The sequence below is a fragment of the Heteronotia binoei genome, chromosome 7, assembly GCF_032191835.1.
Source record: "Heteronotia binoei isolate CCM8104 ecotype False Entrance Well chromosome 7, APGP_CSIRO_Hbin_v1, whole genome shotgun sequence".
Taxonomy (NCBI): domain Eukaryota; kingdom Metazoa; phylum Chordata; class Lepidosauria; order Squamata; family Gekkonidae; genus Heteronotia; species Heteronotia binoei.
Window position 1 is genome coordinate 73347360 of NC_083229.1, and position 272206 is coordinate 73619565.

Below are 272206 nucleotides of genomic sequence, written 5' to 3' on the forward strand. Positions count from 1 at the left end.
AACTGAACTGAACTGAACAGATGGAATTCCACCCTCACACTGCTTGAGTGATTTTCTGAACAATGCAAACTCTTCTTTCAAAATCCCCTCCTAAGAGCCTCATGTAACATTTGGTGGGTGCTTTGGTCTCTCTTCACTCTTTGGCTCTGCAGTATTATGTAAGAAAGAAGACAACAGATAATCAGAATATATATTCTGCATATGAATGAGAAAATCCAGAAAGTGTCACTGTGCTGAAATTTCTTGAGTTTTTGGTGCAGTGTGGTTGCTCTCTCCTTATTGGACAGTTTTGCACTGGATGTGTTTTGTTAAATGGGAGAACAGCAAAGCCACATGTTATTTGCTAGCAACAAGAAGTTTTTTGGGACTGAAGAAAAAAGGAATAGGCTTAGCTGTTCCAGGATTAATTTCATTAATATAATTACTCTCAGCCCTTGCAAAATGTAAAAGTTGCGAAACTAAGCAATAGGGGAGCTTGTAGACCAATGAAGGGGGGAGAACCACTAACTATTGGCCAAGATGGCTACCTGAGAGTAAAAACATGCCCAGAACAAAACTGACCAATAAGGAGTGGGAGGAAGGAACTCAATGTGGGTGGGAGAGACTGGAAAAGGTTGAGAGGATTGTAAAATCTGAGGAAATCTTTATGTTTTTGAACTGTGTTTGGTTTGAAAATGAAGTGAAGAGCAGAACAGTCACAAAACCACTCTCAGATAACATGAAGAAACAGTGAATGCAAAGTGAACTGAGTGCTGAAGGGAGGAAAAACAATGTACAATGAGAAAATATGCACAGTGAAAGTGATGGGAATGTAGAATGGCAAAAGAAAACCTGATGGACATGCAGAGTGAAAGCAAGGCAAAATGCCAGTGCATGATAGGCCTGTGAATGTCTTCTCTGTTCCTATCCATCAATATGCCAGATAGTCTGTCCAATAAATTATATTGCAAATTCCTTATATGTCACTGGAGGCTAAGTAAATGCCATTGTGATAAACAAAAGGCATAAATATTACTCACTTGTGAAAAGATGCAGCGCATGCCTTTTAAATAATCCAAAGGGACCCGGGTCTCTTGATAATGCACATTATTTAGGTAGGAAACAGAATATTAACAGCAGTGACTATTATTAGAATCCAGATGTTTTACAGGTTAAGAAATGTGAAAGATTAGACCTGGAACCTTCTGCATGAGTTGAGATCTTGAGATGTCAGTTTCTCTGTGCTAGTTCTTAGTGGGACTTTTAGAAAAAACACCAAAACAATTTTACTGCTGCTTTTTTTGTAGCACCCCTAATATAGCCAGTCTTCCTGGAGCTAACAGTAGGCCCTGTACTAAGAGCCCTGTAAGCTCTTGGAAAATTGGCTACATAAGAGGGGCGTGGCCTAATATGTAAAGGAGTTCCTGCTACAAAAAAAGCCTTGGTTGCACCACTTCACACTGTTACCTTAGTAAGAAAGGCAATCCTTATTATTGAATGTCCAGAACAGCTGGTTCTTTGCACATGCACTGTTTATTCATCAGTGGCAATGGTAAATAGGCTTCCCAATCCCCAGGTCCCAGCAGGGGATCCCCTGGTTTTACAGGCTTCCCCCTGCCCCCAGCCAGCTGGTTGGTGGGGGAAGCCCCTCCCCCACAGCCACCACGTACCTCTAGATCGCTGGCAGGACCTGCAAACATGCCTGGTTTTAAAATGTGTGTGTTCCTTTAAATTGGAGCAGGAAGTACTTCATGGGGAAGGGTTAGCGACAGCAGACCTCATCAGAGTGCAGCCCCTCCGTTTGTTTTGCTTTCGTTTCAGACAAGTGTGAGTGTGTGTGTAAAAGAAAGCAGTATAGCCCCTGTACTTTCCAGATCTCATTGTGGAGGCATCAGAGACAGTTAAGCGTGTGTGTGTGTGTGTGTGAGAGAGAGAGAGAGAGTGGGGGGAGGGGAGGGAACTCTATTATTCCCTATGGAGACTTATTCTTATAGGAAATAATGGAGAATTGATTCGCGGGTATCTGGGGCTCTAGGGGGACTGTTTTTTGAGGTAGAGGCACCAAATTTGCAGCACAGCATTCGGTACCTCTCCTCAAAATACCCCCCACGTTTCAAAAAGATTGGACCAGGGGGTCCAATTCTATGAGCCCCAAAAGAAGGGGCCCCTATCTTCATTATTTCCTATGAAGGGAAGGGATTTAAAAGATGTGTGGTCCTTTTAAATGTGATGGCCAGAACTCCCTTGAAGTTCAATTATGCTTGTCACACCCTTGCTCCTGGCTCTGCCCCAATGTCTCCTGGCTCCACCGCCAAAGTTCCCAGATATTTCTTGCATTGGACTTGGTAATGGTAAATAATAATTTTAAAAATCATGTCAAAAATGCTTGACACTTTGTAAGGGAGGGCATGTCTCAGTAGTAGGGCATTGGCCTTGCATGCAGAAGGTTCCAGGTCTAATCTCTCACATTTCCAATAAAAAGGATCTTGGGAAGCAGGTAGGAGAAGCCTTTTTCTGCCTTTGATCCTGCAGATTCATAACCAGAGTACTGATTTTGGTGGGCCAGTGCTCTGGTTTGGCAACATCGTATGTTCACATTTTTTCAGATGGGAGCCATGTTGGTCTGCACTAAGACAGATGTGAGTCCGGTAGCACCTTAGAGTCCAACAAGAGTTTCAGAGCATGTTAGCACAGAATCATAGAGCTGAGTCATACATGCAACCTAATCCAGCCCCCTGCATCCCTGACAGGTGTTGGTCAAGCCGTTGCTTGAAGACTGCCAGGGAGGGGGAGTTCACCACCTCCATAGGCAGCTGATTCCCCTGCTGAACTACTCTTACTGTAAAAAAAAGTTTCCTAATATCCAGCCAGTACCTTTCCACCCATAATTTAAATCCTTTATTGCTAGTCCTATCCTTGCCTTTCAAATACTTAAAGAGAGCAATCTTGTCACCCCTGAACTTCCTCTTCTCCAGACTGAATATTCCCAGATCCCTCAGCCTTCCCTTGTAGGGCTTGGTCTCCAGGCCCCTGATCATCCTCATTGCTCTCTTCTAAACTACATCCTTTTTGAAGTGTGGTCTTCAGAACTGCACACAATACTCCAGGTGCAACCTGGCAAATGCAGTGTTCAGTTTGACTATGACATCTTAACATGTAGATGTTATGCTTCTTTTAATACACCCCAAGTGGTAGGCTCTCCTTTCTTGGAGGTTTTTAAACAGAGGCTAGATGGCTATCTGACAGCAATGAAGATCCTGTGAAGTTTGGGGGAGGTGTTGTGAGTTTCCTGCATTGTGCAGGGGGTTGGACTAGATGACCCTGGAGGTCCCTTCCAACTCTATGATTCTATGACAATTACTACTCTTTGAGTATGATTCTCCAAGTTCCCTATCCATCTAAGTATCCTAAGTTCAGTCCACAGTCTTCCAGTTTACCCATCAGAGCATCATGAGGAACCCTGTGGTTTCTAATATAGCTGCAGATGGATATACTAATATACCCTGAGAAGTAAGGTAGCACCACTTATTTCTTAACACACTGTCCCCCCCACACACACACACACACTGAGACAGATAAGAGCTACATACATGTAGTGCTACCACAGAAGACTAAAGCACTTTGAATTCTAAGTTGCTTTTCTGTTAGCTAAACTGCAGATCTGCAGACAGAATGGAATTTCCTTTTGTGTATGTGAAGATGTATGTGCAAATAAGAGTGCCGTATACTTCCCAATCCAATTAAAAGCCATTATACGGGAGCCGTATAAGGCTCCCCGTGTACTTCCAAATCAATATTCAGAAGTATACGGAAGTCCATAGAAAAGGTGGGAAAGGAGCTTCTGCAGCCTCACGGGAGCTGCTTGCCTCTTTTCCCACCTTTGGAAGCCTTTTCCCGCCTCTCCCATAGCCTCCCTGGGATCAAGGAGGGAGAGGAAGAGGAGCCCAAGCAGCCAATCCAAAGCATACATTTGCAAAATGCATTGCAAATGCATGCTTTGCAGGCCTGTTGTGTAGCTAATGGCTGGGCTAATCCCCCAGCCATCAGCAACATTGTTGTTCTTTTGTTTACTTGGGTATCCTGTTCTCTGGCCAATCAGAGCAGTAGTATTTTTTGAAACTGCTCTGTGTAGGGCCAGAGAACCTTTTTAAGGAGTCTGCCTGGCTGGACTCCATTCCATTGCTGCTGTGTTGGTGTGTGAGAGAGATTGTGCTGCGCTGGCCTTTGGCCTCAGCTGCTGCTGCTCTCTCTCAGCCTTGCCTGACCTGCCTAGAGAAGAGAAGACATCTAAGGTAAGACAGTCTTGGGGTTCTTGTTTTTATTTTAATTAGAATAAAAGTAAAAGGACTTTTTAAGACTCAGAGTCCCTTTACTTATCCAGATTTGGGAAGGTAGGTACTGGGTAGCTTATTTGGGGTTAGAGTTAGAGGGTTCTGCTGGGGGTGGGGGCCTGGGGTCGGGGGGGTTGCCAATTTGCCTATATCTTACTTTAGTGAGAGGACTTTTAAAAGTGCAGTGTCCTTTTACTTTTCCTGATTCAGGTGGCTTGGATTTCTTGAGGTTATGGTGAAAGGTTTTTTGGGGGGGAGGGGTTGGTAAAGTTCCTGTATTGTTAAAAGTCAAGATTTTTACTGTTTTAAAAGGATTCTGTGTTTGATTTGTTGCTGCTGTGTTGTGCTGCTGTTGTTCCTTTTCTCTTCTGGTTCTGGTTCTTAAGGGGGGGGGGCTGTATGGCCTAATTTTCATTGTTAAAAAGGTCACTTATTAACAGTTGAGTTTCTTGGCCTTTTCTCAGTGATTTGTTTGGATATGTTGTTGTTACTTTTGCATCCTGTCTTGTTGTCCCTTTTCCTGGTTCTGTTCTTTTTTTTGGGGGGGGGGGGGGGTGTTGACTGATTTGGCCTGAGGTTTTTTATTGTTAAAAAGGTCATGTCTGTGAGCCGCCCTGAGCCCGCCTTTGGCGGGGGAGGGCAGGATATAAGAATAAAACTTACTTACTTACTTACTTACTTACTTTACTTACTTACTTTTTTAACAGTTTAGTTTCTTGGCCTTTTCTCAGTGATTCGTTTGGATCTGTTGTTGTTGGTTTTGCATCCTGTCCTGTTGTCCCTTTTCCTAGTTCTGGTTTGGGGGGGGGGGGTGTTAAAAGTTAAGTTTCTTTCTATCACGTTTTGTTTTTTTTTTTCAAATTACCTCTGGTTGGTGTGAGGGGGTTGGTGTGTGGGCCTGTGTGGGGTGGGTCACTTTCATGTTTTTATAGAGTTATTTTTGGAGTCTGAGGGTGCTTTTGGTTTGGGTAGGGCCACTAAATAGGCTGCCCCACTAATAAGGGTGTTTTTAGGGACTGTGTCTTTTGAAATTAAAAAAAAAAAATCCAATTTAGGGCTTTATCTTCTTTCAAAATTCAACTAGGCCAGATAGGGCCAATTTAAAAAGATTTTAGGTTTCTCATAAAAGGCAGCGTGACTGCTAGGACACATCAGGCTCCCTTTTAAAGAGACTAGGGTTGCAGTGCATCTTGCTTTCAGCCACTGAAAGCTGGCGCATCCTTAGATTTCCATAGGGTAAACCACAGTTTCTCTCTAGTTATAGGGGACACCTGATTTCTAGTTTGCAAGAAAATAATAATAATAATACTTTTTATTTATATCCCGCCCTCCCTGCCGAAGCAGGCTCAGGGCGGCTCACAACAAATCCGGTTTATCCCAGGATCTAGTTAGGAGAAGTTTAACTAGGAGGATATAACAAGGATTGCCTTCATCTCAAGGTAGCCTTTAAAAAACTGTAGCCAGGTAGAGGCAGAATCGCCTAGTCTTCTAAACTTTACCAGACTACTACTACCCCAACCCCAAGGACAGGTTAGAGACCAAAAAAACAAACAAGTTTTGGTGGGAGGGTTTTTAAAAAGAAGTCAGGGCACCTGTTGGTTCAGGGTACAGTGCAGTGAGTTAAGTTTGTAAAAAAAATCCACTCTCAGTTCAGGTTGTGTGAGACTGGCCAAGGGTGACATGAGTGACAGGCAGCAGAAGAGGGGCCATGGGGGCAAGGCCAAGGAGAAGACTAGAGGGGTGGAGGGGAGGGGGAGGACCCAGTCCCCCCCACACCTGTGCATAGGGCCACTCCACAGCCACCTTCCAGCACTCTGACCTCTGGCTGGAGTGTGATGAAGAAGTCCCGCCTTGGGCCCTACTCGGTCTTTCACCAATCGTGGACTAGCGGGCAGGGGGGAGGAGTGGCATTATTTGTACGGGAGGCTTACTCCTTCAGGGCGCTCCCGGCCCCAAAGATTGAGGGTATTGAATGTGCCGGTCTGGCGTGGGAGGCTGGAGAGGGGTTGGTGATCTGGCTGGTGTACCGTACGCCTAATGCACCAGCCAGCGCCTTACCGTCCCTGCTCGAGGCGGCGACGGGCTGGGCGCTGGAGCACCCAAGGCTGATAATCCTGGGTGACTTCAACGTCCATGCTGATGACCCGTCCTCTAGTCAGGCGATGGACCTAGTGTCTTCCATGGTGACACTGGGACTCTCTCAACTCGTTGCAACCCCCACTCACCAGGCTGGACACATGCTGGACCTGATCTTTGCGGCCGGGGTTGCAGTGAGTGATATAACCGCAGACGCGGTGCCATGGTCGGATCACTTCACCCTTAAGGCCCGTGTAGATATGCCTCCCCAGACCTGTTTAGGCGAGGAGCCTATTATGGCTCGCCCGCGGAGCCAAATGGACCCGGAACGGTTCCAAATGGCCCTGCGGGACTCCTGGCCCCCTGGCGATTCTCTCGATGGCCTGGTTGAGACCTGGAATAGCCGGCTCTCTAGGGCCATCGAAGAGATCGCACCTCGACGCCCTCTACGACCTCGGACTAGGTTGGCCCCGTGGTATACCCCGGAATTACGCCAGCTGAAACAAGGTCTTAGACGGCTAGAGAGGCAATGGCGGCGTACCCGTGATGAAGCGACTAGAACATCTTATAGGAAGTTTATGAAGTCCTATGAGATGGCAATCAAGACCGCAAAGAAAACATACTTTGCGGCTAAGATTGCATCTGCAAATTCGCGCCCAGCTCAATTATTTAGAATAATTCGGAACCTTACTACATTGCCACAGGGCAACTCAAAGGCTAAAGAATTGGAGATAGGCTGTGAGGCTTTTGCAAAATTTTTTGCAGATAAGGTCCAATCGCTCCGCCACGACTGCCCTGCCAATTTAGATGCAGTAAGTGAATTCGAAGCCCAATGCATGTCTTCTGATTTAACTCTGGATTGCTTCGTCCTGCTCAGCTTGGAGGAAGTCAACAGAATACTTGGCACTGCACGATCCACTACTTGCGATCTGGACCCATGTCCCACCTGGCTAATTAAGGCCTGCCAGGAGGAACTAAGGTGTCCTATACAGGACATCGTAAATCGATCCCTTTCAGAGGGTATCTTTCCAACACCCCTGAAAGAAGCAGTGGTCCGCCCTCTCTTGAAAAAAGTTACATCAGACCCGGCCGAATTGGCACACTACCGACCGGTCTCAAATTTGCCCTTTTTGGGCAAAATTATTGAGAGGGCTGTGGCGTTGCAGTTACAGGATTTTTTGGAGGACGCTTCCACCCTGGACCCATGCCAGTCCGGCTTTCACCCGGGCCATGGGACAGAAACAGTCTTGGTCGCCCTCATGGATGACCTCCGGCGGCAACTGGACCGAGGCGGCTCGGCAGTATTGCTGCTGCTAGACCTGTCGGCTGCGTTCGACATGGTCGATCATCGGCTGCTGACCCGCCGCCTCGCCGACGCAGGAATTCGGGGGCTAGCCTTACAGTGGCTCTCCTCCTTCCTTGAAGGTCGGGGACAAAGGGTGGCAATTGGGGGGGAGCTGTCTCAGAGACACCCACTTCACTGTGGGGTGCCTCAGGGGGCAGTTCTCTCCCCGATGTTGTTTAACATCTACATGCGCCCCCTTGCCCAGATTGCACGGAGGTACGGGCTTGGTTGTCATCAATACGCTGATGATACCCAGCTCTATCTACTGATGGACGGCCGGACTGGCGATGTCCCTATAAATCTGGACCAGGCGTTACAAGCCGTGGCTGACTGGCTCAGGCTGAGTGGGCTGAAGTTGAATCCGGTGAAGACTGAGGTCCTTTGAGTGGGCCGGGGCGGACCAGGAGGAGAGATCACCCTACCGGCTTTTGACGGTGCGCCACTGATACCAGTGCGCAGGGTCAAGAGCCTGGGAGTGCTACTGGAATCCTCTTTATCAATGGAGGCCCAGATAGCTGCCACGGCTAGATCCGCCTTCTTCCATCTCAAGAGGGCGAGGCAGTTGGCTCCCTTCTTGAAACGCAGCGACCTAGCAACTGTGATCCACGCAACGGTCACCTCGAGACTAGACTACTGCAATGCCCTCTACATGGGGCTGCCCTGATGCCGAACACAGAAACTTCAGGTAGTGCAGAACGCGGCGGCCAGGCTGCTGCTGGGACTACCTTGGTGGGAACATGTGCAGCCTGGGCTGCGGGACCTGCACTGGCTGCCGGTTGTGTACCGTGTTCGCTATAAGGTGCTGGTTATTACCTTTAAAGCCCTATATGGCCAAGGACCTGCCTACCTTAGGGACCGCCTCTCCCCATATGTTCCCCAGAGAGCACTGAGATCTAGCTCCCAAAACCTCTTAAAAATCCCTGGGCCAAGAGAGGCTAGACTGAAGACAACCAGGGAGCAAGCCTTTTCAGCAATGGCCCCTCGATGGTGGAATCAACTTCCAGAGATGGTGCGAGCCCTGCGGGACCTGAACCAGTTCCACAGGGCTTGCAAAACCTCTCTGTTTCAGCTTGCCTTTGGGACAGAACCTGGTTAAACAGATCTGTAGCCATCCAGCCATCTTGTACATGATTGTGATCTATTGCACTTTATAGCACCGTTTTATCAATTTAATTAACTGTGTGATTGAATTTGTAACTGAATTATATTTTAAAATTGTTTGTTTTATACTGTATTTTACTTATATCACGGTGTTCCGTGTCTGTGAGCCGCCCTGAGCCCGCCATTGGTGAGGGAGGGCGGGATATAAAAATAAACTTATCTTATCTTATCTTATCTTATCGAGGCTGCTGCTGGGGCGCCCCCAGCAGAGGTGCCATTAGGTGCTGGCACTGAGCAGGGATCTGCTGCTTGGGCAGTCTCTTCTCCAGCTGATGTCACTCAGCCTCAGCAGCTGGAAGAGGGGCAGCAAGAACAGCCCTCCTTGGAGATGAGCTTTGGGGACAGTTTTCTGTCCAAAACAATCACCCCAAGGAGGGTGCAGAATGTCATGCAGGAGCTGGAGGAGAAGCTAGTTGAGGAGGACCAGCCCCCTTCTTCGGTTCCTTCGGGCACCAGCAGTCCTTCAGGAGATGGCCAGGAGGGGGAGGCTGCATGGGGTGGAGAGGGAAGAAATGGAGACACACGAGGTGCCTCCATCTCCGCCCACATCCCCCCGGCGGCCAGCCCCTCCTGATACTCTGAGACATGATGTGTCTGCCCCGAGCACCTCACAGGAGGTGGCTCCGGAGGTGGCTGGTCAGCTTGGGCATCCATACACCTCCAAAGTCTGGAAGCATTTCCGACTTATAGAGGATCCATGCTACGCACAGTGCCAGCTGTGCAGGGCCCGGATCAGTCGTGGGCAGGACCCTGCCCTCCTGACTCTGGGGGGGGGGATGCGGAACCACCCGCGGAAGCACCACCAGGCGGTGCTTCATAAGGGAGAAAAGCAGGCTGGTGCTGGGGTACCCAAGCGGCCAACACCACCCAGCCAAGAGGTCCATTCTACCGCAACTACCTTCAGAGCTCTCCAGGAGAGTTCCATGACAGGGCAGGGATGCCAGGCATCTCTGCCTGAGATGTTTGGTGGGGGTGGCACCTGTGTGCCAAGAGGGGGAATCAGGTATGGCAGGAGGTCGATTGCCTGGAACCTTGCCAGGTCGGTCACCCATGGGCTTCCATTTTCAGTGGTCGAGAATCCTGGGGTGCTTGGGTTGCTTGAGTACCTGGCACCCTGGTACAAAGTTCCTGCTAGAATCACCATTAGCGGGACCATTGTGCCATTTGTTTTCAGGGTGACCAGATCTGTGGTGAAGGAGCATTTGTTCCGTGCTGCCGGGGGGACTGTTCATTCCACCTCAGATATCTGGAGCTCCCAACATGCGTTCAAGGGGTATCTCTCCCTGACTGCACATTGGTGGCAACCCAGTGAGCTGCAGGGTGGGGGTGGCAGTAGCAGCAGGCAGGGTCAGGGCTGCCAGGCCGGCTATCGCTGGGCCTTGCTGCACGCCAAAGCAGTCGACACGCCGCACATTGCGGACACTCTCGGAGCCATTCTCTCACAGCAGTTAGAGGGCTGGGTAGGCAGCAGGGACGTCTCCACGGGCTTCGTGGTGACTGACAGTGGCTCCAACATCAAGGCAGCTGTCCAGCATCAGGGCCTAAAATGCCTTCCTTGCATGGCCCACCTTCTCCACCTTGTGGTTAAGGATGCATTAGGCCAGACGAAAAGCTAGGATCATCGGTATCTAGCCACGACCCATGAGTACCAACTTCTGCTCCAGAAGTGTCGGCACATCACGGGTCACTTCTCATGCAGCAATACAGATAATATCTGCTGCATGAGAAACAGACACTGACAGGCATGCCGGGGCACCGCCCGATCGGTGACGTCAGCACACGCTGGAACTCCACCTGTGTCATGGTGGAGCGCATGGTGGAGCAGAGAGCAGCCCTGGATGCCTTTGACTCTGAGATGAGGGTCTTTTGGGATGAGAACCATCTTACCCAAGACGATTGGGTGGTCATTTCTCAGACTGTGGAGGTTCTTGGGCCCTTCAAGACCCACACAGAAATGCTCTCGTCTGACACGGCAAGCATTGCACTGGTCGTTCCCATGGTCCACATGGCCTGTGAGGGGCTGGCCTCATTTCTAGTGCCAGCTCAAGGCCATGCAGACGTTCTTCCAGCAGTGCACGCCCTGGTTGTTAGGCTGCAGGAAGGGCTTGAGGCCCGCTTTCAGACTTCCACCCAGGATAAGGTCTACATGATGGCAACCATGTTAGACCAGCGCCTTAAGGGCACGATCGCCGAGCGGGCCAATGAGCTTGATCGCTGGCGAGACGAGCTCTCCCAGAAGGTCGAGCGCTGCAGAGTCAGGGCTGGCCCAGTGCTGGTAGTTGAGGAGGAGGGGGGTGGAAGCAGCTCATCTGCCACTTCCACTGCTGTTCATCCCCAACCTCCCTGGCTAGGCAATGTTTCCTACCAGACTCATGCCAAGATGACACTCATCGGGCAGCTTGTTGGCCCCTCTGAAAGCGGTAGGCCCCTGAGAGCGGAGACGGGTGCTGCGATGGTGTGGGACTATCTTTCAGAGCCCAACAAGTCGCAGGAAATGTCTCCTTTGGACTACTGGGTTGCGAAGGAGGGGGTCTGGTCAGCCCTCTCCTCCGTGGCCAAGGCGTTCCAATCACGCCCACAAGCGTGCAGAGCAAGCGCGTCTTTTCACATATGGGCGACATTGTCTGCCCACATTGCAATCGCCTACAACCCTGGACAGTTGAGCAGTTGGTCTTCCTGAAGGTCAACTTGCCTCTGTTCGGCTCCCTGAACGTATACTTTGAGAGTGAATGAAGTGAGCACCTATTTGTGCCTGCATCCTCTCTTAGCCCGCACTTGGAAGGTCATTGCAAAATGCTCTCCCACTAAACATAGACTAGAGTCCAAAGGTAGCCCAAAAACTCACTTACAAATTGATTGGCAGTGCACCCCCCCCACCCCTCATCCATCCCGAAACCAAAAATGAATGCTGGTTTAAAATCTGCAAAGCAATCCAAATTTCCCCAGTCCCCATCCACACATGCCTAATAATACTGAAAGGGCCACTGCAGCCCCCAACCGTAACTAACAGCACCCACAGGCCCAGTCAGGATAACCAAGGGGTTTTTTTCAGAGGCAGGAGGAAGAAAGAGGGAGGTGCCAGTGATGATGACAGGCAGCCAGCTGCCACACCAATGCTGAGGTCCCTCTAATGGGACAGTGATAGCTGGTGTGTTGCTGCTGAGCTGAGAGAGAAGGAATGGTTGCCTTCCTCTCACACAATCTGAGGCCCTCCCAGTGATCTTTCTCATTTGGGGTGCAACTCTGGCTCACCTCCTCGTGGTGCTCCCTGGGTAACGCAAAACAGCCTGGACCAGCCAACCATCCATCACTCACGGTAAGTCTAAATGCTTCTTGCTTTGTGTCAGATACAGAATGATGTGGAGCTCGGTGTAGTCCACCACTTCTCTTGTTTGAGAGTTGCGTTGTTTGGAGCAGGGCTGGAGAGCTGACATCTGTAGATTGTGTGTTCTGTGGCAGGGAAGCTGGCATCTGGGTGAGAGACCCAGAACCAGCATGCTTGTTGTGCTTGGCGAGCTCTCCCCGCATTGTTTGGGGCAGGGCTGAAGAGCTGGCATCTGTAGATTGCGTGTTCTGTGGCAGGGAAACTGGCATCTGGGTGAGAGACCCAGAACCAGCATGCCCGTTGTGCTTGGCCAGCTTTCCCAGCATTGCTTGGGGCAGGGCTGGAGAGCTGGCATTTGGGTTTGCTGCAGCCAGGTCTGCAGAGCAGACTTTGAGCAGATTGTGTTTTGTGTGGCAGTGACGTTGGCAACTGGGTTTATATTGGTTCCAGGCCAGCAGGGTTCATAGATGGATGTAGTGCATTTGGGTCCTATAGAGATTCTCTGGTGTGAAGTTAGGTTTGGCTTTGGGTGCCCCAGGAATTGGACCCCCTGGTCCAATTTTTTTTTTTTTTTTGGCCTTGTGGGTTTTGTGTGGGACAGTGCCCTGAAGCTGCACGGCAGTTTGGGGGGCTCTCTTCAAAACCCCCTGCTCCCCAGAGCTACTTTTCCCACGATAATTACAGTGGGGGAAGTGGCTTTAATTGGTTTTTTCTCACCATTGGGAACAGTGTTCCTTTTGGGGTGCCCACAGATGGGTGCAGTCTTTTTGGCCAGGGGGGTTGCATGGGGGGGAGTCTCTTGAAGCTGCCCTGCAGTTTTGGGGCCTGTCCTTCAAACCCTCCTCTGGCCAGAGCCACTTTTCCCACAGCAATTATAGTGGAGGAAGTGGCCAATTGGGCTTTCCCCAGCATTGGTGGCAATGGGCCTTTTGGGGAGCCCAAAGACAGAGACCCCCTGGTGCAGTCTTTTTGGGACTTGGGGGTTTTGTAGGGGAGAGTTCCCTGCAGTTTTGGGGGATCTCCCTCAAACCCCCTGCCCTTCAGTAGACTCTGATTATGCCCTATGTTGCCATTGATTTCAATGGCCTATAGGGTATAATGGTGGGATAGGTTCACCCTCTTTGGATGCCTCTGGAATGGGACCCCCTGGCCCAATCTTTTTGGAACTTGGGGTGTTCGTAGGGGAGAGTCTCTTGCATGTCCCCTGCAAATATGGGGGCTCTCCCCTCCAGGCGGCTTCCAATAAACCCTATTTTGCCATTGATTTCAATGGCCCATAGGGTATAATGGGGCCGTATATTCAGAAATAGCCATATATCTCCTGTATATACGGCTATTCCGAGTACCAGTATTCAGAAATATATGGTACTCCGAATATTTTGGCCCTGTATATTTCCGAATCTGATTAATTTCGATTTTTTTTTTTGCACACCCCTAGTAGATACCACTACCAACAATGACTGCATTGTGTGTATTTGTAAAGTCCTGTCATATCGCAACTGATTTATGGTGACCTCAGAGGGTTTTCAAGGCAAGTGATTAAGCAAAGGTGGTCTGCCATTGCCTTCCTCTGCAGTCTTCCTTGGAGGTTTCTCTTCAAAGTATCAACACAGCTTAGCTTCCCAAATCTAATGAGATTGGGGTATACCACACTCCAAGTCACTGTATTAGTCTATTGAAAAAAGCCTTCTACCTGGGTGAGCACTGGTTTAAAACTGATGAACAACTTATATGCCAGTGCAGACAGTGTCCCTCCATTCTGCATCAACATTCAGTGGATTCAACAGTAGCCTATGGAGAACACGACGCTATAATTGCAAAATGTGTATTTAATATATAAACCAAATGAATCATTGAAAACAATGCTGTCAGTTGAAGAAAATCAGTGGAACTAAAAGTCTAAAGCTAAATTCTGAATGAGCTATGGATCACTGAGAAAATCTCATGTTTCACAATTAATGTGTGAGTTCAAAGTTATGCCAATAAAGGTTTCTGGAATCTGGTGTGAGTTCAAAAGACTGGAAATGGAATATGATATTTTCTAATACAACAACTGGTCAAAATAATCCCAGTGACTCCAAAAACTGATAGAGCTGTATAAACTCATCCTTTTGACCCACATTCCATGAAAGAGAATAGATACCAGTAAAAACCTGTGACTTTTTAGATGGGGAGGAGGCAGCAAGAAAGAATCTGTGCCTGCTACACAACAATAGATCCAAATTAGAATAGATCCAAATACATTCAAATCTATTAATTTTCTACAGTCTACAAAATAGTGTCCTGCTTTCTGCCTAAACCCACAATTTCTCCAGCATTTGATTCATACTGCCAAATAATACTTCCTTTCTTTCCAATGAATAGCCACAGAGATGCAGATGAGGGCTTCATCACATATTATGGAACACCAATCCTTTTTTTTCAACAACTGTAAACTTAGTCAATACTGTGCTTCATATTGCCTTTGTGAAACATGCAGGGCAAGTTCACCACTAAGTCAGATGATTGGGGCCCAAAATTAGCATGAGCCCCATTGGAGAGGAGGTGATAGGTGTGGATAGCCCCTGTTCTTGGAGCTTTCCAGTTTCAATGGAGCTGGATGGCACAAGCAGAGAGGAATTACATACTCTGTCCCCCTCCACTTATGCTTCCACCACCTACAGCCTATGGGACCACATGGAAGCAAACATGCTGGGGGGGCATACATTCTTCTGTGCTGCACTCTTGTTTGGGGTGAGTGGAGCTGTAATCCATGTGTAATATGTTTGCTGTATTCACACTTATCATTTTAAGTGCATACATAAAACATATCGGATGTATCACCCAAAATATGATGTGTGAAAAGGACCTATGCAGATTGCTATGTTAAGAAAATAAAAGAAAGCTGACTGGGGAGCAATCTATCTCCTATTGAAGTGAAGAGCTCAGAACAGCACTCCATCTCATCAGCTCACTTGAGCAGTTGCACTGGTGTGCCCTGTCAAGGTACAGCCATCATGTACTTTGCATCTCCAGATCAACTGCATTAAAATGAATAAAAGGTAAAGGTGCAAGCACCAGTCACTTTCAACTCTGGGGTGACATTGCTTTCACAACGTTTTCACAGCAGACTTTTTACGGGGTGGTTTGCCATTGCCTTCCCAGTCATCTACACTTTTCCCCCAGCAAGCTGGGTATTCATTTTACCGACCTCAGAAGGATGGAAGGCTGAGTCAACCTGGAGCCGGCTATCTGAACCAGCTTCCATTGGGATCGAACTCAGGTCGTTAGCAGGCTCTGACTGTAGTACTGCAGCTTTACCACTCTGCGCTATGGGGCTCTTTAAAATGAATAGAGCTGGCTAAATATGTGCCAAAAGGAAACAATGCTGTTGGGATCCAGAATAAAAATGAGCAGAGAAAGCCAAACATAATAATGCCTTTAATAAACATAGCAGCTATTGGAATTAGATAGCACTAATTAATGCTGGAAAAGACTGCACCTTTTATTATTAAATCTGCTTCAAAAAGAGAGGAATATAAATGCTGGTAATATAAAATCTCCTTGTTTCACAGTGAGGGTTTTCTAATCAGACAGATGGACTTGTATTTACTAGTTAACTTTGCTGGAGTTTAGTAGCTGTATTTAAAACAGATTTTATCCTAGAGTGATATTAATTTGATAGGATCCCTGATCTGTAAACCATTGGTTATCTTGGTCTCTCCTGATAAGAAAAAAAAGTGCTGAGGATTTCCAGTTGGTGAGCACATTTGGGCAGAATCTTTCACACGTCACAAATTGCAGATGGGAGGCAGTGATCTCGAACATGCAGTCACATTGCGTGACCATCTGACACCTTCCATTTAGAAAAATAATACTTTCCTCACAGCATACGCTCCCTGCTGCAACCAGCACCAAAAATTATGCCTGGGAGAGCTGTTCTTCCTACACTAAGGTCTTAAATATTTCTTAGGCTGCTTTTAAAAGATTCATAGTGCAGCAGCACCTAGATCACATCTTCCTCGCCTTCTGAAAATCCTGAAATTCTCCCTGAGATGTTGTTAATCACCAAAATGGGTAAAAGAGGTTGGAGACCAACATTAAATTGCACATGGAGGGCAAGTAAAACAGTTTTGTCCTGTGTTGTTTGCATTAGTAATATTCTTATGAACAACTGGATGGTATTTTGCATTTCTAAGGACATCTATTGCTAGCAGCTACTGTGCTTCATACATGACAGTTGTCCCTACATGGATATACGTTCTATGTAAGAAATAGCTCATAACCTACACTTAGTGTGCTACACATGATGAAGTCATGTGTCTTTCTGAGACTTTGTACACACAGCAGGAAGCCTGGCATTTCCATAACATGTACAGTCTGCAAAATACACATATGTGTTCATCCCATATGACAAATATACACATGGATTTAACCCCACATAGATGACAGGTCTATGCCAGAAATTCAATATGTGTGAAGTGGCACTGACCTTAGAGTTAATAACTCCTGGTGAGGGTTGTGTTTGAGAGGAGAGAAGCCTCAGTAGGGTCTAATGCCATAAAGGCCTCCAAAGGAGCTATTTTTTCTGGTGGAACTAATTCCTGCAGTCTGGAGATCACCTGTAATTCTGGGATTTCTCCAGGCCTCATGTTGGTAACCCTAACTGCCATTAAGTGCTGGCATAAATAACCAAAACAAAACACTTAATTTCCAGCCTCACTCAGTACCCATCCATCAACCCATGAAAGGCTTGAGGGAGTGGACATTGCCAACAGCTATTTTGAAACCTGGGTTATGTTTTTGCAGCTGTCTGCAGAACTGATGTGCCCCAGCAGCCAAGCCAGTGAACCAGTTAATTTCAACAGAGTATCTTCCTTAAGGTGTCACAGAGAAACTTTCAGAGCTGGCTGTGGGCTCTAGTAGAATCAGCAGATGCAATATTCTAGGCTTGAATGTTTATGGTCCAGAGGAAGTAACTTAGACAGGTTTTTTTTAGCGGGGAGGGGGATCTGTCAAACATATAGTTGTTGCAAAGCACACTGTGTGTATTAAGTGCCATCAAGCTGCTTTCAATTTATGATGATGCTATCAGTTAAGGACCTCCAAAACATCCTATCATTAACAGCCTTGCTCAGGTCTTGCAGACTTCCTTTATTGAGTCAATGCAGCTCATCTTCGGCTTTCCTCTTTTCCTGCATTTTTGTCTTTTCCAGTGAGTCTTCTCATAACATGACCATATGATAGTCTCAGTTTACTCATTCTAGCTTCTAGGGAGAGTTCAGGCTTGATAGAATACTACTAGGGTGAACTGTCCCTTAGCAGACCAGCTTTGGGGCAAATTCAAATGACCAAAAGATTGAGACCCAAAAACTTTTTTTTTCCCAGAGAAATTAAGGAGTTTGGAAATAGGCATAGGTGCTCACTGGAAGAATTTTTCTCTAATAAATGGGCTTTGTGTCTTTTATAAGTGTATAAAAAACCTCAATGGCTGGAAACAACTGAGAGACCAAACCACATGAACATGTCCTCCAGCAGCGACAGTGCTATGCCATCTTCAGCCATCTTGCTACCTATAATTCTTTAAGCAAGTATTCTGATTCCCACCAGTGGCCTGTTGAGTGGATCTCTGCTGTGAATCTACTTATCTCTTATATTTAAAATACGTCTAGCAATTCTTCTACTGCCCCAAACTGTATTAGCAGCATTGTACCTGCTATAAACATGGCTGCTGCTTGGATCACAGAGGGTGAGAAATCTTTCCTTGCCTTCCATTTTTAAAAAGGAATCAGATATTGAAACCTCTGCTCGCCACTTAATTTAATGTGCTCAGGTACTCACTCAACCTCCCCCCATTGCCTGAGGATACCCCACTGACCTCCCATCGGGAACTCACCCAGGAGGCTAGTGAAGGAGGTGGCTGGCAACAGATAAGGGGTAGCAATTTAAGGTGGTCAGCAGTGGAGATGGCCATTGCAAGCTGCACAGCAGCAGCAGGGCTGCAGCCACAGGCAGCAGTGGCAGTACAGCATCTGGGCCCACCTCTGTACTGCCACTGCTGCCTGTTGCTGCAGCCCTGCTGCTGCTGTGTGGCTTGCAATGGCCATCTCCACTGCTGACCACCTTAAATTGCTACCCCTTATCTGTCGCTAGCCACCTCCTTCACTGGTCTCCTGGGTGAGTTCCTGATGGGAGGTCAGTGGGGTATCCTCAAGCAATGGGGGGAGGGTGGGTGAGTACCTGGGCTCTCCCAGATTGATGGGTGATGGAGAGAGGCTTTCCCTGTTGAAGTGACACCTGACCCCCGGGCCCTGGCTTTCTTGTGTGGTCTCTTTAAACTTTAAAGGGACTGCACAAGAAAGTCCAAAACAGCTAAGCAGCAGGGAGTGCTCCTAGCCATTCAACTGTTTTTATTGGTTTCTGCTGGAGCAGAAAATCAGGGTTTAAAGAGACTCAGAGTTTCTAAATCCTTGCTTTCTGCTCTGGCCAGGAACCGTAACAAATCCCACAAACTGCCTTAAAAGTTTGCAGTAGTCTGTGACTGTGGACCCATGACAGATGTGGTGTTCCAAATCATGAAGAGGGCAAAATCTTCATGGTACAGTTTGTGCCCATCCCTAGTGCTCAACATTTTTCGTATCTTGAGATTACTGCTTGTAATTTGATGCCAAATTGTAATATGGACAGAAGAGCGATTGCCCATCGCTGATTTAATGTTTTACTCCTTGGCTTCTTTTTTCACATTATAAGGTAATATTTCAATATGAGTTTGAGTGGCAGTTATATTTCAATAACTCTATCATAGCAGAAATTATTGCTGACATCAAATTTAACAATATGTAAGTTGTTCTATTGTTACTTTTTCACTTATGCTCAATAAAATTTGATTTACTCTCTGGTCAATATAGCTATTGGGCAATCCTGTGATTAAAGTTACTATCAGATCTGATTCCTTTTGTGTAAAGAGAGGTGTCATTTCAAAACAATTAATTAGAAATTTCTATGAGAAGGACAAGCATTAAATGTGCTCCCATCTAGACAGCATAGATGGCATATAGAACAATGGTGTGACAAGAAAAGGGCTTCTCTTTTGTTTCCTGGAATTCAGAAATTTCCACTGTTGAGAAAAAAAAGAAAGATCTTATAGACTGAAAATATATATATATATATTTTTTCAACAGCATTCCGTTTTTTCCATATATATATATATATATATAAGGAAAAAACGGAATGCTGTTGAAAATAGGAAAGCTTTCCATTTGGAAGAGAAAATCTGACTGATAATTGTAAAAGGAAATCTATTGCCCATGTAGTGTTCCATCATTTGCTTTTTCATTAAGATATACTTGGAATATTTCTTTTTCCACTTCTTCCTTTTTGTTCAGTATTCTGACAGTATTTGTAAAGGATTTTTTTAAAAAAATTAGTTTCAATTAGAATTGATTTTTTATGTATTGTATGAAAATTGGATATGATAGTTTTACATCAGTAGTTCTCAAGCTATGACGGGTCAGGAAGTCAAAAGTGGATTGCAGCTCTTACAGGCAGGACGTAAAGCCAGAAAGGAGAAGGAACAGGAACAGGGATCTCTTCTGCATGTTTGACTTCCTCCTGATTTTCTTGTGAGTTGATCCACAAGTAGTGGAATGGATTTAGGCAGGGTTCTTCTACACACCTGCCCTCCCTGTACATTTTCACAGCTGTGGAGTCAGTTTATTTTCTTTCACACCTGCTTTAAATAATTAGGATTGTCAAGGGAAGGTGCTGTTATCATTGACATCAGCAGCATTACAACAATCCCCTTTATTTTTTTAAAGACCCCAAAACATTGATATATTGATGTAGTGCTGCAATGACAGCTTAAACAGGTTCCCTGAATTCATTTCTTTTAAACTAAGTCTCTGGTACTTTCCCTCATGGAGATAAAAATTTTCCCTCAGATCTCTGCCAAAGAGGCTAGAAACTTATTTATTTATTAAATGTCTATATCACCTCTCACTGCCAGGTGATCTCAAGGTGGCTAACAACAGTTAAAGCATTAACAAATCTCAGTTCAAAACATAATGCAAATAAACTAAAAAACAGCCCACATAAATAAATCCAGCTAACTAAAAGCCGAGGAGAAGGTTCTATGGAATTTAGATCAAACCCACAGGGCCCACATAAAATCTGACTGACAATAGTAAAAGGAAATCTATTGCCCATGTTCCACCTGGGTAGGGCTGGTTCCACCTGGGTAGGGCCACTTCAAAGAAGGCCTTTGCTCTGGTGGATGCCAGTTGGATGTCTCAGGGGACAAGCACCACAAGCAGGTTTGGGGGGGGGGGGGACATCTTGGAAGATGTGGTCCACCAGATATGAAGGCCCCAGACCATTTAGGGCTTTAAAGACAATCACCAGCACCTTGAATTTGATCTTGAACTCAATCAGCAGCCTGTTTCAAAACAGGACAGATAGAATCTCTCCAAGGAGTACCTGTCAGCAATCTTGCTGCTGCATTCTGGGCTGCCTGTAGTTTTTGGAAAGCCTTCAGGGGCAGACCTACATAGAATACATTATAGTAGTCTAGACAGGAGGTGACTGTGATATAAAGCACTGTGGCTAAATTGGAGTGGGACTGATATGGAGACACTCAGTGGGTTTGGTGCAAATTTAAACAATGCCATTCTTGCCACTGTTGATACACACTTTTCCAGAGACAAGGGGGATGTATGCCAGACCCCTAAGCTCTTAACAGAGTCCACTAATGAAAGTCAAACCCCACCAAGAGCCAAAAGCTGAAGGATCTCCCAAAGGTCCAGACCTTCCCAGCCAGATAATCTCCATTTTAGATTAACTTCAACCAACTTTGTTTCAACCAACAAACCATGGCCTCAAGGCAACAAGCCAGATCTACCAGTCCGGAGTCCAGCTGCTTATCCAGCAGGAGGAAGGGCTGAGGGTCATCTTCATAGTAGTGGCAGCCAATGCTGAAACTTCCACTGAGCTCCAATAGAGGGCACATATATATTAAATAACAATGGGGAGAGCATTGTGCCTTGTGGGAATCCCACAAGAGAGTGCTTGGCAGAACACTCATCCCCAACCACTATCTTCCAGTGGCATCCCTGGAGAAACAAAATGAACTATGCTAAGGCAGTCTCATGAACCCCCAGTGAACCCAAGTGGTCAACTAGGATCCAATGATCAACTGTATCAAACGCTGCTGACAAGTCCAATAAAATCAGCAGCACGGATAATTGAATAATTGATGGTGGAAGTTGTCCATCAAGGGTACTATCACTGCCTGAGTTCCAAACCCAGACTTGAAGCCAGACTGGAAGAGGTTGAGTGCTGATGTCTCATCCAGGAACCCCAAAAGTGTTCTTCCACTGCCCTCTCAATCACCTTCCCAAGATAAGGAGGATTTGATACTGGGCAATAATTGGCTAGGTCCTCAGAATCCAAGGATGGTTTCTTGAAAAGTGGCCTAATTATGACCTCCTTCATCCTAAGGAAGCAACCCTGGGAGAAAGATTAATAATCTCTCCCAGGGAGGGCTCAATCACTTCACAGCAGGTTTTAACCAGCCATGAGGGGCAGGCCGTAGGCTTTACAGCTGACAAAATTCTGTCAACATGAGCAGATGAGAATTTGTTGAAGTGGTCCACAAAAGGACGTTGATGTAAACACAGAGCCTCCCACACACTTCTGAGAACAAAAATAGCAGAGAGATCATGGTGGAGCTTCAAGATTTTTTCTTTGAAGAAAGCTGCTAAATTATCACAGCTAAATATCAAAAGTCTTGTATTTTGGGATCTCACATTCAGGGAAGTCATGTTCCAAATGATCTAAACAAGAAGAGGAAGAGAGGGGATGCAGAAGGAGTCAGGGGGCAATCCTGTTGATGGCCTGACAGAGGCTGGCATTTCAAGCCTCAGTAAGCTCATCTGTGACACTGCTGGCTTGGCTGCAGAAGTCCTGCCAAGAATTCTCGAATCCAGCAGGATCCATAAGTCTCCACTGGCAAGCATGAATTCATGCAGCCCTTGCAGAGGGAGATAGTGAATCTCAAACAGACCTTCAGGAGGAAATGATCTGACCATGGCACTGACTCAGCATAGGCCAGGTTATCCAGGTTTACACCAGCACAGAAGATCAAATCCATTGTGTGGCCTGCTTCATGTGTGGGTCGAAACAACCCGGAAGAGGTCTAAAGTCGCCATGGCAGACATAAAATCCGAACTGAGAATGGTGTCTGCATGGATACTGAAATCCCCTAAAACCACCAGATAAGGGAAACATTCTTTTTTTTTTTAGCAGGAACACACAGGAACACAGTTCCAGCTGGCTTGGCATCAAGGGTGTGGCCTAATATCCAAATGATGTCCTGCTGGGCTCTTCTACAAAAAAAACCCTAGCAATACCCAGTCAGAAATCACCTCAGCCAGTTTCAGCAGGATATCTGCTGGTGTGCTGAGCAGACAGTAAACCAGCAGGATAGCCAGTTTCTCCCCACTACACCACACAAGGCCCACACATTCAATGCCAACTATTTTCAGGGCAGAGACACTCCAGAAGAAGAAACCATCTTGGGTAAGAATTGCAACTCCACCTCCCCATCTTCCAATTCAAGATCAGTGTAGGACTGGGAAACTGGGTGGAGTGAGTTCAGAGAGAGAGAAACTGTCTCACCCTCCCTCACCCAAGTCTTGGTCAGACAGGCCAGATCAAAATGCCATGCAGGATAATATCCCACAACAAATTGGTCTTATTATGTATTGACCTGGCATTGCACAACATCAAGAATGAAATGAAGTTGCTCCAGACACCAGCATACTGACATCCCTGAGGATGGGATAAAGATTAGAAGGACATTGAGCATAACCGTATCTCTGAATTCTTCTTATTACTACACTCCTCCCACTGCTATATCTTTCTACCCTCAAAAGGACAGAGATGCTTGAATCCCCAGCAGTGTTATAAGCTGAGGCTGTGATGTTAAAGCCTCAACCTCCATTCCAAAATAAAAACCAGACTGGGTGTAGTAGTTGATAATCTTCTGTTAAGCCAAGGAGCAGTATCAGTATGAGAAAATATTCCACAACAGCTAATTTGCAAAAAAGGAAAATTCACCTGTACACAATAAATAAGATAAATTAAATAAGAAAGTAGCCAATAATAACAATAACACCAATTACCTAACTAACAATACATAATACTGCTAACTAATCACAAATCAGAGGCAGTTGGCTGTAGGTCTGTCTGACAGAAGAATCAAACAATATACAACCACCCACAAACATTCAGGGAAAAAATTATGAAAGCTGGGAATTCAGAGAATCTGCTTACGGTATCGTTGCAACATTACATCCATATAGTGCTTTCACACACTTTAATGCACTTTTAATCCACATTCAATGCACTTTGCAACTGGATTTTACTGTGCGAAATGGCAAAATCCAAGTTGCTGAAGTGGATTGAAATGGCATTATTTCGTATGTATGAAAGCATTCTATATTTTAGGGCCTTAAAAAAAACTGAAACCATTCATCTTCCAGGGGGAGGAGTAGGAGTGGTTTGTTGATGATAATCTAATAATTGAAAAGTGGGCTGAAGGTGGGTATGACAAAGAAAACCAACAGAAACATTACATTAAAAAAAAGCGAACTCAAAATCAACTTCCAGAAAAAGATTTGGGTAAAAACTGGTTTTAAAAGAACCAGAAAGATCTTTGGGAATAACAAAAAACTGAAGTAAAATCTAAAGGCACAAAAATGCATGCATAGATCAGGGGATAAACTGGAGCAATATGGGTCCACAACTGAGAGGGGGACACCCATGTGGAAAAGCCCAGGGTGAACTGTGTAAAGAGGCTCTGGAAAGCTTCATAGACATTTGGGTTTGCCTCTGTATAATGTGAGAAATGGCCATGAAATGCACCTTGTTACTCAGGGATGCTGTGTATGTATACATACTAAACCTTTAAAATATATAACTGTGTTCACTATTAAATAATGTAAGATTCCTGCATTTTATGTCAGGGGTAGAGGGAGAGAAGTATGAAGTTATTTGGCAAGTGAGTCAATAACAGTACAGTAAATATGGAAATTGATCCAACTTCAAAATGTTTGATAAACCACTTGTTTCCATGCAGTGTTTTCCCATGATCCAGGTACTGACAGCAATCCTGTAGAAAGCATTTTTCTGTGTGATCGAACATCTGTGTCATTCTGAATCCCAGCAGATTTACTATTAGTAGCACTCACCTTTACTCACTTCTGAATTTACGCAGTTCTGAATGTAATTTTTCCCCAGCAATAAAATGCTTGCAAAGTATAAAACCAGTATGACATTTAGTGCTGTTAACTCTGTTACATTGTTGGACATTGTTATGCTATTGATTAACAGCTTACTCTCAGTAAAGTGCACCCTTAGATTTGGATTTATCATGTGGGAAACCATCTGATGACATGGAAAACTTGCCAACATGAGGCACTGTGCTGTGAGAATAACAAAGTAATTCAGAATGTATTTAGTGGCTTCCCATCTGGTTGGCCTAGTGGTAGTGATGGTAGCATCATGTCTTTCTGTGCTTGTTGGTATTAGGGCAATGGCAACAGCAGACCTGGGCTGCATTCAGATAGACATTTTTGCTTGACATAGGCACTTTCCCCAGGTGGGTTTAAAAAGCACGTTCAGACGGGCACAGCTGTCAGCCATTCCCCTCTCTCACTCACACTGGCAGAAGATAAGACAGGGTAAATAGCCACCAGGTGGAATGTTGTGGCAACATCCCCCTCCTCCCGAATCACACGTTGCTGCATGTCTGGATGCGGGGGAGTGCCAGCAAAATGGATTGGTGGTGTGAACCCACAATCCATTCCAGGCCAGGGAGGGGGGGTTCCCTTGCTCACCACTGTGGTGCACATATACACAGAAGCAAGGTGTTTTTAAAAGAAACAGATGACCCAACATGGTGGCATGCTACAATGGCGTGAATGTTCCACTGCACCCCTTGGGTTACTGTATGTGATCACAATTCTCCACTCCAGACTGAAAAACTTAGTCCCACCTCAAATGCGCCCAGAGCTGCCCATCTGTCCGCAGCCCTCGTTAGACAAGAAAGCCAATCGGCAGAGAGTGTTAACTGAAAATAAATCAGGCAACAGAGATGCTAAGGTTGCTACTGTTGTCTTCAAGAAGCCACAACTCATGAATTATCTGTAATCACCACTGTCTGGAGTTACTCAAACTGTTATCATGAGAACACTGTAAAGTGACTCAAAACAACACCTGTTGTGTCAACTTCAGCTAGTGTAAGCATTCTCAGCTACACCTAATGATTAAAGGTGGTTAACAACTGCAAAACAAACTTCACTATCTGACTACTACATAATTTCATCTTATCTCTTCCATCTTATCAAATAATTCTTCAGTTCACTTTTCCATCTTATCAGACAGTTCTTCAGATGCTTTGGTTCTATGTTCCATCTTCTCCCAACCCTAAGATTCTATTGTGGCGTAGTGGTTAAGAGCAATGGACTCTGATCTGGAGAACTGGGTTTGATTCCCCACTCCTCCACTGGGTGACCTTGTGCCAATCACAGTTCTCTCAGAACTCTGTCAAGCAGGGAAAAAATTATTGCCTATAAGTGGAATGCTTTTTCCTATTTGCCCCCCTAGTCGAAATAAGAGACAGACACAAGTATTGGGTTTAAACCGGGCCGCTTTATTAAACTCAATTAATCTGTGAACTCGGCAGGGGTAAGACCTATCCAGACAGGCCCCTGGGGTCACCCACGGACCCCGCCCTGTCAAAGGGCGAGCAACCCTGCCCCCAGCACAAACCCGCCATATTCGGGTTGTAACTGAGTGGCCAGGCCTCCAGCCTTTCTCCACCTGGGCTAGCATCGATCCCCCATGGAAAGATCCGCCGCAGGTGAGGCTCCCCGTGATCTGCATTCCCCGCACTGAGCCGTGTAGCCCATCTGCGGTTCATACAGACCACACGCACCAAAGGTGCTAGGCCATAGGTGCTCCCCTGAAACACTGTGGCCAACACCTCCCCGGCCAGCGACCAACTTATAATCCACCCCCAAAACCTAACACTCTAAGGCAGTACAAAGTAGGCGAAAAACAACTCCACATGGGCCAATTGTGCGGAGATGAAAAAATTCCTACTTGGCCCCCAACAAGGCGACCGGTTGAAACCTGTACTGCCAAGGGAGGGTGGGAGGGCAGAGAGCCGAGAAGACAGCCGCACTGAGTCGGGCGGGGCCAGGGCTTATATAGCCCTGGCGCCACGCCCCGCTCAAACCCCGGATGGGCTGGGGCTGTCAAAGCCTGCTCTCCTTCTTCCAGGCAGGCAAATGCGGCCCCCAGCCTGAACGCCGGCGATGCCGGCTTGGCTGGGAAGGGCCGAGCCTTGCCCCCCTAGTCGAAATAAGAGACAGACACAAGTATTGGGTTTAAACCGGGCCGCTTTATTAAACTCAATTAATCTGTGAACTCGGCAGGGGTAAGACCTATCCAGACAGGCCCCTGGGGTCACCCACGGACCCCGCCCTGTCAAAGGGCGAGCAACCCTGCCCCCAGCACAAACCCGCCATATTCGGGTTGTAACTGAGCGGCCAGGCCTCCAGCCTTTCTCCACCTGGGCTAGCATCGATCCCCCATGGAAAGATCCGCCGCAGGTGAGGCTCCCCGTGATCTGCATTCCCCGCACTGAGCCGTGTAGCCCATCTGCGGTTCATACAGACCACACGCACCAAAGGTGCTAGGCCATAGGTGCTCCCCTGAAACACTGTGGCCAACACCTCCCCGGCCACCGCCAATGCCAAGCCTCTGCTTAGGCATTAGCGCCCCAACGGGCGGCCCAGAGCCGACCGCAAACCCTGCCGAATCTCCTCCAAAAAGGCCCGGTTGCCCAAATCTGATAGATGGACCCCATCCGACCGATACCGGTCAGCATCATCGACCTGTATGGCCGGATGAGGGAGGAAAATTCCCAAGACATCTTCCATGGCTTTTGTAGTGCCCTATTAGCCCTGCGCCTAGCGCGCTCAATCCCTCCAGGGGAAATGTAAGGTCACCTCCAACTCCAGCCTGGCGATCAAGCTGACCATATTAGGACCAGCCAAAAGACAAGCCCTGGGGTCACCCCCGGACCCCGCCTTGTCCAAGGGTGAGCCACCCTGCCCCCAGCACAAGCCCGCCAGAGTCAGGTTGTTGCTGAGCGGCCAGGCCCAAGCCATTCACCACCTGCGCGTGCATCAATCCCCCATGGAAAGATCCGCTCGGTTAAGGCTTTCCCGTGATCTGCAGTCCCCCGCATTGAGCAGTGTAGCCCCTCTACGGTCCCTGCAGACCACCTGCACACTTGGTGCTAGGCCATGGGTGCTCCCCTGAGACCGACCAGGTGGATGACCAAGATGCGCGGAGGAGGTGCCCTCCTCTCTCCGCACGGCAATGGCCCAACACAGGCCCCGACGACCCAGCCGTTCTTCCAACTGCACCATCACTGACACCCAGCTGGGCGCCTGTTGGAGAGCACCCGGCACGATGGACCGCCCGAACACCTTGCTGCGTCCGCAGATGAGACCTCTCACTACGAGCCACAGCACCTGAAAAACAGAGAATTGTCAAAACAAATAATGACCGACCGGCGCCTACAACGCTGCCGTCTAGGTGACCAACGGTGCACCTTTCTTTTTCTTTTTAATAAAAGCTGCCAACCGCCACAGGCCAACCAATTTTTCACTTCACGGGCCTGGGGCGCCTGCCCCGCGGTATCACTCGTAAACTACATAGCCAACTCACTATACATAGCACCGAAAAATTGGAGGGCCAACAACAAGGCCGCATGATGCAGAGCGGCCCTGAAAGGGGGACTGCATAACCTGTGCCACGGAACCGGCCCACTATCCAGCGGTCACCCGGTGCCCTCAACTGCCAGAATTGGGAAGCTGCTCCGTCATATGCCCCTCGTCATATGCCCCTCTACTAGCGGGTATTCTCCGCAGACCCATGAACTGTACTACCAAAGGCCAACACCGCCAGTCGGCCCGAAATAATGCTCGACTCCATACCTCTCTCTTTCCAAAACAGGCAGATGCCTAATATGAGCTGGCGAGATCGGCCGACCAGCCTGCAGCGTCGCGGTTCAGTCCAAGCCGCTCTATCCTAAGCCCTCCTGGTACCAGGCATTAAAACCCATCGAATGGGCCAACCAGCTTCAGCCTCCCAAGCTACCATGGGTCCAGGGGCAATTAACTCATAGCGTCACCCAGACGCCACAAAGAAAGGCCATAAAAAAGGGGGGGGCACCTTCCATGCAAAATTAAGGTGACCCACCACCAGCTGCAATTGCGGTGTTTTCTTAGGGCAGCCAACCGGCGGTGTTTTCTTAGGGCAGCCGACCGGGCTTTAAGATCCGTTATTCCTGTTCCCGTCAGCCACACCCATTTGTGGGTATCCCACCCAATTCCTAAAAGGTAAACACCGAACTGGGCCCTACCGGCTTCACATGCGCACCCCGGCTTAATGGCTAAGTCCTGGAAGGAATGTAACCAAGCGCTGAAATGCAGCCCATCAGGAGGGTATGATCCATATGGAAGGGCGCTATCCCCTGGAATTCGCCCTCTAGCAAAAGACCCCATGAGCTCGAAAGCATTGTGATGCACTGGCAAGATACGAAATGCAGACTTAATGTCGCCTATCGCACTTTCAGCCCCACACCGAACAGCCATCCGCGAGGCGTGCCCCTGCAGAAAGCTGCTGGTGTTGCCTCTGTACCACGTGTCCGCTATCGGACCGATCCCCAATATTAGGCTTTGCCGGGGACATCAACCCCAGCCAAAGCTGTTGGCTGACGTGGTCGCAAGGTAACCCCGGGCTAACAGCGGCCGTCGTGCGGAAGGCCTCGCTGTAGTGCAGCCATGCCGCACCGCCGAATTCCGTATATGCCCCAGCGATGGCGCCCGCCTAAATTAAAACGCTGGGCAACCAGATTGCCCCTGACCTATCCACCCATAAGCGCTTTGGTTTTCTTCTTCTTTCCTGTCGAGCTCGTCTGTGAAGTAGGCTGGACACGTCTCCGACTCTCCCTGAAGGATTTAGACACGTATAACAGCCATTAAATGATCTCCCCACGGCCTCGAAGTATCGCCATATGGTAGTATGCGGAAAGGTATGCTGCCAATAGGATTCAAAGGTGAAACCACCCACCTCCTTGCCCACTCGGCCACGTCCCTTCCATTTTGCGTATATAGAGCTGCCTGCCACAAGGCAGGACCCCTTGTGGAGGGACGGCAACGTGGGGACTGCGGGCGCCAACGCCGGGACCACCCGTAGACCAAGCTCCTGGAATCCAGAGCTACCCAAGCCATACCCCTGTGGGGCGGAACTCTGCAGGCCCCACGCCCCATGGCAACCCAGAAACCACTGCACAGCGGGTGCTCCCGGCCTTCCTGCGTCCCAATCCCCGCTCCACGTACCCAGTGGGGGTACTGGAACAGGACCCCAGGGCCACCCAGGTGTCTGCTATAACAAAATCATACCACCTACGTCCAATGGCGTTCAAGACCCACCCGGAGTCTACTGCAACAAGATCTTACCACCAACCTCCAATGGCATTCGAGCCGGCATGGAGACAGTTGTACGTCGCCGGCTGCTCACCTGACGGACCCCTGCCCGGGTCGTCGTCTTGTTCCAGCTCCTGCATTGGCTCGTACCCCACTGCGCAACCCTGTAAGGCAGACAAACGAGCCAGCATCTCCGCCGCAAACGGTAGACACGCCGCCGCCCTGAAGCGCTGTGATGCCCCTCCCCTAAGGGAGCCCCATGGCGACCCTCTACTGCTCTAGTGCCACCCGCGGCCAATGATGGCTAGCCGTACCCGCTCCCTTTGGCCTGTCTCTTCCACAGAACAAGGCTGCTGACCCTACCCATGTAACAGGCGGGCCGGCTGCATGCCTATGGAGCCTCCCCGTCCCTTCTTAGGGGCCATGAGTACGACCTAATCCTGTCCACACACCACAGTGGCCCTAAGAATATGCCAATTTAAGACCCCGCCGACCACTAAGCCAGAGAAGGAGGGGTGAAGCGACATGAAGCAAAACCAGGCCCTATCTATGCCTGTCAGTACAATAAACCGGGGGTATGGACCATCTCAATTGTGGTTCCTAGGACAGCTGTAGAACAAATAAAGTCAGCACAATTAACCGGGGATATGGACCATCATAATTATGGTCCCTGGACAACTGTACAACCCAATACAGTCAGCACAATTAACCGGGGGGTATGGACCCTCTTAATTATGGTTCCTGGACAACTGTAAAACAATTACAGTCCTCACCACATGGAATAGGGGGGGGGGGGTGTTCTACCGCCCCGAAGCGCGGCGTCACCCATCCCATATGGGAGCCCCAATGGCAACCATCTACTGTTCTAATGCCTTCAATTGACCAATGATGACCAACTGGACTCGCCCCCCTTGTCCCTACTTCTCCGCTGTACCTGGCTGCACACCACACCCCCGAGACGGGTAGGCAGGCAGCTTACCCATGGACCCTCCTTAACCCGTCTTGAGTGCCATAGTGTTGCCCTTCCACCAAGCGGTACACACCACGGTGACCAAAATAGCCCACAAAGCACCCAAGTAGTCACTGAGTTAGCTAATGTGAGCCACCCAACCCTGAGAGGAAGGGTGGAGGCAAAATAAAGCAAAGCCCCCTGTGAGTCTCATGGGTCTACAGTATGGTATTGAGTCATGTACATGATCATTAAGATAACTGAAAACTGCCCAACCTGACTCTCTGTTGCTGTCTGGAACAATGCTTCCCATTCCACTCTTAAAATCTGGCCATGCCTGCTGCTGTTCCTTATCAGCGTATGTCTCATATTATTCTATCGTACTTGCAGAGCATAAATCCTCAGCACCTCATATGCTGAGTCTTGCAAGCTCTTACTTCATGGGATTAGAGGTAAGAAATACACAGTGCCGTCTGTGGTACCTCTAAGCAAAGTGTAGTGGAAAGTACTTGGGTTTTGCAATGAAAAATACTGTTTACTATTCCAGACCCATGCCTGCCCACGCTTTCTCTCCCTTCCCTGACAATCTTTCCATCTCAACGTGGGGTAGATGACTACCAAAATCTTGCAAGACTACCTCTCAAGTCCAGTCCAAGAATGCTTAGTATCCAGCCTTCTTCTACTACTGACAACCTCCAGGCCAAGGGCTAAGCTGCACATTATTACTTGTGACATGACTTTGGTAATCCTTCCTCGGTGTATTTAAGCTTTCATCAAATCCCACCAAATTCTCTCCTGCCACTGCATGGGTCAGCATCTACTGGCTAGTTAACAGGGGTTCAATAAAATGGGGGGGGGGTGCCCGGCGGCAGAAAAGTGCGGGAAAACCAAGCCCCATGCACTGCTCTGTATTCCCTTAGCCAAGGCGAGCTCCTACTCACACTGGCCTAAAGGGTAGGAGGGGGGGAGTGGGGGAAGATGTCAACTGCCCCTAAAGAACCCCCCCTGTGCCACTTATAGCCATCAAAATTAGCCCCACAAGCGGCCTCGTGCGGCAGCAAAATGGCCGCCGCGCGCGCTTTTCCGACCCCCTCAGGCTTAAAATGGCCGCCGCATGCGAACCCGCGCGCATATCACCCAGTCCTGAGGGACGAAAATCAGCTGTCCAGTGCTTGCAAGCCCAGTCCTGAGGGACGAAGATCAGCTGGCCAGCGCTTGCGCTGCACCCGCCGCTCGCGCTCCGCCGCCGCTGCCGCCCGGTCCTGAGGGACGAAAATCAGCTGGCCCGCGCTTGCTCTGCACCCGCCGCTCGCGCTCCGCTGCCGCCGCGTCAAACCACGGCAAACCGCAGCCGCATTCAGCTCCCTCAGTCGAGGCTCGCAAGGCCCGATCCCCTTGCGATCTACACGTGGCTCTCCAGACAGAGAGCCGAGAAGACAGCCGCACTGAGTCGGGCGGGGCCAGGGCTTATATAGCCCTGGCGCCACGCCACGCTCAAACCCCGGATGGGCTGGGGCTGTCAAAGCCTGCTCTCCTTCTTCCAGGCGGGCAAATGCGGCCCCCAGCCTGAACGCCGGCGATGCCGGCTTGGCTGGGAAGGGCCGAGCCCTGTCTGAGAGTTGTCAGAGAAGATCCTGTGGGTGAGGAGTACAGTCTTAGAAGCGTGTTTTTCAAAATGCATTGAATAACTAAAATAATAAGTAATTTAATGAAATCAAATCTGTGTTTTTTTCAAAGAAAACAAAAACATTGTACACATCTCTAGTTAAAAATCTCATGTTTCAGAAGGATTGGTTTGCCTCACTAACAGTAACGCACATAATGGCGGGGATATTTTTGAGCAGGAACGCACAGGAACACAGTCCCGGCTGGCTTGGTGTCAGGGGGTGTGTCCTAATATGTGTATGAGTTCCTGCTCTGTGTGAAACAAAGGTGACATAGTGGGGTGTGGCCTAATATGCAAATGAGTTCCTGCTGGGCTTTTCCTACAAAACAGCCCTGCATAATGGTATATTCAAGAGGTCACCATACTGCACAGTGTGTATGTGACTCCCAAACACCCCATTCATCCTCTCCACTTTTCTTTATTAGGAGAATTAAAAAAAAATACTTGTCAGTGATTATTTAGGGAAGGGCTATCCAGCTGCATCAGAGCTCTACAGAGAGTACAGGAAAGGCTGTTGTCCATGCTACAGATTTGCTAACTGATTTCATGGCCAAAGTAGTGAAAGATTTAGATGGGGAAGAAAGAACTGAAACTAATTTTACATATTTACATCCTTCCCAAAGGCTCTGAAAGACTTACATAAATGCTTTTTAAAAGACAAAGTAATTGCCTTCTTGCACTTGCCAGAAGCCCTCTTCCTCTGACGGGTTCCTACAAGGATCACCTTGTGACTGTAATGGTTCTGAAAGAGAGTGACTGCTGCAGTTCTCAGAAAATATCTCAAGAAGTCAAGCTGCCAAGGGAGGAAAAGTGGGGGCTAATCCTCAGTTCTCACATCCTCCTTTTGTGCCTCACATTGCCCTAGGCACACTTTGCCTCTACTGAAATTACTCTTGCTATATCATGTGACAGACCATCAAAAATACTCCACATATTTAACCAGTTAATGGTTCACTAAGTTGTGTGCCTTTCAAGGGCATAACCAGAAGCCCATGATTTGTTAGGCATCTCTCTGCTGACACTTCCTAACATAAAAAGTGACAGATGACAACTGGCTTTCTTGTTGGTTAGTTTACAGGTGTATGTGCATTGGTGGGGAGGCAATGTCCAGATGTTCTCTCCCTGACAGATATTTTCTATGGTAGGGATGTAATTCAGGTTGAAATGCCCTTGATGCTGGGTGAAACACCCTTTCCAGTTCCTGTAGCCATGAACATGTACATTCTTTTGTGGGCTTTTTCTTTACTGGATTTTGGTCACTGATTGTTCTTCTCATTGTCCCTTCAAGGAAGACCTTGTATCTGTCATCATGTTGTAATGTAAGGTAAGGCAAATCTATGCCCTAGATTCCAGTCCCTAGAGTGCCTTGGCTTAACTTCGTGTGCTAATGGGTTTTGGATCTCACTGCTTCAGCTCTTTTTCACTCTTCTCTCCTGTAATAAATGCTGGGAAATGCTCTGAAAGGGCCTTGTCATATATATATATTTGCATGTCAATAGATTAAACATATAAACAAAATTATTTTCAAAAGAAAGTACAAGTAGACAACAAATCAGACATGATTTTGGCATCTTAAAGACGTATAAAAGAGAAAGGAACAAATCCTAATAACATAGGTAAATATAATACATTAACCAAACATGGCAGACAAATATAAAAGGGAAAGGACCAAATCCTAATAAGAGAAATATAATGTGAACCAAACATGTATGGATAACATGCACTATAGCTGACCCTATGTGACATCAAATATGGGATACCGTAATTACTGTTTAGTGTAATAGCAACCATTTCTTCAAGCAAACTAAGGAGACTCTTCTCCAGTAGACCTTGGAAATTTATGAGATTCAAATTATATTGCTGAACATCCTCCATCTTCATAATAATACAGGTCTAAATTTAGATCCAAGTGTAAACTAAACTACTCCACTAAGCCCTCCTCACTATAATGTTACTTTCCCCAAACATACCTGGATGAAAACCCACATGCACATTTCCCTTCTTCTATGCTACTGAACAGACATGAATAAGCAGATCTGCAACACAAGAGAAAGGGTTGCCAACCTACAGTTGGGACCTGGTGATCTTCCAGAATTACCACTGATCTCCAGTTGCCCTCGAGAAAATGACTGCTTTTGAGGGGAAGCTCCATGGCGTGTACCCTGCTGAGATCCCTCCCCTCCCTAAACTTCACCATCCACAAGCTCCACCCTAAAAATTTCCCATCCCAGAATTGGTAACTGTAGTGAGAAACCTGCTTATTGTTGCCATGTATGCTCACAGCAGCATCTGTTGGGTTGCACATAGGTGCTGTCATATAGACTTTTTAGGAAGGTGTCAGGGACCAGTGGCCAGCCCTCCATCAGAGCTGGTGACACCACCTGGGCTGTCAGCCCCATCCTCACCACCAACCCCCCCCCCACACACAGCTGGAACAGAGAACAGCCCTGTCCTTGCTACAGGTCCCAGCTGTGGTGCTGACCCCACCTCTACAGGAACCTTCTCCTCTCCCAGGCAGCAACAACAGGAGCCTCCAACTTACCGCATCCACGGGAAGGCAGGACAGGAGCCCAGCAGGTGGTAGGGCCCCAGAAAGAGAGGGAGGCATCAGCATGCTCCATCAGGGTTGTGATTGCATCACTGGGGGAAGGAGGAGGATGCAAGAAAAGCTGGGCCCAGGAGCCTCCAAGGCATAATGGGGCTATAGGGACAGGTGATGGTGACTCCTGAGACCCAAGGGGGAGGGCATAGTCAGTACGGGTGGGTCAGGAGGCCAGGTGCAGCCCTTAAGTAAGGCTGGTCAGGCAACTGATTGGAGCAGACAGTGGCTGATGAATAGAGAGTTGGCAGAGTCAGAAGGAAAGCTGATGATAAAAGAGACCCAGTCAGGGAGGAAACAGGCTGGGGGTGCATATCTGGAACACCTCCTAGCTGGGAAGGACTGTAGCTATGAGAGGGCTCTCACCAGGCAATGTCCCTTCCCAAATTTGTCCAGTATGGCCAACTGACAATTTCAGTGTCTGGCTAGGGAGATCATTAGCATTTCTAAAGTGTTGTTGGGGTGAACAGTAGGTGTGAACTGACCATGTCATTGTCTCTGGCTAGAGACGTGGCTGCTGGGTCAAAACAAAACAACAGCAGCTTCTGCATTCCTTCACACAGTGGAGCTCAATTCCTCGGAAGTAAGCTCCACTGTGCTAAACTGCCTCCTGCCAGCACCGACCCCAAGAAAAAAGTCCTGTCTAAAGTGCTAAGAGTTAAGTTTGATCCCTCCTGCCAGCATACTGAGACTTGGGGAAGACTTGTGATGCTGGCTGGCAGTGTCAATCCAGGGGCGATGCTTGCATGTGACAGAAGGGCAAGTGAATGATCTGTCCATGGTAATCTATAGTTTGATTACATCCAAGTTACTGTAATGCACTGTACATGGGGCTGCTTTCAAAAACTATCTAGAGACTTTAACTTCAAAATGTGGCAGCCAGACTACTGTCTGAGGTGAGATGCAGGGATCATACCACCCCAAAGCTGAAAGATCTGCACTGGCTGTTTTTACCTTTCAAGGTCTAAATAACTTGGAACTAGGGTACCTGAAGGACTACTTCCTTCAGTATTGCCCAGTCTGCCAGTGAAGATCCTCCTCACATGCCCTGCTCTCTGTGCCCCTGCCTGCAGAGCTGAGGCAGGTGGTAAACTGACACCGGACTTTTTGCCTGTGGAAAGCCCTTGAGGCTTGCTTGGAACCTACACTCCTCTCTTTTATCCAGGCTTTCATCTAAGGTGTTGCTCTATTTACATCCGTCTCCTTTCAGCCTGAGAAAAATTTAAGACTCATTTTAGTTTGCTCTATATATTTCATACCCTGGCCAGGTTTTTAATGCTGGGTTTTAATTAATAATTTTAATAATTTTAATGTTTTATTTGTAAGCCCCTTTGAGAAAAATAGGATCAGTACTCTAATTTTAAAAAAAAAACCAGTAAGGGTGTATACAGTAAGCATATACTTATTTGTTAATGTCTAAGATGTATTTGCTTCTAAGAATTCAGAACATGGTTCATATGAAATGGTTAATTTCAGATTTTTATGACTAGTAGGTGCAGCTAATCTCCATTCTGAATCTATTCAGACAAAGCCAGGTCCAGTCCAATTCACCAGCCCAAAGCATAGTGGAAAGGAGGAGAGACAGCAAGAGGGTGACTTAATTCCCAGCTCACCTGGTGGGAGTAGGAACTGGGGAGGGAGAGTTTGGGGGAGGGGAAGGACCTCAATGATGAATAATGTCATAGAGTCTCCTCTCCAAAGCAGCAATTTTCTCCAGGTGAACTGCTGTCTGTAGTCTAGAGATCAGTTATAGTGTCAGGAAATCTTGGAAGCTGGCAACCCTATGCTGAATCCAGCATATGTTGCTAAAATCTAGGAAACCGAGTGCTTGACCTGAGTTTTCTGATTTGGTCTCATTTGAATATTGGCCACTGCAAGGTCAGCAAATGACCTAAGGCAGGGGTGTCAAACATGCAGCCTGGGGGCTGAATCAGTCTCCCAGAGGGCTCCTATCAGGCCCCCAAGCAATTGCCTGTCATATGCTTCCTTCTCCCTCTCTCTTGCTTCCTTCTGCATCACAGCTTGCTTTGCCAGGCTTGCTCAATTGCACAGGAGCTATAGAGCAAAAACTCAATTTTCTCCATTGGTTGAGGCTCCTCCCCCTCCTTGTCCCTTGGGGAGGGAGGGAAAGAGCCAGAACTTCCTTTGCCCAGTTCCCTGAATCCCATGGGAGAGATATAAAGAAAGCACCTTTAAGATCAGTGAGTGATAATGTTTTAAGCATATTTTATTTTAAGGTTTGTTCTTTTAAAAAAATCTTTAGTGGTGTTTGTCAGTATCATTTTAACAGTTTATATCTCTGCTACCTAAACTTAAATAGGAACACACATGGCCTGGACCAACAAGGTCTCATTTATGTCAGATCCAGCCCTCATGACAAATGAGTTCAACACCCCTGACCTAAGGCATGTGACAGACCTATCAGGTGAGCAGCAGGCTTTCTAGGGTTGCCAGCCTCCAAGTGGGGCCTGGAAATCTCCCACTATTACAACTGATCTCTAGCTGGCAAAGATCAGCTCCCCTAGAGAAAATGGCTGCTGCATTTTCCAACACAGACCTGGCAACCCTATTCAACTCATCTTGCTCTGCTCTATACATTGAACTGAGCATCATCCTCTCCAGACTAGGCTTGAAACTCCAGACCTCCTTTACATGATGTTCCTCAGAAGGCAACAAGAAATTCAGGCATGTAACCTAGCACTGGAGTCAAGAACTGCCTTAATACAAGCAGGCCTGATGCTGGGGTTCTGCCACCCCAGGCAGAGCCCCACTCCCCACCCATGGCCTGGGCAAGGTCAGTGTGGCAGCAGGCACATTCAGAGCTGGGTTCTGAGCGTGCTCACTGCCATGCCCCCCATGATCTTGCTGCCATGCCCCCCCATGACCTCGCTGAGTCTCAGGAAGCCTCAGCAAGATTGGGACAGCAGCAGGCATGCTCAAAGCAGGGCTTTGAGCGTGCTCGCTGCCACACACACCCTGACCTCGCCAAGCCTCAGCAAGATCAGGATGGCAGCAGGCGCATTCAGAGCTGGGCTCTGAAAGCACTCACTGCCATGCCCCTCCACACCTTTGCCCAGACTTCCCGAGTCGTGGGAAGACTGCATGGGGGAGGGGAGTAGCCGGGTGATGCCTGTGCAGAGTGGTCCTCAGAGCACTGCGCAGACTCTGCTGGCTTTCTCATTCCTTGGGTCTGTAATAGACCCGGGGAATGCAAAAGCCACGAGGCAGTGAGGAGAGGGGGTACCTCATGGCACCCCTAGGCCAGGTGGTGCCCTAAGCAGCCACCTACTTGGCCAACTCCCACGCACCGGCCCTGAATACAAGGGTCAGTCATTAGGCAGTCAAAGCTAACATATACTATTAGGGTTTGTAGAATCTTTCGGGCTCAAGTGCCGTGTTCTACTGGAGAAAGTTTTCCTTCCAGACGTTTCGTTCTCAGCTGCGGAGAACATCCTCAGTGGCGTTGCAGCCGGAGCAGGCGCTCAGACCTTCACTCAATGCACAGCAGCCAAGAAGGTCTGAGCGCCTGCTCCGGCTGCAACGCCACTGAGGATGTTCTCCGCAGCTGAGAACGAAACGTCTGGAAGGAAAACTTTCTCCAGTAGAACACGACACTTGATCCCGAAAGATTCTACAAACCCTAATGATGTTACCAGCCGTGAAAACCTGAAATCTTTGCTAACATATACTGTTAACTGTTTACAGGATGAGTAAGGGAAAGGGTGAAAATAAGGACAACTGTCTGGCTTAGCAACAAACTTGAAAAGTGATGGTAGTCTGGAAAAGAAGCAAACAATATGGGGTGCTAAGTCTGCCTCCAAAAAAAATGGGGGGACAAAGAATACTAAAATTTATATACAGAACCTAAATATAGAACATATAAACAAATTTATATACAGAACCTATAACACATCTCAGTCACAGCTATTTACAAAGAATCATAGATGCAGCAAAGTATTTTTGATCTGGCTTTCTTAAAAAGTGTTCTTTATCTTTTTGTACAGAAGAACACAAAAAAAGTCAAGGATACATGTCCTGCAATTTGGAAACTCATGGCATAGTGAAACATTAAAAGGAATACGGCTCAGTGGACTGAAACGGTCTGAAAGAGTGGAATTCAACCCTCAACGCGCTTCAGCACTCTGCACCATACCAGCTTTCTTTTACCATTACTCAGAATTGCCAGTGTATCAAAGTTAAAAGAAAACTATAGCCTCATTACTGAGCCACCATTAGCAGCAACATAGATTGCAAGAAGAATGCACTGTGCACAGAATGAAATGCAAGCTTTCAGAGTTGTTGCTAATGGAATCACTGAGTTTGGCACTGTAAATATCACCCTTGTTAAAAGCAGACACCCTAGTAAGGAAAAAACTAGAGAAGAAAGCTTTTCGTCTTCAATAATAATAATTAAGATAACTAATAAATTTCACATTGGCTGGTATTCTTGTGTCTGTGTCATTATTGCACTTTGACCTTTATAGAGTCTATCCCAATTCAAACTGCTATGTTTTATTCCTATGAAAGTTAGTAGAGCCTAAAGACATTTCAGCTTTAGCTACAGTGCCACAAAGAGAACACAGCACTAAAACTTGGATCCACTCCTTGCAACCAGAAATCAACATGCCGGCCCTGCCCTTTTTGTCAAGAAAATCCACCACCACCATGGCTGACCTTACTGCCAGCTAATGCTGACGCAGACCTGAGCTTCCTTCAATGGCTTGGATAGGTCTAACTTGAAGGTCTTAAAATGCTATGCAAGAAAGCCTGACAGAAACCTGTCATCTCCTTATCTTTATGCTGTCCCTGTCATAACCAAATATTTCAATACTGATAACAGGCATCGGTACCTGACAGTGAAAGTGCAATACAGTTGGGATGGCTGAAGCAGTAAATGCATCTGAAGTTCACACATCCCTGTCTCTGATTATTTATTTTTTTGAGAAAATGTAAGAAAATAAAGGGAAATCCTGTAAACAGCCATACTGGCCCAAGCAAAATCCAGAACAAGCAACAAACTCCATATAATATCTTTTATTAAGGCCAACAAATATGGCACAAAAATGACACTAATGTTTTGTTTCATTTTGGTTGACCCTAATAAAAGGGTACTAAAAAGAAGAATGAGCCAGTCAGTCACAACCCTCCACCCCGCCTCCATTTCTATGTTGAGCTCAAAATAATAGCCTTTCAGACACAGATAACGTATTGCTTCTTAGCCCATCCATCTTTACAGCGAGAGACTTAATAATTTTCACCTTTCAAAACATTTAATGGCATAAAATAATGAAACAAAAACATAGACAGGATCCAAAATGGGCAAAACCAAGTAAAAAATTACATTGGCCAGAAAGGTAGTCAAGGCAACACCACAGAAAAACCAATCAGATATTCATTGCCCTTACTCAAAATTATAATAGCCCCTATGCAAGAGAAGCCCAGGGCAAATAGGAGCATTGAGCCAGATTCACTGGAGACAAGAGCAGAGCCAATTGAAATAATTTATCCTTTTGGTGAGCTGCCTGAAGAAGGAAACTCCAAAAAGAGGACAGAAGTGCAGTCCATTTGCAGCAACACCTGTTTTGGGAAGCAGTCATATGTATTTTGGAATTTCTTGGACTTTGTGTAGCTCTGCAAATAAAGAGAGAACATTATACAATTTTTTTGTAAAAGAGAATTTTGGGAATACTATTGAATATTGTTTAGTATAAAAATTTGTTTTGGTATTACATGCATTAGTAAAAACCCTCACAGAGTGTTCTATATTTATTTGCCTCACCTAAAGGTTGGCAGCAGTAGTTTCCCAGGAGGAAATGGTTGATTAGGAGGGTGGAATCTATGGAATTGTACCCATCTGAGATCCTACCCCTCCCCAAACCCTACCCTCTCCAGCTTCATGGCTGTCATGGGTGGGTGCTGCTGAACAGGAGCAAGCAGCCAGGCCTAGTTAAGTCATGCCAGTCAAGTGGCATCAAGTCACACAGAAGGTGCTGCCAGGCCTAGGGTAGCCAACCTCCAGGTGGAGCCCGAAGATCTCCTGGGATCACAACTGAACTCCAACAGAGATCTCTCTCCCTGGAGAAGATAACTGCTTTGGAGGGTGGACTCTATGACATTATATTTAGCTGAGGGCATCATTGGTTGCCCAACAACAGCCTCTGGCTAGCAGCTTCCTCAGTGGATAGAAGGGGGGGAGGGAGATGAAAGAGGCAGCCACCATAACCTTTGAGGAAACACTTTGTGAGGCCACAGTAGAGCGGCAGCCCATTCCAAGCTGGTTGATGGAAAGACACAGAGAAGTGTCAGAGGTAAGACTGGTTTGGCAGTGTATTGAATGTCCCTGGGCCTGCAATAGGTGGGGGATAAGGGAGTCAGCCAATAGGAACCCAGATGTAGTGACTGACTCATGATGGGCCAGTGGTTTGTTGAGTGCACCCATCAGCCAATAGGAGAGCTTTATTTGGCCACCACCATACGGGAATTATTACCTGTGATGATGATATGCAGCATACAGTCTAAGTGCATACAAGTGTGCACATGAAGAACTCTCTCTACAGTTGGAAAACCAAAGTATATGCATAATCTCTATTCATACTTACAAGTGAACACACACATTAGGAATGGGATATTGTTTATTTACAACATTTATACCCCATCTTTCTGTCCTGGGCTACCAAGGTGGACAACAGATTAAAACACATATAGTAAAAGATTAATCTTTAAATTTGGTGTACTGGTTAAGTGTGTGGATTCTTTTCTGGGAGAACCGGTTTGATTTCTTACTCCTCCACTTGCAGCTGCTGAAATGGCCTTGGGTCAGTCATAGATCTCTCAGAGTTGTCCTTGAAAGGGCAGCTTCTGTGAGAGCTCTCTCAACCCCACCCACCTCACAAGGTGTCTGTTGTGAGAGAAGAAGATAAAGAAGATTGTAAGCTGCTTTGAGACTCTGATTCAGAGAGAAGGGTGGAGTATAAACCTACAGTCTTCTTCTTAAAAACTACTGAAATCAAACAAAAACACATTATTAAAACAGTTAAAACAAAGATGCAATATACATATAGAACAATACAATACACACACAGAAAAACAATAATAAAGACATAGGGCAGAAAGGAGGGAATCACCAAAGGATCACCAGAAGAAACAAAAAAAGTATTCACCTGCTGGTGAAAGACAGAAATAGAAGGTGATAGGTGAGTCTCTCTGGGAAGAGAGTTCTGAAATTTTAGTGTCACAGACATGAATGCCTTCTCCTGGGTTGCAGCCTTCTAATCTCTGAAGGCAGTGGCACATGAAGAAGGGCCTCAGAAGATGACCATAAAGCTTGGTTAGGCTAGTAAGGAAGTAGGCTGTATATGCTAGTTCTAAATCATACAGGCATTCAAAATTCAACACCAGCACATTGAATTTTGCCCGGAAACACACTGGGAGCCATTGTAGACTGGACTGATATGGTCCCTATTACCCATACTGGTCAACATCCTGGCTACAGCATTCTGCACCAATCTGAAGTTTTCAAACAAATTTCAAGGACAACCCCATGTACAGGTCATTGCAGTAATCTAACTTAGATGTGACGAGGGCATGCACCACAGTGGCCAGATCTTTTCTGTCCAGGAAAGGCCACAGCTGGGTAAACCAGTCAAAGGCATTCCTGGCCATTGCCACCTCCTGCTCATCCAGCAGTAGGCATGGGTCCATGAGCATCCACAGACCACAAACCTTCTCCTTTAAGGGACATGCAACTTCATCTAGAACAGGTATGTCCTACTCTCCATCCCATGTGTGTTCTTTGTATCTGTTATAAATAATTCTCCAGGCATGGTAGCAATTCTGACCATCCTGATTCATTGGGGGCTCAATTGGATTGTACGGCACAAGACTTTGGCCCATCAAACTATCAGTCAAGAGTATTTGCGTGCCATTGGTTGAGTCTGCTCCTCTCCAGCCAGCAAAGCTGATTCTGTCAGTAAAATACAACCAACCTTAGTTCTGGCAGTTACTGTGGGAACACACTATTGGCCCATCACATGTCAATCGCCTATTTCTGGCCTCCCATTAGCTGACTCCCTTGCCTCTACCTCCTGCAGGCTCAGGAATGTGAAATAAACTGCCAGAAGCAGTTTTGCCCCAGAGAGAGACATTTCTTAGCTCTTCTCTGTCAACTGGCCTCAGAAAGGGCTGCAAAACTCCTGCGGCCTCATGAAAGGCCCTATCAAAAGCCCACACAGATGGCCTCCCAGTACACATAGCCTCTGAAAACCACTGCAATAGCCAGGGAGCCTGGCACCACCTCCCTCTTTCCCTTCTCCCCTCAGCCTTTCCCCAAGATGGTTGCCTGAGAAGGAGATAGGGAAACCTCACAGTGTTGTTGTTCAGATCAAAGGGGGGAGAGAAATGAAAAGAATGATGTCAGCTGCTTTGGTCCCCCCCCCCACCCCACATACACACTGTGAAGAAAGACTGTCCTTTTCCGTAGAGGCTGCAGGGTTGCCAACTCCAGGTTAGGAACTTCCAGATGGCAGAGATCACCTCCCCTTGAGGTGGGGGGGAATTAATGCCTTCACTTGTGTGGGTGGGAACACAGCAAGGCTTGCGGGGGGGGGGGCACTCGCCCAGAGGCCTTTAGAGGTACCTTTCCAGGTTGGTGGGAAATTCCTGAGAGAGAGGCCTTTCCTCCTGGGGAACCACTGTTGCCAACCTCCAGGTTAGGGCTGGAGTTCACGCAGAATTACAACTGCTATCCAGTTCTTGCTGTGAAAGCTGACTGGGTGATTTTGGACCAATCACAGACTTGCTGCCTAACCGGCCTCACAGGTTGTTGTTCAGATCACACAGGAGGCAAGGAGAATGATGTATGCTTTGGTCCCCCCGCCCCCTTGAAGAAGGACTGTCATTTTTATATGTAGAGGCTGCAGGGAGGGGGAAGGCGATGGAAACTTGAAGTCAGAGGGTCAGGTAAAGGGAAGGAGATAGGGTTGTCAACTCCATGTTAGGAAATTCCTGGATATTTAAGGGGTGAGACCTGGAGAGGGTGGGGTTTGAAAGGGGGTGGGACCTCAGACAAGTACAATGCCATAGAATCCAAACCAACAATTTCCTCCTGGGGAACCATTGTTGCCAATCTCCAGGTGAGGGCTGGAGATCACTCAATTACAATTTCTATCCAAGTGGCAGAGATAAGTTACCCTTGAGGTAGAGGGAGGAGTCAATGCCTTCACTTGGTTGGGTGGGTGGGTTGGAAGATAGCAAGGGTGGGGGGCACTCACCCATAGGCCTTTAGTGGTACCTTTCCAGGTTGGTGGGAAATTCCTAGAGATTATGTGGAGGAGTTTGAGGAAGACATACGAGTTAGGGCTTCAGAGTGGTGTCTGCCCAGACACAGGTTCTTGCTGTGAAAGCTGACTGGGTGATTTTGGACCAGTCACAGACTTGCAGCTTAACCTGCCTCACAAGTTGTTGTTCAGATCAAAGAGGGGAGAGGAGAATGATGTAAGCTGCTTTGGTCTCCCCCATACTGTGAAGAAAGGCTGTCCTTTTCCTATATAGAAGCTGCAGGGAGGGGGAAGACAATGGAAACCTGAAGTCAGAGGGGCAGATATAGGGATGGCTTCCCCTGGGGGTTGGCTACCCTATGCCTAGCTGCTTGTTACTGTGCAGTAGCAGCCACCCTATGGCAGCCAATGTGGCATAGGAGTTAGGGCTTCAGAGTGGAATCTGCCAGACCCAGGTTCTTGCTGTGGAAGGTGACTGGGTGATTTTGGACCAGTCACAGACTTGCAGCCTAACCTGCCTCACAGGTTGTTGTTCAGATCACACAGGAGGAGAGGAGAATGATGTATGCTTTGGTCCCCCTGCCCCAGTGAAGAAAGACTGTCATTTTTCTATGTAGAGGTTGTAGGGAAGTGGAAGGCGATGGAAACTTGAAGTCAGAGGCACAGGTAAAGGGAAGGAGATAGGGTTGCCAACTCCATGTTAGGAAACTCCTGAATATTTATGGGGTGGGGCCTGGAAAGAGTAGGGTTTGAGGAGGAATAGGACCTCAGACAAGTACAATGCCATTTCCTCCTGGAAACCACTGGAGATCACTCAGATTTACAATTGCTCTCTAGATGGCAGAGATCAGCTACCCTTAAGGTGGGGGTGTCAGTGCCTTCACTTGGGTGTGTGGGAAGACAGCAAGAGTGGCGGGCACTCGCCCAGAGCCTCTTTCTGGAGCCCATTGTATTTTTCTTCACAACAGGCCTTACTCCTAGTGTGATTATTATGTTCGAAATAAGTTTCTACTTTCAAAAGACAGGATAAAATAGGTTAACCTATGGAAGGAAAAAGAACGTTGTGTTACTGAAATTGCTGTGGTTTCCTCTTTTATCACCATAAATGTTTTAAATTGTATTTTATTGTTTTAAACTTCAATTGTATTGTCTGAATTTGCTTGTTAGCAGCCCTGAGTCTGCTTGTGGAGAGGGTGGGAGAAAAGTTGAAAGTAATAAATCAATAAATTAGCAAAGGCAGCCCAGAGATAGAGCTATTTTGGAGCGGGGTTCTCTCACCAATAATACAGAGGCCCAGTATCAGAAAGAATACTCCAGATTTAAAATAGTTTAAAATGTTTACTTAGAAAGATACGTAGTAATACAATCACACATAAGCAACCAAAATATACACAATCAAGAGGCTAGGAAAATAGGAGTAAGGAATAGAGACTTTCAGGGATGGTTACTGAGGTAATATTACCTGTCCAGATGTGCAGAGGTCCATGTAGAAATTGAAGATGGGGATGTGCATGGCCAGTGTGACATGTCAAAGAGGCCCATTACTTAGAGGAACAGGGGTACAACCTATCCTGGTGCACACAGATTGCACACCAGAGACAAGTTTGCTGTCATGTTTTATACTGTTTGGAGGGTTATTCTGAATAGATTTCCAGTTTAAAACCAAAGGAGAGAATGTGTTCCTGATGGCTGTCAGGAATGGCCGTAATGGTTTAATATTTGAGATTTATTTTACCTCACTAATCTGAGGCAGGAGGCAGGAGAGAGGAAGTTTGTGCAAAGGATTTGCACATTAGCATAGGACAACACAATAGGTACCAGGAAGGGGTACTGGAGACAAGAGATGCTTAGGCAGCAGTTGCCAGTCAAGGTTTAATATAGATATGCAGGTAGTGTACCTGGATAGAACCCATAGCCTTCTTACACTCCATTGTAGGGGCAGGGGGAGGCAGGAGACTGGAACTAGCCCTGAGGATGCTGTTTTGCAACCTTATGCAGAGACCCTTTAGACAAGCCTGGCAAGGTTTCTGGCCTAAGCAGAGTGTTTTTACTTGGCCTATTTTGTAGGATCTCTGGTTCAGGTACAAGTATGGGGACGCTATTAGGTATTGGAGTGCTTCCACAATCAGGCAGCACCTTTCGGCAACAGCTGTGTTCCATGCACTTTTAAGAAAATAGTGTTGTCAAGAAAGGTAAGGGCTTGGACAGCACTACTGAGCATTGCACATACCAGATCAAAAGAGAAGGGGTTCTCCTTTATGCTAGAGATTCATCCCATGACTCAGAAATAGAACAGCTAAGCTTAGCAGCATGCTTGTTGAACTGAGACAAATGGGATGAGCAGGTCAGTCTGACGAGCTAATCAGTACTCTTCTGATTATGTTTCACGGACATATGCCACATACTGAAAAAAGTTTATGGATGGGTGCCAAGACAGAGAGAGACCAAGGATGTCCTGTCCTTTCTGGACTATTGAACAGCATCTTTAAAAGTACACACACACCACTGCTCAAATCTTATTTCTATTTTCCTCTACATATTGAGTTTTGTAGACAATCATCCAATGCATCTCAGTTCCTCAGGCCATATGAGAAAGAGCACCGTTTTTTACCACTAGGCTTCTGATCTTTTTCCTCTGTGAGCTCAAAGCTTCACAATGTTGTCACTGGGGAGGAGAGCAGTAGTACATTTTTTTGCTCTTGTGTTTCATTTCTGCTTTAGATTTTTTTCCCCAAAGACAGTGGGGAGTATCCAGCTACTCCACTCAGCAAAGTTGGATGCTTTCTCCAACCTAAAGAGCCTTCCTCCAATTTAAGTGGCTGTTCTGTTGGAGGAAGAGCTACAAGTTGAAGGAAGGTACTTTTTGTGGAAAGAAGGCTTCAAAATTCGCTAAGCTAAGTGGCTGGATACACCCCAGTAACTATTGTTTCATTCTTCTCCTAGAGAACAGAAAAAACAGTTTCGCATTGCATCACGTTTTACAACAGAAGATGCAAAATACATTCTGTTTCTCAATAGGGCTGTGCTAGAGGAGGTGAAACAGCAATGACATGGAGGACTTTGAATACAAATATTAAAGTTCCTACCTGTTTTACAGGTGGCTTTAGACCTGCTCCCGCATTGCCTGGGAGGCCTTATGTTATATCCCCAAATGTGACAGCATCCCCAAACATGACAGTGGTTGTGGTACATGTTGGCACCAACAATGTGGGGAAATGCCATGTGGTCCTGGAGGAAAAATTTAGGCTGCTAGGCAGGAGACTCAAGGCCAGGACCTCCAAGGAAGCATTCTCAGAAGTGCTATCTGTTCCACACACAGTGCCAGTTAGACAGGCACAAATCAGAAGTCTCAATGCGTGGATGAAATGATGGTGTAGGGAGGAAGAGTTTTTTGGAACAAGCAGGACCTGCACAAAGGAGATGTTCTGCGCTTGTCCCAAAAAGGAACCAGACTGCTGGCACTTTTTAAAAAAGTGACAGAGCAGTTTTTAAACTAAATCCTGGGGGAAAGCCAACAGGAGATTAAAAGTCTATTGTTTGGGATGACTCATCTCTAAGAGATCAAGGGGTAGCTGTGACTGTTCTAGAGGGAATGGATTAGGACTGACCACTGAGAGGGTGAAAACAATATTGACTGCATGACAAGGTCTAGAGACCACAGGAAAAAAATTGCAGGCCTAATGTATCTGGGGAATTGTAGATATTTATATGCAAATGTATGAGGTAAAATGGGAAAACTGGAATGCTTAGCGTCAAAGGAGAATAGACATTGTTGGAATTTTAGAAACTTGGTAGGATGAAGGTAATCAGTGGGATACAATGATTCCTGGTTATAAATTATATTGGAAGGAGGGAAGGTGGAGTGGCTCTATATCTCAGAAAGGCAGGGCTGTTTTTTGGAACAGGGCTCTTCTTACAGGGCCTACTGTAAGCTCCAGGAGGATTGGCTACATCAGGGGTATGTGGCCTAATATGCAAAGGAGTTCCTGCTACAAAAAAAAGCCCTGCAGAAAAGGTACATACATTCCAGTAAAATTGAGAAACCTAAAGAAATAGATTTGCTTACAGAAAATCTATGGAAGGCAATAGTGGGCCCAAAAAGAAGTTTGTTATCACCTACCAGATCAAAGCTTAGAGCAGGGGTAGAAGAAGAAGAGAAGAGATTTGATCTATACCCCACCCTTCACTACCCAAAGGAATACAACTGGGTTATTCCCCCCTGGATGGAGGAAATAACATAGATCAACTAAAATTAGGCAAAGCTCCTGGACCAAATGTGAATTCCTGAGGCAGTGAAAGCTGACCCAGAATGGTGGGCCCCTCCACTAGCTGCTCTTTTCACCTTGGTAAATAAGACCAGCCTGATGCCAGCAGCCTGGACTAATGCAATAATAGTTCCCATCTAAAAAAGGGCTGTCATCTCAATCCCTCTAATTTTAGACCAATTAATCTTTTATCTGCTATTGGAGAACTATATGCAAAATTTTTGCAAATTAAGCTTTGTGTGTGGATGCTATCTAGAAAAATTTTGGGACCAGAACAGGTTGGTTTCTACCAGGGGAAGTCAGCTTTAGACCACTGTTTAATCCTCGCTCATTCGATCAATAAGTACACGAGAAGGAAAGGGTCTAAATTGTATATAGCCTTTTTGGACTTTAAAGGGGCTTTTGATTCGGTTTCAAGGGAACTTCTCTGGGTAGAGGGCATGTCTTTAGATAAGAGGTTATTGTTTCTTATCAAAAGACTCCACACCTCCACGTCCTGTCAAGTCAGGTGTTCTTCATCTGGGAGGCTCTTCCCAAGATCCACATAAGGAAAGGAGTTAAGCAGGGGTGCATTTTAGCCCTTTTAGTCTTTCTTTTAAAGTCCTTATTTTAGTCCCAGAATGATAGATAAAGATCAGTACCTTCAACATTAGTTATCCAAGTAGACACCGTTCTGATGTTAATTCAGATGTTAAGTAGAACAAAGAATCATTGGATCCTGGTGAGTTTAAGTCAACTGAATGACCCCGGGGGTTCTCTGTAGACGTTGGAATGCAATTCGTTGCTGGAGACTCTTCAAAGCCTCAAAGGAGCCCCTCTGGAACTCCTTTTCAGCCAAAGTAAATCTCCTCAGAATTTTTCAAGCATGTCTTGGACTAATCTCTGACTGAGAAAAGTAGGCAGTAGGCGTTGGGATCGCCTTTTCTACCCCAGTCTGCTCCCCTTGTGAGAAGCAGTTCAGCTCTCCATTTCCCAACCCCAGAAGTCCAAAATCAAAGGTTCTGGTCTTTCCTTTTTCCCAAAAATCATATAAGTGGACTATTAGTGACAGTGTTCCCTCTAAACTGAGTTAGCATGAGGTAGCTCACAGATTTTTAGCCTCCACCTCACACATTTTGGTCTTAGTTCAGGAAGGATGATCCCAGAGCACAATAATTTATTCAGTAGCTCACAACTTTAATACCAGTAGCTTAAAACCTAGAAGTTTTGTTCACAAGGCTCTGCAGCTTAGAGGGAACATTGATTAGTGGTAACAAACTTGAACAGGTTAAGCTCTTCAAATACCTGGGTGTCTATTTTCAATCCAACTACTTGGATGCTACTTGGACCCACCATCGCAGAATGGCTATTAATGTAGCTAAAGTTAGTGCTGCAGCTATATTTCACTTATATTTCTCTGACAGTGCTCTTAAGGCCTTTAATGCTAAAACTCGAGCACAATTATTGTATGGGGTACCTCTCTGGATTTATGCAGTTGACATTTCAGTTGAATGTGTCCACTCTACCTTTTTGTGAAAGATCATGGGGGTACCTATGTGTGTTCCTTATGCCGTTTTATGTTTGGAGTGCAGTTAGAATCTGTTGGCTGCTAAGGCATGGGTTCACACTATTAAATTCTGGTTACAACTCCACTTCAACTCTGATCCACTAAGTTTTCTGTGCCAGCTTTCTGAATCTGATAATTCTAGCTGGCTATCTTACATTGAAGCTAAAATAAGTTCCCTGAATCTATCTTTAGACTCCTTATCCTTGCTTTCTGAGTCTGAGGCTTTTTTAGAAATAAAATCTAGTCTACTGAGCTCAGAACTACAAACTCTTTATAGTCTTGCCAACAGAACCTGTTCTCCCTAAACTTAGGGATTGTTCCAAATGCAAATATTCTAGCTGTGTACCTCTACCAGCTTCTAGTTCCAAATTTGCACAGAGCCTTTTCCTTGGCTAGATTCAGTGCCCTTCCATCAGCCATTTTATTTTGCAGATGCCAAGGGGCTCCCTATTCAAGTAGGTGCTGTCCCTGTAAAAAGGATTGTGTTGAGACTGTTGCCCATGTTCTTCTCCAATGTCCTCTCTATTTGGTATCCTGCTAGGATCTTTTATACCCCACATTGGCCCAAATTTTAGAGACCTCTGATGATTTTAAGGTGCTTTTCTTGCTAGATAATTCTGATCTGGGAATAACAGAATTAGTAGCAAAGTTTTTTTTTTTTATAGAGCTATGATTACTAGTCCTGATAAGTAATACTTTGTATCATGTTCTACTATGTTGCTACTTTGTTTTTATTTTGTAATACTAGTTTTATTCTGTATGGATTATGTATTCTTTTAATATGTAATCTGGCCAACCCTCTATTTTATATTCTTATACATGCCAATAAAGGCTGTCTTGTGTGTGTGTTTTAGCTTGGAGAAATGCCAACTGGGGGGGGGGGCATGACAGAGGTTTGCAAATTTATGCATGGAATAGAGAAGATAGAGAAAGAAGTACTTTTCTCCCTTTCTCCCAATGCAAGAACTCATGGGCACTCAATGAAATTAATGAGCAGTAGGCTTAGAACAGATAAAAGGAAATATTCCTTCACCTAAAAAGTAATTAACATGTGGAATTCACTGCCACAAGAAGTGGTGGTGGCTACAAGCATAAGCAGCTTCAAGAGGGGATTGGATAAACATGGAGCAGAGGTCTATAGTTATATATTAGTCACAATGTATAGATGGAACACCTGGGCTTTTTTTTTAGCTGCAACAGGAACACAGTTCCAGCTGGCTTGGTACCAGGGGGTGTGGCCTAACATGCTAATGAATTCCTGATGGGCTTTTTCTACAATGGTGGCATCAAGGGGTGTGGCCTAATATGCAAATGAGTTCCTGCTTGGCTTTTTCTACCAAAAAAGCCCTGTGGAACACTATGTATGGGGTAGTGATGTTCTGTATTCTTGGTGCTTGTGGGGCAACAGTGGGGAGGGCTTCTGGAGTTGTGGCTTTGTTGGTGGACCTCCTGATGGCACCTGGGTTTTGGCCACTGTGTGACACAGAGTGTTGGACTGGATGGTCCATTAGCCTGATTCAGTACAGCTTCTGCTATGTTCTTATATCAGGCAAATGGCCTCTACTCCTTCAGGGGATATGATCTGTTTGCATTGGTTGTGACACTGGTGAGGACACCAATGACTACCATGAACCAAGAGGCATGGTTCATTTCAGCTGTCACCATATCTCTGTTTGTACTTCCTATTGGGGTCAAGGATACATGTAAAAAGATGATGCAGGAAGTTTGGTATTGAAAGACTTCATCATTTATCACATGAATAGATGGGAATGAGAGGCTGCTTTGGAAATAAAGGAGAAAGGGGGTTAGATAAAAATATGGAGCAGAGGTTCATCAGTGGCTATTAGCCACAGTGTGTGTGTGTGTATACACATATACATATATATATATATATATATACACACACACACACACACATATATATATATAAGAACATAAGAGAAGCCATGTTGGATCAGGCCAAAGGCCCATCCAGTCCAACTCTCTCTCTCTCTCTCTCTCTCTATATATATATATATATAGGCCACTGTGTGACACAGAGTGTTGGACTGGATGGGCCATTGGCCTGATCCAACATGGCTTCTCTTATGTTCTTTTGTAGAATGTATAGTTTGTGACAATGTTGCTTACAATACCAGAAAAAAAATACTATCACTTATACTATGAGATAGATGGGAGTAATCTCCCCATAATATGCTCATGACTCATCCAGTCATTAGCAGCAAGTGCCAGTTGTTTCCAGGCAAACTGGCCGGGAAGCAATTGTAAACTGCAAAGCAGAAGGTTCTCTCTCTCCTCCACACCCCCTTTCACACACCCCACAAAGGGCATAGTACTGATGTGTGTGAGCTGGGAGCTACTGTCTTTTTAGTAATCTTATAGACCTTTGTAGAATTATTTGTAAGCATTTTTCCATGCATGTACCTGCCTCCTATGGATCTTTTGAGGTGAATTTACTCTGGGTATTAAGAGAAAGAATTCAGATGCGTAAGTGTTACGTAAGACTTTCAAAAACATATTAACGTAGCTGCAATGCCAACTTACAGTTAACACTCCACCCATGCACAACTTTCACAAGGTTCAGTGTCTATATATGTTAATAATTTTTGAAAGCATTTTTAGTAACTTCAGAGTGACTTACTCTTGTTGAAGAGTTAATGATTACAGTTCCCTCCTCCTGCACACAGGCATCATCCATTCACTCAATACTTTCAAAGAATCAGCAGGACCCAGGTACCTTCTTTAAAAAGAGCCATCCTGCCATTCTGGGAGGTTTTGCCTTTTCTCTTCCTTCACTGCAGAGAATGTGGACCACTGGTCTGATCCAGCAGACCTCTTCCAATTTTATTTTGTTCTAAGGAAGATATATATAAGGAAGTAAACTGAGATTCTGTCTCTAATACAAAGCACAGTTAATAGCTGCATTCGTATGTGACAAAAAAAATCCTTGTTCGCTCATGAAAAGCACTACCACAAAATCCTGACTTGAGCACTCCCTTCTCCCTTTCTGTATGCTTAGTGCAGAAATGGAAGACTTCCTGATCTTTCCTGGTGTTCAGTTTGCTTTGATGTCTGAATTGGGCAAGGTGACAAACTGAGTTGTACTGCCATCATTACAAACAAGCATTTTAAACCAGGATTAATTAATTAGAATCCAGGTTTGGAGGCAAGAGAACAAACCAGTATGTATTTTCATCTGTTTGTCATGACAGATTGCAATTTATTCCACTTCAGGAATTCTTCAATCTCTGCATGAATTACAAGGGGAGTAGTGAGGGAATACATGTCCTAGGCACATAATGGGGCCACTTCTGCATGGCATTATTCTACATGTGGCTATATATAGTTCAGGACTTTCCCACTTAGCCTACAGGGTGACTTAACCTACAGGGACAGAAAGGGAGAAAGTAATGCCTCTCTGGTAAATTAAAGTCCTTATCCAACATATCTTGCCTCCCATTTCCTAAAGCCAGTCTATACAAGCATGGTGCTGCACTCGCACTGCTTGGGTACAAATAGCTACCCTTTGTTGATGGCCACACTTGTGAATTTGGACTAGCACTATATCCTAAGATATGTGCACATTCCACAGAAGAAAATGTATATTCAATTCAATGAGAACAACTTCTAAACAATGTAAGATTAGGTATGGGTAGCAATGATAATTTAATCAATATTGTATGTATTGTCTTTGCAGGAAAGATAGAAAAGACGAGCATCCTAAGAAATTCTGAGCTGCAGCCTTTCCTTTTTCATTCTTGTTGTCTTGCTTTGTGTCACTAGCTTTAGCTGATCTGACATCCCCTACACAAAAGGCTGTCCCTTCTGTTCTGTCTATCTTAGATGGTATCAAGAAGAGAGTGAAAAGCAGCACAGCTGGTGAGACAGTGATCCCAAAAATATACAAAGGCGTACCGGAGAGAATAGTCATCAACATAAAGTGAACAAGCACCCAGACTATTGATTACATGCTGCTCACAGAACACTGGGCATTTCTGCCAACTTCTTTCCACTCATACGCTGAGCTACAGACAGCATGTTGTACTTTGCATCATCAGTTTTGATGAATAATGCACTGATAAACATTGTAGCCAATATTCTGTTAGAGCTGAGAAGCCAGATGTCATCTGGACCTCCAATAGTTTTAACCCTGGGCCACAGACAGACACTGAAATAAACACTAGACTGAATCACAGAATGGGCAATTCCTAAATGCAAGTTTATGTACAATATTAGTGTAAACTAGAAAGCATATGGGAAATTTAAAGCTCTTGCAATTTTTTTCTCCACTATAAATAGGTAAAGTGATACAAAGATGCTTCATAAACACATATTTGCATGATCTGGTTGTTCCTGACCTCATTATTAGCTCCACATATTTGACAAACCAGGAGCACATTTGAAGCGATTAGGAGAGCTAATGTCTAAGGGAAGAAACCAGTGAGCCCAAGCATTGGATACACATCACAGACTTGCAGTTCCCAAGAAAGGCAATGTAAAAGACCTTCGCCTAGCTTCTTACCATCACAACATCTCTGAAGAACAGAAGATATCTGTGTAACTCCCATGAAACAACGACAAAAATATTAAAAGGTAAAGGTAGTTCCCTGTGCAAGCACTAGTCATTTCTGACTCTGGGGTGATGTTGCATCACAACGTTTTCACAGCAGACTTTTTTACAGGGTGGTTTGCCATTGCCTTCCCAGTCATCTACACTTCCCCCCCAGCAAGCTGCGTACTCATTTTACAGACCTTAGAAGGATGGAAGGCTGAGTCAACCTCGAGCTGGCTACCTGAACCCAGCTTCTGCCAGGATCGAACTCAGGTCATGAGCAGAGCTTAGGACTGCAGTACTGCAGTTTTACCACTCAGCGCCATGGGACTCTTTACCAAAATGTACTTCCTGCCAAAATGAGCAAAATTTGATTCTTGCACCCTAATCCAATTGTTTAAATACTGCACACTGCAAAAAACACAACACATGACAAGCATTCCACATTTATAAAAATTGATCTAAAACTATAGTAAAAGTGGAGGTAAATTTTGTGAAGATTTAAAAATAACCCAGCAACCTTTACTTAGAATTAGTTGGCTCAACAATGTCCTGAAAACTTACCTCACAGGCTCAGCTTGTACTAGTTTTTTCTTTTTTTAAAAGAGATATTATTGTGAAATTTGTGCAAAAGTAAAAAATTGCACAGTTGTATGCAAATTATCAGAGTACATGGCTTGAAACAAATATGAAAAAATTAGGGACTAGAAACATGCCCAGGGTATGTAATATTTTAATGCATTTGAATTTTCTTGTTCCAGTGAAAGGGGAAATTGCGAAGGCTGATGGCATCCTGGGTACTTAGCTGCCCTATAAAATGTTTGAATTTTTGCCACAGTAGCCTCCCCTTCTTTTACTCATGCTCCCCCACTTTTGGACTATGCTTCTATTCCTATATCTCCACCTACCCTCTTAACTTTAAAGATAGTATTCATGTCTCAGCTTTTGCCAGTCCTTCCATCAAGGAGCTCAGGTTATTCATGGTTCTTCTGTCCTGTTTTATCCCCACAACAACCCTGCAAGGTAGGTTCTGCTGAGAGAGGGTGACTGGCTCAAGGCTACCCATGAGTTTCATGTCTGAAGAGGGATTTGAATAGCGATCTCCCTAATCATTGTCCAGCTACTATACTACATTGGCTTTTACAATAGGTACAAAGATGGATAAGTTCCAGGCTACCTAAGTCAAACAATTTGATCTGCAGTTTTACCCCTCTCCTGCTTCCCAACTGATAGAATTGGCAACAGGTAATGGTGTCAGTTTGCAAGACCTGAGCAAGGCTGTTCTCAATAGGATGGTTTGAAGGTCATTAATTTATAGGGTTGCCATAAGTTGTAAGCAACTTGACAGCACTTAATGTGCACACACAGAAACAAACAGTGCTGTACCCCATACAGCAGGAGACAGCACTATGGATAAAACCTTTAAGTATGTTCCAATTTCTGGTCTTATGAAGACTGTAGTCCTTTTCACATGCTGATTTACCTACTTGAGAGAACAGGAATAGTTTACCGCAGGGCTTTTTTTGCAAGAAAAGCCCAGCAGGGACTCATTTAAATATTAGGCTACACCCCCTGATGCCAAGCCAGCCGGAACTGTGCTCCTGTGCGTTCTTGCTCCAAAAAAGCCCTCGCTCACAGTTATATCCACAGCAGAATTAACAAGAGTTCTGAAATGCCAGAGCCAATTGGTTCTAAAAAGACAGTTATCAACCAACAGATCAGGGACTATGCTTTTGAAATAGGACCTTAGGAGGAAAGCAGTCCCTAGGTAGATTGAAATGAAGTTTTGGTGGTTTGAAAGAATGGACACTTGAGAATTACTGTTCAGTTCTTATTTTCTGTTTGTTGGAATAATGAAGGAATAAAACATCCCAGCATTCTAAGCTCAGAGATTCTGTAGCAAACTGGAATTCTAAATATTGTTCAAGAAGGGCTTCTTAAATACAAAATGCCAATTTAGTCTTCATGAAAATATGACCTCCCCCCATCCCCCATAATACTGCCAAGAGCAATGAACGCTGCTTAGCAAGTAGAGTACATGGAATTTAAAGAAAACTAGATGTTTGCTTAAAACCATTATATTTTGCAGATAAAATATGTAGGGTAGAGATAACTGTCATGAAGGATACTTTCACTCTATGTTTTTATGCTTGATCAAATAGCCTAAAACTACAACCCAGCACCAACATGCCCATTCAGTTCAATGGGTGGTGCTGCTCTGGCCATACTGGGAGAAGTACAATATGGCAACAAATGCCTAACACTTTCTTTGGCCCATAAAGAAAAAATGAGGTGCAGAAAGTCACATGTAAGCTGCTTTTCACAGCTCCCCTGTCTTCAAGACAGTTCTTTGAGCAAGGAGCAAATGAACTCTGTAGTTCTGTTTGCTGATGGGAAACTAAGGCATAATGAATTAGGGATACACAACAGAATAGCTATTCCACCCTGTAAATGGTCAGCGGAACAAGTGAGCTCCTTATATCACAGAATGGGGATGGTTTTCACAGGTACTGATGAGTTAGGACTTATGGCCTTTACAAACTAATTGCTTTCCTAAATTTAGAAGAAAAAAATTCAGACAAGGGAAATGGGAAATTCAGAGGAAAAGAGCATGGGCAAGTGAAATGGGACCTGAAGCTCAGGGTGCATGATCTAGCCAGTATTTTATCATGAAGCAAGCAAGTTTAATATGTAAAACTCAAAAGTAGGCTTGCTCTCAACTTTTTGGAAAAGGGGGAACCTCCTCCTCATTTGGCTCCTATTCGTAGTGTTCTATTGGTGCTGATTGCCATGCCTTGCTTAAACAGTATTCTAAAATATATTTCTCAACATGAAACTAACAAAGGGAAAGCACTGAGTAACTCAAGGTTCATAACATTGCTTCTAAATTTGATTAGTTAAAAGGCCAATAAAAGAAAAGCAAGAGACCAGCACCCTTTAAAATGATACAAAACAATTAGGAAGAAACTGGCATGGACCAGGGAATGGCTAGGGACAAAATGGTAGATCAAAAATACTTACATAAATAAGAAGTAAGCTGTGAAGAGATACAGAGGCAGTGACTATAGTGGAATTTCAATTACCCTGACACTGATGGGTAAAGCAGCAGTAGAGTCATTAGAAACTGGATGCATGTTCCTAAATGTAATATAGGGCAATTTCTGCTGTTTGAAGAGCAATCAACAAGACCAGGGGCTATGCTGGACTTAGTCCAAGAAAATGAAAGTAAGTGAAATGAATAGCATGACGCTAATAAACCCTTAGGGCTATGTTATCATAATATCACCAGATTGGAAACACTTCCAAGAATATTTGTGTGTGAATGGTTATCAAAGTACAATACTACCAATGGAATGAGTTGGAAAAAGTTGATTGGAATCAACTGTTTGTGGACTGTAATGGAGAAAGTGTGCATTAGTTAACAAATTGAAAGAATGATATTTCTATTTTCTTTTGCTTTAATCAAAAGCTGGAATGATAACAGAAAAAGAAACTGGTCCTAGAAAGGCGCAATAAAGGTATCAAAACATTTTCCTTACTCAAAAGGACAAATACCCTAGAGGAAAGGGAGATTTGGCAGAGAAATCAGCAAGAGAAACATTATTGGAATATCAGCAAAGCACAATATGCACTGAGCAATTCTATAAAAACTGAAGCCTAGTTCCTTAAGTATCTGCATGTAATGTAACCAACACAGTTAGAAAAGGGAGAAGAGATGGACAAAGAGCAAAAATGAAATAGATATGTGTGATAAAAACAGAACAAAATAATCAAGTTTCCTATTACATTTTAAATACTAAATGTTTATGTGTTTGTGGATTAAAGCCCAGTTCAGATGCAATGCAGAAACTGAAAGCACTCTCCTTGTTTGCCTTTTCCAATTGAGCTAATTGCCACACCACTCAGAATCAGTGGATTGGATACAGCACAATTTTTTTTGCTTGTGTAGAGCTCTTACGAAAGTAGAAACGCAAGAACAAGCCAATGGTATCTTCTTGCACTAAGTTATCCCCAGTTGTGTTTTCACTTGCTCAAGTTCTTGAGAAACCAGTCTTTAAGAGGAATGTTGCAGAAGATCTTGCACAAGTGAAACTGTGTTAAGTCCATTTGTGTTTCCACTTGTGCATCACTGGATCCAAGCCAATGGTTCCACTGAGCTTGATCAATGAATACTTTCTTGTCATTAAAATGTTTTAGGGTTGAGCCATCAAGACTGGACAGCCATGAGGTTGGAACCAACCAGTTTTCCACTGGTAAAAAAGTGAAGAAGGAGGTCCCCGTTGACCACCAAAAAGGCAATGTTTAGGATCATGACATCAGCATGGACAAAAAGCCATCTGGGCAGGGGGTTATAGTAAGGAGGAGAACTGGCTAAGATGACTACTTTCACACTTCCACAACCAAACTATTAGTTAACCTTGATTTTGTTAAGTTCTATATAACTATTCAGTAGATAAAATACTTGACAATTCTTATCTGCTTTATCATCACAACAGCCCTAAGGCATAGCTTAACATTAGGAGATAGCAACTTATTATAATTTACTTGTTTATGTATATATATTTACTACATTTGTATATTGCCTTTCTGCCATTGCATTTAAGGTAGTTTACTATTCCAAATAATTTTCTACATAGTATAATACACATAACCCCAAAGGGAAAAGGAACAGAAAGGGAAGGGGAAAAGAAAACAAGCAAAGTCAGGAACCAGTTTTTAGCTATCTTATAAAGTGGTCTAATAACTGGGGAAAGTGGTTGCTCAAGAGACAGTTCTGTGGGAGGAGGAACCAAATGGCAGTTGGTTGCAGCCTGCTTAGGGAGCTGGCCTCTCTCTCTCACTTCTTCCTCTGTCCTGGCTGATCAAGGACTTGAATGGCTAACAGGCATTCTGCTCTGACTAAACACCTGTCAGCTATTCACTGGTATGGAGTGATTGGTCAGGTTCAATTTAAGTAACATGTTTTCAAAAGAACAAATGTTTTCAGTTGTCATACAGAATATCCACAGCAGAATGTGTCACTCTTGGGATTTTTATGTGATGTGTAAGAATTTGTAAGAATGTGTTAAGAATACATTCAAAAGACAATTACCATCTCCAGGAGACAGTGCTTTGATCAGATCCTGAAAATGGTGACAACAGTATCTCCAGTACTCCATTCAGAGGTAAACCATCTCTTCCTTTTTCAGTACTCATGTCAGAAGTATATGTTCTCAATCAAAGCAAGATTTATGAAGGATAATTTAATACCACCTAGGTTTGCCAATCCCCAGGTGGGAGCAGGGGATCACCTGGTTTGGAGGCCCTTCCCCTATACCAGGGTCATCAGAAAGTAGGGAGTGGAAAATGTCTGCTGAGCACTCCATTATTCCCTATGGAGACAGATTCCCACAGAGTATAATGGAGAATTGATCTGTGGGTATCTGGAAGTCTGGGGGGGGGCTGTTTTTTGTGGTAGAGGAATCAAATTTGCACATAGCATCGATGCCTCTCCTCAAAACAGCCTCCAAGTTTCAAAAGGATTGGACCAGGGGGTCCAATTCTGAGTCCCAAAGTAAGGTGCCCCTATCCTTCATTATTTTCAATGGAGGGAAGGTGTGCAGCCCCTTTAAATGTGCAGGTGTGCAGCCCCTTTAAATGTGATGGCCAGAACTTTCTTTGGAGTTCAGTTATGCTTGTCACAACCTTGCTCCAAGCTCCATTCCAATATCTCCTGGCTCCACCCCCAAAGTCCCCAGATATTTCTTGAATTGAACCTGGCAACCCTATCAATTGAACATTATAGCTTCAAAAGAAAATGCCCAAATTTGATTAGATTTGTTTAGAGTCACCTTGTTTAACAACCCAAACTGTACTAATACTGGAATGCTGATGCCATATTTTCTCACCATATTTACCTGAAACTTTTCAGCAAAAACAAAACATTAATGGTATTGCTATGGTAATTAGAATGGCAAATTCATTTACGGATAGGACAGAAAACTGTTATCTATCCTACTATAATTTTTGCAAGATCCTCCACATGTAATCTCCCTACAGATTAAGCTACATAATCCTATCAAAATAGCAAAAAGCAAGGGTAAACAGCAAAATGACTAAAAACCAGATCACTCAGATTACTCAAGAAAATAAGAAAACAAGCATGAATCCACTATACTCAATGCTGGCTGTAGATATAATAATCCTTGATAACCCAGATTTTTGAGTTATCCCTACTTTCCCTACACTCCCCACTTTCTGATGACCCTGATATAGGGGAAGGGCCTCCAAACCAGGGGATCCCCTGCTCCCACCTGGGGATTGGCAACCCTAGGTGGTATTAGTGATTGTCAACCTGAAGAAAAACCTTTTATGATCTTGATTGTGGATGGTATAAAAACTTTATTTAAAAAAAATAAAAATCCTTTTGATATCCAATTCCAAAAAAATACCTGAGGCCAAAATTGGGGGAAGATTCTGTGCTGCTTTGTATGTTTAGGTCTTGGCCACTAAAAGGAAAAAAAAGAGTGCCTATTAAACTCTCTTCCACAGAGGAAGGAAAGATAGTGTCTTCTGGTAGACAGGGTGTGATGTGGAAAAAACTTTGTTGCCACTTCAGGAGGAAGGTGTGTACTTGCTGCCAAATTCAGCACACACACTAGGCAGAAGAGGAAAAGCAAAGCATGCTTGACTAACCAGTAGATCATACCCCCTCAGGAATGTGTTGTCTAGTTGGCAGGCCCGTAATGCTCTGCTGAATATTAGGAAGGAGATTCTGTCCTGTTATAGATGTAGATGTACAATTTCCACAGCCTTCCTCCCAGCCTGCTTCTCTAAGCAGTCATGGTAAGATTTAAACCTTGCCAGTAAAATCTGGCTCTGGATTTTTCTCACAATTTACAAATGCTTGATATTCCAATAGTTAGAAGAGCTGACCTCATAACTTGGATTCAACTCTTAAATGTTCCTTAGAGCTAAATAATAAATCTCTGTTTGATAAATAAGGTCTGATTCTGACATTATATTCCCAGATTTCTATCAGGGCCTGAACACAGCTTCATCTCCAGAAAATTACATGGGCAATTAATTCTGATGTAATGTTTCTGTGTGTATGTGCTTGAAGGATCATCCCATGAACACCAAATGTTACACTGGAAGAGGCCTCAGGTCTCTCTTATTTATGGAGCAATAAAATTCTTTCGATTTTCATTGCATTTAATGGTGGAGAGACAATGAAGATGCATTCTTTCCCATTGGACTTTAATGATAGAGGTACCACAACCTACTTTTCAAATTTGCTTAATTATCTAGAGTCAAAACTCTTCCTTCTCAACTAAACATAATCATTTATTCATGGTAGTCCTTTAGTTGTGCATTGTGAACACAGATCTAATAAACGCTTTGGAAATACCTTGCTGAAAGAACAGTGTTGCTTTACTTCAAGCATCCATGCTACACTGACCTGCAGAAATTATAGATTATTCTAATGATAAAGATAATTTTTAATATTTATAATTCAAATCACAAAAGACCTCTAGCCTTTTACAGATATTAAGATCTATGTAACTTAAGGGATCACTAACACCATTGGCTGGATAAATTCATAATAGCCAAATACTATGATTCATTATATTATTATTATTATTATTATTATTATTATTATTATTATTATTATTATTATTATTATTATTATTAATGAATTGCCACAGTCAAAAATTAGATTGGTAGCGGTGTTCTGCAATTCAAGATCTAGCCAACTTTTTCATTTTTGCAGAAGCATCTTCATGGAATTCTTGCTGTTCCTAGCAACATTTTCTTCTGGAGCTGAGTTGATGTTATTTGTCCAATGCCCAAAATGCCCAGGTGTTTCTTGAGACTTCTAGGCACTGCTCCAAGGGCTGCAGTGACAACTGGGATGATGGTAACCTTCTTCTCCCATAGGTGCCCTAAGTCTATTTGTAGGTCTTTGTGGTGTTCTCCTGTACGTTCTTTTCTATTTGGCTATCTCCTGGGATTGCAGTGTCAATTATCCAAACCCTATTTCTCATTTTTTCCACTACAATTGTGGTATCAGGGGTCTTATGCTCCAGGCGCTTATGTATTTGCAATAGGACGTTGCAAAAAATCTTTATTTCATCATTCTCCATGATATCGCCTGGTTTGTGTTCCCATTAATTTTTGGCAGATAGTAAACCATACTTCTTGCAAAGATTCCAATGCAACATAACTGCAACTCTATCATGATGTTCTTTATAATCAGTTTGGGCAGTTTTACTTCAGGCACTGACCATGTGGTTGACCGTTTCATCCTTGGTCTTGCAAAGTCAATATTTGCTGTTATAACTGGCCATGTAAGACAGAGTCACCAGAACTAAGCATTAATGCAACTCTTGTCACCCTCCTTCTCGTGATCTGCCTAATTCACAGAATCAGCATTGCTGTCAGATGGCTATCTAGCCTCTGCTTTAAAACCTCAAAAGGCAGAGAGCCCACCACCTCCCGAGGAAGCCTATTCTACTGAGGAACCATTCTAACAGTCAAAAAATCCTTCCTAATGTTTAGCTGGAAGCTCTTTTGATTTAATTTTAACCCTTCTGGGGTCACAAAAAACAATTCTGCACCATACTCGATATGACAGCGCTTCAAGTACTTGAAGATGGTGATCATCTCACTCTCAGTCATCTCCTCTCCAGGCTACACATACACAGTTCCTTCAGCCTTTCCTCACAGGACTTGGTCTCCAGACCCCTCACCATCTTGTTTTTTTAGAGGAAGGCAGAGAGAATTGGAGGGAGCTGTGGATCAAAATGCACCCACACAGCAACTGGTGGGGAATCAATTACTTGATCCAATGAAAGCAGAAGCTTGGGGGCAGAGCAGCAGCGACTGCAAAATCGGTACTAACAAGAGCAGAGCAAAGCAATACCATCACTTTACATGATCTGGACACTATATTTCTGTTGATATAGCCCAAAACTGAATTTGCTTTTTTACACTTTCCATGCAAAAAAGGGAAGACTTCCCACCACCATATAGACAAAGGATTTCTTTTCAGCTTGACTCATCTTATGGCTGGCCTTTCATGTCTCGGATTGCAATTCTGTGCTCCATGGAACTGCTACTGCATTTCCCTCCCCTGCCTGGTCAGTCTCAGCTCCTGAAGCAGCTTCTTTGCTGCTGAGGACAACCCCCTTTCCCTCACTTGTCTTCAAGACACGGTCACATGTCTCCTCTTTTTTAAGATTTATTCTCCTTTTAGGTAGGCAGTTTATTAGGGAAAATTTGTGAGTGTGTTATTTACTGCATTGCTTTTTCCATTCTGTAATTTTAATCACCTCTCGGCTTGACTTCACGAACGAAGATTTAAGAAGGGTGCAGTAGTCCATGTCTCCTGCAGGCTCGCTGGTGGCTGACAAGACCAATGCGGGACAGGCAGATCCGGCCACAGTGGCTGCAGGGAAAAGTCTGATTTGGGGTTGGTGCTGTAGCAGTGCGATTCTTCCTCAATCTCCTTTTGTCCTCAAGACCAGCTATGCGTGCATTCTCAAAGGAAGAGACAGCCTGGTGGATGGTGTGCCGCCATGCTTTGTGATCTGAGGCTAGGTCAGACCACTGGTGATGGTTGATGCGACAGGTGCCAAGGGATTTCTTCAAGGAGTCCTTGTACCTCTTCTTTGGTGCCCCTCTATTTCGATGGCCGGTGGAAAGTTCGCCATACAGAGCAATCTTGGGAAGGCGGTGGTTTTCCATCCTAGAAATATGCCCTGCCCAGTGCAGCTGCATCTTCAACAGCAGTGCCTCGATGCTTGTAACCTCCGCCCGCTTGAGGACTTCAGTGTTGGTCACAAAGTCACTCCAGTGGATGTTGAGGATGGTGCGAAGGCAGCGCTGATGAAAGCGCTCAAGGAGTCGCAGGTGATGACGGTATAAAACCCACGATTCGGAGCCGTAGATGAGGGTTGTCATCACAACCGCTTTGTAAACATTGATCTTTGTGCCTTTTTTCAGATGCTTGTTGCTCCACACTCTTTTGTGCAGTCGGCCAAATGCACGGTTTGCCTTTGCCAGCCTGTTGTCAATCTCCTTGTCGATCTTGGCATCTGAGGAGATGATGCACCCGAGGTAGCTGAACTGCTGGACTGTCTTCAGAACTGATTCACCCACAGTGATGCAGGGAGGGTGATAATCTTCCTGGGGTGCAGGCTGGTGGAGAACTTCTTTCTTCTTCAGACTAACTTCTAGGCCGAATAGCTTGGCAGCCTCTGCAAAGCAGGACGTCATATGCTGCAGAGCTGATACCGAGTGGGAGACGAGTGCAGCATCATCAGCAAACAGTAACTCTCGGATAAATTTTAATTTTAATCACCACTTTTTCTATATTGTATATATTAATGTGATCCTTTTTTTTCCTTTATAAAATGCCCCTCCCCTTTTAGAAATATTTTTTAATCTGAATTGTTTTTTTAATCTGAATTGGAACAGGCTAAGATCTCAAGTATATAGGTGCCCAAAAATACACACATTTGTTCCATGTGAGTAGGGGGATGCCTTTTCACATTTATGGCCCTAATACATGTATATCAATTTGGGTAACACCATGGAATGCCTTTCCTGCATCAATTTGCCTGGCACCTACTCTTAAGTTTTAAACACTTCACAATCATTAGTATCATATGGTTCCTTATGGTTGGCTAGAAATTTTACTGGTTATTAAATCTTCTTGTAGTTGATGTTTTTGGCCTTTGATCCTCTGTATTACTGCTTGCTTATTGCTGTTGGTTTCCACTGATATTATTTTGTATTTGCTTTATCTCTCTTGTCAACTACCTTGGAAATTTTCTCAAGATTTAGCCTAGAAGTAATTCAAATAAATAAGCAAGTATAGAAAAGAGTAGCTAATGGCATGTGAGAAGGAAGTGGGGAAATTCTATACTCCTTACCTATATGCCGCTTTTGAGAATTAAATATGAGCACCAATCCCCCCTTTTATTGAGTGGTGCAGATTATATGTAGTTTGAGTCTAATTATTTCACATATACATAATACAAAATATATGCAGTGATATTTGTATTAGACCTACCTTTGTTGATGCAGGACATAAGCTATCAAATTTCACAGAACTTTTCACCATGCAAGATAGAAAACAGTTACCGTAAGTGTCAGCCTACATGATTGTCAAACTCACCTGATGCTTCTATTGGCTGGAAGATACCATTTATGACTGCAGTTACAGATGGTAGAAAACCATCTGAACACTCCCCATATAAAACACATTATTTACATACAAAACCACCATGCCACTCAGAAGTATTTCAGCAACAAATACATCACACAAGCCTGCTAAGCACATTGTTATGTTCTGATTCTTACAAAGTATAACATACACAACTGAAGATACTAATGTGAGATTCTCAGTTTTTGTCTGTCCTATTTACAGAACTTTCTGAAGTAACTGGAAATACATTCTGTTTCTTAACCTATGCAAGCAACTCAGCATTAATTGGTCAATCATGCTGAATTCTACTTTACGTATGGCTGTCAAGCTCTTTGTGACCTCACCAAACAAAATGCTATGTATTGTCTGAGTGGAGAAATGGATATAGAAATGGGAGAAAGCTCTTTCAGAGTTTTACAGCCTTCTGGCAAGGTTCATGCCACTTTGAAGAACCAACCAACCAAAACAAACTAACAAAAAATAAGTCAGTTGCTGGGGGAGATGTGTGGTGATAACTGAATAGATATAGCATTATACTCCACTGGGATGAGTGGGATGTACATATGGTTATTTATGGAAGGCTGGAAATGTATTACCCGAAGCCATGTCGCCATCATTTGCAGAAGCCTTGAGGCTGGTTACAGGTTTTCACTCCTGCCAGCTGCTGAGCCAAGTTATTTATGCTTTGAAGTACTGCATAACCAATTTCTATGGCAGGTTGGAGCTCCAATGCTCCTTAGCAGGGCATTATTGTAAAAGGTGGAGTTAGCTTTCATTGCACCCACAAAATCATGAAACCCTGTGAAAATGACAGGCTTGCAGTAACAATCCAAATTTCCATGAAGCTTAATACACAAACAGCTTTAAAAATGTGTGTCTGTGGTTGGAGGGAGGAGGGGAAAGGAAGATCATGCATATCTGAACTGTATTATGCAATATGAGAAAAAAAAATTAAAGAATTGGGTGCAATGGTAGCAACAGTATCTAAGCCAAATTTCTGCTTGGATTGCACAGCTTCAGAGGCAGAAATCCGCTCTCAGATACATTCTGTGTTATTTTTGAGTGGAAGCCTCTAGAAAATCAGTCTAGGAATGAGTTAAACTATGAAAGTCTGTAATCCTGTTGTCCATCTTTTAGCATTCTAACATATGAGGTAAACATGGTGCAATGACAGTAATAAAACTAATTAAAATATATGAGTTTTGCTGTTGTTTCAAAACAAGAGCTGCCTGCCTGCATTACATCACAGAATTTGCTACCAGTTTTACAACTTCAGAGTAAACTATGTATTTGTTCTAAGTAGCAAGCTCAGAGGAGAGGTTTAAAAGACTTTGCATTGTTCATAGAGTCTCTCAAGCATACTGAGGGTGGAATTCCATCTGTTCATTCCAGTTCAGTTCAGTGAACTGGTTCACTTTCAGTGGTTCACTGGACTGTGACACTTTGCAGAAATTACACTAAATTAGAAAAGAAACTTTACATTATCGTTTAAGGGGCTGCATGGCAAGATAACCAAAAAATACCATCGCCTTGTTTTTTCTTTCCTCATGGTAAAGACAATTTAGCATGGGACATTGACGATTAAATAAATACACTTTTGTTTACATCTTTACTCCCCAATGTTTCTATATAGTATATGGGAAAAAACCATTGAAATTAATAGGAATTACTCCTATGAAATATGTTTAGAAGCTGATTATAATTTTGATTTGAAGTTATACAGACATACATGTACAGTGCAGGTAAGGTTGCATTTTTTTAAAAAAAGGCACTGAAGTGTTGATATATTGATATACAGTTGTATTGATAAGTTTAGCAAATTCTTTTAATTCCTAGCTTTCATTTAAAAATAAAATAAGTCTGTAGCCCAGTGATTCCCAAAGCGGGCAGTACTGCCCCCCCAATGGGAGTGAGATTACCTAGGAGGCACTGAAAGGCAAGGGAGCATCAAGGGGGTGCTGGAGGTGGGCCTCTTTGACTGTATTGTTCATTTATTTACAGTTGACCAAGCTATGGCACCATGTTGACAAATGAGACACCAAGTTTCTGCCTCTGTCATAGTGCTGAAATCTGGTGGAAACTATCAGAATTTTTAGTGGAACATGGTTTTAGTATGGCCATCCAACTTCTTTCCAAGCAAAGAAATTGACTCCAGATTACTAAATGTGGTGATTTAAGGCTCCTGCTAAGTGACATTAAACCAGACACTGGGAAACTGGTATCACTTAATCATGCCTATTCATTGCATTAAGAATTTACTGAACAGTGAAGTAGTTACTAAATGTTACTAAGATTCTTGTTAAATGACTATCAGACTTTGAAAAGCTGGTACCACTGGATCAAATCCTTCAGCCTTGTTGAATAAATTAAACTAAAACGTTTTAATTGGATTGTGAATAGATATGCACTTAATTGTTACTGTTTTGAATTTTATCATTATTTATCTTCCTTAGTGGGTCATACAAACACTGTTCTGAATAATGCTTTTTATAGAATGGGGTAGTGGGCACTGGATATGAGCTTCTGGAACAAAGGGAGCAATGGCCTGAAAGGTTTGGGAACCACTGCTGGAGTCCATTCTCTCATGAAGATATAAGGAAAAGTTTTACCCCAAGTGCTATTGGTTGCCCAAAAGAGGAACTGACTCCTGTTTTTGTTGGGGGAAAAACCAAAGAGCAATGCAGTTTTGACTGGCTTGGCATCAGGGGTGTGTGGCCTAACATGCAAATGAGTTCCTGCTAGGTTTTTTTTTTTTTTTTTTAAGAAAAAGCTGTGTGTGAAATGATGGTGATGTCAGGGGTGTGTGAGTTCCTGCTGGGCTTTTCCTACAAAAAAAAAGCCCTGACAAAAAGACAAAACTTTCAAGAGGGAAGTAACTAGCAATATTGACTATCAATATTTACAGGGATTTTTCACTTAGAGAACTCTCAGAAATAACCAATCTGTTGCTTAACTAAGAGAGGTTGTTTTAATGAAAGAGGATAAAGTAATGCAAACATACAGTAATGCAAACATACAGAGGATAAATGCACAATTGAAGAAAACGCACAAGATGAGAGAAAATAGTTGGGAGAGGGAATTAAAACAGGGATTTGGGGAAAATATATTTACCATTCAGAGGTCCAGAAGTCCATGGAGCAGAGTCTGTGAGGATGGAAAGTGATCCAAACAAAATTGGGGGTGAACTGCCATTAGACGCCAAGACAGACACACCTTGATGGAGCTGTGTATGCCTAGTTATAGGGCACGTGCTACCCGGAGGAATGGTGATGATATTGCCCCTTGAGGCAATGTACAGATGGGATTAAAGATAAAGGCAACTCTGGGGTAACGTCATTTCCAACTCTGGGGTTACGTCGCATCACAACATTTTCATGACAGACTTTTTTACAGGATGGTTTGCTATTGCCTTCCCCAGTCATCTACATTTCCCCCCCAGCAAGCTAGGAACTCATTTTACTAACCTCAGAAGGATGGAAACCTTGAGCCTGCTACCTGAACCTGGCTTCCACCAGGATCGAACTCAGGTCATGTACAGACAGCTTGGACTGCAATTTTACCACTCTGCACCATGAGGCTCCTTACTGATCAGATTAGCTGGGAGTAAAACAATGTGTTGGGACTATTCTGAATGGTGTTCCCAGGAATGGACAAGGAAACAGGTGATGGTTAGGAGGATCTTCTAATGAAAAACAAAGCTTGAGTTGAAACTCTGATTGCTTCCCCCAGATGATTCAGGGTGCTAATGGTTGGCTAATTAAACTAATCAAAACATAAATATTGCTTGATGGCCCCTCTTTTGTGTTTAGGGGTCCCAACCCTCCCGCCCTGGCGGGGGACCCCAGGTTTTCCAGCCTCTTCCCCCGCTCCCCCAAAAAATGGAAGCGGGGGGAGGGGGAAACAGCGCCAAGGAGCGTGGCAAGCCCCCCCCTTCTCGGAGCGGGCGACGCCGCTGCGCGGCTGCCGCCTCTTCTCCGTAGCTGCTCCTCTGAGATGGGCTCAGCCTGAGCCCATCTCGGAGGAGCAGCTACGGAGAAGAGGCAGCAGCGCAGCGGCATCGCCCGTTCCGCCTCTGATGTTAAAATCAGAGAAGGGGAGGCTGCAGGCAGGCCAGGAGCATGGCGAGCCGCGAATCTGGGTCCTTTTAGGATCCAGACTCGCGGCTCGCCACGCTCCTGGCTTGCCTTCACCCTCCTTGTCACCCGCTCTGTCTGTGCCACCTCGCTACTCACTGCTTGCAGGCAGGCAGGCAGGGAGAGGCCGAGTAGGGCCGCGGGGGTGACGGGACGATGCAGCCTCTGCTGCTGCTTTCCCGACCAGGCGCGCAAAGGTGCCCGGCGGCCCAGAGGAGGAGGAGGGCCTTGCGCGGCCTGCTGCCGCTGGGGCGCCAGCCCGTGCCTACTGCTGGGATGCTCCGCCGGGCCCTGGGGGGGTGGAGAGGAGCAGCAGGCGGCGGCTGGGTCGGGAGGCGGCAGGGGCTTGGAAGAGGCGCTTTGCGCGGGGCTGCTTTGCCACGCCTTCGAGCCTGTGGGCCTGGTGACTCCTCGCGCAGTGAAGGGGGCTCCCTCCCTCCCAAGAAACAGCTGGCCGTATTCAGGCGGGGGAAGGTGATGGCAACCGCTTTGGCATACTTGGCATACCTCCCAATGTCAAGCATGGTGGTAATTGATTGTTTGAGGGTCCTGCATAATCTGGTCTGTGCATTGTCATGGAGGATCCGTTCCTCTTAGTTTGTTATTGGTGTTCAATTATGCTTGCCACAGCCTTGATCTTGGCTCCACCTCTAATGTCTCCTGGCTCCACCCCCAAAGTCCCCAGATATTTCTTGAATTGGACTTGGCAACCCTATTTGTGTTGGATGGAAAACCTGTCTATATTAGGGGATTCTTTAGTAAGGAAAAGCAGTGGGTAAAAGGAAGGTGATGGGAGGCTGACAAGTTTAACGATCCAGGTAAATAGTGTTAGCTCTGGGGTGAGGCAAATTCATTGTTTTAGCACCTGCAAAATTTAGGGCGAAGGGAGGGGTAGCAGCATGATCAGTCCAGGATTTTATATCTTCTCAATCATGTATTTGAGGCCTGCCATCCTGGCATCCATCTTTTGGGCATGTAGTCCAAAATGCCTGGAGTATGAACTCCTGGAGTGCTATAAATGAAGGGTGCTTATTTCCAAACTTACCCCTCAGCAAGTAAGCATGGTTTGACTGCTCACAAAAGGTCATATCTTAGGCTTCCCAATCCCCAGGTCCCAGCGGATCCGGTTTTACAGGCTTCCCCTCCCCCCGACCCCAGCCAGCTAGCCGGTGGGGGAAGCTCCACCCTCACAGCCACCATGTAGCTCTAGATCTCTGTCAGGACCTGCAAACAGGTCCAGTTTTAAAATGTGTGTGTGGATGTGCCCTTAAATTGGAGCAGGAAGTACTTCATGAGGAAGGATCAGCAACAGCAGACCTCATCAGAGCACAGCCTCTCCATTTGTTTTGCTTTCATTTCAGAGCAAGTGAGTGTGTGTGTAAAAGAGAGTAACGTAGCCCCTATACTTTCTAGACCTCATTGTGGAGGCACCAGAGACAGTTAAGTGTGTGTGTGTGAGAGAGAGAGAGGTCTTTGTAGAGCCAGTAAGAGGGTGTGTGACTCTGCTTGTTTTGCATTGTTTTCAGAGTCTTTGTATAGGAACCTGTTTATGTAGGGTTGCCACTTCCCAGGTAGGGGCAGGGGATCACCTGATTTAGAGGCCCTCCCCCACTTCAGGGTCATCAGAAAGCGGGGGGAGGGAACTATTATTCCCTATGGAGACTTATTCTCATAGGAAATAATGGAGAATTGATCCACGGGTATCTGGGGCTCTGAGGGGGCTGTTGTTTGAAGTAGAGGCACCAAATTTTCAGCATAGCATCCAGTGTCTCTCCCCAAAATACCCCCCGGGTTTCAAAAAGATTGGACCAGGGGGTCCAATTCTATGAGCCCCAAAAGAAGGTGTCCCTATCTTTCATTATTTCCAATGGAAGGAAGGCATTTTAAAAAGGTGTGCGATCCCTTTAAGTGTGATGGCCAGAACTCCCTTGAAGTTCAATTATGCTTGTCACACCCTTGCTCCTGGCTCGGCCCCCAATGGTTCCTGGCTCCACCCCCAGATATTTCTTGAATTGGACTTGGCAACCCTTTCTTATCTCCACAAGTGAAAGAGCTCAAAATTTACTTTTTTAAAACAAAAAATGAAAGCCCGGAATTCAGAGAACCTGCTAAACCCACCATTACAATTGTATACCAATATATTGATATTATAGTGCCTTTTTAAAGAAAATTAAAGCATTTCTCTTTAAGGTGTGGGGAGGAGAGATAGTCGTTAGATGATGGTGACAAGTATGCTGGAGATGGATGGGAGTGCGTGTGGCAAAGAAAACTAACAGAAATATTATACACAAGGAAAAAGGTAACTCAAAATCAGCTTCCAGAAAAAGATTGGGATAAAAGTGGTCTCAGAAGGACCGGGGTGTGGGGGGAGAGGAAGGGGAGGGGAATCCAAACCAAAACCAAAAATGAAGCAAAGACTAAAGGCACCGGGCTTTGAATTCAGCAGGAGCTCACAGGCATGTAGCTCCTGAACCTTTTTGATGGTTTCTCCTCCTCCTCCCCACCTTGTCCACTGAACAGTAGGTGCAGCTGTATAACAATCCCTGGATGAGCTCCACCACTTACTTCTACATAACAACAAAAAGCAACAAAATGTGTGCAAAAATCAGGAGATAAATCAAAGTACCATGAGGCCAGAAATAACAGGGAGGGGCGATTTATAGAAAAGACTCAAGCTTCGGATCTCCCCACCCTTAAACTTCCTCATAAGAATTCCCAGTACCATTTTCACTTCACATAATGTTATGAAGAAGTTAGCTAGAAGTCATGAAAGCTCATATTGAAATAAACGTTGTTAACTAGACTTTAGTTTTATAACCTTTTAGACACTTACAAGGTCTGTCCTGTAGGTTTTCCTATTTTGTTAGCCAGTAAGACTTTACCAAGACACAGAGGGTTATAAATATTTTATATAAATACATTTGTGTTTCTGCAAATTAAAATATTTCTACTCAAATTAATTAGAATGTGAACAGTTTTACATCTATATTGTGATTGCATATTGTTACTATTCTAACATTGCTAAAACTGTACTAGCTATATATTCCTCATAATTGTATCTTAGCTCCTTAATACTTTTCTTACCTGGTAGTCTTTCAATACTGTTTTCAACTGTACAAGAAGCTTTGATTTTGCAATACTATGTTTGTTCATCTTTTATATTTTTGAAATTTGAGAAATAAATAATTACAAATACATATGTGCAGTGAGAGGGAAGGTATAGAAATAAATCATTATATAAATACATATGTGCAGTGAGAGGTAAAGCCTGATCTTGTCAGATCCTGGAAACTAAGAGTCAGTACTTAGAAAAGAGACATGGAAGATTCTGCAGAGGAAGATTATGATGAATCCCCGTTTTTCATTTACCTTGAAAACCCCTTGCTGGGATTGCTGCAAGTTGATTGTGGTTTGACAGCACTTTGCACATGCACAAATATTATATGAGCATGATAGTGCAGCCATTTTAAAGTACACTGAAAGGGTGGGTCCAAGGTGGGGGTACAATCTCAAAACAGTCCTTATTCATACTTCTAGTATGAAATTAAACTGGTTTTCCATTCTGGCTTTTAATGCAAACTACATAGGGCTTTCAACAAAGAGGTACGAAGTGAAGTCTGGCTTTCACTTTATTATGGAACTTCAGGCTGTTTATATCTCTGTGGTCAGGACCTGGCAGTATGATTATTTGTAGGAAACTCATCATTGCCTGCTCAGCTTGCTTGAAGGGCAGAAATAAAGTGCAGCTTGACCAGATTTAAGTGTGCAGTACAGATAATATATTTTTTAATGTAGAATGGGAAAAAATAATATGTGATAGCTGTATATGAAGACTGGAGAGTGGCTCTATAATCTCTTGCTTTAAAAATATTGTCCCAAATATTTTATTCCCTTCTGAAAGTAGCATGTTTCTAAAGCAGGGTTGTGATCACGTGACTAATAAGAACTGCCTTCATATGACCAGGCAGGGAACCTTTTAAGAATTGGAGATTACATAATATAGTGCAGTGCAATTGGTCAGCATAAAACAACCAATAAACAGTGCAATAGTACTAGGGTTACAGATTTAGGAACAGTGAATAACAAACTAAGGCACACTATAAACAATACAAGAAATAGACTACAAAGTGTAAGACAACCTATAAAAGCAGATATAATTATAATAATCATTGCAATGGGCCATAGCTCTATTCTATTATAAAGGTGCCCTCCTGGACTGTTCCATTCTGCTACAGTTCAGTCTTTTTTAAAAAATGCCCTCTTTAACATTACTGTTTAGTGCATTTTGTGGAATGACAGAAATGTGAGATCCTTCCTGACCTCAGGTATGCTGTTCCACGGTGAGAGCCACCAAAAAACCCAAAACAAAACATGTGAACAGGCAGCTGCCAATCTTACCCATCTGTACTGCGGCACTTTTAGGATGTTTTCCTTGGATGAGCAAAGCTGTGCAGCAGAACACAGCAGGAGAGATAGTTATAGAAATCATAGAGTTGGAAGGTACCTCCAGGGTCATCTAGTTCAACCCCCTGCACAATGCAGGAAATTTACAAATACCTCCCCCACACGCCCCATGCTTCGTGCACAAAAGATGGCAAAAAACCTCCAAGATTCCTGGCCTGGAGAAAATTGCTTCCTGACACCAAAGTTGTGATCAGCATTTCCCTGGGTGTGTAAGAAGGGGCCATGAGAACTAAGCAACTGCTGCAACCCTTCCTGCCCTCCCTCTCATGATCTACCTAAGTTCACAGAATTAGCATTGCTTTCAGATGGCCATCTAGCCTCTGTTTAAAAACCTCCAAAGAAAGAGAGCCCACCACCACCTCTCAAGGAGTCCTTTTCCACTGAGGTACCACTCTAACTCTCAGGATGTTCTTCCTAATGTTTAGTTGGTCCTACATAGATCCACCCTTAAAGACATCTCAGAAACTCCAAGTGTAGTCCAAGTGTAACCCCAAGTGTAAACTGGGTATGTAGTGCTGCAGACCAGTTACTGTCATGCATGTTACACCCATTCTACAGGCACCCCATTGGTTATCGATCTGTTACTGAGTTCAATTCAGTGTTCTGGTTATCACCTACAAAACCCCTAATGGCCTAGCAACCATAATATAATAATAATTAATATATAGTTCATAGTAACTAGCAACCTTGAGTTTGAAATTAGAAAGGGAGAAGGACAAATTATCTTCAAGGGGGAGAAGATAGTACTATTTCCCATGGCTCCAATAACTGCAAGACTCTTCGTAGGGATAGCTTTACTACGAAGAATACATTAGTTTAACTGTCACTTTAATTATACCGCTTCCATCACCTAATGTTGGGTATTGTAGTTTGGGAAATGTATTGATAATTCTCTAACTTGTATTTGTCCATGTAGATAAATCCAAGTGGGCAGCCAGGCTGATCTGAAGCAGTAGAACAAAACAGGAGTCAAATAGCACCTTTAAGACCAACAAAGTCTTATTCAAAACGTAAGCTTTCGTGTGCTAAAAGCACACTTCTTCAGACGAGGGGATAAGGTACTGAATCCCGCTTAGGTATTTGCCCAGGTAATGAGAGGGGAAGGTGGAACCTGAGCAGAAAGCAGGTAGGCAGAGGAAGGATATTTAACCCCTTTCTTTGCCTATGGATTCTAACATGTAACTACCGCCCAGAGCCACCACCACCACCCAGTCCGCTCCCATACTTACTTCCATGGGAGCATTTGCAGGAGATAATTGGTGTACTGAACGTTAAGCCTCCCCCCAACCTACCAATTTTTCTTTGCATGTGAAAGTTCTCCACATCTGGTTTGGAACTCAGTGTTTTGGTATGAAGTTCTGCCTAGAGGAGGCAGTGATGGCCACAGAAAGATAACAACAAAAAGTGAGTGGGTGGAAAATGTCTTTATATTCTGGTAAATGCCTATATTTTTTGCATATTTTAAAATACTTTAATGCAGGGACACCCAAACTCTTATTTAATGAAAGCTGCTATTGAATAATGAAAAATATCCTGAGCTGCTACTCCTCAACAACATTCTACCAAATTTTCTTCTGTCTTAGAAAGAGAACATGGATTAGGATCAGAATGAGGAATCAAGCTATTAGTTAAGCAGCACAGAGGAAAATCCCATGAAATAATGGTGGCGATCACACACACTAAATAATGCACTTTCAATCCACTTTCCAACTGGATTTTTTCAGTCCACACAATAAAATTCAGTTGGAAAGTGTATTGAAAATGCATTATTTGGCATGTGTGATTGCAGCCAATAGCTTTAAAATCCTAGTTATTTTCATGATTTTTGCTACTTGGCAGCAACCAGCAAGTTACTCATAGATCATGAACTACCTGTTGGAATTCCCTGCTTTAATGCGTCTTAGCTCTGGCTCACACATACAGGAGAGGGCTATGGCTCAGTGGTAAAGCACTTGCTTTACAAGCAGATGGTCACAGGTTCAGTTCCCAGAATCTTCAATTAAAAGATCGGCAGGAGGTGATATGAAAGACCTCTGCCTGATATGCTGGAGAGCAGCTGCCAGTCTGTGTAGACAATACTGTCTTTGATAGACCAAGAGTTGTAGATTTAGTATAAGGCAGCTTCATGAGAATTGAGACTGAAGCAGCAGAATGCGGAGATATTACTGTAGAATGGACTTCAACCTCATGATGAAAACTTCCTGCAAGCAGAAAAACAGCAGAACAACCAAAGAGAGGCATAGAATTTTTCTTAAATTGGGATTATGGTTTGAGTGTTGTTACCAACCTCAAGGTGAGTCCTGGTGTTTTCCCAGTATTACATCTGATCTCTATCCTGTTACCCAAATCACTATACACACAGTGGTGTTGTAACCTTTTGCTAGCACAGAGCAAATGGGTATTTTGGAGCATCCTGTTGCTAGCACAGAGTAAATGGGTATTTTGGAGAATGGAATATATATTTGAGATCCAAAACAATAAGTGATGTGCAGATCCCAGTTAGTTATCCCCAGGAGTGAGGGTCCCAGGGGCATCAAGCATATAGAGATCAGTTCACCTAGAGAAAATGGCAGCTTTGAAGGAGGGACTACTCTATGGCATCATATTCCAGTTTAACTCCATCTCCAAGCACCACCCCCAGATCTTCAGGAATTTCCCAATGCAGAGTTGGCAACCCTTGGGGGGGTATACAAAGGAACAATCAAAGTTGCAACCCATGATCTGAACTGGTGCTGTTTATTCCAGCATCTCAGGGCTCTGCCATCTTATTCTGTACATACATGGTATGTGGCCATACTTTTAAAACCAGAGACAATGTCTTGTGAAGACAAGGGAGAAGAAATCAAAGCAGAGTAAGAAATCATTTCATCATGTTTTGGGATTGTCCCAGACTTGGTGATTTTTGATCAAAGGCTACAGACCAGTTTTAGAAAATGTTTCAAAATATTCCCAAACCCAAATTATTTTGGGATGTTGGGACAATGTCCTATGGGACTGGAATAGATTATAATTGTTCGTAGCAGCTGCCAATAAGTGCAATTCTACATTATGGTTACAGAAGTAATCTCTCTCAAGGGAACCTGGTTTACAAAATGAAAAGAATTTACAAAAAGAAGAAGGATTATTGCCATAATAAAACTGATCCCTAAATTATGGCACTGTGCCAAAACTCCTTCTCATGCAAATTGAAAATGTGTATGAGAAGGTTTGCATGAATATATATTGCTTCTATGAGTCAAGGATTATGGAACTATATGGATTTCATGATAAAAATCTCATACTAAAAATCAATTCATGTTCTTAGATATAGAATGGTAATGTTCCCCTATACAACTATTACATATTTGTCAAATCTTGTAAGCAGTGAAGTCAGTATGTTGGTAACATAATAGTGTCACCCAAATCATACCTCATCACCAACAATCTAAAAGAAACATACCATGTCACATGGCAAGCTGCATTTATAACTATGGGAAATTTTGAACTGAAGATGCAGAAGGCAGTAAACAGTGGCCTTTTTTATTTTTTGGCAGAGGGAGATGAGCACAGCTGCCCCACGGATCTGTGCTGGAATTGGAGCTATTTAATATTGGGTGTGAATAACAAGGAAGTAAACTTTGCAGATGATACCAAATTGCCCAAGATGATGAAAATACTAGTGAATTCTAAGGAGTTGCAAAAGAACTTCTCCAGACTAGGTGAATAGGTGAATATTTGCTGTAAGTGCAAAGTACACTGGAACCAAAATCCCTAATTTTACACATATTCTAATAGGGTCCTAACTGGCAGTGATGAACCAAGAAAGAGATTTTGGGAATGTGAATGTTTTCTCACTAGAAACATTGACACAATGTATAATGGCAATTTATAGAAGCAAATGTATTTCAAGAAAGGAAATTTCCCAACCCAGAAAGAGATTAAGAAGAAAACTGTCAATATAGGAATGCCTGTATACAAGTCCCTGGTGTGACCACATTTTGAATACAATGGCCCAGGGCTTTTTTTTTTTTTTTGGTAGCAGGAACTCCTTTGCATATTGGGCCACACACCCCTGATGTAGCCAATCCTCCAAGAGCTTACAGGGCTCTTAGTACAGTGCCTACTGTAAGCTCCAGGAGGATTGGCTACATCAGGGGTATGTGGCCTAATATGCAAAGGAGTTCCTGCTACAAAAACCCCTTGCAAATAGCCCATTATGCTTTGATAGCTTGTTCCAGAGAATCCAAGCAGTCAAGCCTTTAAGCTTGACTTCGGATTTGTGTGTCTGCTGTATGCACCATTCTTTTATCTCCAGTGTATTTATTCAGTACTTTGTGTATATATTCTGCATCTAAAACCAAAATCCACATTTTTTTCTTAATTGGTCTGGAAATGTCACTTTTGACATGTGCGGGGTGGAGAGTCCAAAGTTTTTTTTTTTTTAATTTATGCAACTGCCCCATTGCTGCTGTGCTGCACCTTCTGATTAACCACCTTCCATTTAAATCAAATCCTCCTTGTTCAGTTCCGTTTAAATCAAATCCTCCTTGTTCAGTTCTGTTAATGAAACTAAGTAGAGCAGCTGCTAAACTCTTCCACGTGCACCTGCTGATGTGACCTTGAGTCAGTCATAAGTTCTCACAGAGCTGTTCCTCTCAAGAGCAATTTCTGTTAGAACTCTCTCAGCATCACCTACCTCACAGGGTGTCTTTAAAGCATTCCTTGCCGATGATGTTTTTCTCCAGTGATCCAAGATTAGCAAAAAATCCTCATCTCACTAGACTAAGCACACTTGTTAAAAAAAAATTAAAAGATGAAAAATCTAAGAAATAGTAGAACTCATACAGCAATGAAGGGGAGAGAACCACTAACATTTTGCTATAAGATGGCTACCAAAAAGCAGTGTTCCCTCTAAGTCGAGTTAGTGAGCTCACAGTTTTTTAGCCTCTGGTTCACATATTGTTGTCTCAGCTTAGGAAAAAATGGTCCCCAAACAAACTATCTTATGCTCACAACTTTAATGCCAGTAGCTCACAAAGTAGAATTTTTGCTCACAAGACTCCACAGCTTAGAGGAAAGTAAATAGAGATTGAATCTTCTACTTCAAGAAACATGCTCAACAAGAAAGTGACCAATAAGGATCGAGAGGAATGCCCTCAATGTGGGTGGAAGAGGGGCAGAGGAGAAAAATCTAATGAAATCTGTATGCTTTTGAATTACCATTGGCTTGGGTGCGAAGCAAGGGGGGAAATCACCACAAAACCACTCTCAAAAGACCAGAGTGCTGAAGGGAGGAAGAACAATGCAGAATGAAAACACTCAGCTGATATGCATGATAAAACCAATGGGAATGCAGAACGACAAAGAAAACCCGACAGATATGCACAGCGGAAGTGAGGCAAAACACCAGTGTGTAATAGGCCAATGTTTAGTTTTGGTCACTGCATTTCTAAAAATATACTGAAAAGTTGGGGTAACAGGCAGAGAAAAGGCAGCCAAAATGATCACACTTTTTTCCCTAAGTGTCAAAGCTAAAGTACTTGAGGCTTTTTTAGAACAAAAAGTGACTGAGAGGTGATACAATAAAGAACAACAAAACAACAAAATCATTCATGATGCAGAAAAATGATTAGGAAAACACTTTTCTCCCTTTCCCACAATAATAGGGTCACCCTATGAAACTTGCTGGCATTAAAGACACCTTGTTGACATGTGGAATTCACTATCATGAGGTATAGTGATGTCCAGTGATTTAGATGGCTTTAAAAGGAGATTGGTGTAACACAAACTGCCAACGAAGATTGTCAAATGCCTTCTCAGCATCTAAGCAAATTAAAGCCAATTGCTTCTCTGGATGACTTTCATAATATTCTAAGATATTGCAAACTGTTGTGACATTATCTTTCAAGTATCTTTTCGGCAAAAATCCCGCTTGATCATGATGTATTGTAGATTGCAAAACTTTCTTCAAACGTGCCAATATTGCAGGGGAAATTTTATAATCCACATTTAAAAGGGAGATTGGAAAGTAATTTTTAATATCTTTCAAATCATTATCTTCTTTCGGAATCAAAGATATCGTAGCTTCTTGCCATGAGTTTGGAATTTGACCTTCTTCCTGTAGCTTTTCAATGAGGTGTTTAAATGGCAGAAGTAAAGATTCTTCATAGGCTTTATAGAACTCTGCCGGAAGTCCATCTGGTCCTGGTGATTTGCCATTATTTTGGGCATTTAATGCCTCTCCAAGCTCTCTTTTCGAAATAGGCTCATTCAAAAAATTTTGTTGTACTTCTGTGAATTTATTAAGATTATTTTGTTTTACATATTCTTCTAAGTTTGTTTTATTGACTTGCTTATCTTCATATAATTTTTTATAAAATTGTTCTACAATTTGTCGTATTTCTTGTTTTTGAGATTTCTCTTTGTTATTCTCATCTCTCAGTGTTGTAATTATTCTTTTAGCCTTCTCTTTTCTCATCCTATAGGCCAATCACCTTCCAGGTTTATTGGCATGCTCAAAAAGTTTTGTTTAGCATACCTTAATTTGATCTCCACCTCTTCCATAAGAATCAAATTCATTTTGTGTTGCATTTCTTTAATCTTTTTTTGAAATTCATACTTTGTTGGATGCTTTTTAAGATTCTTCTCAGCTTCTCAGCAACTGAAAAGTATGGAATGTGGGGAAAATGTTTTGAGAATAATAGAAGCAATATACTTCTCACAAAACGCTAGGGTGACAGTGAATGGAGAACTAACAGAAACAATTAATACAAAAAGGTACAAGACAAGGCTATCCACTGTCACCTTTGCTCTTCATTCTATCCTTAGAGGTATTGAACAATCAAATAAGAGAAGATACAGGCATAAAGGGTGCGGTCATAAAAAACGAACAATATAAACTTAAAGCATTTGCTGATTATTTAGTTTTTATATTAGAACAACTAATGGACTCTATAGACTGTCTCATAAACAAGATCAAACAATTTGGTTGTTGGGCAGGATTAAAGATTAATTATTACAAAACAAAATTTTTGACTAAGAATATGACAGCAGAACAAATCCAGGTCTTTCAGCAAAAATCAGGATTTCTTCAGGAAAAAGAATTAAATTTCTAGGTGTGGTGATTTTAAATAGATGTAGCAATTTAAAAGCAGACAATTATGATAAATTACTTAAAGAAATCCAAAAAGATCTGGAAAAATGGCATGACTTGAACGTATCTTTAATGAGAAGAATCTCTCTCTCGGCTTGGCTTCGCGAACGAAGATTTAAGAAGGGTGCAATAGTCCACGTCTGCTGCAGGCTCGCTGGTGGCTGACAAGACCAATGCGGGACAGGCAGGTCCGGCCACAGTGGCTGCAGGGAAAAATGAGAAGAATAGCTCTAATAAAAATGAACATTTTACCAAGGCTATTATTTTTCTTTCAAACAATTCCAATATTTCTAAACAGTGGATTTTTTCAAGAGCTTAAGGTGGTTGTCAAATATGTGTGGCAAGGCCAAAAATCCAGAATTAAATTAAAGACTTTGCAGGATTCCAAATTAAGAGCAGATATGAGTCTGCCAGACTGGCAATTATACTATAAAGCATCTGTACTTTTCTGAATAAGAGATTGGATGTTGTTGAAGGATAAGAGACAATTGTTGTTAGAAGGTCATGATTTGACTATGGGATGGCATGCATACTTGTGGTATCAAAGACTTGAAGGTCACTCTTATTTTAAGAATCATTGGTTATGGAAATCTTTATACCATACTTGCTCATGGTTAAAGCCTAAAATCTATTCAAAAGTTTCAAGATGGGTTTTGCCAGTAGAAGCATTTATTCGCCCAAATCTTTTAACAGCAAACCAGAATTACAGGTATGATGATTTGTTGGGAAAAGACAATCAACTAAAAACTAAAGAAGAGCTAGAAAACATGGACATTAAAATGAACTGGTGGATGAGAATGCAAGTTGAATCCAGATATGCTAAAGATAAGGTGATAGGTTTCACTAGTGGACAACATTTATTTGATAAAATCCTTTTAGGACCACAGGAAAAGTTAATTTCCAAACTATATGCATATCTACTTCAAATGAAGGCACAAGATGAAGTTGTAAAGGACTGCATGGTTCAATGGGCGAAAAATTTTGGCTACAACATTACACTAGAACAGTGGGAAAGATTGTGGAAATTCAATGTTAAACTAACCAGGTCAGTGACTTTTAAAGAAAACCTCTATAAAATGTTTTATAGATGGTACTTGACCCCACAGAAGCTGTGCAAGATCTACACTAACATGACTAATAAATGTTGGAAGTACACCAAACAAATTGGTACTTTTTACCATATGTGGTGAACGTGTGAGATGATGAAAGACTACTGGAAAATGGTACACGAAATGTTACAGAAGATTATGAAAACTCAGATACATTTCAAACCAGAACTGTTTTTATTGAACATATTTCCAGAGGACTATTCTAAAGAAATGAGCCACATGTTGGCACATTTTAACATTGCAGCTAGAATCCTTTCGTCGCAGAGATGGAAATCTCAGAAAATTCCCTCAAAAAATGGATTTGGTGGGAAAAGTTTTGGAGACTGCAGAGCTTGACTTTTTATCTCAATTGATGGCTGGGAAATCTAAAAAAGAAGCGAGAAAAAATTGGATGAAACTCTATGTTTGGTTGGACACTCAAGACTCTTAAGATTCTCTGGTGTGATCTGATTTCTTTTTGTTTTTTCCTGTGTTTATATTGTAACCATTGGCAAGTGAGGGCTGTTGACAGGAGGCCCTGCTTGAGTGCTTGGGGCCATGACATCTGACTGGCTACTGCTGGAAATATGGACCACTGGTCTGATTCAGCATGGTTGCTCATATATCATTACAGGAGTCTGAAAATCAGCTTGCAATATGGCACAGAGGGCAAATTGTTGAAGAGACAAAAAGGGGGGGAAATCTACAGTGCGAGCCTGTTGTTGAGTCTAGAAACCAGTTTGGATCCCAGCCACATACAATGAATTTGCACCATGGTTTCCAATAGAACATCATTTTGAGTGCTGTGTATTCTGACCCATCTTCATGAAAGAAGATAGTCTGGTATCTTATACAAAATATGATACCCTAAATATCAGTTTTTATTTTGAAGGCAACTCTTAAATGCATAATTTTGGAAAGATACTTGAAAGGATATGGAAAGTAAGTATCTGGTGAAATCTCACAAACCACATGACAAGTCTTTCAGGGCATCTGCTCCCATGAATTCAAGTTACTACTTGTTATATTTTCACTGTCAATTTAATTTTCACAGAGGATTTTTTTTTTTTTTGCAAACTCAAATATTTGATGCAGCATAAATTATGCAAATATGCAAACATATGGAAATGTGATGTGTACAGTTTATTCTGTTTCAGAATTTGTACTTTTTAATGACTTTTATTGAGGTAGATGTCTTGACTTCTTCTTCAGCGACTGCTAATAATTCTAGTCAAATGGATTCTTGAATGATGCCTTGAAATATCTTCACATTGAGAAATCCATCATTCACTCAGACCTTCATTCTTCCCAAGCAAACAGAACGGAGGAAAGAGCTTTGGATGTTAAAACAGCTTCTTTAGCTAACGTCAGTGCACCTGGAAATGTCAGCTAACCAGGAGTGTAACAGGAGTGTAACAGAATAATTCATTCCATTGGTTTTGCACTAAAAAAAAGAAAGAAAGAAAGAAAAGGGCTGATAACAGTAATCAGTCTAAGTTGTGATTAATAGCTAATGTGAGCTGCTGCCATTTGATTTCCTTTCTCCTGCTCTGACTTCTCTTTAACATTCAGGTAACTGTCAAAAATGGGCCTAGCCATTATAGATGACAAGGGGTAAATGCCTTCATGTTGTCCTCCAAAGGTTAAAGTTTACCAACCTCAGTTGGAAGCCACAATCTCCAATAACCATTAATCCACTAAACTCCAGTAGGAGTGAACATATTTATTGCTGTAGTCACTAAAGGGTGAAATAAAGATTAGTTTTTAGTTAGGAACGCAAAGCTTTTTAGATCAATACAGACCCACTGCTGGAATCAATCTAAAGTTTGAAATTTTTAGGTAAAGATTTACAAGGCTCTCTCTTGTACAGTTAATATTCCAAAACTGCAAGGGCAGGGGGAGGGAGGGGAGGGGTACTCTCTGCTACATTACATAGTAATCAAACTGAGTAAACACCAGTCACTTCATAAACTGACCCCAGCTAGGCACATAGCAAATGAGTGTACAGTGATAAAAACATCCATAATGTGGATTGTAAAATCACCAATAAACAGGTAAAATGCATACATAGACTAACATTATAAAAAAAAATAGTAGCTATATTTGCCTATTTGAAAACATAATCAATACACATTAATAATGAAGTTGTTGTTGCATTTCTTTATTACTGTGCATATTAAGCATTTCAATTATTTCTACTTAGTTTGATAGATTAATGTATACCATTTTATGCAAGCCTTTGAAAAGGATATAAGGATTGTTTTTCGAAACAGAAGCTACTGTTTAGATGAAAGAACAAGTGGACTGGAAATACACAGCTTGTTATACCCCTCTGCTGTTCATATTTGATGCATGTATACAATTTATTATGCAATTTCTTCAGATCTGACAAAGTAATTGTCTGGCAAACCATACAAAAGGTCTGAAGGTGGTAAAGGAAAATGACTTAATAGATCAGTGTCTCTAAATGATGTTACTGCATATTATGTATGTGTAAAGAAAATACCTAGCAGTTTGTAAGTTACTACATGGTTATATTGTGAGATTTCCAATGATAAATACATTTTCATCAATATAATTCAGGCAAAAATAAGTTGATATTTCAAATTACGTTTCCCAAAATGATTTGGATAACCCTTGTACCTTTAACCTGGTTATGAATCAAGCATACACATTTAGTGTTTAGTGTGTCTGCATGAAGGAGAGAAAAGAAAGAGATCTTGACAGGGTAGCAGGCTGCATCTTCCATTCTGTTGTTAGCATCCATACCTATTATAGACAGCTTCTTATACCACATAGAATTCAGTCATTGTTTCCACTCCACAATAATGATTAAAACTAAGGTACATGTTATAAGCAACTTAAATCACACTTGCATCACACAAAATAAGATCCTAGCAACAATGAGTAAAAAGAAAATGTCTCTACCAAGGACACAACTTTCCTCTGTGATTTTTAAAATGTTAGCCAATTTGTGCAGTTACTTCATATGGTGATGGGAGAAGGTGGTCTGTAGGAAGGAGACAGAGATATGGATATCCTCATTCCCCTTTCAACCTTCATCCCATCCCGAGAGATGCTGGCTGTGGGGATAGGAAATTATACCCTTCTCTGACACTGGTGCTGTGCAATGCCAGGTCTATCAACAATAAGATCTCTGTTCTCCAGGATTATCTGGTGGAACAGGCGGTGGACCTGGCTTTCGTGACCGAGACCTGGGTGTGGGACGGTGAAACTGTTGCCTTGCGGCAGCTGCCCCCCCCCCTCACCAAGGGTTGCCAAGTCCAATTCAAGAAATATCTGGGGACTTTGGGGGTGGAGCCAGGAAATTTTGGGATGGGGTCAGGAGACAATAGGGGTGGAGTCATGAGCAAGGTTGGAACAGATACAATTGAACTCCAAAAGGAGTTTTGGTCATCACATTGAAAGGGGCTGCACACCTTTTCAATGCCTTCCCTCCACTAGAAATAATGAAGGATAGGGGCACCTTCTTTGGGGGCTCATAGAATTGCCCCCCCGGTCCAATCCTTTTGAAACTTGGAGGGTGTTTTGAGGAAAGGCATCAGATGCTATGCTACAAATTTGGAGCCTCTAGCTCAAAGAACATCCCCCCAGAGCCCCAGATACCCATGGATCAATTCCCCATTATTCCCTATGGGAATCGTTCTCCATAGGGAATAATAGAGTGCCCAGTAGACATTTCCCCCCCCCCGCCCCGCCCTGCTTTCTAAAGTGAGGGGAGGGCCTCCAAACCAGGGAATCCCCTGCCCCCTCCCTTTCTCACACACACACACTTACTGGGTCTGGTTCCTCCACAACTTTACATGCTCTGAAAATTAAAGCAAAACAAAGGAGAGTCTGTGCTCTGACGAAACTGCTGCTGACCCTTCCCCATGAAGCACTTCCTGTTTCCTGCTTCCTGCTCAACTTTAAAGGCACACATTTTAAAAACGGACCTATTTGCAGGTTTCTAAACCTGCCGGAGCTCTAAAAAAACATAGTGACTGTGGGGGCAGAGCTTTCCCCCGCTGGCCAGCTGGCTGGAGGCGGGGGGAAGCCTGTAAAACGGGGGGATCCCCTGCTGGGATCTGGGGATTGGGAAGCCTACCTCCCCCAGGCTTTTTGGTCCTCCATCAGTCCCGGACTAATGAGCAGTGGGGTGTGGAGTGACTTATCACTTTCTCCTTCAGGGCACTCCCTGAGACACAGATTGCTGGAATTGAATGTGTGGGCCTGGTGTGGGATGCTGATGTACCATCCACCTAATGCACCAGCCAGTGCCCTGCTTGGCCTGATGGTGGCTATATCCGCCTGGGTTCTGGGAGACTTCAATGTCCATGCTGAGGATGTGACCTCCTCTCAGGATAAGGATGTAGTGTCCTCCATGGCGGCACTAGGGCTCTCCCAATATAAGTTCCCACATATCAAGCAGGTCACACGCTAGATCTTATATTTGTCTCGGGGATTGGAGTGGACTGTATTACCTTGGATGTGGTGCCATGGTCAGACCACTTTGTCCTGAAGGCCGAGTTATGCAAACCTAACCCTCCCTGTTTAGGTGGCAAGCAGATTTATGCTCGCCCGCAGAGCCAAATGGACCTAAATAGGTTCCAGGAGGCTCTGCGGGATCCAATTTCCCCTGGCGGCCCATTGGATAAGCTGGTGGAAGCCTGGCATAGCCTTTCTAAAGCTATTGATGTGGTTGCTCCCCGGTGCCCTCTCTCCCCCCCCCCCCGTACCAACTTGGCTCCTTGATATTCCTCAGATGAAACGGGAGCTGAGACTACTAGAGAGTGTGTGGCAGAAGGCCTGAGACGAAGCTACAAGAACATCTTATAGGTCATTTATGAAGACCTATGAGATGGTGATGAAGGCAGCAAAGAGTTCTATGCTGCCTCCATAGCTTCTGCAAAATGGCGCCCAGCTCAGTTATTTAGATTAATTTGGTCTGTAGTGTATCACTAGGATGCCATTACGATGTAACGCAATGACGTTAGATCAGACACCCGCGGCCCTGGGCAGAGGCGACTGGGCGGTCCCCAGGCGACTCCGCACAGAGCGCGAAACACCCCGCCAATCACCAGCTGTGGCGGGAAGTTTAACTGGCCAGGATTGGGCTGGCCAGCCAGAAGGTTGTTCCGGGGATTGTATATAAGCGGGACCCGGCCCACGTGTTCCCTCTCTTGTAACGTGCCTCCATTAAAGCATGTTGCCCTACCAACGTCTCCTGTCTCAGTACGTTACAGTGGCGATGAGGATGGGATTCTAGCCACGTCGGCTACATTGGAGACAGGGCAACCCACGGGCCACGACCGCCGCCACAGCCACCATGGCTACCCAGAGCGGTACCACCGGTCACATTGAGCCGTTCAACCCCGCGAATCCCGAGGGCTGGGAGTCCTACGCGGAACGGGTTGAATGCTACTTGAGAGCCAACCGAGGACAGCATGAAGAGGGACGTTCTCCTGAGCATCTGCGGGGCGGCCACGTTCGAGATCGCCAAGGGTCTCTCGGCCCCCGCAAGACTCACCGAGAAGTCCTTCAAGGAGATCGTCAGGCTCCTCACTGGCCACTTCCTTCCCCAACCATCTCAGGTGGCCCGCCGGTTCCTTTTCCACCAGCGGGACCAAGCCACAGGAGAATCGGCCGCCGACTATCTGGCGGCCCTACGCCAGATCGCGGGAAACTGCAACTTTCCTCGGCTGGAAGAGACCCTGTCCGATCGGTTCAAGTGGGGCCTTCGCGACTAGACGCTCCAACAGAGGCTCTTCGCAAAGGAAGAGCTCACCCTTCAGAGCACCTTCAGCGAAGCTGTGGCGTTCGAGAGAACCTCGAGGACTTCCCCCAAGGCGAGGGCCGACACGGTCCATCACGAGGAGCTGGACCCCGACCGTCAGGACGAAGGAGAAGCGTTCCAGCTGCGCCGCCCAGCAGGGGCAACCAACCGCGCGCCACAACGGCCCTGAGCGGCAGAACGACCACCAGCGATGGAGAGACCACCGGCCACCAAGTGCGCCAGCTGCGGCGACCCCCCACGACAGAAGGGACTGCCCGTACCGGACCTGGGACTGCCGGAGCTGCGGAAAGACCGGCCAAATTGCAAGGGCTTGCCGAGCCAAGCCCAACCGCCGGAGGCCGACCATGCACCACGAGTCGGCGGAGTTCCACTCCACGGCCTCCACAACCCTACAGGTACTGAACTTGCCCCTCACTACCCCCGACAAGATCAAAATGGCGGTCCTCATCGAAGGGAACCCCTGCCGAATGGAGGTGGACTCGGGTTCCTCCATTTCCATTATAGCAGAGGAGACCCTGAGGAAACTGTGCCCCCGCCAGCGGCTTCAAATAAGGCAGGCGGACTTCATACTGCGGGACTTTCAGAAGAACCCAGTGCAAATCGTGGGGTGGGCCCGGGTGCAAGTTGAAAGGGGGTCCTTCTGCGGCCCGCTGGACATCCTGGTGGTAAAGCGCCAGCTTACCACCCTGCTAGGACTGCCGTGGTTCAAACCCTTGGGGATCCGCTTGGAGGGGGTGGGGCAAACCCTAACACCCAGGGGATTCAGGGAGGTATGCCAAGAGTTCCCTGACATGTTTGATGGTTCCCTGGGGAGCTACAAAGGACCGGCCATCTCCCTACCGCTCGACCCGACGGTCAGGCCAATCCGGCTCAAGGCTAGGCGGGTCCCGTTCGCCTTGAAACCAAAAATAGAGGCCGAACTACACCGCCTCACTGCCCAAGGGGTCCTGGAACCGGTGGACTACGCCACATGGGAGACCCCCCTCGTAACCCCGATCAAGCCAAACGGGGAGGTGCGGATTTGTGCCGACTATAAGTGCACAATAAATAAGGCACTACAAGACAACCCCTACCCCGTGCCGGTGGTGAGCCACGTCTTGGCAGCCCTAGCGGGGTCTAAGATCTTCGGGAAGCTGGATCTGGCACAAGCCTACCAATAGCTCCCGGTAGATGCTAAAACGGCAGAGGCCCAAACTATTGTGACACACAGGGGGGCCTTCCGAGTGCGGAGGCTACAGTTTGGGGTTAGCGTTGCTCCGGGGATCTTCCAAAGTATAACGGACGCTCTCCTTAAAGGGATCCCCGGAGTCCAACCGTTCTTCGATGATGTTTTAATCGCCACCCCGGACCCCGAAGAATTCGGCAACCGCCTAAGAGAAGTGCTCCGCCGGTTCCAGGCAGCGGGGCTCAAGGTCAAGAGGGAAAAATGCTTGCTGGGGGTACCACGGGTGGAGTTCCTGGGATTCGCCGTAGACGCAGAGGGAATCCACCCAATGGAGGAAAAGACCCGTGCCATGGTGCAAGCCCCGGCCCCCACCTGCAAAGCGGAGCTACAAAGCTTCTTGGGGGTGCTCATTTTTTACCACTCGTTCCTCCCCCACAAGGCAGCCCTGGCTGAATCCCTACATCAGCTGCTGAACAAACAAGCCCCTTGGGTTTGGGGCAAACGACAAGCCGCCGCGTTTCAGGCGGTCAAGGACATCCTGGTGTCCAATGCGGTGCTCCACCATTTTGACGAGGGCCTCCCGGTCATCCTGGCTTGCGATGCGTCGCCTGATGGAGTGGGCGCAGTCTTGGGGCACCAACTCCTGGATGGGAGGGAGGTACCGGTGGCGTACTACTCCCGTACACTCACACCGGCCGAGCGCAATTACGCGCAGATAGATAAGGAGGCTCTGGCAATCGTGGCGGGGGTCCACAAGTTTCATGACTATCTGTATGGGCGGAGGTTCACAATAGCCACGGACCACAAGCCACACTTAGGTCTGCTGGCCCCAGACCGCCAAACCCCCCAAATACTTTCACAGCGCGTGTTGAGGTGGAACCAATTCCTCAACTCTTACATGTACACACTAGTCCACCGGGCCGGCAAGGCTATGGGCCACGCGGACGCGCTCAGCCGTTTGCCACTACCTGACACAGAACCAGCCCCAGCCCCAGCACACCTGGTCATGTTGGTCGAATCCCTCCCGGAGCAGCCCCTCTACGCCGCAGAGTTTGCAAAGGCTACCGGGAAGAACAAAACACTGGCAAGGGTTCTCGACTGGGTGGTGAGGGGGTGGCCGGAAGGAAACATGGGGGAAGAGTTTAGGCCCTACAAAATGAGGAGAGAGGAGCTAGCGGCCCACAAAGGGTGCATCTTATGGGGTAGCAGGGTGGTGGTCCCCCCCCCCCCCCGCTACAGAAGCGAGTTCTGGAGTCGCTTCACAAGACCCACCCCGGCATAGTCCGGATGAAGGCTCTAGCCAGGAGCTACGTCTGGTGGCCGGGGATGGATGAGGAGATCGAGAACTGGGTGCGAAGGTGCAGTGTGTGTCAGGAGTCACGCCCCGAGCCACCCAGTGCCCCAGTTACCCGATGGGAAACCACTAGGAAGCCTTGGTCCAGGCTCCACCTAGACTTCGTGGGGCCCTTCCAGGGACAGACTTTCCTGATCATTGTGGACGCCTACACCAAATGGCTGGAGGTCATTCCAGTAGTGTCCACGTCCGCAGCCGCCACAATCCGGGCACTGCGCAGGGCCCTTAGTACCCACAGCATTCCAGACACTATTGTCTCGGATAATGGGGCGGCCTTCACCTCGGGGGATTTTCAGGCATTCCTACAGAGGTACCTGATCAAGCACATAAGGTCAGCCCCCTTCCACCCAGCCACCAACGGACAGGCAGAGCGCATGGTCCGAACAACCAAGGAAGCCCTGGGTCGGATAGTGCAGGGCAACTGGGACCACAGACTAGCCGCCTTCCTGTTTGACAACAGGGTAACCCCAAACCCAGTCATGGGAGTCAGCCCGGCAGAGCTCCTCATGGGGCGCAAACTCATTACGAGGCTCGACAGGTTACACCCCGACCGAGCCTCTGACCTCTGAGGGTCCCCTGAGATCAGGGACGCAGCCAGGGGTTTCTTCGCGGGGGACCCCGTGTTCACCCGCAACTACGCCCAGGGACCCATGTGGCTGGCGGGTAGGGTGCGCCATGTAATTGGGACCCGCCATTACGAGGTATCCACAGAGGGGGGCCAGACCCTTCTGCGGCACATTGACCAACTGCGCCGCCGCACCTTACCGGAAGCGCCAATGGACGTGGAGGAAGCTGTACCCGGGGGAGAGCTGGCTAGGGGTCTGCCGGAGACTACAGTGCCGGCACTGACCCCGCACACTTGCGAACAATCAGGACCGGCAGAGCCCGAGCGACCCCCAGAGATCGACCTCCAGCCCGCAACAGCATCACTTCCCGGAGAGACTCCCGCCGCCGAAGCAGTGCCTACACCACAAGCCGCCCCTAGACGATCCACCCGGGAGCGCCGGCCACCCACCTACCTAAGGGACTATGTACAGAGACTAGGGGGGGAGGGGTGTAGTGTATCACTAGGATGCCATTACGATGTAACGCAATGACGTTAGATCAGACACCCGCGGCCCTGGGCAGAAGCGACTACCTTGCCCAGGCGACTCCGCACAGAGCGCGAAACACCCCGCCAATCACCAGCTGTGGCGGGAAGTTTAACTGGCCAGGATTGGGCTGGCCAGCCAGAAGGTTGTTCCGGGGATTGTATATAAGCGGGACCCGGCCCGCGTGTTCCCTCTCTTGTAACGTGCCTCCATTAAAGCATGTTGCCCTACCAACATCTCCTGTCTCAGTACGTTACATGGTCCTTAACAACTTTGCCTCGTGGTATGTCAAACGTTAGGGAATTGGATATAGGCTGTGTGGGTTTCGTGGATTATTTTGCAGATAAAGTCTTGTTGTTCTGCCACAACCTTTCAGCCACAATTGATACAATAATGGAACTGAAAGCCCCTTGCCTGTCTTCAGGTCCGGTTTTGGGTCATTTCAGCCTGTTCTCCCAGGATGAAATTGATAAGACCCTGGCTGCTGTGAAACCCACCACTTGCCCCCTTGATCCTTGTCCGTCATGGCTGGTCAAAGCTTGTGGTGACGGCATACGAACTGCCCTGAGGGAGATCATCAACTTGTTCCTCTCAACAGGGGCATTCCTAGGGGCCTTGAAAGAGGCAGTGGTCCGTCCTCTCCTGAAGAAACCATCTTTGGACCCTACGGTCCTAGCAAACTACCACCCAGTCTTGAACTTGCCATTCCTGGGCAAGGTAGTGGAGAGGGTGGTGGCAACACAGCTTCAGGCTTTCATGGAGGGTGCTGATGTCCTGGATCCCTTCCAGTCCAGCTTCCACCCTGCCCATGGGACGGAGACAGTGTTGGCCGCTTTGGTGGATGATCTCTGGAGGCATCTGGATTGAGGCAGTTTGGCACTGCTGATTTTTCTTGATCTGTCAGCAAAGTTTGATATGAAGTGTTGGCCCACCGTCTCGCCGACACAGGAATACGGGGGCTGGCCCTACAATGACTGATCTCCTTTCTCCAAGGTCGGGGACAGAGGGTGGTGCTTGAGGGCTAACTATCCCAGTGGCACCCATTACAATGTGATGTGCTGCAGGGAACAATTCTTCTCCGAGTGTTATTCAACATCTACATGTGCCCCCTTGCACAGATTTTCTGGAGGTATGGGCTGGGGTGTCATCAATATGCAGATATCACCCAGCTCTATCTGCTGATGGATGGCCACCTGGATTCGGCCCCAGAGGAACTCTGTAGGGCATTGCAAGCTGTGACTGGTTGGTTGCAGCAGAGCCGGCTGAAATTGAATCCATTGAAGACAGAGGTCCTGTGCCTAGGTTACAGGGGGCTGGGATCAGAGATCAGGCTCCCATCTGTCATGGGTGCTGGGGACCCTGCAGAAGAAGCTGAGCCTGCAGAAGAAACTGTGCCCCTGCCATCTGCACCAGTGCCCCTGCCACCTGCTGGAGAAGATCCAAGCCCCCCTGCCTTGCCCTCTCGGGTGGCTCGGGTGCGTGACCGCCTTCGTCAGGACCTCAGGGATCAGAGGAGGGCAGCACGCTCACGAGCAAGACACTCCCTGAGCCCTGAGTTTTGAAAGGATTCTGGCCCTTCTGGAGTGAGAATGCTTGAGTCTCAGCAGGATCCTGGCTGCCTCTCTGAGCCAGCAATTAGTCCAAATGGGCAACAGCCAGCAGAGGGCTATATAGCTGTGGGCTTTGGGAGGAGGCTTTGTGGAAGCAACTAGTCACTTACCTGACGTTCTAGCAGCCACTTTGGCTTTTGACTTTGGCTTCTGGACTCCCTGACTTTGGCTTTGACTTCTGGACCCCCTGACTTCGGCTTCTGAACCTCTGACCTGCGATACCTGGACTGTGATTCGGTTTTGGTGCCTTGGACCCTCTTTGCTCACCAGCTACAGACCTTGGACTGCCCCTGGACTTTGCCTAATTCGGCCTCAGCCCGTGACACCATCCTTTGATGGGGCTCCATTGAAGCCCACATCGAGGGTGAAGAGCTTGGGGGTATTCCTGGATGCCTCTCTGACTATGGAGGCCCAGGTTACCACCACTGCCAAATTGGCCTTTTTCCGGGCAGTTCAGGCAGTTGGTCCCATATCTCACCCCCCACAACCTGGCCACAGTAATCCATGTGATGGTCACTTCCAGGCTAAATTATTGTAACTCTCTCTACATGGGGGCTGCCCTTGACCCTCCTCCAGAAACTCCAGCTGGTGCAGAACGCTGCTGCACAGATGTTGACATCATCGCCTATACAGGCACGGATCCATCCTGTGCTGCATGAACTGCACTGGCTACCCATTGAGTACCAGATCCAGTTCAAGGTATTGGTATTTACATTTAAAGACTTATATGGTCAGGGGCCAGCATACCTTCGGGACCGCCTCTCCCTGTATGATCCCTGTAGGTCTTTACGATCAGCAACCCAACAACTTCTGGTGATACCCAGCCCCAGAGATGTCCATCTGCCCTCAACAAGGGCCAGGGCCTTTTTGACCCTGGCCCCTGCCTGAGCTCTCCTGGAGATCCTGACCCTGCAGGATCTGCTTCAACTCTGCAGGGCCTGTAAAACAGAGCTCTTTCGTCAGGCTTTCAGCTGAAACAGTGGACGTCACTTGTTACCGGCCTCTACCCTTTATTCCATCCCAGTGCTCTAAGACCTGCTGGACCTGGACAATAGACCTTGTCTGTGAGGCAGAATTTGCCATTTTAGTACCTGTTGTTTAGATTTTATATATTTTAAATTGATTTCTTACTGTTGATTGTTTTTATGATGTAACCTGCCCTGAGCCTGTTCTATGAGAAGGCAGACTAAAAAGCAAAATGAATAAATAAATAAACCTTATGACTACTCTGCTACTCCCTTATCCCTACACTGCTATTAAGCAGCACTCATCCAGTTCTCATAGAGCAATTTGTGCAATACCCTTACCCATGAGTTTTAACAAATTTTAGTTCAAACTCCAATCTCTCTCTTTCATTAAAAATTTCCCTTCAGAAATAACAAACTCTAGAAATAGCAACAATTCTTAATAGTGTTATAGTGACAGTATTTTAAAAATAAATTCAGGTGGGCAACTGTGTTAGTCTGAAGCAGTAGAACAAAATTTGAGTCCAGTGGCATCTTTAAGACCAACAAAGTTTTATTCAACGTATGAGCTTTCATGTGCATGCATGACAAAACAGAAAGGCCATCTATACCTAGGGTTGCCAGCTCTGGGTTCTGAAATACGCTGAAGGGAGGGATCTCAGAAGGGTATCATGCAATACAGGCAACCCTCCAAATCAACCATTTTCTCCAGGGGCACTGATCTTGATCATCTGGACGGTAGCAACCCTACCCATGCCACAGAAACTGGACTTCTGTTCCATAACAGAATCACAACGTATTAGCTCCTAGGAAAAACTGGGGATTTAACACTGCAATTGTGCCACAAGTGATTGGAGTGGAACCACTCAATGTACTGTTATGTCCCAAAGATGAATTGGGAGTGTTCATTCCTAAGCTCAGATTCACCAGTTTGACTGCTATCCTGTGCATAGTTCAGCTATTTTACATACCACTGAATCTATCTAATCCTGTGCTGATCTGTGTGATTTTGCAGGTTTAATAATCTTGTTAGAAAGACAGCTCAGATGAGTGTTATTTCAAATAATAATAGCACAGTTATTTATTTAAATTATGGTAAAACTAAAAAGGAAACTTTCCAGAATAGGAATCTTCTTCCCTATCTCTATCCTTGTGTCATGTTTTCAAGAAAGGGTAGGCCAGATTTACTACATGTAAATTTAGCTACCTCACAGCAAGATTGCTTCTGTTACTGTTGTCCCCTTACTATATACAACACAACCACCCGCAACCACACACCATTTATACCCTACATGGTTATAGTTAGAATTTGTTCCAGTTACAATCTTCTTCCTCAATTTCCAACCCTTTGCCATCTCTCATTTAAACATAATATTAAATTTTCTGGGAGAGCTCTGTCAGCCCCACCTACCTCACAGGGTGTTTGTTGTGGGGGAGGAAGGTAAAAGATTGTAAGCCGATCTGAGATTCAGAGTGAAGGGTGGGGTATAAATCCAATATCATCTTCTTAATATCAAGAAGGTAGAAAGGGATTAAAAGTGTTACTTTATTTGTATGCTGCTTTTCTGCCTCCTAGAGATACCCAAAGCAGCTAACAATAAGAAAACCATAAAATCCAAGCAACACAAGTATCAAAATATCATAAAGCAAATAGTGCCAGTTACTAACAAGTTTCAGTTGCATAATAACTTCTTGAATAAGGCCATTTTGAGTAAGGGAATCTTTAATCACTTTGCGTCCAGAATCGCATCTGCGACCTCGCGCCCAGCACAATTGTTTAGTATAATTCGGTCATTAACAGAACTGCCGCAGGGCAAACAAAACATTAGAGAATTGGAAATAGGCTGTGAGGCTTGTGCGAGCTTTTTCGCAGATAAGGTCTCGTCGCTCCGACACGACTTACCCGCCATAATTAATACAGTAGAGGAACTTGGGGCACCGAGCACGTCTTCTGGTCCAATTCTGGACTCTTTCAGTCCACTCAGTCTGGAGGAAGTCGACAGGATTCTTGCAGCTGTGCGCCCTACGACCTGTAGGTTGGACTCTTGCCCGTCTTGGCTTATAAAGGCTAGCCAAACGTGGCTGCGTGAACCACTACAGGGCATTACCAACAGGTCCCTGATTGAAGGGATCTCTCCCACACCTCTTAAAGAGGCAGTGGTCCGCTCCCTCTTAAAAAAACCATCAGCAGACCCGGCCATATTGGCGAACTATTGGCCGGTGTCAAACCTTCCCTTTTTGGGTAAGGTCATAGAGCGGGCGGTGGCAACTCAGCTGCAGGGATTCCTGGAGGACACTTCCGCACTGGATCCATTCCAGTCCGGCTTCCGGCCAGGTCACGGGACGGAGACAGTTCTGGTCACTCTCATAGATGACCTCATGCGACATCTGGATCAGGGCGGCTCTGCGGTGCTGTTGTTATTAGATCTGTCAGCCGCTTTTGACACGGTTGACCATCAGCTACTGACTAGCCACCTTGCCGATGTGGGGATTCAGGGATCTGCCTTACAGTGGCTGACCTCCTTTCTCCAAGATCAGGGACAAAGGGTGGTGATAGGGGAGGAAGCATCCCTGAGGCACTCTCTTAGTTGTGGCGTGCCACAGGGAGTGGTCCTATCCCCGATGCGATTTAATATCTATATGCGCCCCCTTGCCCAGATTGTCAGGAGGTACGGACTGGGTTGCCATCAATATGCGGATGACACCCAGCTCTATCTATTGATGGGTGGCCAGTCTGACTGTACCCTGGAAAATCTAGACCTGGCGCTACAAGCCGTTGCTTCTTGGCTCAGACTGAGTCGGCTGAAATTGAATCCGACGAAGATGGAGGTTCTCTACCTGGGTCGAGGCGGTCCGGGGGGAGAGATCCAGCTGCTGGCCCTTGATGGGGTACCACTAATACTGGCCCCTAAGGTCAAGAGCTTAGGCGTGCTTCTTGAGTCCTCCCTTACAATGGAGGCCCAGGTAGCAGCCATTGTTAGATCTGACTTTTTTCATCTTTGGCAGGCGCGGCAGCTGGCCCCTTACCTGGAGTGCAACGACTTAGTGACGGTAATCCATGCTACGGTCACCTCAAGAATAGATCACTGTAATGCTCTCTACATGGGGCTACCCTCGATGCTAACCCGGAGACTACAACTAGTGCAGAATGCTGCGGCACGGCTGTTAATGGGGCTGCCGTGATGGGAGCACATTCAGCCAGTGCTGAGGGAGCTGCACTGGTTGCCTGTTGTGTTCCGAGTTCACTTCAAGGTGTTGGTATTAACCTTCAAAGCCCTTTATGGTCAGGGACCTGCCTATCTACGGGACCGCCTTTCCCCATATATCCCCCAGAGAGCACTGCGATCAGGGACAAAAAAATCTGTTGTCTGCCCCTGGCCCAAAAGAAGCCAGGCTGTGTGTGACGAGATCTAGGGCTTTTTTGGTGGCAGCACCAGAACTTTGGAACACCCTTCCAGAAGCCATAAGGGCCCTGCGGGATTTGTCTGCGTTCCGCAGGGCCTGTAAGACCGAACTGTTTAAACAGGCCTTTGCTGTTTGACTGAAAAAGGGCTGCCACTGGACATCTTATAAAATGCTGGCGATCACAGTCGAGAATTCAATACCGCCTATACTGTACTGAAACAGCGCTATAGAATGGTTTTAAAATTGATATAAGTAAATTATGGTTTTATATGTTTTATTGGATTGATTGTATTTTATGATGTTGTAAGCCGCCCTGAGTCTGCTTGCGGAGAGGGCGGGATATAAATTGAAAGTAATAAATAATCTATTCAGATAGGTGCCAATTACCTTATAAGTCAGCAAGTTCTACAGCTGGGAGGCAGCAATCCAGAAGCCCTCTCTCAAATTTCCACCAGTCTAACCTCAGATCATACAAGTTCCCATGGGAAGGCCTCATCCATTCACCTAAAAGTTCTGGCTTAAGAAAACCATCAAATTAATAGAACAGCCCAGTCTCATGAGATCTCAGAAGCTAAGCAGGTTTGGTTCTGGCTAGTATTTGGATGGGAGATCTCCATGGCATACCAGGGTCATGGCATGACAATAGGCAATGGCAATCCACCTCCAATGTTCTCCTGCCTTGTAAACCATACAAGGTTGCTGTAATTCAGCTGAGACTTGACTGTAGAAAAAAACTTAGTACTAGTGTGCCATAATGATGATAGTTAGTTAATTCAAAAGACTACTGTTCTTCTTTAGAATGTCACAATCAACTCAAAATTAATTCTGTTTTTCACTGTCCTCCATTTTTAAGCAATGGGAGCATTTGGGTGCAAACACTAATATTAGATAGAAGATTGTATTGTCATAGGTATTGTCATAACCAGGCCTTGGATTCAGCAGGAGCTCACAGGAGCACAGCTCCTGAACCTTTCTGAGAGTTCCACTTCCTCCTTCCCACCTTGTCCATTGAATAGTAGGTGCAGCTGCAAAACAATCCCTGGATGAACTCCACCACCTATTTTTCTACAAAATGACCCCAGGTCATAACCCAACACTTTTAAATCAGTCCTGCAACACAAACACAGGCAAATACAGCTCACTGGGGCTTTTATTTTGAGCAAGAATGTACAGGAATACAGTTCTGGCTGGCTTGGTGTCAGGGGTGTGGACTAATATGCAAATGAGTTCCTACTGGGCTTTTTCCACAAAAAGCCCTATCTGAAACAATGGTGATGCCAGGAGGTGTGGTCTAATATGCAAATGAGTTCCAGCTGGGCTTTTTCTACAAAAAAGGCCTGGCAGCTCACCAACTACATATTGAATTTGTAACTTATTAGATGTTTAACAGCTCTTCTATTTGTTGTTGTTTTGCATGCTCCAGCAGTCACCCAAAACTAGACACTTTCTTGAGTTTCAGATAGACTGCCATACTTGACTGATGGTCGGGTTTTGTTTTAATAGGTTTACAGTTCAGTTCTAAACAGAGTTACACCCTTTAAACCCATTGACTTCACTGGACTGAGAAAGACACAATTCTGTTTAAGATGGCATTCTAAAAGTTGCTCAGACCTATTTTAAATGGAGGACGACGATGATGAAGAGATGATTGGATTTATATCCCGTCCTTTACTTGGAGTCTTAGAGTGGCTTACAATCTCCTTTCCCTTCCTCTCCTCACAACAGACACTCAATGAGGTCGTTGGGGCTGAGAGAGCTCTTTTGAGAACTGCTCTTGAGAGAGCAGCTCTTTCAAGAACTGTGGCTGACCCAAGATCACTCAGCAGGTGTACGTGGAGGAATGGGGAAGCAAACCCAGTTCTCTCAGATTGCATGCACTTAACCATCACACCAAGCTGGTAGGACATTAATAAATGTTCTTCTGAGATACCCTGATTTATTAATGTTATTTCAACCAAAATTTTGGAAAGAGCTACTAAACATTTTCCATCTCAAGACCAAAACTATAACAAAGACAAAAATGTCATCTCCAAATAGAAAAGATTTAAGGTCCACTGTTGAATTAGTAATTCTACCTGGTCTTATTGTGGGGTTCTTCTGAGCTGTCCAGTTTCTGATAAAAAAAAAAAGTATTGGTCAAACTGGATCCAATATATCATTTCAGTGTTTCATCCTATTAAACTCCTGTAACTGCTGGGTCCTTCTGTGACCCCGCCCAGGGTTGGGGAGGAAGAGCGAGCATATGCAGAAAGCTGGGAAGTGGCTAACTGTCCACAGGTCTTCCCCAAGGAGCATAAGAATGCCAATTAACTCAGAATTCACTTTTTTTGTGAGCAGCAATCACATGCAAGAGAGTTGCACCAATACCTGTCCCAACTGCCTGACTCCCTATGCTTCCATGTATCATCAAAGTCTCACGTCTCATGTGTCCTTTCCATGTGTCCTCTCTATGACCACCCTTAAATCCTGACCTAAGAATTGCCATTGGCCTGGGAATCAGAGGAGAAGCCTTTCCACTGTGGGCAGTGGAAAGTGGGATGCCTTCCCCGATTTGGGCAGCTGCTGATCTAATTATTCAGCCACACCCCAACTGATGACCTTCAGACTACACCCTTGCTACAGGTGTACCAACAGGGCTGAGCCCTCACCCCTTCCCCCTACTCCCAGGGTCTCTTCCCTCGTCATACATGACATTCTTTATGTTTTATAAGTAAGTATATGTACTCCCTAAATAGTAAATGGGTATCAGTTAGTGCCAATGACAGCTAGGTTTGCTTTGGAACTGTGTTTGTAATGTGAAATACAACACAGAAATGACCAGTTCATCACATGGAAGCTCACAGCTGCCATTGGACGATAATTATTTTCAGTCTCTCCTGACCTAAATCTGATTTCAACTGATGATTGGAACTTGAAAGGTTCTATAAACCATTATCAATTGCCTAAGGCATCCAGTTCCTGACAGTTTCTGTATGTAATTTAGCTTTTTTAAAAAAAGAAAATCCCAAGAAATTGGAGTACTTCACCAGTTTGTTTTTTTTAAAGACAGCTCCCTCTCTGCTGGTGTAATTGCCCAGAGTAGCAAGAACAATAGAAAACCTTCAACAATGCAGAGATTATACCCTTTCTGTAATATTTACTAAGGGGTAAAAATTGATTGGTCAGAATAAGATCACATTGAGCAAGCCACCTTCATACTAATCTGAAATTCACTTAATGGGCTTCAAATATATAGATCACCCTTACATATCTAGTAACTCTGTGGCTATTCCCCTTAACAATATAAGAAAAGCCATAATGGATCAGGCTGATGGCCCATTCAGTCCAACACTCTGTGTCACACAGTGACCAAAACCCAGGTGCCATCAAGAGGTCCATCAGCAAGGCCTGAACTCCAGAAGCCCTCCCATTGTTGCCCCACAAGCACCAAGAATACATAACATCACTGGCCCAGACATAGGGTTCCATTTAAGGAAAGGAAAGGTCCCCTGTGCAAGTACCAGTCATTTCCAACTCTGGGGTGACGTTGCTTTCACGTTTTCACGGCAGACTTTTTATGGGGTGGTTTGCCATTGCCTTCCCCAGTCGTCTACACTTTTCCCCCAGCAAGCTGGGTGCCTACATTTTACCTACATCGGAAGGATGGAAGGCTGAGTCAACCTCGAGCTGGCTACCTGAAAACCCAGCTTCCACTGGGGATCGAACTCAGGTCATGAGCAGAGCTTAGGACTGCAGTTCTGCACCTTTAACACTCTGCACCACGGGGCTCTTTTAAACATTGTGGCTAATAGCCACCAATGGACCTCTGCTCCATGTTTATCCAATCCTCTCTTGAAGCTGTTTGTGCTTGTGGCCACCACCATTTCTTGTGGCAGTGAATTTCACCTTTTCACTACTCTTCAGTTGAAGTACTTCTGTTCTAACCTAACTGCTCATTAACTTGGTTGAGTGCCTATGAGTACTTGTATTGTGAGAAAGGGAGAAAAGTACTTCTTTCTCTGCCTTCTCTATCTGATGCACAAATTTGTAAATCCCTATCATGTCACCCCCTCAACTGTCATTTCTCCAAGCTAAAGAGCCCTAACTTCTTTAATCTTCCATCATAGGTAGGTGTTCCACCCCATTAATCATTTTAGTTGCCCTTTTCTGCACTTTTCCCACTGATGTAATCTCCTTTTTGAGGTGTGGTGACCTGAACTGTACATAATATTCCAAATGAGGCCACACTATAGATTTACAAAGGAGCATTATAATAATGGCTGATTTGTTTTCAACCCCCTTCCTAATAACCCCCAGCATAGCATTTGCATTTTTTATTGCAGTCGCACGCTGAGTCAACATTTAACTACCATGACTCTCTCCTGGTCAATTACTGCCAGTTTGGACCCATCAATGTACATTTATAGTTGGGATTTTTTACACCCATGTACATTATTTTGCACTTGCCCATGTTGAACCTCGTCTGCCACGTTGATGCCTAGTCGCCCAGCCTCAACAGGTCCTTCTGCAATGCCTCCCAGTCCTCCCTGTTTCTCACTGCCCTGAATAACTTAGTGTCATACATAGACATAGCCACTTCACTATTTACTCCCAACTCCAAATAATTAATGAACAAAAACACCAGATGTAATATCTCACTGCTTATCACCTTCCACTGTGAAAACTTCCCATTTATGCTCATTCTCTGTTTCCTGTTAATTAACCAGTTTTTAATCCACAAGAGGACTTGTCTTCTTATCCCATGACTGCTGAGTTTACTTAGCAGCCTTTGATGAGGAAGTTTATCAAAAGCTTTCTGGAAATCTAGGTAAACAACATCTATGGGTCACCCTTATCTACGTTTGCTCACCCCCTAAAAAGAACGAGACAAGATCTTCTCATATAGAATCCATGCTTTTATTCATCAATGTGCCTGCTAATTCTGTCTTTAGCAGTGGATTTCACCAACTTACCTGATATCAAACATTAGACTGACCTCTTCTACTGCTTTGTTAATGTTAGTTTTTAAAAACTCTTTAGTTCACTTTTTTGATCCATTATTTCATTTACTGTAATTCTTCCCATGTTTCTTTTAGCTCATGTTTGCATATTTTCTTTCCCCCCTTTGTTTCATGTTTTTGTTTCTGTTGTTTTGTTTTTAATTTAGACTGTGAGCCTGTGGGAACAGACCTTTTTACTCTTATCTATGTATAATGCCCAACACTGTTACAGACATTAAACGATGTTGTGTTTCATCATTCAGCTTTGGACTTGAAAAAAAAGGAGGGAAGTCTGAGATACTTATAAGTGAGTACTATGGATACTGACTACATTTGGGCATCATAATAACTACAGTTTGATTAAACTCTAGTGTACTATGCTATTCTGTGGTAGGATGCCAACAAACAATGGTTTGCTAGTGGATGCTGAAACAGCATTTGCCTATTTTGTTCATGCAGTTAGTACAGTGGACTAATTTTTAAAATTACATCTGAATTACAAAATTCTACTTTTTCAGTAGCATTGCTCCCTTTGCCTCCACAATACAGATTCAGTCGCACAGAGAAGCACAAGAACCTTGCTCTCCAAGCAGCACAAGACTGTTATGACCCTCTGACTCTTTTTCCATGATCCTTTCTTTTTGGTGATGATTGTAAAATCATGTCTCTCTCAAGGGGAAACTTAAAAGGTAGAGGAGTTTTCTCAATCACATGCTTTTTTGTGTTTAAAACAATTTTATTAGTTTGCAATATATTGTTATAGTAATCTTTAAGAAGAATTAAAAATAATACAGAATAAAAACAAAACATCGCTTTTCTCCCCTTCTCCTCCCCTACCCTTTTCTTGACTCCCGCCAGTGTTTACTTAACATTAAAAAAAAGTAACTTAGCAAATCAAGAATCTCCATTTTAAAACCTTATAACAATACGGAAGAAATAAAAACAAAAAATAAGAAAAAGTTAACGCTATAAGTTCATCTTTTATCAAAAATCACTAAATGTCCCCTTACTGACCATTGTTTTTCAACGTAATTTTGAAATTTCTCCCATTCCTTCCTAAACTTCTCCAAATCATAGTCTTTTAAGATTCTTGTAAGTTTGTCCATTTCACTTCATGACATAACTTTTAAAATCCAATCCAATTTTTCTGGTATTTTATCTTGCTTCCATAACTGCACATACAATGTCCTTGCAGCTGAAAGCAGATACCACACCATTGTTGTATCTTTTTCGGAAAACTTTCCATTTGTAATCTCAACAAAAAAGAGTCTGGAGGCCTCTTGATGTCATAACCTAAAATTTTTGACATTTCTTTCTGAATCATTTGCCAATTTTTTTTTTTTTTGCTTTATCCCAAGTCCACCACATATGGTAGAAAGATCCTTCACGTTTTTTTACATTTCCAACAACTTTCTGACACCTGATTATTCATTTTTGCCAGTTTCTTAGGTGTCAGGTACCATCTATACAGCATTTTAAAACAGTTTTCTTTAATGTTATAACATGTCGATATCTTCATAGAGTCCTTCCATAAATTCTTCCAAGATTCCATTTGTATTTCTTTGTTGGAATTGATTGCCCATTTTATCATTTGAGATTTAACTACTTCATCTTCTGTAGACCACTTCAATAGTAATTTATAAATCCTTGAAATCAACTTTTCGTTATTGCCCAACAGCATTTTTTCCAATTCTGTTTGTTCCTGTCTTATACCTTCATTTTTAATGTCCTACTCCTCCAAGCTCTTAATTTGTTGTAATTGAAACCAATTATATTTATATTGTAATTCTTCAGCTGATTTTAGTTCCACCTTTCCTCCATGTATTTTTAATAGTTGATTATATGTTAACCACATCCCTTCACTTGTTTCTGAAGATAATTTTATTACTTCAGTTGGCACAATCCATAGCGGCTTCCTCTCATCACCATATTTTTTATATTTTGACCAAGTACTTAGCAAATTTCTTCTTATATAATGGTGTGAGAAAAAACTATCCATCTTATTTTTCCCATATAACATATAAGCAAGCCAACCAAAAATATTTCCATGGCCTTCTAAAACCAACAGTTTCTTATTTAATAATGTCATCCATTCTTTAATGCATACCAAACACACTGCATCATGATACAATTTTAAATCCGTTAATTGAAAACCTCCCCTTTCTTTTGCATCGGTTAAAATTTTCATTTTAATCCTTGGTTTTCTTCCAGCCCATACAAATTCTGAAACTTTTCTTTGCCATTTGGTAAATTGTTTATTGTCCTTCACAATTGGAATTGTTTGAAATAAAAGCATGATTCTTGGTAGAACATTCATTTTAATTGCAGTGATTCTGCCCAGCATAGACAAGTTCAATTTATTCCATTTTATCAAATCTTCATCAATTTTCCGCCAAAGCTTTTCATAATTTTTTTATACAAATCTATATTTTTCATGGTAACTTCCACACCTAAATATTTTACTTCTGAAGTGACCTCACACTCTGTTGCACTTTGCAGTTCCTCCTGTTGACTCTTTGTTATATTTTTGAACAAAATTTTCGATTTTTCTTTATTTATATAAAAGCCTGCCAGTTCTCCATACTCCTGTATTTTACGAAGCTGCAATGGTGTCACAGATAAGGGATTTTCATTGATAAACATCACGTCATCAGCAAACGCTCTGTATTTATAAGAAAAACCTTTCAATTTCAACCCCTCTATCTCTTTGTTGTCTTGTATTTGCCTAAGCAAAATCTCTAATGTCATTATAAATATCAATGGGGATGGAGGGCAACCTTGCCTTGTTCCTTTACCAACAATCATTTTCTCCATCAAATCCACATTTATACAGAGTCTTGCTTGTTGTTCAGTATATATCGCCTTAACCATTCTTATAAAGTCTTCTCCTAATTCCAATTTCCATCACTGCAAACATAAAATCCCAGTTCAGATTGTCAAAGGCATCTGCAAAAAATAGTGCCACTTCTTTTTCAGGATGCTTCTCATAATATTCAACAATATCTATAACAGTTCTGATATTATCTCTAATTTGTCTCCTGGGAAGAAATCCTGCTTGTTCTTCTTTGATAAAATTATTTAAATGCTGTTTGAGTCGTTCTGCTAGTATCCTAGCATATATTTTGTAGTAATTGTTAAGTAATGAAATTGGTCTATAATTTTTTACATTTGTTGTATCTCTATCTTCTTTTGGTATCAACTAAATTGTAGCTTCTGTCCATGTATTTGTATCATCCCATCAATCCTTATAATATTCATCAACTTCTGAAATTTCGGTACTAATGTCTCTGCGAGGACTTTATAAAATTTTGCTGTAAAACCATCTGGACCTGGTGCCTTTCCCATTTTCATTGAATTTATAGCTGCTTCAACTTCAATTTTTTCAATTGGTTCATTTAATACCTTTTCCATATTTTCTGTTAAGGGATTTACTTGAATTTTCTGTAAATATGCATCTATTTTTCTTTTCTCCACCTTTTGAGCTTGAAATAACTTAGCATAATATTTATAAAATTCCCTTTTAATTCCTGCTTGGTCAACAATTTCTTTACCTCCCGATACAATTTTGTTCACAAATATATTTCCCCTTTTTTTTTTCATTTGCCAAGCCAGGTATTTTCCAGGCTTATTTGCTCCTTCAAAAAATTTCTGTTGGAGTCTCTTAAGGTTCTATTCTACCTCTTTATTTAACAGATGTCTCAATTAAGTTCTGCAATATTGTAATTTCCCTTATTATTTTCTTTTTCCCCAGTCTTTTTTTTAAGCTCCTTTTCTTTTCCCCCAATCTCTTTTTGAATGTCCAACGTTCATTTCTCTTTGGCCCTTTTATCTTTATTATTCATTGTAATTAAAATACCTCTCATTACTGTTTTATATGCATCTAACACAGTTTGAAATTGAATGTCCTCCTTTTCATTTATTTGGAAGAAGGCTTTAGTTTCTTTTTCTAGAGACACCACTGTCTCGGTTTTCTGTAGCAAATCTTCATTTATTCTCCATCTCCTATTCTTTTTCACACACTGGATTGTGATCATTCCCAACTTTAGGAAGAATCTCTATTTTTTTCATAAGTCCAAGATCTTTTGTCATCCATAACATATCAATTCTTGAGAAAGAGTTATGCCTAGCTGAAAAAAAGGTGTAATCATGAACGTTAGGATTAAATTTCCTCCATATGTCTTCCAAACTTTCTTGTTTCACTAAATCAAAGAATGACTTTGGTAACTTCCCCTCCTTATTTTTTTTCCCCTGATCTGTCCAGATCACTAAAGATTGTTCCATTAAAGTCCCCCATTACCATTATTTGTTCATAAGTCACTTGGTCTAATTGTTGCACAATATCTTTATAAAAGGAGTCCTTCGGCCCATTTGGGGCATACAATCCCAACAATGTCTTTTTATCATTCATTGTCACTTCCACAGCTAAATATCTCCCTTCATTGTCCTTAAAAATCAATTTTGGGTCCAATTCCTGTTTAACATAAAAAATCACTCCCCTTTTTTCCTCCTTAGCCAAAGAAAAAAATTCCTTACCCAATTGTTTATTCCATAAAAATTTGTAATCCAATTGTTTAATATGTACTTCTTGTAAGCAAATTGTGTTACATTTTTGTTTCTTGATCCAATGAAATGTAGTCTTTCTTTTTTTGCAGTGAATTTAGTCCATTTACATTCCAAAATATTAATTTATAATCCATAACGATTCTTCTTTTATTCTGTATCCCCAATCCCGCATTTTCTTCAAAAAAATCTCATTTCCTGCACATTTGTAATTGTAATCCTCTTTCCTCCATATTCAAAACTTAGATCTTCAGGCAGTATCCATCTGTATCACACTTCATTCTCCCGCAGCTTGTCAGTTAATTTTTTTGTACAATCTTCTGTCATTTATAACCTTTCTTGGCAGCTCTTTCATGATTCTTACTCTGCTTCCATCAATTTCCAATGATTTTTCAAATTGTTTTTTTAAGATCTTTCCCACCATGTCTCTTGAAATAAATTTTACTACCACATCTCTTGGTAAGTTGTTTTTCTTGGCAAACGATGAATTGACCCTGTATATGTAATCATAAAGATAACTAGATTCATCAGGTTCTATTTCCAAGAACTCAGCAATAGTGCTTATTATATATGTCTTTAAGTCATCTCCTTCGTTCTCAGGTACTCCTCTTAGACGTATCTGGTTTTCCATTAACTTACAGTCTTGCAGAACTACTTTCTCCTGCAATTGATTAATCATGGAATCTTGATCCTTCACCTTATTCTCAACCACATGTACTTTATTTAGTGTTGCTTGTGAGTCCTTTCGGAGATCCTCAATTTCTTTTTTAATTTCTGACTTCACCATTTCTGCACTTGTTTCAATATCTTTTTTTAATTGCTTTTTATTGTCCATTATTAGATATTTCATCACTTTGATCAGTCTTGCCTCCATAGCATCCAATTGATCTTGTATTTTAGGCATTATACCTTCCTCAAGTGAACTAGTCCTTGCGCGTGTCTGTTTTGGTGCCAGCTTGTGATCAGACATTACTGCCACTACCAAAATAGGCTCTTAAATTGATCTCACCAAAATCAAATTAAACCATAGGATCTTATAGATTAGGAGATGCCCTTTCCAATAAGCCCAAAATTGCCGTTCTCAGGGCTTCCTAACTCAAGATATAATTTTTTAAAGTTTTAAAAATGCACAAAATGGCATCCAGATTTTTCAGACCCTTTTGAAAGTTTTTTTTTCCTTTTCACCCAAAAGCCACCAAAATCAGTTCCAATATTATAATCTATTTCACTTTGTAATCTTGATATCTGCCGGCTCCACTAATTTTCAAAGTCTTATTCTCTTTTCTTGAATGTTTAAATTTTTTGACCTTCCTTTAATGGCCACCGCAATTTCTCTATGGTTTTCAAATCCTAGTGAAGGCCAGGAGGTTTAAAAGTTCCCTTCTTCTAATGGCTCCTCCCTGCTTTTCTTGCCACAAAGTCACGTTTCAATGGTTGAGAGATCTCGCGATGCTTGTATGACGCCACTTCCTGTAACGTCTTCCAGTTCAACAACTCAGTGACGATGGGGGTTTTTTGCAGAAACCGCAAGTATTCCAAACAAAAGTTGTTTTTCGTCTTTTAACTTTGCTTCTTAAATGCCAAAAGTTCCGAAATTACCCCCTTCTCTTCTTTACAACTTTAGAGTAATATAGTTAAGTCCAAATATTAATCTTTATCTCATATAAAATTGATTTTAGTCCCAGAATGATAGATAAAGATCTTCTTACCTTGCAGCCCAATATATCCTTGTTCACACCGTTCTTATCAATGATAAATGTTTAGATGTTAGAATAGTCCAAAGAATGCTTGAAACATGATGAATTTAAGTCAAATTAATGACCACGGATGTCCTCTGTAGATGCTGGAATGCAATTCTTCGCCGGGGACCCTTCAAAGCCCATAAGGAACCCCACTGGATTCCTCATAAGCCAAAATAAATCCCCTCAGAATTTTCCTGAGCACATCTTGGCCTTTTACCTCACTGAGAAAAGTAGGCGGCAGGCATTCAGGTCATCTTCTCTACCCAGAACAGAGGCTCCAGTCCGCTCCTCTTTTTGAGAAGCATCTCAACTCGTCATGTTCCAACTCCGGAAGTCCCTCAATCACATGCTTTTAATCAGTCTACTAACATACCCAATATTGTTGTACAAACTATAGTTAGTCACTATTCATCTACTGCCATGTCTTCCTTCTCATAAAGAGAATTCCCCCATCAAACCTCAGAGAAGGCTTGACTTGCTTAAGAGTTACTGCTGCTCATCATCAAGAGAGCCAGTTTGGTATAGTGATTAAGTGTGTGTGCTCTAATCTGGGAGAACTGGGTTTGATTCCCCACTCCTGCACATGCAACTGCTGGAGTAACCTTGTGTCAGTCATAACTCTGTCAGAGCTGTTTTCTCAATAGCAATTTTTGTCAGAGCTCTCAATCTCACCCACCTCACAGGGTGTCTGTTGTGGGGAGGAAAAGGGAAAGGAGATTGTAAGCCACTCTGAGACTCCTTCGAGTAATGAAGAGTGGGGTATAAATCCAATTTCCTCCTCCTCCTCTTCTGTCAGTGGGTTGTGTAAATAGAGGCACTTTGCCAGCAGCAAGGCAACACAAGAGATGATTGGTGACAGGCAAAGAGCCAAATGTATTTAAAAGCAAGCTGTGATCTGCTATGCACATTTGGTAAACCAAACAGGGCTTCTGCATCAAGCCGTGCTTTAGCAAACCATGGTTTGTTGCAATGTCTGACCAGAACCCCTGTATCACTTTGTGACATTCCTGACACAAAAATTACCATAGGTGTCAAAACCAAAATGCCTGTTTTTTAAATGGATTTTCATGTCTTGTTCAATCAGAAGAATTTAACATGTTGCAGTGTCATTGGTGCAAAAGCCAGAAAGAAATGCATTTTTATTGTGACAACTAGATGTTGTCACAATAAATGTGACTTTCCAAATATTTTCTAAGATAATGGGGACAAGAGGCACTTATAAGTGTGGACTGAAAGGCAAGAGGGAACTTTAATCTTTCCTTATCCACTGATTTTCTCCTGCAAATACCTACATAAAATTTGTCTTCAAACTGAGTTTATTTCCTATTTTAAAGCCCTACTAAGAGAAAAAAATCAATTTAAAACAGCTGTGGGGGATACTCGCAGGAGATCATCAGTAGGCATGAGAAGTGTTAAACATTCCCCTTTCCCACCTGTTTTCCCAAGCAAATGCCCTTCTGACTGCATGTGGAGGATTCATGGACTTGAGAGTCCAGTGTTTCCCTTGTAAACATCTTATGTTTACCATTACTTTAAAGCATCTTAATCCTATTATTTCTGTTCAGAGTATATTTTACAATGATGAGGTTGCAAAGAACTCACAATGCAAGTATGGAGGCCAGGCTAATGAAACTTCACTTGCCAATAGATATTTGCAAATGTTTCTTTTGGGAATACAGCTATCATGCAATGATTGATCTATTATGAAATGCATAAAACAGTAAATGTATTCCCCACCCTCTGTCATCCTCACAATCAGTGCAGTGCAGTCCATAGGGAATGTTCACATGGTGGACATCCAACTGCAGAATACAGAAGAACCTAGCTCATCCTTACACTCTGCATAGTTGTCAGTCCACCTTGAGCCCTGGTAGCTCTCTACCCAAAGAAATGCTAGTGTGCTTCAGTCCAGATGACATCCTAAAGTGTTTTTATCTTGCCTCTTTTGTTTATGTTGTGATTTAACTTTCATTAGTAAGGGACAAAATCTTATCAGGTGGCAAAGGAACATTCATAGCATGACTCACAACCTATTCAGGATTAGCCCACAAGAACATACACTGTTCTAAGTGCATTTGTTGAACATACTTTTTTGTACCTCCAGAAAAGTAAAGTGGCATGAAATACAGAAGAGATAAAGGATAAGTCACTGCTGCTTCTCTCTCCTGGTCCCCTTAACCAGATCCTTTTTTCAGAGAAAAGTTCTTCTGAGATCAAGGGGAATCACTTTGACAGAACAGTTCATAGGACTGCAGCACAATTCTCTTGCCCCCATGCTTACATCTGCCTAATTCTTGTTCACTGCTTCCTGTATCATCCTATAGACAAGTCCCTTGTTTTGGGATTATTTGCCTAGCAATGAATTAGGGACAACCCCTTTACCAGATTCCACAGGTTACCTTCAAAAAGCAATTCATCTTTTTACTACTGTTTCTCCTCTTCAAACTCAGTTCACAAAGATAATTTCCACAGTTTTTGCTATGACTTGGCTTCTTAACCACATCAGTTTCTTCTCCACCTTACATACAGTACTGTTTGCCAGTCACTGCTCTGTCGATTTCCTCACAACTTTTCTGGGGGATTTTAAGGCCACCTTTCCCCCAATGTTTCTGGAAAGGATTGCCTGAAGTGTTTTCTGTATTCTGTAGTTTTCTGCACTTTCAAAGATTGCACCCATATCCAAGGCCCACTTTCCAGTAGCCACCTTCTTTCCCCCCTGAGCAGCTGCTGTTTCTTCTGGCAGTGCCCACAGTTTAAAAAAAACACTTTGTGACATCAATATACTGATGAAGTAAACAACCACAAAATGATGGTTTGAGTGAGAATGGGGTCTTGTCTTATGGTAGAATTATATGCTTAACCATTAAAGTTCCTTTTTTCCCTTTAATGTGCTGACTGCTAACAGACAGCTCAAGCTGATCAGCCACAGGGGAATTAGAGACTTATTGGGGGGAAGGGGGTGTCTCAGCTCCACATGTCTCTCAATAACACACAAATATAGGCCCTGATCCGCTGGGTTGGATAGAGGGGGTGAATAAGACAGGAGCCTAGCTATTGGAACCCAACACATTTCCCCAGATGGGGATTAGGGACTTGGAAAGGGAGACAAGAGGATTTGTAAGTGCATGTGTATGTGTGTAAGACAGAGAAGCATGGAACCCCTCTACACTTTTAAAAGGCACCCAGTAAGCCTACACAAGTTTGCTTGGACTTTTTTTTTAAGGGGGTAGGCTGGGTTGTTTAATGTAGCGTCAGGTCTAGAAAAGTCACAGCACTTTTGCCCTAGAAACAACTTGTGCTATCCTGCTGTGTTGATATAGCATGTGCATAAAGGAAAAAGGGGGCAGTACACCACCACCTGCGCAGTGACAAAAGCACTGATGGAACTAAAATGCAATCCTTCACTGGATGCAATCTACAGGGGTCAACTCAAAAACAACAGAGAGCAGAGCACTGGAAAACAACCACTCTGGAAGCAACTTTTGAGAGTGCTTCTGCTGCAAATGCAGCAGCAACAGAGAAAATAGAGAACAAGCATTTACTGCAGTAGTAGCCAAAGTGGCCAAGCCGAAGGAACCTGCAAAAAGAGATATAAGATCCCTCCCCTTATTTTACCTTGCAAGAGTATCAACTGTAGCTCAGATGATGTTCATCATGTGAAAAACCTTTCCAGTTATGACTCAGCCTGTAAACATCTTGTGTCACTTTAGGGAAAGTTGGTCATGTTGTTCCTCTACCTTCACAATTCATGTTGTATAAAACTGCTTGATGTGATTATTTCAGGTGCAGACTGTAAGAAGCTGATACAGAATCTTGTTTGGCCAAAGTAGTATTTTTGTTGTGTTATGTATTGAATTTTCTCCCTTAACATGTCCTGAGTACAAATAGAGTAAAAATATTCTCCCAGGCCTTAATCTCACAAATGGGATCTCAAAGATCTCCATAGCCTTGGATCACATGGCCAAAGTACAGCCTTATGAACTTTTACACCAGCCAGTCCTCACAAGCCCTGCTGATCATGCCCTCCACTGCCCTGATATACATTTTCTTAGTGAAATTTTATGCTTTCTCTCAGTGGTGCATCAGTCCCTTGGAATACATTGCCAGAGTCTGGAAAGCAATCTTAGTAGCTGATTTCAAAAGTGCCTGTAAAAGTGCCTTTACTTAAGATTTTTTAAAAGTTTACAGTAATTTTTTTTTAAAAAATCTGGATAAAAGACCTTCGGGATGCCTGTATTAATTTATTGTACTAGGTTTTAAGCTGTTTATTTCTATTAAAATTGTTACAGGTTGCCTTGAACATAAGATTAGGTGAGGTATAAAGTGTCATGTTCAATGACAATTGGGTCAGAGTGTCAGATGGTTGTAATGTATTGAGGTGTCCACTCATATCCAGTCATTCTTTGCATTACATTACACCCTCTGTAGTACACCATTATAATCTGAACTGCATATTCATTTTCTACCTTGTTCAAATGTGTATCCAATGTGCCTACTTTGGCATTTTGCTTGCTGTAACTTTTTATAAGATGTGCAAGAGGAAGACTTTGGCAGCAGAACTGTTATCTGGTAGCCATGGCAACGTCTGGCTTTGGCCAGATGACCTTGAGTGTCCAGAGAAGACTCTCTATGTTATGCATCTAACCCTGGGAACCTTAATGGACAGGAACTGGCTTTGGCTTGCATGCTTTTTTGCTTGGTATATTATTGGTTCTGTTTGTAAGTTACTCTAGTCTCGGCAATGGCCTCGTGGCATGAAGGTCCATTGCTCTGTATTGATCTCCAGTAAACTGCAGACCATTTTCACATGTGCTGAGTTAACTGGGATCAGTAACTGGCAAAAACATACCCATATAAATAAGCTCAATACCAATCATTATGTTTTTAGTTAGCATAAGATATTCTCTAAGGAAGCAAGCTGCAGTAACATACAACACAGCCATCTACAGTGGTAACTTCTGTAAGATGAGAATATGCCTAGTGTATCTATACATCTGAGCAAGGCAATCTAGACCTGGATGAGTAGCTAGACAGGTCTGACAACTACAAATACAAGGTCATGGGATGGAGGGAGAAATCAAAATATGAAATTCAATGGATATACAATTGAAATATATCTAAATCATGTGCTCTTATCAAACCTAAACTTATCAATGTTGCCATAAACATCAGAAAAAATTGTACTTTTTTGGTATATTGATGAAATCTGAAAGTGGAAAATTTGTAATTATATTCAAAAATATTTATCAATATACCCAGTTAGATGGAGCTCCAAGTTGCTACACCCAAAACAGGGATAAAAGTTCAAAACAAAAACTGTCAACACTGTAACAGAATAAAGTTCGATTCCACCTTTAAGACCAACAAAGTTTTTATTCAAGGTAAAAGCTTTTGTGTGCATGCATGCTTCTTCAGATACAATAAAATGGAAATTACCAATCCATACATATAGGTAGAGTGTGAGCAATAAATTAGCATGCAGCATAATGAAGATGTCTGACAGATTCAAGAACTAAACGGGAATAAGAAGTTTCATTTATATAGTTACCAACTGTTTGGGGGAAACATAGCGAAGGAAACAAATATGACAAAATTAGAGATTGATGGGCATCTGTATCCTTAATCGTGGAATGCTGAGACTCTGTCATCACACTCCATCCATCTCCTCTCAAGCATAGAGGCGACCTTACAGTATCTTCTTGGAAATGAGGTGGCTGTGTAGAGTTATCTTCCCTGTCCCAGTTAATGTTGAAGGTTTCCAGCCCTTTCACGTTTCATCCTTGATCCCATGTGTCTTTTCAAACATTAATCAGCTATACTTTACTGTTGACAAGATCAGAGGAATCTAAGTCAAGTGGGTCAGAAACTGATTTGTAGAAAGCAGTTACCCATCGACCAAATCACAGGAATAGCATGCTTGGTAGACTAAAGTTCAGACCAAATATCTCAACACTGTCTACAGCATTCCAGAATCAACTCTTAAGATTGCTGCTTGTTCAGTAATCCAATCTGACGAATTATTATTTTTGAATCTTGGATCCAAGAGATCCACAGTAGCATTATCTGACTGTAAATGTTTTAAAACTTTGTTTTAAGTGGTATTTCATTCATTAATTTGAAACAAAATATTTCACAAGACGATACCCCTCCCTTAATTTTCCTCCAAATTCCCAGTGTTTAGACTTCAGGCCTTGGGAGGAGGGATGGAAAACACAACAAAATGGTGTAAGTTCCTTGGCTGCAGGGTAGGATTCAAAAAGCAATCTAAAATATCATTGTTATTAGCTCTGACCCCATCACATACAGCTACTAGAGTTATCCATTCTTCAGTGTTCCATAATCTTCATTAAGCTGACAAATATTTACCTCCATCACAAGTCTATTCCATTAAGATGTGTAGGAAGTAATACAACTAAGAACATTGTTGTGCACTGACAATTCTTGGTAAATGTGAACACCATCTTAATTATGCTCTCAGTTTGGCACATCCTTGTGGGGAAATGTAAGACAAAGAATGATGGAGAACCTCATGGCAACATTGCTTGGAAGTTGAACCCTGAACATTCATATTGGCTTCACACTTACTGTCTATTGTTCAGTGAGATGGGGGGAGGGGTAGTATGTTCCACAACAATGACAAGTGGCCAGTAGTGATCAAGTAATCCAAAACACAAGATTCAGTCCTCCAACACAATTCAAATGTGCCATCTCTATCCCCTCCCAGATCACCTACCTTGAAGTGAAGGGAGAATAGGAACCACCTGTAGAAAAACAGCAGAAAATCATTCCTGGACTCCATAGCAAACCTGTTTGACAACTAATCTTTGATTAATATGTGTTGTCCTAGAGTGTGGCAAGTCAAGAAAATGCTGGGACTCATAGCAGACTGGAGGGGAAACTATGTCAAATTTGTATTACCCTTTAGATCGGTTATGAACATTTTGTCTTTTTAAGCATTTGTATAGTATAAATTTACTACAAAAATAAGAAACACAGGTACATGGTATTCCTTGTGCTCAGTCCTACTAGTTATATTTCTCACATCTACAATATAATAGTAGCATACATGAAAACTGCCGATAGGGATCAGATGCATTAAACACAGCGCCAATTTATGCACACTGAACAACAAAGTAAATTAATCTACCACCGCCATTGTTTATGACAAAAAATGTTAAATGTTATGTTTTGTATAAACCAGAGCTACAGGTTTCTGAGATGTCTTGTGTGGTTTAGAACACTGGGTCACAGTGTGGAATATATACTTTATAAATAATATCACTCGAACAGCAAGCAGAAAAATCATCTCACAAGTTTGTCCTCCCAAACTCTATCTAACACATAGCATCTCATGAAACTTTTAACAGAGAATGGCAGACCTCAAGTTGTAAGCAAATTGGCCAGTGGCTAATGTGAAGGGCAAGTAATATTGAATGCTGGCAGTCATCTGTGGAGTAACGAACAGGATCCAGCATTTTTACCAAGTCTGCATTAGCTTTTGTCCTGGTCTCATTCTCAGCTCTCGAGTTTGTGCAGGGAAGGGAGAAAGCAGGGAACATGCAGCACCACTCCAGAGATGCCAATGTAGAATCTGAGAAAAAGAGCCACCATGCACAGAAGGGAGGCAAGTGCAAACCCTTTCCCCCCCTCTTACTATAAATATATGTAAGTAAAACTCTGTGGACTTTAATGCCTCACTGTTTTTGCCTTATGAAAACTGCCCAGAGAAGAGCCACATGACCAAAGTCAGGTGTATAGACTTTATATTTACATATATTGTCTCTTGCGATGACACTGAGTATTAATCAAGTATGAATACCACATACATAACAACCAGACTTTGAGAACTGTATGGATAGCAAACAACACAACTGCTTCCTTCCAGTATGCATAATGGCAGTATTCTTTAGCACTGTGAATGCCATGAAAATAGTTCTGCCCTGAAAAAGGCCTCCAAAGGTGTCTTGTTCAACTTAGTTGCACAGTCTTCTGCAACACATAATTTGGTGAAGAACTGTAGAAAATACCCTCCAGGAAAGTAATACAGTAAAGTTCAGCAGTACTGGGATGACAGAACAAATTGCTCTTTTCAGATGCCAGGATATTGTAATAGTCCACAGCTGTTGCTGTTGAAATGCTTAAAAATTTCACAATATACACTTTTCTTATAATTATGTTCAAAGGAATTTTCCACCCCCTTATACTATAATCCTAAACAGAATTCTTGTGAATCTACTGAATTTTTGAAGGGTGCAGTTCTTGTTTGGAGAGTTCCGTTATGTTTAGAACTGTCAAATCATCTTCAGCACACAACCAAATTTGAGAATCAACAACAAAAGTAAAACTTGGCATGGGATTATGTCCATCTTTCTTCTGATTCTAGTTCCTGCAGTCATCAACATGGAGTCAAAGTGCAGTTTTCAAGGACCAGATGACTTGAATCTTCCTCTCTCCATCTGTAAATATTCTCACCCCTTCCTAATGTTAATGCTACGGGCCAAGGCATGGAACAACACATATTGGAAAGATACTTGGACAAATGGTAAAGAATGTTACAAGAGCACTTTGAATTACCTGGCCTAAATCATTTTCAGAATCAGTTGCCTTACTGCAAGATGGGTCTTTCCCATTTCCTATACAATACAAACTTCCATGACATTTTCTTTCTGTCAGCACATGCTTTTGCAGTCCTGTGCAAACAAGAAAGAAGAAAATAAGGGCTACTGTTCAAGATAAACCCCCTGGCATACATTTTAACTACAAGATGCTTATTATTTTGGAATCTTTTAGATTTCACACCAGCTACAACTTCATGATGTGCTGCTCTCCAGTCTCCTCTCATTCAAGGTCATGCCTTTCTTTTTGGGCAATTGGAGTTTTGACAACAGAAGAACAGAGCTATAAATGTGAAGGTGCAATATATCATGGGATAAAGTGTGGAGAACTTGTCCTCTATTCCATTGTTCGTTTGTGAAAGGAATACACAAAAATGCCCTCAGATGTGACTCATTTTCACCATGCAGTAACAACAACAACTGGCCCTGAAAATGAGTGGTACAAGTTGCTGGATCAAGCAAAAAAAGTTGTCAGGTTATATTTATTTTTTAAAAAGCTGTTTTCCTGCTGTTTGATTCAGGCTTCCTGCACTGCCGTCTCTAAACTGAAAGACAAATCTGACAATATGCTAATCTGACAATAAAAAGTGACTTCTGAACCCTTATCTGTTGAGCAGCTGACAGTGAAGTACAGAGATGGTTGTCTAGCCAGACAAAACGACAGTGAAAATATGCTTTCAAACAAGAGCATAAATCGTAGATAGGGCAAATGAACCACAGTAAAAGGAACTGTTATACTACTAATACTATGCACTAGCCTCACTTTACCTCTGCTCCTTCCATCTCTTCCCTTCACATATGCATGAACGGAGGATGTACCCTGTCAAACTAATAACACAGACAGTTGGGATGTGTGTGTGACAATATCTCTTGTACTGAGATCAGACGTTTCCATCACAGAAGGGGAGGTGGATGAGGGATGAGATAGAAAACACACATACACACAAATATTGTGCAATGTGGAATCCAACAGCATTCCATGCAGACAAAAAAGTTTGCATATTGCACTGGGCGCCTCAAGATCATAAATCTATGCATGAGAAAGATGTAGTGGAAATTTTGGAGGGGGGGATTAGAGTTTATTTTTGTCATCTCTGTGAGACAGCTACTCATTCATCCAGATCACAGCTAAGAAAAAAAGCTGGTCACAGAAATTAGCAGTTTCAGCTCAGCAGCAAAGTCGCCAGCCTGTGAAGGCAGAGAGAAATTGACTAATTAGCAATGCGCACTAAAACTTGACGGTTCTTTATAGAGAGAGAGTCGAGAGAGGAGAGAGAGAGAGAGGCAGAGGAGGGGAGGGGGGTCGCTTTCTCCCCTTCTTTCTTCCAAAGATGTTTGAAATCGCAGTCATTTACGCTCGACAATTTTTACAATAGCCTTGAGCCATAATTTTGCGAGTCTCTCCAGCATCCATCCCCCTGTATGGTCTCTCTCCACTGGCCATGCACGACCGTTTCTCTCCCCAACCGTGGATTTCCTATTACTCTCGTTACGACTCACTGAGCCCCAGGCCCAAGGATAATGATGTGTTGTTTCTTGGTAGCATAATTTGTCACACGTACATTTTTTCTTCTTCTTCTCTTGCAGAAAGCTCTGCGCGCTCTCTCTCTCTCTCTTTCTCTCTCTCCCCTTCTCCCTCTCGTACATTTTCTTGCTGTTGCTAATTCATGGTGATCAAATGATGTACGACAAAATAAATTGTAAAGAGTGACTGCTTGGAGTTGGGAACCAGAAGGTCTTTTTTTTTTTTTTGGAAGGAGCGATCAAACCTTTAAAAAGGAAGGACAATTGATTTTTGGGGGGGAGCTTAAGTGAACCTTTACTTTGGCAGCTGGTTGTGGAGCAGGTAAGTTTCTGGCCTTCCGTCTAACCATCTGAGTGTTTTTTTTTCCGTGTGGCTTGTTTATTGTCGTCTTGATGGGGCATGTGTGTGTGTGATTTCGGTGTGCTAGAAGTATGTGGGGGGGGGGGCACTTGTGTTGCACACATGTCTTTGGAGAATAAACTCCAATTGCAAAAAATGGTCACAGGAGGAAGAAAGAAGGGGAGGGAGGGAGAATGGGAGGTGTGTATAGAGGTGGGGGGGAGAGGAATGACCGGGTCCACTTAAAGGGAGAGGCTCTTGGAGATTTCTTAAACCCATACTGCCGAGGCCAGAGGGAAGTGGCCGGGGAAAGGGAACCCCCCTCAGCACAGGAGAAAAACAGGGGGGCAAACGCTGTCGAAAAGGCAGGCGGCGGGCGGCTACAATGGAAGTAGCAGCCTTCCATGGGATCCCGCAGAGGAGAAGCGGCGGCGGCGGCGGCGGCGCTGCCTGCTGCTGCTGGGGCGGGCTCCACTGCCCCCGAGGCGGGCTCCGGCCAGCGCAGGTCCCTTTTCCCTCAGCGCCAGCAGGTGCACCTTCGGGTTAAGGCTCGGCTTATTGATTCCCCGCCGCTGCCCTCAAGCGTCCCGCTGACTTTGGCAAAGAGGAGCTCTCTCTGGCTCCCTTTCCCTTGCGGTGCAGGGGCACTTTCCTGGCCGCCTCCCCTCGCCTCTTTTCCTGCCCGCTGCCCGCCTGCCCCCCCCCCCCCCCGAACTTCCCAGAGTTGTTGGGAGTTAAAGCGGCGCCGCCTTCCGCCCGGAGGGAAAGCCGTGCAGAGTAAACAGTAGAGCAGGCCAGCCGGCCTGTCTGTCTCTGTGCCCCTTGCCCGATGCAATGCAGCAGGCGCAACAACTGATTGCCGGAGTCGGGTGCACACAGCTTCCACCCCCCCCCCCCTTCCAGTCCTTACTGTCTACGAGACCCCCCCCCCCCTTCCCACATACCGCTTCAAGACGAAGCGTCTCGCGACTCTGCAGACAAGACTTCCTTGCAAAGACGGGAAAGGCGCAGTTTGGGGGAAGGGGAGGGGCATCTTGAACTCAGTCACTTTGGCTGAAGTAGTGGTCTGGCTCCGGACTTTGGCAAGGGCTACTTGGCTTTGGGGTAACTCGGTAGCTTCTCCAAGAGCTGGAAAAACAACAAGTCCAAGCTTCTTCTCCCTGCCCCCCGTCCCCCACCCAATGCATGCATGGGAGCAACACCCTTGCAAAGCTAAAGAAAACAAGCAAGCTCTCTCTGCAAGTGGCGCGGCGCACCTCCCTCGGCTTGAAAGAAAGTAGTAGCTTTTCCCTCCCCCCCCCCACCCCGACTGGCCGTTGGAGGCAAGCCGGCTTGGTGGAGATGAAGGACGAAGACTCATGGCGGGGGGCGCCGAGGGTTTCAAGCAGCCCCAAGGCGGCGGCTGCTGTGGTGGGGAAGGGGGTGGCTAACCAGGACGCCTCTCGCCTCTTCTTGCGCTAAGAATGAACGTTCCAGGCCTGTAAAGCTCCGTGTTTGTGACTGTGTGCCCCCCCCCCCCACTCCCCTGCCTTGCCCTCTGCCCAGGTCGAAGGAGGTTTTCCAGTCAGGTGTATTGAGGCTGCTCGCCATGTCAAGGTCCGGGGACAGGACGTCTACTTTCGACCCCAGTCATAGCGACAATCTGCTGCACGGCCTCAACCTGCTGTGGAGGAAGCAGCTCTTCTGCGACGTGACCCTGACGGCCCAAGGCCAGCAGTTCCATTGCCACAAGGCCGTGCTGGCCTCGTGCTCGCAGTACTTCCGATCGCTCTTCTCCAACACGGCCGGCGGCGGCGGTGGCAGCGGGCACCATCACCACCACCACACCCTGGGCGCCCCGGACGGCCTGCCCCCCAAAGAGCAGCCGCCGCCGCCGCAGCAGGAGGAGCCCGGCACGCCCTCCTCCTCCCCGGAGGACAAGCTGCTGGCCAGCCCCAGGGCCATCAACAACTTGGTGCTTCAGGGCTGCTCGTCCATCGGGCTGCGTCTTGTGCTCGAGTACCTGTACACAGCCAACGTGACCCTGTCCCTGGACACGGTGGAGGAGGTGCTATCGGTCAGCAAGATCCTGCACATCCCGCAGGTCACCAAGCTGTGCGTGCAGTTCCTCAACGATCAGATCTCGGTGCAGAACTACAAGCAAGTGTGCAAGATCGCCGCCTTGCATGGCCTCGAGGAGACCAAGAAACTGGCCAACAAGTACCTGGTGGAGGACGTGCTGCTGCTCAACTTCGAGGAGATGCGCGCCCTTCTCGACTCGCTACCACCCCCGGTGGAGTCGGAGTTGGCGCTCTTCCAGATGTCCGTGCTGTGGCTGGAGCACGACCGCGAGACCCGCATGCAGTATGCCCCGGACCTCATGAAGCGCCTCCGCTTCGCTCTCATTCCGGCTCCGGAGCTCGTCGAGCGGGTCCAGTCGGTGGATTTCATGCGTACCGACCCGGTCTGCCAGAAGCTGCTGCTGGACGCCATGAACTACCACCTGATGCCCTTCAGGCAGCACTGCAGGCAGAGCCTGGCCAGCAGGTGAGAGAAGGGGAGGGGGGGAGTCATCCAGAAACCCTGTACTGTGCAGTGGATTTGTTGCATGTACACACGGCAATGTGAGGTTCAAAAGTTACTAAACAACACAGATCTAGCAAAACTGGGGGAGTGCCTGCCAGAGACCTGCCAACAGAGTTGAGGGGAGGGGTGAACACACCCCCTCATAGGCACTTAAGAAAACATAGAGGACCCAAAAAATTACAGTCGCTTTGGAGAAATTAGTCAGGCAGCAGTCATAAGAATACACATTGGGTTTCCAAAAACTGTACAGAGGTTGTTAATTTAAAAGAGTCTGCTATGGTTTGGGTGGTCCTTTGTACTGTATCAATAAAAAAGATATAGAAAGTTCTTGATGTTGTGGCAGCTGTGTATCCTTGATGTTAATTCATTGGAATTATGACATGAAAACAGTGAGATTCCAGACAGTAAGGACAGTTTATGCAGCTGGCTGCTTCTGACCAGACTGCCAAAATAAAAGAACTCTTAACATTCCTGTTCCTTTCTCTAAGGGAGCCAAGAGGTTTTGATGCTACTGAAGAAGGTACTGCCGCTAGGCATTGGGAAAAAGCAAAATTTCTTATTTTAAAAGTTGACTTTAATTACAAGAATGGTGTTGATGGGGAAATGAACTGAAAGAAGTTGGAAAAGAGGAAAGTCCTGCTGTCTACTACAAAACTAAAGAGAAAACTGGCAGCTTCTGGTATTCTTAGAGTCACATATTATTTATTAGATAACAGTTTTATGCTCCCCATTCATAGAACTTGTTTTAGAGGTTCTGAGTGCCGCAAGAAAGGTTAATGACAAGGGAAGATGGAATGTGTTGGACAATTTAGTAGATGTCTTCTAAAATACAATATGGGAAGAAAATTGGATGGGCATAGGGCCATGGCTTAGTAACAATAGTTTTAAATTCCATTAGAAGCTCCTTGGGCCTTTCCTTCAGGGAGATGGTAACTTGCCAGAGTCTTATTTATGTTGTGGAACTTTCACAGTGCTTTAGTACTTATAATTGTGCCCCTCATTCTCTAAAACTATTTAAATGTTATATTTAACAGGAAAAAGTACCATTTAAGAGGAGTGATTAATTATTATTTTACAAATTGTATTAAATTATGCAAACCCAGGGCATGTTTTATATCTATGAAGGCTAAATTTTCGGCTGTCTTTCAAATTAGTTTATGCAGTCAATAATGTTGCACACATTGAGATAATGCAGTGGTTATAGAAGAACATTGTGATGTCATACTGCTCATGTCCGTGACATCACTTTTTTCTGTTATTGTTTAAGTGTAACAGTTTGAAGATAGACAATGTTAAATTAAAGAGGGGAAAGTACTTCATACACATTTTTAAATAACTAGTTTAAGGAATATAAAAAGCCATTGGAAATATTCAGTATCAATCATCCATCCATTACATACCACTTTTTCTGAAGACTGCATTAATATTAGGCAACCATGATATTTGATGGTCTTTGTATGTTTCAGAACTTTTATTTTGCCTTTTCACTGTGATTTAAAGTGAATTATTGGTAATGCAGTGTTAGTAGGGAATGCTGTACTAAGATTCATAGTGTTTTCAATAGTATAGTGTGGTGTTCTTCTGTGGAAGACTTCACAAACGCTCTATGTGTATGTATCTTGAGGATTTAAGTTTAGGAGATGACACTTGAATTGACTACAGAGGTAGTTTGATGAGATAGTGACCATCACATCTTAGCGTCCCTCAGTGCTTAACATTGGAATATAATGCAGCGAACTGGAAGTAAGTTTGGGGTCTTAGCAGTAATATGTCTGGTAATTGTCCCTATGAAACTCAGAATGTTTTGGCTCCCAAAGCATTCTTTAACCAGAATTCTGGACAGCACCGGGGTCATAATAGGGGCTCATGTTGTGGTGGATTGCTGAGATTTTTGGTTCAGTGCAGATACCTTCCAGCTTCACTGGGCCATATCATTTGAAGGATATGTAGTGGTGTTCTGACCACCGAATGTTTACAGGTGCTAGGGATGCTGATATTTCTCCTGTTGGAGGCTGTCTTCTTCCTGTAAGTGAAAAACAGAAACAGACATAAAGTGGTATTTTTCTACAGCCATTTGGCAACTATGTAGCCAAATCAGGAGGATTATGTGCTTTAAACATTTTTTTCCCATTTATAATATGCCCAGATGTGTTAAATTCTCCCTGAGTCTTCTGTGAAGGGGGACTATATATGAAGTTAATAAATGAATGAGAACTTGTCTGCCCTTAATTTCATAATATATTTAGGAAAACAGTATTTATGGGTTTTTCTTCTGTTAATATAACTAAAAGAAAGATTGTCTGTCTTCTTGCATATATAAATGTTTCAGGGATATATTCAGAGTATCAGAAGAAATTAACCTGTGTTATGTTAAAACTTTCATACAATTTTCAGATAACAGTCATGAAAGATTTACAATTGGCTATTGAAGTTTGACAGTCATACAATTCATATGCTATGTTAGCTTATGTATAACACACACACATAAACATTATTATTAAAAGTTTTAATAATACATATACATTTATTATTAAAACTTATTTAGGGTTCTTATTTAGGAAGAACAAAGAAATAAACGTTTTTGAAATAATTATCCCTGACTGTTTTAATGGTAAATAAAATCAAGGGGTTCTTCTAAAAGATAAATAAATGGTATTTGGAATTGTGGATTTGGAGGGGAAAGAAACCATGGAAGTAAAGTGATAGATAGAAATTAATACAGAGAATGATTTCCAGACATCATTAGTGGTTTCCAGGGAGCAATAATGGTATAGGTAAATTAGAACTACATGAAACATTTTATGGAAAGATGTTGATTAAGGGTACTTATGAACATTGCTCTTTTTAAAAGAGATCTGTTGCTGGGTAGTTTCTCTCCCTGAGAGGTAAACAGCAAAGTTGTATAGACATCTGCTTGGTACTCCATAATGAAGAAACATGGAATTAACACACCTGCTCTTAAAGACTGATTAACATCCTGCTGCAGACTCCCATTTACTTTAATGGGGGCTGTATCAGGCCTTTAGCATCATTTGATAACTGTCTTCCTTATTTGCTTCAAATAACACTTTTGTTCCTAATGCACTACTTAAAACTATAGCACACAGATGCTTTGGGATTTGCCCTAGTTACAGACTTTAAACTCCCACTGGAGAAATTGTAAATATCTAAAAACGTGAGCTCTGGTTCCAAAGTAATTGTGTGGAAATGATAACTTTATGTGTGTCCCATAAAATAGCCTCAAACTGTGCTAATTTTCTTGACACCATTGCAAGTACATATACATGAAGCTGAGTTAAATTTCATTCAGATATACAACTAAAATGTTGACATTTCAAGTACATTATAGAGATACCACCAATACACCCTCTAAGCCAAGGGTGGCCACACTTGCTTAATGTAAGAACCACATAGAATAAATGTCAGATGTTTGAGAGCTGCAAGACATGAACATCAGATGGTTGAGGGAAGGAAAATAGATGGGGAGGGAAGAGAGGTGGAAAGAAAGCAACTTTAACTTTAAATGTATTCTTCAGGCCTAGCCTGAAGAAGTGATTTAAAGAGGGAAATGCCTTCTCCAAACTGGTCGACATTGTGGTAGGGGCTTCAAGAGCCACACAACATGTGTGGAAGAGCCACATGTGGCTCCAGAGCCACAGTTTGACCACGCCTGCTTTAATAAGCTGCGGAGTCTTGTGAGCAGGGCTTTTTAAAAGCAGGAGCGCACAGGAATGCAGGAATTAGGTGTGGCCTAATATGCAAATGAGGTTCTGCAGGGCTTTTTCTACAAAAAACCCTGTGTGAAACAATGGTGACATCAGGAGGTGTAACCTAATATGCAAATGAGTTCCTGCTGGCTTTTTCTACAAAAAAAGCCTTGCTTGTGAGCTAAAATTCTACTCTACTGGCATTAAAGTTGTGAGCTACTACATAAATTAGTTTGCTCTGGGGCCATTTTTCTTGTGCCAAGATAATAATGTGTGAGCCAGAGGCTAAAAACTTGTGAGCTAGCTCACAGAAACTCGGCTTAGAGGGAACACTGAATACCACATAAATTCAGCAATCTCAGGTAGAAGAGACTCTTTCATACTCACAAAATGTGCATATGTGATCTCTGAAGTTATTTGAAAGCAAGAAATGTAGAAACCACAAACATGTTGCAAACATTTTTTTCCTAGTAAAAATAAATCGAAATACTAACAGCCAAGTTCTAAACATGTTTATTCAGAAAGAAGTTCCACTAACGTCTAGCAAATACTTGTTAGAAGTTGCAGCTTTAAATCCTATAAAGGGCCAGGGCTGCTGAGAGCCACCATGGGCATCTGGATAAAGATTCTATTTGCCCCCACTCCACTCTAAACCAGATATCATAACAAAACAAATCACTTGGTTGGCTGTTACCATGCATCTGTAAAAATAAAAGAATCAGCATGTCTGTCTGTGTATTCACTTGTGGCAGGCATAACTCAACAGCAGATAAAACTAAGAATCTCAAAATTGGCCACCAGCTTCAGGATGATTGTGGAAGTTCCAGGGCCAAAAATGAAAGGAGTCAAAATATCCTGGTCCAGGTTGTCTTCACCTCACACCCCCATGGTATTTGCAGTAGAAGCTAAACTAAGTTCTAACTTCTGTTCCTCATTTGTTATGACTAAAGCAGATTCACATTCTATTTTCATGCATGTAAAGGATGGGGGTGAGGAAGCATTATTTTACTAATTTGATAGACTATGAGGAAATATTAGCTCCCCCCTTCTGTTCATAATATTAGCAAAGGTTTGATGCTGTGCTATTGTTAAATGCTTTCTAAATTGCTAACTTGGATGGATGATAAGGAGACTGAAAAACAAGAGGAAGAATTAAAAGTGTGGGTTTGGAGTGATGGCAGATTGTGAAAGGAAGAGAGTGAAACAAAGAAGATAGAAAAAACTTAGCGAAATTAAGGAAAAGACAGTGAAAGGTTTTAAAAAATATTTTGCTACCAGACACTAACAGGGCTGCCCCTTTGCAAAATCTGACTATGCAGACAGTACTATGGAGCTGGGTGGAACGAAAGGAAGAAGAAATCCATAGACTGCTGGTGATAACAACTTTATTGGGAGGCTGCATCCTGGCAATGACTGTACTGTGTTCTGGCTGGTCTTGCCTTGCTCTATTGCAGCTTGCCAGATGGATTAAGCAGGATCCCAGAAAGCAAGTTTTTCCCTCAGCCTCCTTCAAGTAAAGGTTGCAGAAAGACAATCAGAACTCCTGCTTACTGTGCTCTGCCTTCCCTTCCCCCCTAGTGGATGCAATGCAGAACTGTGTTTGAATTTTAAAAAGTAAATGCATTCCACAAATGCAGCATCATGCTGGCTTCAGGGGCCCTTCGGCTGACCTGGGCCCCAGGAATTTTCCACCTCTAGTCTGCCCTCTTGGCAGTTCTATAAAATGCTGAAACCCTTTTAGCTCTGATCTAGTAAATGGTTTAATAATATACTTAATTCTTGAGTATGCAACTAACATTAATAACACCTCTTAATACTTTGGCTACAAGGAGAACTCTTACATTCAAATGCTGTAATGAACCAGAAATCATATTTTAGTGCTCCTCATTAGGACATGTTATGTGCTACTTGTCAACTGCTGTATCAAGGAATGAATGCTATCTTATTAAGTTATTGTTAAAATAATGTAAGTAACATACGAAAATAATGATACAGCATCAGTTCTTATTTTTTTTCCTCAATTGACTATGTACAATCAGTTGTCAGCAACCTAGTGGGAGAAACTTTTCCCTGGATTATGACTGATGATTTGTTGTTGCCTGGGACTGAAGAAAGATAATTTTCTTCTTGCTTTCAATTACTCTTAACTTACTATGGTCCAGAATAACAATATCCATGAATCTGAGAATTGGTAACACAGATAGGTCCTTATTTTTCTTACTGTTGTAGAAAGAATACAGTACTTTTCTGTGGGAAATGATGTTCAGTTCCCCACCCAGCAAACGAGTAGGGAGGATGAAATGACTTTGGCTTTTCACCTGGCCTTGGTTTACAAAGAAAGACATAGCACAGAAGGACAAGGTAGGGCTCTTTCTCCTGCCTGTTTCTGTCTAACATGGGCATTCTTTTTCTTCTATTGTATAATTATAATTGGAGTGAATGAGCAAGAGAAATCAAGTGAAACTGGTATAGACAATAGGCTACATGTTTTGCTGAAAAGTCATAATGTTTTGTCTCTGAGATGTACCTAGAAATTTCTGCCCACTTTTATCAATAAGTTAAATTAAGTTGTCTAAAAATGTCCCATGCACAATGTGCTTCATCATAATTCTATTAGGGAGATAAATTTTTGCTTTTGGTCCAAAACATTTTAGCTGTGAAGTGTGTTGTGTGATGGGTATGCCTTTCAATCACAGATGAATGCGTAAATTACCAGTGGATAATTTAATTAGGTTTTGCCATGCTGCTATCCAACAAGTAGACTGTATTTATCTGAATGTAACTGAGAATCTAGTGCAGTTTAAACTCCATTGTACCGTGTGCAACGGGGTGCATTGCTTTTCCCTGCCCCTATCACCATATAGTAACGGAGGCCTATGATTAGATGCAATCTAATATTTCACAGGCTGAAGGATTTCCACCCACAGATTATTATTCCCCCCACCCCCGCAGGAGTTTGAAATGCTCCCCCAAAATCCTGTTCCTGAATAACAGGATTTCTGAAGGCCTTTGGAATTTCCACAGGTGGGAGGAAATGGGAAAATTATGTTCTGTAGGCAAAAATCTTGGCATCTGCAAAAAAATCTAGTCTGAATACTGCTGGAGATTACTGTTTATATAGTATAATTCTGCAGTAGTGAAATCTGGGTGGGATACACATCAAAACACATGATGCAAAGATCATGGAAAAAGAAAACTTTCTTTGAAAATGGTGGGCTATTCCAGAATCATGTGTGTGGGTCTCTGAAGGCTGAATATGCCCAGGCTTACTAGGCCTGGTCTTTCAGGGGAGACACACATGAGCATGATGCCCCTTCCAAGGCCAAGGGTAGGGGGAGTTGCCTTCATTTCAACAAATTCAAGACATGGTTTCCATGCCATTGGGGCCACAACACTGCATATAGACATACCAAGGTTTTAATTCACTTGCCACTGGAAACAGGCTGGTACCAAATTATTATTGTTGCTGTTGTTAATAACAACAGCAACAACAAGGGTGTACCTATAAAAAACTGATTGGGGAAAAGGAAGAGAGACTCCTTCCCCACTCACATTTGCTCCCCCCCCCCACGAGTAAGTAAGGAGATCCACAAGTTGATGCACTTTCTGGCATCAACTTGTCCAAGTGCACTGCATTGCTGTCTTTCCCCAGTGGTAATGTGCATTTGGACAGGCATCCAAGTTCACATTTCATTGAAAGTAGTGTAGTTAGGGGTTGTTTTGTAGAAAAATAGGTGGTGGAGTTCATCCAGGTGGTGGAGTTATACAGCTTCACCAACTATTCAGTGGACAAGGTGGGAAGGAGTGAAACTCTGAGAAAGGTTCAGGAGCTACACTCCTGTGAGCTCCCGCTGAATCCGAGGCCTGAGTGTAGTACAGATAGCATCTTTACTCATTAGCTCATTCTATTACTGGTTCCCAAGTCAGTAAATAATATATGCAGAGATTTTTTTACCTGGGTGTTTTGGGAACAGGATGGGGCTCATATGTGCACTTTCTCATCATCCAATTTTTTCCTTGTTTTGTGATCCTTTAAACTATGAAGAGGGATTCCACATCAGTTTGAAGGAACATTTGCAGAGGGACTAGGTTCACATATCCAAGAACAGGCATCATGGAAGCCCAGTTCCCCCATCCCAGGTAGAAGGGAAATATGCAGTATCCCACTTGCTTCTCCCTTCAGCCAACCCCACCTGGCTGAAAGTTTACACCTACATGCATGGTACTGTTCTCTGATGCCAACATTCACTATTTGCATAAGAACTTTATGCATATGTACCCGTACTCCTAGTGGCTTTTGGAGTTTGGATCTCAGCTTTTCTTTACTTCTAAAAAGTAGCATTTTTCCTTTATACTTTGGTGTTCCAGCCAATGTCATATAAAATTACTTGTACATTTTATTTTTCTGGATTAATTAATTTGCTGTGCCGCACAGAGGTGATGTCATAAGACAAAAGAGGTGCACTCCTGAATCAGACCATCTTGTCCAGCAACTTATCTTACACAGTGACCAACTAGTTACCATGGAGGGCCAACAACTAGAGGGCAAGGCCTCCCCTAATGCTGCTTCCTAGTGCTGGCATGCAGACTTTATGGAAGTTCCGTTTAGTTATCATGACTAGTAGCTGTTGATGAATCTATTCTCCGTGAATCTGACTAATCCTCTTTTAAAACCATGAATTCTAGGGGGCATCACTATATCCACTGGCAGTGAATTCCATAATTTAATTACTTCTTGAACTTCCTTCTATCTGTCCTGAATCTACTGCCCGTTTGAGGCATATCCTTTTGATGTACTTGATTCACTTCCTTTTGTCCATTCTGAATCTACCGCCTATCAACTTAATTGGGGGCTCTCATAGTCTAATATTATTGGAGAGAGGTTAGGTGGGGTTTTAGGAACTTCTGTCATGCCTTGTTCCCCTGAGGTTTCTCTAACCCGAATAGTCCTGAACTCTTTAGCCTTTCCTTGTAGGAAAAGTGCTTCAGCTCCTTAAACCAGGGGTATCAAACTCATTTTGTTATGATGGCCAAATCTGACATAAATGAGACCTTGTCAGGCAGGCTGGGCCATGTCGGGCAGGGCTTTGAGATTAGGTAGCAGAGATATAAACTTTTATAAAGGACACAGACAAACACAATTAAATATTTTTTAAAAAAAATACTTAAAACATGCTTAAAACTTTAGCACTTGGTCTTAAAGGTGCTTTCTTTGTATTTCTCCCATGGGATCCAAGGAACTGGGCAAAAGAAGCTCTGGATCTTTCCTTCCTTCCCCAGGGGACCAGGAGGGAGAGGAGCCTCAGCCAATAGAAGGAAGAGAGGCTTGGCTCAGTAGCTCTGCAATAGAGAGAGCCTGACAAAGAAAGTTCTGCCTCTCCTCCCTTCCTCCCCAAGGGAGGAGTCTCAGCCAGTGGAGAAAATAAAGGCTTTGCTCTGTAGCTCCAGCATGATTAAGCAAGCCTTGCAAAGCAAGCTGTAATGCAGAAGGGAGAAAAGAGAGGGAGAAGGAAGCAGATGACAGCCAGCCACTGGGCGGCCTGATAGGAGCCTTCCAGGGGCCTGGTTTGGCCCCTGGGCCACGTGTTTGACACCCCTGCCTTAAACTATCTTAGTCACCCGTTTCACTTTTTCCAGCTCTTTTTTCTTTTCTTTTCTTTTCTTTTCTTTTCTTTTCTTTTCTTTTCTTTTCTTTTCTTTTCTTTTCTTTTCTTTTCTTTTCTTCTTTTCTTTTCCTTTTTCTTTTTTGAGATACGATACATGATATAGTGCATGTCCTGATAAAATCTTGATAAGATTAGCATAAAACACTCTTGATAAGTCTGTCCTTGAAGAATGTTTGGAAGCTACAGCAGGTGCAAAATGTTGTGGCTGGAATGCTGGCTGGACTGGTTTGTAGAGACCATATTATTCCACTTGTGTTCAGCATACACTGGCTCCTATTTTTGTTTTATGTCCAATTCAGGATGCCGATTTTAACCTTTAAATCCGTGTATAGCTTGTAACCAGTATACCTTAAGGACTGCATACTTCCATAAAACCTACCCAACCAGCATGGTAATAGTTGGAGGCCCAGTTTCAAGTGCCCCACCTCCGTCACTGTCTTCTGCCAGTGGGTGAAAAAATTTCTGTTTTATTTGGCATTCCCTTAGAGAACCTTCTTCCTGTTTGTTTGGGTTTGCTGAATTGTTTTTATTGTGTTCCATATATGTACTTTATTTCTTTATTGTTTTCGCTGTTTACTGCCTTGAGGACCCTGAATTGGGTAGGAAGGTAGCATAAAATATTTTAAATAAAAAAATAAATCTTACACAGTATTCCAAAGGAAGCCTCACCATAGATCCGTACAGGGTATTACAGTATAGGCTATTTTATTCTCAGTTCCTTTCTTAATAAGCAAGCCCTGGTATGGACTTGTCTTTTTTATAGCTTCTAGCTTCTGCGCAATGTATGTCACAATAAATTGTATGTTTGTATGGGCTTGATGCTAAAGGCAGAGCCAAGTCATCATAAGCTTAGTGACCTAACCCTGAATTCTAGTAGTGCAGGATAGTAGTTAGAATGTTGGCTAGGATCTGGGTGACCCAAGTTCAAATCCCCAGTCTGCTATGAAAGCTTTTTGGGTGACCTTCAGTCAATAAAATTTTTTGTGCTAGCTTATTTCACAGTGCTGTTGTGAAGATACAATGGAGGAATGTGAAACAATGTTAGAAGCTGCTTTGGGCCCCCATTACAGAGAACAGTGGGCTATAAACAACTGAATATACTACAAGCAGAAAAAAAAAGTATTTTGTATCCCACTAGTGTCCACTGAAATAATCTGTGTAATGTGTGATCTGCAGTGTTTTCAGTTCTTAAATTACAACTATTTATGACTACCTACTAACATCCTTCTTCTAGAGGAACTCAGGGCAACGTACATGGAGTCATCACATTTTATCTCCACGAAAGATAAGATGGGTTAAGCTGAGACAATCACTCAGAAGTCTCCAAAAGCTTAATAGCTGAGCAGGAATTTAAGTACTTATTTGCAGGTCAGCATGTTTTATCAGCCAATTAGTGTGCATTTTTGTTTAGCAAATGTCTGAAGTACAAATGAGAAATGCAATATAAGTCAGTTTAAATGGCTCTTTTCTCTTGGGCAGCTGTGATATAAATCAGTTTAAATTGTTCTTTTCTCTGTGCAGTTGGGCTGCTTAAATACTGTTGACTTCAGTGGTGTTTAAGCGTCCTTACTGGATGAAAGACTGATTGATGGTGATTTATATCAAGCCACCATACTGGATGATACCACTCACAATTATCAAGTATGTGGTGCTTGGCAATATCCTATTGCAGGTTCAATCACTGAAGAGATGCACCACCTGTCTGAAGGTGTTGGTGTGCTGGCAAACAAAATGGGAAGGGAGTGAGGATTGTACCTGGCCACACTCTCTTGGAGCAAGCCAAGCCCCAGCAGTGTTGCCTGCATCTAAGAGATTTGCCTTGAACTTACTTTGTGACTATGCAGGATTGGGAGATGATGATGGGCATAAGAGGTTCATGTTGCCTTCTTTGCACTGCTGGTCCTGGCAGCGCCACCCATGTCCCAGTTGCTTGGCAGTGAGTCCACTGCTAAATAAAATGGTCTGATGTGCTGCTCTTGGCACACATGCTGGGGCTTGTCTATCCCTGTCCTGTTGAGTTCATTTGGACTTACTTTCAAGTAACTGAGCATAGAATTGCAGCCAAAGTTAAATGATTGTTCCTTAGCCAGCATATCCTCATGTTTTATGTAAACTTCAAAATCAGAAGCCCCCTTCCACCTCAAGGTTGACCCCCCAACATTCAATGCCTTTTTGCACCACTCTTTTGCAGTCTTCTGCAGAAATTTGCCACAGGTGAAATGGAAATAATGATGGCATAATCATCTCAAAATAGTGTAGTAGTTTGATGTGGCAACATTCATGCAGTGTGTGATATTGTCTTATAAGTAATCAAATATTCTAAGAAATATAGGGGGATTTTACCCCCTCAAAATGGTGAGGTGTTATCAGCTGCTCAGTAGTTAGTCCCCCCCCCCCATCATTGTATTTTTTTAAAATCCAGGAGTTACTCTGAAGACCATGAAGTGGAAGACCACCTGTAAGGTATTTCTTGGCATTGTTGTTTGTAGCTAGTTGTTACTCCTGGAACATTTTCAGGAATATCATGGCTTCTAGAATTCCTAGTAGCATATATTTCTCACTGTGTCACTGGAAGAGAGAGAACTGATTTAGCTCAAATAAACTCTGCCAAGTTGAAAGGAAGCTGGTCAGGGAGTGACTGAGGAAAGTAATGGCTAAACAGCAGACAAAAATGTAAAATCTCTGCCTTGTAAGGACCCCTGCAGGAGAAAAGATAGCCAACCTTAACATATATTAACAAATCCTATATTCTAATAGAGAAGTTGGGGACCCTTTGGATACTTAAATTTAGTGACTGAAGCTGTGAATTGGCAAGACAGAAAAGGTTTGCAGAAAAATGTGAAATCTAAAAAAAACCCCACACTGGGCAGCTTTAAAAATCCAAAGATAAAAGGAGCACCTGTAGCTTTAAACAATAAGTTTTCTCAGTGGCTGTTGCTAGGCAACCACAGTATTCCAGGCTTCAGTTTCTGTGAGTAAAAAGCCAGAGGGAGGGGGCAAGGCCCTTTCCAGCCCTATTTTGGTTTTTGAGGGAGGACTCATAAGGGCCAGGCCTGACTATGATAGAAAATTCCTGGAGATTTTGGGGTAGAGTCTGACAGCAGGGTTTGGGAAGGGGAGAGGCTTCAACCAAATTTAATACCATAGAGTCCACCGTCCCAAGCATTCCTTTTGTCCAGGGGGACAGATCTGTGTTGTGTGGACTTCAGTTGTGATTGTGGGATATTTCCAACCTGGAGGCTGACAATACTAGGCCTGGAAGCAACTTCTGGATGACTTGATCCCACCCAATTTACATGACTAAACTAGGCCTTGCTGTTTGTTATGGTTCAGCTGTAGCCACCCTATGAAAGCCAGTGTGGTGTGGGGGTTAGAGCTTCAGAGTATAGCATGTGAGACCCAAGTTCCAATCCCCATCTTGCTGTGGAAGCTCACTGGGTGATTATGTACCAGTCACAAACTTTCAGCCTAATCTATCTCTCAAGGTTGTTGTGAGGATAAAAAGGAGGAGAGGATAATAATGTAAACTGCTTTAGTCTCTGCAGTGGAAAAAGGTGGGGTAAAAATGAAGTAAATGAATAATAAATATAGCTGAACATGGGAGGCAGATAAAAGGTAGATTGGTGAATGGCTGAGAAGACAGCAGGGAGAGGACATGGGGATTGCCAATAGGAGGGAAAATGGAATTGTGTGCGAAGAAGGAAATTGAGGTACTATCCCACAAGTCCTTGAGGGTTGCCTACCATGCCAGTGGCCAGCATCATACAACTGGACCACTGTTTTCCTAGGAAGAGGCTGCCAGGGGTGGGGTGAAATGGGAACATTAAAACAGAGGGACCAATAAAGGTTGGGTGGGAAGGAGATAGGTTTGCCAACTCCAAGTTAGGAAATACCTAGATTTTGGGGGGGGGGGGTGGACATGGACCCTGGAGAAGGTGGGGTTTGAGGAAGTGAGGAACCTCAGAGAAATATAATGTCATAGAATCTACCCTCCAAAGCAACCATTTTCCTTAAGGGGAATTAGGGCTACCAACCTCCTCCAGCTAGGGGCTGGAGCTCACCCAGAATTACAGCTGCTCTCTGGATGACAGAGATCATTTCCCCTGGAGCAAATTGCTGCCTTGGAGGGGTTGGACTTTATGGCATTATATCCTGCTGACTTTTCATTCCTTTTCAAACCTCGCCTTCTGGAGCTGAGAACTGATCTCTATAGTTGGGAAATCGGTTGTGATTTTATAATTTTTATTGATTTTAACTACAAAAAGAAGAAGCACAAGCATAGATACATTAGAGAGGGGAAGTATATACAGAATGGGAAAAACAGAAACAAAGAAGAATACAAATATATCAGTTATAATTCTACCTCCAAATAAAATACCCAATTCTTTCTACCTGCAAGTATGAAGCTCTCCATATATTTTACCATCTTTGTCTTTCATTATAATTTTTTTTACTAAACTATTACTTGAAATACAAGTCTAAACAATTCTTCTTCAACATAGATAAGTATAAAAAAGTCAGAGCAGTCTCAACACAAAACTGGCTGACTGAGCTTAACCATATTGAAAGCACAGACAAACTTATTAGTTTAACAATATCATCATTAAAATAAGAATATAAAATTCATATCTTTATCCTTAACAAGCTAAAAAAAATACAACATAGTAATTTATCTATCTCATTATAGACAGTTTTTCCAGACAAGCGTACTAAAATCTGCCAGATTACAAAGTAATTGTGCTGTCTGCCTTCTTAACAATTGATCCAAATAACTATTTATTTATATAACATTTTGAAGACCCTTCTTCCTTAAAATTCTTCTCAAAACTTATTCATTCTTTAACTCTTATATCCCTATTGTTTTAGGAAAAGCAACTTAATATAACCCAAAAATCTCCCTTGACCTTTAAAAATCACATACCAGTTCTTATTAAGAGTTCCATATCCAACTACCCACAGAGAGAGAGAGAGAGAGCGACAATTCAAAAACACTTCTTCCTAAAAAATTCTATATCCTGATTTTTGGCTAAGATGCACCTTCTCTCTCCTTAATACAATCTAAGACAAATATCTTTATCCTTAACAAGCTAAAAATAGAGCACAATAATTTGTCTCATTATAGACAATTTCTTCTGACAAACATACTAAAAGCAGATCTATCAAATTACAAAATAATTGTGCAGTCTACCTTCTTAACAATTGGTCCAAATTAACTATTTATTTATATAACATTTTTGTAAAACTTTTCCATCTTTAAAATCTCACTTATCCTTTTGAAATCGCATATCAGTGCTCATTAAAAAATTCCATATCTAATTGCCCACAGTGGGAACAATTCAAAAATCTTTTTTCCTCAAAGATTTCCACATCTTAGTTTTACTGCTTAATTCAACCATATGCAGAATACGGATTAGCTTGTTAGCTTAACAATATCGTCATTATAATAAGCATAAGAAACAAATATCTTTATCTATTAAAAGCAAATTTACCAGATTACAAAATAATGATATTGTCTGCCTTCTTAAAAGTTAATCTAAGTTAACTATTTTTACATAAAATTCTTTTCAAAACTTTTTAGTCCTTTAGTTTTTATATCCATATTACTCTAGGAGAAACAACTTATTATAGTCCAAAAATCTCACTTAGCCTTTTAAAATCACATATCAGTTCTTATTAGAAGTTCCGTATCCAACTATCCACGGAGAGAGAGCTAGCTAGTTCAAAAACCCTTCTTCCTGAAATTTCCACATCATGATTTTTTGGTTAAGATGCACATTCTTTCTCCTTAACACAGTCATCCCTCTCAGTAAAAGTAGGAAGAATTGCACAGCCTTTGTTCCTCTCGACATAACTTCAATCAGTCTCGATTTCCGGTCTCTCTTTTTAACTGCACCATAGGGTTCCATTTTGGTTTTCTTTTGTTAGTTTCCCAGCAGATCACTCTCCCTTTTCACTTCCACAGACGTCACCAGGTTCTCTTTAACACTCTGCTTGTGTAGACTTGAGATTTCACTAGCTTTCAGCACAAAAGCTCCCATTTGTTTCTTAATCAACTCTGTTAATGAACCAAGATCCTGCTTCAGAGAATTTATGCTGCTTAAAATGTCTTTTTTATGAAAGATTTCACTTGGCAAAGCCATTTTTCTCTGTCAACAAACTCAGTCTATTAATCTAAGTTGAAAAGGAGCTCAGAGACCCAGATAGTCTGTCTTTCCAAATCTCCTCCAGCTGAGATTTTGAGTGTTAGCATTTCAATTTCAATCAGACAACAAAGAGAAATCTTTCTAAAATATATCTCGTTTTTGTTCAGACCATATTGCAGCCAAATAATAGCCTCTTTAACAGATATCCAATTATAGTCCAGGTCGATTTAAGTATCTATATTCAGATTAATTCAGATTATTTCCAATGTTTAAAAATGTTCTTTAACTTTTCGAAGCCTCATTCACAGGGAAAGTGGAGATGTAATCAACCTCTTTCCCTTGCTTTGAACTGACCCGCTTGTTGTTATGTAAAACGATCCATTAGCAAGTGGTATTGAAAGCACTTACTTGCCACGTAGAATTGTCATGCTTGAGGTAGAGAAGCGATAGATCAGAAGCTTAGTGAGAGAAAGAAAAGCAAGCGATCGGGTGTTCACCTCTTTCTGCTGTATTGGCTATCATGACGGGGAGCTTCGGGGCATACAAGAAGAACAGGAACAGCCGCTGCTGCGCCCCTGACTTGCTGTAAAATTTCCATGCCAAAATAAGACCCCTTCATGGTCTCTTTGGGGGTGTCACATCTGTGGCATCCCTCCACCAGCCTGATTCAGAGGGGCCATGGCTGAGACAACCTGCGGACCCTGCTGAGCTCAAGGCGACATAACCCGGAAAACCAGAAATCTGTTGTGATTACAGGAGATCTCCAGCCTCCATCTCGAGGCTGGCAAGCCTAGAAGGAGAGAAGGAAGCAGAAAAAGGGGAGAAACTATGGGGCTTTTAGGAAAGGGAAAAAAAGGAAATAGTGGGAGGTGAGGAAGTGAGATGTCTCCTGCAAGTCCTCAATTGTTCTTTTCAGAATTCCTGTGAGATGCTGATATTCTTAAGGGATTTGGGATTCAACATATACAGTATCTAGGACAGATTGAATTAATGAGATAAATCAGGACACAATTTCTGATTAGATACTGATTAGAAGAGGTAACTTCATTTATTTAGGGCAGTTCTTTTCAGACATGTAATGGAACATAGATGGGGAGGAGCTGTGTATAATGTTAGGTCTCAGATACTACGATCAAAAACTACCATTCAGCCATCCTCTGTTACTCAGTTCTTAAGTTGGAGGTTTTCTGTTCTGACCTTAAATAATAAGAAAAGGAGTCTGATGCAGCAAGAATCTTAATATTAAGATATGAAATAAGTTAATACTTTTATAGAATGGTTGCTGGAAAATTATATGAATACTAATAAAGCAAAAAAAAAAAAATCTGTAGCAGAGTACATGTGGAAAATTTGTTACTGTATGAATACAGTTAAGGGAACACAGTCTTCCCTGTATTTAGATTTTAATTTAGAAAATGTATATGCTATCTTGCCAGAGACCTGCCCTTCCAATTTCTACATAACAGCATTGTACCATTGAAGCAATAGACAAAGCTCTGTGTCTGGCTAGTTAAAGTATAACCACTAGAGCTGTGATTTCCAACTGGGGTATCATGAATGCTTTGAGAGTAGGTTATTAAGTTGCCTGCAGTATAATACAGCTGGCCCATGGAAAATTGCTTCTGGGTCAAGGCTGGGATCAGCAAGTAGGTCCTTAAAAGAGAATTCTTTTGATGGGCTTCTTGTCAAGAAGTTTAGAAATGATTATATTATAGCAAATTGTTGGTTGTATGACTTCAGGATCTCTTGATTGACATGGATTGTTTGTTTGGCTTCAGGCCTGGTTTTGGAACTGAAGCTGTCTTGATGACCGTGGCTGAAAACCTTTGCTAAGAGGCAGTAATGGTCTGGGTGAGGGCCAGTAAATTGCAAGGGGGAATGAGACCTGCTGAATCAGACCAGTGTTCCATCTGGTCCAGCATCCTGCCTCACATAGTAGCAAACCAGTTGCTCTGGAGAGCCAACAACAGGGCAAAGAGACCAAGATCTTTCCTGATGTTGCCTTCTGGCACTGGGTCTCAGATGAATTCTGCAAGTTGATAATAGGGCAGGTGAGGTTTGTGATGTCATCCTGTTCTAGGCAGGGTTGCATTCTCAATTAAGAAGCAGGCTTGCAGTTTGGGTGTTCAGTTAGATCTGAGGCTACAGATGAAAATGCTTTTAACTATCCTGGGCTTATTTGCCAGCTGCAGCCTCTCTGTGAGAAGTATGATCTGGCCACAGTAATTGCACTAATTGCATTTAGATTGGACTACAGCAGCATGCTTTCTGTGGTCCTCAGAAAATTGCTTGGAAGCCTCAACTGGTTCAAAATATGGTATTTGGGCTGCTGGAAGGTATGAGCTAGAGACCACATCTCAGCTGTTCTAAAAAGTCTTCACTGACTTTGCTTCTCGGTACAATACAAGGTTTTGGTTATTATCTATAAAGTTATACACACTATGTGAAGTAGCGTTTTACACTGTAGAACCTTGCTTGCCATCTGAGGTTATTATCAGAGGCTCTGCTTTGTGTGCCCTTACCTTTGGAAATGAAGCATATGAACACCAGGAACAGGACTTTTGTACTGGTTTTTGCAAAGGTTGTGGAACACCTTCTCCACAGACACAGACACTCCTCAGACACTTTAATGTGCCCAATCACACACACACATCTACCCCCCCCCCCGAGTCCCACCCTACCTACCCTGTCTGAGGACAGGCTGGGATCAGATTAAATAGTTACCAGGAACAAGTTCCGAAAGAGAGGACAGGCTGGGATCAGATTAAATAGTTACCAGGAACAAGTTCCGAAAGAGAGGTTAGTTATAGAAATTCAGTGACCACACCCCCTGACATCATTGTTTCTACAAAAAAGCCCAGCGGGAACTTATGTGCATATTAGGCCATACCCCCTGATGTAAAGCCAGCCAGAACTGCATTCCTGTGCATTCCTGCTGGAAAAAAAACCCCTGGGGTGGGTTGATATGAGGCAGAGGCAACAGGAAGGTTGGCAAGTAGGCAACAAAACAAGAGAGGAAGCAGGGATCGGAAGAGAAATGGGATTTTCCTCCCCTATGAATCCTCACAGGTCCCCTTCTTTTAAGTGCAAAACATGAATGTTTGAAAAGGGAGGGATCCCATTGTGTTTGTTTTTGCTTTGTTAGTTCTCTTCAGCAGGCCTCTGGAGAGATGGTACATATTTTTTTGTAAGAATTACTGAATGCAAGAGAAGATAATCACTTTACAATGTATAGTCTTTAGGTATAGCTAGAAGATATTCTACTCATAAGGAGGTCTTTGAAGAAGACACATAAGTGAATGTGATTAAAAAATAAATGGGCAGAGAAGAGACATAAAAACAAAACTACCTGTTACATTCAGTACATGTAAAGAAGCTCTAACATCTTTTGTACAAAATGAAGAACAGCAGCATCAGGGGGTGCAGCAGGAGAAATGGAATGCTAGACCCATGCACACTCCAAAGCTACGTCACCAGCCCTGCTCTGGATGTACAGTCATCCTTGACAATATGTAAGAAAAAGCCCCCTACTTTTCATACACATGGACATCGTGATCACCAGTATGGTTGCCAGGGTGCTTGGAGTTTTGACTCGCACACATTTGCTCTAAGAAGTGGACTTTGCCCACGGTTTCTAAGGCTTATGTGGATACTATAAGCCTCAGCTTTGCAGCAGCATTCTACATCTTTGGATGGGTGTTAGCCAGAACTACAGACGAGATTCCAGCTGTTCCTTGTGTGCCCAGTCTTGGCCGCTGCAGTGGAAGAAGCCACGCCACCATGAACTGTACAGGCAAACAGTTTCCAGCCTGTTTCCATGAACCAAAGGCTAACACCACCAGAATCCATCTTGTTTTCCTGACTCCATATCCAACAGCTGCTTCAACTTCTGCATAAGGCAATCAAGCTCTTCTTAGGCGTGGATCCTGCCAGACTGCCTAAGCCTTTGTCTAACGGAACTCAAGACAAAGACTGATGCCAAGAGGAAGACCATCTTCAGCCAGAGCCAAGTTCCTTTGTGTAAACCGGGTGTTACCTTAAGTAGCAATTTGGCCATCTGTTGTCACCTTTTTAGAGAAGTTTGGTAAATTCAAGCACACCTCCACCCAGTAATTCCCTCCATTCTTTTCCTCATTTTGGAGCCTCACCCTGGTCCATTGCAACCTGAAAGTCCAACCAGGTACCCCTGGACCAAGCTTGTTCATTGGTAAATCATGGGCACCCAATTAGGTGCCACCAATTAACTTGCTATTGGCTACTGCAGAAGTCCAGCCCTTATGGTCACTGCAGAGCCTCCCCTTTTCTGAGGTCATGTACCAGCTGACCACCTATCATCCACCCCTGTACCTCCCATCCCCTAAGGGATCAAGGTAGTCTATATAACCTGTAACACAGTTCCCCACATGTGTGCTTCTAGCAGTATCCCAATTCCGCTGTCTAGATCCATCCTCGATTCTTAGGCCAAGTTTCGGGTCCCCTCTCCCATTTCCTCGCTCGTCGCCATTGGAGCCTTCCTCGAAGACTACGATAGGTAAATATCACCCTGTTCGTCTACCCATGTGTTCCTCTATATCTCTATCTATTTTTCTTGGAACTGTATGTATGATTTTATGAGTATTTTATCTTGTATGGAAGCCTATATTTTTCTGGAATAAATTTTAATTATTTTACTTAATTAGAGTCCCTAATATTTTTAAGCATTAATTTCTGGACGTGGAATCCTGTATACACAGGTAAAAGATCCTGATTAAGCCAGGTGCCCACCTGACAATTCCCCAACCTCATTTTGAGAGCATTTTGGCTTACAAATATGCATCTGGAACCAATATAAGTGGATCAGCAGCCAGTAGATAAAGACTTGAGCCACACCTTACTATTTCTCCAGATTTTGACCTCCAAGGTTTTGTTATATGTTTTGTGTGTAATGTGTGGTTGAAAGGCAGAGTATAGACAAAGTAAATAAGAAAAGGATAAAGAATTTCAAAATCTTTTATATGAATTTAGGATCCAACAAAGAGGATTAAGAAGAAGGATAAAATGATCAGTATCCTTGGTCTTGCAAATCCAATGTGACATTTGACCCTTGGGATGAAACAGAGCTTTTATCCAGGACTCTTTCCTTACTTACATTACATACATTAAGCTGCTGCCTTAAAGTAGATGTCAAAAAAGCAAGCACATGGGGTCCTGGGGGTAATCAAGCTCAAGCAAATGAAACCCCCAGTAAATAGTACATACAGTCTTCACTAATACTTTACCATGTAGTAGTAAATAATAATATCAAACAGATACCTCTCATATAATATCAAAACACACAGTAAGCAATGAACTTTCAATAATACAATTAGAAATTACACACAACAAAAATATACAAACATCCTCCAAATCCATACTCCCAAGTCCATACTTCCATAAGTCAAAACTGTTCTCCTAAATTCTGTTACAAATTCTCTAGGTAATGGAAAAGTCTCTGATGGTGCTACTCATGGAGATTAAAGGTAATTGATGCAAAAGGTCCGGTTTCGGAATCTTGATCCACAGCTGAGCTCTCTCACAGAGCAATATCCTCTTAGTTCATCAGAGAGGAGAAAAAAATTTCAAAGATCAGAGCGCCCAAGCCTCAATTAATTTTTAAATGACCATCCTATGTCTTTCTTTCGGTGAACGCCCTACCTGCTGAGTACTGCATGTACTGTTTACTGGGGGTTTCCTTTGCTTGAGCTTAAAGTAGGAGTCAGCACTAGGGATGGGCACAAACCAAGAAACAAACTGCGATTCGAGTACAAACAGGGCGGGTTCGTGATTCTTTTTGAACCGGTTTATCTGCTTGCATTATTCCTGAACAAAAAAATGAACTGCATTTTTCACGGTGGTTCATTTGGATCATTTTTGTGGTTTGTTCTGCAGACACCCTGGTGCTGATTCAGTCAATTCATAGGCAAAGCTTTGTTAATAGCTTGTTTGGCAGTTATGGGAGCCAACCATGGGGCTCCCATAACTGCTCTATGGAAACAGATTATATACCAATATAATACCACACCCTGAAGCAGCTGCCTTTTTTTTTGCAGCATGAAGAGAGAAGAATTAGTTCAGTTGTTGTTTGCTGCTTGGCTGATTTAGGGGAGGCTTTGAGGAACTCCTTTGCCTCACCCACCACAGTGGAACAGTTTTTAAAACACATCTCCTGGCTGGAGGGGTGTCCCTTGCTGTGGTTTTGGAGACTGAACCTGAAGCTAGAGCTGAGCTTTCCTTTCAGGCACCTACTTTGAGGGGCTATAACTCAGAGATCCAAAATCCAATCTTCACCAAACTTTGAGGGCTGGTGGAAGAGAGCATACTGAAGACTTGCTGTGAGTTTGGCATCTCTAACCTGCAAGGGGGCTGTTCTACCACCTCCTGAACCAGATGAACCACAAGCCACTGGTCAGGCAATCAAATGAACCACCATTTCCCCAGTTCATGCCCATCAGCATATTTATGGCCTACACAGAACAGGTCATCAATATAGTCTTTGCACAACATAAGTTTTCTTTGTCAGACTCTCTGATTTCTTTTCTCTTTTATCTTCAGTACACCTGTCAGCTGTGAAAATAAAATTCTATAGAAGTCAAGGTTGCTATTTTTTTGTTCTAAATCTTGTTTTTTAAAAAAAATTAAATGTGAAACTGTCATATAAAAAGTAAACCAGGCTGTTGAAATTATATACCTGTATCCCAGAACAACTGGATTTTAAGACAGACAAAGATATATTGTTATTATCCATTCATTTTCTGAATAATACAGGCCACAGGTTTTTCAACCTAGTCATTTTCATTGTGAGTTCAAAGCTACGTGTAACAGCTTTTTGAAAAATGGCCTGTTGCTTAATTCTTTTATGGTGGAAAATTAACCGTGAGTCAGACCCTATGACCCATGAGCAGAAGGTGCTTGCTGAAGTGGATCTTCCCTTCCTTCCCTTTCTCATAGCAGCACTGTGATCACTAAAAGATGGTGGGGGAGCACCATCTCGCAAAATGCTATGAAGCACTTGGGGCAGTGGCAAGAAGAGGAATTAAGTGAAATTACCCCTCACTCTTACATAAGTAGAAGACTTTTTCACTGAGCTTATTCCACTCATGAGTCATTGGTGGCCTCTTGGTAACTCCATATTTATATGGAAACACTATTTATATGAACTAGTGTTTCCACATCGGTAGTATACATGTGATTAGGGTTGCCAACAGGCCTGGGAAAATGTACTGCTTCTTGTGTTATATATGGAAATAGGTGCTGAAGCTTTTTATGGCGTAGAGGTAAATATCAACTGGTAGCTAACATCCCAGTCAAGATCTATAAAAGGAACAATTTTTTTTCCTCCAAGCAGCTGGCAATTGTAACAGTGATAGCGCTTTAGAGCAATGGCATTCTTTTAAACAACTGCTTCCAGAAAATGGTAGCTACACATAGAGTATCCAGGTGAAGGTCCCTGCATAGCATGTCCTGGTTTGGAGACTAACAGCAACTGCACTTGTTCCCAAGATGATTGCGATGTTGGGAGAGCATCTTTTATCATGTACCTAAAATTACAAATTGCTTATATTATTAAAAGATTTATCTTTCATTGTTCAATAATGCTTTTGCTTTGTGTGCTGTGGCCTGTTGTTAGAATTTGAATCTGTATTTTCAATTAAAATAACTGCTGTTTTCTTGAGAAAACCAAAAACATAAAAACATATTGGCAGACCTGGATAGAAATTCTTACATTAGTGGGGTTTCTTATGTAAGCAGTTCTTCATGTGATAGGTGAACATGGAAATCAACACAGTTTAAAACTTCTCCCACAAATTATGTGAAGCACATATTCATCTTAATTTGACTAATTGGCATAATGTATTCCAGATGCAGAATATGGAAGTCTTTAGTATAGAATTTTAGATCTGTCATCTCCTGAGGGGCCTTTTCACATTATACAGGTTTGCCAATAACTGTACACTAATCATAGCTAATCACAGCTCCCTGACAAGTTCACACTTTACATTTTTAAGTGCGTGCTCAAAACATCTTGAATGCACAACTGAAAATTTGAACTAGGTTTCAATGGTGAAATTATTAGAGATTTCGACAAGGATGCTGTACTGTCTACCAGATTGCAATGGATACTATTCAGTATTGGATAGATCCTTTTTTCTTCTGTAGATCATTAAAAAATCTTTTAATTCACTTTAACAGTACACAAATGCACATTTCAAGTACATCCAATTTTATTTAACTTTTACAATGGTGGCACAAAACATATATTGTACCATAAACATACAAAGCTGGATTTTTTTAACAAATAAGCACATATATCTTAGAAGAAGAAACTTCAAGAATTCCCTTGCACTAACCGATCACTAGTTCTAGTGAGGGTCAGATTTATAGGGGCTCTTAAGTTCTGAAGGAGTGAGAAATTAGTTGAATCCTTAAAGGCTGATGGATCCTGATGATTTCTCAGAGAGTTTTCTGTTGTCAGGTCATGCTCTTGTTGAAGTCTTGGTCAGCTTTTAAAACATGGACGAGACCTGGGTGCTTGAGTAAATATTTCCTGGATGTCTTCTCCCATGGATTAGAGTCTGAAATCAAATGGAGGAAATCTCAATGTGAGTCCAACTCAACCTGGGCTTCCCTTATTGACCATTCTTGATAGTATTATACTACTGTTGCATCTAATTAGTGCTTTCCAGATGAGTGTTTTATATTCTAAGGGAGCTTCTTCAAGTGGGGACTGTGCATGGTCTTTTTGAACGTTTTCCAGTATGCTATTACTTGTTTGCAAAGTACTTTGTATGCTAAAGTTGCTTGTATCCAGTGCAGCCTTGAAGCTCTATTAGGTGTATTAACAGCTCTCAAATGTTCCCTTAGGCTTAGTGGCTACCTGCTTCGATAAGTGACAGTTACTGCTGCCAGATTATGTGGACTGGATGTTTGGAGGGGTGTTGCCTCCCACTCTTTTAATTGACTGTTCTTGACTGATATCTGGTTAGGAGGAAGAAGTGACCCATTGAATCTGAGAGGAGCTGAATGCCACATTAAGGAAGATGCAAGCAGTTTTGCCAATGATTGACCTGTTAGAAATCCCCCCCCGCCCCCTCTTAGATAAGGTGCTCAAGCAAAGGATGGCTGCTCAGGTATTTCTGAATGGAACATTTTAACCTGATTTCCTTTCCACTTTTAGGACTGAATAGCGTTGGCCATTCTGGTAGGAGAAAAACAGAGATAGTGTGAATCTGTTAAATCTTCCTGAGCTTTAAATGTGTTTTGATTTAACTGAATATGGCTGCAGTCAAACAAGCTGTTTGATCCAATGTCACTGTTGTTTGTTTCCAGATTTAAAGTACACAATCAAACAGTGATATCTTCCTCCTGTTCCCCAGTCATTGGCACCCTGTTCTGACCTGTCTTCAAATTGGAGTTCTTAGCAACTGATGAAGGTTCAGTTTTTACGGATGTCAGCACTTTTACTCTGCATTACAGATGTCTGAATTCCCGTTGTGAACTCAAGGCATTTGGGAAGTGTGAGCTTACCATTCTGCTGCTTTTTAAAAAATCAGGTAGTGATTTGCCCATAAGTTGATATTTGTGCCCGGGGTTTTGAATCCTCGTTTGTGCATTTCTGCACCCAACACTCTGTCAAGGTTGGGAGCCCCTGGGGGAGTTGTTTTTGAGTGACAGCTCCCCCCCTCAAAGAAAAACCCCTCCTGTTTCTTGGGGTTGGAAAGCCATGGAAATAGTTCCTAGTTAGGCTCCCATATTGGCAGAAGGAAGCTTGCAACCCTACTCCCTATCCCACTTCCCCCATGCAAACTGTGTTAGCAGAAAAAGGGTTGCTGTTGGGGAGCATCCCATGCTTGACACAACAGTAAATGTACTGAAGTCATTGGGGCTGCTCTCATGTAAATCTGCATGATGCTTACACCCCCCCCCCCCATTTTTTCCAAGGAAGTGAGGTAATATGAAAGAGGCTGAAGGGGCCACAGTACTCGGCACAGGGATTGTGGAGCTGTCAAAAAGGAGAGGAACTTCAGATACATGCTTATGCACGTGTGTGAAAGAAAAAAAAAGTGGCACAACAATCTGAATGATCAGCCATGGGACAAATGTACAGTGAAGCCAGTTCAGGATGGGATGTTTGATCAAAAGGTGTAATTAGCGGCATGGCCAGGTCACACCAAGCCCGTAGTCTGAGCGCAGCCCATGATACCTTTCTGGATTGCTTAGTTAGGACAGGTGGAAGGTTGTGCTAGAGAAGTATTATCTTCCTTGATGGCCTTTGTATTACAGGGTGTCACAGGTTTCCGTTTTAAATCACATTCTTGCTAGGTTGTCATCTAACCCATCTGTGGCAGTGGATGTTCTGAATAGGTGCCTGGAGTTGATAAGGGGCGGTGATTAACATGTGGAATTCACTGCCACAGGGAGGTTGCTTGTTCTCTGCTCTCCGTGAGACTCTGCCTTTTGTCTTTCTTTCTTCTACGCTCCCTCAAGGTTGTCCTGGCAGGGAGTGGACTTGTTTAATGTTACATGGTTTCCCTGCTCTTTGGTCTAATAAGAGCCTCTAAAGCTTAGGAGCTGCTGTTTTCGCCTTATTTACTGCGGCTGTTATCTGTGGTGTGGTAGCGAAGGATTTATGGCCTTGGCCTACAGCAGGCAAAATCATTTCCTCCCCCACACCTTATGAAGATACTTGTGTGTGGACAGTTGTCTTTTCCCTTCAGTGTGGATAGTCATAAGATAAGAAACTTAAACAGCTTAAACAGCCCATTAAATGGCGGGCAAGCGGCCTAGAGATGACGTTGATGAATTTGGCGTTTCACCAAAGAGCAAACAGTTGAAAATTAAAGACTTTTTTGGACCAAAGACAAAGCAAGCTGGGCACTCTGTGGAGTATAATATCAAGACAGCTAACCGTTTTACCCCACTTGAGGAACATTTAGACCTACCAGAGGAAGTGGAGTGTAGTTGCTCGCCTCGGCCGGTTGGGAGGGCAGCAGCTGTGGATGATTCTGGGGCGTGGCAGTTGCCCAGCAAGAATTTGACTGAGGGGGACTGTGTTGCATCAGCAGGCAGCAATCTGCTTGACCTAATTGCAAGAACTGTTGATTGCATTTTTCAAGGTATGGAGGAGATTTCGAACCAACTTAAATCTCTTACAGCAGCGATAGTAGGACTGTCCCTCTCAGAGAATAGTAATCAACATATGCCAATCAGATCATTAACTTTGAAAAATTTTAGCAGTCCACGGAGGCCTGGGCAGCTTACACCCCAGAGAGAGAAAGGTGAGAACTATCAGCAATTGATTCTCCAGCCATGTAAGATCTGCTTGATGGTATGTAAGTACAGGGGATCATATCCATACTGGGGAAATAAATTCATGGCTAAGAGTCGGCTTAGCGAACTTTTGAGGATTAATCCAGCTACAATTGACCTTATATCAATAGAGCCGCTCAATCATCAGAGCCAAGCAAAGAAAGTTTTACTCTCTTTTTCTTCCCCTAACGTCCCCACTTTACTTCTCAGACAAAAAATGAAACTGAGCACAAAAGGGGTTTTTCCGGTACGTGTATTCCAAGACAATGTTGTTCGGGTCCTATATCCTATGAGGCCTTGTGTCAACACTTGCTCTAATAATAGACGTGGAACGCAGAATTTTGCTACTCCCCCAAAGGCAGATCAGAGGAATCTATCCTCTGTTGGTCTACCAGCTTCTGTAAGCAAGTTGGGAGTGATTCCCATGATATGAGGACGGAGTCCGAGGGTGTTTCTTCAGGTCAAACTATGGAGGGCATTACTTCGCTGGCTTGTCAGATGGGAGATGGAAATGGCTGGCTAGAGAGCACTGAGGAAAAAACGCTGCTGCAAGATTTTGCATACCTGCCAGCGGGGGATCAAACAGCTATACTTTCCAGACTGGGCGGGGTTTATAAGAGATTGGAAGAAGTTTACCAAGCCCGTCTGGAGAAGGAGGCATCAGTGGACAAATCGGTAGCAAGGGTTGATAGCCTAGGGGAGTTTAACCAGGGAACTGGGGCCGCAGGAGTGAACCCCTCCTTGCCCACATACGCAGCCCAAATTTCAGGGAGGACAAATGAAGTGAGCCCCACCGCGGAAAAGGACTGCCATTATGGATTTTGCCCCCATTTGTCAGATAATCCTGAGGTCACCAAGCAAAAGGTCAAAGAAGGACTGAAGAATCAGAGCAACAATGGATGTGTATTCCAGGATGCCAATGGGGTCCTGGATGCAATAGAGACAGATTGACTGACCCCTAGCCAACAGAAGGAGGGTTTGACATTCCATTCTCTCTCTGTAATATCATGGAACATCATGGGATGGGCTGCTAGATCTAGGGAACCAGATGCCAAGAACCTCTTGAAGAAATATGATGTTATACTCCTCCAGGAGACTTGGTCCTTAGAGTCTATGACTCTGGACGGATATAACATATATGAAGCCCAGGCTGAGCCGTCAGTGAGAGGTAGAGCCAAGGGAGGTTTGGGAATACTAATATCAACAGCTCTGAGAGTCCAAGTCATCCAACCACCTTTCTATACCAGAATGGCAATGGCTCTGATCCTCAAATTTAAAAAAATTGATTGTTTGTTTTTGAATGTCTATATTCCCCCCACTAAAATCAAGGCCCACACAGAGCTTGCCTGGAGAGATTTGGAGAATTATATGGAGGAGTTATTTAGGACACACCCGACAGCGTATGTTATAGTGGGAGGTGATTTTAATGCTAGATTGGGAAAAGATGATAAGTCTTTAAATAGGGGATACGATGTCTGTTTTCAGTTCGCCGAGTTGCCCAATTTGCCCCATGAAAGAATATCTAAAGATATGAAGTGCAATTATGCTGGTCGTCTATTAGATCGCACGGCTAGGGCCCTAGACCTAAAAATTTTAAATGGTTCCCACACTAATGATAAGGGGCTGGATAAGGACCAATAAACTGAAGCTCTGTCCAAACAAGATTAATAGATGGCTTGGCTGGCCATAGAAGTAGTATTTGGTTCATTCTGGATGAGGCTGTACTCTGTTTTAAGAGCTAGATTTGTGGTTTTCTGATGCAGTTAGACCTTAATTATGGACACCCACATGCTGTCTGCCATTCAGAACACCTTTTGCCAGTGTCAGTATGCCACCTTTTTTGGGCAACCATAGTCTTGCAACAATTATCCCCACTTTAGTAGCATCCGATCAATGCTGATTCAGAAAATCAGCCTATCATCACAGTCTATATCTTATTTCAAAGGGCTATGAAAGCACAGCCCTAATTTCTACCTGCTCACAATAGTTGGATTTGGGCTCAATGTATAGGACCTGTGACCATCATTTGATCATTCAAAGCAAAGTGTTATAATTCATCTTGCACCTAAGACAAGTGAGCGTTTGTTTTGTTTTTGTTTCGTCATAGTTCTATGAGGCTTGAAATGGGTTATTTAGATGAGAGTAACATGCAAAAGTGAATAAGTTTGTTTACTGGCTAACCGAAGGGGTCGTTTTGTAGAAAAATAGGTGGTGGAGCTCATCCAGGGATTGTTATGCATCTGCACCTACTGTTTAGTGGGCATGGTGGGAAGGAGGAGGAGGAACACTCAGAAAGGTTCAGGAACTGTGCTCCTGTGAGCTCCTACTGAATCTGAGGCCTGGCTAACCGTATCAGGGTTTTCAGAATTTTAAAGTACAAATGAAATGGATTGTGATAGAGATAGAATATGGTGCACAAGGGTGTTTGAAAAAACAATTTAGTCTCTCTCATTAAGGATGATCATGCATAAGTGACTTATGGCTTAACTTTGCTCAGTCTCTTTCTATGTGTTTAGTCGTCCTTTACTCAAATTTTAAAAATGGTTCATTCTACTCCCTCTTTGGAGGGACTGAATAGAATTAAGATTGCATATGGAGATTTTCATATATCAGTCATGAGTCTGAAGACAGAGTATGCTGACAATGATTGTGGGACTGATTTGATCTCCATTGTTGAAGACTTCCCTCATTTTCATGAGCTTTGTTAGTGCCCGCTACCTATTCGGCGTCTAAATTATTTTTAAAGCACATAATAGCTATCATTTTACTTTTAGAGGCAGTCTTGGTATTAATGGTTTAAGGTAAATTGTCAAGGAAACCAATGCTAGGTATTCTTTCTTTCTTCATGTTCATAGGCACTTAAGTGGCAAGGACCTTCATAGTCATTGCTGTTCCTTGTTGTAAATGAAATCAGATGTTTCCCTTCTGAACTATGTTGGCCAACCCTCAGCATGTGTGCCACAAATAGCACAGGCATCAGGGGTATGTTGTATTCCTAGATAAGAACAGGCCTGTGGGCTTCGCTGTGGCAGAGAGTCCAACTTGCACATCCCATGCTGTGATGCTTCTTGCTCTGGGCTTAATAAAATAGGAGTAAATCCATCCTAAAGCAAAGGGGAGTAAGCTGCATACATATACATTAGAGTTGCACTGTCTTGGAACTTCAGGCAACTTTTTGTAAACTTGCCAAGAAGGTTTGATCATTGCTGCTGTAGTACCTTTTGTACGTCTCTAAGGGACTCTTCCTTTTTGTTTCTTTTTGATAAAACATCCCTAATTTGTTTTAGGTATAATCCTTAATACCTTAATTGAAGGCTATACAGAAGGAATTCCACATTTACCTGAGTCTGTCATCCAGATATTCCTGCCAGATATAGTAAGCAAGCATTATTCTTTTTAAATGCAGTATGTAGACATTGGTGATAAAGCTCCCTCTGTTGGATTTTTTCTCTATCAGAAGCTTTGCCCCCATTTTTATTGTACCTAAATGACATGGTGATGATACCAATTGATTATAGGAAGGAAGCCCTGTTCTTTTCTTGCACAAATCACTGATCAACACAGAACAGGTAACTAGAAGAACACCAAGCGGATCAGCATAAACTGAACTGACCATCATACAGTGCTGTATCATATTCAGTGTGGACAGTAACATGTGCTCATACTTAAATTTAACATTGCAGTAACATAGTAGAATGAATTGCCTTACCATGGTTCTCTATTTAGATTTTATCACTTTCCAGGCTTTGTGTAACTGATAGATGTTCAATTATATGTGAAGTGACTATTAAGGCATCAGTACTCATCTAGGGGTCTAGGTCTCCTCTCCCTTCTTCCCTGGAAATTGTGTTAAATCCATTAATGTACAAAGAAACGTGCATTCATCAGGTATAGTGATGGAGGCCAGGGTGCATATTACAGCTTTTACTGCATATAAGATGTTGCAGTCCTGTTCTTAAGAACTGCCAGGCAGATTGGGAATCACGGTCACGGTTAATAGCAGCGAATTGCCAGCTCTTGATGGGTGGGTAGTCACTCTTTTCAGTGGCTGCCCCCTGGGGGAGAAGGTAGAAAAACAGAGGGAGGGAATTAGAGTGACTTTGCACACTTGAGCAGGTTCATGCCGCTGGATCAGTGGCAAGCATTGGCAGGGCTCCACTCTGGGGAGGCTCACAACAACATCACAGTCTCATTTTTACCAATTGGTGTTGCTATAGCCAGTGGTGCTCAGAGGGAGAGCAGAGAAAGGAGGGGTTGTGGAGGAGGGGGAGAAGAGAATGCAGGAGACTGGGCTAAATGAAAGAGAAAAAAAGTATTTTGTAAGTAAGTCAAGTTCAGGCTATAACTGTTAGTAAGATGCTGTTAATTGTACAGAAGTACCAGAATTGAAGTTTCAGTGTGTGATTAAGAAGTTGGCTTACAAATTCTCAGCATAACCTTAATTTTTTCAAGGTTCTTTGGGTGTAGAATGGCCTATAATAATGATTTTGACTAATACGATTTTTGACATGCAACTTCAGTGCTTAACCTTAGAACAACTCCAGAGCATTTCATGTGTATTCAGCTGTAAAGAATGATGATTTAAAGGGATAATATAAGAAAAAGGTCGTTTTAGAATGAACCTTTAACAAATTGCATAAAGGAAACTTATTATTCCACAAGTAGAAGGCTGTGCAGCTTTTCTGATTATTTTTTCTGCTTGATTCAAAGTTGTCGAGACATGATAGGGAAAAGAAACAAAAAATGAAATAGAAAACTGCAAGCAGTGAATATTCTTGTGATGGTTATGATTTTGTTGCTGCTAAAAATACTCAGCAATAATGTGGTTATTCATCTTCTTTCTTCTTTTGGGTGAAGAATTCGCTCTAACAAGAAAATGCTTTTGTTGGTTGGAGGACTGCCTCCTGGACCTGACCGGCTACCCAGCAATTTGGTTCAGTATTACGATGATGAAAAGAAGACATGGAAAATACTGACAAGTAAGCAGTTTATTCTACGTTGAATTACCTTGATGAATTTTAAAACATGGTTAATCAAATTAGACACTTTATTGATCTGCTTCCCTGCAGAGATTTGTTTATATATTACAAGGGATTCACAACTGAAAAATGAATTGAGATTGCAGAAGATAGTAAATTTACAATGGAATAGGCCTAAATTAAAACTGGCTTAAAATCATTTCAATAAGTTTTCAAAGCAAACTTGCAAAGTTTTCTTAAATACTCCCCTTTCCTTTATATATCCTTCCATTATGCTATTAATGCTATGCATATTACATGCTGTGGACACAACCAAGCAGAATCAAGCATTGTTAAGCTACATTGATTTCAGTAAGAGAGCTAAACTTGTGCTTAAATCACTGCCATCAAAACTAGGGGGGACTTAGAAACGCTCACCTTTGGTCAGAGTATGTCCAGTGAATATTTCACTTTAGTGTTCATGGAATTTGTATTCTATACCATTTTAGTTCCTTCTTTTTAGCTTTCATTTTGATGTCTACACTAATAAAGAGAGTTTCTTCTGTAGTCCCCTAGAGCTCTTGCTGACACAAGCAGGTATCAGTGACTTAATGTCAGCTTTGTTAAAATGTGTTGGCAGGCTTTCTAGCCAGGTTTTATGCCTTCTTTCTTAAAGGGCAGCTATGTTTTACAAAAAGCATTTAGTCTGGAGATTTGAGCTTTGGAAAGTATTTTATATTGGTTACAATTTCCAATCTAACTTGGTCATGGAATCACATAATAGTTTTGTGTGTGTGTTTTCCAGTGCAGTAGGCTGTGTATGTACTGGTCCCCTTGTGGCAGACTAGCTGCATTGGTCAATAAAACTAAATTTTTAACTGTCAGAATTGCCTAAAGCAGTTCAGATAAAATTATAAATGAGCAGTTTTGATCCATAAATCAAAGCCATAGTTTAAAAAGCTAGACAACTGCTGAAACTTGGATTTACTAACAGAAATGTTATTTCTCTGGCAGCCTGATCCAAGGGGGGCACTTTAGCTGCTATAGTGCAAAAAAAAAAAGGTCACATGTAGAAGAACTACACTGGTGTAATAGGGTAACCAGGGGAAAAGCCCACAGGAAAAAAGTTAACAGAACCCCCCCCCCCCCCCGCCAGTCATAAATGATCACAGGAAAAAAGCCCAAACGTAAAAATGCCCACATGGAAGAATGCCCACACAGAAAAAAGACCATACGGAAAAAGCCCACAGAGAAAAAAGCGCACATGGAAAGAAGCCCACATGGGAAAATATCATGTAAAGCTCCATAGATAATTTATAATTATGGATAACCATTCACCTCCATTTATGAGAATGAACAGGTATATTTTATGTTATTTTAGAATTAAAATCTGTCATATTCACATGCAACAATTTGTGCTGTGATTTTATCAAGTGATTTTATCAAGCTATGTTATTAGAATATTTGATGGACTGCAGAAGGACCTGGCTTGCCACAAACTAACACTGGCTAATGCACAGGCAGTTTGCTGAGAGGTGAAAAAGAGGAAATATGAAGCACTACATGACATGGTTGCCACTTCTGTGCAGCAATTTGAACATGGTCAGCTTGTGGGAGTAGGCAGCTGCCTGGGGTGCCACCTCACCTATGGGGTGCCGCTGGGTACCCCCTCCCCCACCCTGCCGCTCTTGGCTTCCTAAGTTACAGTCTCGGGAAGCTAAGAGCGGTGGGACGGTGCATCAGCGTGGACTCTCCTCTAAACCTGGCTTCCATTGCAAAGGAAGCCGGGCTTGTAGGAGAACAGCCCCTGCCCAGCTGCTCTCATTCTGAAGGTGAGAGCCGCTGGATGGGGCGCATTCTTTTATAAGCTCAGCTTCCCTGGCAAGGAAAGCCAGGCTTGGAGGACAACGCCTGCACAGTGCGCTTTTGGAGGCACTCCTGAGAAGGACAGTCTTGAAGTGCCTCCAAAAGCACACTTCGCAGGTGTGGCTCGCCTGCAGCCCCACTCTCAGCCTTCTTGGGCAGACCAAAAAAGGCTAAGAGTGGGGGCTGCAGGCAAGCCATGCCTGTGCAGTGCACTCTTGGAGGCGCTCTGAGACAGCTCTAAGAAGGGCAGACTTGGAGTGCCTCCAAGAGCACAGGCACAGCTTGCCAGTGAGCTGTGCCTCTAAGAGTGCACTGTGCAGGCATGGCATGGCCGGAGACTGGCCTGCCCTCCCCTGATGCACAGCCACACCTGTGCTCCCCATGGGTGCGGCAGCAGGGCAGGAGTGGGTGGGCGGCGTGGGGTAGTTGCTGGCCTGGGGTGACCGAGGCCCTAACACTGGACCTGAATATGAGCAGGTAGAAGATAAACTTAATTCGTTAAGGAGCCTGACTAATTTGCGATGAAGAATTATATCTGAATTGTTGTTATTGTCATTGTTGTTCTTAAATAATTGTAACTGAGAAAGAAATGCCCTCTCTTTGGCCTAGGCTTATACAATAGAGTGATTAACAGACATTCTCGCATTTTTACATATTACTGTTTTATTGCTTTTTCATACTCATGCTATCCAGATCAAAGGTTTGCTCAGTTTGTTAATTTTGCTATTCTGTCATTGGATCTTAATTTTTTTACCATTTTGCATTCTAAACCACTGCCTACCAGCTATATGTAGCTCTGCTCATTGTACCTGATTCCTCGTCTGATGAAGTGTGCTTGGAGCACGCGAAAGCTTACATTCCAAATAAAACATTGTTGGTCTTAAAGATGCACTTGACTCCTACTTTGTTCTGTAGCTTTTACTATTAGGGCTGGTAGTCTTTTATAGTAGTCATTAGGTGTAGCATGATGTATTTGTTAAAATACAAGTAAAGGAAAATTGAGCTAGGAAATCAACTTATTTTAATGTTATCTTATGGTTTTGTTATCTTATTGTATTAATTTTAGTAACAAAATAAGTAAATAATATTATTTGAAAAATTTTAAGCCATATGGTTGATCAAAAGCTGTGAATACTAGACAGTACTTTAGAAATTACTTCATACCAACATCAAAAAGGTTGACAAATTGTAAATTAATAAAGTATTAATATAAAGTATTTTAAAATATTTTGATATAGAGTTTAATTTTGGTTATTGTTTTTCCTTCTTAATAAAGTTCATTGATAATAAAATGGTCACTTTTATTTCCTGTGTTTTCCGTTCTAAACCTTTACTCTCAAGAGCATTAAAGCCTTCTTCATACAGGTCATTTCTGTATAGTAATGAGTTAATATACTAATAGCATAGCAAAATTATTTAATTATACTTGATAAAATCACAACACAAATTGTTGCGTGTGAATATGACATACTTTAATCCTAAAATAACAAAATATAGGTAATACTTGTTCATTCTCATAAATGGAGATGAATAGTTATCCACAATTATAAATATCTATGATTCTTTAAAAGCCAGTTTGGTGTAGTGGTTAAGTGCGTGGACTCTTATCTGAGAGAATCGGATTTTATTCCCCATTCCTCCACTTGCAGCTGCTGGAATGACCTTGGGTCAGCCATAGCTCTCGCAGAGTTGTCCCTAAAAGGGCAGCTTCTGTGAGAGCTCTCTCTACATTTTTCCATGTGGGCTTCTTTCTGTGTGGGCTTTTTTCTACATGGGCATTTTTCCATGTGGGCTTTTTTCCTTTGCGCATTTATGACCATGGGGTTTCTTCTGTGAGTTTTTTTCCTGTGGGCTTTTTTCATGGAGCCGTGTAATATTACTGATTTTCCTGCAGCACCAACATGAACATTGTAGTGATTCATTTCATCATCTGTTACCCAGTGACACTGTCCCAGATATTTTTACAAACTGTTATATTGTCTTCTGTATTTAAAACTTTTCCATAAGCCAATATTTTGACTACAAAATATATCTAAGTTAAAGATGCGTTCAATGTAGCTGGAACACTTCTTGGATGTTGTTTATTGCCAAATATATGGGTATTAGCAATTGATTGCAGCGAAAAGATTCCCTGAGCACTAGTATGCTGGATATCAGGAGAAGATATTGTATGTAGCAACTAGAAGAAGAAATGAGCCATAGAATACAAAGTCTACTGTGTTATACAAGAGGCACAATGCCAGTTGCTTTTTATCTGTAAACAGAAAGCATGATACAGTATATATAGAATAGCAGACAACTTTTTTTTTTTTTTTTTATATGAATATATTTATTGTTTTAGTCATTTACATTGAGCTTATCCTTTTTCTCATACAGAGTATACATCTGAATCTCTATCTCCCTTTACAAAGTATTCTTGCTCGGTCCTTTTAGTTTAAATGTTCTTATATCAGTCCATATTGAGGTCTTCTTGCTTCCAAGTAGTACCGTCGTTCTTTAGTCTTCTCCTTCTAGGCCTTATTAAGTCCATTTTCTCTTTCACCTTCATATTCTTGTCACTTCCGAGCTTTTCCTGCCCTGACGATAGGGATGAGAATGTTTTAATACATAGGATTTGATTTCCTATCACATTCATCAATCTATTTTTCTCTTCCCTAATCCCTCCCTCCCTCCCTTGCGTGCTCAACTTTCTAGCCAGGGGCACAAATTAAGAAGCTTCCACCGAATGTCCCGCCGTTGACCTTCTAGTGACCACTTTAAATATGGATACCATTTCTCCTTTATCCTTTTTGTTTTTGACCCCCATTGTTCATCACGATTAAGCATAGCTATAATGTCCGACTGAACATATTCAAATAAATAATTATGCCAGTTTTGCTCCGTCCATTTGGTTTTATCCTTCCAGCCAAAGGCTATTACAGCCTTGCCAGCTAGCACCATTGCTTTGAATAGATCCAGCCCTTCTTTATTGATTCCGTATTTATTTAATATGCTCCCGAACATTAAATCTAGATCTATCGTTGGTCTTATAGCAAAAAAGTTATGGATATGCTCTATTACCTTTTCCCAAAAGGGTTTAACTTCTGAGCATTCCCACCACATGTGGGAATACCATCCTTTTTTCTTTCCACAGTGCCAACAGTTAGAATTCAAACCCTGGAACATATTGGCTAATGTTGCTGGTGTTCTGTACCATTTTGTGAGGAACTTTAACTCCAGTTCTCTAAATTTATGCATTTTGAGCTGATGTATACCTTTCTTGAGACTGTCAAATACATTATCAGCTAAGTTGGTTTCAGAGCTCCATTTTTTTTTAACTAAATTTTTTATCTCCTCCTTATCCGTCGTCATTTTCCTATATATCCTTCCTACTGTCCCTTTCTTTGTTTTTATCATCCCTTTTAACAACTCCTCCATTGGTTCTCCTTCAGTCACCAGTCTGTCTTCTATTGTCTTCCTAATTCTGTTATATAATCCTGTTATTTTCAGCCAATATTTCCTACCTATTTCATCGTATAGCGTTTGTAATGGTTTGAGTGTCTGCCCAACTAACATATCTTGTAGCTTGTTATACCCTTTTTTACTGAGTAATCTCCACCATCCTTTATCGTCATTCTTTTCATCCAAGGCCTCTAATGGGGTTTGTTTAGATGTTCCCTTTAACCATTTTAATTGCCATTTTCTCCAAATCATTAGTGCTGTTTTCCTCGGTCCTGTTTCTAATATGTTAACTTTGATCTTGCGTCCAGTGAAAACCCCTAAATTCCCTATTCCATTATTTGCCTCATTCTCTACTCTTACCCACTTCCTCTCCCTTTCCTCTCCTATTTCCATTAATGCTTTTAATTGAAATGACTCATAGTAACTCCTCAGATCTGGGGCCCCCCAACCCATGTTTGTATTATGCGCATATATGAAATGCCTTGAAACTCTACTTTTTTTGCTACCGAATATCCATTCTTTTATTTTCGCGTTCCAACTATCGAGTTTTTGTTTTTTAATTTCTAAAGGTATCGTTTGGAATAAGTACAATAGTTTCGAAGTCCAAAACATTTTCGCTGTATTAATCTTGGTTGTTATGTTTGACATCTTCTTGCCCCATCTCTTCATATCTTTTACTATCGTACTCCATATTCTGTTATAATACTTTTCTACCAACTTTTTAACATTTTTGACTAAGTCTATTCCTAAATATCTGATTTTCTTGACCCCTAGTCCTATCCCCGTTCGTTCATGAATCTCTTTCCTTTCCTCTTTTTTTACATTAATGTACATTATTTCTGATTTTGCCATATTGATTTTTAGTCCTGAGTTTGATTCAAAGTCCTCTAATATAATCTGTATCTCCTTTACTGCTTCTTTTGGATTAACCATGACTATAATCAGATCGTCTGCAAACAAGTTCAACTTAATTTCTTCCTTGCCTAAATGACATCCTTCAATTCTCCCCGAGTTTCTAAGACGTTGGGCTAACTGTTCCATTGCCATTATGAAGAAAAAGGGGGAGATCGGGCATCCCTGCCTAACTCCCCTCTGGATTGCAAATTGTGCTGTGTGTTCTCCATTAAGTCTAACTACAGCTGTACCTTCTCTATATATCTCCTTAAATGCCCTTATTGTTGATTGACTTATCCCATATTTATCCATAACTGTCCACAAAAAATTATGTGACAATGTATCAAAGGCTTTATAAACATCTAGCTTCAATAACGCCAATTTCCCGGACTTGTTATGGCTCAAGACATTTATTATGTTTCGGATTGGATGTGCAATGTTCCTACCTTCTACAAAACCATATTGGTCTTCTTTTATAACTTTTTGTATAATATTTTTAAGCCTATTGGCCATTACTTTGGCAAAAATTTTATAATCCTGATTCAATAGGCTAATTGGTCTGTATGATCCTACTTCTTGAGGATCCTTTTGGGGTTTTAAAATCACTGTGATTTCTGCCTTTCTCCATGTGTCTGGAGCTATGCCCCCTTTAAGTATATTATTAAATACTTCTTGCAATTCTGGTACTAATATTTCTCTCATTTCCTTATAAAATTCTGCTGAGAATCCATCCAGTCCAGGAGATTTTCCTACCTTTAAACTATCTATCACTCTTTCAATCTCTTGTCTTGTTATATTGTCCTCTAATCCTCTCTGCTCTGTATCTGTCAACCTTACTCCTATCTCTTCTTGAAAATCCTTCACTCCTTTTTCTCCATATAAGTCTTTATAAAAAGTCTCAAATGCTGCTTTTATTTCCTCTGAATTCTGTGTTAGCTTTTTATCCACTCTGATACTTCTCACACTTTGCCTTTGTTTCTTATTTTTTAGAAAATTTGCTAGTCTCTTAGCTGAGTTAAGAGTATTTCTCTGGTATTCATTTTTTACCATGACCTGTTTCCTCCATAATGCCATAGAGTCTAGATCATCTAGTTTTTTCTGTAAATCCCTAATTAACTTGTGTCTAATGGGGCAAAACTTCTGAACTTGGTCTTTTTGCAGTTTACCTAATTCTTGAAGCCTGCCTTCTCTGTCTGCATACCATTTTTTCTTTATCTCCTTTTCTTTCATAATACATTGTCCTCTGATCACCGCCTTAGCTGCGTCCCATAAGATATTTGTTCCCACTGTACCTCTATTCTCTTGAAAGAATAGCTTCGTTTGTTCCATAATATGTTTTTTATCCTTATCCTTAACCATAACCATATTATTGTATCTCCATATTCTTTTGGTTTGCTTATATGTTGTTTTAAATTCTACACTTATCGGGGCATGGTCCGATATCCATATTGGGTGGGTAATAACTTTTTTAATTTCCCAGTTGCATGTTCTATTAATTAATACATAATCTAAACATGAAGTCGTTTTATATCTCCCTGAGAAGTATGTGGGTTCAGGTACCAATTTAAGAGCTTTATATACTTCAATAAAGTTCCATTGTCTCCAATTTATTATTTTATCCTTATTAACATCCTTATTAAAGTCACCCGCTAATATCACCTCCCCTTCAATAAATTTACTAGCTTTTTTTAGAACTTTTAATAAAAAGGTTTTCTGTCCTGTATTTGGAGCATATATATTTATCAATGATGTTAACCTATTTTCAATCAAACACTTAACCATGACAAATCTCCCTTCAGCATCTCTTATCACCTCTATTGTTCTTATATCATACCTTTTATGAGTTAGGATTGCTACCCCCCTTGCTTTATTTGATCCCCGTGCCTCTGCCAAAATTTCCCAATTTGGGTCACTAATCAAGGGTCTTTTATCTCTTTTAGATTTATGAGTTTCCTGGAGCCAAACTATGTCTATATTTTGTTGTTTAAGGAATCTAGAGAGCTTGTATCTCTTTAAGTCTTATCCCAAGCCATTGACATTCAGTGTCAGCATCCTTAATGTTTTATCCATATTTAGATCGAAAACTACCATTCTTTTGTACCCCTGGCTGAATACTTAGTTTACTTTTGTACCCCTTCCCATTCCCAAATACCTCTTCCCTCCCCTTCCCCATCTCTCCCCCCCCTTTGTGTAGAGCCATAGACTGAGGATGATCACTCATCCCTTCTCTACACCTTGAGCAAGCGCACTCCCCCCCCTCCCGGGTTATGTTACTACTTATTTAACCATTTTGTTTTTATTTGGATACTTCCCTTAATATGTCTCAGTCTCGAGACAGTCTTATCCTTTTCTCCGATCGAGTGGATGCTCCTTCCCCTGGGTCCTGCTCCTGTGACTGGGGTTGGTGAGGTTCCTCCATAAGCATTGGATCACTGCTCCTCTCATCTGCTCCCAATGTCTTTAATAGCTCCCGTGCCTCTTCAGGGTGCCGTGCACAAAGTCTTCTTCCATCCTGGTAGATAACTAAAGACGCTGGATATGCCCAGCTAAATTTAATGCCGCTTTGATTAAGTTTCTGTGCATAGGGTTTCATTTGAGACCTTTGGTGTAATGTTTCTTTACAAAAGTCTTCTTTCACATAAACTTTTCTGCCTTTAAAAGTTAAGTCTTTGGCTTTTTTAAGTGTTTTGAGGACTCTTTGCTGCAGTTTCTCTCTTGCTAGTTTCATTATGACTGGGCGGGGCGCCCCGCCCTGCCTTCTTGTTTGAAGTCTGTGAGCACGTTCTACTTCTTCTAGTTGTATCTCCATGCCCTGGTCTAATAACAAATCCACCAGTGTTTGCTCTAAATCGCAAGACTTAACTTCTTCTGAAATGCCAAAGAAGATAACATTCTTCCTCCTGCTTCGGTCTGAAAGTTCTGTGGATTGTTTTTTCAAAAGGTCAATTTCCCCTTTATTTTGCAGTGAAAGAGCCTTTGCCTCTGTCGCAATACCAGCGACTGTCTTAAGTTCTGCGCCTAAGCTCTGCATCTGTGTTGTTAAATCAGCCAACGTTGCATGTACTTTAGCTTGAGAATCAAGCATTAGAGTTTGGAACTGTGCTAATTGCTCTGAGAGGCTTTTCACAGTGACCGCCATGTTATCTCAGCTTCCTCAGCCTCCCCTCCTTTTCTTTGATATTATTGCTTATTTAAGCTTACTTATCTTTAAGCCACTTATCTTTTCACTCTGCTCCTCCTTATGTTAGACGTCTCGCAGCCAGTTTCGATGACTCCCGCTTTTAATTACGTTCTTTTACAGCTTGTATCTTTGTTTTCTTAGGGAGAGTGGGGACGAGGCGTCCGAGTCCTAGCGCGTGCGCATTGCTCTCGAATAGCAGACAACTGATAGATCTTTTTAAAATCATCTGACATACAGGAAAAATGTCAGTCCAAAAAAACAGCCTACAAAACAGTTCCTGAAATTGATTGTGCAATAAACTTCTTTAGCAAATGAAAGAGAACTCACTTTGGAAGTAAGTTTGTGAGAATGCTCACTTGTGCGCCATTATCAGTTTTATCAAATACATGTCCACTGCTCTAAGGACGCTGCTATTAATTTACTAGTACCAGGTAATAAAGAAAAAAATGTTCGATTCCTGAAGAGTCAGACTTGACTGTGCAACTGAACAACAGCAACAACAATTGCTGTGGGTTAGTTTGCTAAACATTGTCATTTGAAACATCGTTACATGTTCAGAATATCTAGGGCAGGGGTGTCAAACTCATTTGTTATAAAGGCCAGATCTGACATAAATGGGACTTTGTCAGGCTGGTCACGTGTGTCATAAAATGTAATGCCAGGTAGCAGAGATATAAACTTTATAAAGGACACAGACAAAACACAATTAAAGACTAAGTTTTTTACTTAAAAGTACAAACATGCTTAAAACAGTAAAACTCTTGTGATACTTAGTTTATGTAAGTCTTTGACATCTGACACCTCCCAAACCTTCCCCCTCCCACTCATGATACCTGCTTAAAATGGAAAGATGGTGGAATTGTGGGAGTTGGCAATGCAATTTTTAAAATAAAACATGAAGAGAAAGCACATGGCTCATAGTAGAAACTTAAAAAATAAACTAAAAACTATAAAAAGCTCTGAGCCTAGGAAAACATGAAATGGCAAGCTTCTCTCCCCCACCCCCAGGTCTACTCAGAGTGGCAGTGGCTCTCCATGTAATGTTTCCCTTTGGCTGTGGGTTCCCAGCTTAGAATACTCACTTAGGCACCCAGTCTCAGGTCCATTCAGCAGAGACAAGCTGGCTCAATATATCAGCTGTTTATTCAAAAGGGGATAACCCACACAACTAACAACCACAGCTGAGATACAAAACTGGAAACTGAAACAAGAGGTTCACCCAATATAGGATCAAATTAAATCACACAGGTATCAACGGGGGGAAGCAGACTGTTCCATTATATGTATACATATTTACAATAAATATACCACATTCCAGGGTCTGTTTTTTAAACAGGATGGTTTGAGATGAGAGGCCCACTGAAGATAGAGGGAGCCAAGAATGCCAGTTGACTTGCATGGGGAACCATTGAAATACATTGCAGCACAAAAAATGTTGCAAAGAAAATGCGGAATGGATTTTCCATTAAGGTCTCTGGGCCCAGAAAGACTACTCTGGGAATGGAAAATCCATTCCACATTTTCTTTGCAACCTTTATTGTTCTGCAATGTATTTTTTGTAGTGCAATGTATTTTATACTTTACAGGAGGAGAAGCCCATGAAGACCAGCTGGGTAATTCAGCAGCCCTGTCCTAAACTCCCTGCACTCAGCAGCTGGTCAAGCTCGGAAGGGTAAAGACAGGGAGGGGATGGGGAGAAGAGAGCCATGGGCCAGATTAAAGCCCTGGACAATCCAGTTCTGGCCCCCAGGCTGTAAGTTTGACACCCCTGATCTAGGATGTTCTCATTATAATGTTCAAAATGAGTTCCTTACATTTATCCAGGAAGTCTGTGGTCTAGCAAAAGGATTGTTACATGGCCAGAATCTCCTGTCAGTCCCAAACCTCAAGCTGCATGAACAGTTTTGTCTTGCAACAGCTTAACTGTATGCAGACATCAAAAGTTGTATGTAACATATTCCAGTAGAAGAGGGAGCAGGATTTTTCTTACAATTCCCCCTCCTTGTGTTCATGAGTCCCCACAGACATTAACAGCAAGTCCCATGTGTGCACAAGAGTACATGTGCAAGCTGTTTCCTGCTGCTCTGAATGTTACACCTTTCCTGCTCATTTAGAAGAGGACTTGCTGCAGACCTTTAGGGGAATGCATGTATATTGCCTATGGAGTCAGCAGATGCAATCCTGCTCAACTGTGCATACCTCAGGGTTTTTTTTAATGTCTACTAAGCACTACAACATTCCTGGCAATGAAAGCAGGACTTTTTTGTAGAAAAAGACAAGCAGGAACTCATTTGCATATTAGGCCATACCCTCTGATGCCAAGCCATCCAGAACTGCGTTCCTGTGTGTTCTTGCTCAAAAAACCCCCTAAACGAGCATTTTTACAGGTCACTCCTATGTTAAAACTGTAATACTGGCTTGTATCCAGCCATGAACCTCCAGAGACTTAAGGGCACCCCCGTCTTTAGAAGGAGATGGTGGTTTATGATAGTTCCCTCCTCTCACTTCAGATCCATACTTTACTGCCTGTGCTGCCCACTGTCGTACAAGAGCAAAATTGGAGGGTGGGATTTGTTTGGTTTAGCAAGAAGGCGAAAGCTCTGCTCATGAGGGCCACTCTGCAAGCAGATCTTCTTGAATATAAACTGAAGGATGAGATCCTAAGCTTGTTTCTGCTTACGTAGTGCCCTTTTCTATTGCAGGGGCGTAAATTCACTGTGGAGTGCATTCCTCCAGCATTAGAAGCTTCCACTCAAGCAAGAGCTTTCAATAAACAGAAAAGTGCATAGTATCAGAGGAACATGGTCCATAGCAAAGGACTGCCTTTGCATTGTAGAAAGAGGTGTGCTATCAGAAGGCAACCTTGGGACCCAAGCTAGTGTTTCTTTTACTCAAACATAAACACCTCAGTCAACAGCCACAATTCAGAAAGCGCCGGGCTTTTACTGTTTTAGATCTTAATATTTGGCGATCCTTGAGAGAGACAGAGGAAGAGTATTAAGCTTTGCTTCTGAGAGCCAGTTTGGTGTAGTGGTTAAGTGTGTGGACTCTTATCTGGGAGAACCAGGTTTGATTCCCCACTCCTTCACTTGCAGCTGCTGGAATGGCCTTGGGTTAGCCATAGCTCTGGCAGAGCTTGTTCTTGAAAGGGCAGCTGCTGTGAGAGCCCTCTCAGCCCCACCCACCTCATAGGGTGTCTGTTGTGGGGGGAGACGATATAGGAGATTGTAAGCTGCTCTGAGTCTCTGGTTCAGAGAAGGGTGGGGTATAAATCTGCAGTCTTCTTCTTCTTCTCTTTGCCCCAAAGTCCTTTCTGTTCCCTTTGCCCCAAAGTCCTTTCTGTTTTCTACTCTAATTATTACTTGGAAGGTACAATTTTACACTAATATCTACCTAGCTAACTAATGAATATTGATTAATAACTTAAAGCTGTGCTCTACCACCTACTGCTCTGACAGGTTGCTGGATAGCCTTGAGGCCTTATGCTACCACTACGTGGTTGGAGGTTAAGAGATCTGGAATCTGCTTTGTGCATTAGCATATTATTCTTATATCTTGTGGAGAAAAAGATTCTCACTCTAACAGTTAGATGAAATACATGTTTTTCTAGCAGAGATGAATTCCTATACGTGGAAAAGGAATATGTGATAAAATCGTGTTGCTTCTTGTGTTGTTCTGGCAAAATCCTGGTGGCCCTCTACCATTGAGAGTCATCCTTCCCTTAGGGCTGCCAAGTTCTCACCAGGGGTGGGGGATCTCCCAGTTTGGCAGAGAGGAGGCTGCCAGGGGGAACCCCACCCCTTGAAGAGTCCTGCCACCATGCAGGGTGCAATGATGTCACCCAGAAGTGACGTATTGTGCTGGGCACATCACTTGGGGATGCTCATGGAAATTGTGGAAAACTCCATGGTTTCACACGGGGATGCTCTAGAAACTTTGGGGAAAACATAGAGCATCCCTGGGCGAAACCATAGAGTTTCCTAGAGCATCTCCGCACGACGTGCCTGATGTGATACATCACTTCCGGGTGATGTCATCATGCTGCATGCATACGAAAAAAGTCCCCCACCAGCAGCTGGTGGGGACTTGGCAACCCTAAATTACCACCCTACATGCGGTGCTTTTCAGCAACTGCAGTCATTAACAGTTCACTCTGTCCTCACTGCCAGGTTGCAGGTTGCAATGACCCTCCTCTGCCCACACAAAATGTGCCCTGTGGATGGAGGGGTGAATAGGGAAAAGGGCTGAGGGTTCACTTCTAATCTCAGAGATTGACTGAGTGGGAGAGGACCTAGAAAATATTTGCAGAAGAGAATCAAAGTGAAGGAACATCTCCTTCCATATATCTCTGTGTGCTAGCTATTGTCATCAGGCAGCCATTTGTTGGCAATGCCATCACTTAGGGTAGCCCATCTGGCATTGACCATATCCCAGGCCTTTTCCATCATAGCTCCGGCTCTGTACAATGGGCTCCCTAAAGAGATGAGAGGGGCTATGTCCTTGGAGGTCTTCAGGAAGTGCTGCAAGGCCTGCCCACACTTGAGGGGGTTTGAAAAGCAAGCATCTTTTCAAGCAGGAAGGGATTGAGGGATTGTTATTTTATCTTTCATTTTAGCTGAAGATATTTTAATTATTAATGTAAATTTCCTTGAACTAGGAGAAAAAACAGGATATAAATGTTGTAATAAACAAATAAATAAGGGCTGAGAATCCTGCTGATTTTTCCCATAAATGCCCTGTTTGTCCATCCCCACACTGGAGATCCATCCATTGTCACTGTCAACGAATTGCTGGATAGATTTAAGTTGAGTAATATGAACAGAAAGAGCCCCGTGGCGCAGAGTGGTAAAGCTGCAGTACTGCAGTCAGAGCCCTCTGTTCACGACCTGAGTTCGATCCCAATGGAAGCTGGTTCAGGTTGACTCAGCCTTCCATTCTTCCGAGGTTGGTAAAATGAGTACCCAGCTTGCTGGGGGGGAAGTGTAGATGACTGGGGAAGGTAATGGCAAACCACTCTGTAAAACGTCTGCCGTGAAAACGTTGTGAAAGCAACATCACCCCAGAGTCGAAAACAACTGGTGCTTGCACAGGGGACTACCTTTACCTTTTTAATATGAACATATTTGAGAGGAAAGAATATGCATCCTGGAAGGACTCATTTTTGGTTTTTTTAGTACTACTGGTTACAATACAAAGCAAATTCTCAATCTCTCTCTCTCTCTTTCTCTCTCTCTCTCTTTATATTAAGGTTAAACATGCCTTACAGCAGATGAAGACATCAGTTCTGAATTCATGCCAATGCATATAGACAGAGGATTTGGCCCAAATATATATGATTGCACAGTTTGTCCATGGACAAGGCATGTTTAACCTTAATTTTAATTACATTATTATTTCTCCTCATTAAGCCACTGATGTAATACAGTGGATTCTACCAATTGTGTTGTTATGAGTTGTGTTGTTTAGCTGACACTTTCATTACATGCTGACATACTAAAAGCTTATCTCAGGTCAAGAACAGACATCATTGAAAAAATATTTGCAAAAATAAGATTGTCATATATTGCTAATGGACTACATTCATCCATCAGAGATTTAGGACCAACCCTTATATTATCTTTGTAGTTGTCAAAAACAAATGATAATGCCAAAAAAAATGTTACCTTTGGGACACATATTCTAGAGCAACTTGGAGTCATTTTGATTGTAGAGGCATTTTGAAGCCTCCATGCCTTCTGGAAAACATTTGCAGGTTTGGGTTCCTTGGCATGAAATATATCAAATGGAACCACAGACCCTTGGACCCTCAATCAAATTGTGTATCAGAGAAGCATCTGATACAGAGGAAGATACTTCCTCATAGCAGGGCTTTTTTGTAGAAAATGTCCAGCAGAAACTAATTTGCATATTAGGCTACACCCCAACATCGCCATTGTTTCACATAGGTCGTTTTTGTAGAAAAAGGCCAGCAGGAACTTATTTCTCTATTAGGCCACACCTCCTGACACCAAGCCAGCCAGAATTGCGTTCCTGCTCAAAAAAAGCCCTGCCTCATACCCTTTTCAGCAATATCAAGCTGTACCAGCTGATTTAATATACAGGAAAATTATTCACAGTACTGATATCCACAAGAACTAGGGTTACCAGCTACTCAGAGGAAAAGAGTCCTTTCCTTTTAGTAGAAGTTTAATGAAATGTTATTTACCAAATAGTGTTACTTACATCTGGGGGTGGGGGGGGGGGCGTGTTGAGCAGGAATTAACAGAAACACAGTTCTGGCTGGCTTGGTGTCAGGGGGTGTGGCCCAATATGCAAATGAGTTTCTGCTGGGCTTTTTCTACAAAAAGGCCTGTGCAAAACAATTGTGACATCAGGGGGTGCAGCCTAATATGCAAATGAGTTGCTGCTGGGCTTTTTCTACCCAAAAAGCCCTGCTTGCACCCATGCCATGAAAAGCTTCAGATCTGTCCATGCCTACACAATTAGGCCTCTGTTAACTCTGGGTCATTTTAGTCAGGTCAGAATTAAGATAAGAGTTGATGGTGTATTGTGTATGTTAGATACAGGAAAAATGCTCTTTTGCTGACTCATGCTTTATTTCCACTCCCTTGGCCTATGCAAAATATGTTTCAAATATTTGTGTCATAGAGCTCATATACAATAATTTTGAACAATGATGGTTCCAGGTGGTTCAGGATAGCAACAGAAGCCTTTCATTGTGATTACCAAGTACAGCATTATAAAAGTCCCCATAATTGTACTTTAAATAGAGTTTGATACCTGTTTTATGCTGGAATTGGTGCACAGCAAACAAATGAAACTAGTGAGTGCTATGCTTTAATTATGGTAAAACATATTGTATAGCTATGGTTTTCTGTAATACTAAAATTGCTTCGATAAAAAATTATTGGACTGAATTTTACTAACAGATAAGCAGGAAAAAGAGAGCTTTGCTTCAATTGTTTGAAGTTAGCTAAAATAATTGTAATGTCTAAAAGAAAGAATCTATAGTTTTTTTCATATTCAGAGTTGCATAGCACTTCCCCCCAAAATTCCTACTACTAAGGCAATGATGTATTACTTTTACTTTCATTATATGTTTTTAATCAGAGCGAGACTTCACACTAGACAAAGCGATGCTTTATGCATGGTCTCACTTGTTTTTGCTAAAATCTTTTGACATGATTAATTTTACTTTAATGCTTTTGTCTTGTAGTATTGGTTAAGATGATAGGGATAAACCATGGCTAAAAGACTTGCTTTTCTATCCCAGTGTCCCTGAGCATTTAATAAAAACACTTAGATGTGAGGATAAATCCAGTTGGAATTAAATTTGTTGCTGTCCAAATGTAAGGCTGCATATTGTTAAAAAGAAAGTATCATTACTGGGTGTTAGTTTTACTGCTTATATAATAATGTACATTATATAATAATGTAGTTAACTGTCAATGTCATTAATGGAGACTGAATTTTGTACCTAACCCTATCCAAATTTACTTGGAAATAGATAGGACTGAATTCACAGGAACTGTCTTTCAAGAAACTGTCTGTGGGATTGCTACCTTAGTGGTTGCTTTGTTTTAAAAAATGGTGTATTGTCCATTGTGCTGTGGATTTACTTCCCTAAGCATTTGAGTGTGACTGTGTATTTGCATGTTAAAAATTAGAAGGCATATTCCATATTAAACTGCAGCATTGTTTCATATACAATGCTGAGAATTAAATGATTCCCTACAATAGGAAAGCACATTACTGAAAGCTAGATCATAGTTTGATGGACACTAAGCATGCTGCACATGTTTCTAAAAATAGAAACCTACAGCCTGACCCTTATGCATGTTTACACAGAAGTAAGCCTCATTAATTTTGATGGACTTCCTCCCAAATAAATGCACATAGGATTACTGCCAGGCAGGGTGACCTTCTGATCTCAGCTCTACAGGCAGACACTATACCAGGGCTAACACCAGCATGATGTAATCACAGTCCCATCCTCAGTTGACAGCAGCCAAAATTAGTTGTTGAAACAGAAAACTGTTGTGGCAAAAATTTTCTCTTTCAAAGTACCCTGTCTGTTCTGCCACTTTCAATCGTATCATTGTGCACCTTTGATGCCCCCACATTAACCATGTATTGCAGTCAGCAGTTAACCCATGTTGACAGTTGAATAATCCTGTGATGTCACATAGCCTTTTTTGCATATCACACACAATGCATAACTAGTTAGTCAGAGAGAGACTGTATTATCTCCTCACTCACAAGCCTTTATAGGTCTAAGGACAGGCTTCCTATTCACAGAATCCTGAGGGGTCTCAGCAGAAGGGGTGGAGTTCCTGTGCAGAAACAGTGTCTTCCTGAATAGCTTCCAAGAATACTACACAAAGGGCTTTTTTTGAGCAGGAATGCACAGGAACACAGTTCCGGCTGGCTTGGCATCAGGGGGTGTGGCCTAATATGCAAATGAGGTCCTGCTAGCTTTTTCAACATAAAAACCCTTTGTTTAACAATGATGATGTCAGAGGGTGTGGCCTAATATGCAAATGAGTTCCTGCTGGCCTTTTTCCAAAAAAAGCCCTGACTGCACCCAACACATTTATGTTGATGTCTAGGGAGCCAATATTGCAAAGGGAAGAATGGAAACCACAACAGAAAGCAGATATGATGTGAGCCATCTGGTACCTTCGCTGGCAAGGTAATACTGGGGTAAGCAGGTGATAGTGGTTTGAGTCCAGTCTGGATTGATTTAAATCAGGAGCTAAAAGGTTGACAAGGGAATAATGGTATGGGGTGAGTTCACATTTTTTTAAAAAGTGTTGAAGAGATACCTCTGCTGATGTTTGTAACTTGTGCGAGAGGGCAGACTAACAATCAAAACAGAACTACAGTGCTTTGTGGGGATCTTCTTGGAGCATTTTGATCACTTTGAAATATAGAAATACTGTGAAATAATATAGTTCTTGCCTACCCCACTCAGTTGTGGGTAGATTATAGAATATTTGGTAGTGAGGAGATAAAAAGAGAAAATGCCTAAAATACAGACCATAAAAAAAACAAAGTTGGATTTCAGTCCTCAATGTTTCGTCCTTCCTTCCTCCTTTCCCCATTTCTTTTTGTTCATCTAACATGAGAGTTTAAAGTCTTCATGGTAGATTCCTTTAAGTAAAAGAGCTCAGTATAATATTTTCATTTTTCTAAAGAATGAATTTGTAAACCGCTCTTTTCTTTGCCTTCTTGTAGTTTTTGTGTCAAGTAGATGCTTTCTGCCGCCTCATGTAGACTTTACCTTTCCTGTTCCTAAACATGAAACTGAGCCAGTGAATCACTGAGGGGTCTTTTCATAGTTAGCATCCAGTGACTTGTCTTGATAAGTTATAGAATAATAGGAGCAAAATTTGGTGTTTAAGGAAATGGGGTAAATTTAATCTCTTGATAACTCCCCCATTATAACGCTCAGAGACTAGCAGTTTACATTTATCTATTTACACAGAATCTGTACACAATTTGGACACCCAATTTGATTTGGTAAACAATTATTCTCAATGGCCCAGTACATTTTCCGCATCTCACTTTATTTAGTAAGCAGTTGCAAGCACCAGGGCTTCAGCTTCAGTGTTGTGTTGAGGTTGGTTTCAGCCCTGCACTGAAAAGCTTGAGCAAGCATTGGCACAGTACTAAAGCAACAGCCTCAACTGTATGTGCTAGACAGCTTTAATGAAGACTGGCTATCTGTAGAACTAATGACTCTTTTAGCTCATACAACTGCTGCGGTAATATAAGCAATATTTACTTCATCGCTTTTTAAGTTCTTTACTGTGATTTTCTAGAATGTCTTATGGTTACTTTTACCAGATACAAGAGAGAAAATACATGTAGTATTCAGATGAGGAGGTTACAACAATAAATAACTGGTTTATTAGAAGATGGAGCTTGTTTCCAAAAAGCCATGGGTTTATTTTTCACAGAGAAATGACTATGGATAATTGTAAAAAAGGATAAAGGCAGTGATAATTGTGTGTGTGTGTGAGAGAGAGAGAGAGAGCTACACAATGTCTGTTGTAAGCATGGGTTGAATTCCCATGCAACTCCATTAAGGATGCATGGCAGCTTATCCTTTCTCTTGTACCTAAATTTTTAAGTTATCCAATTTTTAAAATCTGCTGTGATTTAGCAAATAAGTCTTTATTCATTTCCAATTCATGCAAGAATATGTGAAATTTTATTTAAATATCTTGTGCAAAAAAACAACAACCAAATAATCATTTATTGCTTTCTATGTCTGTACTAGTTCTTCTCCTCACAAGGCAACAAAGGAATTACTTAGAGAAGTAGTGTGTCAAGTGGCACACTGGGATACTTATTTGTGAATTAATCTGCTGGCAAGTAAGCAGTCTGGTCTGCCACTTGACAGCAAATATGAGCCACCTTTGCCAGCAGGTCAACTTGTAAGGAAGGGTTTTAGCTTCTATATCAAGCTGTAGATTGCTATGCTTACTCACAAGCAAATATGGTGCCACACCACACATTTGTGCAACTGAGCAGTGGCATATAGGAAGAGGGGAACTGACGCCCTTATGAAGGGTGAAGGAGGAGGCAGTGTCAGAGGCATGGAAGTTGCTATTTCAGCTGTACAAGGTGAAAAAAGGGCTGAGCTATGAAATCAGCAGCATGAAAAGGTGCTGCTACACATTCATCTACCATGCTAAAGTAACATCCCCAGTGCTTCTGCCATAGTGTCATAACACCTTTTGGTAAGGGTACCATATTCCCTCTTCTGTGCAACAAGACTCAGTGGTAAATTTCCACACAAGCTGCTGGCAGTGACTGTGAAGGATTCCTTAGTGAATAGAGTACACAGATACTTTTGTGGTAAGTCTACAGATTCACATATTGTACCAGATGTTCCCTGGAACCTTCCAGCTGTGTACCCTGCTCAGAAGACAGTGGTCGTTTTCGCACTCACCTCCAGCCGGCGCGACCCCCCCTCTTCACCGCGCAGGATCTGCACGGATTTCGCACTAAATGCCGCGGAGCAGCCTTTTGCGCCGGAAACTCCCGGCGCAAAAGCCGCTCAAACGTAAATCGCCAAAAAGCAGTTTGGCGTTTGCGCGGCTTTTGCGATGGGAGTTTCCGGCGCAAAAGGCTGCTCCGCGGCATTTAGTGCGAAATCCGCGCAGATCCTGCGTGGTGAAGAGGGGGTCGCGCCGGCTGGAGGTGAGTGCGAAAACGACCAGTCTGTATTTTCAGGTATTTAATTTGCTTTCCTTTCTATGTAGCCATATTTCATCTTTTTACTATTTACACAAGGTTGGACATCTGCTTTTTCTTTGGTCATCTTTTGAAGGACTCTGTATTTGTGCCTTCTCCTAATAGTCATTTGCTTTCATTTGCTTCTGGTATTCAAAACTTTCTATATTACTTTTCATAAAGAAATTTCTATTTTATTTCTGATATGCAAAGTAGTTTTATCAGAACATCTCAAAAGCACTAATCATTTCTAAATATCCTTTAGAATGGCTTGTTAGGGATGTAGTGAAATTGTCCCATTTCTGTGCAGCAGTCAAAACTTCTGTCGTTTCATACCATATGTAAACAGAGATACAAGACTCTACCATCTCTGCTGCTTTATTTATTATTTTATTTTATTTATATCCCGGCCTACTCCACCGAAGTGGGCTCAGTAGATACAGTAGGTACCCTGTCAGTAGGTACCCTGTCGCATACATCGAAAGATTTGTCTGAAAACTCTGTTGCACTAAATTGCATGCTCAAAGGCATGCATTCACTCTATAATATGGGGCAAGGCCTGTGGAATACAACTATGTCTGTTTCCAGCAAAGCTGTGTAATAAAGTTATAGTCTGCAAAAAGATTTGTCTTGGATCAGTAATATATATCCATTAAAACTGAAATGTATGTAGCATCCTTCATGGTTAAAAAATGTAGGTGGAATTGGGTTGCAGACAGACTGCAAGTCTGTGTTCAGAACGTGGATTGTGAAAAGATCATGAATAAGAAAAGTACAAGGAGTGAATCGCAGTTTGATGTAAGAAAAAGAGTCAAGAGCTCAGTAGTAGTGGAGAATATATATTTCGGAAAGGGACCAAAGGTAACAAATCAGAGTCAAAACTAGGCAGTACCTCTTTTACTAACATTCTGAACCACAAAAACATTTAGATAGGCTTCCCATGGAAACAAAGATAATACAGGCATTACAGGATAAGTTAAAATACAACTCTATATAGCTATTTCCTACTGAGACATTTACAAAATAATTCTGTAGTAGCCATTGAGGGCTGTCCGCCTTTTAAACAAAGCTTTTGCGCCTTTAATAGCTGGATAATAGAAATTTTAGTGAAGAAACCTTTCTGCATAAAAGGTAAAGGTGAGGTGAAGGAAAAATTAACACTTGTTAAATTTCTTTCTATGGTATGCCTACAGTGGTCTCCTGATCAAGCACTACTACTCAGGAAGAATGACTATAATTGTGTTAAGCAAACCCAGCATTCTCTTAAGTTATTTGTGACTTTGTTATTTCAAAAATTCAGACTTAGGCAAAGAACCACACATGTCTTTACTAATCTGTAATTATCTTATAAATGGCTTGTGGTGTTGCATGTAACAGTAGCAAATCCCAGAATTGTTGCTACATTACATGGTGAAATGAGTAAATAGGTAACAGCACAAAACTTTTAACTTGATCTCATGAGAATTGTACTACAATAGTAGAGGTTTTCAGAAAATAGGGGGTTCAAAAAGGCATGGCTTGAGTGGCATTAAAGAAGATTTCTGTCAGTGGCCAGGTACCTCTGTAATCTGTCTGAGCAGTTACACTGCCTTGGTAAGAATCTACAAAATTTATGTAAGACACAAGATTGTACTGTCAAATGGGTGAGCAGATCCAGCTGCCTTGCTTATATGTGAAATGTATTCTTCTCAGGGAAAGTGTGATGTTTGAAACACATTGGAATTATGTGACTGCACAGCTGGGAATGTTGCTAGTTTTTCTTGTATGTTACTTGTTTTTCTTGTTTTTTTCACAACAAATCCATTTTGTTGATTCCGTTTGCAGTAGAAAATTACCTCTAGCTGTGGTAGATGGGAAACCTGCATCTGAAGCATGTCAGTTTAAACAAGCTATTCTTAGCATTTGCTTCAAGAAATGCCATGTTCCTGGATATGAGTTATAACAATATCAGGGAAAAATTTTGTCTGAGATTTTGACTGTTAAATATTTTTCAAAGGAGTGGGAAATTTAATGCAAAATTACAGGTGAATAAACTCTTAACTATTTGGTAGAAATTTTGATTTTTAAAAAATATACTAAAACACTAAAAATTGAATGGGCACACTGAGATAAACACTCAACAGGGAAGGTGGTTCCTGTTTATGAGATAGAAGCAATCACATGTTATGGTGCTGGATGACCAAAGAAAGCTAAATATCTCCTACATTGGGTGCTCCTTTTCATCCTAGGTGATGAAATTTATTCCACCACGCCTAGGCATCTCAGATCATTCAGTTGCTAACTTATTTGAAGGGCATTCACATATGTACAAGCATGCAGTAACCCTTATGCCATTACAGTCAGATGTTCCCACACAAAAATTTAATGAGTGTTTTCAATCATAAGGTTTTTCAAATCTTACAGGGAAAAAAAGTGGTCAATCCATAAGGTGGAATCAAAGGGCTCTCTTTTGATATAATGTGTAAAAGAGGTATAAGGCACTGAGCAGAAGCAGTTCTTTTACTAGTAATGAAGTATGGAATGGCAAAGCAGATGTGTTTGGACTGCCAGAGGAATCACAGACTGATTCTCATTCAGCTTAGGTTCGGGGAACCGAGACAAGAAGAGACAAAGCAGATATTACAGATTTAGTGCCAAAACTATTGCATTCAATGGAAGATTTAGGAACTCAGCATTTCACAGGATTGGCACCAGATACATTTGTTTTCTGTACACTACATTTGATTTCTTTTCCTCAGTCTGAACAGAAGGAACAAACAGAAGTTAACTGCTGAGGAGAAAACTAGCTATGTCATTCATGTTGCATTTCACTTCTTTGTTTTTGGTTGGCTGCAAGTTCTGATTAATTCAGTAATTTGGATTATCTTGAGGTAGAGCACAGGAGGGCAGGCAGCACTGAACATCCTTTGTAATGGATGAGGGAGTGTCTAGTTTTTAAAAAGGGCAACAGGAGACTGTTTTAACTTAGGACTTGGCAGACAGATTTACATTCTAAAAACATTTTCTCAGTCTATCCTTTCCAGGGGGAGCAACACTTTGGAGACTCACTAGACAAGATAGAGACTTGGGACAAGAAAAAGACCATGCCCCAGACCCTCAGTAGATCAAATAGAGGGTCATTCAACATGCATTTCTTTCATCCCCAGCACTCATTACCAAAATTCAAGCAATACTTCAAGAGGCCTACATGGGGCTCTACCAGGCAAACCTTTAGGAAAAGGACTTACTGGCAACAAATTCGACAAACAAGCATCCAGCAGAAGTGACAGGCCTAATCGGTGCAAGAAGTCCCCAAAAGCATGACTCACAATCCGTTCGTGAGGGAGGGAGACTTTTCCAATTTCAGGAAGCCTGGATCAGTTCTCAGGAGGACTCCTGGGCCCAGGAGGTGGTCCTTCGAGGCTACTCACTAGAATTTACCAGAATTCCACCTGAAAAGTTTGTGCTGTCTCTCCTACATAGAAACCCAGTGAAGAGGAGCAAGGTAAAGCAGTATCTTCTGGACATCCAAGTAGTGATACAGGGATTGAAGAGCCATACTGGACTTGAAGTTCTTGAACAAATACATTAAACTTCAACATTCCACATGGAAACACTAAGAACAGTCTCAATCAGGAGACTGCTTAACATCTATAGATCTCACAGAGGCCTATCTCCATGTCCACGTACTGGCTACCTCTGAAAGTTCCTCAGATTCTGTGTGGGATATCTCCATCTCTTGGGAAAGTGTTTTTTCCCCCAGTCATGTTTATGCCCATATATTTGACTAAACTGGGAACAAGATCACAGCCTGTGGTTATTTTCATATTATCTTCTTGTTTGATAAAAAGCTTTGCAATTATTTTAGTTTTTTTCCTATTAATTTGAAATCTTGAAAAAGAACCAAACTTTTCTATATGTTCCATAACAAATTGTGTATTATCTTCTGGATTTAAAATGGCACTACATCATCTGCATAATTCTTTAAATTAAATTCTCAATCCCATGATGTTTTAATCTTATCTGATTCTAGAAGTAAAAGTTTCCATTGCGAGAATTAGTAGTAATGGTGACAATGGGCATCCTTGTCCCCTGTCTGAAATCCATTAGTTAACATATTAATTAGGATTTTTGCATTTTGTTTCGTGTAAATAACTGGAATCCAACTCAGGAGTCTGGGTCTGCATTTTATATACTGTAATACTTTTAGCAGAAAAATCTAAGACAGGTTATCAAAGGCTTTTTCAACATCCAGAAACATAAAAGCTGCTTTTTCTTCTTTGCTTTGCATGAGTTCCATTGCATCACATCAATTATAAAATGAAGATTATCTTTCAAAAATCTCTTTGTGACAAAACCTGTTTGGTCTTGATTAATTAAGTCGCTCTGCCATTATTGAAGTAAAAAGTTTATAAGTAGAGGATAAAGGGGATTGGTCTTCCATAGAGGGGACTCCTGGAATTCTAAGCCTTCTGTGATTTTGGACAAAAGATATTGGTAATCCTCACTCTTTAAAAATCTTATATTTGTTCTGAGATCCCCTTTATCTTTATCAGAAAGAAATTCACCCTCTTCCCTTTCATTTGGAGTATTATCAGAAGATGTTTCTTTCTCCAATTAGAGTGCACTGTCTCCCTTTCTTTTAAAAAACTAACACCTCCTTTTTGAGCCACTTTGGGAGCTATTTCTGTTTGGCAGTGTTCATTCTATGTATCTCTGAGGGAAGGGGAGGAGAAGGAAGAAGAACAAGCTGTATTTATTAGTTTAAGCCTTGTTTGTTGACAGAAGTTAAAAATCTCTTCTCTCATCTTTCGCCTGATGAGAGCAAAGAAGTCTGGGGAAACAGAGAAGATCCCAGGTTTGTTTACATTACTAGGCTGTTGATACGGAGCAATGATGTCTTGGATGGACTCACAATCCATAGCTGAAGTCTTTGGCTTCTTATCTCTCTGAATGGTGTTGTCAGCCTCTGCTCCCTCCAGGAAGTCAGCGGTGGTGGAAGAGTCTTGCTGTGGCTTTCATTTGAGCACACAGAGTGCCAGCAGATATTGAAGCACTGACTAAAGCCTCAGCTTCAGGAGCCTGCTGTTGCAAGCAGTGTTCTTTTGTGTACTTTTTAACCTCGTCACCCTAAGGTGACCTCGTTGGGGATCCCAAGGCAAGCCTGCTAAGGGTCTTGCCAGCTCATCTGGTGCTTTTTTGATTGCCAGCAATGAGGGGTTCCTCCAACTCCTTGGCTGATAGAAAGCCATCACTATCTATTTGATGTGCTGACACCTTATAAGTGATCAAAGGAGTTTGCTCTTCAGGTTGGTAGGTCAGCAAAATGGCTGCCACTAAGAGAATGGCTCTTAGGGTGCTGTTCTAATACTCCCTGGGAGATTTAAAGGTTAGAAGCAGAGCTGAGATTAGATGGAATATATATAAAGAAGAATGTAGAAGTTAGGTATAAGGAAGGAAGGTAGAGATATGAATGAAGCTGTAGAATTTGGATATTAGATGCAGGCAAAGCCTAATCTAAGCTGCTTTCTCTTTGAGTCAAGGAAAGGACTGAAAGGAAGGGTGACTTCCACATCAAAGGCAGAAAGTAAGAAGAACTTGTTCTTGCCTCCCTGATAGATGATGGTGGGAAATACCCACCAAAAGGTCCTCAGAGAGAGAACATGAATATTTCAGTCTTTCCTTATTGATTTATAATTAGCTCTCTGTCTAGGTTTTCAGTTGCGGCACAATACCTGCCTAATATTATTAATTCTCTGAAAAATCCTATGAGGAAAATATTTCCATTTCACAGAGGGAGGGTCAGTTAATGTATAACATTTGGATTCTGAGATAAGAGTCTTGAAACAAGCCACAGATCCATAATATCAGGTTCTTTTTCATAAGGCCAGGGAAATCCCATATTTGAGCAATTATGTGACCTCATGGTTCACTGTGGGGAGTGGGAGACTGAGCATTTGCACACTCTCTCTCGGCTTGGCTTCGCGAACGAAGATTTAAGAAGGGTGCAATAGTCCACGTTTGCTGCAGGCTCGCTGGTGGCTGACAAGACCAATGTGGGACAGGCAGGTCCGGCCACAGCGGCTGCAGGGAAAAGTCTGATTTAGGGTTGGTCCTGTAGCAGTGCGATTCTTCCTCAATCTCCTTTTGTCCTCAAGACCAGCTATGCGCGTGTTCTCAAAGGAAGAGACAGCCTGGTGGATGGTGTGCCTCCATGCTTTGCGATCTGAGGCTAGGTCAGACCACTGGTGATGGTTGATGTGACAGGTGCTAAGGGATTTCTTCAAGGAGTCCTTGTACCTCTTCTTTGGTGCCCCTCTATTTCGATGGCCGGTGGAGAGTTCGCCATACAGGGCAATCTTGGGAAGGCGGTGGTTTTCCATCCTAGAAATATGCCCTGCCCAGCGCAGCTACGTCTTCAACAGCAGTGCCTCGATGCTGGTAACCTCTGCCCGCTTGAGGACTTCAGTGTTGGTCACAAAGTCACTCCAGTGGATGTTGAGGATGGTGCGAAGGCAGCGCTGATGAAAGCGCTCAAGGAGTCGCAGGTGATGACGGTATAAAACCCACGATTCGGAGCCATAGATGAGGGTTGTCATCACAACCGCTTTGTAAACATTGATCTTTGTGCCTTTTTTCAGATGCTTATTGCTCCACACTCTTTTGTGCAGTCGGCCAAATGCACGGTTTGCCTTTGCCAGCCTGTTGTCAATCTCCTTGTCGATCTTGGCATCTGAGGAGATGATGCACCCCAGGTAGCTGAACTGCTGGACTGTCTTCAGAACTGATTCACCCACAGTGATGCAGGGAGGGTGATAATCTTCCTGGGGTGCAGGCTGGTGGAGAACTTCTGTCTTCTTCAGACTAACTTCTAGGCCGAATAGCTTGGCAGCCTCTGCAAAGCAGGACGTCATATGCTGCAGAGCTGATACCGAGTGGGAGACGAGTGCAGCATCATCAGCAAACAGTAGCTCTCGGATGAGTTTTTCCATTGTCTTGGAGTGTGCCTTTAGTCGCCTCAGGTTGAACAGGCTGCCATCGGTGCGATAGCGGATGTAGACACCATCGTCCTCATCTAGATCTACTGCGGCTCTTTGAAGCATCATGCTAAAGAAGATCGTAAAGAGAGTTGGCGCGAGAACGCAGCCTTGCTTTACACCTGTGCCTATTGGGAAGGGCTCCGAGAGGTCGTTGCAGTGTCTGACTTGGCCTCGCTGGTCTTCGTGTAGCTGGATGATCATGCTGAGGAACCTTGGGGGACATCCTAAACGTTCCAAGATTTGCCACAGGCCTTTCCTGCTAACGGTATCGAAAGCTTTGGTAAGGTCGACAAAAGTCACATACAGACCCTTGTTCTGTTCCCTGCATTTCTCTTGGAGCTGCCTGAGAACAAATACCATGTCGGTGGTGCTCCTGTTAGCTCTGAAGCCGCACTGGCTCTCTGGGAGGAGTTCTTCTGCAATGGTGGGCACCAGTCTGTTCAGGAGTATTCTGGCGAGGATTTTGCCTGCGATGGAGAGCAGGGTTATCCCCCGGTAGTTGGAGCAGTCTGACTTTTCCCCTTTGTTCTTGTATAGGGTGATGATGATTGCATCGCGAAAGTCCTGTGGTAATTTGCCTTGTTCCCAGCAGGTGACAAGTACTTTGTGAAGTGAGCTATGTAGTACTGTGCCCCCATGCTTCCAGATCTCTGGTGGAATTCCATCAACTCCTGCTGCCTTGCCACTTTTCAGTTGCTTGATGGCTTTAACAGTCTCTTCTAGGGTGGGGATCTCATCCAACTCTGTTTTCACCGGTTGAAGTGGGGTGAGGTGGATTGCTGAATCTTGAACTACGCGGTTGGCACTGAAGAGAACTTTTCAGATTTGCACACAAGACCCACTATTATCCCCAAAAACATTTTTCTTAAAGCAGAATAATAAAGTGCAAAAAATACATCCAAAGATAGTTTTAAAACTTCCTACACCTAACAAGTACCATCCATCTACCTTTTCTGTCTTCTGTACTGAGTATTGTGGCTGGGACTACATTACACATAGTTCCATGATTACTTTCCTAAATATTTTTAAACAAAGTGCCATTTTAAATGCAATGTAAGAAAGCAGACTGGTGTTGGGGAGAGATGATAGACGCTTTAATATCTTCCTATTTTCCATGCCAAAAATATTCTACCCAAGCTTATTTTACCCCCGTTAAGGAAAACTTATTGATGCATATATTTTCCTCTAGTGTGGACAGAAGCAACCTGTTATGGCAAGTTTCAGCAGGAATATGACGTGAGGAGAATAGCTTCACTCCCCCTTTATAGCAGCCCCATATCTGCATAGGTGGGAGGAAAAGAATATTGGAGAAAATAATCACAGGATTACATATAAAGTTTGATTCTGCCTAATTGACAGATTGTGGTATTTTCTTCTGTAAAACATTTGTCCTACTGTATGATGATAGTAAGCATTGTATGCTGCTGCAAACATATTCTGTAGTCTTTGCTCAAGCAGTCCATCTTTATTGTTCTTCCATCTAAAGTTCTCCCTGCAGCCCAAAAATGTGTGAACTACTGACCAGAAGCCTACTGTGCTTAGTTATTAATTCATTCCAAATGAAAAATAGTTTGCATTCAGAAAGAACATCTCACAAACAGCTGTTCTGCTGAAATTTATTGGCATATACAAATTTCTGAATAATTATAAGAAGCAAACTGGGGGCAAGGGGTAGAAATTATTTTAAAATTACAGGCAAGATTAAGAAGAAAATATGTCCCTGATAATTTAGCCCCTGTAAATAATGCCATCTACTCTGATGCCCTTTTTCTTTTTGGAGCAGAATTGAATGCAAGAGGAATGAATATTTGCATGTTTAATTTTTATTATTATTATTTTCAAGTTACTTATTCCCTTTGAGGAGAGCATAGTGTGCCTCTCCTTTCTGAAATATACTGTATATGTCCGTTGGTTTAAATATTTTATTTTTTTCCAAAACTTTGGATATATATCCAGATAATAAGCTACTCTGGTACCTTTCCAGAAGTTGTCCAGTGTCCATGTATTTTCCCCTCTATTTTTATTCACTGATTCTAATGATATGTTGCTGAAGAGCTAAAATGTGTGAGCTGAACTTGCTGCAGTAATTACATATATTGTGAGGAAGAGGCATGGCAGGTGCTCACTGTATGTTTCTTCACACTATAACAGAAATGTGGACCCTGTATGTGTTTAGGATGAATTAGGTTATGTTTCTGGAGATGCAGGATGTGTTACATTTCTGAAAGGAGCAAATTAGATTGATGGCACAAATTTACCCACTAAAGTACCTAACCCGTAAAAAGGATACTGTACTGTCACAGTAGTGTGGTGGCACTACTTGGTGCTTCACAGACGTGGAAAATTATATATTATTATGTTACACCAGAAGATAGTGGAGCAGAGACAGGACCTGGGTCAGCTCACCTACCAGCCATCCTTTAAAAAAAAAAACACCAAGTTTGCATTGATACTAGGGAACAGAAAGTGTTTAGACCAGAGATCCTCTGCATGGCACCCACAGGCACCTTTCCTGGTACCCACCAAGTGTTTTTAGAAAGTGGGTGGGGCCAAGCAGGTGGCTATTGGAGATTTGATTGACTGTGCAGAATTTTTAATACATTGCTTTGGCAGCAGCTGCAGCTACAGTACTGGGATCTTCACTGTGTGACTGAAAGTGAGCTGCAGCAGCTATTTATTGGCTGGCTTCACCTCCAGTGACAGCCATTTTATAGTGGTGCCCACCATATTACTGATGCAATGAGATGGGCATTTTGGCCCACCATAGCCATCCCCCCATCTCTGGATTTAATGGGCACAATCACACATGAACATCTGTCCCCCACAGCCCACTTGCACTTACCTCATGCTGTGGGACACCTCTATAATTCATTAAACAGATATCCTGATGGTGGAGGTGGTGAAGCACTTCCATGGTGTGTTTCTGGCTGTGTGATCAGACCAGGTGCACCATGGAAGCACAGAAGCGATGTGATTGCTCCTTTCTGTGCATGTGCAGCCAATCCTGACTTCATGGGACCGCATCTGTGTTGCCTGTGCCATCTTATCACCGTGGCACATATCTAACAGGATCGACTTTTTAAAAGTCGAGAGACCACCACAGCAACCGGCTCATCTGATCTCACCCTATGTCAGAGTTCCAAAGTTGCTCTCATGCCCAAAGAGGCTGGGACCTCTGGTTCAGATGCAAGTTAATCTATGGTAGGAGATTATGAAAAAGTACCTAGGGAAGGGAAGTGGATATGAAAGAGCAGATGACAAATAGCTCTTTTCCTCTGTAAGGAAAGGACTCTTTCCCTTTTGCCATGTGTGTTTGTGGTGGAAGAAATACATTATAATGCCTCATTATTGGTTGTTACTGATGAGCAAAGAATTACATGTGCAATCCAAGCAATTGACCTTCCTACAAACTTTATGTCTGAGGAAACCATCTCTCTTCACTGAGAACAGATTTCTGGTCTGCTGGTTAAAGAGTAGAGATGCTCCTCTTGAATTTCTGAAGGAGTTTTCTCTGCACTTCTATTACACCATTATAATGGAATTGCAGAGTTGGGGGCATGAAAGGTAGGTTACCCAAGAAGCTGTCTGTGTTTGTCCTCTTTTTAATATGTCTTTCCATGTGTAATTTATTTATAGGACACCAATACCTTGGTCCTTGCACATGTTTTTCAGATGTCAATTTTCTCTTTTTATTTATTGGTCCTTTCTCCTTTCATTTAACCCCACTAGTTTGTTTAATAAAGCTGAGAGTTCTGGCACAGAGCTTTATAAACACATGTTATTAGATTTTTAAACCTCTTTTGAAAGTGCCTCTATTCTACTTCCTCCTAGTAAAGTGACCTTTTTAAATGGAGGGAAGTGGGTTTAGATGACAGTCATGATAAATGCGGTCATGTTCACTCAATAAAATAAGGCCCAGTGCATTTGAGGATAAATCAGTGAAATGTACAGCCCCACCTGTCTGTCTCCATCATTCATTTCCACTGTCACTTTCACAGTGGCTGATGGATCACAGTTGCTGTAAAATTAGACAGCCTTTAATCTCATTTCATCCTGATTAGCTTCTCTTTACCCTTTCCCTCTAACTCACTGACTGACACGCTAAAAACTCACACTGAGCTATGTTTGAGCATGGCGTACAAACTTATTTTCAAATACCTTTTTTGAGGGGAAGAGAGGTACTTATCTGCAATGAAATGAAATGTAAAGATGAGGAAGACTAAAGCTTGTGTTAAAACAAATTGGCAAAATAGAGGACAGCATGCAATTAATGAGTGTTGTTCTGCATCACTAGACAGAACATTGGCCCATATTTTGTATTATTTACACCTTTGAAGTTTTAGTGAATACTTTGATGCAGCAAGGATGAAATATGGGAGGCTCATTGGACTAAAAACTTTTTGTTCTTCAGAAATGTATCAAAATCCAAACAGCTCTTCTAGGTGTTCCCAAAGGCTTCACCAAGAGTTATTTGATCTCTGCCTCATGCCATAAGTGCCACATTCAGAACACTGCAGAGTCCCTGCTTTGGGTAGAGTTGCCAACCTCTAGATGGGATCTGGAGATCTCCCAGAATTGCAACTGAACTCCAGACAAGAGATCTTTCCCCCTGGAGAAAATGATTGCTTTGGATGATGGATCTTGTGGCATTCGGCTGAGGCCTCTCCCTTCCCCAAACCCTGCCCTTCTCTGACTACACCACAAAATCTCCAGAAATTTCTCAACCCGGAACTAGCAACCCTAAGTTAGGGTCCTCTCTCATTCTGAGATTAGATGGAGGGCCTTCCTGGTCATGGCATCAAAACTGTGAAACTTCAGGTACGTTCATCTGTCCCTTTCTGTTGCCATCTTCTGCCAGTGGGTGCAGAGTTTGTTTTGTCTGGCTTTCACTCAATGATCCTTCCTCCTTGACCAGTGTTTATTTGTTGTTCTTATGTCTTTGTATTTTAACTTGGGGTTTTAATTGTTCTAATTATCCGTGTTTGGGGGAGGTTAGGTTTAATGATTTGAAAAAGGGATTTTTTATGTTTCAATTTGTTACGTACTTTGGTGGCCCTTGTGATGCCAAAAAGGTGGGATATAAATTTTGGGAAATAAGCTGCTTTTGAAGCTTCTCTGGTTTCGAAGGTAGTTTGCCATATAGACTGCGCTGTTGCTGTCTGAGAAAATAAAATCCAAATGCCCCAGTGGGAACACATATCTAGTCAGGCAGTTCTCAGAATTGTGACCATGATCTTAGGAAGCTGTATTTTGAAACTGGATAATCTTTTCTTATCCCAATGACACTTTTAGAACTTTAATCTGTTCATTTCCTTGTCATTTTCACTTGTGGCTATATTTCAACATTATGATATATAGAATACTGAGAATTTTAGTCTTTTTAGTTCTCACTCTGATATTGTCCCATTTCTATTTATCTAAAGTTTCCACTGATATCCATGGTTGTCACTGGCATTAAACACTGTTGCAACATAGCTCTGAAAGCAGTGTGTTTCCTGTATTGTTTAGAAACATAAATGCTCATGTTCACGATGCTTCAGTCTAGAGTTGCCAAGTCCCGACAGTGGCCTCTAGCGGGGGACTTCTTTCATGTGCATATAGCATGCATGGTGCAATGACGTCACTCATAAGTGACATCATCACGGCATCGCACACCAGCCACTCTAGCAGCTTCTGGGAAATGTCTATGGTTTTCCCAGATGCTCTAGCAATTTGGGAGGAAAACTCTATGAGTTTTCCTCCCAAACTCAGAAGCTCCTAGAGCGGCCGGCGTGCAACGTCGCCAGCATGATGATGTCACTTACAAGTGACATCATCATACCAGCATTGTCGGGAGGGGATTCCTGCTTCAATCTTTACCATGAGTTCACCAGATGAACAAAGCATGATCAGTGGTAACAATTCTAGTGAGCTTATCCTCAAGGTCTGGAATGACAGCCCCTGGGGTAGAATGATGGTCCCTGGGACTGAAAGGAGTGCCTTAGGACAGGAATGACAGCTTACAGAGTAGAATGATGGTCCCTAGGAGTAGAACAAATAATAGAAGATCTGCAAGAACTTGAGAGCCAGCGTGGTGTAGGGGTAGAAGGTAGGATTAGCATCTGAGAGTCTCAGGTTTCAGTTGGCTGGTGAAGCTTTCTGAGTAACTTTGGTCCAATCAAATAGCATAACCTGCCTCACAGGTTTTGTGAAGATAAAAGGGAGAATGCTGTGAACTACTTCAGGTTCCCATTGAGGAGAAAAGTGGGGGAGCAATGAACTTCCAGGGCTGCTTTGGCTTCCCATTGCATTCCTAAGCAGGTTTATTCAGGTCACTGCAACTTCACGAAGTAGTAATTATGCAGTCACCCAGCAAATTCTGGTGAACCACATGCCAGTTAGTTGATCTGACCATCAAGAAATCAGTGGCATATTTGCATCTGGCAGTTAGAAGGTTATCCAATCCCACAGAAGTTTGGGCAACTGTTGTGTCTTGCATTTCAGACCCGAAATTACAACACAGCGGACGCTACAGAGGTGACCAGTGGAAGTCCACTGCTCCCCGGATGTAGCTCCACAAATACGCTCCGCCAGTCAAGATCTGTGGCAGGAAGTTTAACTGGCCAGGGTTGGACCTGGCCAGACTGAGGGTTGTTCCGGGGTATGTATATAATTGGGACCCAGCCCGCGTTGCCTTGCCTTGTGATGTACTCGCTAATAAAGCATGTTGCCTTCAGTACATCTTGTCACTCAGTACATTACAGTGGCGATGAGGATGGGATTCTAGCCTTGTAACTCCCCAAGCGGGACTTCGCTGACCTGGCCGGAGACGAGCAAGGCACGCATTCGAGGGAGATGGAAGCGCCCGCCGCCATGGCTAACCCAAGTGGGACGACGGGCCACCTTGCAGAGTTCGACCCTACCAACCCCGATAGATGGGAGACCTTCACGGAACGGGTAGACTGCTACCTACGAGGAACATGATTACAGACGACAGCCGTAAGAGAGATGTGCTCCTGAGTGTCTGCAGGGAGGCCACATTTGAGATTGCAAAGGGTCTCTTGGCCCCCGCAAAGATCACGGAGAAAACGTACGAGGAGATAGTCAGACTCCTGACAGGGCACTTCTTACCCCAGCCTTCCATCATCGCCCACCGATTCCTCTTCCACAAGAGGGATCAAGGGGCGGGAGAGACAGCCGCCGTCTACCTGGCCACCCTCTGCCAAATCACGGGGAACTGCAGCTTCGACAAGCTGAAGGAAGCCCTGAGGGATCGCTTTGTCTGGGGCCTCCAAGATGAAAGACTGCAGCAAAAGCTCACCTTCAATGAAGCCACCGTGTTTGAGAGAGCAACCAAAGCTTACAACAACCCGCAAGCGGAAGCTGTCCACCAGGAGGAGATGGCACCGGGCAACCCAGAGGAGGAGGAGGCAAACCAGCTACATCGCCATCCAGGAATGGGGCCGAGAGCGCCCACTCGACCACGAGCGACAGAGAGACCAGCCAACACCAAGTGCGCCAGCTGTGGGGATCCACACGAGCGCCGGGACTGCCCCATCGCAACGTGGACTGCAGGAACTGCGGAAGAGTGGGCCACATAGCGCGGGCTTGCCAGGCCAAGGCCACCCGCAGACACCAGTCTACCAACCATGACTCGACCGATGCCTACTTGACCGCATCGACTAGCCTGCAGGTAATGAACTTGCCCCTCACCACCCCAGATAAGGTCAGGGTGTCGGTCCTAATCGAGGGCACTCCATGGGACTGGGGCTGGACTCGGGCTCCTCCATCTCCATAATTTTGGAGGAGTCTCTAAGAAAACTTTGTCCCCGTGGCTGGCCCCGGCTGCGATCGGCGGACTTCATACTGCGGACTTCCAAAAAACCCTGTACAGATTTTGGGTTGGGCCACTGTAAGGGTAGAGTTTAAGAACTTTAAGGGCAAGCTGGACATTCTTGTGGTTAAACGCCAGCTCACCACATTACTGGGGCTGGCCTGGTTTCGACCACTGGGTGTTCAAATATTGGGGGTGCAGCAGATGCGAACACAAAATTTCAAGCACGTGTGCCGGGAATTCCTGGAAGTGTTTGATGGGTCCCTGGGTTGCTACAAGGGGCTTCCCATCACCTTACCCCTTGATCCCCACATGAGACCAATAAGGCTGAAGGCCAGGCGAGTTCCGTTCGCTCTTAAACCAAAAATAGAAGCAGAGCTGGACCGCCTCACGGCCCAGGGAATGCTAGAACCGGTATCCTACGCTGCATGGGAAACACCCATAGTCACTCCAGTGAAGCCAAATGGAGATGTGCGCCTATGCGCTGATTACAAGTGCACAATAAATAAGGCACTTCAGGACAACCCATACCCCATTCCTGTGGTCAGCCACGCACTGGCAGCCCTAGCAGGCTCTAAGGTTTTTGGGAAACTGGACTTGGCCCAGACGTACCAGCAACTCCCGGTGGATGCTGAGACAGCAGAAGCCCAGACCATTGTGACTCAGAGGGTAGCTTTTTGGGTGCGGCGGTTGCAATTTGGGGTTAGTGTGGCTCCGGGGATTTTTCAGAGCAAAATGGATTCTCTTCTCAAAGGGATCCCTGGGGTGCAACCGTTTTTTGATGACGTTTTGATCACCGCCTTGGACGCTGAGTTCAGCAGCCGTCTGCGTGAGGTACTCCGTCGTTTCCAGGCGGTGGGACTTAAAGTAAAGCGGAAGAAGTGGAAGTCCACTGGTCCCCGGATGTAGCTCCGCAAATACGCTCCGCCAATCAAGATCTGTGGCGGAAAGTTTAACTGGCCAGGATTGGACCTGGCCAGACTGAGGGTTGTTCCGGGGTATGTATATAATCGGGACCCGGCCCGCGTTGCCTTGCCTTGTGATGTACTCACTAATAAAGCATGTTGCCTTCAACACGTCTCGTCATTCAGTACATTACAACAACCCTAGTTCATATTGAGAAAAGTATGGAAGCAGCTTCAGCATGGTGGGTCCTGAATTGTAGAGACATACATAAATAATGTGATCTCTTGAATGGAATTAAAACTAATAGGAGGAAGGTAAAGATGCAGGTGATATGCTTGGGCACAATATTTACAAGCACACCTCTGCTGTATAGCACCCCTTTTAAACAGAAGCAGCCTGTGTATGAAGAAGAAGAAGATACTTCAGTGTCAAAAGAAAATACTTATTGTCCTGTCCAGTCCTGACTGGGACTTGCCCAGCACCCCCCTTTGCCCCCAGCGCAGCCTGACAACAACAAGACTCAGGAGAAAGAAGCACTTACTGACTGGTTTGGCTGTGAAGCTGTCCTGATAGGCCCAAGAGGCACCCCCCAGAGCCAGTGAGCGATGCCACGGGTTCGGGCAGCCTGCTGCCTCACTGCTATGCCTCTACTGCCACCAGAAGATAGAAGAGCAGCATGGCACCCTGAGAACCCTGCTGGCCCCTGGAAACAGTCAGCAGCTATGGGGCTGACCATGTCAGCAGCCCCAAAATTGTGATAGGCCCACAGGGCCTGCCATAAGGGAAGGGAGGAACACAACAACAACAAAATTTTATTTGTATCCTGCCCTCCCTGCCGAGGCAGGCTCAGGGCGGCTAACAGCAATTCAAACATTAATTATACAGAAATAAATAAAATTACATTTAAACAGTTTAGTTAAAATTCAAATTAAGTTTTAAAAATTAGTTAATAAAAGTGCTAGTGCTATATTTGCTTTTATGATGGCAGTTTTTCTTAACAGTTTCGTTCTTCTTCAGCGAAAGCCAATCGGAAGAGGATGGTCTTGCAGGCCCTGCGGAACTGTTCAAAGTCCCGCAGGGCCCGCATTTCCTCTGGAAGTTGATTCCATAGGCTCGGAGCTATAGAGGAGAAGGCCCGGTTACGGGTGCTTTGCAACTTCACCTCTCTCGGTCCGGGAATAGTCAACAAGTTTTTCCCGGCTGACCTCAGTGCTCTCTGGGTTTCATATGGGGAGAGACGGTCCCTAAGGTAGACAGGTCCTCGACCATATAGGGCTTTAAAGGTAATAACCAGCACTTTGTAACGAACCCGGTATACAACTGGCAGCCAGTGCAGCTCACGCAGCCCAGGCTGTATGTGCTCCCACTTGGGAAGCCCCAACAGCAATCTAGCCGCCGCATTCTGCACCAGCTGCAGCTTCCGGGTTCAGTACAAAGGCAGCCCCATGTAGAGGGCATTCAGGTGAGGGTCAGCCTGGAGATGCCCCATGCCGAGGACCATCTGGGTGTCCTTCATGTTTAAGAGGGAGGAGTTGGGGGAGGGGACTGAGGAGACTAGGATGCATATAAGGGGAGGGAGAAGCCACTTGGGGGGGGGCAATGGAGAAGGGAGAGGTGGCGCTGGAGTCTGGTGCAAGGCAAAGACAGAGGCCAGTCAAAAGCAGCAGCAAGAGGCCTAGGTGCAGTTAACCTGGCCTTCCACCTTGTCTGAGACTCCCCTGCTGCATCCCAGAGGACTACCCCTGGGGCTTCAAGTGTCGACCACCAGAGGGGAGGGGCCGTTAGAGGAGGTGGGGTGTGATACTTGTGTACTTTTTGGTCATAGATTTGCAGTCTCCAATCAGGTAGACTTTCTATTATCCTCTGTATCAAGAGTTTCATCTGAGTAAATATTTGGGAAAGCCCATTATTAATTGTTGGTATGGGCTAATACAGTTTTTTTAAACTGTTATGAATTAAAATGGAATGCTTCTTCAAGCCAAACAGCCATGTAGGGCTGGCTCCCAAGTACTTGTCAAAACCCATGTTTTTTCAGTGCCTGGCAGGCAAAAAGGGCAGGGGGTTCAGTTAAGCTACTGGTGCACAACCATATATGGCTGGCAGGCCACATTTGGCTGGGTGGGTCACAAGGTATACAGGCTTAACACATGACATTACATTTAACTGGCTGAAAAATTCAAAATGTAAGGCTGAGTCCCATCAAAAACATTCCAGGCACATTTGGTGGGGGGGGGGGTGGCATTTTGCTGATTCCCCTGTCACGACTTCCCTCTTAAAGTATTTAATGCTGCCACCAGGAATTTAATTCTAAACACTTCACTTAACGTTCCCCACTGAATTGTGCCCAAGCTGTAAGGCTTCTTCATTGGACTTTGTGGCCCTGAGGATAAGACTCTTATAATTTAATATCATGGGACTCCAGGTTAATATAAAACAAAATAAAACTTTATTTGTATAATAACTGTATTGGTTTCAAGATGTTTATAGCTTAATTCTTCAGTGAATAAAAATAACTCTGACTGAGGTGTAGCTCTTTCACTTCACACACTCCTCACTCTCAAATCCTCCTTTCTCTTCCTAACTCAACTTTCTGACAGCTTCTGTCTCCTATAATATGTCAATATTAGATTTTGGCTATCTAGTCGCTAATACGTCCTCTAAAGTATTCTATTTTTCTTCCCTAGAATCTTAATGCTTTTCAAGCACTAGTATGGGATTCTAATCAGAAGACTGCTTCTCAGACTCTGTAGACTGCTGATTGACCACGACTGATTGTTAACTGCTGTCACTCTGCTGAGAGATAACTGCTGACCTCTCTCTTTCTCTCCCCCCCCCCACACACTTCTTAGCTCCACCCACACTCTCTCAATCACCAACCAATCACTCACTCACTCATTCCCCTGCTTTCACCCCCCCTTTCTCTACTGCAACTTACCAACAATTAAAGGAACACACACATACAAATTCAAATCTTTACATCCCCACTGTCACAGCAACTCTCCCCTCAATGCTGCCAGGGGGGGATTCATTAGGAGAAATGTTTTAGGGGGTATTATGTGCTGCAGTGGAAAGGGGAAGGAGAAGAAGTTGTACACTCATGCACAGAATTCAAATGGGATCCAACCCATAGTCCTTTTCTTCACTAAATTTTAAAAAGCCTAGCAAACATATTAAGAAGAAGTGCATGTACTTATACAAGGATTAAATTGTGTATCGTTCAGTGCTGGAGTTTGTGGAAGCTGAAAACATAAAAAGAGAAGAAAAACTTATTTGTGAGCTTTAATTATTAACCTTATCTTGAATTTTAAATTGACATAGTAGGTGTGATGTTGTAATATAGTAGACAAATCTAACATCCCATTCTATAGCTATTCCAAAGCTACACTATTTAAACCTTTTTTTCTTCCACAAATATTTCATCTATTTGTTGGGCATTTTGTAATTTGAAGAATGCAAATCTAACAGTGTTTAGGCCTGCCTCCTTAATGGCTGTATAAGATCTACTAGCAATAAGTAACATTAATTAATGCATTTTCAGTAGACCTTTTTGCCTAGTTGCTTTTGCTTAGATAGTTGTATGAGCACAGACTATGAAAATGATATTTGACCTTTACTGGAAACTAAAAATGCACCCTACTTATTTATCATTGCTTTGGCAAAAAAAAAAAACAACCAGTAAGGAGCTTAAATGAGACTACTTGATCTTTAAGAAAATGTGTCCTAAACAAGAAAGCTGCACATATTTCTTATTATTATTTGCATATGCTATACGGCTCGAGTGCATTGAGAAAAATAAAAGATAATAAAACAAATGAAATGAGAGATATATCACCCAAAATAATCCAAGTGTGAGATAGGCTTCCTCTTTTTTTGGCACCGGCAAAAGAGCACAGAGTAAGAGCTGGCCCTGAGTCATATTGATTTCCCACTGCACTGGTTTCCTAAGTGCTCTGTTGATCCGTGTCAAGCAATAAGTTCCCTGCCTGTACATGCACATCACCTCCCCATTTGTCCTCACCTAGATTTAAGGTGCCCATATGATGAGCTGAACAAGGACATTATTTTTCCTACTCATGACACCAGACCAGAACTAGCATATGTGATATGATAACTAAAACTGTAAGTGTGTATTTCAACGTATGATTTTTGATAGTGTCACATACTACAGAGCAATACATATTGTGGCATTGAAACGGCATATTTTTTCTGCTGCAGCTCAAACACTGGAATAATGTGGAACAACAACAATGAAAGGTTTCCTATTCTGTCTCTTCCTTTCTCCTCCCCATAACAATACTACCCCACCATACACACAAACAGAGACTAGCAAAAAGGATGTTGCAACCCTGGAGAAACAGTTTTGATGTATCTTAACAAAAAGCTTCCTGATTAGATGGATGGAAAATGTCTGATTGTGCTGCTAATGACATTGTACAGGAAATTAAGCGTATACATTTGGAGAAGGCATTAAATCAGCAGGACCTTAATTTAAAAACTTAAAACTGTATGGAAATGCAGCTTGCTCATTGCTGTGTAAGAGAAGGCAACTGAACGCTCTGACTCTCCTTGTGGAAATATTGCCAACAGAACAAAGCTTAGCTGACTGTGTTTTTTTAAAAACGTGTCTCCTTATTCTTTATGCTGCAGTTACAGAGCTCTGTTAGACAACTGCATTGATATGTTTGTGTCTCTGGCATGTTTTAGGGCACACAAACCTGCAGCAGATGTCTGACCTCAGTTTACTGCCATCTCCATCAGCCCCCACAACCAGCATCCCTAGGGTCTGGAGACACCTTAACCTTCAGATTATATAACAGTTGATGCTGCCACTGTGACTGATTGATGAGGTCACAAACAGCTCCTGACCAGTCTGTAGGGACTATTGGAGAGCTCCTACCCATTATTATAAATAGAGCAGGCAGCTGTTGCAGAGCCTCTGCCTGTGTGGTCTCAAGAAGCTCTGGAATTCACTAGAGTTCAGTTGCTGGTGATAATTGATGAAAGATTTGTATCAGTATGGCACAGCAGAGTTGTGGATTGTGCTCCTAGAGCATCAAAACATGCCAACAAGAAAGTGGAGATCTTGTTATCTTCCACCTTGTTTTCCAATATTTTAAAAATAGCATTTTAAGAATTTGTGACATAATATGTGGATTCCAGCTGGTTTTTAATATATTAAAGCTCAACCCTAATTTTATTATGTCTGAATTCAATGTTTAGATGTTTCTTAAATTAAATGGTCTGAGATGGAACTTGATAAAGAATACTTGTTTTATTCACAGTTATGCCGTACAATAGTGCCCACCATTGTGTTGTGGAAGTAGAAAATTTCTTATTCGTACTGGGAGGAGAAGACCAGTGGAATCCTAATGGTATGTAGACAATGACTTATGGGATTATGGCAAAGAATGAGTGAACAGTTCAGAAGTACAAAATAACCACTTTAGGACATGCTGATTTTTTTTTTCTTTTGTGCATAAGTATGAATGTAACATAGACCTTACATATGCAGTCAGTTACCTTGTGGCACTGTGCCATCTAGAGGAGATCCCTGTGTTGCTGTGTCACGTGTAATGTATCATATATGTGGACACGAGTGGTTCTGGCATCCACAAAAATATGAGTATTCCTGTGCAGTTCTTAACAGAGTCAAACCGTTTTGTACCCCATGATTTAGAACAGTGCAACATTGTTTAGGATTACACTTGTAGTACTTTAGTCTGTGATTCCAAATTTATTTGCTGATTCTCAAGATGACCTCATAAATAAATAACCCCAAGGGGAACAAAGGATTTAATTCACTTCTTGAGTCCTAGTTGAAAACATAGGCTACAAATCTAGAAAACGATGTGCATACACAGTGGGATGAGCCATGCAGAGGGCCAGAATTATCTTTGAAGCTTCTTCAGCAGCCAAATGCATCACTGAATAGAAGGAACATCCTCCTGAGGGAAGTGTACCTGCCCCCCCACACTTTTGTTCTGTAAAATGGTTTTATTTAGAACTGCTTTTGATTAATTTACTAGCAGTCCTAAATTCTGGTTTTAATTTTTTGATGTTATGTATACTATCTTATCTAAATTGTAAACTGCTTTGATTTCTATAAAGAAGAAAGGAAGGTAATAAGTGTTTTAAATAAATAAATAAATAAAAGGCATTTGCTAGTACTTCAAGCATCATCACTAACCAGTTTTTCCTCTATTTCATCTAAATAAATAGTAATACTAATGAATGGTCTTGATATTAAAAGACATATTCCATAAAGCTTGGGGGTTCTGTCAGAAGCACTGAGCATGAGCCTTCAGCTCAAACCCTTCATACATGGCAGAGCAAATGCAGATGTGGTAGAAGAATCCTTCATATGGGAAGTGGGAACTTACACAGAAGAGAATAGTGGATCTGTGTATACCTTGTAGCTTCTTTCTGTATTCAGCTAAATTGCTGGACTGGGGTTTTGGTATGTCTATAATTTATGAGCTGCCGCATCTCTTGAAATGTCTGGACAGTCTTTTCCAAATTCTGACATTTGGAAACTGCTGTGAAGACATCAACCATTGTTTTATGGTTCTCTGTATTTCTTTATGTAGTAAAAGAATTTTTGCAATCTATGATTTTTTTTCTCATAGGTGTAAATCAGTCCTTTCCAGATAATGCTGTTATTACACATTATCAAAAGTTTTTAGATCCTTTTACTAATCTCTTATTTCTAGTCTTTTAGACAAGGGAGTCACACAGAGATTATCTAGCAGCATATTTGCTTTTTATTTGATTACTTCATAAATTTTCTACAGAGAGAAATTAAACAATTTAACAGACTTCTGAACAAAGCAAAAGGGGAATATTGTGCCTTTCAAAATTTAGAATATTGTCAAGACATTGTTAAAAAGCTTGCACGTGAATGCTGAGTTGCTGTTGTAGGATTCTGTGTAACAGAGATAATTATGACTGGGAAACCATAAAACAGCTTGCAGGTACACATTTTCACTTCAAAATGCCAGAAGATCCAGCTGAAATTACATATACTGCATATATTTTATTGTGAAAGGCCCATTTCAGCATCTGCACTAAACCAAATTATAGGAGAGTGTTGCATCTGTTCATTTACTTAAAAATTGAGATAAACAAACCAGTCTACTTTGTGAGCCTCTTTTCAGTACAGATAATTTTGCAAAAAAAAGGAAGAATAGGTTTTTTTCCTATTGTGTTTCTGAATCACTGCTGCACAAAAATGTACAGATATAGACTGCAGAGAAGGGCTAAAACAAACCCCAAGCCATTTTCCACATCCAGTGAACTTTGGATAAACCAACTAGGATGGTGCCTCTCTGCACCCTTGGTGTTGCCCTTCATGTTGGCTCCTATTTCTAATAAAGAATGTGAGGGGTATCTATTTAAAGCGTTCTGTTGAATCACAGGGAAGAAAACAGTACTGAGTAGACTAATGTGCTCAGATGCTTGCCTGCTGGGCAGCTCCCCCTGTTCTCTCTCCCTGGTATCTTCTTTTCTAAGAAAGGAAAAGAGGAGATAGTAATATGGAAGCATTTTTGTGGGTAGCGGCATTGGCTTTTCCCAGATAGGAGGCATTTGGGTAAAATAATTGTCAATCCAGGTCACCCTTGTGGTACCAATGCTCATTGAGGCACAGAGCTGTGTTTTAGCTTGTTTTTTGGTTATTCTGACTTTCCTGTTAGAAGTAGAATTATATTTTTTCAGAAAATCTTTAGACCATGCTTCATTGGTTAACAGAAGAGGAGTGAAATGTGAGGGACAATTTTCAGGAAGGAGTCACCTGGAAGAGAAGTTTAGAGAAATCAGAGTAGATATAGGGAAAGAAAAATAGCAGTAAGTAGGAGTTGACAGCAGGAATTATCTATTGGACAGAGATTGTGGGAGAAAGAAGATAGAGAAGGGATGAAAGAGAAGAACAATTGGGGCCAGATGGTAGGGGGTGAATATCACATAAGCGTATGAAGCTGCCTAATATCATTAGTTCATCTAGCTCAGTATTGTCTGCTCTGTGTTGCAACAGCTCTCTAGACTGCCAAGCAATGAAGTACTTTTCTGACAACATGCTACCTGAGATTATTTTATAATGAGGTGCCAGGAACTGAACATTCTACCTTCAAAGCGGGTGCTCTACCACTGTCCAGCCATGAAAGGGATGGAGAGATTGTAGAAAAAGGGTTTGATGTTGAGTGAAGGATACTAATAGGTACAACTTGGGGACAGAACCTCTCAACAGACTCCCACTGTCAAACCATTTGTATATTCAGCAGTTCATACAAACAAGAGAACTGCTTAGATAGCATGACTGAAATATTATACAAAACCTTATTTAATATAACTACTAGAACTTACAGATTCAAGTGGTTTTACATGCAAAGTTTACCTTTTCCTGGAACAGAAATTAGTTGTTTGGGGTGTATTATATGCTCATTTTGATGACCCTATGACATTTGATTTTGAAAGTGAAATTCATAGTGTTGCATTTCTATCTATTAAAAATAAGTCTTATGTACTGCATGTAGACTAGGGGTGTTGAACTCAATTGTTATGAGGGCTGGATTTGACAAATGGGACTTAGTCAGGCCGGGCCATGTATGCCATAAAATGTAATGCCAGGTACCAGATATATAAACTTAATAAAGGACACAGACAAACACAAATATTTTTTTTACCTAAAAGACAAACATACTTAAAACATAACAATTAACAATAATTAAAACATTTTGTTTGCTCATACTGACTTAGAGTTGCCAGCCTCCAGGTGGGACCCAGGAATCCCCTGGAGTTACAGCTCAACTCCAGACAACAGAGATCAGTTCCCCGGGTGAAAGTGGATGCTTTGGAGGATGGATTTGGGGGCATTGTACCCCACTGAGGTCCTTCCCCTTTCCAGCCTCCACCCCAGATCTCCAGGAGTTTCCCAACCTGGAGCTGGCAATCCTTACACTGGCTGAAAACTAAGAGAATCATTTTGACTTGGCAAAAAACAGCAATTCACTCCAAAGGATTGCAACTAATGAGAGAAATCGGGCAAAAGCTCTGCAGGGTCATCTCCAGTTAGGGTTGCCAAGTCTGATTCAGGAAATATCTGGGAACTTTGGGGGGTGGAACCAGGAGCAAGGTTGTGACAAGCACAACTGAACTCTGAAGGGAGTTAGAGCCATTACGTTTAAAGGGGCTGCACTCCTTTTAAATGCCTTCCTTCCATTGGAAATAATGGCGCATTGGGGCACCTTCTTTTGGGGCTCATAGTCCCTCATCCAAGCTTTTTGAAACTTGGGGGGGGGGTTGAGGAAAGACATCAAATGCTAAACTGAAAATTTGGTACCTCTGCCGTAAAAAACAGCCCCTTCAGTGCCCCAGACACCCACATATAAGTCTCCATTATACCCTGTGGTGAGTGGTCTCCATAAGTAATAATGGAGTACCCAGCAGACATTCCCCTCCCCCCTCACTTTCTGATAACCTTGAAGTGAGAGGAGGACCTTCAAACTGGGGGATCCTCTGCCCTCAACTGGGGATTGGCAACTCTACGCTCTGTTTGTAAACAAACAAAATTGCCTCCAGAGACAATTGCATCAAATGAAAGGTGTGGGGGGGGGGAGGGGAAGCCCAGCAGAGTCTCCTCTGATCACACTGATCCAGCCAGCAGAGATGATTGCAGGTGTTCAGAGGCACCTCTGATCCTACTGAGCCTGTTTGTAAATAAATGAAACTGAAACTGCCTCCAGCAGCCTCCAGAGATGACTGCAGATAATGAGAGGCATTGGGGGGTGGGGGGAGCCTAGCAGGATTCACCTCCAATCTCACAGATCCAGCTGGCAGAGGCTATTGCAGCTGATCAGAGTCAATTGGAAAAGCTCAGCAGGGTTAGGTGGAACCACCCATCAAACTTTCGTAGACAAAAGCACATGAGGCAGCCTTCAGTCTAGGTGGAAGGAATGGGCAGCAAATCTTCAATGCAGGGGAGATTCAGGGCGGGGGTTTGACCTGCAGACCGGATTAAAGACATGGGTGGGCCGCTTACAACCCATGGGCCATGTGTTTGACACCCCTGATAGGCTATATGGTTTCTGCCCCCAGGTGCATGTGGAATTTAATATGGAATTTAATATTTCTTTGCAAAACAAGAACTTGGGTCAGGGTTTTAGGGCCTAGTTTGGGTGAAAAGGCAGGTTAGAAATTAAGAAATAAAAAAGACAAGGCTATTATCTTATTTATTCATGTAAATACAGTGTATGAAGAAAGAAAGGTGTAATTATACTGGTTATTTAACTCTGAAAAATATTTATCTGGTAGACTATAGATTGACCATTTATTTCTGTGTGAGATATGTCATTTGGGTTGTTGTATAGCTGTGATTTTTTTTTAGTCACATATTCAAGAAGCGAGAGGGCTTTTTAGACACGTACTGAAGGCTCAGGTATTAAACAGAAATTGTGATGCTGTCCCTTGCTCCCATGTTCTTGCTTCCATGTCAATAAGTAAATGCAAAATAAACTGCAATCTTAATATCTTAAAGAGTATGCAACACTAGAGTTTGGTGTTCAGGGTAATATAGACCCATGCTTCCTTCCTTCTTTTTTTTTTTTAAACGCTAACACACATGGAATAAAGCAGCAGGAGAACATTTTTTCCTAGATAGGATACAAACTTGCTTTTCATAAAAGTTTGGTAAAAACACCTAAGTCTTATTTGTATGTTGAATTTTTGGCTGAGAAATTTGTGATGTTTCATCTACATATGATGGGGAAAGAAATCTCAAGAATGTAATATAGGAACAAGACCCAAACATAAAGATTCCTAAGCATTCTATGTTCTCCTCATCATAAAAAAAGAACCTCTTTCAGATGCAAATAGAGGAGACAGTACAGAATGTCAGATATACCTATGATTTTGTAAACTTGCCACAAACTCTTTATCCATGGAATGGTCTGAGGATCTCTCCCCTCTCCCATGAAAGTTTCCTATAGTGTCATAAGAATTGGATTTATGGCACTTAATTTTTGAATGCCACTGAATTTCTATATTTAAAAGAGGTATAGAGCCAGAGTGTTTTTTTGTGTTTACTGTTAACTTATTTGTTAAAAGCCACAGTTTGCTGTTTCTTGGAGATTTTTTTAATTCATTGCTCTAAAGACCCGTAAAAGTTGTCGACAAGTGAAAGGAGTGTACTATAACACTAATCTGCAAATTGTAATGATAGAAAATGGAGAGCTAAATGTGAAACTAATCTCTTTACAGGAAAGCACAGTACGAACTTTGTCAGCCGGTATGATCCTAGGTTTAACAGCTGGATACAACTTCCACCCATGCAAGAGAGGTAAAATCCTTACTGCTTTGTTATTTGATAGAGGGGGCTGGGAGAAGAATCCTCAATGCCATTACTGCTTTCATATTCAGTCAAGCAGCCCCTCAGTCTACTGAACTGGCAGTGGCAGCACCTGCTAGGGCCTTGTGCCGTTCACCTCCATGGAGGCAGGTAGCAGTGCGTCCTGACAGTAATGCAGGAAAGAAAGAATGCAGACAGTCTCCCCCTTTCCGTTGCCTTCTTCCTCCACAGCCCACCACAGATCTTCATAAATCCTTCCTTGTCTTAATGAAATAAGTGAAAAAATTAGGATAACTGAATCCTTATATACTTCTTCGCAGTATACCAGTTAAGATAGGTAACAAAAATTATCTTCTCCCCCAGATCAGTACTGAAGAATTCAGTAATCTCTGAAAGAAGCCAAATATGAAATATTTTACAATGAAGTAATAATAATTATCCTTGTAGGTATGCCTAAATTTATAAAATGTCTTGTATTGAGTGGGCCTCAGGCCTTTAACAGCCTCTCTACTTTTTTCGTTCAAGTACATGTCCCTACAGGTGCATTCAGCCCATTTCCCCAGAATGTTACCAAAAATCAGATCACTAGGATCAAGTTAGAGTTTAACAAAGTTCATTGACCTTTTGGGGGGGAGGAGTATGAGAATCACAAGATGATAAAAAGCAGGTTGTTTCTTATAACAGAAAGCCACACATGAGAAATTGCAGATCTTAACAGACAAGCTAGCAGTCAATGACAGTTGATTATGATAACTTAAATGAAATAAATAAGCTTCATAGCCAAAATGGAATGAAATCTAAAAGTAATGATGATTAGCTAGAATGTGTAGGAAATTTCTGTCAGATTCACCTCAAGACTACAAAGAAGTTTACAATTACATTTTAGAATTTAATAAGGTAGAATGGCCAGATTGAAAAAAGGTGTTACTTACAGATTCTATTACAAATAGTTGACTTGATGATTCAGTTCTCAGAACTGTTTCCCTACCAGTGTTTTTTTTCCTTTTTAGAGAGATTGGTCAAAAGTACAATGCTCTTAGCGAAGATGTTTAAGATCATCAGTCAGATGTAAAGCTATAATTTTTATATGTGTTGAATCCATGTTTGGTATAACTGAGATTGATCTGAGTGACATATTCCTTTTTATCCTCCTTTAGATTATTACATTAATTGAGCTTGGTTCTCATGGTACTAAAACTTTTGCATTGGTGAAGTTTGGAATGGCCAGATTCTAAAACTAAAGATGAATCATTCCTCTTCACGCCTATTTCTGACAGGAAACTGTTCTATTTGCTTAGCATATGATGCTCTGAAGGTGCTCTAAAACAGAGTGAGAAAGAACAGTGGCAAACTTCCAGAAACTTGGACCCATAATCGTGAAACTTCCACTTTTATGCGCTTGTTGTTTAACCACTTTCCTAGGGGGCAGCATGAAGAATTCCTTTTATTTCAGCAGATGGAAAAGAAGAGGGATTGTGGAGGAAAATACATGTTGATATGCGAACGATCACCACTGTCTTAAGAGGCAGATTGAATGGTACAAAAGGCTTTTGGGAATATGGTGTGACTAAAATATCTGTAAAAACTGAAGACCTCCAGACCATTGATTTAAAGAAATATGTATGTCACAATTGCATACAGCCTCTGATACCAGTTTTACCATGCAATCCAGGGGTAGGGGTCGGCCAGAATTGGCTCAGGGAGCCAATTAACCTCCTACATCAGCATAACTCAGAGTTCTGCTGGCATGAGGCCGTTCACACCAGTGCATAGCAAGAGCAGCGTTGCACCACTCAGCACAGCTGCACACCGGCAGATGAATGACAGAAATTTGTGCTCTGGAGTAAATGTGGGCATTCCTTGGGGTGTGGTGCCAGTTAGGCAGCTCCCTAAGCATTTCCAGTATGGAAATGTCTCCCCCCCCCCCAACAGACAAAGTTGAACCAGCAAATGCTGGTGTACCCCATTAATGGCCATGGTAACTCAAAATTAACTGCTCCCCACACACAGCCACAGCCATGCATACAGGAACCCAAGTAACTCATTATACTGACTACGCATGCACCTAATCCGCACCCTCCCACACCAGCCACACCACTCTTCAGCACCATTTGCAGCCCACCCACCCCCACCCTACAAATGATTCTAAGTTTGCCACACAACTCCAGGGGTAGGATGCGTGGCACACTGTCTGACAGCTCCCTGCCATGCAGACTTAGAACAAGCTCAAATATACCTGGGTTGGCAGAAAAAAACCTGACATCACTGGACGAACACTTGGTAGGAACACACCACAAGGAGAGCAAAGTCCAGACTTCATGACTGAACTCTCCCAGCTCTCAGCCCCAACAGGTACACCAGCTCCTCCACCAGGATCCCAAGGGGCAGCCATGCATGAACAGGTAAGCAAAGCACCTTTTCCCCAACCCCCATCCTCCCCTTCGCCAATAAAAGTGGCAACAAGCTGCACTGGACATGGCATCTCCCATTCCTGAACATGGCAGCTGCGGGAGTGAGCAGCAGACCCCCAAACACCCATGAACCCTGTGCACCAGGCAGGTAGGTGTGTTCATACCCACCTGAGGCAGCTGCAGGGGTAGGAAGGTGAAGGTGATGGCCATGCACTAGCCTAATTGGCTTGCCAGTTGGCAGGCTGCCCCTGCACAAAGTGCAGCAGTGGGTGGGGAGCCCCACCAGCCTGAGTGGTGAGCAATTCCATGTGAAGGCCAAACCCTTTCCTTTGCAGGAGCAGAATGCCCTGATGCTGCTGACAAAGTGCGTCTCCAGATACCTGGAGGTTCTGACATGACACTGACTCATGTGTGGAAGTTATGGATACTGCCACCCAGGGAGTCTGCCATGCAGCATTGGTGTGCCAGATGGGGTGAACAAATTGCTGCATACCAGCCCTTGCAGGACTGCTGAATGCCTTTCAAGATACCAACAAGGAATGTAGGCAGCTGCTCCGCCATGTACACAGGTGCCAGTCCAACAGGGAGAGCTGTGACTTTAACCACAGAGCAAAAACTTCACCATGCCCTCTTCACAGCAGAAGAAGCACACAGACCGCAGATATATCCAGCCTCCTGGCCAATCCCTCCCTATGCCATCAGGAAGGCACCCCTAGTGACATAGCGCACGGATATGATGTAATCCCACCCTAACCACACTGTTGTCCCTGGATCCCTTCAATAAAGCTCAACCAGTTTGTGTGTGTGTGTGTCATGTATAGCTGTTTATTGCAGATTATGGGAGGAAAGAGTTTGTGGGTGGTGCCACACAAATCACATGATTCTCACAGACACAACAGGGGCAGGGTCCTCATCCTGACAACAGTGCAGCAGACACAGATGAGTTGGGGGGAAAGGCTACAGGTCAGGCTGGAATTCCCCTCAACGAAAAGCACAGACCACACAAGCAAAAATTGCAGTCACCCCACTCACCTTCTAAAAATAGATGGGGGGGTCAGGCTGAGGGGAGAGGATGTCATGGCATGGCAGGGATCTGACACAAGTGGTCTCTTATGGAGCTGCCCTGGGTTTGATCCCCAGCCCCAGGAGGCCAATGTGGGCCAGTGAGCGATCCAGGAACCATTGTGCTAACAAAGGTGTTGGCTTAAGTGGTTGTCGCTGCAGTGAGGCTTGGTTGGTAGCAATTTGTACTGCTGAGCAGATATGGTCACTTTCAGAGGGCATTCCCTTATGGAGGCCTACTAGGGCCATCTGGATCCCAGCTATGCCGGGAATATTTGGGTATGCAAATGAGGGACAGCACATAGCAGTGGCTGCTGGGCAAAGTCAGCTGCTGAGGGAAAAACCAAAGGGTGCCATGATCAGTCTTTCTGATGGCCCACCAGCAGCATGGCTACCATGATGGCAAATGCTGCCACTACATGTGCTGAGCTACATGAAGTCCCAGCCACTCACAACCACCCCAGGCTCCAGGGCTCACAGAGCTAGGAGCACCCACCCTTTGTGAGGTGGGTGCACAGAGCCTGCACCATGGAGGGATTGGCTACCTGGGTGGATGTGCAGTTTCTTCCATGACCGCTCCTCAATGCTTGCAAAAGTTGCAGGTCATCCAGTTTGCCCTTGTTTGTCCAACTCATGGTCTAACCATTTTATATGGCAGAAATTTCTAGCTCTGCAGATACTGATACCCCTTCCCCTTGTCAGGGGAACAAAGCATAGTGAAAAACAGAATGGGTGACACCAGTGGGGAGGAGGGGTCCTCCCCACAGCCATGGAGGACCAAGGGGCCTAGTGCTGCACAGGCCTGCTCCCATGCCCTCCCCACTCCACACAGAGTCCACAGGTTCCAAAGACTGTGACAGATTGGCCACAGAGATTATGATTAATTCAGCTTGATGATTTGCTCTTTCCCAGCTAGCACTGGGCTCTAGGCGACGTACATTCATAAAACCAATTCAGCTAAAAACATACAATTTCCAATGATGCCTTATTCAAGTGCTGCAAATCCAGATTTCCAGATGCTTCATGGGGGGTGGGCTGAAGAGGGGATGAAGAAGAGATGCCAGCTCGACAGCCATCGCTGTCCTTAGGCAAAAGCCACCACAGTTCCAGCTAAGCCCTGTACCTGATCACCTGCAGCCAGGGCTGTGCCATGTTTGCTTTATTCTGACAGGCAGTCCACTCTGACAGTTCCAAAGACAATCAAATGAAGGCATGTGCTGGGGAGGAGCAGCCCTGGTTCTGAGAGGGGGAAGACCATGCTGGGTCAGTTGTGACCACAGACCAGTGGGGGATGCTAGCATCATTGGCGGGTCACCACCTGTGGTTTGTTCACTCCTTGCCTGAGCTGACAGGAGAGGAGCCACCCCAACTGCTGGCACAGGCATGTGGATGCTTCCACTGCACAATGTGTGCTTGTACTCACTCTTGCTCAAGGTGGCCTCTTAGGTCTTGCCTTGCAGAAGCCCCCAGTGACAGCATGGGATTCCATATCCTGGCCCAAGGACCCTCCACAATGGCCCCCTCCAAAGTGAGATGGGAGGTGTTCCCACACAACAATGTTGTGGAGTGTGGCTCACATGGCAAACAGCTTGGCCCCTACCAGAGGCTGCATGGCTCTGTGGCCACCTGTGCTATGAAGGCATTGGAAATGCATTTTCAGCTGACCGAATGCCTGCTCAACGACTATGCATGTTTGCTGGTGGACTTGGTTGTGGTCTGCGCAGTTTGGTGGATCATCTTCAGGATATGGCATCAGCAAATAAGGCAGCAGGAGATACCCTTGGTCACCCGCAGGAAATTGAATGGGAGGCGTCAGTGAGGTGCCCTCCCTTTTTTGCCACTCAACCCTTCCCACCATCCTTTACTGTCTGGCCAGGCAGGCAACAGGCAATTGAAGCCAGATGCTGCAAAGATCTAGCCATCATGGACACTGCCCAGGAACTTGTCTGCAAGGTCTGTAAAGATGCCCTCATGGACACAGGAGGCCTGAATGTTTGGGCTGTAGGTGATGTAGAAGGGCTGTAGAAGTGTCCCTCCCTGAGACCTGCACCTCTTCCCAGGGGGCAGTCAGGCCCAGCATGTCCATAAGGCAGCAGTAGGCAGCTGCCTGGGGTGCAGGTCTCGGGGAGGGTGCTGGTTTGAGCCCTCCCACCCTTGCCTCCAAATCAAAGGAAATATGGTGCCTGTGCGCCGGCCATCCACTGTGGCTCTGCCTCCCATCTGTGCTTCCAGCACAGATGCAGGAGGTGAAGCCACAGTGGCTGGCTAGCACACATGCTCTGAGGTGTGGGCACTCGGCCACCACAGTTGTGGTCGCACTTGCGGTCACAAGGGGGAAATGGGGGGTGAAGCCTTGTCTGGGGTGATGGCCTTGTATCAGCACACTAGCGCTGCCACTGGGGGCAATGAAGGCTATGTATGTGAAGTCCAGCGCCCCTATAATGCTGGGGAAGCCACCAAATCTGCAAACCCTGCCCTGATATGTGTCAGGTCCCCTACTCCATGGTGAAGCACACATGCTCCTGAAGCATGGCATACAGAAAGATGTGCAGCCAGCAGCTAGCCAAGAACTGGGATATATTGAGGACCTCTGTCACGACCCCCTGAAAGGATCTGGTGGCCAGGAACCTCAGGAAGAGCAGGCCTTTCTGAAAGATGGGGATGGCAGAGGGACTGAACTGGGCCCTGGAGGCAAGGCATGAATGGCGCCTCTATTTAGGCAAAACAGATCGAGGCAAGTTCTGTTCAACAGACAAAAGGTGCTGATAAGAGCTCAGTAGCTGTGGACACGGCGCCTTCTCCACTGCTGCTGTGCCACCAAGACGTAGAGCGTTGATAGCAAGTGGATTTGGCAGACCCATAGCAGGGGCAGAAAGGGGCACCATCTCACCAGCATTTGGCCATGCCCTGTAGAAAGAGGAGGCAGTTCTTACAATTGTGAAGGGCAGCCAAGGCCACAGTCTTCCATGTGACCAATGTCCTACCCCCTCCTCTACATGCCCCCTCTCTCAGCAGCTTGGTGCCTGCCACCCATGGCCCCCTTCTGTCTGGTGACGGCCATGGTGGGAGCACTGGGGGAAGAGCAGGAAGGGAGGTCAGTATTTCCTCATGGTGGGTTGGCCTTCAACATCTGGTGGCAGGGGAGGCCACTGCCAACCCAGCTGGACTCAGACCGAGAATGCAGTGCTGTACAAGTTGGTGGTGCATGCAAGTGTTGCCCTGGCAACTGCCAGGAACAGCTCTACCACCTCAGACACTGGGCTAAAGTTGCCCCTTACAAGTGGACAGTGGAGGAGAGTCTGCCTGGAGGGGTCAAGCAGGTGGTGATACCCCTAATGATGGTGAGTGGCTGCAGTACTAAGGTGCTCTATAGTGAGTGTCTTGGGCCCTGCTACCACCTGTCCCCAGCTGTAGGGTCTGGGACCTTCCATCCACTGTCTTTTATTGCCCCTGCTGTGCCCTTAATGATTTCCCTGTGCCCTGCAGGTGTCCTGCAGTGTGAGGATGCTGCTGCAGAGCTATCCCTTGAGGTCACTGGGGTGGACCAAAGATGCAGCAGCAGCCAGAGCAGCCCAACCACTGTCCTGCAGAGGACTCTGCCATCATCATGCCTCCATCTCCACAGCCATGGTGCTCCTATAATTTCCCTGAGACCTCACATCCAGGGTCCCAGGTCCATGTGCCTAGGCAAGAGGAGATGGAGCTGAGCAGCAGGGAGGAGGATGAAGGAGGTCAGGCTCCAGGGAGCATGGCTGAGGGAGATGAGGCACCTCCAGAAGAACAGGGGACAATGGCACCGGCTCCTGCCTGGGAACTCCTGTAGAGATTGCTGTGTTTGGTGCTGATGATGCAGATCACCTGCATGGCCTAACCCCAAGGAGGCTCACAGCAGTGGCAGCCTCTGTCGTTCTGTGGTTGCTGGGTATTTCGGAGTCCCCAGGCCTGGTGGCTGAAGGGGAGGTGACACTGAGGGCAGACTCAGCATCTTCAGATAGAAGTGGCCCTGCCCTGCCAGATGGTGGGCAGTGCCAAGGAAGGGCCAGCTTGGGCAGCTGGAGAGCTGTTGTGAGTGGCAGGAAGCCTTTTCTAGGGGACACCAATGGAAGGAGGGGCTGACAGCATTTGTAATGGTGGCTGCCAGGCACTTGCTGTCATGATGAACATGGGTGAGGGGCAGGGGCGCATTGAGCAGCTGCTGAGGGAACTCTTGGAGGCTCTCCAGCACCCCTGTACTCCCTGCTTCCCCACTGCTTGTCCTTTTGCAAGGGCTGCCAGTGGGACACCCTTAACAGTATGGGTGCTCTTCTGAATGGTGCAGCCACCACTGAACAGAGGACATCCACACATCTGCATTCTTGTGCATTGTAGCCCTCAAGGGCCCTGTTTGTTCTATGTGCAGAGCAACTCATGGGGTCCCCATGGGGCAGGTGATTGAAACCCACCTCCTCACTGACAAGTAGCTGGGACTTCTGATGGGAACTGGTCTCTTTGGGGGGGTGCTATATGGGAGGAGCAAGGCTCCTGCAGTGCACCCCTTTCCAGCCCCTGCCAATGACGGATGCTTGATTCAGCCCTCGCAACTCATGGCTCCCATTGGCCCTGCCTGCTCTATCATGCTGCCTCCATGTAGCAACAGCGTCAGGACAGAATGCTGCAGCTAGGAAAGACCATAGATGCCACCATGGCAATGCCCAGCAACACTGACAGGGTGCCTTTTTTCCTATTCCGCTGCCATTTAACTTACCCCTTAGGGAGGTGACTGGCGGCTCCACCGTTGTACCACAGCCAGCTTCTGCAGTGCAGGCACAACACAGGATTGCTCTGTTAGTGTATGTGGAGCTTCTACCATGAGTTAAAAAGAAAAATTTGTACATCTTCCACTTTATTTTATGAGCCTATCTCATGTTTAGAATATAATTTAAAGCACTGAGGAGACCAAAATCTGTTTAAATATTGTGTTCTAATTATCAAAGTCCTTTTTTCACTGGGGCTTTACAGTGAGATAATTAACCTTCACCTCCTCAGCTAAGCCTACATAACTCATAGTGTGATCAATTATTTCAGTGTAGTAAGAGCCTCTGAGGATAGGATGTATTGCTGAAAATGTGATTAGATGTTTTTAAAATACGTGAATTGTTTACTGACTTGTCCCTTGTGACTTCCTTGGAGACTTACAATTTATTAAGTCAGTTAAACTATCAAGACAGTTTTTAGCAGTTAATATTCTTCAGGGAAGAGCTTTAATGCACTCCTATCGTGTCATTTTAGGATAAAATGCCTTACTAAGTGCAATAAAGGGGTTTTTTACCCATTGAAGACAAATTGTGGAATGGACATGGCTACCAAAATGTCATGTCACTATCCAGAGATCACCATAGTAGCAGTCATTCCTTGTAGATGAAGAGGAAGATTGGGTTGGGGCCTCCCCCAGAAAGTCATAAGCCAACCATCTGTTAATATTGCATATGGAACAACTATCTGGGTGCTTGCTCCTGCTTTATGATGAAGATTTTTGGAATTGTTTAATTTTTCAAAAACCACACACAGAGACAGAAGAAGACGAGGACTGCAGATTTATACCCCGCCCTTCTCTCTGAATCAGAGACTCAGAGCGCCTTACAATCTCCTATATCTTCTCTCCCCACAACAGACACCCTGTGAGGTGGGTGAGGCTGAGAGGGCTCTCACAGCAATAGCCCTTTCAAGGACAACTCCTGCGATAGCTATGGCTGACCCAAGGCCATTCTAGCAGCTGCAAGTGGAGATGGGGAATCAAACCCGGTTCTCCCAGATAAGAGTCGGCACACTTAACCACTATGCCAAATATTTAGAAAAGTTTTATGTGTGTATGTATAATTCTTCGTTATATAAGAAGCTTTCAAGATCAGTTGGTAGCTTGTACCCCAGTTCCTATGGCCAGTGGCGTAGGGCGGGGGGGCGGGTCACCCCAGGTCTGGGGGGCCCCTTGGCAATGCCAAGGGGCCCCTCAGAAGCCGGCTGCCTGGCGTCCCCGCCACCGGGAAGGACTGAGGAGGCCGACATGTCCGACAACGGCTTTGACCAGACTCCTGGCGCGGGTCGAGGCCGAGGTAGAGGCAGCAGCCCGCTGGCTCCCGAGAGCGGGGCCGGCTCCAGCTCTCTTCCCGCAGGAGCTACGAGGGCAGCCGCAACAGCCTCCCTGCAAGGCAGCGCGAGAGAAGCGCCTGGAGCCCGGCTGCAGTTCGCTGGGCACTCTGGCCCATCAGGTTTCGGAGGACGGGGCTGAGTTTACTCCACGGCCCGCCCCCTTGCCCAGCCCGCAAGCGACAGGCGGGAGGAGGAGCGAAGGAAGAGATTGCGGGGCGGGGTGGTGGTGCTGACACCGAGGAGATGCGGCCGGAGGGCGGTTTGGCAGCCGAGCAATGCCCGGTGAGTTGCCTGCTTTGATAACTGCCGCCATTCACCAAGGCCAAAGGAGTCTTCTTCCGAGCCTGCGCGTGAGAGCCGGGCTGCTTTCTGCAGTTCCCTCTAGCCAACTTCCAGACTCCCACTTCACAACTATCACCAGCTTATATTAAAGTCTTCAAGGCTTTGTTATTTTTATCACCAGAAGAAGGAATACTTAATTCCCTTTAGCATTCTACCGGGAGCTCAAACAAAACACGTCTTCCTCTCAGCTGAGCATGCCACGCCCCCCCCCCCCCCGCTTTCTGCAGTTCCCGAGAGAACTGCAACGAGGGCAAACGAGAGATTGAGAGAGATGCTTGTGGAACACTGACACCGCCAGCTGCCGTTCTTCCAAGCACACTTCCCAGCAATCTCAGGGCACAGGCACTGGCCTGCCTGCACCCTCTGATAGCATTCAGCGGGACTCGATTCCAAACAAATACCAGTCTAGTTTTCTTGGGGGGGGGGGGATTTGGGTTTGCCCCTCCCACTTTTGCTGGCGCTTCCTTGCACCCTTTGGGCACCGCTGGGGGTGCGCTTTTTGCAGGGCCTGAGCTGCAGACCCGGGAAGGGGGGGGGGGTTCCCACGAGTGGAGGAGAGAGGAGAGTTTGCATTCCACCTCCTGGGCTGGGAAGACCCAGGGAAGCCCAGCCTAGATTTCTTGGGGGTGGGATTTGGGTTCCCTTCGCCCCTTTGCTGGTGCTTCCTTGCAGCTTTTGGGCACCCCTGGGGGTGCCCCGGGGGGCTGGGAAAGGTAGGGGACGTCCAGGGGAAGGATGGGGGGTGGGCTGCTGCGGGATGCGTGCCCCGATTGGGACAGGGTTGCCAACCTCCAGGGAGGCCTCCGACAACAGTTATAGACAGCAGAGTTCAGCAGAAAGGAAAGGGCGGCTTTAGAGGTTGGCTGGGGGGGACTCAAGGTGCATCAATATCCCTACTAGCAATGTTCCCTCTAAGCTTCAGAGTCTTGTGAGCAAAAATTCAACTTTGTGAGCCCCTGCATAAGTGATTGTGCTCTGGGGACATTTTTCCTGAGCTAAGACAAAAATGTGTGAGGTGGAGGCGAAAAATCCGTGAGCTCGCTCATGCTAACTCCTTCCTTGGAGGTTTTTCAACAGAGGCTGGATGGCCCTCTGACAGCAATGGAGATCCTGTGAATTTCGGGGGAGGTGTTTGTGAGTTTCCTGCATTGTGCAGGGGGTTGGACTAGATGACCCTGGAGCTCCCTTCCAACTCTAGGATTCCTGACCGTTAGAGCAGCTCCTCAGAGGAACAGGCTTCCTTCTTGGGAGGTGGTGGGCTCTCCTTCCTTGGAGGTTTTTAAACAGGGGCTAGATGGCCATCTGACAGCAATGGAGATCCTGTGAATTTAGGGGGAGGTGTTGTGAGTTTCCTGAATTGTGCAGGGGGTTGGACTAGATGACCCTAGAGGTCCCTTCCAACTCTATGATTTTAGGTTTTTAAACAGAAACTAGATGGCCACCTGACAGCAATGGAGATCCTGTGAATTTAGGGGGAGGTGTTGTGAGTTTCCTGCATTGTGCAGGGGGTTGGACTAGATGACCCTAGAGGTCCCTTCCAACTCTAGGATTCTAGGTTTTTAAACAGAAACTAGATGGCCACCTGACAGCAATGGAGATCCTGTGAATTTAGGGGGAGGTGTTGTGAGTTTCCTGCATTGTGCAGGGGGTTGGACTAGATGACCCTAGAGGTCCCTTCCAACTCTAGGATTCTAGGTTTTTAAGCTGAGGCTAGATGGCCATCTGACAGCAATGAGGATCCTGTGAATTTAGGGGGAGATGTTTGTGAGTTTCCTGCATTGTGCAGGGGGTTGGACTAGATGACCCTAGAGGTCCCTTCCAACTCTAGGATTCTAGGTTTTTAAGCTGAGGCTAGATGGCCATCTGACAGCAATGAGGATCCTGTGAATTTAGGGGGAGATGTTTGTGAGTTTCCTGCATTGTGCAGGGGGTTGGACTAGATGACCCTGGAGATCCCTTCCAACTCTATGATTCTATGACCGCCAGAGGTCCCTTCCAACTCTATGATTCTAACTCAGCTTAGAAGGAACACTGCCTACTAGTGCCGACCCGTTCCCCAAACCCCATCCTTCCCAAAGCTCCACCCCCGAAAGTTTCAGGATTTACCCTAACTGGAGGTGGCAACCCCAGCAGAGAGAGGAGGTCTTCAGAAGGGCCCTGAGAAGACTGGGGGTGAGGTGGGGGAATAGTTAAGCTTTGACAACTCTGGAAGAAGGTCTGACTTCCAGCATGACTCTTTTCGGTCCACCTTCTGTGTTATTCTTCGATGTCCAGAGAGCCCTCGTGGGAGCATTCCCAGAGAAGGCCTTTCAGAGCTCATCCTGCTGAAATCGACTCCAGTGGCAAATTGGAGGCTGAGGGAATTTTGGTGCATAGATGGGTTGCCCAGTTAGTCTGTCTGTAGCAGGAGAAATAAGAGCCCCGTGGCACAGAGTGGTAAAGCTGCAGTACTGCAGTCAGAGCCCTCTGCTCACGACCTGAGTTCGATCCCAGCGGAAGCTGGTTCAGGTAGCCGGCTCCAGGTTGACTCAGCCTTCCATCCTTCCGAGGTAGGTCAAAGGAGTCCCCAGCTTGCTGGTGGGAAAGCGTAGATGTCTAGGGAAGGCAGTGGCAAACCACCCTGTAAAAAGTCTGCCGTGAAAACCTTGTGAAAGCAACATCACCCCAGAGTCAGAAACGACTGGTGCTTGCACAGGGGACTACCCTTACCTTTACTAGCAGGAGAAATGAGTCAGAGTCCAGCAGCAGCAGCTTAAAGACTAACTTGGTGCTTGGTGGGGGGGCGCGGTGGGAGTGCTTCTAGCCCCATTGATGGACCTTCTGATGGCACCTGGTTTTATGGCCACTGGGTGACAGAGTGTTGGACTGGATGGGCCACTGGCCTGATCCAACAGGGCTTCTCTTATGTTCTTAAGTGACACAGAGTGTTGGACTGGATGGGCCATTGGCCTGATCCAACATGGCTTCTCTTATGTGACACAGAGTGTTGGACTGGATGGGCCATTGGCCTGATCCAACAAGGCTTCTCTTATGTTCTTATGTGACACAGAGTGTTGGACTGGAGGGGTCACCAGCCTGATCCAACATGGCTTCTCTTATGTTCTTATGCGACGCAGAGTGTTGGACTGGATGGGCCATTGGCCTGATCCAACAGGGCTTCTCTTATGTTCTTATGCCCCACCTGCCTCCCTTGGGCCCTCTGGGACACTCCAGTAAGGGAACAACAACTGTGGGGGTTCAGTGTTCAAGGAACAATGCAAGAAATTACACTGACCAATAGGCCATCAACCAAGTACTCATTACAGACATCTCTGTGCTACCCAATAAACTGCAAACATATACTGTATTATTATATTATAGTATATAATATCATAAACGGCCTGTTGTCAAAGACCGAGTATGGAACAGTACAGACTGTAAGCGTACATAAACAATGCTCCAGACTATGGGTGCTTCCCTTAAAAAGTTCAATAGCAGTATACAAATGGGCAATCTCAGTTAAAGACCCTAACTCATGGGAGTCGGCGCCCATACTGAATTCAACAATGATTCTCTATAACCTTCGCATTTCTCATCTCAGAGGTTCCTGACCCATCTTCCATCAGTATGCCTGTTTTTGTTTTCCTTGTTTTTCTTGTAAGCTTGCTTAATATAGAAGTCCCACAAGTTCAGGGCACAAGGGGAACAGCTGGGCCAGCAGGCTGCTTGTGGCATTTCTCCCTGTCACATGGTGTGGTGGGGTAATCAGGTTATCAATCACATGACCTAGATCGCACCAGCAGTGCCATCTTGGGGGGGGGTGCCGCCCCCAAAGTGACACCACTTCCTGTTCCCCCCCCACAAGTGGCGGCCGTTTTGGGGAAGTTACATCACTTCCTGTTTCCAGCAGGGCTCCCTCGCAAGTGGTGGCCATCTTGCGGAAGTGACATCACCGGAAGTGACATCATATCCTGTTTCTGGAGGCGTGCACACACATGGGGGGGGCCACATAAATCTTGGGCCCCGGGCCCCCAAAGCCCTAGCTACGCCACTGCCTATGGCACTTACCCCCAACATGTGATAGGGGACAAAACGAATCTGTGAAAAGAAGACTGTTAATAGGCAATATATTAGATTTGGTTCTGATGTGTACAGCACATTAGTTCTCCAGCAACTCCACATCATGTTTGGAGAAACAAGTGCCGGTATTAGGTATCATCACAATCAGGACTGGGATTCTGTATTATTTTTGTTTGGATTCTCTTCTTCCTGTTCCTTTCATCTGGATATTCAGTATGATACTGCCATGGTAACACCACGGCTTCTGGCAGTGCTGCTTCTACAATTTAAACATCCATTGCCTTGCTTGCTGTAGTATCTCAAAATCTTCTGCCTTCAGTACCTGGATTTCAGACATTGTCCCTTAGGCACCACTGCCGTTGAGTATCTGCAGTTATTCCTTCAGAGTTGAATCCAGTCAGTCTGACAGTTACTATGGCAGTGAACTCTAGCATTGGACTTCCTCTGATCATAGAGTGGTGAACACATGAATATTTTAATTGTTTTTTTTACTGAATCAGACTGTTGGGTCATCACGGGCAATACTGACTACTTAGATTGGCAGTGGCTCTCTGGAGGCTCAGCCAGTAGTCTTTCATATCACCTGCAATATGGTCCTTTTAAGTAGCAATGCCAGGGAATTGGATTTAGGACCTTCTGCATGTCAAGCAGGCATTCTCCCACTGAGTTGCATCCCTTCCCATCAAGACATTCTCTCCTTTTGGATTTTGAATCGAGGAATTACTCCGATTCCACCAATTCTACAGGATCAGAGATCACTATGGAATGGACTCCAGATCATAATATTGGGAATCATGGTTTCCCTTTCAGAGAATCTCTCTGTGTGGAGGAAATAAATTCCTAACTGTAGCCCTAGGATTGGAGGTTAAATGGTGATCTCAGAAAGTTTACAAATTGGTCTATCTAGTAAGAGGCAAGGTTGCGTGCAATTTTGTCTTTGCTTCCAGTTCTTTTGAGGTCTTTGTTTTCAGTGGCGTTAGGATTGCATTTGCTGAAAAGCATTTATAGGGTGCAGCTGCAAGATTGCTCCTTTACATTGACGTGTCTCCCAGTGGTGGTTGTTCAGGCTTTCTTAGGCAAAAACAGGCAAACCCCTAATTCTGTCTTCCTGGAAAAGAAGGGGCATAAATTCAGTGCCATGGGTTTTATATTTTATTTGACTGTGGTATTGTCTATATCTAGATACTTGTGCCAGCCATGAAGCAACATATTCTGCTCATAGAACTCTTGCCAGATGAACAAACAACATTTGGCCAAGTTGTTTCAATGTGAAGCTTTCCATCTGTCAAAGCAACACATTAACACAGTAGGCCATAACATAGACTGTGATTCCAGATATGTTGCTGGAGCTATAATCTGTGTATCATGGCTAGCTTTAGTCTTCATCCCACTTCTCCAGTACAAAGCCTTGAGCTGAAGATCTGCCATTTCATGGACAGAGTACATTTCATTTCACAGTAAACAAAGCACTGGAGAAAGTGAAAAAAGACAAGACTGTTTACAACCTGAGCACTACTCAAGTCTATGTTCAGTATTCCAACCATCAGTCTTCCTTCTGTTTAGAATAATGCCATCCTTCTCCTCACTCATCCAATAATTTTCAGATATAGAGAATAAAAATAATAATAATACCTAACCAGCTCACAAATAGGCTTCACTTAGTCTCAAGCCAAAAAGAGAACCGAACTTATTTATTTATGCTATTTATAACATTTCTTACTGAGACTCAAGGCAGATGGCATAATGTAAATCAGATCAACAGGATGGGCCTCCAGTAAACAAAGCAATAAGAATTGCAGAAATCTGAAAACAAGTAGAGATCTGAAAACAGAGCTGGAATAAAGCTTAAACCTTAACATCATGCATTAAACAATTCAGGAATTATATAGCTGGATCATACTTACATCAACAAACAGTGCACATATACAGTAGTATAGTCCGCAGTCTCTCTACCTATTTCAAAGCATCTGTCTGAAACGTTTTGTTACAGAACAGCCGTAATTACTTGTGTAAAGAAGCCCTCCTAAATAACTCAGTTTTGCATAGTAAGTGGAAACCCAGGAGGATGCAGACCTTCCTGACCTCATGAGGCAGTGCATTCATGAGAATGGGCAATTGTTGATTTTGCCCATTTGCAGGCTGCTGACATGGCAGAGCATAGGAAAAGAGGTTGTCATGGAGCATAATGGGGGAGAGGCAGTCCCACAGATATGAAGACCAAGGCCATAAAGGGTTTTGTATGTGAAAGTCAGTACCTTGAACTGAGCCTGGTAACTGATGGGCAGCCAGTAGTGTGATTACTATTGGGAACATATATGCATACTCCAACTAGCTCATGATAATCAAGCTGCAGCGTTCTGCACCAGTTGGAGTCTCTGAGTGGAGACCCATGTAGAATGCATTGCAGTAGCCTAGTCTAGATGTTACAGCAACATGGATGCAGGTGGTCAGACCAGTCATATCAAGGTAAGGGGCTATAGTCTGGGCTAGATTTTGGAGGAAAATATTTTTTGCCCTTGAACTGCCTTATCAGCAAGAGTAAGCTGAACCCCATCAGAAGTGGGAGGCACATTGTCCTTCAACATCTCTGCCTTTCCAGCCAGCATTACTGTCATCTTATTTGGGTACATTTTCATTTTGTTCACTTTCAGCTATTTAATCTGGCAGCCAGGCCAATGCTCAAGACCTTTACTGCATCACCAAGGGATTTGGATAAAGGAATATGGAGCTGGATGTCATCAGCATATTGATGATATCCAGTTTTAGAGCTACAAATGGTTTCTTCAAAAGGGTTTACATAGAAATTGAATAACATGAGGCATGAGATTGCACCCTTTAGAACACCACAAGACAGTTCCCATTCCATCCAATCTGTGATGACACATCTCCTAATACCTACTTTTGCCTCCAGATGCCTCAACAAGATGGCATGATCTAATTTATAAATCGATTGCAGACAGATCCAGTAGGATGTAATGTACCAGCTTCAGCTAGTAAACCAGCTGTGGTTGTTGAGCAGGAAAGATCTTGTGACTGTGGTAAATTCCATGTTAACATCTGAATTAGATTACTGCAGTGTACTGTGTGTGGGGCTGCCCATGAAGACTACCTGGAAACCAAAGTTGGTACAAGATGCTTGCAGCTTGAATGTTGATTGAAGTGAGTCAGTGGGATCATATCACTCCTGTATTGTTCCTTCTATACTGGCTCCCAGTTTGCTTACAAGCCCAGTTCAGGGTTCTGGTATTGACTTTTAGTGTTATAAACAGATTGGGTCCAGCATACCTAAAGGACCACCTACTCATATGAACTTGCCTGTCCACCCTAGTCATTTTCAGAGGCCCTGCTTCAGGTGCCTCCACAATCTGCGGCTTGATGGATGGCAACCTAAGAAATGGTCTTCTGTCATGGCAACAAAATTTTGGAACTCCCTTTTCTGGGAGTCCTTCTGGTGTTGTCTTCCATCAGCAGGTGAAGACTTTTTTGTTGGGGGCTGTGGAGTTGGTGTTCTCTCATTAACTTTTATTAACCTTCCTACCTGTTTGTGTGTTTTTCTGTGTTCATATTTTTTTGTGTTTATGCATTTGTATTGTGTCATTTAAGTGTTTTAAATTTTTGTATTTGTTTGTGCTTTAAATGCTTTTTAATGTCTGAAATGTTTTAATGTTTGAAATATTTGAATGTTTGCGAACTTGAGGACCCTAAATTGGGTGGGAAGGCAGCATACAAATTAAGTAAAATAAATAAATAAAATTTTACCTCTCAAAAATTTTTGAGTTCTAACATTGACAAATGTCCTTCCCTAGTTAGAAAGAGAAAGCCGGCTTGCATCCATCAATCTGAAGGATGCTTACTTTCACATTAGCATACGACCTTAGCATAAGACATTCTTCTACTTTGCCTTTACTCCTGATCATTTTCACCATTCATCCAGTCATTTACATGTTTTCCTATTTGGGTTGGCAACACCATACTATGTCTTCACCAAAGGTATTGGTAGATAAACCCAGTTTAGTGGAGCAGTTCTTGATGCCCAAACTGCTTATTTGTAAAGACAACTGAGGCTACCGTAGATATAATGGTAATATTCTGTGAGAGCACACGTGGTTTGCACTCCAACATCCAGTATATAACTAGTGAAATGAAAATGTGTACAAACCCAACTCCGACTCCTCCCTCCTTTTTTTCTTCTGATTTAACAGTAACTTACCTGTGGTATGAGAGCCCTGTGGCACAGAGTGTTAAAGCTGCAGTACTGTAGTTCTAAGCTCTGCTAACAACCTGAGTTCGATCCCCGGTGGAACCTGGGTTTTCAGGTAGCCGGCTCGAGGTTGACTCAGCCTTCCATCCTTCTGAGGTCAGTAAAATGAGTACCCAGCTTACTGGGGGGAAAGCATAGATGACTGGGGAAGGCAATGGCAAACCACCCCGTAAAAAGTCTGCCGTGAAAACATTGTGAAAGCAACGTCACCCCAGAGTCGGAAACGACTAGTGCTTGCACAGGGGACCTTTCCTTTTTCTTTCCTACCTGTGGTATGCAAATACAAATCTCTATCTCAGCAGCAGTTAACTCTATTCCTACAAACCAGGACTTAATACTGCTTTAGGATACCAATTAGTAAAAGGTAAAAACCATTGGGATCTGAGTGCAAATGTTCTGAATATGGATGAAGCTGAATGTAAGTTTTACTATTCTTGCTAATGGAAATGAAAAAAAAAACATAAATTTATAAAAAGAAGAAAAATACGTAGAAAAGCCTTGATTTAAAATAACTTAAACCGATATGGTCTCTCTTAAAAGATATAAGCATTAGTATAATCAGAAAACTGCTTGTTTTGGTAGCACATATACTAAAATTGATATGATCTGTAAGAAATCTGGTATCTATTCAATCTAAGATTGGTAATCAGATTTCAAGAGTAAGAGTATAAATTCACTGCCTTTGGGCATTAAGAAATAATTTCTTTTAACTTGCCCATGTAACTGCAATATTTTATCTTAGAGAATTTTTTATAGCAATTAAATTTTATATTAATTAATTGAGCACTGTGACTCAAGTGTAATTTATTTAGTGGAAAAGAAGGATAAGGGAAACTTAAAATCTTTACTGTTGGGAGCTTGCCCACAAAAATGCACATTTCATCAGAAGAACGAAGCAGACAAGCTGTTTCATTTTCACTCCTAACAGTGACACTATGTGGATGAAGACAAGAATGCACATAGTAGAAATTGGTTCTATGATAATGAGAATTTCAAAGATAAACTCTTTATATTTTATATTTAAATCTGCCTGTGCGATTGTAAAGCTTTCATATTGCTCTTGCTAGTATGTATACAGTTTGCCCCCCAAGTCGGAATGAAGAGTCGGTATAACAGCTCGCCTCGCGGTCTCATTGGATCGCTTCTATATGCGGCTTATGGCTACCCCAGCCCCTCTTCCTCCTCAGTTCTTCCTTTTGAATTTTACCTCACGACTATGAAACTCAAGGGGTGGGTGTAATATGGATTTCTCACTACTAGTCTCTTCGGGGGTTTTGTTTTGCTTTCAGATGGATATAAACTCAGCAGCTTTGATAGCTTTCCCAATATACTGGCACCAGAGAACTTTAAAGTCAACCACAGAAATTTATTAACGTACACACACCGTCTTCAACTGGGGAATGGGAAATATATACATGGGCTATATTGCATCTCAAGCAGTTAACAGTTTCTTCGTAGTTCAGGCTTTATAATATCTAGTTCACTTAGCTCTTAAGAGAAGTGTCTCTGTGTCTGTGACCTCTCAGGTCTTTTACTGTGACTCTTCTCTAGTCACACAAAGCCCCTTGGCTGTCTAAATAGAGTAAACAGTGAGCTTTGCTTCTCTCGAAGACTCTCCTCAGCTGCTGTCTCAGCTCCTTCTCAGACCAACTGCTCTCTTCAGCAGTCTTCCTCAGACTCTGTCAGACACTAACTGCCCTCAGCCATTAGCTGTCAATCACCTCTGAGAGTTCCAAGCACTCTGGCCCCCACTCTCAGATCATCTGATGCAGGCTCTATGCGTCCTTGGTTTTCTTGTTAACCCGTTCATTACCGTCACAGTCAGACACAAGGTATTGGTATAACTAAGGTTCACTTTATTAAGTATAATAATAAATGGCAAGGGCAACTTGAACTGCGGCCTGGTTAGGGCCAGGGGTCTCAACAGACCGCTCCCCTGCCATTCGTGGGCAAGAGACCCAGCCCCCAACCGGAGCTCTGTGGCACAGCTCCCACCAGGCCGGCCTAGCAAGGAGGCAAGCCTCATATGGCCCAACCACCAGACGCACATCTCAATGGAAGGCACCCTCTAGCCAAGCCTCCAGGACAGTCTGCGTTCTTCCATCCAAGGGCATCAAACCCAAGGACTAATTCTGCCAGACCCCTAAATCCCCAAAAGGGGGGTGCTTTCTGGTCCTCCCCTAGCCACATAGTACCATAAACCCAGTAAAAACCTGCCACTACTAAGGCCAAGTCTCTACTTAGACCTTAGCGCCCACCAGGAGGCCCAATGCCACCCACAGCCCTTGCCAGAGATTTCTCAAGAAAAGCATGTTACCTTTTTCAGAGAGATGCACCCATTCCCTCTGTAGAGGTCAGGAAATTTCGTAGAAATATCCGGGTGGGGCAGATAGTGGCCCAACCCCCCTTCCAATGCCTTCCAAATTTCTTTAATAGCTTTGTAACGAGCCCTCTCGATACCTGCAGGATCCCAAGCACTGTGCCAAACAAGGCGGAGAAGCTTGGCTGACCAAATTATAGTGGTCCTGGGCCTTCTCACCCTAATATGCCACAAATTGTCCCAGGCCTGCAAGACTAAAGCCTTGCCCTTCACTAGCCCGAAATCATTCCCTCCCAGGTGAATGATTAGAACCTGAGGAGGAGGGCTCGCATTCCCATGGAATAACAATGGCAGACCCTGGCGCCCCCGCCATTTGATAGTAACATATTGGCTGAGTCCCAGCTGAGAGCTGACCGAAGTTCTCTGAGCCTGATGTGCGGCCCAAAGACATAGCTGTGTCCAAAGACGAGAACTCTGTTCCTCTGGCCAAGAACAACAGCATCTAAAGAGAAAAAACAAACAAACTAGAACAAGAACCATAACATTTCAACTACAAAGAAACGAAGCTAGGAACTGAGCAGAGGGCGAACGTAAGATTTATAGACCAATGACTGCCAACGGCCCAGGCACTGAATAGAGGAAGAAGGATATCCGAGGGCCGCAGCTGTAGAGGCTGCCCCAATTCTAAAGGAGTGGGTACCAAACTGCACCCCGGACACACCAGCTTAGCTAAAGCCCGGGAAGTCACAGCACAAAACTGATGCTTTGTCAGTGGGCTGCCATTGAGGTGACAAAACAAAAACCCATCATTGGGCCCCCGCACTGCCAAATAAGCAGCCAAAGCGGAAAATGAGCACAACTCGGGCTCAGAGCACATGCCCAGCTCTAACACAGTCCCTTTATGACGCTGGTCAGTCTTAGAGCGTCGCACGGTAATGACCGCCTTACCCTCAACTAACCTCAGGTCCCATAGCAACAAAGCATTACCAGAAACATCATTTCTGGAGCCTGCCACTAACTCACTAACTCTAAGGGCCCCGAAAAAGGGAACCAAGGAAGCAGCATGGAATAGTGTGGATTCAAAATAAGATGCACACACTGTGCCCCAAACCCCCCTCAGGCCCTTAAGAATCAGAGGGGAAATAGGCTTCCTAGTATTGAGATTAGTCCCAGCCTCTCTGGCCCATCCCTCCAGCATCTTTCGAAGCCGAAAGTCTGCTGTTTCCTCCTTGTATCCCAATGCCTTGCTAGCAAAAGCCAGAGCAGACAGGCATCCCCTAATGAATCTCACGGCCAATCCCTTACCTTTTAGAGAAACACAGTAGCGGAGCAACTGCTCCACTGGGAAGGGCCAAACGATGTGATACCATACCTCTGCCCTAAAGTCCTCAAATTGCCACACAGCATGTTCATAAGACTTCCTGGTGCTAGGCGCAGTGGCCTATCGCTCTGCAGGCCTCGGCTCGCCAATCAGCCATAGCTCCTGGGGCATTGTCGCCAGCTCACAATAGGCAACTGGGGCCAGCTGACGAAACCTCTTTATCTGTTTACAAGAGAGAGCGTCAGCCACCCCGTTGTTTACCCCAGGAACATGCTTGGCTAAAAACAGTATGTTCAACCGCAGACAACACAAAGTGAAGGCCCTCATCAATCTCATAACCCGTTGAGATCTGGATGAAAGGGAATTAATGACATGGACCACAGCCATGTTATCGCACCAGAAATGAATTGTGCGATTGGCCATAAAATTCCCCCACAGCCAAACTGCAACAAGAATGGGACAGAACTCGAGAAACATAAGATCTCGGTTCACACCTGCCTGAACCCATGAATCTGGCCATGTATCCGCACACCAATGTCCATGGAAGTAAACCCCAAAACCTAAAGACCCAGCAGCATCAGACATGACCTGAAGCTCCACCTCAAACCTCATGTCGTCTCTCCATAAAGAAATCCCATTAAAGGACTCCAAAAATTCTTGCCATACCCTTAAATCCTCCCTCATGCTGCTGGTAACCGTGTTCTATATTGGGGCAGGCAGAGGCCTGCCATAGCATCACATAGCCTACGAAGAAAAGTTTTACCAGGAGCAACCACTTTGCAAGCAAAGTTAAGATGCCCAACCAGCTGCTGGAGCTCAAGCAATGTGACCTTTTGCTTAAGAAGAAAGGAATTAATCCTACTCCTCAAATCTACTACTTTTTGAAAAGGTATTCTAGACAATTGCGCCAGGGTATCCAACTCAATCCCTAAAAAGATAAGGTTTTGGGTTGGACCTTCTGTTTTATCTTGCGGCAACGGAACCCCCAGTTCTGCAGCCAGCTCGATGAAGCCAGACAACAGCTGTGCGCAACGTCCAGTCCCTACAGGACCCACAAAGAGGCAGTCATCCAAATAATGAACAACATCCTGCAAGCCAACTTTTTCATGAACAGCCCATTCCAGGAATGTGCTGAAACACTCAAAAGCCTCTTATGAGACAGAGCAGCCCATTGGCAATGCTCTGTCCATGAAAAATTGTCCTTCAAAGGAAAATCCCAAAAGATCAAAATCAGCCGGATGGACGGGTAGAAGGCGAAACGCCGATTTAATATCACATTTAGCCAACTCTTCCCCCTTACCGCGGCCTGATCAAAGCTGGTATACCTGACTGAGCATAAGTGCTCAGGAATCCCATCATTAACTGACTTCCCTTTGGGGAAGGAAAGATAGTGAATCAGCCAAAATTCACCAGATGCCTTTTTTGGCACCACACCCAAGGGCAAAACCCTAAGGTTTGGGGGATTGGAAAATGGGCCCAAAATCCTGCCCTCTGCCAACTCCTTGGCAATTTTATCCCTAACTACATGCTCTAAATCTCTAACAGAACCAAGATTCCTGGACCGAAAAGCGACCCGGGGACCTTGAAAAGGAATCCTAAAACCGAACTTGAAACCTTTTAACAGTTAAGCAGTATCAACCTTACACGGATACCTGAACAGCCAGTGCTCAAGAGGTCCCACCTTTATCGAACTGGGCCCCTTTTCAAGATTAGAAATTACCTCCACCCCCGCCTTGTTTTTTTTTAACTACGTGGCCATGTTTTAGGGCAGTTACTGAAGGAGTGAGAGCTACCACACATGGGGCATTCATGCTTGAACTGACAAGCTTTTCTACTGCACACTCCTTGGGAGCCAAACTCCCAGCACAGCAGGCAGGGTTGAACCGCCTGCCCCGCAGAACTGCGGGAAGCGGATGACGAAGCAGAAGAAGTTGCCACTGCCCTGGGCACCAAATGACCACTGTCTGAGCGGTTGCCCAAATTTGGATGTGCAGAAGACATGACTTGGAGCCACAGCTGCTGGTGAATGCAATCCCACTGCAGGGAAGGGTACAAAGCAGCCCTCATCCGGAATTCCTCATCATATTGAATCCAGGCAGGCCCACTAAACATTGTGTACTCCTTATAAATGATATCCATATACTGAATAAGAGCAGTCACCCGCCAAGGCTGGGCACGTGCAATCACAACAGCATATATAAAAAACCCAGGCAGCCAATTGGCCCAAGTCTGGTCTACTTTCCTCTTCTTCAATTTCTCTTTCTCTTTTTCATCTAAATCTTTATCTTTTTTTCCCAACTCCCAGAACAGGAGGGAGAAGATATCGACATACGCCCCCTTTAGGATCTTATCTTTTGTTGCAGGCAACAAATGATCACCCAAAGGTAATGCTATGTTCCCAAAAGATAAGGCCGTAAAGGGGACCTCCCCGTAGGAAGAAGGCTAACCCCAACCCCCCCCCCCAAAAGAACTTGCAACGCCCTGTTGCCCAACAGCTGGCCAGTTTCCCTAGGGGCCAAACTGTCCAGGTGGCCAAGAGCAATTTGGCTGACAGCCCATAACTGGGGAGGGAGCTATGCCAGAACTCCCAGCAGCAATGCCAGGTACCGCAGGAGTGACAGGACCCCATGGACCCCAAGGCCAAGCCAGCCCAGTATATGACTGTGGAGTGTCAACAGCTTTACCCACAGTTCCAATAGGCACCAGCACCGATACTCATCCAGCAGCCCTCAGAGATGGAACTGATCCTCCGTCTGAACCGCCAACTCCGAAGGCGCCCCCTGCGATGTTTCCAGCAGACCTGCCCTTGAGAATAGACAACCAAGTTAACATATGTTTGAAGTGCCATTTTAGAAACTTTCCTTGATCCTACACCTTGTGAGGGAGGAATACCAGACGCTTGCTCCAGCGCCAACAGCCTTTGCATAATAGCTGCACTAACTTCATCCTCACCCTCATCATCAGAGGAAGATGCAGGTGGTGGTGACATTTTAGGCGGGGCCTTAGGGGCCTTTGGCAGAGGCTGCTTACCCTTGGATTTACCCGTCCCTTTTCTACCAGATATCTCTGCAATGCCAAGGGCAAATAGTACTACAAAAAGTTACACCAAATTGGCCCTATTAAAACCGTCCCCAGTAGCCGCTCACTACTGAGGAACAACCCCAGGAAGCTGAAAGTGCCTGCTTATGTGAAGCGGCCTTATACTGAATCAGACCCACAAAATGGATTCCCTTCTACAGCTCTATAAAATGGCCACCATCCCACAGCAGAAAAAGAAGGGGAACCAAATATGGCCGCCGCCCAACAGTAGAAGAAGGGGAAACAAAAATTGCTGACTCCACCCAAGACAGCCCAACCTGGCCCCAGCAGGGTAGTCAAAAACAAACTCTCTTGCCTATAAAAGAAGATAAAGGGGGCACACACACCCATTCCCTAGAAAAGAGGGGAAGGACTTTAACAAAAATTGCATGTGTGAGTGCGCAACCACCCCCCTGGAACACAGATCTTAAGCGGAAAAAGAGGGGGGGGGCGATAGGATCAAAACTGGGAAAAGGGGTGGGGCAACACAGGCCGTTGTCTGGAGCTCCTCTTCTCCCATCCACAGAACACTGCAGCCCCTGAAAGCAAGATCGCTCTTCAGGCCAACGCCATGGAGCCCGGAGAAGCTGTCACCGCCACTGAAGAGCCGCACCTTCCCACCTTATCAGCGATCCGAAACTGACAAAAGGGAGCCCGAGGAGGAGCGAATAAATCGCCCTTAATCGGCTAAACAATGCAGATCAAAAACAAACGCTCCCAGCGATCCTCACAGTCCATGGCAACGAAAATAAGAAGAAAAAACAGGAGCCAGCACACAGCGCTCCTATTCCTCCGAGCTTTTGCCATGGACTGAGATAGAGGGCAGATGGTCCTGCCGTTAGTACGGCAAAGCCCCACCCCCTCCAGAGTGTGCCCAAACGGGCCTCAAAAGTCCTCCTTTCTCTTCCAGGAAGGCAAATACATTCCCATAGCCTAGCAGCGTTGCTGCTGGCTGCTAGAAACTGTGTGCTTACAAGACTTAAGGTCACTTCCCATTGATATATTTAAATCACTCCTCCACATTATGGCCATGTCAAAAGCATAACAGGGAGAGAATTTCTGAGAAAAGCCTCTGTGAATGTAAGGGGAGCTCCGCAGCATTATAAAAGCCCATGAACTCTTAGAGGCTTGAGCAGACTAAGTTCCCTTCCCAATTTTCTTCTTTAATAGACTCTCAGCTATTCTCATCCTCCTGTGCCTACTGGAGCAAGTTTAACCCTCCTCAAGATGTTGGGAGAGGGTATTTTTTAAAATTTTTGATTAGTTGGCAAAATCATGTTTTCCTGCAGACCTAGGGAAATTATGCTTTGGGTGGTCTGTTGTTGCTGCTTTCATACATCTCACCATCCACTGGGCTTCTTAGTGGAGTTACACCTTCCTATGTCCATTGATGTATAGCTATGTTTAGGAATGCACTGTTGGCTTATTATTAAATATGGTATTACTATGCATCCATAGACATCACAAGACAGCCTCAAAGAAGTTTTTTGGGCTAGAAATAAAATATCCCCCATTTTAACGATGAGGCTTGAAGCACACACGAATGACATGCGTTGCAAGACCAGGTATTGCCAGGCTGAATTAAATTGGCAGACCCTTGACACTTATAGGCTGCAACAATGACGGCTCCCTGTTTCCCACACCCACTAAAAGTCTTTTGAATTAGTATAAAGCCCTTTTCCCATGCCTCAGTGTTATTTCCACCAGCTCTTCCCAGTTCAGTTGGTTCCTATCAGCATTACCCAATGAGACTAGATTAGTGGTGTCTTCCCATGCTCCCTCTTCCTCCTGCAGGCCTGGAATATCCCACAGCACACAAAATACTAAATGGCTACACAAATCAAGGGGGTTAGTATCCATGGATACAATTACAATATGTTAGTACATCATATAAATGCAATAGCAACAACATGATAATAATGGAGCATTAATAAGCAAAAGAAATAATACCAGTAAAAGCAACAACCATAACTGTCAGGGATTTGTTTCTGACACTTGCTGCTGTAAATAAACTTAGTACTAATTCATAATTTAAATCACCTAATAACGTCTGAAAAAAACACAGAATTAATTTTGGTTCAAAAGGTATTTCTGTACCAGCTTTTCATTAAAGTAATTTAATACATTCTTCCAGACATTTACAGGACTTTTGGCCAGTTTGGCTGTTCAGGGCCAGCCATTTAAACCTAACAGCTGAGTGTTGCGAAATCCTTTGAAGGGAGGGAGCAAAATTGAAAGGTTCAATGAAGCCCCTTCCCAGGCAATCCCCACCTCCCTTTTCCTGGCCACAGCAAGCCATAGCCAGTAGAAAGGGGAAAGGAAGTCTTTTAAAAGCAATACTTGAATTTGCAGTTTGAGTGGGGCCCATTCAGTTCAGGGTTTGTTTCAGGGATCACCTCAAACTAAACTGCCTTTTTTTAGGTTTGTGCCTATCCCTACTAATTTATGGGGAGTTAGGTACCATTGAAGAAGTAATTTATACATGTTTTCTTTAAAACTAGTTGACAGTAGTCTAGGAACAGCTCTTTCCCAAAAACAGCACCATTTCTGTAATTGTCATTTGCAAATCCTTTTATTTTCTAGTATAGCTCAGTGGACTACTGATCATATTAATCAGCCAAGAATACCATGCAATAGCACCCTTGCCATTACCAGAGAACAATAATTCAAAAGATGTTTTAGATCTTAAAACTGCGTGTTTCCTTAAAAGTGAGTGTACTAAATGTTTGATTGAGAAAAAAAACACCCTGAAATAATGTGAGTTTTGCCCCCCTCATCTTTATCACCACCTCCTCATATGCTAACATATATTGTAGTTAATGTTTCCAAGTGTCCAAATTGTTATTTTTCCAGGTTGACAGGTTACCTCAACCTGTATCTGTTCCTTGTATCTGTTCATTAAATAATATTTATGTCATTGGTGACAAACCAGGACTAAAGCTGCCCTTTATTAGCTTATACCAAACTGCTAATACTAAATAGATAATAAAGGTAAAGGTAGTCCCCTGTGCAAGCACCAGTCGTTTCCGATTCTGGGGTGACGTTGCTTTTACAACGTTTTCATGGCAGACTTTTTACAGGGTGGTTTGCCATTGGCTTCTCCAGTCATCTACACTTTCTCCCCAGCAAGTTGGGTACTCATTTTACCGACCTCAGAAGGATGGAAGGCTGAGTCAACCTCGAGCCGGCTACCTGAACCCAGCTTCCACCAGGATCAAACTCAGGTTGTGAGCAGAGCTTAGGACTGCAGTACTGCAGCTTTACTACTCTGCGCCACAGGGCTCTTTAGATAATAGATAATTATAATAATAATAGATAATAGGATTATCCAAATTCAATTTTCTAGTATCATATCAAATCAAATATTTCAATTTTAAACCATCTTTAAGAAAGGTCTCCAAATATTGTTTTTTTTAAATCACATATGTACCATTCTGTCATTTCGGCTAGCCTAATATGTAGTAATATGAGGTATTCCTAGTCTTCCTTTAACTCCTAAAGTTATTAGAGTTTTCATAGCCACCCTTGGATTTTTCGCTAACCATTAGGAGTTTTCTTTGCACTTGGAACCCAGAAGACAGATGAGACTTTGTTGAGAGTTAGCCAGATAAACCATTGTTGGAGGGCAAGAATGTAATGCAAGGAAAGTTGTTCTATTTGCAGTAGTGCAGAAAGAAGAAAAAAATTATAATTGAAGAAAAAAATCTGATGATGTGGTTCTCTTAGTAAATTGGGAACAATGACCCTTGAAGGACCATAAAGAAAGCGAATGTCAAGATAATTTATTATTGTTACATTATCTATCCCATTTTTACTTTGTCCTACTGAGTTGTTATATCCTTTCCAAAGTACTGAATGCCCCAAATATTAATGAGCCTCTTTTTATACCCTTCAGTGGCAGTAAACCCAGCACATATCTTTTAAAGTTATCTGTAGTCTCACCTGGTCTGTTCATGTGTATTAGTTGGGAATGCCAGGAAATTATTTTTCTGAAGCACTACATAGCGCCACCACACGGAGAATGCTTTCTGTCCAATGGACACACAGAGGTTTATACGAACAGGAAACGTAAAGTCTTCTTCAGGATCATTTTTTTAACATTAAAGAAAACACAGCAGATCATGCTTGTGAGACCCTATGTGTGCTCACTGCAACCTTCTTCAGGGCTGACCTGACATGACTGAACAAAGATTCAAAAAACCATTGCTTGGTGCAGCATGTATCTAGGAGAAGCACTCACCATTCCATAAGGGAGATCAAGAAATGCAGATATGGTGCACAATTAAGCAACGTTTTTGAAAATACTGTTAGTATGTGACCTGTTTAATGCTACTTACAGCGTATCGCAACGTTTTTGAAAATACTGTTAGTATGTGACCTGTTTAATGCTACTTACAGCGTATCCATGCAGTGAATATTATTTTATTGCTCTTTACAAAACGTATCCATTTCTTTCACCATGAAGTGCTCACTCTACCACTGTATCTCTTGTGCTTGGGGGGAGGGGGTTTCAAAGGGCATGTGTATGTGCACTGTTGTTTTGAACTTTTTTTAAAAAGGAAGATGGTGTCAGAGACAAACTGGACACCACACCGTAGGGTATGAGTGTGCAACTCTCTTAACGTTATAGTTTGATAGCTAATGAAAGAACCACAGACACAAAATCACTAGTTAAATCACATCTCCAAAACAGATGAGGCAGTAGGACTATTTACATTCATACTTTAAAAGGTTGTGTTGTAATTGCAATAGAAGTGCAGACATCAGTACAAATGAGCAATATTAAAAACTGGAATGACACCAAGGGAAAAACAGGGAATGCAAATCTTTGGGAGAAATACAGTCTGGTTCCTCAGGAATAAATGAGTAAGCAAATGAACATTACAACTGACATATTCCATAAAACTGAATGACAGAATGAATTGTGGTTAATAGAAGCTAACTGGTAGGTTTTGTTTTTGTTTTCTTCAGGAGAGCCAGTTTTTATGCCTGTCGACTTGACAAAAACTTGTATGTGATTGGTGGAAGAAATGAAACTGGGTACTTGTCTAGTGTGGAGTGCTATAATTTAGAAACGAACGAATGGCGTTATGTATCTTCCTTACCACAGCCCTTAGCAGCACATGCAGGAGCTGTACATAATGGCAAAATCTATATTTCAGGCAAGTAGTTCTCCAGCTTCCCCTTGGTCTCAAAACCCACTAAAGTTTTCTTCTAAGGTGATATCTTCAGCTGAATGAATTAAAGTATTCTTTATTTGTAGGAGGAGTTCACAATGGTGAATATGTCCCTTGGCTGTACTGCTATGATCCTGTTATGGATGTCTGGGCAAGAAAACAAGACATGAACACAAAGAGAGCCATCCATACACTGGCTGTAATGAATGATCGACTGTATGCAATTGGAGGAAATCATTTAAAAGGTCACATTCTTAACAGTAGAAAACTAATGTCTTGTCTGTTTTGATAAACACAAATTTTGTTGGCTAGTCATAGTTAACTAAGTTAAAAACCCTGCCACATTATAGCTTCAGGTAGTATTTTATAAAAAATAACAGTACATTAAATAAATGAATAATGAATGCTTTAGAACTTCTATTACTCTGAAACATGGATGATTTGTCATCACCATGAATACACTATAACAAACGGATTGTTTTTGACCTTAAAAATTTCCTCCATAAATTATTTTTCCAAATAAGATATGTGTCTAAGTGGGAAGCTGCAGCCAGATCTCTGTAAACAAACATTTCCCAGATTTAAAAGGGAAATTCCTTAAATATTTAATATTTAAAACATATTATTTGTCTTAAACATTGCAAATGTCAACACTAATAACCAAAGGAACCTTTTCAAAGGGACCTAAATGTGCAAATTCTATTTAGATCTGCAGTGCTTTTTCTTCTGATAGTGGGTGCATTCGCACACACTAAATAATGTGCTTTGCAACTGGATTTTTACTGTGTAAGAATATTAAAATCCACTTGCAAATATTCGCCATGTGAAAGCATTCAGTCTGCTACAGCTAAGTCTTTGATAGTTTCTCATTCCTGACCCATATTACACTTCATTTATTTCAAACATTTTTAAGCTGCCACATGCAAATTCCTCAAACCCTTTCCAAAACTAGGGAGAATAAAATAAAATCAGTAAAAACATAGATCTAATACTATTTATAAAGTTTAAAATAATTCTTACAGACATGACAATTTATATGCAACAAAATATAATAGCAACAGTTAACAGCAGTTAAAGAACAGTAATTTAATAAATCCATATTGCCACTAAATGCCTGAGAAAATAATGTCTTCACTGGCACCTAGAACTCAGAGAATAGGTACTATCTGAATAGGTATTTTGGGGAGGGGGGATTTCTTTAGAGGAGGTGCCACCACCACAGGGGAAAAAACTTTTACAGTTATTTCTTGCAGTTATGCACCTTGCTTCTGAAGTGATTGGTGGTATAGATCAGTGCCTCTAACAATGATCTAACCAATTGAGTTATTTTAATTCTGGCAAGATGAGTTCCCATAACACTGTACCTGTTAACCATCTTGCAGATGTACTTCGCATAAACTGAAGTTTCCAAATGGCAGTCCTATAAAGAGTATGTTACAGAAATATAATCTAGTCCAGGCACAGTCAACAAAAAAGGAGGAAAGTCTACAAAAGTACCCCAAATAAATGTTTTATATATCCCATCATGTTTTGAGATCACTATCCTTATTAGGGATAGTATTTGTTACAGAGTGCTGTGCAAATGTCTTTAAAAGCACATGGCTTTTTCTTCAAGGAATTTGTAAATCTGCTTGCACAGGCATCATTTAATAAATGTGAGTTACTGCAATGAAGAGAATTATCTCAGAATATGCCAGGATGTATTAATATTTATTTTGGGGTACATTTAACTGTAGCCAAGTTTTAGACCAATTTCTCACTAGGCTTGTTCTGGTCTCAGAACCCTTTTCCCCCTGGTGCTTCTGTACGATTTTACACAAGCTGCCATGGAACTGTGACTTGCCTTGCCTCTTTACCACAGCAACGTGGAAAAGTGAAGCAGGAACAAAGCCCGAAGGCATCCACAAACAACCAGCCTCGCTTATGAAAAACTTTATATAAATAACTTACTACATAAACCACAATACTTATAATGAATGCAATACATAATGCTCCGAAAACAAAGTCCTTTCATTCAATACAAAGTTCATTTCTTAGTAGTGGAAGTCCGAGGATATCCTTGAGAATCCATGATGTGAAAATCCAAGGTTATGACAATCCCTTCAGCCAGGAAGGTGTGTTGAAAAGAAACACAGCGTTATTTCACATGGGCGGCACAGCGCAATTTTGCAGTCCTTTCAGCAAGGAAGGTGTATAAACAAAAAGCGGAACACTGCTATTTCGCATAGGCAGCAGAGCGCAATTGAGCGACAGGGAATCGCATATAGCCCTGTTTCACCTGAAGCTTTAACAAGCTGCACAAAAGATAATATCAAAAATCACCAACAAGCTAAGAACCAGAATAGAATAACATGTAACAAGCAAAAATACGAACCTTCACTGATCTTGAATAATTCATACAAAGCAATAGCTAAACTTTTTTCCTGCAGATTAGAGCGGCACCACACAGCCACACCTCGCAAAAAACAGGACACACCACACGGCCACACCACAAAAAACAGGACAGATCCCAGTCATTGTTCAGTCCATTTGGTGTCAGGAAGTTCAATTTAAAAATCTGTCCTGTTTTTTGTAGTATCAATTCTTTGTGGCAAAAAATTTTTGTAGTAACAATTGTATGTAAGTTGTATTGTGGATCTCTGTGGATACTGTGTCTGTAACTCTAAAGAATTAAAGCATGTAACTTTAAGGGTCAAAGTAATGTTTAACACCTGTTCGTATATATATCATGCAAGGTGTGGCCGTGTGGTGCCGCTCTAATCTGCAGGAAAAAAGTTTAGCTATTGCTTTGTATGAATTATTCAGGATCAGTGAAGGTTCGTATTTTTGCTTGTTACATGTTATTCTATTCTGGTTCTTAGCTTGTTGGTTATTTTTGATATTATCTTTTGTGCAGCTTGTTAAAGCTTCAGGTGAAACAGGGCTATATGCGCTTCCCTGTCGCTCAATTGCGCTCTGCTGCCTATGCGAAATAGCGGTGTTCCGCTTTTCACTTATATACCTTCCTGGCTGAAAGGACTGCGAAATTGCACTGTGCCGCCCATGTGAAATAACGCTGTGTTTCTTTTCAACACACCTTCCTGGCAGAAGGGATTGTCATAACCTTCACGACACAGCTTCTCAGGGATATCCCTGGACTTCCACTACTAAGAAATGAACTTTGTATTGAATGAAAGGACTTTGTTTTCGGGGCATTATGTATTGCATTCATTATGAGTATTGTGGTTTATGTAGTAAGTTATTTATATAAAGTTTTTCATAAGTGAGGCTGGTTGCTTGTGGATGCCTTCGGGCTTTGTTCCTGCTTCTTTACCCCAGCAAGCAGAAACTGATCTTGTTTGCCATGGGAAAGCGGTGGGGCAAGTTGCAGCCCCACGGCAGCTTCTGTGAAATCAGACAGAAGCACCGGGGGGAAGGGTTCTGAGACCGGAACAAGCCTAATGAGAAATCGATCCCCCTTTCTGGGAAGGAACAGCAAGCCAACAAGAACTAATTAAAGGCAATTCTGGCCATAAATGAAACTTGAATGCCCACCTGTAGACATAAATCTAACACCATGCCCAAGTTACAAACTTGTTCCTTTAGAGGGAGTACAATACCATCTCAAACAAATTTCTCACTTCAAAGTCAGCTATACTGGCAACCAAAAACACCTTAGTCTTTTTGGATTGTGCATTAGTTTACTGATTTACATTTTACTCCACATCTCTGGACAACCACTGCCAGTGGTTTCATGTTAGTTGTTGAAATTCTATGCAGGAGTGAATAGAATGCTGTGGAATCCAATATAACAATACAAAGGGTTTGAATATTGTCTCCAGCACCACCTTCTGGTATGTTTCAGCCAGGTAGAAATGGTTCCATTTATAATTATAGCCATTACGCACACATGTCTTACTGCAAATTTTCAGAGCAGTAAGCCTTTAATCTTGACTGTTCAGAGAACCAGTTTAGTGTAGTGGTTAAGTGTGCAGACTCTTATCTGAGAGAACCGGATTTGATTCCCCACTCTTTCACTTGCACCTGTTGAAATGGCCTTGGGTCAGCCATAGCTCTGGCAGAGGTTGGCCTTGAAAGGGCAGCTGCTGTGAGAGTCCTCTCAGCCCCACCCACCTCACAGGGTGTCTGTTGTGGGGGAGGAAGATAAAGGAGATTGTGAGCCGCTCTGAGATTCAGAGTGGAGGGCAGGATATAAATCCAGTATCTTCTTCTATCTTCTTGTATTCTGTGCCCAACTTACACACCATTCTTTTTCCTCCAGTGGCTTTATTCTGCAGCTACAATTTAAAAACCACGCTTTTCTAAATCAGGGTTGACCATGACTTCTGATGTGTGGGGGGTAATGTCTAAAGTTTTCCTTTTTAAGAATTTATGCAATTGCCCTATTGCAGCTACACAGTAGTGTCCAGCGAGCATCTTCAATTTAAATCCTCATGCTTCAGGTTTTTCCCATGCATTTTAGAGTTAGACCAATTTCCCACTCACCTTACGCCACTCTCACATTCATCTTCTCAGTGGGGCTTCCTTCCGATTTCACACTATTTGCGCCGGGGCTGCAGCAAGTGTTGACGTTTCTGCACAGCTAACAGAAACCACTAAAACCAGTTTCTATTTGCTGCACAAAAAGCGAATGCTTGCTGCAGCTCCGGGGCAAATAGTGTGAAATCGGAAGGAAGCCCCACTGAGACGATGAATGTGAGAGTGGCGTAAGGTGAGTGGGAAATCAGTCTTAATCTGTTGAATGAAAGGGAACTACAGAAAGGAACACAGGCAAAGGGGAAAACCCAATGTTAAAATTGACAAGACTTTTTTTAAAAACTGACAAGCAGCTGCAAAGCCTTGTTTTCCATATTGCTGAGAACTAGAGGGTTTCTCTGCTATGTTATCAGCTACTGTGAAAAATGGGAAAGAGTCACACAATCTCATAATATGGAGAAACATGTTGAGTGTACAGAATACATAGTAGAACCCACTGACACTGGCACTGCAAGCTGTGATCATTGGCAGCATGTGTGTGTGCGTGCATGCCTTTGCAAAGTTGGCTGCAACTCCACCATACTTTGCACAGGCTGCAATTTGAATGGAGGAGTGCTGTGGCAGAAGTTCTGGAGAGCTTTTTTAGTCTTGTCCCAATAAATGAAGGTTATTTTTGCTGATGCTCTAGTGCAGTTGCACAGTAATGCTAACTTCCTTGCCCTTCCTTGAAAATTTGTGTGGTTTTTCTTTGTGATTCTCTAATTCAGTCCTGCAGATTGGTCATTATATTAGCAGTTTTTAAAAGCCTGTCCTGTGCTGATTGCACTCTGTCCTCCAAATGGATTGATCCCAAGCTATTCTTAAGTTCAGCAGTTTGCAGAAGGTCCATGTGGCTCAAGCACCATTTTAATGGTTCCCTCTGCCCAAACTTTGTTCAGAAAAGCACTAAAGGGGAAAACACTGTCTCCTTCTCTTTACATCCCATGTCAATTTCAGTCTGTGCTGACAATCTCCCACCTTTTTTGTTTGCAGGCAGCACTGAAATCCTTTTTTCCCCCTTTTTGCACTGAGGACACGCTGTTTGCCTCCTCTCTGATCCCCCTTTCAAGTCAATACCAACAGGGAACTAGACGTCATGCAACTCCTTTTAAACATTCCCTGTATTTTTTACTTTTTAAATTCAGCGATCTGAGACTATTGATAGTCTCATATCACTAGATTCATGCCACTTGTCAAAAAAAATGTAAAACAATGATGGGAAAATGGATCTCGTACGTTGATGAAGGGGGAGGGTGGTAGAAGGTGCAGAGTGGGCAGAATGCCCTTGATGTGGGTGAAGGAGTGATTTTTGAGTGGTGGTAAGAGACAGGGGAAATCTAAGGGAATCTGTATGCTTTTGAATTACCTTTGGTTTGGGAAGCAAAATAAGTGGAAAATCAGCACAAAAGCATTCTCAGAAAACCTGGGGAAACAGCAACCAGAAATTTTCTAAAATATTCTGAAATCTACCTAGAGGCTAAGGTAGAGAAAATCCCTCACAATTTGAAAAAGCTTCACTGTATTTCATCCCATTCACTGCCAAAGAGTAGATTCAAAATTGTGTTCTGATCTCATGCTGTCTACCAGCTAATTTCATTGTCCCCAGTTCCTCAATAAGCAAAGGAGCAGATGAACTCTACTTGGTGAATGTCTAAAAGCAAACATAACACAGTGTTTCATTACTGTCCATTAATTTTTCTCTGTTGACCCTAGTCCCACAGCCATAGAAATCAAGAATTTAAAAATATATCATATTTTATATGTTTACAGTAACATATAAAATAGGTTAAGGGGGGCAATCCCCTGAGAAATTTGGTTGTACAATCTCCATTGAAATGTACTGTAGTGCAGCACCATTAATTGCTCAAGAGGGCTTTTCCCCTGTGGATTGTGCCTCAACCCCTGGAAGGTTAAAATCCCTTCTACAAATACATGTGATAAAAGAGAACAGCAAAAACAGTCTTTCAGTGCAATGGATTGCTGTAATGGAGCTCATTATGGTGATGTGGTGGTGATGGTAACTGGATAGGAGACAGAAATTTAAAAAGCAAACTGTAAATTGTTTCTGCTTTGAGAGGCTGGTTTCTCTTCTAGTTTTTAAGGATAAATTTATTCTAGTATGGGTGTTGTTTTTTTAAAAAAAGTTGTCTTTTATGGGATTAATTTTTATAATTACTATATAATAATTGTTTTTATAAATAAATTATTTTAAATTATTCTGTTAATTTGTGGTACAGGTTTTTCCCACCTTGATGTCATGCTTGTGGAATGCTATGACCCAAAAGGCGACCAATGGAATATTTTGCAGACTCCCATTTTGGAAGGTCGAAGTGGTCCTGGATGTGCAGTTCTTGATGACAGCATTTACCTTGTAGGAGGCTATAGCTGGAGCATGGTATGTACCTGTTGTCTTTAAACAGCTCCTCTCAAATGGTAGCTGAAGCACACTGTGACCATTCTCTCAGGAATGATAATTAAATCACTGTCATAATCTCTGACAGCAGCCAATGTATAACCTGTTTTAGAAAATTGCCTATAGTCATGTCTTTAAAAAACAGAAGTATAGTGATTGTGAGGGATGGGATTCTAAAACAAAAATTACAGTGATTGTGAGGGATGGGATTTTAAAACAATCAGAGAGATTTCTAGTATGCTGAATTGTATGTACAGAACATACAAATGCATGCTTTAATAACTAGAGTTCAGCATAGTTATCCTTCGTGCCAGAGGAAAGTTACAGTTATTCTGGGAACAGTGCTCCTCCCTACGCTGATTAGACTCTTCCCCGCAAAGCATATTACTACATCGCTGAAGCATTATGTTTGGAGGATGCCAGAGAAGACCTTCATTACTCTGAGGCACTCTTTACTTTAATAGGACTGTTCTCTCCTTGGAGATAAATCTTTATTATCTACTTCATTCCTTTGGGGAAGAAGAAAAAAAAATAATGTGTTGGGCTTCTCGGTATTCCAGATAACTGAGCTTTGGTACTCCCAGCATGAGTATATCATTATATCAGCCATCCATACTGAGATCCTAGTTCACATCCCATTTTTTTAAAGATAGGAAATTGTGTCTGAACCCAGACAACTCATTTCCACATGGTTGTTATGAAGATTACGCATACACAGTGTTTGAACAAGCAAGGGAGCTGCGTCACTGAAATCACCTGGGGAGGCTGAGTGTTGCATATCAGCGAGTTTAACCACATCTGTTTTCTATTACAGGGAGCCTACAAATCTTCCACTATTTGTTACAGTCCTGAGAAAGGAACCTGGATGGAGCTTGAAGGAGATGTAGCTGAGCCACTTGCAGGACCTGCTTGTTCCACTGTCATACTACCAGCATGTGTGCCATACAACAAATAACATTCTGGAGATACTAAAATGGACACTGTTAAATTCTGAACAGTAATGAGGAGTAGCATAAATATTTTAAAAGAACAGAGTTTCTGATACCACATATCACAAGACTTAACCCCCCAACATTCCCATTTATGATTTCAAAAGGACTTAGCATCGTTTCCACCGCAGATAGAGACTGGTATCTTGTCAGACAACTAGCTTAAGCGCATGGAACATTGCACATGTTGACAGCCACTCAAGATTGATCTTGACTTTTTTCCCTGCTAAAGACCTTTATATTGATTCTAAATTAAAAGGAAAAAAAATGCTAAACATCCAAATAGCCACCTGAACTGAACGAAACTATTATTGTGCATTGTATTTTACCTGCATGGGATCTGTACTGAAGTCATGATGTTGTTTTTCACATAAGTAATTCAGATCTGAGGTACTGAAAAGCACTGAAAAGGAGAATTGTCTCCTCCATTTGAATCCTAAACTATAGTTGTTTCACATGTTCTGCAAGCAATACAACATCAGAAGGATGATCATAAGAGGTAAAGGCATAATCATGCTGCTGCTGTTTTGAACAACATTCTCTGTCTTGCACCCTGCTCTCAAAGATTTGTGTATTAGAAACAGTTTCAGGCAAAGATCTTTGGAGTGTGCAGCATATAAATATAAATATATTAAATAAATCCCCATGACTAAGTATAGATAAAAAAGCCAAAAGCTGTCAGAGTTACTATCACAATTAAGGTTTTTAGATTAGTGCAAATAAAAACAGGAATTGGCACCAAAGTTAATTCAGAACAATTACTTTTGAAGTCCATAGATTCTGATTTTATTCCTGCATAGAATGGAAGACATTTTGGCTTGAACAAATAATTTTTTTTCCTTAAAAGATTCAGATTATTTGTGTAATAAATTCATAAATATCAACTGTTTGTTATCAGGAGTTTAAATCATTTTGACTGATCAGTTAGATGCATATTTCAGTCAGATACATTTATCTCTAAAAGCAAGAGGACAGATTTCAAGGTAACTGGCACATATATGATTTGTATCGTGGGATATGCAGAGACCCTTGTCAAGGTATTGTAATCCTCTTCTCTGGTTTTCTTTAACATTTTATTAATATGTTAAATGCTTTGTGCTTTTAAGAGATATACTGGCATGATACATGCAGTAGTGCATAACAATCTCAGCAGATTTCTTCCTATTTAAAAAAAAAGCTAGCCATGCCTAAATGTAGCCTCAATGTAGCTTTCTGTCCAAACCCCATGTTAACACAATATAAAAGTTCAAACACTTCCTCAAACATTTCTAATGTCATCATATATACACTCTGAAAATCCAAAACTTTTGCTATGCCTACACTCCTTTTGACATCCTTGCAGCAGTAATCTTGTCCCAGCCATCTTTGGATAATCCTTTAGATATGTGCATAGTAAATATTGATCCACAGCCCAATTAAACTAACTTTAACAGAACTAAATCCTCTTAAATCTCTGTATTTCAGGATGAAGACAGATGTAGCATAACAATGGCTCACATGCATCGTTGAGCCATAAGGTAATCTTGGTTTCCTCCTGGCTAAAGGCTCATTAATTGCCTTATTAATTAAAACATTTTTTAAAAAAAATTAATACCAAATTGACTTGGAGGTTGTGGATGGAGAGATTTCTTGGTGGCATTTCTTCTTCAGACTTTCCCAGAACTCAATAATGGAAAAGAATACTACAATTGAACTGAATGCAGTGAGGAAGCTGTTCTAAAAATGTTAGATCTGTGTTCATCCTCAGCTGAACTGTGTTGTGCATAGTACTCTATTTGCTTAGAAATAAACAAAAGGACATCATTTCAACAAAGCTTCTTTAGACATAGATGATTAGTTATCTTTGTTCTTATGGACTGGCTTGTTGCAGTAATGCAAGCAGAAACTTGTACAAAGTTGTACCAGATCATCTTTTAATTGTGCAAAAGTATTAATGTCACCTGAAAGGTACAAGGTAGTATAGAATCAAACCCACCTTTCCCAAAGCTGTAAATGCAGATTTCATTAATTATGATCCATAGGGTAAGAAGCAAAAAGACACCAAATGTTGGCTTCTGCTTCAGTAAAAACAAACAGAGGGCACATAGCTGGCCAAAGAAAACAATTGGTAGGATATTGTTACAGACTTACAGTTAATTAGAGTGACAGTGTTCTAAGTCCACTGAAGTTAATGGACTTAGAATGGTGTAATTCTACTTAAGATGGCACTGTTAGGCTTCTGAAAAAGTGACAGAGATAATGGAGAATTAAGATTGTATGTATGTCCTTTTATGACATAATTATTTTATTAATATTGTTACCATTCCTGCCATTCTGCTTATGCTGACACCATTGTTGTTATTTGCATAAAACTATAAGAGATTCAGTCTCCATATGTAGCAAATGAATTCTTGAGAGAACTGCTCACTAAAAAGAATTAGTATAATGAAAATCCTACTAAAGAGTTCCTGAAATTGAAGTGTTTGTCCTGGACTCTCAACCCATTTTTTTCTATGTAGTGCAATCTTGGTTAGTTTTGTATCTATTTGTGTTGTTCAGATCCAAGGGATTTCTTGTAAAATAATATTTTGTGCAATCATAACTTTTGGGAGTTTTGTTTAGAAATATATATGTGTATATAAATATATGAAAAGGAATCCTGTTATTAACATTAAATGAGAGAACTTTTAGTGGCATTCAAAACCAAGATAATGTCTGCTATTGAACATTGTCTCATGCTACTGTTAAAATGCCACTTTAATGAGAGGGATTGGTCATTTAAGTTTTTTAAACAACAACAGTAACAACAATTTAAAGCATTTATGAAGATTATATGTAAATCTTTCTAACTTTCTGGAAGGCATGACTATGGAAACCATAAAAGTTGCCAATCATGTAAATTATGTACAGTATTAGAATGTGTAAATGAAGCTTGCTTGTAGGGGGAGGGAACTTTAAATAAAACCTTATGTACTAATGCAACTGTCTAACATATCTCTAGTTATAAAAGGTGTGTTTAAACATCCGACATTACATTCTGCAAAATTCTCATCATCGTATTTATATGTAGAAATGCAAGTTATCCAAGAGCTTTCTCCTCTTGAGATACAAATCAGACCTATGCATGTAAAGAAAGAATGGCAAATCTTTTGAAGTATGAATAGTGATTTAAGAAGCCAGCTCCCTTAAAGGATTTTCCTTGTAACTGAGACTGCAGGGACAGAGGGAAAAAATGTAACATGTAAAAGTAGCACTAAACTGCATTTTTGGAACAAAGTTTGAGTCTAGTGGCACCTTTAAGACCAACACAATTTTATTCAAGGTATAAGCTTTTGTGTGCATGTATACATCTTTAGATACAATGAAATGAAAATTACCAGTTCATACATATAGGTAGAGTTTGAGCAGTAAATTAGCTACAGCATAAAGAAGATGTTTAGCAGATTCAAGGACCAAACAGGAATAGCAAGCTTATGCATATGGTTATCATTTGTTTGGGTTTAATTCTGGGGGGAAGCATAGTTAAGGAAATAAATATGTCAAAATTGGAGATTGATGGGCAGCTGTATCCTTAATTGTAGAATGCTGAGAGTAATTAACTAAGAAGACCCTACCATCACGCTCCATCCATCTCCTCTCAAGCATGGAGGTAACCTTACAGCATGTTCTTCTTGGAAGTGGGGTGCTTGGCTGTATGGAGTTATCTCTCCTTTCCCCAGACCAGAGAAATACATTCCAATTACCATTCCAAATTACATTACACTGAGGTATTTATTATGTTGCATCACAATCTACTATTCTAATGTTATTCCACATGGGAAATAAAATAAAATAAAGATGTATAGCCCTTCTGGAGGATTGGTAAGAATACAGATGTTAGAGCCGAATGAGGTTAGCATATGTAGTGAGATAAGAAACCAGTAGCCCTATTAATTCCTGGGATTTCATTGTTCTGAGTGATATAATAACCTACAACTGAGCAGTTTCCATTTCTAGTCTGTTCCTTGAAGGTCCTTTGCAATAAAATAGCTACTTTGAGGTCACCCATTGAATTTCCTGGAAAGTTAAAGTGTTCTCCTACAGGTTTCTCAGTCTTGTGATTCTTGATGTCAGATTTGTGTCCATTTATGCTTTGGCATAGAGTTTGACCAGTTTGTCCCATGTACAGAACTGAAGGGCATTGTTGGCATTTGATGGCATATACAGTGTTAGAAGACGAGCATGTGAATAAGCCTGAGATGGTGTAGTTGATGTTGTTAGCTCCAGTGATTATGTAGTCTGGATGTATGTGGCAGCAAAGTTAACATCTGGGTTTACTGCAAGCTCTGGTGCCAGTGTCCATGTTCAAATTAGATGTATTATTGTGGATAAGGAGTAGTTTGAAATGGGGGAGCTGTCTATACACAAGAAAAGGTTTGCCCCTCAGTACTTTGAAAGAGAACTGTATTTATCCAGTAGAGGCTATAAGCTTATAACCAGAAGCTAACTTTGCTGCCACAACACAATCACAATAAACACAACATGAGATAGCAGGGTCCCCAAGGACTTAACAGGGATATTAGTTTCTTATCTTACTACACATGTGAACCTCATTTAGCCCTTACATTATATTCACAACAATCCCACAGAAGGGCCAAACAAATTAAATTAAACCCAAACAAATGGTAACCATATTCCTGTTTGGTCCATGAATTTGTTAAACATCTTCATTATGTTGTATGCTAATTTCTGCTCACCTTCTACCTATATGTATGGACTGGTAATTTTCATTTCATTGTATCTGAAGAAGTGTGTGTGCACATAAATCTTACACCTTGAATAATTTTTTGTAGGTCTTAAAGGTGCCACTGAACTCAAACTTTGTTCTGATGCAATTTTTATTAATATTTAGCTGTTTAAAATGTAATATATTTTTGTATGTATCAGTGATACAAGAACAGAACAAAATATTTTGCTTTTTGTGTTCTGTTCTAGGTTTAAAATTCATAACATCTAAGAAGCCTTAGTCATATTGGTCAGGGTGGTTAGTGGGAGGGGAAGCTACATTAATGAATTCTAGAGTGCTTGTAATGCCATAAAAGATTCAGTTAATCTGCAGCATAGATGTTGATCAGTGAAACTGAACCAGCTCCCTGGACCTTGTCAGATTTATTCTGTGCGTGTCAGTGTTCCACACCAATTACAGATTTTAGAAGAGGCTGTCATGCAAAACTCTGTGCCCTCATATATAAGCCAGCTCAGATGTAACTAAAATTAAAATCTGACTGTGGCAAATCTCTGTGATCCTGATATATGAAAATCCAAATAAATTATTTGTTCACAGAAATGAAAAATAACTTCAGGAAATTTCAAAAATTACTTATGCAGGATTAATCCAGCTCAATGAATGCATCTTGCATTGATTAATAAAGCATCCATGAATTGCAAAATAAAAATACAGAAGATGTTCAGACACATTATCTTTGTGTCCCTTACTGAAGCTAAAGAAGAATATATGCCCTGCAAGAGACGTGGCCACTCAGTGTATTATTTTAATTGTAAGGAACTGAATATAAAAACACTTTTGATTTTATCATTATCCCATTAGTTTTCATCTTACCAACCAGGAGTGGTTGTTTTTATCCTTTTACTTCTCTGAAAAACTTAAGTTGTAAAATAACTATAGCTATAGCTCAGACTAGTTTATTTTTCCTTCTCAAATTTGTTCAGATGTGATGCCTTGTGTTCATTCTGCTGATATTATTCCAATGTATAGATTTTGGATAGTGCCTCTGTGCATCCTGTAATTTCCTACTGTTATGTTTCTCTATGTACTGCACAAATATCTCCAATAATTTTAATGAAGTACTCATTTGGACTATGAGTGGTAGTGAAATAACTTTTGCTCCTCCCACTGGATATTGGCCCTAGTCTCTTACTTACCAGGTACTGGTACTTAAAATGCAAATCTAAGGTCATGACCTTCAATGAAGTCAGCAGGAGCTCCTGCTGGCTTCATTGAAGGTCATGACATTAGATTTGCATTTTAAGTACCAGTACCTGGTAAGTGAAGACTTAACAGTATTTCAGTATAGAGTGACAGTCAGGGTAGGGCAATTCAGATGCCCCCTCATTGGCTGGGAGCTGAGCTCAGCATTGGAGGTTAACAAAGTCTAAACATAAGAACATGAGAAGCCATGTTGGATCAGGCCAATGGCCCATCCAGTTCAACACTCGGTGTCATACAGTGGCCAAAAAAACCAGGTGCCATCAGGAGGTCCAGCAGTGGGGCCAGGACAATAGAAGGCCTCCCACTGTGCCTCCCCAAGCACCAAGAACACAGAGCATCACTGCCTCAGAGTTCCAACAATATGCTGTAGCTAATAGCTACTGATGGACCTCTGCTCCATATGTTCGTTTATCCAATCCTCTCTTGAAGCTGTCTATGCTTGCAGCCACCACTGTCTGGTGTCAGGTTGTGACACAGTTGAAATTAGGCCCCAGACTTCAGCTTTGTGCTTAGTAGGCTTCCCAATCCCCAGGTCCCAGCGGGGGATCCCCTGGTTTTACAGGCTTCCCCCCGCCCCCAGCCAGCTGGCCGGAGGGGGAAGCCCCGCCCCCATCTATTATTCCCATAGGGAATAATAGGGAATTGATCTGCGGGTATCAGGGGCTCTGGGGGGGCTGTTTTTTGAGGTAGGGACACCAAATTTTCAGTATAGCATCTAGTGCCTCTCCCCAAAATACCCCCCAAGTTTCAAAACGATTGGACCATGGGGTCCAATTCTGTGAGCCCCAAAAGAAGGTACCCCTATGGAAGGAGGGCATTTTAAAAAGTGTGCTGTCTCTTTAAATGTGATGGCCAGAACTCCCTTGGAGTTCAATTATGCTTGTCACACCCTTGTTCCTGGCTCCACCCCCAATGTCTCCTGGCTCCACCCCCAAAGTCTCCTGGCTCCACCCCCAAAGTCCCCAGATATTTCTTGGACTGGACTTGGCAACCCTAGTGCTTAGGCAAAGCCTGTCTCCTTCCCCTCCCCATGCAATTATTTTCAAAAGCTTAAGTGATAGAACTCTCATGCAAGTCTTTGTCTGGTTTTTGCCTTTAGGAGCTGATGAAGCATCAACCAAGTAGGGTTGCCAGATCTGACTCAGAAAATATCTGGGGGACTTTAGGGGTGGAGCCAGGAGACTTTCGGGGTGGAACCAGGAGCAAGGTTGTGGCAAGGACAATTGAACTCCAAAGGGAGTTCTGGCCATCATATTTTAAGGGACCATATGTTTTTTTTTTTTAAAAAAAATGTCCTTCCTCCATTGGAAATAATGGAGAATAGGGGCACCTTCTTTGGGGGCTCATAGAATCGGACCCCCTGGTCCAATCTTTTTGAAACTTGGGTGGGGTTTGAGGAGAGGCAACAGATGCTATGCTGAAGGTTTGGTGCCTCTACCTCAAAAAATATCCCCCCCCCCCAGAGCTCCAGATACCTGCAGATCAATTCTCCATTATACTCTGTGGAAACTAGTCTCCATAGAGTATAATGGAGTAAGTGGACATTTCCAGGGAATCCCTTGCCCCCACCTGGGGATTAGTAAGCCTACTTTGCACGGCCCATTTTTTTTTTTGGGGGGGGGGGCATTCTTAGTGTGGGAGGCTGCCCACATAATATCTCATGCATCCCAACCTAGAGGAACAAATGTATTATTTACATATATGAAGTAATGAGAATGTCATGATAGCTTTTCTAGCCCGATGTACTAAGAGCTCTTCCCTATAACAAGCTCTACCCTGGCTGTCATGGGACATCTAGTGTGTAGGTATGTCCTTTAAGATAAAGGTGGATGTATCCATGCTTGGAATCCTAGAGATGCTGGAGCCATAGGGCATACAGGAGCTGTGGCGAGATGTTGCACTTTCAGCAGTCTTAAAGAAGCAGGATATGGCATCAGTCTCTGGTAATTGTCAGGACCTCGAGTCAAGGAACCACACAGTCTGAGAATTCAACATAGGTATAAGGCAGGACACCATCTTTGCTAAGACTAACATCTTAGCCCAGTGGCTTTCTTTTAACCCCTTGCCCCAACCGTTAATTTTCAAGCAAACGTGGGGATGCAAAGCGCAGGGATATTTTTGGTGGGTCCCCCTCCCACCGAAAGTCTTGGATGTCCAGGTGCATAATCTTTTCTTCTTCGGCGTCTGACCTTGGAGGTCAGCAGACATGGCTTGAATAATAAGTTCTATAGATAAACAGTGTGCAATGAAAAGCCAAGGGAGAAAAGCCAAGCTAGCACATAAGCATAGCAATGGTAACAACACAGAGTTTATGGCAAGAGAAATACAGATACTGTGCTTAGATATATGACTCTTGACAGTAAGAAGGCTGAGGGGAACTCAAGCAAGCAGATAAACAGAGCAAGTCACTTGCTGCAGTCTCACGCTCCTTTTTTCTGCGGTGCTGCTGCTTGATTTTGCACACAGTGCTGCAAAGCTGCGACTTACCTAGCCTCTTTCCCAAGTTCTCTCTGTGGCTGTAGGATTCTCTGAAAACTGGATTTTGAAACCACAGAGAGATGGGGCAAGTCACAGCTTCACAGCAGCATGTGCAAAATCAGGCAGAAGCACCACGATGAAAAAGAGCGTGAGACTGCAGCAAGGCTAGTGGGGAATCTGCCCAAGTCTTTCCCACAGAACTAGGTGTAGCAGCCAGGCAACTCTGATGGTTTCCCATGCAAATGACAAGCCTGATGTGGAAACTTTTGTAGAGGAAAACAATGGGCTGCCTGCATAAGTGGAATTACTGAGGAACTTGAGAGAATATGGTATCCCAGCCCGTTATGCAACTGTCTGGATTATTACTAAGCAAAGTTTTTACATTAAGATTGCAACCAGTTTCCTCTGATGTGTTACAAAAGCAATATAGTAATGTCCCTACAAAGTTTAAACTGTATGTTTGTGGTAAGGGTATAACAGAAGATATCATATAGTTCAATTTTTCCATTGCTAATCCTTGTCCACAATACATTCCTATGCCTATTACTGAGGGAGTGTACAAACTAGTTAAATCAGTGGAAATTAAAAGTTGCCTTCTGCTACTCAATATTTGTGAATCAATGAACTCCTAAGAGTACAAAAGGAAAGGAACTTACAGTTTTTCATTGCAAATAATAACAAAAATTACAGTGCATTTTCTATTTGTTTCACTTGCTGTGAAATGTCAACAAAAATGTCTTGACACTCTTGCTGTTTATAATAAGCTGGATGCATTTTAATGTTATGCAGTGGATTGTTTTTATTTTTTAAATAGCTGTTTTACAGTTATGGCCAAAAATTCAATTGCAATATCAGGCATCCCTCTCCACGCTGTCAAATGTGACATGTCCGAACTCTCCTCCTGAAATTAAGGCTAGGGAAGGGAGTGAGCCATCATCACTGCAGTTCTACTGTACTTTTTAAAAGGGTTTCAGCATCTCAAAAGTAAAGACTAACTATAGGGATGATCATTCCATAGCCCTCCACAGCTCCAAATTTGGGAAGATGGCAGGGTCTATCCATGTCCTCCTGCTGCGCTTTGGAAGTGCTCAGAACACTTCAAAAGAACAGCACAATGCAGATGTGCTCCTGCTCTCTTTTCACATTTGTAACACAGAAGTGAAGCAGTGATTATCCTCAGGGCTTTTTTAGTAGAAAAAGCCCAGCAGGAACTAATTTGCATATTAGGTCACACACCCCGGTGCCAGAACTGCATTCCTGTGCACTCCTGCTCAAAAAAAAGCCCTGATTATCCCTGATAAGGTATTGCACTTCAGAAGCATTCTCTCTAGCTATTTATCTATACATTTACATTAAGTGTAGTCCAGCTTTCTCACAGGGACTCAAGGCAGATTACACAGAGTGAGTCAATACAGTCAACCAAATGGGACATTCAATAACCAGTACATTAGGATTGCAGAAGCCTGGAACCACCAGAAAAACTGGAGCATAGCATAAGTATTGACATTCCAGGGCATTTTTTCTGGAAAAAGAGGTTCTGGAACTCTTAAGAGGGAAATGGAGAGAAACATGGGTGCCCCTCATGAACTTTTAAACATTTTTTGAGAATTTTGTTTCCATGGAGAAGCTCCAGAACGCTGTTCCCCCACATTTCCTCAGGAGAAAAGGCCCTGGACATTACACATGGAACTGTAGAGGTGGGAGCCACAACAGAGAAAGTTCGTCTGTGTCTTGATTTTGCCTATTCGCGTGTTGGTACCTGCAGAACCCCTGCTAGCATGAGTGTAGTTGTCATGGCAGAGCTTAGGGAGAGAGGCAGTCCCCCAAATAAGAGGGGCCAAGGCATGAAGGTCTTTGTATGTAGTAGCCAATACATTAAACTAAGCCCAGTAACAAATGGGCAACCAATGGAAAATAGGAGTAATATGCATGCTCTGTTTAGCTCTCGCTAATGTTATAAAGCTGAGACTCTACCCCTGTCTCAGTGAGTCAGCCAAGATGTGTGGACAACTGGTCAGTGGCTAATTCAAATAAACTGGAACTAAATGTGTGTGACCAGTCTCCACAAGCACAAGATTTCCACTTAGAACCATATTTCATCATCTAAGAAAAAATATCATTCTTTGCTAAGCAAAATTTTTAATTTAAATCTAGTTATTGACATATTTTTAAAGATGTCTCAGCAGATTCCAAATAAATGTTTATTTTCAAACAGCAAAGGCACCAAGCTATGTAAGTGAGATTAGGAGCCTACCGGGACCAATCAGCTGTGCGCCAAGATTCATTCCTGACTATTCCACATTCACAGAATCACTTCAGTACTGAACCAAAACGTTGAGTTCCAGGAGTGAAGCGCAAAAGAAAACTTTATAAACTGCATGGCAAAAATTAATCAGCATATCTGTGATGCTTTATTTTGACCCCAGAAAGTCCTCTGAAGTGTTCACTAGCACCATTGGACCTGATGCCATTTTAATGCAATAGGGTCATGTCGTACATATGCAAACAGAGCATTAAGCGGGCACACATCAGTGAAACTTTCAAAAAGAAAGATGAAGACTAGGAAATTGTGCAATGCTCTGAACATTTCTATTAGTTTATGGGAGCAATTTTACTCTGATCAGTGACTGCAGGCTTTTAGTAATGATCCTCAACAAGCCAAATTTAAAACCAGTATGGATTGAGAAAAGCAGATTCCAACTCAAATGCTGCATGTTCAACATTTATTTATTTAAAACATTTCTAACCCTGCTTTTCTCCCAGGCAATTGGGGCTCAAGGTGGTTAACATTAAAAACTATATAAATTACAGCAACATTGTAAGGCTTATGGACCATTACTATTAAAACATTCAGAAGCCACGTAAATGAGAGCCATATAAAGAGAGCCAGTTTGGTGTAGTGGTATGTGCGGACTCTCATCTGGGAGAACTGGGTTTGATTACCCACTCCTCCACTTACAGCTGCTGGAATGGTCTTGAGTCAGCCATCGCTCTCATAGGAGCTGTCCTTGAAAGAGCAGCTGCTGTAAGAGTTCTTTCAGTCCCACTTACCTCACAGGGTGTCTTTTTTTTGGGGGGAGGAGACTATAACCCACTCAACTCTGACAGAAGGGTGGGGTATAAATCCAATTCTTCTCCTTCTTCTTTTCTCTGTTGCATTTCAAGGTTAACTTTTTACAAATGTGGCCTTTATTTTGCTGATACTGTAGCAGCAACCTTAGCTGCTGGTGGTCAGGCAGAAACAAGGCCACAGGCGAAATCAGGAAGAAACAGCGGTTTATTTAACGTGTACATGGACCCCAGACCAGACTCATGTCTGAACACATCTGGGAGCCCCGATTGCAGGAAGGTCTACAGTTTTATAGGCATAGACAATCATTTCCAGTAAACACTCACCCAATTACAGGAAAGGACAACCCCACATCCTATACATCATTACAAGCATCATATTACTAAAGAAACAAGGAGGAGACAGGGAGGGTCTTTCCATACATGGCATTGATGTTGCTAACAATCTTGCAGCAATATCCTTCATAAAAAACACATATGCCCCTTTGACCTGATCCCAAGATTTTCCAAGGTATATGACTTAATGCTTATTCCAGCAAGTTTCTAGCTCCTCTTTTCGGCAGTTGCGGTGAGCCAGTGGGTCAAAGATTAACTTCCTCTTTTGCTGCCTTATGCTCCTACAAACGTTGCTTTCCCTACTTTCATAATCTAGAATGACTATTTCACAGAGACACCTAGCAAGCACTTTAAAATCTCTTTGGCCTTTTACTTTCTTGCCCTTGTGCCTAATTAATGGCCTTCAATTTACCTTATTTAATATATTTTTATTTCAGCCCTGCTTCAATACTAAAGGAGATTGTGACCCCTCTGAGATGCAGAGTATAGGGCGGGATATAAATCCAATATCTTCTTTTTCTTCTAAATAACATCCAAAAGAACTAAAAGGCTGCAGAAACCATCAAGGAATTCTCATGACACTCAAAAGTTCTACATTGCAGCCTTTTTTAAATTGCAGGAGGGATTGGATTTTCTTAACTTCTCAGGGAGGCTGTTGCATAGAATTGGAGCAGCTACAGAGAGCCTCCAAGTGGAAAGCAACAGAATGCACCCTCACAAGGTTTAGGATAACCAACAGAGTGTTGCATGTGCTGTTTTACTAGGCTGCATGAAGTTGCTGCACAAGGTCATACCAGGTGAGGTGGTCCTTCAGGTATGTAAGTCCCAGGTCATCAAGGGATTTTAAGATAAGGATCAATACACTGGACTGGTCATGAACAACAAACCAAAGACCACTCAGCTGAAAGATAACCCATTAAATTATATAGAACAAGCTGACAGTTTGTATCTCATAAATACTCTTTATGCAAGCAGAAGCATTTCTCTCTCTCTCTGACTCTCTGCTACTCATGCCACATTTGAATGAAGTGTTATTTGATGACAAAAGAAGGAACCTCAGAAGATATCATTTTACAAACATTAGGCAACCCCAGATCTGTTTAGTAGTGTGAAGTACTTTATAGTGTGTGTGTGTGTGTGTATGTATATATATATATATATATATATATATATATATATATATATATATATGTGCACAGATTGAAACTAATAGCTTTTGAACCTAAGCAATTTCTGAATGCATCAGCCAACTATTGGGTAATGGAGATCCATAGGTTTGTTGGTCCTCCAGGGCAACTGGTTGGCCAGTATCTAAAACAGGATGGTATAGATGGGCCGCTGGATTGTTTCAGCAGGATTCTTCTTATGTTGCTGTGTTCTTAACATTTGCAAAAGTGGAAGACATGCAGAATACTGCCACATGCTAGGATCACTGCTTTGGGGCTGCTATGCCTTTTTAGATCTAGAACAAGATTCAGTGACAAATCTTTGAGAAAAACTATTCCTACACCACAAAATGAGAAATACTTGTATCCAGTTGTGCTTAATATAATTTACCAGTCTAAATATCTCATAGGTTTTCCAATATATTACAAATTATAAACTGTAAACAATTCTGTTCTAGGGTTTGTAGAATCTTTCGGGCTTAAGTGCCGTGTTCTACTGGAGAAAGTGGCGCCACTGAGGATGTTCTCTGCAGCTGAGAACGAAACGTCTGGAAGGAAAACTTTCTCCAGTAGAACACGGCACTTGAGCCCGAAAGATTCTACAAACCCTAATGATGTTACCAGCCGTGAAAACCTGAAATCTTTGATAATTCTGTTCTAGTACCATATTACCAATTATTGCAATGGTTTCTGAACTACAGGGCAATTTTTATTATAGTATATGTGGCTTTTAGAGTTCATCAATAGGGTGCCATTTAATGGAGGGATATGATTGAAAGAGTTTAATATATCTATGTACAATCAATTCACACGTGCTTGTTTTCCTAGCTTTGTTTAAACCTGCTTTGTGAAGCCATATGTTTAGATACTACTAACTTTTTTGCTGGCACGAGAAGAATGGGGCAGACATCCCTCCTCAGTAGAGTCTTATCCCACCACTTTTTGTCCACGTAGGTCCCACAATCCCTGATATTGCCCCTTATATGGTAAAAATTTATTTTATTTTTTTATTTTATTCGATTTATATCCCGCCCTACCCCACTGAGGTGGGCTCAGGGTGGCTTACAACATAAAAAGCTAACAAAATCAGTTTAAAATACATTAATAATTATACAATAAAATACATAAAAACACATAAAAACACATAAAACTCACTTCAATATGTACTATGCTACCTTTCCTTAAATCAATTCTTCAATATTCCAGTATTCAATAATCTGATGTTCAAGATTTGAATATTCAGGCATTCCGATAACGATTAATTATATGCCAACCGGAAGAGGGCTGTTTTGCAGGCCCTGCGGAACTATTTGTTTGTTTGTTTGTTTATTTATTTATTACATTTGATTTATATCCCGCCCTCTCCGCAAGCGGACTCAGGGCGGCTCACAGTATCTACACAATTAAACAAATAAAATATATAAAACCATAATTTACATTTTCAGTTTAAAAACGTATTACAATTCGAGATTATTAAAACCATTATATAGTGCTGAATACATTATAGCGGCATTAGAATTCCAAGCCGTGAACACCGGCGTTCTGTGTGATGTCCGGTGGCAGCCATCTTCGTCAAGCCTCGAAGGCCTGCTTGAACAACTTGGTCTTACAGGCCCTGCGGAATGCAGACAGATCCCGCAGGGCCCATATGGCTTCTGGAAGAGCATTCCAAAGCTCTGGTGCTGCCACCGAGAAAGCCCTAGATCTTGTCACTGTTCAAGGTTCCGCAGGGCCCTCACCTCCTCCGGGAGCTGATTCCACCAACAGGGAGCTGCAATCGAAAAGGCCCTGTCTCTGGTCGCTTTCAGACAGGCCTCCTTTGGCCCAGGGATTATAAGGAGGTTCTGACACCCCAATCTCAGCACTCTCTGGGGAACATGTGGGGAGAGATGGTCCCTAAGGTAGGCAGGTCCCAGGCCATAAAGGGCTTTAAAGGTCATAACCAGCACCTTGTACCGAACTCGATATGTTATCGGCAGCCAGTGCAGTCCTCGAAGTCCCGGCTGAATGTGCTCCCGCCTAGGGAGCCCTAACAACAGCCGGGCAGCGGCATTCTGCACTAGCTGCAACTTCCGGGTTCGGCACAGGGGCAGCCCCATGTAGAGGGCATTGCAGTAGTCCAGCCTTGAGGTGACCTTTGCATGGATCACTGTTGCCAGGTCGCCGTCCTCCAGGAAAGGAGCCAACTCCCTTGCCCGCCTAAGATGAAAAAATGCGGACTTGGCAGTGGCTGCTATCTGGGCCTCCATAGTTAAAGTAGGCTCCAATAGCACCCCCAGGCAACCAAACCCTGTGCGCCGCTGATAGAGGCACACCATCAAGGGCCAGTAAGGGAATCTCCCTCCCCGGACCATGGCGACCCAGGCAAAGGACCTCTGTCTTCGTCGGATTTAGCTTCAGCCCACTCAGCCTGAGCCATCTAGATACGGCCTGCAATGCCAGGTCCAGGTTTTCTGGGACACAGGCAGGCCAGCCGTCCATAAGTAGATAGAGCTGGGTGTCATCAGCATACTGGTGGCAACCCAGCCCATATCTCCGGGCAATCTGGGCAAGAAGGCACATGTAGATGTTAAACAACATCTGGGAGAGAACTGCTCCCTGAGGGACCCTGCAATCCAGCGGGTACCTCCGGGACAGTTCACCCCCAATCACCACTCTTTGTCCCCGACCCTTGAGGAAAGAGGTAAGCCATTGTAGAGCCAACCCCTGACTCCCCACGTCGGCAAGACGGCAAGTCAGCAACCGATAGTCGACCGTATCGAACGCTGCCGATAGGTCTAACAACATCAGTACCGCTGAGTCGCCTCGGTCCAGATGCCGCTGGAGATCATCCACTAGGGCAACCAGCACTGTCTCCGTCCCATGACCCGGGTGGAAGCCCAACTGATGGGAGTCAAGGATGGAAGCATCCTCCAGGAAACTCTGTAGTTGCAACGCCACTGCCCTCTCAATAAGTTTACCCAAAAAGGGTAAATTCGAGACCGGCCGATAGTGTGCCAATTCGGCCGGGTCCAATGTTGTTTTTTTTAAGAGGGGGCGGACTACTGCCTCCTTAAGAGGTGTTGGAAATTGCCCTTCCATCAGGGATCTATTTATGATATCCCGTACAGGATACCTACGCTCCCTCTGGCAAGATTTAATAAGCCAGGAGGGGCACGGGTCCGAATTGCAAGTTGTAGGGTGTGCAGACAAGAGGATCCTGTCAACTTCCTCCAGGCTGAGAGCACTGAAACCATCCAGAATACAGTCTGAAGAAAGGCAAGGAGCCTCGGGTTCGCATACTGTCTCCAATATGGCGGGGGCGTCGCGGCGGAGCGACGCGACTTTATCTGCAAAAAAATTCGCAAAAGCCTCACAGCCGATTTCCAATTGACTAGCATTTGGGCTGCCCTGTGGCAGCGTTATAAGAGTCCGAATTGTGTTAAACAATTGTGCTGGGCGCGAAGTTGCAGACGCAATCCTAGCCGCAAAGTATGTTTTCTTTGCGGCTTTGACTGCCATCTCATAGGACTTCATACATTCTCTATAAGATGCTCTAGTCACTTCGTCTTGAGTACACTGCCATTGCCTCTCTAGTCGTCTGAGTCCTCGCTTTAATTGCCGCAACTCCTGGCTATACCAGGGTGCTAGCTTTAGGCGAGGGCGCAGAGGGCGTCTAGGTGCAATCTCGTCGATGGCCTTGGAAAGCCTATCATTCCAGGCCTCCACCAGGTCATCGAGGGAATTGCCAGAGAGCCAGGGATCCCGTAGAGCCATCTGGAACCGTTCAGGGTCCATCTGGCTCCGCGGGCGAGCTAAAATACGCTCCCCGCCTAAACGGGCTTGTGGTGGAATATCCACACGAGCCTTAAGGGCATAGTGGTCCGACCATGGCACTGTCTGAGCAGTAATATCGTCCACTAAAATTCCCGCCGCGAAGATCAAGTCTAACATGTGCCCCGCCTGGTGGGTAGGCGTTGTAACAAACTGGGAGAGTCCTAGTGTCGCCATGGATGACACTAGGTTCATCGCCTGACTAGAGGACATGTCATCGGCATGGACATTGAAGTCACTTAGGATCAAGAGCCTTGGGTACTCCAATGCCCAGCCTGCTACGGCCTCCATCAGGGATGGTAAGGCGTCGGCCGGTGCATTAGGCAGTTGGTACACCAGCCAAGCCGCCAACCCCTCCCCAACGTCCCACGCCAAACCGGCACATTCTATGCCCTTGATCTCCGGGGGCGGGAGAGCCCGAAAGGAGTAAACCTCTCGTATGAGTATAGCCACCCCTCCCCCCCGCCCGCTAGTCCGGGACTGGTGAAAGACCGAGAATCCTGGGGGAACCAACTGGGAGAGAGCTACAGTCTCCCCCTCGTGCACCCAGGTCTCGGTCACGCATGCCAGGTCCTCCTCCTTTGTCTCACAATGATAAAAAAATTGGTAGGAGCCAACCCATTTCAAGGTACATATATTCTGAGAGGGATAAGGCTTTGGAAGTCTGGGGAAGGCAAAGGTTTCTTCAGGTCTCTGCAGGACACCATGCAATTCTTCCAGGTCCATATATAAGCTGATTTACCCTTCATTTTTACCATATTTGGCCTTTTAGAAATTCCCCCCCCACACACACACACACACCAAAAAAAATCCTCTCCAAGAAAAAGGGATCAGAACTATTCTGGATTGGACCAGAAATATCTCAATCTCCATATTCTAAAACCCATCTAAAGAGTCCAAGGAGTACTTCTGAGGTGTATCCTATTCAAACCTATCACAGCCTACTACACAGGTGTCTACTCTGTCTCCTATTCTGAAAATGTTACTTTAGCATTCTTTCTTCCTCCTCATGCTCATGAGGTGTTGAACAGGATCATGCATCTCCTTTAATTCCTTGTAAAGATGAAACAATTCTCCCCCATATACCTGCAACATATTAGTCTACAAACTACCTAACGTCTTGCATACTATATGGATGGCACCCTTACAATTGTTCTCCAGAGCTTTACTGATGGCAGTCTGTATGCCTACTGCTTTGTTCAGTGGAGGATTTCATTCTTAGTGTGATAATTCTCTGCCAATGTACAAACCAAATAGACCGGGGGGTTGGGGGGGGGGGGTTGAGAAAGGAAAGTGTGTGATGGCTTCAAGGAGACAGCGAGTGACTTGGTGCAAAAAGGGTAAATTTTCTCTGCATATTCTTAACAGGGAGGCCATTCTACACATCTCCAGAGTGCACTAAGTGGTGCAGTAAACCAATAAATTAGAAGAATGTAAATTCTTTAGTAGGAATTGCACACAGGGGGAAAAGCTTCTTCATCCTCATATTTGTTTTCATGGAAATAATGTACACCTTCCTAAAAAATCATATTGGTACAAAGCTAAGTAAGACATCAAAACCAGATATAGATATTAAACCCAGATGCAAAATTGTGTTGGTACCTTTATTGGGTAAGTCAGTAAATAGCCTCATGATACACCTAAAAGGGATTTCTCAGCTAAAGTTGTCTTGAGTAGATCATTCATTCTTTCATTTTCACTGTTCCCTATCCATCTTGTATTAGGCTGATTGTATAATAAATGGCCGATTGACCTCTGGTATTATTCATTAATTTATAGTACCATTCATTAATTTATAGAATTTTTTTTACATATCTCACAGCACTGTTGCAGAATTACAATATGTAAATGTAGGTTTTGTTTCATTCATCCTCTGACAGCACAATCTTATCCTCCAGTTTGCATCAGATGGACAACTGCAGCCAAATGCCTTTACCCCAGATTGTGGAACCTGGGTGAGGCATGTGGAATGGAAAAACATCCAGGTGGTGGTACCCTTTCTCAGTTTCCAAGTCTATGAGGATCCTATCCCAGAAGTTGTATGTTGCTGCTGCTTCACTGAGATCACTATCCCCACATTTTGCCTGACTCTCACCATCCAACTCTCCAAGAGACAAGGATGTATTGGTGCTATGAAAACCACATATGCAGCAGTGACTAGTGGAGAACCCATCTTTTCCATGGTGCTGTTATCTTTGTCCTTCCAAGGGTCTTGTAAGTTTCCTATGGCTAAAGCAGATGAAAATGTAACAGGTGCAGTTTACCTAGTATGAAAATGGTGGGATGAGGATTTTGCACTTATTATTAGTCTTCTGTCTGTTAAACAACTTACAAGGGAACCATGCAAGAATAAAAAAGTCAGTAAACTAATTCCTGTGTAATGCCATTGTAATTTATACCAAAACTCATGCTCAGTGAAAAATGTGACTATTTCAGCTGTGACTCAATGTGTATGATAGCAAAAAGATTCTACCACCACCACCCTGCACCTGTACCACACCTGTGATGGCTTCACAGTGGAGCAGACACAATATTGCATGTAAAGCCTGTAGAACAAATAATTGTTTGGGAGTCAAATATCATCAATATGCTGATCTATAAGATGGGGGTCACAATGGAAAAGGCATGGTACAAGCAGTTGTTGATTTTCCACAGGATTGGAAAAGATAAGTTTATATCCCAATCCCAAAGAAGGGTATGCCAAGGAATGTTCAAATTATCGCACCATTGCACTCATTTCACATGCCAGCAAGGTCATGTTAAAGATCCTACAAGCTTAGGCTTCAGCAGTATGTAGATTGAGAACTACCAGAAGTTCAAGCTGGGTTTCAGAGAGGTAGAGGAACTAGAGATCAAATTGCCAACATTCGATGGATTATGGAGAAAGCACAGGAGTATCAGAAAAACATCTATTTCTGTTTCATTTATGCTAAAGCCTTTAATTGTGTGAATCACAACAAACTGTGGCAAGTCCTTAAAGAGATTGACCACCTCGCATGTTTCCTGAGAAACCTGTATAAGGGTCAAGAAGTAACGGTCAGAACAGGATATGGAACAACTGATTGGTTTAGAATAGGAAAAGGAGTTCGACAAGGATGTATATTGTCACCCTGCTTATTTAATTTATATGCAGAGTACATCATGCGGAATGCTGGCCTGGATGAAGCACAAACCGGAATTAAGATTGCCAGGAAAAACATCAACAACCTCAGATATGCAGATGACATCACTCTAATGGCAGAAAGTGAGGAGGACCTAAAGAACCTCTTGTTGAGGGTGAAAGAGGAGAGCACAAAAGTAGGCTTGAAACTCAACATCAAAAAAACTAAGATCATGGCATCCGGCCCCATCACACCTTGACAAATAGAAGGGGAAGACATGGAAGTAGTGACAGACTTCACATTTCTGGGATCCAAGATCACTGCAGATGGTGACTGTAGCCATGAAATTAAAAGACTTTTGCTCCTTGGGAGGACAGCTATGGCAAACCTGGGTAGTATAATAAAAAGTAGAGACATCACCCTACCAACAAAAGTCTGTATAGTCAAGCGATGGTATTCCCAGTAGTAATGTATGGCTGCGAGAGCTGGAACATAAGAAAGGCCGAGTGCAGAAGAATAGATGCTTTTGTGATGTGGTGCTGGAGAAGAATCTTGAGAGTCCCTTGGACTGCAAGAACGAAGATCAATTCAGTCAGTCCTAAGAGAAATCAACCCTGACTGTTCCCTGGAAGGTCAGATGCTGAAGTTGAAGCTCAAATACTTTGACCACCAAATGAGAAGGGAGCACCCACTAGAGAAGATCCTGATGCTGGGAAAGACAGAAGGCAAAAGAAGAAGGGGACGGAAAAAGATGAGATGGCTGGACAGCATTATTGATGTAACAAACAGGAATTTGAGCAGACTTTGGAGGATGGTGGAAGACAGGAGGGCCTGGCGTGACTTTGTCCATGGGGTCGCAAAGAGTTGGACTCGACTGTGCGACTGAACAACAAAACCTGCAGAAGACCCAGCTCCAGTAAGCAAAACTGTCATGGCAGAGCATAGGGGGAGGGGCAGTCTCACAAATGTGAGGGTCCAAGTCCATGAAAGGCTTTATATGTGATAGCTAAGCTAATACCTTAAACTGAGCCCAGTAATAGATGGGCAAACAGTAAAGAACCTTCAGAATAAAAGTAATATGCATGCTCCATCTAGCTGCTAATAACAGCTGAGCTGCATCATTCTGCACCAATTGATTCTAAGGGGAGACAAATCTACAGTGTATTGCAGTAATCTAGTCTCAATGTTACTATGGCATGGATTGAGGTGGCCAGATCAGCCATATCAAGATGGGGCGGGGTATCATTTGGGCTAGGCTAAGTTGGAAGAAAGCCTTTTTAGTAACTGAATTAACTTGTTTCTCCAGTAATAAAGTTGGGTCCAGTATAACCATAAGGCTCTTAACTGAGTCCACAAGGGTCTGCTGAACTCCATCAGAAGAGAGCAGCACAGTGCCCTTCAAGATCTCTGCCTTCCCAACCAGCATTACCTCTGTCTTTTCAGGGTTTCGTTTCAATTTGTTCATTCTTGGCCAGTTTACTACAGCAGCCAGGCAGTCATTCAGAATCTCTACCATATCGCCAGGGGATTTGGATAAGGATATGTAGCATTGGGTATCATCTGCATATTGATGACATTTGACTCCCAAACAATGATTTGTTCTATGGGCTTTACATAGAGATTTAAAAGCATGAGGGATAGGCTTGCGCCCTGTGGCTCTCTGCAGGTCCCACACTGATGGCAACTGATCTCCCACAGTTCTGCTAGGAAAAAATAATGAATGGGTACAAGCAAGTAAGTGAACATGGAGGAGACCTAAATATGGCATGCTATTGACAGAGTTATAGCATGCCCTTTGTGCCAGTTACTTTAATTACTACTGTTTCCATGTAAATAGATCCAAGTAGTCAGCCGTGTTGGTCTGAAGTAGAACAAAATAGGAGTCAAGTTGCACCTTTAAGACCAATTTAGTTTTATTCAGAATGTAAGCTTTCGTGTGCTCTCTAAGCACACTTCATCAGACGAGGAATCCAGTACACACGTAGCTGGTAGTCAGTGGCTCAGAATGCAAGCTGGTACAAATTTAAGATCCAATCACAGTATAGTAAAATTATCTGGTGGGGAGTGGTTTAGAATGCAAATTTAAGATTTAATGACAGAATAGTAAAATTAACAAATTGAGCAAACCTTTGATCTGAGTAGTATGAGCATCCAAAAGGAATAAAACAGTAATATGTCAAAATGCGCGAATGTTTATTAATGACTATATTAATGCATTAATGACTATATAATATATTAAGCTTGAGTCAAAAGGAAGGTATCTTCTGAGATATAAATACCTTCCTTTTGACCCAGGCTTAATACAATATAGTCATTAACAGACATTCTCACATTTTGACATATTACTGTTTTATTGCTTTTGCATGCTCATGTTACTCAGATCAAAGGTTTGCTCAATTTGTTAATTTTACTATTCTGTAATTGAATCTTAAATTTGCATTCTAAACCACTCCCTACCAGATAATTTTACTATACTGTGATTGGATCTTGAATTTGTACCAGTTTGCATTCTGAGCCACTGACTATCAGCTATGTATGGCTTTGCTCACTGTACCGGATTCCTCGTCTGATGAAGTGTGCTTAGAGAGCAAATGAAAGCTAACATTCTGAATAAAACTAAGTTGGTCTTAAAGGTGCAACTTGACTCCTATTTTGTTCTATTTTCAGTAAGGATGTGTGGCTTTCTGCAGCCCTTAATCTAGGAATTCATAGCCAAGAACTAAATTTGTGACTTCTTGTATGCTAAATGTGCTATTGCAATGAACTACAACTCCCAGAAGGCCCTTTCAATAGTGGGTTCAGCAGGATTTTCACCAGATCTACCAACCAGATCACAGTGCTGATCCATGAGTTTGCTATCCATGAGCCGCCCTGAGCCCGCCTCGGCGGCGGAGGGCGGAATATAAGAATAAATTTATTATTATTATTATTATTATTATTATTATTATTATTATTATTATTATTATTATTATTATTATTATTATTATTATTATTATTATTATTATTGTAATGTTCATCTCTGTCCCTGTAGCATCCATTCCCCTGCCAGGAGAGTAACTGGGGAGATCCTGCAGCAGCCAGATGATATCTTGGTGAGTTTATAGATGTACAGAGGTATTTTAAGTCCTGGGCATGCCCAGATGAGTAAGCCAAAGGGCTCTTAGATCTGCAAACATAAAGAAGAGCAGCTTGATCACCAGAAGTTCCCTCCTTTCCTCCCTCCTCCTCCCAGTGTGTTGAATGCTGATTTAGGTCCCTATCAGAGAGTAAAAAAGAATATAAATATGCTAATTAAATGAATCAATAAAATTCACAGTCCCTCACAAAATATTTGTTCTTACCACACAGATAACAGGCAACTTGCTTGTATACCTGGGAGGTTGTGTGACAAGCTGTGACATCATCTGAATATTTCCAAGGTTGCTACATGTTAATTTATGCTTTTCATTTATCACTAGTAAGCATAATTGTGAATGGACTCTAGCGATGACATATACATAAATAAATATATTTGCCAACTGTACTGTGGGAACAACTGTTATTGCTAGGTTGGCAGGGGGAACTAGTGCTTGTACTGTGCTTTGCTGGGAAACACAGAGTCCAATTGGATTATCCAAAGCAGGCCCTGCTATGACTATTTTAGCTGGATCATAGGATTGCAGTTCATATCCTGAATTCCCCCCCAAGAGACCAACATAGAACATTAGGAATATGATTCTGATATACTAGCTCATTACAATCATTTAAATTTGACAGAAATATATCTGCTTCTCTTGATATTGAACTTTACTCCTATAAAATGATTGTAGGGTATGAAAGATGAACCCCTTTCACCCCCCAAAAAAAAATTAATTTCAGTGACTACATTAACAAGCAGGTCTGCACACTTTCTATCTTTCAAGGTTTCTATGCCTGACTGCATTTATGTTCTCATTTAGCATCTCAAAATCGGCACTTTCTTTCAAGAAGGATTACTGCATGAATCACCTGCTTAGTTAATCTGACTTTTTAGCATACTGTCACCCATTAACTGCATTATAACAATTACAGTTCTCACTAGTCTTCCCCACCACCACCATGCACTTCAAAACAAACCTCTTCTTGAGACCTGCAAGGACATGTGTTGTTTTCTGTCTTCTATAGTCTTTAATATTTACCAGTCCGGCACAGTAGCAATGGGTAATTTGGGGAACAATCATATTAATAATTATATCTTGCAAATCCCTCTCTCCTTCCCCCCCCCCTTAACCCATAATCTTGCCTGATGATTTATTAGAAAGTATTCTAAAATGAAGTCAACATTGCAAGAAGACTCTTTAGAATTCGAGCAATTCCCAGGCATCTTTTCAGACTTCAAATAAAGACACGGAGGAGCCGCATTACAGATTTCTTTTTCTTATGTATGGTAATTCATAACAGGCAGGTTGAAGCTAACATCCCTAGTAAGAAAATTAACCATTCAGAACATGATCTTATTGCTCACAAATATTTTAGGTGTATATTGCTATTCACAAGGGCACACGCTTTAGAATTCATTTAAGATTTGTGGGTTCTTGGAAGCATGATTCCATTAGGTAAGCATGCATTGCAAACTAGGAATATTCTTTTTCATAGAGGTGATTCTGGAAACGGTAGGTGCATAAAAGATTAGGAGAGACAGGCCAAGCCAATGCCTGCAGATCTATTTGAAATTGTCAAGGAGAGGACCAGCATCTCAATATTTTCCACTTTGATAAGCTAAAATCAGCATCTAATTCACTATAGTGGCCCTTGGATAATTCATTTGATTTTCTGAGATCCTGAGAGACTTTCCCAATGTTACATTTGTATTATTTTAAAAATGAATGTAAACAGGCACAAAGTAGCACAGAAAACAGCCTTGAGTAGCTCCAACTGTTCATGCACACTCTTCATGTCTCATCATTCATGCACAGAGTACAATGTGGAACCTCCTGGAAAGCCTTGATAGTAGGTTGGATTCAGACTGAATTTTCCAGTAATGGTAGTGAAAAGTAGTGGGTTAGATGCTATAGTGATTTCAGCATAGCTCTTTTATTAGCAAAAACCCAAATGAAAACACACATGGCTAGCTGCAACTATATACACAGAAATTCCACCCAAAATACACCTCCAGCAATAAACAACCCAATAGAAAAACAGGCAATCGGAACCCTTATTTGCATGGGCTTCATTCAAATGGATATCACCTAACTGGCTGGCTCAGCAAGGGCAGCCACTCTGAGTGTAGCTGCAAGGAGCCTCTCAAACAATAGGCTTCATTCAGATTGATATTACCTGATTGCCAGGTTCAGCGGCTAATCTGAATGCAGCTTCAAGGAGCCTCTCCAACAAAGGGTCTTTGTTTGAAGCTCCCGGTATATTACAGGTAGGTACTTCTGTCAGCAGAACAAAACTTTCCTGCCTCCCCGTCTTCCTGCTGCTGGGGAATGGGACTTTCATGCTGCTGGGGAATGGGACTTTCATGAATGGTCTGAGGAGCAAATCAAGTGTCTGCAGCAGGAATAGAAAACTGGTAGACATTACACCTACCTATCCATTAGTGGAAAATTTAGCATAGATCCAATACAGTGAAAGGAGATATTGACCCCTTTCATCTTAGCTAATACTTTCCCATTTCACATGATGAGATGTAAGGCAAACACTTGCCTATTCAGTTCCTTTTCATCTGCTGCAGTCGGGGATGGAAGGGACTTACCAGATCTTGTGTATGCATACTAAAGTTATGTATTAATAGTGTACCTGCCTGGCTCATTGGGGCCTGTAGGACTGAGCTTGAAGACTCAGGAACAATGGGCAGTAGAATCCAAATCCCTGCTGCCCTGCTCCAATCACAGGCCCCCCCTGCTGAAGGATTCAATGGCGTCGTAGCGTAGGAACCTTGAAGTGTATATAGTTGGCCCCATTGGCCTATTTCTTCAGTCTTAGAGTTCAGCTATTATCATGCTGTACTTAATAAGAACATAAGAGAAGCCATGTTGGATCAGGCCAATGGCCCATCCAGTCCAACACTCTGTGTCATACAGTGGCCAAAAAAATTATATATATGCGCACACACACTATGGCTAATAGCCACTGATGGACCTCTGCTCCATATTTTTATCTAACCCCCTCTTGAAGCTGGCTATGCTTGTAGCCGCCACCACCTCCTGTGGCAGTGAATTCCACATGTTAATCACCCTTTGGGTGAAGAAGTACTTCCTTTTATCCGTTTTAATCCGACTACTCAGCAATGTCATTGAATGCCCACGAGTTCTTGTATTGCGAGAAAGGGAGAAAAGTACTTATTTCTCTACTTTCTCCATCCCATGCATAATCTTGTAAACCTCTATCATGTCACCCGCAGTCGACATTTCTCCAAGCTAAAGAGCCCCAACCTTTCTTCATAGGGAAAGTGTTCCAACCCTTAAATCATTCTAGTTGCCCTTTTCTGGACTTTTTCCAATGCTATAATATCCTTTTTGAGGTGCGGTGACCAGAATTGTACACAGTATTCCAAATGAGACCGCACCATTGATTTATATAGGGCATTATGATACTGGCTGATTTGTTTTCAATTCCCTTCCTAATAATTCCCAGCATGGTGTTGGCCTTTTTTATTGCAATCGCACACTGTCTTGACATTTTCAGTGAGTTATCTACCACGACCCCAAGATCTCTCTTTTGGTCAGTCTCTGCCAGTTCACACCCCATCAACTTGTATTTGTAGCTGGGATTTTTTGCCCCAATGTGCATTACTTTGCACTTGGCTACATTGAACCTCATCTGTCATGTTGACGCCCACTCACCCAGCCTCAACAGATCCCTTTGGAGTGCCTCACAATCCTCTCTGGTTCTCACCACCCTGAACAATTTAGTGTCATCTGCAAACTTGGCCACTTCACTGCTTACTCCCTACTCCAAATAAAATAATAAAAGAGCTATGATCACTGCAACAGCGTCTCCTCATTGCATTGAACCCACTATATTATAGTGGCAACGAACGTGGAATCCTGGTGAGCAAGCCCCATGCATCGCATTGCCATCGCTGTCGAAATGGCCACTGCACCAGGAACACTGCCCAAGTTCAACGCAGCCCTCCCCGAGCTGTGTTGGAATGTCTGCAGTACTACATAGAGTTCCACAAAATCGAAGGAGCCAAGAAGGCACTGCTGCTCAGCTCCTGTGGAATTGACACCCTGGAGCTGGCCCAGGGCCTCTTAGTGCCCACCATGCTAAAGAATCGACCTTTGACCAGATCATCACAGAGCTCACCGCCCACTTTGTGCCACAACCCACAATCATGGCCCACCATTTCAACTTTTTCAAACATATCCAGCAGCCCAATGAGCCCGCTGAGGACTATGTCGCCACCCTGCGTAAACTGGCCCTCCGGTGCGACTTTCTCCAGCTGGAAAAAACTCTGCAGAACCATTTCATCTGGCTGAGGGATGAAAAGCTGCTGTGGAAGCTAATGGGAAAAGATGACACCGATCTACAGAAAGTGGTCAGGGAAGCGGTGGCTTATGAGAAGTCTTAAAGGGAGTGACCCACGGCTACCGCACATCAGGCCAGCACATCATCCACTTCTGAAGACTTGGAGGGCAATGACACTCTCAAGCTTCACCATGCAGCCCCGAAACACCCACCACCATGAGTGACAGAGACTGTGCCTGCCTGAGAGTGTGCCAGCTGTGGGGAACCCCATGAGCACCGCTCCTGCAAATTCCGAGATGCTGTTTGCCACCAGGGTGGGAAGATGAACCATCTGGCACAAGTTTGCCAATCCAAGTCTACCCACTATGCCTCGGGGGGGGGGGAGCAACCCGGCGACAAAATGGCCAATGCCACGAGATCGCCATTGTCGAGGAGCTGCACTCCCTCATGGCATCGGCTGGCCAGGTATGCCAACTATCTATGCCCTTCCCTGAAAAATTTAAGACTACTGTGCCCATAGAGGGTGCTCCATGCAAACTGGAGATTGCCTTAGGGACCACCTTCACATTAATCTCAGCCCAGACCCTTAAACAACTATGCCCTATGGGGGACCCCGTCTATACCCCTCCCCTGTAATCATTTGGGACTTCCAAAAACAGGAGGTTGCTGTACAAGAGGTCGGGTTCTTCCGAGTAAAATATGGGCAGTTTGAGGGAACCCTGCCATTGTTAGTCGTCAACTACTAACAACTCTGTAGGTTATTGGGACAGTCTTGGTTCAATCCCTTAGGGATCCGGGTAACCAGTATCCACCAAGCCCCTACAAGCATGGATTTTCAGCGCATTTGTGGGGAATTCCCAGTGGTGTTTGATGGAACCCTGGGGACTTACAGCAGCCCTCCGGTGTCCCTGCAGTTGAAACCCAATATGCAACCCATAAGGCTGAAGGCCCAGAGCATTCCCTTCACCCTTAATCCTCAGATCGAGGAGCAGCTCGACTGTCTCATGGTGCAAGGAGTCTTAGGACCAGTCACTGCAACAGCGTCACCTCCTTGCATTGAACCCACTATATTATACCAGGAGAAAGAGGAAGGCCCAGGCCACACTACTGGCATCACATAGCAAGTGATGTCATCACACCAGCAACATCCAGGCAATGCTATAGTATTTGGGCAAAAACTCTATAGCTGAAGCGGTTTTTACCATAGAGTACCACGGTGGCCTCAGCCTTCCTCTTTCTCCTCATACATCCCCCCCCCCTCAGTTAGCTAGGCATGGTGGCAGGGGACCCTAGCCTCCAACATCAGCTCTGGCAAGTCTATGCAGAGGAAAGGAGCATCCTAAAAAAAATACTTTCAGTTAACCTTGTAAAGTTTGTCAGGGCTTCCTTGAAAAAGTAAAGTACTGGTGGTTTATCCCAGAGAGATATCTCTTCTCTGTAATGCAGGAGTGTGACAATTTGGAACCTACAAGGCAAATGATCTGACTGAGTTTAAGAAGCTGTTTACCTTCTGAAGATTCTGTAACTATACTTTCAATAGAATCAATTCTGGAATGACCAACAAAAAGGAGAAATTCTAGTCTGAAAAAAGTTCAAAATCTGAGTTATTTCATTTGAACACCATCCTTGCAAACAACAGGAGATTTGGTATATGCTCTGACTGAATATATTCTGTATAAGACAGGGAGGCCTTGTGCTTCAGTGATGATGGATCAGATGACCAGTTGGGAGATGCCCACCCATAGTATTGCCTCTCAGAATTAATAGGCCACTCACCCTTTCAGCTCTTCTTGCTCCCCACTATGGGGCACAGTAATGAAAATGTATTACTATTTCCCTAACACCCTTCAGATCTGAACAACTTATAAAACTGGAAATATTCACTTTACATTTTGCAGCAAAACTATTCAGAAAACTTATTCAACAGAAAGATAAAAAAGGAAAATATGCCTGATTTTTCTCAAGGCACACACTGCTAAGAATACAAGAAACAATATTATAGATCAGAAAAATATTTAATTTGCCTATGCCAAGAAGACAGTGCCTCAATATCACCGCTCATCATTGCAGCACTTACATTTCTTCAGGCCACAGGCAACCATAACCTCTATGCAAGCAAGCAAAGTGGATCCAATGTTACAAAAGGAGCATTTTTTTTTTTAAAAAAAACCTTTTCAGAAAGCAGTGGGGTTCAAAAAGAAAATGAGACATCAATTGAGGATGCTTAAGAGAGGTGGAAAGAGGGAACAAAGCAAGAAAAACAACTTGAACAGATAAAGACAGATAAAGGAAACGCACGCTGTGTGTAACATTTCATAGAGTATGCACCTACTAATATAGATGTCCGTAGATGTCACTTCTGGGAAACTAGGATTTTGGCCCAAAGACTGAATAATGAAATATCTGTTCCAACAAGAAATTAACTGGCCAAGACCAATAATCTTTTAGGGGAAATCAAGTGATATTACAGTTTGATCAATTACATTTGAATTAAAGCTTTAGTCAATTTAGTTCTCATAGTTTACCAAATTTTCACTTATTTACATATATCAACTCGAGCTTTCTTTTTTTATTTACCATTAAAATTGAAGTTAGAGAAGTAGATTATTATAAATATCATTATAATGACTTACCCTGTCTTTGCAAGTACTACCCATCAAACATTCCATGGCAGAGGCAAAGTATTTAAAGCAGGGGTGTCAAATGCCCAGCCCGTGGGCCAGAACCAGCCCACCCAGGGCTTTAAGCAGGCCCACAGGACATTTTTCTCCTCCCTTTCCCCCTCCTGTCCTCACCCTTTGAAGCTCCAAGGCTCCTGAAGTTCCCAGCTCCTTCTTCCTTGTCTTTGCAGGCTAAAGACCTCCCTGCTAATTCTGATACAGTAAGCGAACTCAAGGCTCCAAGCACGTCTTCTGGTTTGATCCTGGATCATTTCACTCTGCTCAGCTTGGGGGAAGTTGACAAATTCCTCTGTACTGTGCATCCCACTACCTGGAGTTTGGATCCGTGTTTGTCCTGGCTGGTGCATGCTTGCCAAAAGGAACTGCGAATCCCATTGCAGGAGATTATCAACAGGTCCTTGACTGAAGGAACCTTTCCCACGCTCCTTGAAGAGGCAGTGGTTTGCCCTCTCTTCAAAAAAAACATCTTTGGATCTGGCCATATTGGCAAACTACCGACTGGTGTCGAACTTGCCCTTTTTTGGGTAAAGTCATTGAGAGGGCAGTGGCAGCACATTTACAGGGGTTTGTGGATGACGCTTCCATGCTAGACCCATTTCAGTCTGGCTCCCGTCCAGGTCATAGGACAGAGACGGTACTGGTCACCCTCATGGATGATCTTTTAAGACATCTGTATCGGGCCAGCTTGGCAGTGCTGCTATTGTTAGACCTGTCGGCTGCATTTGACACAGTCGACTATCAGCTACTGACCCGCCACCTTGCTAACGTGGGGATTCAGGGGTCTGTCTTTCAATGGCTTACCTCTTTTCTCCAAGGCCAGGGACAAAGGGTGGCAATAGGGAGCAATCGTCCCAGAGACACCCATTTGTGTGTGGGGTGCCTCAGGGGGCGGTTCTGGGTAGAGAGATCCCTTTGCCAGCCTTTGATGGGACGCCACTGGTGCCAGCATTGAGGGTTAAGAGCTTAGGGGTGCTCCTGGAGCCTTCACTAACAATGGAGGCTCAGGTAGCAGCCACTGCCAAATCTGCATTTTGTCATCTTAGGCAAATAAGACAGTTGGTTCCATACCTGGAGCATAACGACTTGGCAACAATGATCCATGCAACGGTCACCTCGAGAATAGGCTACTGTAACGCCCTCTACTTGGGGTTGCCCTTGACTCAACTCCAGAGGCTGCAACTGGTGCAAAACGCAACAGCCAGGTTGTTGTTGGAGCTATGTGTATGGGAGTACATCCAACCAGCGCTGGAAACATTACACTGGTTGCCTGTGGCATTCCAGATTCATTTCAAGGTGCTGGTTATAACCTTTAAAGCCCTATATGGCCTGGGACCTGTCTACCTTCAGGACCGCCTTTCCCCATATGCGCCCCAGAGAGTACTACGTTCAGGGTCCCAATATCTCCTTCAGATTCCCGGACTGAAAGAATTTCGATTGTCCACCACTAGAGCCAGAGCATTCTCAACAATAGCCCCTGCTCTGTGGAATGCCCTCCCCAAAAACATCAGGGCCCTGCAGGACCTGCCACAGTTCCGCCGGGCCCGTAAGTCTGAACTATTTAACCTTGCCTTCAATAGTTAAGGTGAGGTAGCAAATGTCCCACAGCACTGACAGTCCCACTGGACAAATATAGATATTAAGAAACACCAACATGCATCTTGGATTTTATGGTTAAAATGTGTAGAATTGATTTTATTGTATTTTTTTTTTAGTATTCTGTGTGGTTTTTAACAGTTGTTAGCTGCCCCGAGCCCGTTAAGGGAGGGCAGGAAGGAAGGAAGAAAGAAAGAAAGAAAGAAAGAAAGAAAGAAAGAAAGAAAGAAAGAAAGAAAGAAAGAAAGAAAGAAAGAAAGAAAGAAAGAAAGAAAGAAAGAAAGAAAGAAAGAAAGAAAGAAAGAAAGAAAGAAAGAAAGAAAGAAATGAAATTAAATTAAATTCTGGGTTTACAAATTCTGGGTTTTCATTAAGGTTTCTGTGCCCAGATAGGCTATTCTGGAAGTCGCCTATCTGGGCACAGAGACCTTAATGGATAATCCCTTCCATATTTTCCTAGCAGCTTTGTCTGTGCTGCAATGTATTTTAATGGAGTGGAACTCAGTTTCACTTTTCAGTTAAAAGCTGTTCCTTGCTGGAGTTGTGTGATCTTGCAAATAAAGGGTTGATGCTTTGAGCCAGCATGTCTCTGCTGAATGGGCCTTAGACCTGGTGCCTAGTGAATACTCTAACCTAGGAACCCACAGCTAAAGGAGA

General features: G+C 43.2%; 1 protein-coding gene across 1 annotated transcript; it reads left to right on the forward strand.

The window, feature by feature from the left end:
* Window positions 1-119580: 119580 nt before the first annotated feature.
* Window positions 119581-242864, forward strand: KLHL14 (kelch like family member 14). The gene is made up of 9 exons (XM_060243843.1): window positions 119581-119752; window positions 121316-122296; window positions 154034-154155; window positions 195781-195870; window positions 201749-201827; window positions 231788-231978; window positions 232080-232238; window positions 238746-238903; window positions 239736-242864. Exons 2-9 carry the CDS (start codon window positions 121359-121361, stop codon window positions 239874-239876), a joined length of 1878 nt encoding a protein of 625 aa, XP_060099826.1. The 5' UTR covers window positions 119581-119752; window positions 121316-121358; the 3' UTR covers window positions 239877-242864.
* Window positions 242865-272206: the final 29342 nt, after the last annotated feature.

Coding starts and splice junctions, on each gene's coding strand:
- KLHL14 (XM_060243843.1), top strand. CDS start 121,359: ATGTCAAGGTCCGGGGACAGGACGTCTACTTTCGACCCCAGTCATAGC. Junction 232,239..238,745: donor TGGAGGAAATCATTTAAAAG/GTCACATTCTTA, acceptor TTTGTGGTACAG/GTTTTTCCCACCTTGATGTC. Junction 238,904..239,735: donor GAGGCTATAGCTGGAGCATG/GTATGTACCTGT, acceptor TTTCTATTACAG/GGAGCCTACAAATCTTCCAC.